At 46.6% G+C, this 288358-nt stretch overlaps 2 protein-coding genes, 2 long non-coding RNA genes and 4 pseudogenes across 5 annotated transcripts; 5 read left to right on the top strand and 3 right to left on the bottom strand.

Annotated features, from left to right (window-relative positions):
• The first annotated feature begins 57697 nt into the window (after positions 1-57697).
• On the top strand, positions 57698-76124 carry LOC136513654 (disease resistance protein Pik-2-like; annotated as a pseudogene).
• A 1330-nt stretch (positions 76125-77454) lies between these two features.
• On the bottom strand, positions 77455-79152 carry LOC136511718 (L10-interacting MYB domain-containing protein-like). Its single transcript, XM_066505754.1, has 3 exons — positions 78847-79152; positions 78614-78751; positions 77455-77565 (listed from the first exon to the last, which is right to left on the bottom strand). The coding sequence occupies exons 1-3, from the start codon at positions 79150-79152 to the stop codon at positions 77455-77457; spliced, it is 555 nt and encodes a 184-aa protein (XP_066361851.1).
• Positions 79153-90603: 11451 nt separating this feature from the next.
• On the bottom strand, positions 90604-208551 carry LOC136510602 (disease resistance protein Pik-1-like; annotated as a pseudogene).
• On the bottom strand, positions 94561-97565 carry LOC136514437 (uncharacterized). Its single transcript, XR_010773653.1, has 5 exons — positions 96949-97565; positions 96324-96414; positions 96144-96225; positions 94857-95008; positions 94561-94600 (listed from the first exon to the last, which is right to left on the bottom strand). It is a non-coding gene; the product is annotated as an uncharacterized lncRNA (long non-coding RNA).
• A 1215-nt stretch (positions 208552-209766) lies between the features above and the next one.
• Positions 209767-212664, top strand: LOC136514423 (uncharacterized). 2 transcript variants are annotated; one of them, XR_010773642.1, is made up of 5 exons: positions 209767-209916; positions 210573-210643; positions 211125-211180; positions 211824-211978; positions 212068-212664. It is a non-coding gene; the product is annotated as an uncharacterized lncRNA (long non-coding RNA). The 2 variants fall into 2 exon arrangements; XR_010773643.1 differs by lacking the exon at positions 210573-210643.
• A 15505-nt stretch (positions 212665-228169) lies between these two features.
• On the top strand, positions 228170-228956 carry LOC136510601 (uncharacterized). The gene is made up of 2 exons (XM_066505000.1): positions 228170-228609; positions 228716-228956. The coding sequence occupies exons 1-2, from the start codon at positions 228170-228172 to the stop codon at positions 228954-228956; spliced, it is 681 nt and encodes a 226-aa protein (XP_066361097.1).
• Positions 228957-238468: 9512 nt separating this feature from the next.
• LOC136510599 (disease resistance protein Pik-2-like) lies at positions 238469-242146 on the top strand (annotated as a pseudogene).
• Positions 242147-270152: 28006 nt separating this feature from the next.
• Positions 270153-281034, top strand: LOC136513584 (DEAD-box ATP-dependent RNA helicase 40-like; annotated as a pseudogene).
• The last annotated feature ends 7324 nt before the right edge of the window (positions 281035-288358 follow it).

The following is a 288358-nucleotide window of genomic DNA, read 5'->3' as shown; positions in this document are numbered from 1 at the left end:
CTCCGAGACCTCACGCCCGGGTGTGCAGCCTCCCCGCGAGTAAGACGGCAAGATGGTGAGAAATAAGGCAGAACTCAGCGTCAAATAAGATAAAAGAAATCACTTACATATGCTTGTTTGTAGGCGGGGAGGCTACGACTGCCTTGATGGTGAGTAGCACCTTGCCTCAGCAGACGCTGGTCCCGCTGCCTCGTGTGGTTCTCAGCGAAGTCGTTGGACAACCACCTGTCCACGATCATCTCCCAGCACACGGAGTGGGATCGGCACCACTAGGGAATCAGCTACAAGTCATCGATTATTTGACATAGAAAAAGATAAAATTAAACTGACTTAATCTCAAAACGAATCATTATTAATGTTTTTCGTCTACCTCAAGGTACTGGGCCCAGGACAGCTCCACCTGTCTTGCATCAGGCTTGCTGATGGACTGCTTCAACACCACGGCGTAGTAGTCTCTGTGGGCCTGCACGCGCGCCTCGTGGTGCATGTCGATGACGTACTTCCTACAGGCGGCGGCAGCCGCCTGATCCGCCCGGGCCTCAAGTCCTTCTTCCAGCTTGAAATACCTCTGCATACAAAACCGATGTATCCATTCATTATTTCAATAAAAGACTTGCCCAATGAAAATGTTGTGCGAGAGAGACTTACCCAAAACTCCGCCAGTACCCGCTCCTGCTTGTTGCGGTACCTGTCGTCAGGGGCCAACTGATACCTGTCCCACGTGTAGGCCAGCTCCCGCAGGTCCTCGGACATGTTCACAAGGTCGGAGTACCATTTCCTACACAAAACACCAAGGATGCTCGCGGTGGAGCGTATAGGAGTACCCGACAAAACCAACCAGGCCCTGCACAAGTGATTAAGAAAATTTATCAGTTCCTCTTTTTATTTCCAACATTATCATATGAAGTAGTTATGATAACATCTATAGTTACTTACCTCTTTGCCATAGGGCGAATCAGTGCCCGGTTGCGAGGAAGCGGAGGCTGAGGGACACTCGCGGGGACCTCGCTGGTAGACAGTCGGGGTAGCGGAACTATCGCCCTCGGCGGCCTCGTCCTCAGCCGCCTCGTCCTCGGCCGCCTTGTCCTCGATCTGTCGGACGTCCTCGTCCTCGACCTCATCCTTGGGCGTGGCCATCACGTGCTCCTCCTCCACCTCATCTGAAGGTGGCGGGGAAGGAGTCCGCTGCCTCCTGCTGACCCTGGTCCTCCTCCTCTGACCTCCTATGGACCCTACCCCTAACCCCGACCCCTCATCTGAAATGGGAGGGCGTGGTCTCCCATAAAGGGAGGCCATCTCACGTCGTGGACGGCTGCTCGCCATCACCTGCAATCACAAAGAATGAACAAGACTTATTAGTATATATATTAGAAATAGATTCAAAATAAATAAAGAAAACACAAACTAAAACAAACGTAGTATTACATGTATTAGGAATAATCTTCATGATTAGGATCATAGGTGTCGTCATCACTGTCAAAATTGTCCAAATGGGCAACACTATCTGAAGGTTCTATGTTGTCTTCGTCGTCATTGCCTAGCCTTAATCGGTCAAGCATTTCTATGTCCTTGGCATTTTGCACCACATCTCCATCAACCTCGTCATCCTCCGTTTCGTTGTCTACTTCCATTTCGATCGCTTTGGGTAAGACTATCTCAAACGTGCCTGGTAGCCCATCTTCTTGATAGAACTGTCCATCATATGTGTTTGCGTTGAAGTTGTAATCATCATCATTTGGGGCAGGTAGTTTACCGTGTGGAGACACCTGGTGCACAATAGCCCAACCCTTAAGATCCGCTTTGTCTTGGTTGGCATATTGCGTATAGTACACCTGCACGGCCTGTTGAGCCACAATGTAGACATCTTTTCCTGGATAGACAGAATCTTCTCGAATCTCGACTAGCCCAAGATGAGGGGTCCGTCTCGTTTCTCGAGGATTAAACTAGTGGCATTTGAACACGATAGGTTTATGTTTGTGACCATGAAATGAGAGTTCATAGATTTCCTCAACTCTACCATGATAGTCGAGGCCATCAGTGCCGGGCGTGCAAACTCCGCTATTTGTGGTTTTCCGTTTGGGCCGAGTCTGCTCATATCTTGTTGTGTGGAAGCGATATCCGTTCACGTCATAACCAGTAAATGACTGCACCCTAACATCATAGCTGCCTGCAACCTGTCTCAACTCCTCACTCATGGACGAGTCAGTCTGGGCCTGCAAGCTCAAGCACGATAGGTCGTTATATTAATTGAAAGAACGAGAAACTTGGAATATGGAACGTGGGAGCTAAATTGGACATTACCTTTTGTTTGAACCAAGAAATGAAATCAGGCCTCCCCGCACCCGCACCCCGAGAAAGAAGGGTGTCATGTTCCTGCGAGGTAGGATCCCTTGATTGATGCCAGGACTCACGAACAAATTCCCTGTCCGAACGAGAATCAGTGGGGTTGCATGAAGAATATTCAGGGCGTATTGAAACAAGTTCGTTGAGAACTTACTCGATGAACGGCTGCACCTCGGGAAGGTTGGTCAACACATATAGCATGACACTTCGCCACTCTTCATTTCCCAATATCTTATTGGTTGATCCACTTGCACTGCCGAGTTGGCCTTGGAACAGGCTGTGGGTCCATTCATTTTCGCCAACATTGTAACGAGGGAGTGGATTATGATTGCTAGGAAGTTTCGGTTTGTAGTATAGTGTTGTGAAGTTTGCCACCTCCTCCCTTACTTGCATCTGCAATGGAAGCCTCAATTCTGGCTTTATTTGTACATTTCTTGTGAAGAGTCTTTAGACATCTCTCGATTGGATAGCACCACCGGGCTTGCACGCCCCCCCCCCAAACGTGCCTTGAACGGGAGGTGCACAATCAAATGCTGCATGGGCAAGAAGAAGCCAGGTGGAAAGATCTTCTCCAGCTTACAGAGCAACACAGGTGCCGCTTTTTCCAAGTCCTGAGCGACGCCTCTGCAATGGAAGCCTCAATTCTGGCTTTATTTGTACATTTCTTGAGAAAAGTCTTTAGACATCTTTCAATTGGATAGCACCACCGGGCTTGCACGGGCCCCCCCCAAACGTGCCTTGGATGGGAGGTACACAATCAAATGCTGCATGGGCAAGAAGAAGCTAGGTGGAAAGATCTTCTCCAGCTTACAGAGCAACACATGTGCCGCTTTTTCCAAGTCCTGAGCGACGGTCCGAGATATCTCCTTGGCACAAAGCTGATGGAAGAAAAAGCTCAACTCTGCCAGCACTTGCCAGACATGGTCAGAGACATAGCCTCGGACCATCGCCGGAAGAAGCCGCTCAATCCATATGTGGTAGTCATGACTCTTCATCCCGTTGACTCGTAAAGTGCCTAAGTTCACTCCCCTGCTTAGATTCGCTGCATATCCATCTGAGAACATTAACGTCTTGATCCATTTTAGTACTTCCCTCCTTTGATCGGGTTCCCAGACGAAATCGACCATAGGTCTTTTCCATTGTTTGTTTCGGCCACTAGGAGGCCACATCTCTTGCTTCGGTCTATCACACAATGTCGCTAGGTCCACTCTAGCCTTAACGTTGTCCTTAGACTTATCAGTGTTCATGAGAGTTCCCTAAAGTGCCTCGGTGATATTCTTTTCGGTGTGCATTACATCAATGTTATGTGGCAGAAGAAGGTCATCGAAATAGGGGAGCCTCGTCAAGCCGGACTTATGAGTCCACATATGTTCCTCACCATATCCCATAAAACCACCTCCTTCATTGGGCACGAGAGCATCTATCTGAGCACGCACCTCAGCACCACTCTTCATGCGCGGTTTAGGGTCTATCACTGCAACACCTTTCGTAAAGTTCTTGATGTCTTGTCTGAATGGATGGTTAGAAGGGAGGAATTGACGATGCCTGTCGAACGACGAATACTTGCCACCCTTCTTCAACCAAATGAACCTCACAGATTCCTTGCATATTGGGCACGGGCACTTCCCGTGGACACACCAGGCGGTGAATAACCCATACGCTAGGAAGTCATGCAGGGAGTAGTGGTACCAAACATGCATCTTGAAGGATGATTTTGTAGCTCGGTCGTATGTCCATACCCCTTTCTCCCAAGCGTCGATCAATTCATCAATCATAGGCTCCATGTACACACCCATATTACGACCCGGGTGTCCAGGAATTATCAACGACAAGAAGACGTTATGCCATTGAAAGGAGATGCCGGGGGGGGGGAGATTCAGGGGGATAACAAACATGGGCCAACATGTGTATGGGGCAGACAACTGTCCATAAGGATCGAACCCATCTGTTGCCAGCGCGACACGTACATTACGAGCCTCAGCTGCTTTGTCAGGATGTTTGTCATTAAAGTACATCCATGCTTCGGCATCGGACGGATGCACCATCGTCCATGGCTTGTACCGTACACCTTCTTTATGCCATGTCATCTGTTTCGCGGATTCCTCGGTCATGAAAAGCCGTTGGATCCTCGGCACAAACGGAAGGTGCCGTAGGACTTTTGCGGGGATCGTAAGCTGCCTCTTCTGGCCATCTCCAGAGTCTACCTCCAGGTACCTTGAGGATTTACACTTCGGACAGTACTTTGCATCCTTGTGATCTTTCCTAAATAAGACGCACCCCTTCAGACAAACATGTATCTTGTCATATGGCATCTTAAGCATATGAAGTAGTTTCTGTGACTCGTGCAAGTTCTTCGGCAGAATGTGCTTCTCCGGTAGCATGCTGCCAAACATGGACAACATCTTATCAAAGCCTTCGTGACTCAGATTTAACTCGGCCTTCAACCCCATAACACGTCCAATGGCATCCAGCTGAGAAACCGTTGTACTCTCATGAAGGGGTTTCTGTGCCGAGTCCAACATTTCGTAGAAGGCCTTAGCGGCTTCCTCCATCTCCTCCTTCTCACGTCCTTCTGCAAAGTGAGCTTGGTGAGTGTCATCTAGCATGTCTGCTACTCCGGCATCATCATCAAAAGCCTCGAGGCGTGGTCTCACCACCTCTGCTGTTATACGATCTGCTTCACCATGGTGGATCCACCGGTGGTAGCCAGCCATATAACCATTGTACACAAGATGTTTACCCATGGTCACCTTGTCTACCCTTCTGTTGTTGTCACATTTGCTACAGGGACACCAAAGTTTAGAATGTCCTTTAGCTACACCCGAGCTCCATGCATGTTCTAAGAAAGCATCTGTCCCATTCACCCACTCAATGTCAAAGTCACTCCTGCTTCTCCGGCCCGTGTACATCCACTGACGGTCTTCCATCCTTCCACATATACAACACATAGTAATGTAACCATCAATTGCATCTACGCGGTGTTCCTACTCTCTAATAGGTGAGGATAGGTCCTAATCCCACCCACGGATGCGTAGATGAGGTTAGTTTCCATGCTCCGCTCCCTATCCGAGACAGAATTTTGGCAGCACCTCCCCGCTGTTCTCCCGATGCACGTCCTACAAGGGAGAGTGTGTATCCGGAGAACAACAGGGGGTGATGCCGAAACACTATCTCGGACCGGAGCGGACCATGGAAACTAACCCATCTACGCATCTGCGGGCTGTCCAAAAAATATGGACAATCTGAAATAGATACGGTCGCAGATATACAAAGATCTGTATACCTCCAACCATATCTCTTTCGGACGGGAGACACCTAACTAGGTTACGCGACCAAAGACCACATACGGATAGAGGGGTTATACCTAGGGTGCCGGTGAGGTCAAGGTAGCGGGGCGGTGGAGAGTCGGTGCAGTGGCGAGTCGACGCGGTGCAGGAAGACCCGCAGCGCCGATGAAGACGATTGGGGTCACCGAGTCCCTCCCACAGGTCCTCCTACAAAAAAGGGCAAAAACGGTTAGTGTCGACTCAAAATTTCGGCAGCACCTCCCCTGCATGGGGAGGTTCCCAAAACCTGCAAAAAACATGGCACAAAGGCCAACAACCAGATATATACCAAACATGGGCACGAAGGCCAACAACCACCAATATATCAAGAGGAGCCATGTACTTTAGTTCTCTTTCCATGCAGATGAAAGTATTGAAGTAGTACAACAACAATTACTACTAACCCTACAACTACTACTAACAACTACTTAACTACTAACAGTACTAATACTAAGAACTACTTAACTATTAACAACTACTACTACTAACCACTACTACTTACTAACTACTACTATTTACTAACTACTACTACTACTAAGCCTACAACTAACACTACTAACTACTACTAACAACCACTACTACTTACTAACTACTACTATTTACTAACTACTACTACTACTAACCCTACAACTAACACTACTAACTACTACAACTAACACTACAACTAACACTACTAACTACTACTACTAACACTACAAGTAACTACTACTAACACTACTAACTACTACTAACTACTACTACTACTACTAACACTACAAGGGTAGGGCTTACCTTGGCGGCAAGAACGGCAAGAACGAGGGCCGGCGACGACGACGGGGATGACCGCAGCAGCGCGAGGATCAACGGGCGGTCGGAACGGCGCGAGGATCTACGGGAGGTCGGGTCGGCACCTTCCTCTTCTTCCTCCTCCCCTTCTCTTTCTTCCTCTTCCTCCTCCCCTTCTCTTTCTTCCTCTTGCTCCTCTCCTTCTCCCTCTGCTGGCCAGCCGTAGGGCACGGCGGGGCCGGTGGAGCTCGGGGCCGGCCGGGTCGCTATCCCCGGGGAGCTCGGAGCCCGGGGCGCCGACGAGCTCGGGGCGACGGCCGGGGACCCGGGGCGCGGGCGCGAGGCCGCCGGGGCGCGGGCGCGAGGCCGCCGGGGCTAGGCGGGAGCGCCGGCCGGGCGCCGGGGCGAGCGCCGCCGGGACGAGGGCGGGGGGCGCGGGACGGGGGCGTCGGGGCGGGCCCGGCAGGACCTCGCCGGAGGGGGACGACGGCGGGGTCGGCGGCGGCGGCGCGGCGACACGGGGGCGGGTGGGAGACGAGTGAGGAGGGGGTGGGGTTGGGCCGGCCCAGGCCTTTAGGTTAAAAGATTTGCCGAGTGGTAGGCCCAGCGGCACTCGGCAAAGGTTTTGAAATTTTTTTTAAAAAAAATTCTTTGCCGAGTGCCCCTGGACCAGCACTCGGCAAAGACAGTCTTTGCCGAGTACCAAGCTGACACTCGGCAAATTTTCAATTTTTTGTGTTTTTTTGACCCCAAATTTTTTGTTGGGCCCGCCTACATTGTTTACAACTTCATGTTCAAATTTGGTGCTTTTTCTATTTTTTTTGTTTTATTTGGTTGATTAATTTGATTATGTTGAATTTTTATATATAATTCAAATTTGAACTGCAAGTGCATGGAATATTGTAATCTAGTGCTTCGAAAAATGTTATTCATGGTATTTGGTGTATGTTGAGTCTCTATCCACGAACTCACATCAAATTTCGCGCATCTTCTTCACGTAACATGACGAGCCACTTGCCGGAAAAGTGTTTTAAAATTATATAAAGTCCATACGAAGTCCGAAAATCACGAAACTTGTCGAGGTGTCATGTTATCGCATGTGTAGGCTGTTGTAAGAAATTGAGAATATTTCGAGCAAGTTGCCACATCTGTTAATTAATTAAAAGTGTTGGTATATTAAGCTAAACTTGGTTGATCTCAAAGAAGGCTTTGGATATAGTCGAATTCGCATCAATCCACATGTGATGAGGTGGGTTGAAGTGGAAGTTGAAATAAATTCTACACCAATCCACCACAACACATGTGGATTGTGGTGAATCCGATAACATCCAAATAAGGCTGAAATTGGATTTAGGATAGATATGATAAAGAAAGGTACTAGAGTGACATATTAGTATAATTTAGGAATAGGAGGAATTAATTAGTTACTGGCTTTAGCGATTGTTACCGGGAAGTACGAGAGGTCCGCGGGTGTAGTTTTTTCGTTCACCATGACTTGTCGCGTCGCTTTGTTCACCAGAGTGAATACAGCGTGATCATTGTCATCATCGGTGACATGTCTGGACCTGGAGTAGTCCCGGAACCATTGCTGTGTATGTAAATGTATATATATATGCGACATGCATTGTTATTACACTCATTTACACATATATATACACCTGTTGCGACGATAATGTTCTGGCCGGTAGGCTTTAGTTACCTGGGTTTTGTCGCGGGGGTCCTCACGAGCAAGAACGACATCGTCGCCACGGATGGAGACGTACAAATTGTCGCCGCCCTTGCACAATATCTTCACAAGCTGTGCCATGGCAGGCCGAGGCCCTCTCCTTCCCTCAGGCTCCCTACGAAACTCAACTTCTTCCACCCAGGCCTTCCCGCCCGGCTGCACACAACCTTTTGTACTCCCTCGGGACAAGTCATATAGGATACCCTGGGAAATCGACGTACAGCACCCTCCAAGCACTATATTTTATGGATGTATAGACCAGGAACTCGCTTGTGGTTTGCGGGTGTCGTCATATGTAGATTCGCTCCTGCAAAACAGGCCAATACGGCCAACCGGCAGTGTTGCATTTTTTACACAAAACAAGAAAAAGAAAAATATGACGAGGCCCTGCCATGCCGCACGCTGCCCACCAAGCCCACTCGCCGGAGCCGGGAGCCGCGCCACCACCGCTGGGCCCTCCGCGCTGCCTGCTGGTGCTGGGGCAATCTGCATGGATAGATACAAGGGGGAGCACATAGTTGTATTCATCCTTTATAGTCGTTGGGAGAACTATAGCAAGTGTAAAAAAAACACCGTACAAGTAGTCACACAGTTTACTTGAAACAGCTGATCACTTGATAAATAATGAACGCATAATGTCTTGGATATTGGAGTCTTATACTATGCATTAGAGAGGGTGTTTCTTCCTAGTTGTGTCTAAGTAACAGCCTTGGATATTGAAGTACGATAATGTAGACTAGGACTATCCTTAGGTTGCTGGTGCAAGCTTGCATTCTTTTTGGAGGGAGGGAGCAGTGCCCTACATTTTTTGAATCCATGGTGTTGTAGTGTACCGATTAGATCTTTGACGTCCGGCTCAAGCTCATGAGTAAGTATTTGCTCTACGAATTCTACAAAATTCATAATTTCTGTCCCGACGAACATCTTCCATGTTGCCATCACTGGGAAAGCTTGCCTTGATCTGACTATCCGTGCCGCTGCTGCCAGCACCATTAGGAGTGTTGTCTTCACAGTTATCTGCACCCTTGTTTGCTGGGAGAACCTTTTCCTTGCCATTGATGCAAATGGTGATTTGGTTGAAGTGCTCCGTGGCTTCTGCTGTCACCTTGTCAAGGGCACTATGATCTAGGGTAGACGGCCCTCGACTACGCAGCTCATAGTCTCCTGCCGTGCCTTCCAGTAGCGGAGGTTATGCCCCTCACGGCTGCCGGGCTTGAGAACTCGTGAGGGAGAGAGAGAGGTTTGGGTAATTGATCTTTCTTAACTTCTCGAGTGCTGATTACACAGGATATATAATCCTTGATGAAGAGTAAATAAAGCAACTAATCTCTCCCTAATCATTCCTTATTTCTAGGCATGCCAACAACCTATTCCTAAATTAGCCACTCGGTGAAACCTCCTGGCCGGTTGGCGTGCTCTGGGCGCGTTCCGCCGCGCGCCGGATGTCCCTGGCACGGCGCCGTCTGGTGTATGTGCGCCCGTACATGACATCTCTCCCCTCCTCGAGATTCAGCTCGTCCTCGAGCTGGAACGCTGGAAAACGCTCGCGAAAGGAGTCCCAGTCTTCCCATGAGGCAGCCGCAGCAGGCTGGTCCTTCCAGCGCACCAAGACTTGACGCACCCCGCGTGCCAGGCGGCCCTTGATGATGCGTTCCGGTTCAGGGAGCGCGGCGCCGTTGTGGACGACGGGCAGGGGCGGTGGAACAGCAGGAGGGTCGCCCACCCAGCGCCTGAGAAGGCCGACGTGGAAGACGTCGTGGAGGCGAGCGCGGGGAGGCAGCTCAAGCCGGACGGCGACGTCGTTGATGATCTCCGAGACCCGATACGGCCCGAAGTAGCGAGGCTTCAGCTTGCCGGAGGCGGCGGTGTCCAGCGAGGCCATCGGCCGGTGGCGAAGACGAAGGAGCACCCAATCGCCCAGCTTGTAGGAGACGGCGCGGTGGAGCTTGTCGTAGTGGCGTTTCTGAACCTTCTGCGCTTGCTCTAAGCGGTAGCGCACATCCTGCAGAAACTCCTCGCGTTCTGCCATGGACTTGGCGACCGCGGCGACGCGGGTCTCTCCCGCCTCATAGGACCTGATGGAGGGAGGGTCGCGGCCGTAGACGGTGCGGAAGGGAGTGTCGTGCAGGGACGACTGGTAGGCCGTGTTGTAGACGAACTCTGCCCAGGGCAGCCACCGGAGCCATTGGTGCGGTCGGTCACCGGTGAAGCAGCGCAAGTACATGGTGATCACCCGGTTGGCCGACTCGGTCTGCCCATCGGACTGGGGGTGGAACGCCGTCGTCATGTGGAGTTGGACCCCCATGAGGCGCATCAGCTCCCTCCAGAACGTCGAAGTGAACACGGGGTCGCGGTCCGACACCATGGACTGCGGTAGACCATGGAGGCGCACGATCTCGGCGAAGAAGGCCTGGGCCACCGATTCTACAAAATACGGGTGAGCAAGCGGGATGAAGTGGCAATACTTGCTGAAGCGGTCGACCACCGTGAGAATGACCGATTTGCCGCGAACTTTGGGCAGTGCCTCGACGAAATCCAGGCCTATGTCGGACCACACCGCCGTGGGCACCGGCAATGGACAGAGGAGGCCAGCCGGGTGCAGATGCTCCGCCTTGTAGCGCTGGCAGGTGGCGCAGGCGCGAACGAAGTCCTGGACAACGGTCCTCATGCCGGGGAAGTGGAAGTCGCGGCGAAGGCGATGAAGGGTACGCTGAACGCCCTCGTGGCCGTCATTGTGAACGGCGGCCAACAGCTCCTGCAACAGTGGCGAGGACGAGTTGATGTAGATGCGGCCGCCGTACGTGAGAAGGCCATCCTGAACGGCCCACGGCGCCCCTCATGTGCCTGCAGCGACCTCGTCGCGCAGAGCTACCAGAGCCGGTTCGGCCCCCTGCGACTCCCGCAGCCTGTCGAGGAAGTCGAAGCGGGGTGCAGACACCGCAAGCACCGTGCCGGCCTTGACGTCGCGGTCAGTGTCCCGGCGCGAGAGGGCGTCCGCGACGGTGTTCTGGGCGCCCGGTTTGTACTCCACGACGAAGTCGAAGCCCAGGAGCTTCCCAACCCAGTGATGTTGAGGGATCGTGGCAAGCTGCTGGTCGAGCAGGTATTTAAGACTGAAGTGGTCGGTCTTCACCGTGAACCGGCGGCCCCAGAGGTATGGTCGCCAGTGTCGGACGGCGTGAACCAACCCTATGAGCTCCCGCTCGTATGCTGCCAGAGAGCGATGGCGAGGTGCGACCGGTCGACTGAAGTAGGCGATGGGGTGCTTGTCTTGAATCAACACCGCGCCGAAGCCGTGGGTCGACGCGTCGCACTCCACGACGAAGGGTCTGCCAAAGTCCGGAAGCGCCAGGACCGGCGCCGAGGTCACCGCGACCTTGAGCGCAGAAAACGCCGCGGCGGCCTCTGGAGACCACGCGAATCCCTCCTTCTTGAGCAGCGCCGTGAGGGGGGCGGCGATCTCCCCGTATCCGTGGACGAACTTGCGGTAGTAGCCCGCGAGGCCCAGGAACCCACGGACCGCGCGCGCCGAGCGAGGCTGCGGCCAGTCGTGGATTGCCTGGATCTTGGCTGGGTCCATGGCCACCCCGGTGGCGGAGATGATGTGCCCCAAGTACGCGATCGAGGTGACGCCGAACGCACACTTGGAGCGCTTGACGACGAGGCGATGCTGGCGCAGGACGGAGAGAACCGCCCGGAGGTGACGCAGGTGGTCTGCCCATGACTCACTGTAGATCAAGATGTCATCAAAAAACACGAGGACAAACCGGCGGAGGAAGTCGCGGAGGACGTCGTTCATCAATGCTTGGAACGTGGCCGGAGCGTTGCACAGGCCGAACGGCATGACGAGAAATTCGTACAAGCCGTCGTGAGTGCGAAAGGCCGTCTTGGCGATGTCCTCGGGCGCCATGCGCACCTGGTGGTACCCCGATCGGAGATCGAGCTTGGAGAAGAATTTGGCGCCGTGAAGTTCATCGAGTAGCTCGTCGACGACCGGAATGGGGAAAGCGTCCTTGACCGTGATGGCGTTGAGGGCGCGGTAGTCGACGCAGAAGCGCCAGGATCCGTTGGCCTTCTTGACGAGGAGGACCAGCGAGGAGAAGGCCGAGGAGCTCCTGCGGATGAGGCCCTGTGCCAACATGGCGGCGCACTGCCGCTCTAGTTCGTCCTTGTGTGCAGCCGGGTACCGGTACGGCCGCACGGCGACGGGCGGCGAGCCAGGGTGGAGCATGATGTGGTGGTCGCGGCTGCGCGGCGGTGGAAGACCCTGGGGCTCGGTGAAGAGGTCAGCGAACGAGTCCAGTAAGCCGTCCAGGAGTGAGTCGCCCGCCGACACAGCATGTGTAGTGTGCGCCTCGGCGGCGGGCGCGCCGGACCAGCAGATATCCTGCCCGTCGCGTTGGAACGCCAAGGTACGAGTGGCGACATCCCAGGCGATGCGCCCTAGGCCGGCCATCCACTGGGTACCGAGCACCACGTCGTAGCCGGCGAGCGGCATGACGTAGAGGTCGACGTCGAACGCCATGCCCTCAATGACGACGGGCGCCTGCCGAAGGACGCCGGGGCAGGCCACCTTCTCCCCATTGGCCACGGTGGCGGTGAGGCGCGGGCGTGGTTGGATGGCAACCCCCGTGCGCCGCGCGGCCTCCTCCCTGATGAAGTTATGCGTGGAGCCCGTGTCGACCAAGGCGACGAGGGTGACGGCGCCCACAGTGGCCCGGAGCAAGATCGGGTTGCCGACTGGAACGCCCGCCACCGCGTGGAGGGAGAAGACGGGGGCGGCCGTGTCCCCTGGATCAGCTGCGGCCGAGGCGCCATTGTTCGGGCTATCGTCGATTTCCACGCCGTCAAGGAAGAATAGCCTCCTGCAAAAACGGTTATGGCCTCGTGTATACCGTTCGTTGCAGTTGAAGCAGAGGCCTTGGCGACGTCGTTCCGCCATCTCGTCGGGTGTGAGACGTTTCTGTTGACCCTCGCCGCGACCCTGCTGGGCGGCTGCCGGGGGAGCGGGTAGGGCCAGCAGCTGTTGGGGCGCCGGAAGCGCCGGCCGTGGCGCGGGAGCGGGCAGTAGGCCTCGCGGCGTCGCCCGTGGGCCCGGTGGCGCTGGGCGGTCGGCCTCCATCAACTCCACCTGGCGCGCCAGGCTCATCGCGGCGGCGAGGGAGTCCGGGTTGTGGATGCGCACCGCGTGACTGAGAGGCGGCAGGAGTCCGCCCATGAAGAGTTGGACGCGTTGAGCTTCGTCCAGACGACCCGCTCGAGGCAGGAGAGTCTGGAAACGATTGGCGTACTCCTCCACGGTTCCGGTGCGTCGGCACTCAGCGAGCTCGAACAATGGGGCGGAGCGCAGGGGCGGCCCGAACCTCAGATTCAAGCGATCCTTGAAATTGGCCCATGTCGGCGCGCCCTCGTCTTCCAGGAGTTGGTCGTACCAGAGTTGCGCGATGTCGTCCAAATGGTACGCGGCCATCCGGGCGCGCTCCTCCGCCATGGTACGGTGCTGTCGAAAGTACGAGTCGCACTTGTTGAGGAAGAGCAGCGGATCGGTCGTGCCGTCAAAGCGGGGAAAGTCCCACTTCTTGGGCTTGGGCGGGCGATCCAGATCGCGTGTGTCCTCCGTACGGCCGCCGACGCTGCTGTCCGGCGACGACGCCGACTTTTCCTTCATGGCCGCCATCTCGGCCTTCATTGAGGACATGTCCGTGGTCATGGCCTGCAACATCTTCATCACGTCAGCCAGAGTTGGCTCGGTCATGGTTGGAGGTGGTGGCGAGGTGTACTGGGGGAATGGCGGCTGGTGGTGGGTGGCGGCGGCGTTGGAGGAAGAAGTGGAGGAGGTGGACGATGATCGTCTGGTCTGTGATACCAGGTTGTCAAGGGCACTATGATCTAGGGTAGGCGGCCCTCGACTACGCAGCTCATAGTCTCCTGCCGTGCCTTCCAGTAGCGGAGGTTATGCCCCTCACGGCTGCCGGGCTTGAGAACTCGTGAGGGAGAGAGAGAGGTTTGGGTAATTGATCTTTCTTAACTTCTCGAGTGCTGATTACACAGGATATATAATCCTTGATGAAGAGTAAATATAGCAACTAATCTCTCCCTAATCATTCCTTATTTCTAGGCATGCCAACAACCTATTCCTAAATTAGCCACTCGGTGAAACCTCCTGGCCGGTTGGCGCGCTCTGGGCGCGTTCCGCCGCGCGCCGGATGTCCCTGGCACGGCGCCGTCTGGTGTATGTGCGCCCGTACATGACACACCTTATCAATAAACAACTTGATGCCGGGAGTGTCACTTTTGTACCACGGGGCACTCCGGAAAACGACCATACGGAGGCTCTGGAGGTGTGAAATACCCACATTATCTTCTTCAGTTGGTCATCAAGCATAGAACTTGAACTCGAGATATTTTAGCTTTTTCATTGCTCCTTTTTCGAAGGTCACCCTTGGCACTCGGCAATCAACACAGAAGGTATATGCAGGCTATCAAACCCTTCATGCGAGATGGATATTTTATTTTGACAGAGAGTATCAACTCGTAGTGCACGAACCTGAAGGTTGGGCATCTCCCGTATAATCTTGAGGTCATTATCTTTTATTTCCCAGAGACTGATTTCTAAGGAAGAAATATCCCTAAGGTCACCACTGAAACACGACGGGACACTCATCTGCCTCTTGGTAACCTTGAACCTTGCGAAATATGTAGAGGTTCCCAGCTTGTACCAAAATGATCAAAGAGCATGACTGATGGGATGGAAGTGGAACCAAGGTCCTTTTTGCATCTTTCTGTAAAAGAACTCTTATTACCGTTCTCCCATGCTTTGCAGACGCCATCAAGCCAAGGTTTTCGTTATCGGAAATAAAAATTTATCGGAGGTCATGGATAGAGAGGATATACAGGACATATCGGAAATATCGGACCAAATTCAAAAAAAATTCAAATTGTTTTGAAAAAATTTCGTAGAATTTGACTTGAAACTATTCCTAAGCTATTAAACATCACTTGTTCACAGATAAAGACAAGAATAAAACATTATAGTGTGGGACCGTCGTACGGCTGAATTTGGGTTGTCTGTGTGGGAGCAGGAAAGAAGGGAAAAATTTGGCCGATGTCAAATTTTATCGGACCCTGTGGATAGAAGGGAAATTTCGGAAATTTCCATGAATTTCGGCCGATAAAAAAAACCTTGCATCAAGCAGTTTAACAACTTTAGGAGAATCAGTCTCACCAGCCAGCACACTGAGCAAGTTTGTGCGAATGCCAGCTTCCCAAGGTAGCTCTATGATCTCGGTGTTGCAAATATTCAGAATCTTCAAATGCTGCAGATTTCGTATCTCCCTTGGTACCTCTTCCACCATTGTGTTACTTATATCTAGTGTTTCCAATTCCCCTAGATCTCCGATTTCGCTGGGTAGCTTGCTGAAACTTGAGTTTCTTAGGTCTAGGGTCTTCAAGTGCCTCAGTCTCCCTATTTCTCTGGGTACCTCTGTGACCATTGTATTGCTTATATCCAGAGTCTCTAAGTGCAGCAATTCCCCAATTTCGTTTGGTACACATAGGATTCCTGTGTTACTGACATTCAGAATCTTTAAATGCTTCAGTTGATCCAATTGCTTCGGAAGAAGATTGATTAGTGTCCCCTTGAGACTCAGGCAGGTAAGACAAGGCAGGTCACACATATCCACCAGGTCAGCATTCTTCAGATGATTGCCATGAAGATGCAGCACTCGAAGGTGTTCGAAGTCCTTAAAGAGGGTCCTCCATCCATGATCAAAAACATAAAGGGACCGAGTATTGGACACATCTAACCTTGAAGTATCCACCTTATTATTGTAGCCCTGGATACATAGCCTATGGATGCGTGTGGCATGCTTAGAAGACATATCAGACCCATATTCCAAAGAAGCAACACAACAATTATCTTCTCGTGATTTGCACCGAAGAAAGTGCAGCATCATGGTGTCCATTTCATATTTCTGAGGAGGTGTCAAGCCATTGGAGCACTGCCGGATCAATCCCCGGTTGCCAAGCTCATCAACATAGCTTCGAGCTTCTTCCTCTACATAGACAAATCTTTCAGCAATCCACATCCTGGCCGGATCATCCCTCTCCAAGATGTGATAGGGAGGATACACGCTGCAATGTAGCAAGCAAGTTTTCAGATGGAGTGGGAGGTCATTGTAACCAAGGCCAAAGCTCTCTACCAATTAATGGTTTCAAACATGGATTATTTATCAAACCTTCTAATTCTTGGATTACAGCCACATGAAACCTATCAAATCCCTCTTGTGTCGTTAACTGCTCCGCAACTGCCAACGACAAACAAACTACTGCCAATGGCATACCACCAGACATTTTTGCTATAGAATAGCATGTGCTATGCATGTCTGATGGAACCATGTCAGCCTTACAATGCTCCTTTAGTATCCTTTGTGATAAAACTTCGGCAGTTTCCATACAAAGACCCTCAATTTTGTAGACAACCACATCATTGTCTGTGATACATTTGTTCACCACTGCATCAACACGGCTGTCCATGATTATTCTACTACGCAGATTATTCTTTGGAAGAGAGTTACTTAGGACTTCCCACTGTTTCCAGTGCCAAACATCATCAACTACAACAAGGTACCTGTAGGATCAAAACTGAGCAGTCAGAGATGATAGTTATTTACATATAATATTACTAATTGCAACTCCCCTGTCCTAAAATAAATCGACGTCTAGCTTGTTTCAGGAAAACTACTATATTGGATAAATGACCTTGATGCTCTCCATTAATACTGTGTTTCTTCTTAAGGCTAATGTGTTCAATTCTAATTGTCTGGTACCTAAAGCACATCTTAATTACTCGTCACCCTGAACTGATATAGGAGTTGAAGAGGATTGTAAAGATGTGGAGCCTGTTCATGGACCAGTTAACGGGGTGATTGGCATGTAAATAACATGGAGGGGTAGTTAAAGTGTGTGGGCTAGGGATAGAAAAGGCTACAGGTTGATTTATTTTGGGATAGGTGTAATTAAGCACTCAACTTTCTTCATTGATTCTTATGGGACATGCTAGAAAAATTTAAAACCAAGAGATTCTTCAAAAAAAACATGGGAGTACATTGCCCCCAGCAATCAAACATTGTATAGTTGTGTCACTTTGGTACAAAAAAATTCAAAACATGTAAACATAGCCATCAACTTGTCAAATGCGATAAAATATGGTCCAAATATGCTTGGGGGCTACACATGTGACACTAGCTCTTCTACTCTTGCACTCGCTTAAACCTTCGGAACAAAGGTGAAGGGGAAGCACAATAATCCAAGAGGAACAAAAATCATGAGGTTGGTTACTTGTATGCTATGAGTAAAAGCAATTTCACAAGGGTAAATCAGAACTTAACATTTGATGTGAACTGAGAGGTCGCGAAGGTTTGATTCACTAAGCCTATTGCAATTATGTACAATAGCACATTACAAAATGATGTCATGTACAACCCCCTTTGTGGTATTTATTGGAAGATGCAACTATATTATTGGGAGATGCAACTCGGTCTCGGTGCACACTATTTGGAACACGACACAGTGAAGAAGATTGAATAGACATGAGAAGGAGAATGTCATCTGGGACGATGACCACCCATAATTAATTGATGGAGCCGGATAGAAGGACAATGTGGATTTGCCATTTGCATTGTTCCAATCAATCAATATGAACCCCATAGACACAGTTTGCGGTGACCTAAAGGAAAATGAGGATTATCCATACTAAAGAGAAACACAACATGGTGCACATCATTGTGGTTTCGCCAAAATTACCAGAGGATAAATGACTTCCAATGATAGCGAACGGCTAGTGCAGGTGGTAGGGCACCGGATTTCTCTCTGTGATCACTATAGAGAATCCCAACAGCCGGCGATTTGGTAGCTCGAGCTTCCAACGTCTAGTTGAGTTGGTTGGGGCCATATATACGCCCACGCATGGGCATTTGGAGTGTATTGAAGCTTTTGGAAGCTATAATTGAGTTGAAGCTCATCTATTTGTGCTCTAGTGACCATGTGAGCTTAAGACAAGATTTGGCGATTAGCATTAGTGCTAATAATAGTGCCTAAACTAGTTATAGCTAGCACTAGTTCTTGGTTTAGTTTTAGGCCTAATGTTTAGGGAAGTTTGCATACCTCAAGGCTATTGGTGCTTGAACACACCAAGAACTATGTACACAGAGCATTTAGTCTTCAGAGATCATACTAGCTTCATTTGTAACCTAGCCATCGGTGTTATATGAGGGTTATGATGAAGCCCTTGGCATTTTTGCTAAAGCTCACATAGTAAAGATATAAAAGAATGATCCATGTTAGACATGTGCTGAATGTGTGTACAGTTTGGTTATGTTGGACTCTGTAAGGAAAAAGGCATTTGGCATTGGCCATTAGGTGATTTTGGTGTTTGATGAACAGCATGGCCTTTTGAACCAAATACATTTGCTAGTATACAAGGTTTAGTTCAAATGGATGCATGGTTGGCTTGGACTTAGGCAACATTAAGATCGAAATGATCAACACCTCAAGCAAGACATTAGAAGCAATGTTGAAGACATACAAGACAAGCTAGAAGTACAACATACCAAGTATGAGAAGCACAGAGGAGGACACGTGAATAAGCGGAGTTGAAATAGGATGCACAGTAGCACCAAAAATGTCCGGTGGTGCCCTGCGCACCATAGCATTGGAGAATAGGGTGCCAACTATGTAGAAGACACGCTCAGCAGAGCCACCGGAAGTCTCTAGTGGACACCGGATAAACTGCACTAGAGAAAGCAGTCCAGGGCAACAATATTCTACAGAAACGAGATCAAGCCACCAAAAATCTCTGGTGATAAGCACTGGAGGAAAGACCCCAATGGTTGGTTGTACTAAGCCTAATAGTTAGTACACGTGATAGTGCTAGAATGGCTTTCTACCTCGAAGAAATTGATCTAGGTGTTTGGAGAGTCACCTCACGACAAGGGTGAAACCCCTAAAGAATCTCGAAAAACCCACTGTGACCGATGAAAATGAAATTCATCTAAATGCTAGAGCTAAAAATTGCTTGTTTTAATCCATGAGCATAGATGTCTTTAACCAAGTGTTCACCCTCACTAATGAAAGCAAAATTTGGTTAAAGTTACATGGGCTCCATGACAGATAATGCAACGTTCATGAGTAAAAACATTGCCTAACTAAACAAATCTATGACTCCTGTAAAATGAGACCAAATGAGCTTGTAAAGGAAATGTATTCTCGTTTGAATCTAATTTTCATTGAGCTTAATGCTATAGGTTTGACAAAGCTAGGTGATACTGATGTGGTGTGGAAGATCATATGCGTACTTCCACCTGACATGTATGCATCCATCTTCACCATCCTTCGCAACTTTGAGGACTTGAGCATCATGACTCCCGCGCTTTATGATTGACAAGTTGGTGGCATTTGAGATGTCATGTAGATGTCTCAAGAAGAAGAAGCCTCTTCATAAAGCAAGTGCATAGCTCTCACATGTGATGAGCACATGAAGATGAAGGGAAAGGAGCAAATTGAGACATGCTCAAGCTTAAGTTCCTCAAGTGAGCAAGCCTCCACCTCCTCCTCCAATGAAGCTGGCGAAGTCATGCAACTAATAGAAGGAGTGAAGAGGATCCTTCGCAAGATGAAAGCCAATGGTGTGCCCATTACAATTGAAGACATCATGTTGACCGACCAAAGAAGAAGGCAAATAATAAAAGGATGATGGTTTGGTTGCGGTAAAAATGAGCACATTGTAGAAAATTACCTAAACAAGCTCAGACCCAATGCCAAGAAGAAGGCAAGCAAAGTTAAGGCCCTCACAACAATCAAGATTTGGGATGATTGTTCAAGTGAAGAATCACGCACAAGAGGCACAGCCACTAGCAATCATCATTAAGCTGCTCTGACATATGCCTTATGCACAACTCGCACAAACTGCCATGTTTTCGAAGAAGTTTGCACTAAACAAAAGAAACAATTGAAAGAACTAAAAGCAAAACTAGCTAGCTCCAAATCTAATTACAAAGAACTAGTTACCAAATAAGTCTTTTCATATCTTAATGTTGAGCTAACTAGCAAGATTCATAAACTAGAAGCTAGTGCAAACACCCCCACCAAGGCATGTAAGAAATCTCACTTTTAGACATTATTAAAAATGATGCTTCTACTTCTAGCATTGATTTAATTGAATTGGAATCACCCATGTACAACCAATCTTGTGTTAAGAATGTGATTGTAGAATCATCAATAAATGAAGTTGCCATGGAGAATGAGGTGCATAGGCATGCTATGAGAGGCCGGGCGCTGCCGTGGCCATGTGCTAGGCTGGCTGCCTTGGCTACCCCTCACGTCGGGCTACTTGTTGGCTACGTGCCATGCGCCCTCACCGTGCCCCTGGGTGCACATGGTCGGGCGACTGTGGGCTTGAATCATCGCTTTCTTACCATCCTCCTCCATCGGCAATAGATTCTAGATCGGGCATGCATTGCCTTGGTGAGGTCTTATTCCTGATGAATGTGTGCATGAATGGATGAGGATGTATGGATTGAGATTTTAGGGTTGTGATGCTACCATAGTCGTTGTAATCTCGACTCTATACTGGACGTTGTGCGGTGCTACTTGGTGCGTAGAGGTTCTTGTGGATGTCATCTTATTGTCTCTGATGTACTTATGTGGTGCTCATTTAGCTTTGCCATGTATTCATGTATTTGTGATCTTCAGTTACTTTGGTTATGATGTAATCGTAAATATGCTGCTTGCTCTTGGCTTCGTCCATAGTTAGGTCTGGTGGTAGGCATGTCTATTGTCTTCCAACAGTGTGATGTTAATAATAGAAGTTGCTCATTTTAGCGCAACCGATTAATGTGGGAGAAGGCACAACAAGACGAGGGCATCTCATCCGCTTGACAAACAAGGTATCACAAGATAAAACTAGAAATTTAAACTGACGCCACCTATATAGATCCAACTGTATCTCCTATAATAAACTAGAAAACTGACCTAGCTATTCGGGACATATCTCTATTGTAAGCCCTACCTTCGGGCTATATAAGGAGGCAAAGGATCCCCTCAATCGGAGGAATAAAAGGGGAAGGTTCATATAGCCATTCCTGCAATCAACATGAGCACCCCCACACCTACGCCATGATGCATAATAAGGAGGCCCTTTTAACTGGACGTAGGGTACCTTATTTCTAATTTAGTATAAATCTTTGTCCTGTGTGCATCTCCTTTGATTCACCACACATGATATGCTAATTACTAGTCGGATGCAAAATCCACATACATCACCACTAACCATATGGGACCACTATTGTGACACCTACACAACTTTAGATATGACCCATAAGTGGCCCATGAGTGTTGTGTGCACATGTTAAGTACACCAAATGCAAATTGAGCAAATGTGGGATCAATTTGTAATCCTTTATCCTCTTACCATAGCACATCCATGTTACCTCTTACACGAAGTAAGAATAGAAGTGTATATAGTTTGCTATGGGTATATGGGATCGTCCCTTTGAAGGGCTATAGGCAGTGTGATTATGAAGGACCGGCAGTTGGAGCACAGATGTGTGCTAAAAGGGAACATTTCTGGACATTTGTTGAAGTGTGGATGAGTTGCGTCGACAAGGACCATGGGTGATGGGTCCTTCAGAATAGCTGTACAAGAGAAGGGCATGGTGTTACATGTGGGGAGTGCGTGCAGGTTACTTTGTGTGGGCATATGGTGCATGATACGCATGGGCTCAGATGGAACACAAGTGGGGAGTGCGTCTAAAGCCGGCATTGGAAGCACGGATGTGCGTTATTAAGGGCCATTTTGGTAGGGGTTTGGATTCACAAAAAATGGTGAAGCCAAGAAAAGCCACATTTTTGTGGCTTTGGCTTCATCACTTTTTGCCTGATCTTGGCTTCGCAAGCCATTTTTAAAGTCTAATTGCTCAAAGTTGAGGCACAAAATAAAATGGTTGGGGGAACATACATAACTGTGCTACTCGATATTACATTTGGGGGGGGGGGGGGGGGGTGTCTCTAGTTTTATTTATTTTTCAAAAGCATCCCCTGCACGTTTTGTACCAAAGCTAATTGCCCTGTTCGCTTGGCTGATAAGCCATGGCTAAAAGTATTGTTGGCTGATTTGTTGTGAGAGAAAAATATTATTCGTTAGCTGAAAAAGTATGGCTTATAAGCTAAACGAACAGGACGAATAAGGCACCCAGTTTTAATTTGTTTGATAGAAACAGCACTCGCGCAACGTCAAGCACATCAAAGTAGACTACTAGGTGAATATATATGTAGGCTTGATTTTAAATTGTCCATTAGTGGGAACCAATGATTTTCAAAGAAGAAATATGTTGAGTGTTGAGCATGTACAGATAGATATGTGATGAATATGCGTACCTTTTGTTCATAAGGAAGTTCGATATGCTCTCGATAAGATATTGTTCCCTAGCTCCGAGAATAATAGATTCAGAAGGAAATATGGAAGGGTTAGTTTGTGATGGGCAAACATGTTTAATTTGAGTACAAGAACAAATGAGCCAAGCTAATTTAAACGGATGCGTGGTAGTATTGAAACAGTGGAAGTCGAGGCATACCTCTTGTCCGTTGCTTCTGCTTCATCATTACTAGCAGACAGAACATGATCAGTGAGAAGAATTGTCATAATCTGCAACTTGTCTGACTGTGGGGAGAGTGACACGAAGGCACGGCACTCGAATTGGTTTCCAATTTCTTGGTACACCAGATCGGCAAGTGTTGTCTTTCCCATCCCTGCAGACCCATGGATGCACACCATCTCGTGCTCTTGCAGCAACTGGCTGAGCTTCTCCTTCTTCCCTTCCATCTCCTCTAGCTCCGAGGCGTCCTTGTGATGGAAGCGAGATCGAGGGTTGACTAGGGGCTGCTCACAATGCTTGGTGGAGATGGTTTGGCTTTCACCGAGACCCACCCACTCCTCGCAGCAACGACCAACCAGCTCCAGGACCTGCTGCTTGATGCTCTCGAAAAGGCTCTTGCCGTTTGTGTAGTTTGTTGGAACCAGGCCGTGGCGGCCAGTCCCTGGATCAGCGGCGACGGTGAACAGCGACGGCGGCGCTTGGACGCGATCACCGCGGCGAGAGCGGGAGCTCTGGAACGAACACACACATACGCGAGAACTGGTTCAACGAGAGATTTTTGCCTGCGCAACTGTCGCAGTTTTTCTGGGACTTTTCCATTGCATTGCATAGATGGATACATGGGCTTGAAGCCCGTCCACCCCGCCGCACGACGCGCTCCATGATCTCCTGCTTTACCGGATCACAGACCACGGGCATGCGCAGCACGACGTCGCAACGGGGAGACCCACTTGGCGGTCACGGCGTGAGCTAGGCACAGCACCAGCCACCCGCGATTCTACGCCACTGATGCAAACTACTGAAAGCGTAAAACATCATAGTTCCAACTAGATTACAGAGAGATAAACACTTATTCAAACTAACAAATCACCCCCTTACTCTTGTTGGACTTGAACGACGCCCAGCCTTGCTCTCAGCTCGACAAATCTGATCCTGCCCAATGGTTTTGTCAGGATATCTGCCAGCTGATCTTCAGTCCCCACGTGATCCACATCGACCACACCTTTCTCAGTGCAGTCTCGGATATAGTGATAGCGGGTATCAATATGCTTGCTCCTGTCATGATAGACTGGGTTCTTGCTCAACTCAATCGCTGACATATTATCCACCAGCAGTTTGAACTTATGTACAGTCCCTTTGGTGATATCTGCGATCAGCCTGCTGAGCCACACACCTTGACAAGCTCCAAGAGCAGCAGCAACGTATTCTGCCTCACAGGAGGATAGGGCGACTACCTTCTGTTTTTGGGATGACCAAGTTACTAGATTCATGCCCAAGAAGAACAAAATGCCTGAGGTGCTCTTCCTGTGGACAAGATCTCCTGAACAGTCACTGTCTGTATACCCAAGCAAAGACAGCCCATTGACTCCTCCTTTCTTGAGCTTCACACCATAGTCAAGTGTTCCAGCAATATACCTGACAATTCTTTTAACTGCATTCCAATGCTCTTTATTAGGGGCCTCCATGAATCTGCTGACCAGACCAACTGCAAAAGAGAGATCAGGTCTTGTGTTGACCAAGTATCTCAGGCTTTCAATGATGCTACGGTATTTGGTTACATCTCTTTCAATTCCTTTCTTTGCAGTGGCGAGCTTGATTCGCTGTTCCATTGGTGTATCTGTAGGATTGCACCCAGTCATTTGGCATTGCTCAACTATCTTTGCTGCATAAGATCTCTGACAAATGGTTATTTGATTCTCATCTTGTCTGACTTCCATGCCCAAGTAATAGCTGAGTAATCCAAAATCACTCATGTTGAATGTCTGCATCATCTGTTGTTTAAATTCTGCAATTTTACTCACAGATGGCCCACAAATGTTCAAATCATCCACATACACTCCTACAACCAATAGAGACTCACCATCTCCTTTTCTATAAACAGCATGCTCCACCTTGCACTTGCTGAAACCCAACGAGACTAATTCTAAATCCAATCTAGCATTCCAAGGTCTGGGAGCTTGCTTCAAGCCATACAGGGCCTTGTTCAGCTTCAACACTTTACTTGCCTTCTGTGAATCTTGGAAACCTGGTGGCTGTGTCACATACACTTCTTCCTGTAGGTTCCCACTCAAGAAAGCTGATTTTACATCCATATGATGTATCTCCCAATTTCCATGTGCTGCCAAAGCTAACAAGACTCTTACAGTTTCAAGTCTAGCTACAGGTGCAAACACCTCATCAAAATCCACCCCCTCTTTCTGAGCATATCCTTTTGCTACAAGTCTTGCCTTGTGCTTCACTATATTACCCGCTGCATCTTTTTTCACTTTAAACACCCATTTCAAACATATGGCCTTATGCCCATTTGGCAAATCAGACCACATCCAGGTGTTATTGCTCTCAATGGCCTGAAGTTCTGAATTCATGGCCTCTCTCCAACATTGTTCTGTTAGTGCACTCTCCACATTTACTGGCTCATCTGCTGCAAGCAAACATAGCCCACTATACTCAAAATCATGTATTTCTTCTGTTGAGTCTAGCAGATCAGTCAGTGACCTGTACCTCAGTGGCACACCCTCTGAACTTTCTACACCTCCTTGCTGTGGACTGCCATTCGCAGCTAGGGCCGAGCCTGCACTCTGGGTTGAGCCTGTGGTGTCGCTGGGGTTGCAGGAGACTGTGGTGAGAGCGGTGGTGCATTGCCACCCCCTGAATTTTCACCGACATCGCCTGATCCAGCTGGTTCGTGAATTGTCGGACCAGCTGCAGTGTCCTGATACTCAACTATGAATGTTTCTGTGTCACCATTGTTCCAATCCCATGTCCCATCTTCCTCAAAGACCACATCACGACTGATATGCACCTTTTTAGTAGATGGATCAACTAGTCGATAGCCTTTTGTCCCAGCTTCATATCCCAACAGAACCATTTTCATGGATCTGTCTGACAGCTTCCCAACACCAGGCCCAATATTCTTCACATGACCAATGCAACCAAAAGTTTCGAGATGGTCAACTCGTGGTTTCTTGCCATGCCATGCCTCATATGGAGTCTTTTCTTGCACACTCTTTGTTGGAGATCTATTCAGTAGGTAAACTGCTATTGAGACTGCCTCTCCCCAATATTTTGGTGGCACTCCTTTACTCTTTAGCATGCACCTTGCCATCTCCACAACCAATTGGTTTCGACGCTCAACCACTCCATTCTGTTGGGGAGAGTAAGGAGTGGTTGTGTAGTGCTTGATGCCTTGTTCATTGCAGAAAATAGTAAAGGAAAATGAGTTAAACTCACCACCATGATCTGTCCTCAGTGCTTTCAATTTGCCTTCATGATCAACCTCAGCTCTTTGTTTGATTTTTTTCAGAAAAAACCAATGCTTCATCTTTGGATCTCAACAATTCAATCCACATGTACCTACTGAAGTCATCAACAACTAGCAAAAAGAAAGATTTACCACCCACTGTTGGTGGTCTCACTTGTCCACACAAGTCAGCATGAAATAATTCTAAGCCTTTCTTAGCTCTGTAAGAGGACACCTTTGGGAATGGTGTACGGTGTTGCTTCCCTAGAGTACATCCATCACAGACTTGCTCCACACGATCTACCATTGGCATTCCGTCAACCATTTTCTTCCTTCCCAAATCTCTAAGTGCTTTGAAGTACAAATGCCCAAATCGGGCATGCCACTTCTAAGCAACATCATTCAGTTTTGTCAGAAGACAAACAGGGGGAACCACACCAAGTTTTACTGTGTAGAGCCTGTTACCCATGCGAGGTGCACTGACTAACAAATTGTATTACGGATCAAACACTTTCAGCCGACCATCAAACAATCTGATGTCACAGCCTGCCTCTTCCAGCTGTCCAAGACTCACTATATTGCTTTTCAGTTTTGGAATGTAGTAGACATTTGTGAGTACCTTATGTTGATCATGGTGACCCTGAATCACCACTGCGCCGAGTCCACAGATCTCGACGCTAGAGCCATCACCAAAGCGCACTGAACCACGAACATTTTCATCAAGGTGAGCTAGTGTAGATCGGGTGCCAGTCATATGGTTGCTTGCACCTGTATCAAGTACCCACACACCATCTGGGCATACCACTGGCACTACTTTCTCTTCTGCTAGATGAACGATCTGTGATGGCGCATGCACAACACTTTGCACCTTGGCAAATAGAAGTGCTGCATGCTCCGCACCACCAACAACAATGTTCGCTTCTGGCTGCTTCTGCTCCTTTTTCTGCTTCTTTGGGCGTTTACAGTCCTCTGCCCAGTGCCCATAGATATGACAATTGCGGCATCTGCTCTTTCTCCTTGGTGTCCCCTCCGATGTGAGCTTGACCGTGTTGGAGTTGCCTGAACTACCACCATCAGATCGATGTCGTGTCTTGGCCTCCACTGACTGTTGCCTCCACTGCTCCCCTCTCTGTGCGAAATTGCCTGGAAACGATGCTTGTGTTTCTCAAGCCATTCATCCTCAGCGAGTAGCAGCCGCCCTGCCTTGTCAGTGATATGCTCCACCTTGTCTTCGAAACGGTCTTCAGCAGCACGGAGTCTTCCCACCAGATCTTCAACTATGAGTGTTTTCATTTCACAAAACATCTCAATTGACACGGCGACTTGGTTGAACCGAGGTGGTACAACACGCAAAAATTTCTTGGCAACTTGAGTATCATCAATGGTTTCACTGAGTGACTTGATATTGGCAACGAGATTTGTGATTCTCATCCCAAAATCCTCAACACTCGCCCCTTCCTTGAACTCAATATTCTCGAATTCCTTCAACAATTTCTGCATGTTCACCTCCTTCACCCGATCAGCGCCAATTCTCATCGTCATCACCGCCTCCCAAGCCTCCTTAACTGTCTTCTTGACACCAAGAGTTCCCCACATCTCCTTGGGCACCGACCTCATCAGTGCGCCCATTACCTGCCGATCTTGGGAGCGCTTGACATTGGTCCCTGGGTCAATAACCTCCCAGATCTCCATTGCCTCATAATTGATTTGCATCAACATTGCCCACTCCGCATAATTAGATCGAGTAAGCATCGGCCATACCAGAGAACTTTCCTTGATGCCTGAAGACGCTGCACTGGGACTTGCATGCTTGTCGCCCATCTCCTCCTTCTCGGACGCCTTTCTTGGAATCACGAACTTCTTCTTCGCGGGTTCTCGCGGTGGGCTAATGGAACCACCATAGAACATCAACCGTCTCTGATGCCAGCTGTTGGAACCAGGCCGTGGCGGCCAGTCCTTGGATCAGCGGCGACAGCGAACAGCGACGGTGACGCTTGGACGCGATCACCGCGGCGAGAGCGGGAGCTCTGGAATGAACACACACATACGCGAGAACTGGTTCAACGAGAGATTTTTGCATGCGCAACTGTGGCAGTTTTTCTAGGACTTTTTCATTGCATTACATAGATGGATACATGGGCTTGAAGCCCGTCCACCCCGCCGCACGACGCGCTCCATGATCTCCTGCTTTACCGGATCACAGACCACGGGTATGCGCAGCACGACGTCGCAACGGGGAGACCCACTTGGTGGTCACGGCGTGAGCTAGGCACAGCACCAGCCACCCGCGATTCTATGCCACTAATGTAAACTACTGAAAGCGTAAAACATCATAGTTCCAACTAGATTACAGAGAGATAAACACTTATTCAAACTAACATAGTTTCCGCCGCCGTGCCCGTGCTCCAAGCTGAGCACGAAGCTGTCGATGTCATCCTCCATGTCGTAAGACAGCTTCCGCGCCTCCGCCATCTAGGCCCTGCATGCTGCGTTGGCATCCTCCCTCTCCCATATCCTCAGGAGGAGGTAGTGCAGGGGCTGGAGCTTGCATACGATGAACTCGACGTTGTCCCGGATCCCCTTCCCCTCCAGATCATCATCAGGCGTGCACACGTCGCCCTCCAGCAACTTGTAGAGCTTCGCTAGCACGGGACCTAAGGCACCCGTGGCTGCGGTCACCGTCACGGGAATGGCAACCGGCGGCGGCCTGCATCGCCATGGCCATCTGTGTGTATTGCGCTCACTCTAGCTCGCACTTTAGTTCGGGACTAGTAGTGTTACAATTTGTGCAATGGGATAGATCCTTATTGGCTGGCAGCTCCAGCACGCTACAAATACATTGCCTTCCCAACTACTCCATCCATGAAATAGAATGTAATTCACTGCTGGAAACAGGATCTTTGCCGAGTGCAAAATTCTTTGCCGAGTGTCAAAAATCGGACACTCGGCAAATACCTTCTTTGCCGACTGTCGCACTCGACAAAGAATTGCACTCGACAAAGAGTTCTTTGCCGAGTGTTGTACACTCGGCAACAAAAGGCTCTCGTCAAAGGACTTCTTTACCGAGTGCCAGGCACTCGGCATAGGCTGCCCCGCGTAACGGTGTTTGGCCACGTCCTTTTTTGCCGAGTGCCTATTGTTAGGCACTCGGCAAAGAAGGTTTTTTTTTAAAAAAAAAAATCTTTACCGAGTGTCTCAGATCTGGCACTAGGCAAAGATTTTTTTTTGGAAAATACTTTGCTGAGTGCCCCCCGATCTGGCACTCGGCAAAGGTTTTTTTAAAAAAAATTCTCTGCCGAGTGTCCCATGGCACTCGGCAAAGATTTTTTTTTGAAAAATACTTTGCCGAGTGCCCCTGACACGGCGCTCGGCAAAGAATTTTTTTTTCGAAATGTCTTTGCCGAGTGCCCCTAGGAAGGCACTCGGCAAAGAGGAATTTTTTTTAAAAAAATTGAAAACCCTCTTCCCGTGGACCGCCTGCCCCGACGCCGCCTGTGCCCGACCCCGTTCCCGACTCCGGCGACCCCGACCCCGACCCCGACCCCGACGCCACCCGCCCCTACCCCCGGTGCCCGTCAGGTATGCCGTCTCTCTTGTTGTTGTCGTGGTAGTGATAGTTGTAGTAGTATTAGTTGTACTAGTAGTGTTAATGGTAGTAGTAGTATTAGAAGTAGTGGTAGTAGTAGTACAACTAGCGGTAGTAGTAGTAGAAGTAGTGGTAGTAGTAGTAGAAGAAGTAGTGGTAGTAGTTGTATCAATAGTGGTAGTAGTAGTAGAACTAGTGGTAGTAGTAGTAGCAATAGTGGAAGTAGTAGTAGAAGTAGTGGTACTACTTGGATATATTCTTCTGCATGGATTGATATACAAACTACATGGCTTCTCTTGAGACATATGTGCTTGTCGGCCATCGTGCCGTTGTTTTTTTGCAGGTTTTGGAAACCTCACCATGCAGGGGAGGTTCTACTGAATTTTTTTTAAATGACAGTATTTTGTTCCATTTTTGTAGAGAAGAGCTCGTCGGAGCCGAGTTGGAGTTCCCGTCGCCGTGCCGATCTGCCTGCACCGCGTCGCCTCGCCACTGCACCGACCCACCATGGCCCCGCTAGCCTGACTCCACCGCCACCCTAGGTATAACCCCTCTTTCTGTATCATGATCATAGATCGCGTAACCCAGTTAGGCGTCTCCCATTCGAAAGAGATACGGTTGGAGGTATGCAGATCTTTGCATAACTATGACCGTATTTGTTTCGGATTGTCCACGTTTTTTAGACAGCCCGCGGATGCGTAGATGGGTTAGTTTCCATGATCTGCTCCGGTCCGAGATAGAGTTTCGGCATCACCTCCCTGTTGTTCTCTGGATATGCACTCTTCTTTGGCATGACGTGTATCTGGAGAACAGCGGGGAGGTACTGCTAAAATTTTGTCTTGGATAGGAGTAGAGCATGGAAACTAACCTCATCTACGCATCCGCGGGTGGGATTAGGACCTATCCTCACCTATTAGACAGTAGGAACACCATGTAGATGCAATTGATGGTTACATTACTCACTGATACATATGTTAGAGGATGGATGACCGTCAGTGGATGTACACGGGCTGGAGAAGTCAAAGTGATTACACCACGGAATGGATGAACAAGACCGATGCTTTCTTGAACAGTGCATTTGGCAAGGTTGCTAAAGGACATTGCCTAGTTTTGTGTCCCTGCAGCAAATGTGGAAGTAGGAGAAGGGTAAATAAGGTGGAAATGAGTAAACATCTTGTGAAGAATGGATTTACGTCGGACTACACCCGGTGGGTCCACCATGGTGAAGCCCATCGTATGATAGAGGAGGTGGTGAGACCACGGGTGGAGGCTTTTGATGCTGATGCCGGGGTAGCGGACATGTTAGATGACTTTCACCAAGGACAGTTCGATGAGGGACATGAGAAGGAGGAGATGGATGCAGCCACACAGGCGTTCTACGACGTGATGGACTCAGCATAGAAACCCCTTCACGATCGGTCAACGGTGTCTCAACTGGATGCCATTGGACGCTTAATGGGGTTGAAGTCCGAGTTAAACTTGAGTCGACCTGGCTTCGATAAGATGTTGGCCGTGATTGGCACCCTGCTTTCGGAGGGCCACATTCTGCCAAAGAGCATGTACGAGTCACAGAAACTCCTTCGTGCACTTAAGATGCCGTATGAGCAGATACATGCTTGTCCAAAGGGGTGCGTCCTATTTAGGAAAGAACACGAGCATGCAAAGTTCTGTCTAATGTGTAAATCCTCCAGGTACCTGGAGGTAGACTCTGATGATGGCCAGAAGCGGCAACTTATGATCCCCGTGAAAATCCTACGGTACCTTCTGTTCCTACCGAGGATCCAACGGCTATACATGACCGAGGAATCCGTGAAACAGATAACATGGCACAAAAATGGCAAACGGTATAATCCTGACAAGATGGTGCCTCCATCCGATGGTGAAGCTTAGATCCGCTTTAATGACAAACATCGTGACAAAGTAGATGAGGCTCATAATGTACGTGTCGCGCTGGCAACAGATGAGTTCAATCCTTATGGAATGATGGCTGCCCCATACACATGTTGGCCCGTCTTCGTTATCCCCCTTAATCTCCCCCGGTGTCTCCTTTCAACGACATAACGTATTCTTGTCGTTGATAATTCTTGGACACCCAGGGAGTAATATGGGTGTGTTCATGGTGCCCGTGTTTGATGAATTGGTCCGTGCTTGGGACGAAGGGGTATGGACATACGATCGAGCTACAAAGACAACCTTCAAAATGCACGTTTGGTACCACTACTCCGTGCATGACTTCCTAGCGTATGGGATATTCTGCGCCTGGTGTGTTCACGGGAAGTTCCCATGCCCAATATGCAAGGAAGGTGTGAGGTTCATTTGGTTGCAGAAGGATGGCAAGTATTCGTCGTTCGATAGACATCGTCAATTCCTACCTCTTGCCCATCCATTCAGACAAGACATCAAGAACATTACGAAAGGTGTCAAAGTGACAAACCCTGCACCACGGATGATGACTGGTGCCGAGGTTCATGCTCAGATAGATGCTCTCGTGCCCAATGAAGAAGGTGGTTTTGTGGGATATGGTGAGCAACATATGTGGACTCATATCTCGGGCATGACGAGGCTCCCCTATTTCGATGACCTTCTTCTGCCACATAACATTGATGTAATACACACTTAAAAGAATGTCGCCGAGGCACTTTGGGCAACACTCAAGGACACTGAAAAGTCTAAGGACAACCCTAAGGCTAGAGTGGACATGGCAACGTTGTACGATAGACCAAATCAAGAGATGCAGCCTCCTAGTCGTGGCAAGACCTGGAGAAGGCCTAAGGCCAATTTTGTCTTGAAAAGGGACCAAAAGAGGGAAGTACTTGAATGGATCAAGACGCTAATGTTCCCTGATGGGTATGCAGCGAATCTAAAGAGGGGAGTGAACTTAGGCACTTTGCGAGTAAACGGGATGAAGAATCATGACTACCACATATGGATTGAGCGGCTTCTTCTGGCGATGGTTCGAGGCTATGTCCCAGAGCATGTCTGGCAAGTGCTGGCAGAGTTGAGCTACTTATTCCGCCAGCTTTATGCCAAGGAGCTCTCTCGGACCGTCATTTATGACTTGGAAAAAGTGGCACCCGTGTTGCTCTGTAAGTTGGAGAAGATCTTTCCACCCGGCTTCTTCTTGCCAATGCAACATTTGATTGTGCACCTCCCATATGAGGCACGGATGGGGGGGGCCGTGCAGAAACCGTTGGTGCTATCCAATCGAGAGATGTCTGAAGACTCTTCACAAAAAAATGTAGAAATAAAGCCAAAATTGAGGCTTCCATTGCAGAGGCATACATTCTAGAGGAGGTGTCGAACTTCACAGAGAAATACTACACTGAGAAACTTCCTAGTATTTATAATCCACCCATTCGTTACAATGCTGGCGAAAGTGAATCGAACATCAGCCTTTTCCAAGGGCAACTCGAAAGCGCAAGTGCATCGACCACTAAGCAATTGAAAAATGAAGAGTGGCGCAGTATCATGCTATATGTGTTGACCAACCTTGTCGAGGTGCAGCCGTTCATTGGGTAAGCTCTGAACGAACTTATTTCATTTAGCCGTATGTCCTTGTTTCTTCGTCCAACCCTCTTGTTTCTCGTTGGTACAGGGAATTTCTTCGTCAATCCTAGCATGGATCAAGGCAACCTACCCCGCAAGAAAATGATACCCTTCTTTCACGGGGTGCGGGACTAGGGAGCCCCGATTTCATTTGTTGGTTCAAACAGAAAGTCCAAACTGATGCGTCTATAAGTGACGAGCTGAGACAGGTTGCAAACAGCTGTGCCATTAGGGTCAAGTCATTTACCGGTTATGACATGAATGGATATCGTTTTCACACAGCAAGCTACGAGCAGAGTCGGCCCAATCGAAAAACCACAAACAGCGGAGTTGTTACGCCCGGCACTGATGGACTCGACTATTATGGAAGAATTAAAGAAATCTATGAACTATCATTCTATGGTTCCAAACCTCTTACTCCTGTCATATTCAAATGCCACTGGTTTCATCCTGGAGTAACGAGACAGACCCCTAAGCTTGGGCTAGTCGAGATTCGACAGGATTCCATCTATCCAGGAAAAGATGTCTACATTGTGGCTCAATAGGCCGTCTAGGTTTATTATACGTCATACGCGTGCAAAGACGCTGAGCATCTTAAGGGTTGGTCTATTGTGCACAAGGTATCGCCACACGGTAAACTACCTGTCCCAAACGATGAAGATTACAACTTCAACCCAAACACATATGATGGAGAGTTCTATCAAGAAGAGGGACTACAAGGGAGGTTTGACATAGACTTAACCAAAGAGATAGGGATGGAAATAGACAATAAAAGGGATGATGACAAGGACGCTGGAGACGAGGTGCGAAATCTGAAGGACATACAAATGCTTGAGCGATTACGTTTAGGCAATGACAATGAAGACAACATTCCTCCTTCGATAGTGTTGATGAGTTGGACAATGTTGATAGTGATGACGAGACCTATGATCCAGCTAATCTCAATCATGAAGATTATTTCTAATACATGTAATACTATATTTTTTGTAATTATGTTTTGTTCATTTTTGCACCTATTTCTAATTACATCTTGTTTTTCTTTTTTGTTGTAGGTGATTGAACAAAGATGGCGAGCGACCGTCATAGGTTCATGAACTCGATTTACCAAAGACCACGCCGGCTGTAGGAGGAGGGGGTAGCGGAGGGATCGGACAGGAGGAGGAGGAGGACCAGCAGACGTAGGAGGGGGCCGTCTCCTCCCACGCCGCGTGAGGAGGAGCCGGAGGAGGAGGTGGCGCCCGTGGACGAGTCGAACGATGAGCTGGTTCGGCAAACGGACGAGGAGGGGCCGCACGAGGACTACGAGTTAGAGGCGGTAGGCACGGGTTCTGCTACCTCCGACTCCTCTTCGAGTGTCTACTTGCGAGGTCCCGCGAGCCTCCCACATATTCCGCTTCCTCACCAACACTCAATGATTCACCCCGAAGGGCAAAAGTAAATAACTTTATATGTTATCACCACTACTTCATATGATATGATGAAAAAAAACTAATAATTTTCTTAATCACTTGTGCAGGAACTGGGTGGTTGTGTCGGGTGGTAACGCATGGCTAGTCAACGGCATCCTGGTTCTTCTGTGCAGGCAACACTTCCCTGGCATTATCACGTACGCATCAAAGACGGAGCCGGCCTACTCGTTTGACCACTACGCCGTCGCCACCGATGCGGAGTACCCCAACAAGGCGGCGTGGGTGAAGACAGAGCTTTGGGTAAGTCTCCCTCGCACAACATTGCTCAATACGTCGCATTCATTGAACTTTTCTTGAAATAATGAATGGATACATCGCTTTTGTATGCAGACTTATTACAGATGCGAGGAGGGATTTGAGGCCAGGGTGGAGCAGGTGACTACCAAAGCATGTAAAAAACTTGTAACCTAGGCCATCGTAACCTACTACGGGTCGAAGCTTGGAGAGAGGAAACCCAAGAAAGACGCAAGAGAGATGCAGCTGAACCGAGAGCAGTACCTTGAGATAAATGAAGAACATCAATATTGATTCGTTTTGAGATTAAGTTGGTTTAATTTGATATTCTTATACACTACTACAGAATGGACCTGTTGTCCCGGGCGGTAACAGCCTTTAGTCCCGGTTACCGCACCGGGACAACGATCCCGGGACTAAAGGTGGAACCTTCAGTCCCGGGTCATCGAGCCGGGATTAAAGAGGGACCTTTAGTCCCGGTTGGTAACACCAACCGGGACTAAAGGACCTCCAGCCGAGCGAACCTGGCGCACCCTTTAGTCCCGGTTGGGGTTACCAACCGGGACTAATGGTTCACCCTTTAGTCCCGGTTGGTAACCCCAACCGGGACTAACGGTTCCTTTTCTTTTTCTTTTTTTTTGTTTAATTTGTTTTCAGTTCAGTTACACGTATTTGTTTAATATATAATATGTTTTTATGTACGTATTCTACGTTGCTAATATAAATACACGCATGCATATAATTACATCTAATTCTCATCTTGAGCATTATTATATTCGAATAAAGTATGAAACTATATATATTATAGATATATATATATATATATATGTGTATATACAACACTTTCATAATCTTGTTCTCGAAAATAACGATATCAATAAACATTTAATTTACATCATTTATTCCTTAAGATCAAAGTAGAACTCGCCGTTGGGATTTAGCACTTTTTCTAGAAGATATCCTGCTATTGACTCTTGAACTGCTTTCAGATGGTCTTTTTGCATGACCCTTCATTTCAACCATTCAGTCTTGCATTTGAAATAAAAGGAAAAGTATTAATACACATATATGTATATATATTCTTTTAAAAATAAATAAATATTGATATATACGTACTCTGAGGACATCTTCAGGAGTTCTTCTTATGTGCGCAGTGATAAATTCACAAACGTAGTATCCACACAAGTTATTACCTGGTTCCTGCCGCAAACACCACTGTACGAGAAGAAGATTATTCTCATCATCTCACACGTAAATTGAAGTACGATATAGTAATTAAACACGTGGGGAAGTGTATATAGTACAACTTACTGGTATTTCAACTACATTAAGTGGTGCCTTGCAATCTTTGCGATGTTGCCGAATAAACTCTTTCCAAACCCTGTGCGACCAATAATGTACGATCGTTAATAAATTATGGCAAAGTCTATTCAATAATAGTTGTGCGCGAGAGATCGAAATTACCCCTGGATAATATCTATCATATCTTGGTATAGTGCCCGTTCTTTTCTCAACGAGTCAAAGATTAGTAACCGACTTGAGTTTAACTCAATGACAATGAGTATCCAGTGAAAACTGCATTGGTTTATACACACACGTACATGCATATAAGTTGTATTGATATTACATAAAATGTGTAGACTACATTATTATTAACACTTACTCAAAGTTGTACGGGAAAAGTATTGTTGTCTTGTCGTGCTGCTTCACGAAGAACTTCATGATATTCCTCTGTGCTTCAGATACCCAGTGGTCCTTGACAATAATATCGGTTTTGAATACGATATAAGGATCAATGAAGCCAACACTGGTGTCTTGTATTCTTTGGAGCTCTGACATCTGGAATCTATATATAAATATAAGTTACATGTGAGGATAATTATATACACGTACGCATGGAAGTGAGTTTATTAAATAAAAGTAAGAATCACTTACAAACAAAAGGAGCTCATGATTGATTTGTCCAGAGCGTCCAAGTGGAATAGTTGATGCAATTCTTCGAAACTAATATGTAAGATGTCATCGCCACGGAAGTAATGATGGTCTCTAAATCTGACAAAGATCCACTGCTCACCCCTGCCACACGCCTGCATGTACCACTTGTTGAGCAAGTACATTTGCGTACCCAATTCATTCAGAGCCGCAGGGTTGTACAGACTTTTGCCATATTTATAAGTCTTCCAGGTATCAACTTCCAGGTTCTGGATTGGAGCTTTGCCCGTCAATTGATCCAAGGTTAAACCAGTATCTTTAAAAAAAGCATTAAGGGCTTGAACCGACACTTCTCCAGAGTTGTCTGGTTGATAGACTTCTATGTTGGAACCATATTCATTAGCAACAACAAGATTTTGCATTGGTTGCTTCTGTTGTCCGAGCTATGGGACATCCTTCCCTGATGCTCTTTTCCTTTTCTTATCTGCATCATGTGACTTCACGAGGGAGCGGTCATAGTCTGATAGTGGCGAAGGCTTACGAAGTTCAATCAACTTTTTCTTGTGAGCATCGACCTTCTGCCTCAGCACATCTCGTGGTATGTAAAAGTACGGCTTCTCCTTAAGCTTTGCTTGACTCTTGTTTTTGATATCTATAAAAAAATCTTTTACTTTTTTGTCTTCTTCAGCTGCTATTTGCTCATCAGTCTTTTCAGGAAGTATTTCTTGAGAAATAACTCTTTTTCTTGGGGTCTTCTTTGCCGCCGGGACCTTAGACGTCTTTGTAGTGCGTCGCTGTGGAGGGGGTGGGGGCGGTGTTGGAGATCGCCGTGGAGGCGATGAGGCCAGTGTTGGTGGAGACCGGCGTGGAGACGTTGGAGATCGTTGTGGAGGCGGTGGGGCCGGTGTAGGAGTTGGAGATCGTTGTGGAGGCGATGGGGCCGGTGTAGGAGTTGGAGATCGTTGTGGAGGCGATGGGGCCGGTGTAGGAGTTGGCGATCGCCGTGGGGATGAAGTCGTCTCGCCCCCCGCGACGCTGTGATGAGATGGGGAATGAATGATTAGGCTAGGCTGGGGAGAGACCCTGCTATAAAAACAATTTGTGTGTCAATTATTTTTGAAGCCAATAGAAAATTAATGGAAAATAATATTTCATTCACTTTCATTCGTACCTAGGGTGAGGTAGGGGAAGCGGTGGCGCCCCAGGAATGATGATGAAGCGTTTGCGCCATTGAATAAATGTCTTCTCTGTTTCTCCTAGTGTCTTCTCCCCATCACCACCTTCAATGTCAAGAGGAACATTGCTGTAACCTTTGAGCACTCTATCGACCGAGACGCTAGCATATCCAGGTTGAATAACTGATCCATGGATTCTTGGTGTCTTCGTTCGGTCTATTGGAGATACAACCCCGACAGCCACCATGATTGATGCATTACCATCTGGAATGTGCAGCTCACATTTTGTTAGAGGCTCGGTAATGTCATCAACAGGGAAGCGCAACCCAGCGTCGTCTTGAATAACTGGCAGCTCCGTAGAAGCACAACTGCTTTTCATCTGACCAACGGGGCTAATGGTGACTCCCGGCGTTGATTGCGATTGCATTTGACTCATTGCTAGCTGCACTTGCCTCTTGATCTCCTCCTGCATTCTTGCCTCAAGAGATTTTTCTCGTTCACGTGATTCAAGCAATGCTTGTCGTGACTCATCAACAAATTGCTCCAATGCACGAATTCGTTCTGCCTCCTCATCCTTCTTTCTCTGGCGGCTTCTGTAGGTATCCTTGTCTGCTGGGAATGCGTGTAGCCACGGAACCGCCCCATAGCCTCTTGTTCGACCACCGTGTTCGGGATTCTCTAGGGCATATGTCAATTCATCCTTCTCTCTGTTGGGCTTGAAAACACCACTATCAGCTTCTTCCCTAGCACGAGCTAGTCTCTGTGTTGCTCTCTCAATTTTTTGGCCGAAAATTAGCTTGCCAGTGTCTGGGTCTAGGCTTCCCCCATGAGCGTAGAACCAATTCTTCGCGCGTTGAGGCCAGTTCTTTTCTATTGTTTCAGGTATGATTCCCTTGGCAGTAATCTCTGCTTCTAGGTTCTGCCACTTGGGAATAGCACTCCTATAACCACCTGATCCCATGCGATGATGGTATTGCTTCTGTCGGGCATTCTGCCGATTCCTCATCACACGTTCCTCACTGTCTTGAGATGTCTTGTATTCTACGAAGGCATCCCAATGGGACTCCAACTTGACAAACGCCTTAGCATTGAAATTCGGCGTAGCATTCTTCAAGATAAACTTTTTATACAATGTCTTCTTCCAACTCTAGAACAATGTTGCCATCTTCTTCATTGTCCAATCCCTCACTAGCTCCTTCAAAGCATCATCTGCTTGTAATGTGAAATGCTGAGTGATATCTCTCCAAGCTAGGTTCTTATCACGATCAGATACAAAACTAACATTAGGAGCGGATATCTTCTGCTTCCATTCACGAGCACTAACTGGGATCCTATCCCTTACAATGAACCCACATTGATTGACATATGTCTGAGCATGTGGTCCCAATGGTTTGCCGGTGTCGGTGTCGAATTCTGATATTATGAAACGGCCCTCTAATGGCTTTTTTGGCCCTCGGACTTTCCTACTTTTGTCGGTGGTTGATGTAGATCCAGAGACCGGCTACATGAGTAGAAACACAACGATTAACAACAAATATACGTACGCATGCATCTATAAGAGATGATAGATAATCGAATATACCTCGCCAGTATTTTCTTGCGCGACAATTTGTTGATCTTCAACCACCGGCATATTCAGGATATCCTCATAATCAGCAAAGTACTGACTCGTGTCATCTACATCCACATTGGTGCCGGCGTTGATAATATCCGCCATTATGTCATCACTCAAGTTATCATCCGGAGCAGCCATTTGTATCTTCAAGATAACACATAGATAGAATTATTATGGTACATAACATAAGTACATGTGATAACACATATAGAATTACTAAATCCAATTAAATATAATAACACATAATATTTCATAAGGATAAACAATAATAAGGTATAGGCTTTGGAATCGAATCAAAAACACTTTCGATCCAAAAACATGGAAATAAGTACATGTATATATATACACATAGAATGATACAATATATTTTCTCTCTCTCTCAACACATAGAAATAAGTGCATATGTCTATATCTCTAGATATGCATGTGATAACACATTGAATGTCTCTCTAGATACAATTTTCTCTCTCTCTCAACACATGAAAATAAGTACATGTATATATACATATAGAAATAATTAAGTACATATGTATACCATATAGAATCTCTCTCTAGATATATATAAGAGATAGAATATATAATTACTAAATCCAATTAAATAAATCCAACATGAAATTAGATAAACTAGTAATAGATAATACATTTTAAAAAATCTAACTAACTAAAAAATTACCTAAAAAACTAACATATATCACCTAACAATCTAACTAACATATATCAATTATCTAATAAATCTAACTAACTAAAAATCTAACTAACATATATCAATTATCTAATAAATCTAACTAACTAAAAAATCTAACTAACATATATCAAAAACTATCTAAAAAACTAACTAAAAAACTAAATAACTACTAAATATTGTTTATTAGTATTATCTAAAAAAACAATGAAAAATCCAACATTATAATCGATCGACGACGGCAGTGAGGCCGGGCGGGCGGGCGAGTTCGACGACGAGGCCGGGCGGGCGGGGCTCGACGACGGTAGACGAGGCCGGGCGGGCGAGGCTCGACGACGGCAGCCGATCGAGAGCGCAGTAGAGATCGAGTTCGACGGCGGTGGGCGCGCGGGAAGCCTCGGCGACGGAGGGTGGGATCGGGTGCAGTGGCGGAGACGGGATGCGGCGCGATGCGGGCCGGGAGAATGGCGCGGCCGGGTGGGGGTAGACGACGACGGCGGCGCGGCAGGACGAGCTCGACGACGGCGGATGGCGCGGCCGAGACGAGATCGAAGATGAACAGAACAGACGTTCGATATATATAGGCCGGGACCCTTTAGTCCCGGCTAGTAACACCAACCGGGACTAAAAACCCTTTAGTCCCGGCTGGTATTACCAGCCGGGACTAAAGGCCCAACCCTTTAGTCCCGGCTCGCCTTACAAGCCGGGACTAAAGGCTTTTAGTCCCGGTTGGTTTGACCAGCCGGGACTAAAGGTATTTTTGGGCGCGCAACGAAATTGCCGCCCACCCTTTAGTCCCGGTTCTTAGTCTGGGCCGGGACTGAAGGCCTAAAAGTTTTGGCAACCCGCCAGCGTAATTGGCCTGGGGTTTTGATTTTGTTTAATACTAGGTTAAACAATTAATTCCATATCAACTTCAATACTTTGCAATATTTATTTTAAAAAATACTATTGATTAACTAATTATTTATTGTAAATAGGAAAATTTTGTAACCTAAAGTTTTTAATTTCTTTTATGAATATAGAATATAAATGTTACTAATACTAAGTATTTTGTTAATGCAAAAATATATTTGTAACTTAAAATTAATAAAACTAATATTATTCGATAGGAAATTTATTATCACATTATTGTAACGTCAATGTTTCAATTTTTTTCGGTTTTTGACCAAAATTGACAGGAAATTTTTGTTAAACCTATAAAAATAAAGAAAATATAGTATTTTTTGTTGTACAACTTTTTCAAATGAAAAAATGGCCTATATAAGGATTGTTGTTTTTTCAATTCGACCAAAATTAACAAACTTGGTATTCAAAACTTTTCAATTCGAAGTCATTTAGAGTCCATAATACTAGGGACAAAGTGTTGTTTTTTCATTTGACCAAATTTGACTTGGTCAAACTTGCTCAAATGAGACACTAAATGACCTCAGATGAAAAAACTCTGAATACCAAGTTTGATCATCTCAGCAAGATCTACAATTGTTACATAGATCATTTTCCCATTTGAGAAATTTTTATCAAACACTAGTCACAATTTTCCTTATCTCTTATAGACTTCTAAAACTATGTCACACACTTGTGAAAATTGAACTACATTTTGTTCAAGCTTTCTCAAATTAAAAAATGGTCTATATAAGGATTGTAGATATTGATGATATGAACAAACTTGGTATTCAAAACTTTTCAATTTTAGACAATCTAGGGTTCCGAAAACTAGTTTGTAGGCGTCAAAATTTAAAAATCATAAATTTGAACCGTCCAAACTTTCTCAAATGGAAAGTTGACCAAAACAACAATTGTAGATGTTTTTGAGTTTAACAAACTTGGTATTCAAAACTTTTCAATTCGAAGTCATTTAGAGTCCATAATACTAGGGTCAAAGTGTTGTTTTTTCATTTGACCAAATTTGACTTGGTCAAACTTGCTCAAATGAGACACTAAATGACCTCAGATGAAAAAACTCTGAATACCAAGTTTGATCATCTCAGCAAGATCTACAATTGTTACATAGATCATTTTCCCATTTGAGAAATTTTTATCAAACACTAGTCACAATTTTCCTTATCTCTTATAGACTTCTAAAACTATGTCACACACTTGTGAAAATTGAACTACATTTTGTTCAAGCTTTCTCAAATGAAAAAATGGTCTATATAAGGATTGTAGATATTGATGATATGAACAAACTTGGTATTCAAAACTTTTCAATTTTAGACAATCTAGGGTTCCGAAAACTAGTTTGTAGGCGTCGAAATTTAAAAATCATAAATTTGAACCATCCAAACTTTCTCAAATGGAAAGTTGACCAAAACAACAATTGTAGATCTTTTTGAGTTTAACAAACTTGGTATTCAAAACTTTTCAATTCGAAGTCATTTAGAGTCCATAATACTAGGGTCAAAGTGTTGTTTTTTCATTTGACCAAATTTGACTTGGTCAAACTTGCTCAAATGAGACACTAAATGACCTCAGATGAAAAAACTCTGAATACCAAGTTTGATCATCTCAGCAAGATCTACAATTGTTACATAGATCATTTTCCCATTTGAGAAATTTTTATTAAACACTAGTCACAATTTTCCTTATCTCTTATAGACTTTCTAAAACTATGTCACACACTTGTGAAAATTGAACTACATTTTGTTCAAGCTTTTTCAAATGAAAAAATGGTCTATATAAGGATTGTAGATATTGATGATATGAACAAACTTGGTATTCAAAACTTTTCAATTTTAGACAATCTAGGGTTCCGAAAACTAGTTTGTAGGCGTCGAAATTTAAAAATCATAAATTTGAACCGTCCAAACTTTCTCAAATGGAAAGTTGACCAAAACAACAATTGTAGATCTTTTTGAGTTTAACAAACTTGGTATTCAAAACTTTTCAATTCGAAGTCATTTAGAGTCCATAATACTAGGGTCAAAGTGTTGTTTTTTCATTTGACCAAATTTGACTTGGTCAAACTTGCTCAAATGAGACACTAAATGACCTCAGATGAAAAAACTCTGAATACCAAGTTTGATCATCTCAGCAAGATCTACAATTGTTACATAGATCATTTTCCCATTTGAGAAATTTTTATCAAACACTAGTCACAATTTTCCTTATCTCTTATAGACTTTCTAAAACTATGTCACACACTTGTGAAAATTGAACTACATTTTATTCAAGCTTTCTCAAATGAAAAAATGGTCTATATAAGGATTGTAGATATTGATGATATGAACAAACTTGGTATTCAAAACTTTTCAATTTTAGACAATCTAGGGTTCCGAAAACATATTACATAATATCCGTCTCTAAAACATAATATATTAAACATGCATCGTTGTATCATGCGGGCACAACAGTGAATTTCTTCTTGACGTATGACCCTTGGTTATGATCTTGTCGTAACCATGGAGTGTCTTCATCATTTAACATGATGCTTGGATCTTTCTTCACTATGAAGGGTGGAATTCGGACATTTCTTTCGTAATCTTCGGACATGTCTGACTTGTCTTCAATTCCTACTATATTTATTTTCCCAGAAAGAATTATGTGGCGCTTTGGCTCATTGATCATTGAGTTGATGTCTTCGTTTTTTCCTCTCTTTGATTTTGTAGACATGTCTTTCACATAGAACACCTGACTCACATCGGCAGCAAGGACGAATGGTTCCTCTTTGTATCCAATATTGTTGAGGTCCACTGTTGTCATTCCATACTCTTTGTCGACTGTTACCCCTCCTCCGGTCAGCTTCACCCATTGGCACCGGAACAAAGGGACTTTAAAATTAGGTGCGTAGTCTAGTTCCCATATCTCTTCTATGCGGCCATAATATGTTTGTATATTCCCATTTGGATCTGTGCCATCTATGCGAACACCACTATTTTGATTGGTGCTCCTTTTATCTTGGGCAACTGTGTAAAATGTATTCCCATTTATCTCGTACCCTTGGTACGTGAGGATATGCCACGATGGCTGCCTAGCCAACAAATACAGTTGCTCATCAATATTGTCATCGCCTTGACATTCTTTTCGCAACCAACCACTGAAACTTTTCATGTGCTGACGCCTAATCCAAGCTTCAGTCTTCCCTGGAAACTTGGATCGTAAGAACTCCTTATGTATCTCGATGTACGGATGCACCAATGACGAGTTCTGAAGAACTGTGTAGTGTGCTTTATTGAAATAATCGTCTTCCATGCCAATATATGTTTTCTTCCCTAAAGTTCCTTTACCACTGAGTCTCCCCTCATGTCGTGATTCGGGAACGCCAATCGGAGCAATGTCAGGAATAAAGTCAACACAGAACTCAATGACCTCCTCTGTTCCATAGCCCTGGGCGATGCTTCCTTCAGGCTTAGAACGGACTTTCACATATTTCTTCAAGACTCCCATAAACCTCTCGAAGGGGAACATGTTATGTAAGAACACAGGTCCAAGAATACTAATCTCCTTCACCAAATGAACTAGGATGTGTGTCATGATATTAAAGAAGGATGGAGGGAACACCAACTCAAAGCTGACAAGACATTGAACCACATCGTTCTATAGAGTAGCTAGTTCCACTGGATTGATTGCCTTCTGAGAAATTGCATTGAGAAATGCACATAGCTTCACGGTGGCTAGACGTACATGTGGAGGTAGAATTCCTCTTAAAGCAACTGGAAGCAATTGCGTCATAAGCACGTGGCAGTCGTGGGACTTTAAGTTTAGGAATTTTTTATCTGGCACATTTATTATACCCTTTATATTGGAGGAGAATCCCGATGGGACCTTGATGCTGCTTAGACATTCGAACATGCTGTCCCTCTCTTCTTTGCTAAGCGTGTAGCTAGCAGGACTTAAGTAATGACGTCCATCACCTGTCTTCTCTGGATGAAGGTTGTCTCGTTCTTTCATGCACTGCAAGTCCTGGCGTGCTTCAAGTGAATCCTTTGGCTTCCCGTACACACCCATGAATCCTAACAGGTTCACACAAAGATTCTTTGTTAGGTGCATCACGTCGATTGCGTTGCGGACCTCTAGGACTTGCCAATAGGGTAGCTCACAAAAGATGGACTTCTTCTTCCACATGGGTGCATGTCCATTAGCATCTTTGGGAACAGATTCACTGCCTTGTCCCTTTCCAAATACTACTTTCACATCCTTGACCATTGCGAGTACATCTTCCCCGGTTCGGTTATGAGGCTTCTTCCGGTGGTCTGGCTTACCTTTAAAATGCTTCCCTTTCTTTCTTACTTGGTGGTTCAAAGGAAGGAATCGACGATGGCCAAGGTACACGACCTTTCGACATCTTTTCAAATATATACTGTCAAGGTCATCAAAACAATGTGTGCATGCATTATATCCTTTGTTTGTCTGACCTGAAAGATTACTTAAAGCAGGCCAATCATTGATGGTTACGAACAACATTGCTCGTAGGTCAAAGTGTTCTTGTTTGTACTCATCCCAGACACGTACACCTGGTTTGTTCCATAAAACTAGAAGTTCTTCAACTAATGGCTTCAGATATACATCAATATCGTTGCCAGGTTGCCTCGGACCTTGGATGAGGATCGGCATCATAATGAACTTCCGCTTCATGCATAACCATGGAGGAAGGTTGTAGATACATAGAGTAACTGGCCAAGTGCTATGACTAGTGCTCTGCTGTCCAAAAGGATTCATACCATCTGTACTTAAGGCGAACCTTAAGTTTCTAACCTCATTTGCAAACTCTGAAAATTCTCTATCTATCGCTCTCCACTGGGACCCATCAGCTGGGTGTCTCAGCATATTGTCTACCTTACGGTCTTCTTTATACCACCGCAACAACTTTGCGTGGTCTTTATTTCTGAACAAACGTTTTAAGCGTGGTATTATAGGAGCATACCACATAACCTTGGCAGGGATTTTCTTTCTAGGACGTTGTTCACCCTCGACGTCACCAGGATCATCGCGCCTGATCTTATACCGCGATGCTTTACATACCGGGCATTCATCCAAATTCTCGTATTCATTGCCATGGTAGAGGATACAGTCATTAGGACATGCATGTATCTTCTGGATTTTTAATCCCAAAGGGCAGACAACCTTTTCAATAAATAACCATCCGTACTAGTTGACCTTGCTTACGTGATCATCTCGGCGAGCATTTCTCCACCGGACGGCACCGTACTTGGCCAAGGAAGAGCTCCGATTCTACGAGAAAGGGAACACGGTCTTCCACGACCGTTGCCGCTCTCCCTCGTAGAATCAAAGCTCCTCCTTGACGTCCGTTACCGCTCGGCAGAGAACATGCTCGCCGACATGAACACGGTCCGCAAGTTCAACTAGTGCGGATTTTCTACAATTTTCTAACAATTTTCTAAGTTTTTCATTTCATGGAAAAATTAATTCTAAGATCACGTAAGCCACCGGGGACGAGAATGGCGCGTGCTCCAGCGAGGACGAGCGAGGCGTGATTTTGATGAACTAATTTAACTTTTGTTTATCCAAACATATATGCAAATCATCATGTGATTTTGAGCTAAAAATGACATATAAAATCATAATAAAGTCCAACATATAAAGTTACACATGCATCTACATCGCAAAATGAGATAAGCTACTGATAAAACATAAGAGGATTAAGTTTGTTACCTCCAAAATCGAAGAGCAACACCAATGGAGGGGGAGAGTGCAAGAACAACAGCAAGCTGAAGAACAGAGGCAGTGAGTTTGAATAATGGAATGGCTCGGGCTCGGGGAGGAAGAATTGAGCAGAATTATAGGCCGGGATAATTAGTCCCGGTTAGGGGTCCAAACCGGGACTAAATATTAATCTTTATTCCCGGGGCATAACCCAAACCGGGACTAAAAGCTTTAGTCCCGGCTGGTATTACCAACCGGGACTAAAGGTAAACCTTTAGTCCCGGTTGGTAATACCAGCCGGGACTAAAGATCCCTGCCCCGCGGACGACCGTTGGGCAGGGACCTTTAGTCCCGGTTGGTAATACCAACCGGGACTAAAGGGTCCTTTAGTCCCGGGGGCAAAAAATGCCAAGGCTAATGCTAAATTGGGACATCGTTCTAAAGTCTGTTCTCTAGTAGTGATATGTCCAATACTTGATGACGTGTAGATGATTCCCTAGTGGTGCCAAGCGTATCCCGAGTGCTGGGCGATGATGGTGGAGAGGTGGTTCACGGAGGAGTACATCAAGATGCACAGGGATGCCCAGGACCATCGTTTGTAGATGCAAGGTCCAGCACACCATCAAGGCAGCTACAGCCTCGCCGGATACAAACAAGCATGGGTACGCGAATTCATTTATCTATTGTGACGCCCAGTTCTGCCTGATTTCTAATCATCGTGCTGTCTTTCTCGCAGTTGGTGTCACATAGTGGTCAGGCTTGCTCGGACTTTCAGGCATGGTGTATGGCCCACAAGGGCAAGGCGACGTTCGATGTCTCCTTCAACCTAGAGGACCCGCCCGAGGCATACATGAACCCGAGCGTCCACTCCTGCATCAGTGAGTACACTGAGGTGGCGAGGTCGCTCCATGGGTCAGACCACGATCCGAGCACCCAGGACTTCGATGGAGAGGCCGTCATGAGGGCGGGGCAAGGCAAGAAGCATGGCCGGTTTTGGCTTGGCGACGGCGTCATCAAAACGGCCTCTACTCCCTCTCTCTCCTAGATCCGAGCACGGAGCACGAGCGAGAGCCTGGCCTTTCGCACACGGCCGACCGCTACACAGTACCAAGTCGACGCACTCGAGGTTATTCCTGTTTTCCTCGTCATACATTGATCTTTACACACCTTAATTAGCTTTGCATTACTGAAACATTGGAGTGAAATATTGCAGGCCCGGCTACAACAAGAAATGAGGCAACATCAGGAGCTGGCGGCCCAGCTGGACGCCGAGCGGACCGAGCGGCAGGCCCAGGCACAGAGGCTGACAGACATTACGGAGTTCCACAAGGGCTTGGGCAACATGTGGGCTTCTCTCTACCAGCTGGGCTGTTAGTTCCGCCTCCGCGTCCTGCAGCTGCAGCTACTCCTGTGAGTATGAAAGTTTTTTACTTTCGCTTGTGCTTTGCTTGTATGGCCTCTACCTTCCTAAATTAGCTATCTAAATAATCTTGTCTCACATGCAATCTTTACTCCTTTGTGCAGTCTCCATCTGACGGTGGTTCGAATAATCCACCTCATGCACCTCCGAATGATGGAGCTGGGCCTTCACCACAGTCGCAGTGGCCGAGATGATTGCACGTTGTATTTTTTTCATTTGTTGTTCACTTGGTGATGGACTTGTGATATACTTGTGATGCACTTGTGGACTTTGATGGACTTGTGGATTTATTTGGATAGACTTGAGCACTTATTATTATATCTGTGATATATTGTGATGGATGTGATATGTGCGGATGGATGTGTGGATGGTTGAGATATATATGTGATGGATGAGATATATATGTGATGGATGAGATATATGATTGTATGAATTTATTTGTCATGATGGAATGTAAAAAAAAATTAAAAATGGCTGTTTTGGGTCACTTTGTCGAGTGTTGCACTCGGTAAAGGACCCCTTTGTCGAGTGCCATGGTCACAGCACTCGGCAAAGCTGGAAAAATGGGCTATCGGAAAACCATTTTTCCAGCTTTGTCGAGTGCCATGGTCATGGCACTCGGCAAAGAATTTTTTTAAAAAAAATTCAAACTTTGCCAAGTGCCGGCAAGAGGACACTCGGCAAAGAATTTTTTAAAAAAAATTCAAACTTTGCCGAGTGCCGGCAAGAGCGCACTCGACAAAGAATTTTTTAAAAAAAATCAAACTTTGCCGAGTGCCGGCCAGAGGGCACTCGGCAAAGAATTTTAAAAAAAAATTCAAACTTTGCCGAGTGCCGGCAAAAGGGCACTCGGCAAAGAATTTATAAAAAAATTTAAACTTTGCCGAGTGCCAGCCAGGGGGCACTCGGCAAAGAATTTTTTTTAAAAAAAATAAAAAATCTTTGCCGAGTGCCTGCAGGGTTGGCACTCGGCAAAGCCACCGTCAACGGGGCAGACGCCATGACGGTCGCTTTTTTTTGCCGAGTGCCCGATAAAAGACACTTGGTAAAGAGGACTTTGCCGATCAATTTTTTGCCGTGTGTTCTTTGTCGAGTGCAATTTGAGCTTTGCCGAGTGCCAACCTGAATCCAGTAGTGATTCCAGGTTCGAATCCAAGTCAAATTGTTTTCTGTTTGATTATGTTTGTAAAAAAATATTTTTTTTAGATAATGGATTTTCATTAATCCGGCCTCTATGTCCACGACAAATATTGATATCTTAAACTATAAGTTTACTATAAAAATATATTTTATAATTAGTGTTCTAATACTTATTCGTTATTATAGTATGATTTTTTATTAAATTTAAAATTGTTTGAAACGAGAATTGTAAATTTTTTTAAAGAGACAGCCCGCACGGCGATCTTGTCCCACTGCCACTTACCAGTCTCACATGTCACATGATTAGTACTATTATATACCTGTTCCGTAGCGAGATTCTTAATCTGAACGCAAACGCCACAGGTTACCTGAGTTTTGAAGTTCGCGACGACTTAGATGTGACCTCGGTTTGAGGCACACTTAGTAATTATGGCCAGCAGGCCCTAATTGTTTCTTTGGATGCAGCGCTCTCCAGATAAAGCAGTAGTAAGGGCGTCCCTAGTGGCCCTTACAAATCGCCTGCTCAAATCAAATAAAATATGAAAGAAATCTGAAGTATTATGAGAGGATAGCAAAAAGGAGGGGAGAGCAGTGACACAGATGATATTGGAGACTGTGCGAGCTAAGCGTCTGAGCATTCGCTAGTGTTTTCCTTTTTTACACTCTCTCTCCTCAACAATGAATAAAATACGTTTCTAGCTAGCGATTTGTAGTACCGTTGGACACGCCGTAAGGTTTTTTCTTTCTAAAGTTACTATGCATGGAGCCCAACGTCCTCTGTGAAAAAAGAAATATGGCCAATTCATTTCTATATATCTATCTAGAAGCCGACGGCTGGTTGTAAGGTTCTTTACGGTATTCTCTTAGCCCACCCATACAGTAGTTCTCTCTTCATTATTAATCCATGGTACACTTTTCTCTCTCACAAAGTTTTTTTTATTCTTGTGCCAAAGCCTACCGTAAGCTTACAGCCTGCTTCTCCTCTCTCCTTCACATGAGCATTTAGTTAGCTTATAGCATGTTATTATACTTCCTCTAAGGGCGGCTTTTTTGGATGACGCAAATTTAAAAATTGTAGTTCCATAGATGGCCTAGGACGCAACGAGAAATGCCGAAACGTAGCAAGGCTGGTGTTGCCAAGTGGACGGCCAAAAAGATTTGACGCCGGTTCTTCGCCTAAAAAATTCACAAATACCTCCTGGGAAGACCCATCGGGAAGGAGCACATCGAGGTTGCCCTAGGATTGGTAAGGTCACGCCTAGAACACCAATAAATCTCATTGAGAGGGACATGGTGGACAACAAAGGGTTGGAAGAGCTAAAGTGGGGAAAAGAAATAGTACATTCATTTTTTGATCCATTATGTCTTGTTAGCAGATTGTTAATTTTAGCGCTACAGGTTACGGGTGTTAATTTTGGAGTTCATGACTTTAGATGATGGGAACTCGGTTTTAGAGGAGTGTAAGGAAAATGGACTCTTGGCCTATTTACTTTAGATTTTGGTGTTTGATTACCAACACAATCAAATTGGACTAATGAATCTACAAGTGATTGTTTTGTAGTTCAATAGGATGCAAGACGTGACTTGGACGAAGGTGACGTGATGATCTGCTGATCAACACCATAAGCAAGACCTTAGAAGCACAAGAGTAGACCCAAGATATCAAGCAAAGTCCAAGCATGAAGATAGGAATCAAGCCGTATGCAAGATCGCGAAGAAATGAGCTCGCAGAAGTGACCGGACGCTGGTAGCACGGTGACTGGACTCCCGATCAAGAGGCTCGAAAGAAGCAGTGACCGGACGCTGGACCGGACGCTGGCGGCAGATCGACCGGACGCTGGATAGCAGAGTCCGGTCGAGTACAGAGAGGTTCTAGAGCGGCGAAAATGCGATCGGACGCGTCTAGTGGCATGTGACCGGACGCTGGCAGCGTTCGATCAGTGGATCGCAGCCCCAACGGTCGGGACGACTGGACGCGTCCGGTCAGGACGTGATCAGCGTCCGGTCAGTAGCAGAAAAGCGGGATTTCGACCCCAACGGCTACTTTCTTAGTGGAGCTTATAAATAGACCCCCGAACCGGCCAAATAAATGGGGTGGAGCTGAGGAAACATATTAAGGGTGTTGATACACCATTTTAGTGATCTCTACTTGCATAGTGCTTAGTGATTCATTAGGTGATTAGCGTAAGTGCTTTGCGAAGTGCTTAGGTTGATTAGACCACCGCTTATGCGCTTGCTCTAGGTTTAGGCCTAGTGTTTAGTGAGGTTTGCATAGCTCTTACCACTCGGTGCTTGCGTGCACCATTGTTGTACATCGGAGGGGCTTATAGTCTTGCAAGATCACACCAACCGCGTTTATGGTGTGGCCGCCACCGTGTACCGGAGGGAACAAGGCCCGCGGCGTTTTGGCCGGAAGCTTGATAGTGAAGACGGCGGGGAGCATCCTGGAGAGGCTTGCTGGAAGGCACGTCGGAGACCCAGTTGCACGTGGGGAAGGCCCGAGGCTATCCACGGAGTTACCCGACTGGGAGCTTGGCCCTTGCGAGGGATTCCTTGTGAGGGACTCCAACGAGGACTAGGGGGAAGCTTGCGCGCTTCTCGATACCTCGGTAAAAATACTGAAGTCGTCGACGGAAGTTTGCATATCTCTACCTTGCTCTTTAGCTTCCGCATTTACATTGATTGTATTACTCCTTTTGTGGTAAGAGATAGAAGCACACTAGCAAAATCGTAGTTGCACATTTAGATAGTTTATCTTTTGCATAGGTTTTGCTAAGGTTAGAAAAAGATGCCATAGTTTAGAGTTAGAATTTTAATTCAACCCCCTCCCCCCCTCTTAGGCGTCACGGTCCCCTACCAGGAGCACTCAACATATCAAAAGAAAATTCCTTAAAAAAATGTTGATTCATTGGATCGACGCAGCACTATATACCCTATAAAATATAAATTTAAGTTTTTGTTCTACAAACATATATGGGATCCCAACGTCTAATGAGTGATCTCTAAATTTGCACAACGGCATCATTCGAGTCCCTAACTCTAAATTTTTTATATTTGAATCTCAAACATGTATGGTGACGTTATTTATGTTCCCAAGTTTTGATTTTAATATTTGGATCCTTGCTGGTCCCATGCACAAGAGATGTCCTTTAACATAGAATGTTCACTGTATGTTGACATGGACCTAGCACTAGGGCATGCTGAGAAGTTTGAAATTTTTAACATACTGACCTAAACAATACCTTGAGACATAAATGAAGCTGAAAAATATGTGTGCTCTCCCTAGGGTGGAGGAGGAGTCATCTTGTGTAACACCCATGTGAAGTGAGCCCGCATGGACATAGTACCTATCTTGCACACTTTCGTCCTTGCTTTGTGTAAAAGCGTTAGCTGGAGGTGCTATTTTTGGAATAACAAGGATTCTAAACTGGCACTCACCCTCTTAAACATCCAATGCCAGGTGGGACTAAAACCACCAACTACGATCACACATGGGCCATATGAGCAAACACACTACTGCTACCGACTTCTAACAGCCTAGATATTACATTCACCACTCTTAAGGGTTGATGCCTTCGAAACTCACTACATACACAACATACGTCCTGAACCACTCCTCGGTACACGGTTATACCACTGTATCCCTCCTCGGCCAATGTAGATGCAACACGGGCACATGCCGTGAAGGTAGATGCACTAGTAGTATCTGTAACACAGTACCCATACATCCAAAATCTTCCTAGAGCCTAGATCCTTTCATGGAATGACCTCACATACTGATATCATTTATCTTACACATTCGTCCTTGTTTTGTGTAAAAGGTTAATTGCGATGTGCTATATTTGGAGCAATAAGGATTACAAGTGTTGTGTGTGGGGAAGTGAAATGGCAAAAGATTCAACGAGAGTTTTAGTGATTAGCAAAAATGACCTTTTGATCCTTTGCTCCATTCCATGATCAGAAGTCATGAATGGGTAGAGCTCGTCCAATGGTTTAGCTTGACTATTCATATGCGATGTTTGGAGTTTAGATTATGAAACTACACCTATCTTAAAATTTAAAGGAGAGAAATCATGCATGGGTAATGATGAACTGAGTCCGATTCTCTTTTTTTTCTAGGTGTAAATTGAAACGGCTAGAGGTTTATAGTGGTGACAATTATCATGAGGTGGAGAAGGGAAGGAAAAGATAAATGAAAGGAGAGTTTTCGCTAGGCTTTGGTTGTTGTGCTTGCTATGTTTTCCGAAGGTAAGATGCCAACTCTTAATCCATTTCTTTTGGTCAAGGTTTATGGATCAAATCATCTTTCTAAAGGGGTTAAGGTAGAGTAATTCTCAAAATTAATCTATGCTACGTTAAGCTAATCGGTTGAATTCTTGAGTCTCTTTTTATTGTCATTTTAGGACATCTTACTGGACATAATAAATTTTGTCGTTAGAGTCAAAGTTGTTGACTTTCTATACTTTTCTCCATCCTACTTAAAATGTATGTAAGATTCTTGTCCTCACCCATGCATGACCATCTCATCCACCCTGTTCCACCCATTGTTCCTCTCCTCCATCAGGCCCAACCGTGCATCGTCGTTCCTTCCCTAGTCCCAACAGTATGCTCCTCCACCAAGCTTCTTCTATGTGCTTGCCCTACAGCACCACGCTCATCCCACAGATCTGTGCGACAGCTTGTCTGGTTGTAAAAGAGGGAGGGCGAGAGGGAGGGAGAGGTGCAAGCGTAAGGGCGGCTCGATCTAGTTGTGTGTAGTAGCTAGGATTAGAGAGGATCGATCTCCGACAGTACAACCTAAAACATGCTCCCAGTTGTTTGTTTAGATAGACCCCTATTTTATGGGGTCTGTTTTTGTGGTTATCACTGGCGTACTACCTAAAACAAAGTCCCATTATTTTTCATTGGAACCCCAAATGATTTTTAGATCATCTTAACCCTTCTCACCTAGAACTGTGTTCTTTTCCTATATCATTGCCCTCACTTGGTCTGGGGAGAGAGAGGGGAAAGCATAGTGGCATAGGGACGCGGCGGCGATGGTGGACAAGGGACTTGAAAGAGCGGCAGCGGTAGCGATGGACAACATCTTGGATCCAAGCGCGTAAAGAGCAAATATAGCACTACTACAAAAAACTTTTTGGAGGCGGGACTTTTGGATTAATGGAGGTGGGCATTGTAACCGCCTCCAATTAATGGTCACGGTTAATGCAAAACTACAGAGGCATGGAGCCACCGACGCCGAATCTAGGCCTGCCGAAACCACGGCCGCCGGATCCGGGCCCCCCGAAGCCGCCGCTCATCGGATTCGGCCACCCTCCATCGGATCTGGCATGGAGGGAGAAGGGAGCCACGCCGCAGAAGGCCAGGCTTGAGTCACCGGCGTTGCTCTCGCCTGCGCCGGAGCAGGTCGCGCCCGCGCTCACACCGGACCCGCTCGGCGGATCTGCCTGCTCGCACACCAGATCCGACCACCCACTTGCTAGATCTGGCCATCGGAGAGGGAGGGGCACCGCCGCCTGCGGGGGAGATGAAGAGGAGAGAGGTGCCGTCGCCTGTGGGGGAGATGAAGAGGAGAGAGGCACCGCCGCCTGTGGGAGAGATGAAGAGGAGAGGGAGAGAGAAGGAGCCCCGCCGCCTGTGGGTGAGAGGGAGAGGGAGGGGCGCCGCTGCCTATGGGGGAGTACGAGGAAGGAGACGGAGAGGGAGGGGTGGGCGAGACCACGAGAGGGAAGGAGACGGAGAGGGAGGGGCGGGCGTGAATGCGAGAGTGAAGGAGATGGAGAGGAGTGAGGGGTGCCACGACTGGCGGTGTGTGATGGGGAGAATGACTGAAGAAACCCTAAGGCCTTGTTTATATATGACCCGTTACAATGGACTTGCCTGGGCCTGAGCTGGGCCAGTATTTTTGGAGGCGGGCCTTATAGTGTGCCTGCCTCCGAAAATACATTTATGGAGGCGGTGACCTTAAGATGACTGACTCCAAAAATAAGCTATTTTTAGAGGCGATTGTCTTAAATTGCCCGCTTCCATAAATCCATTTTTGGAGGAGGGGATTTCCTAACCGCCTCCATAAATAAAAACGGCCACTTTCGTTAATCGCCAGGTATTTTGCGAGGCGGTTGAATTATGTGACCGCCTCCCTTAATAAAAGGGCAGTGTCTTGCAAAATCATTTGTGTAGTAGTGGAGCATAGGGTTGTAGGTAGAATGAATGCTTAGGTGGAGTAGAGAGGAGAGGAGAGAGAAGAGAAGCGAGCTATAAGTTCACAGCCAGTTTATACACAAAAACTAAAAAACTTTATGAGTGTGACATTTGGGCTATAGGTGAGCCTACTATCTGAAAGGTGGGCTGTAAATATCCATATATCCAGCAACGAGCTATATTATTAGCCTTGCTCTAAGAGCCGATCCAAGCCAATCACAGGATGAGGATGGGGATACAGGAGGAGCACAGATGACAGAGAGCAGAGAGGCTCGGCTTGATGGGGCAGAAGATGTGCCGGTGATGCCGACGACGGATGAAAAGCAGGTGGCGTAGAGAGGTGGACGACGCGGAGCCGTGCAGGCATGAGGTGCCGAACCACGCAAACAAATGAGAGCTTTTGCTGGCTTCATGCTCTAGGTGCGGGACAGGCGAGCGAGAATCCGTGCGGAGGGTCCAACATGAGCGGAAGAGGCTCGTGGGGCCGGCGGACGGAGGTGTACTAACCTGGCGAGCAAGGGCCGGCACACGGGAGAAGCTAGGATGGGGCCGGTATTGCAGGTCGTGGGAGGCCTCGCGGATGGCTGGTGCGTGGGGCCAGTGCGCGACGGTCGCACAGGTGTTACGCATGCCAGCTCTGGTCGGAAGCGGCAAGGTCAAGTGTGACGCCGGCCGCAGAGGAGAAGCATGTGGCGCGAGGCCGCAGAGGTGAGGAGGGCGATGCAGGGGAGCTGCCCAGCCAACGGATGGTGACACCCACTACTACACAAAATATTTTCCAAAGCGGGCAAAATGGATTTACCGAGGCGGGCATCACAACCGCCTCGGCCAAAAGGTCAAGGTAAATGGGACCTTTTCTGAGGCAGTTTGATGCCCGCCTCGGTAAATCGAATAAAAAACAAAAAAAGGAAAAACCCATGGATAGGCCCGCCGAGCCCATCCACCTTGACCTGAGAGGGAAAAAAAGGTCAAACCCATGGGCTGGCCTAAGAGGGAGAGTGGTGTGGGAGAGAGAGAGAGAGGGAGAGCGCCATGCCGGTCTGAGAGGGAGAGCGACGGGTGTGAGAGAGAGGGGTATGAGAATGAGAAACCCTAACTGGCTAAGTGTTCGTATATATACCTTGAGCCTGATATTGGGCTAAGACGGGCTGATATTGGGCCAGTATTTTAGGAGGCGGGCCTTATAGTATGCCCGCCTCGGTTAATATATTTACCAAGGCGGTCGCCTTAAAACGACCGCCTCGGTAAATATATTAACCAAGACGGTTGAGTTAGGACAACTGCCTCGGTTAATCGATATTAACCGAGGCGGTTACGTTACAATGCCCTCCTTGGTTAAGAATTAACCGAGGCGGTTGCTGGTCTGGCTGCCCTGTCTCGAATAACCGAGGCGGGCAACCGGTCTGCCCGCCTCTGAAGCCTTTTTGGAAACGCTGCGCAAAAGATTTTGTGTAGCAGTGACCCAGGTGAGATCCATCACGAACTGTTGTTGCTTGACGACGATGACGGCAGCCGGGGCGCTGTCCCAGTGGTGATCAATCTCCCCGGGGCGCGCGGTTGCAGAAGCTGGCGACGAAGGATCTAAACCTAAGTATTGAACAGCTTGCAAACGACTCTCTGTCTATGAGTTGTATGACATGTCTTTTAAGTTGTCTGTACATCAGATTCAAAACTCTAGGAGACGATCACTGTTTATGGGTTGCATATGCCATAAGAAGTGCAGATGGAGTACTGTCTGCACCTATTCAATCTTTTTTCCTCCATAATACAATAGGCTCTCCGTCCAACAGCCATTGGGTTGGTCAGTGGTCAAGACGAAACAGCGTGCGTTGGAGACCGGAGCTATTGTCGCATCGTCTTGTGGAGTAATTAATTTTGTTGGCGTGCAGATCTCACACGCCGAGGCGCGGCCTTCGATGGTGCCATCCATTGTATTTGCTCGGTGTGCTGTGGCAAAAAGAAAAAGAAAAAGAAAAAGAAAAATAGAAGGAGCCTCCACACCATAGTCGCATCGCACACAGCAACCACATGCTTCCGGCTGGAGGGACCGTGCCTCCTGCTCCGGTGATCTCCTTCGACGCCAGCAGCCCCTTGGGTGGACTTCCGTCCTACAGGTTCCTCCACCGCCTCATCTCCACTTCTCTACGTCCTCCTCGCTCCTGGCCATCTTCTTCTTCTTTCTCTTCTTCTTCTTCTTCTTTAGTTCTGCGATATCATATAACTTGAAAAAATGTCGTCTCTCTAACTATCAGTTACTTTTAAGATGTTACCTTAGGCTACGGCTAATGTTGATCCTCAAAAGCGAAGGCTACTACTAGGCTGTGCTTCTGCTAGTTAGCAGCATGAAGCCGTGCTCTCACACAGGTTTAGAGTGTTAGAATATATAAGTTTTAGTTATTATTTAAAACCTCTGGCTAATAAAAATATATACTTGTATTTGAAATTACCAGTATTAGTCTTATTGTTTCTACAAATTTCTTTAACCCTCAAGTTACTTTGAATTAAATTGTATCTTTAACACTCCTTTTGTACTCTTTAAAAATAAGAACTTAAGGTCGTAGACTGCACTCTTAATTAGTACAATAGCATAAACATTAATTTGAAACCATGCACCATATATTGCCTAAGATCTATAAGAGAGCTTGAAGGGAAATATACCCTCAAGTGAACTTGAAAGTCTTCCTCTTATTGTATCTTTTTAGAAATAAGGACATTAGTATGGATAGCAGTGCTAATAATCACAATAGTATGTTATCCTAAAAAAAAATCTCTATAGTATATTAATATTTAAGCCTTCTAAGGAATCCCAAATTCGAGGAAGACATAGACACCTGCTAAGTTGGTTTTCACAAACACTCCACTGTTAAGATCTCTGAATTTTCGTATAAAAGAACTATATCTGTAGCAAATATTATGCCATCAGTCATCACTGTAGATGCATCAAACGCTTTAGTTAAAATATACAAATATATCTAAGCAATTACTTATATAAATAAAATGTAATGGATATCAATAATATAGAATAATTTGTTAATTAGTATCATTATTATGCGTTGTTCAGGAAATATTTTTCATGATTCCTAAAACATAACATATATTTATCTCTTATGCATGCATGTGTACTTGATCTGTATGAAAGAATGACATATATGTTTACTTTAAAAAGTTTTGAATATATTAAATATTAATATAAGTGGGTGATGTACAAACATATATATGCTTTAGATTTTTAATACTTTTGTGATAGAAGTTGCTGATAATTTTAGTTTTCAATAATGAAAGAAGATGTAATTCAGATGCAAATATAAGTGGTCACACATGTGTTATCTATCATCAAAGTAGGTGGATAATTAGATACAAATTTAGGTTTACTTTAGATCAAACTTCTTAATCGCATGGGTGGGTTATTTAAATATAGATTCATGGGTTTCCCTATGTTGATTTACATAATCATAGAGGTGGGCAATTATTTAGAAAATATAATAGATCCAATGGACATTAGAGTCTACAAAATTGATGGGCCATATGTAGATCATATTTCTTAATTGTATAGCTGAATTTAAATATAGATTCATGGGTTTCTTTATGCCAATTTACACAATCATAGAGGTGGGCAATTATTTAGAAAAAAGAATAGATCTAGTGACCATTAGAGTCTACAAAATTCATGGCTATATGTTTGTGATTTTCATGACAATTTTTAGGATTCATTTTTTTGTAGTGGGCCTTGCAAGGATTAACATGGTAGCTTCATTAGGATCCTCTAGTTAGAATTTCTAGGATTTATATTTCTTCCTAGTATAATATGTATTTCATTGAGAATTAAAATTCAGTTATACAAGCTCTTGCTCTATCCCATTACGTGATATCATGAATATGTAGTTTATCTTCAAACTTTTCGTATAATTGTTGGAATTTTTTATCCATATGCTAAGTTTAAACTCCAGTGATTATTGTATCTTTTATTCAAAATTATTTTATTAAAAATTATTATAGATCCTAGGTTGTTCTCTTGATTCTTATAATAGTATAAGTCATTTTAGTTTGTATCGTGACACTCAACATGTGGAAGATTATTTATCACAGAATTATGTGTGTAGCATTGTTTTATAGAACATAGGGTTCTTAAAATTAAATTACTAATAGAGACATGACATAATATTTCAATCAAAATGTATAAACTTATTTAGAATGGGAACTTAATATGAATTGTCAATGTCATTGTTATGTGGTTTATTAAAAGAAGATTTTCCACACTTGGTAAGGTATTAATTATCGTAATGTTTGTGCTACATGATAGAACATATCATTATGCTTACTTTTAACCTCATAGTTTTGGAAGTATGCAATTTACAATTATATATAGCTTACTTTATGGATATTTATAATTTTATATAGATTACTTCATGGATATCGAAGTATGTAATTTATAATTATAAATAGCTTACTTTATGTATAGTTGTCCTACATGATTGAACGTATCATTATGGCAACTATTTATGTTGATTTCAGAGATATTTATGTTTTCTTTTTATGACAGTTGAGGTGGGTAAATATTAAAATGTGTTACTTTATGTTTATAAAAAAATGGCATATATGGGTAATCGGAATGCAAAAGTGGGTAAATGTGGGTACTTTATGTCACTTTACATTATCTTTCATAATGGTAAATGTGGGTACTTTAGATGCAAAATTAGAGGTTATATTTTGTATTTTTCAAAATGGCCAAGGTGGGTATTTGTTTATGAAGACGAATAGATGCGGATGCTATTATTGATGATGGTGATTAAAATATACTAAATTAAAGGTCTTATGTTTCTGCTTACTGTGAGAACTTTAATATTTTTTTTCTTGCGCGTTTGGTGACAATGAACATTGACGCAGTGTTGGAGCACATAATCAGTAATAGTAAGATTTTAGAGTTAGTCAGAGTGGATGTAAAGCAAAAATTGAAACTAGACCTAGACTTTCTCTATTTTATCGACTAAAAACTATGAGAAAAATGTCCCGACCGTTTTGTTAAAATAAAAGAGAAGAAAAAGCTAGGAATACAATAGTTAGCCTAGGACTAACTAAGCACATGCACAAAGAAAGAAGAAGCGTTACCGTATTTTTTAATATATTTTGTATTATAACTTACTAAAAAATAAACAAATATACGGTTTTCTTAAATTACTTTTAACAAATAAAACTATATATAATTGTTGTGTTAGTGTCTTCAAATTAAATACTTTTAAAGGTTGTTGATGGTAAATGTTATAAAAGTTTTACAGTACGAGTTTTGCGCGAGCTCTCTCTCTCTCTCTCTCTCTCTCTCTCTCTCTCTCTCTCTCTCTCTCTCTCTCTCTCTCTCTCTCGTCTCTTTAATTAGATTCAGTGTTAGCTGGTCTGCACCTACAACAGCCTTAGATCTTTATTTGCTTGAAGGACATTCAGAGTATTGAAACTCATATTTCAATTCCTGTTGCTGCACTTGGCAGATTTATACAGATTATATGTACATTGTGTTGAAGAAGCAAGAGCTTCTCGAGAACGACGATGGATTTGGTGGTTGGTGCTTCGAAAGCAAACATGGACTCACTCCTGGGCAAGCTTGAGCAACCTTCTTGCCCAGGAGTATGCTCTGATCAGGGGCGTCCGTGGTGACATCCAGTACATCGGCGATGAGCTCTCCAGCATGAGGGCTTTCCTTCTGGACCTCGCCCAAGACGACCAAGACAACCGGAAGAAGGACTGGATGAAGCAGATCCGTGAGATGGCCTACGACTGTGAAGACTGCATCGATGACTTTGCCCACCGCCTCCCTAGAGAGTCCTCCAACTTTTACTGCAAATGCAGCCCCTGGACAGCCACACTAGTCTATGACCTCTGGACTTGGGGGCCTCGCCGTCAAATTGCTTCCAACATCGCTGAGCTCAAGGTCAGGGCGCAACTGATTGCGGAACGACGCATAAGATATGGAGTGGAGAACCCGCAGAGCCGAAAACTCAAGGGCACCTCAGAGTTCCCTACGTATGACATCGCTGAGGATCAGCTCCCAAGGCGTGAGCTCACTATGAAGGAGCCTGTCGGAACGAGGGCTGTCATGGAGGAGCTTGAAAAATGGGTCAAGGAAGCAGGAGAGGGCCGGGCTGTTGCATCCATTGTTGGATTTGGCGGTGTGGGGAAGACCACCATAGCCATGGCATTGTACCATAAGGTCATGAAAGACTTTGAATGCCGGGCGTGGGTCACTGTGTCTCAGAACTACGACCAAAGAACGGTTCTCACTGAGATTCTCAAACAAATCAACCCTGATCATAAGGAGCACGACAGCTGTACATTCTCTGAGAAGACAAATAGAGCAGCATGCATTACAAGAAAATTCAAGCAAGCTATGCAACTCCACGGAGGCAACATGCAGCGAGGCAATCCTGGGATCTCTAGTATGGCTCAAACAAGGGGCTGCACCAAACTGGAAAGCACAGTAAAGGAGCATCTGACAGAAAAGAGGTACACTACTTAAAGCACTTCTTTGCTCACATTTTTTTCGTAGATCCATTCTAAATTCGGTTCGTGTTTCTTTTCAAAACACACACACACACATATATATATATATATATATAGAAAGTCTCATGGAAACGTTTTCAACGAAATAAGAACCATACAAAATAGATTTCTTGATCTTTTTTTTTAGGAAAACTTTTTTATTCGCTGTTTTTTCTTTTATCCTAAAGATATGCAGAACGAGTGTATTATGAAATGTTCGTTGTCTAGCTTTATATATATATATATATATATATATATATATATATATATATATATATATATATATATATATATATATATACCTGCTAGTGTGCACGGTCACCTACAACCACACTAGATGTTTAGGGGACACAACTGCAGACGCGCTCTTTGCTGAGTGCCCGCCAGGCAAGCACTCGGCAAAGGCTTTGCCGAGTGCCGCACTCGGCAAAGGCCTCTCGGCAAAGACTTTGTCGGCAAAAATTTCTTTGCCGAGTGCCAAAAATCGACACTCGGCAAAGTCTTTGCCGAGTGCCAAGCCCGCACTTGGCAAAAAAATAACTGCCGTCAACATTTAACGCCGGCTTTGCCGAGTGCCTAGGGACTGGCACTCGGCAAAATTTGAATGTTTGCCGAGAGCCAGGGCTGAGCACTCGGCAAAGAAACAATTTTTTTAAAAAAAAAATCTTTTTAAAAATAGTCTTTGCCGAGTGGTACCATCTGGCACTCGGCAAAATTGACCTCTTTGCCGAGTGCCAGGCTGTGGCACTCGGCAAAATGTACCTCTTTGCCGAGTGCCAGGCTGTGGCACTCGGCAAAATTGACCTCTTTGCCGAGTGCCAGGCTATGGCACTCGGTAAAACTGGGGAAGTGGCTGTTTTTTGTGGCATTTTTTCCTAGCTTTGCCGAGTGCCACACCCCTGGCACTCGGCAAAGACTTCTTTGCCGAGTGTTGGCACTCGGCAAAGCTGGGAAATTTGCAATTTTTTTTGTTTGTTGCTTTCCTTCGAAAGCAAACACGCAAAACTCATATATAATACATGAGACAGCACACAGGCATTTAGCATCACACAAAACGCATACATAATCCATAATACATCACAAGCACATTCAACATCCATCACAAGCACATCCTCCTGCATAATCCATCACACGCACATTCAATGTGTAAATCCATGACAACATCTAAGAAGTCTTCATCCAACACAAGTCCTAAATCAAGAAAAGTCAATGAAACATGAAGGGGCACCACCACTGCCACTGATCCCAATGGGAGCCTGAAGGGGCACCTCCGTGCGGTGGTGGACCTGTCCAGCCGGGGTGTGTGTGCTGAGGCGAAGGAGTCGGGTTCAAACCCGACGACTATTGCACAAAGGAGAATTGAATTTATTAGTATCTACACAAGCTAAAGGACTTGATCAACCATATATATATACTCACCGGAGTGCCTAGAGCCGGAGGAGTAGGAGGCACAACTGGAGCGAGCAGCGACTAGGGCACCACCACACCCGGGAGAGTGGTGCCGAGGCTCGACATGAATGAGAACATGTCCTGCATCCTCTGCGCCTCGGCCGCCCTCTGGGCCCTCAGGACCTCCCACTCGGCCCTCTGGGCCCTCTCCCTCTCCCTCTCGACCCTCTCGGCCTCCCTCTCGGCCTCCATCCTCTCCACAGTGGCCTGCAATATTCAATCACCAATGTTTAAACAATGCAAATGCAAGGTACATGTGTAAAAGTAATGAACGGCGAATGAAATAGAACTAACCTGGAGTGCCGCCATCTGCTGCAGTGTGCTCGCCTGCCGAGGTCGAATGGGGACAGAGGAGCTCGTGCTCTGTGCTCGGATCTGGGCGAGGTTGGGCACAGAGGTCGAGTCGACCATGTTGGAGGCCATCCAGTACCGGCCGTGCTGCTTCCCTCCTCCGAGCCTCATCACGAGGTCGGTATCAAGGGGCTGGGTGGCGGGGTCGAAGTCCTCCCCATGCCGCTCGCGGGCCGCTGAGGCGTAGTCGGTGAGCTTGCTGTGGACGCTCATGTTGCTGTACGCCTCGGGCCCGTCCTCCGGGTTGTAGACGGTGTCCGGGGCTGTCGCCTTGCCCTTGTGTGCCATGGCGTACGCCATGAACTCGTTGCATTCCTGGCCATCATGCGACTGGGACTGCGAGGAAAACACAAAGACGATTAGAAGTAATGAGAATTGAGCGTTAGAACAAATAAATAAATAAATAAATAAGTGCGTAGCGTGTACCCAGGCCTGGGCATACGAACTGAGGGGCCGGTTGCCTTGGTGGTGCGCTGGCCCACCCATCTACAGGCGGCACTCCCGAAGGAGGGCGTGCCTCTCCCTCCACTCATCGGAGACCCACTTGTCCACGATGGCCGCCCAACAGTCTCTGTGCCTGGCGCACCAAGAAGGACACATCTGCATGCCATCAAGTATTGTATTAGAAATGTTAGAATATAAAATGAAGGCTACCTATTCTTCATAGAATGAGTCAGTCACAATGTTTTATAACTTACTGCGAGGTACTGCTCCCTGGTGAGTGTCATGGTCCTGGCCTCGCTCTTCCCCGGGTACCGACCAAGGACGTCGCACGAGTGGTTGATGTGGCACTGCAACCTCGCCTCATAGTACAGGTCCGTGACTCGGCCCCTGCATGCCCTGTCCTGCACCTTCGTCACCCAGGCGGGGTCATGCCCCTCCTCCAACGTGAAGAAGTCCTGCATACAGACATCATGTGTCCTTTCATTATTTCAAGAACGTCTAATGATTCCATAGTATTGAGCAATGTAGTGTGATGTAGACTCACCCAGAACTCACGCCTGATCTGCTCCTGTACGGTGCCGTACACGGCGTCCACGGCGGAGTTGAAGTGGTCCCACGTCCAGGGAGGCGACTCAACCTGGGCGTGGGTGACCAAACCAGGGTAGTGCAGGCGGATCAGGCCGCCGAGGATCCCATTGCACTGCCGATGATCGCCCCCGGACACAAGTTCCCAGTTCCTACAGGAGTCAGTAAGAAGAATTGTTAGTCCACAGTTTGGTTTTCAGCATATGAACAAGAAGAGATGCAAAATGAACGGATACTTACTTGTCACCCTTGGGCCGAATCACCGGCCTCCTCTGAAATGGGATCGGCCGCGTCGGGAGCTGCGAGAACCCGCGCAAGTACGGTGCCGATGAGGTGCTCGAAGTGGAACCCCCTGCCACCCCCCAGAGGAAGTGTCACCCCCGCCACCCCCCCAGAGGAAGTGTCACCCCCTCCTGTCTGGGGGGCCAGCTGCTGGTCCTCGTCGTCAGTGGTCGTCGTCCGGTCCTCCTCGGGCGGGGGGACGGCAGACGACTGCACCGCCCTCCTCGGACGGCCGCGGGGGCGGCGGGCCGGACGGCTCCTCGCCGACGCCTCCGCCTCCGCCTCCGCATCCTGAGTCGTCCTCGCGTAGAGCGAGTTGCAGGTCCAGGTCCGCCTTCCGCCCGGCATTTTGTCGAGTGCCTGCAAATACAAAGAGTAAACCAGTTTTGACAATATAGACAAATATAGAGATGCAAAATGAACGAAACATAACTAGAAAATAATAATAATATAGTATTACATGAATTAGAAATAATCTTCAGGATTGGCAGCGGCTGGATCATAAGTGTCGTCATCACTAACAATATTGTCTAACATTTCCGCCTCATCTCCATCGTTGTCATCAATGGCAACACCAAACCGTAATCGCTCAAGCAGTGCTAAGTCTTTGGCATTTTGCACCTCTTCTCCATCATCCTCATCTCCATCGTCCTCATCAATGTCATTGTCTACTTCCATGCCCATCAGCGAAAACATGTCTATGTGAAACATGCCATCTAGCCCCTCGGGTTGATAGAACTCTCCTGTATATGTGTTTGGGTCAAAGTTGTAATCCTCATCGTTTGGGACAGGCACTTTGCCATGCGGTGATACCAACTGCGCAAGGTACCAACCCTCAAGAGTGGGATCTTTTTGGCACGCCCATGGAAGATAATAAACTTGCGTGGCCTGTTGAGCCACAATATAGACATCGTCTCCTTGATAGAGGGAATCTTGTCGAATTTCAACTTGTCCAATCTCAGGGGCTCTTCTCGTGACATTGGGATCGAACCAATGGCATTTGAATACGACTGGCTTATGACCTCCGCGAAGCTCAAAGTTGAGCTCGTATATTTCTTCGACTATGCCGTAGTAGTCGCGGTCATCGGTGCCGGGCGTACGAACTCCAGTATTCGTGGTTTTTCGATTGGGCCGACTGAGCTCGTGGCTTCTTGTGTGGAAGCGATAGCCATTCACATCATATACGGTGAATGACTTGACCCTATAGGGGAAGCCTTTGACAACCTGTTTCAACTCTTCATCCATTTCCGCATCCGTGCGTGCCTGTAAGGTGAGGGCGGATAGATCATTACTCGCTCGTAGGAGCAAAGTGGGATGTCACAGATGGAACGATGTAAATTGGATGGTACCTTCTTTTCGAACCATGAAATGAAATCGGGCACACCACCTTTGAGAAGACTATCTTGTTCTTGAGGGGAAGGATCCCTATTTCCTGTCCAGTATGTATTCAGAAATTCCCTAAAAAAGCAAGAGACAAGGGGGTTGGATAGATAGACGATAGTGACGGCGTATGTAACAAGCTCATTGAGAACTTACTGCACATAAGGGTTCACTTCGTCAAGGTTCAACAACACATACAACATGATAGTGCGCCACTCATCATTCCGCAAGGTCTTGGTGCTCGAAGCGCTTGCCCTGCCAAGTTGTCCTTTGAAAAGGCTGAGATTTGATGACCTCTCGTCGGTGTTGTAACGAGGGATTGGATTGTGCACGCTGGGAAGGCTATCCTTATAGTATGATGTTGTGAAGTTTGACACCTCCTCAAGAATGAATGCCTCTGCCATGGATGCCTCAATTCTGGCTTTATTTCTACACTTTTTCCGAAGAACCTTTAGACATCTCTCGATTGGATAGCACCAATGGGCTTGCACAGGCCCCCCCCATTCGTGCCTTGTGAGGCAGGTGCAAAATCAGATGCTGCATTGAGAGGAAGAAGCCGGGTGGGAAGATCTTCTCCATCTTACAGAGCAACACAGGTGCCACTTTCTCTAAGTCATCAATCACGGCCCGAGATAGCTCTTTGGCACAAAGCTGGCGGAAGAAATAGCTCAACTCTGTTAGGACGCGCCACACATGCTCGGGGACGAAACCTCTGGTCATCGCTGGAAGGAGCCGCTCAATCCATATGTGGAAGTCATGACTCTTCATCCCTAACACTCGGCAAGTGGACACGTTCACTCCCCTCCTCAGATTCGCCGCATACCCATCAGGGAACATTAACGACTGAACCCACTGACATACTTCCCTCCTTTGGTCCTTCTTCAAAACGAAATCGACCGAAGTCCTTTTCCATTTCTTGCTAGGCGCGGGAGTCTTCATCACTTGCTTTGGTCTATCGCACAGTGCTGCCAGGTCCACTCTTGCCTTAACATTGTCCTTAGACTTTTCTGTGTCCATGAGTGTTCCCCAAAGCGCCTCGGCGATATTCTTCTCTGTGTGCATTAAATCAATGTTGTGTGGAAGAAGAAGATCGTTGAAATAGGGAAGCCTAGTCAAGCCCGATTTATGAGTCCACATGTGGTACTGACCATATCCATCAAAACGACCTTTCTCTTTATCAACTTTGAGAGCCTCTATCTCAGCGCGGATCTCGGCAGCGGTCATCATCTGAGGTGCAGGATCGGTGACTTCAACACCTTTCGTGAAGTTCTTCATGTCTCGTCTGAATGGATGGTCAAGGGGGAGGAACTGACGATGTTGGTCGAACGAAGAAAACTTGCCACCACTCTTCAGCCAAGTGAACCTCACACCTGCCTTGCATATTGGGCATGGGAACTTCCCGTGAACACACCACCCGCAGAATAGGCCATACGCCAGGAAGTCATGCAGGGAGTAGTGGTACCACACATGCATTGTGAAGTTTCTCTTTGTAGCTCGGTCGTATGTCAGTATCCCCTTTTCCTAAGCATCGATCAAATCATCGAACACAGGCTCCATGAACACACCCATATTGTTCCCCGGATGTCTAGGAATTATCAGCGACAAAAATACGTTCTTGGGTTGAAAGATGACACCGGGGGGGAGATTCAGGGGTATCACGAACACGGGCCAACAAGTGTATGGGGCCGCGGACAATCCATACGGGCTGAACCCATCTGTTGCCAACGCTACACGTACATTGCGAGCCTCTTCAGCTTTAACACGATGTATGCCATCGAAATGGGTCCAGGCGTGTACCATCTTGTCCGGATTGTACCTTTTGCCATTTTTGTGCCATGTCATCTGTTTCATGGACTCCTCTGTCATGTACAGCCGTTGGATCCTCGGTATGAAAGGAAGGTACCGTAGGACCTTCGTAGGGATACTCAGCTGTTCCTTCTTGCCATCACTAGTGTCGACCTCCAGGTACCTAGAGGATTTGCACTTTGGACAGTGCGTTGCTCCCTCGTGATTTTTCCTAAAAAGGACGCATCCATTCGGACAAGCATGGATCTGCTTATACGGCATCTTAAGTGCACGAAGAAGTTTCTGTGACTCGTACAAGTTCTTTGGCAGGATGTGATCCTTCGGAAGCAGGGATCCAAAAACTGCCAACATACCATCAAAGTTGTCCCAACTCATGCTAAACTGCGACTTCAACCCCATGATGCGTCCAATTGCATCCAGCTGCGATACCGTTGTCTTTTCGTGCAAGGGCTTCTGCGCTGAAGACAGCATATCATAGAACGTCTTTGCGCTTTCCTCTGGCTTCTCCTCCAATCCTTCACTGAACCGTGCCTGCTGAATGTCATCCATCCAACCTGCTACCCCGCCATCTCCATCATAATCCTCGAGACGCTATCTCACCACCTCCTCTCTAATACGATTGGCTTCACCATGGTGGATCCAGCGGTATAGTTTGTCGTGAATCCATACTTGATAAGATCTTCCCCCACGAGCCTCTTAATTTTTCTTTTCTTGTTCCCACATCTGCTGCACGGACACGGCATCCGGGCTGACCCTTTAGCAGCCTCACCAAATGCATGCTCTAGGAAAGCATTGGTCTTGGTCATCCATTCTGGGGTCATACTTGCGTGGCCCATGTACATCCACTCACGGTTATCCATCCTCTGGCACATGCATATGTAAGCGAGTAATAAAAACTGTAGGTAAATCCACAAGGCGTTCCTACTATACATCTAATAGGTGAAGGATAGGTCCTAATCCCACCCGAGGATGCGTAGATGAGGTTGGCTTCCATGGTCCGCTCCTATCCAAGACAGAATTTCGGCAGCACCTCCCCGCTGTTCTCCCGATACACGTCCTGGCAGGGAGATTGTGTATCAGGAGAACAACGAGGAGGTGGTGTCGAAACTCTGTCTCGGATAGGAGCGGGCCACGGAAACCAACCCATCTACGCATCCGCGGGCTGTCCAAAAAACGTGGACAATCCGAAACAGGTACAGAATTTGGTATGCAAAGATCTGCATACCAACGACCGTATCTCTTTCGGACGGGAGACGCCTAACTGGGGTTACACGAGATGCAAGTATGCAAGATGGGTTATACCTAGGGTGTCGGTGAGGTCAGGCTAGTGGGGCGGTGGCAAGTCGCTGCAGTGGCGAGGCGACGCGGTGCAGGCAGAACCGCAACGCCAACGCAGACGATCGGGGTCACCGAGTGCCTCCCAACGGTCCTCGTCCTGCAAAGAAAAGGCAAATGGTTAGACTCCATTGAAAATTTCGGCAGCACCTCCCCTGCATGGAGAGGTTCCCAAAACCTGCAGAAAACATTGGCACGAAGGCCAACAACCACATGTATACCAAACATAGGCACGAAGGCCATCAACCACATACATACAACAATAACTACTACTAACACTAAAACTATGAACAACAACTACAACTACTACTGTCACTACGACTTACTAACTAATACTAACACTACTAATTAACTACTACTACTAACACTACTACTTACTAACTAATACTAACATTAGGGCATACCTTGCCAGCGAGAATGCGAAGACCGAGGCCCGGCGACGACAACGGGGACGACCACTACGGCGTGAGGGTCGACGAACCGAGGCGGCACCTTTCTTCTCCTCTTCTCCCCTTCTCCTTCTCTCCTCCCTTCTCTTTCTTCTTCTTCCTCCTCCCCTTCTTCTCCTTCCTGCTTTCCTTCCTCCTCTTCCTCCTACCTCCTCCTCCTTCCTACAGCGGGCGCGCGGGCGCACGGGCGCGGCGGGCGTGGGCGCGGCGGGCGCTGGGCCGAGGCGCGCGGGCCGGGGAGCCAGCAGGGCGGGCGCGCGGGGAGCCGGCGGCTGCGGCGTGGCGGCTCCGGCGGCGGCGGCGCAGCGGCTACGGCGCGGCGGCTACGGCGCGCGTGGTGTGCGTGTCTGGTGTGTGCGTGGTGTGTGTTGTGTCCGGTTTTTTTTTATATTTCAAACCTCTTTGCCGAGTGCCAGATCCGGGGCACTCGGCAAAGAAACTATTTTGTCGAGTGCCCCCGATCTGGCACTCGGCGAAATAAAAAATTAAAAAAAAAATCCTGTCCTGGCTTTGCCGAGTGCCTAGGGCTGGCACTCGGCAAAATATTCACTTTGCCGAGTGCCAAACCTTGGCACTCGGCAAAATAATTTTTTTTTTGTTTTTTGCCACCAACTTTTTTTCTTAGATTTGTATTTGTACCATGAACAACATGTTCAAATTTGGCACAATTTCATTGTTGTTTGCTATATTTCTTCACTTTATTTCGTTTTCTTGCAATTTTCTGAAAAATGTAGGTTTGAACTGTAGGTGCATCGAATAATAGTTTTGATCCATTCCAAAAATGTTATTCTTGTTTGTTAGTGTCACTTTATGCTAAATCAAGGAACTGTCTCCGAATTTCGATCAAGATGCTCACGGGGCAACGTCGCGAACTTGCGTGTGAGTGGTTATTTAATTCTATAAAATTCAAACGAATCCCGAAAATCATGAAACTTGGCGAGATGTCGTGATATCACATGCATATGCGGTGGTAAAAATTTGAAAATGTTTGGAGGGCGTCATCACGTATGGTGTTCACAAACCAGGACATCATCACATGTGGATGTCCTGGTTTGTGAACACCATACGTGATGACGCCCTCTAAACGTTTTCAAATTTTTACCACCGCATATGCATGTGATATCACGACATCTCACCAAGTTTCATGATTTTCGAGATTCGTTTGAATTTTATAGAATTAAATAACCACTCGCACGCAAGTTCGCGACGTTGCCCCGTGAGCACGTTGATCGAAATTTGGAGACAGTTCCTTGATTTAGCATAAAGTGACACTAACAAACAAGAATAACATTTTTGGAATGGATCAAAACTATTATTCGATGCACCTGCAGTTCAAACCTACATTTTCCGGATAATTGCAAGAAAACGAAATAAAGTGAAGAAATATAGCAAACAGCAATGAAATTGTGCCAAATTTGAACATGTTGTTCATGGTACAAATAAAAATCTAATAAAAAAAGTTGGTGGCAAAAAACAAAAAAAAATTATTTTGCCGAGTGCTCAGGTTTGACACTTGAAAAAGTGAATATTTTGCCGAGTGCTAGTCCTAGGCACTCGGCAAAGCCAATATTTTGCCGAGTGCCAAACAGAAGGCACTCGGAAAAGAGGCCGGCGTCGGTCACCGTTATCCCGGGCGCCACTTTGCCGAGTGCCCAACTTTGCCGAGTGTCTGGCACTGGGCAAAGTTTGACTTTGCCGAGTGCCGTATTTTGCCGAGTGCCAGACACTCGGCAAAGACCTATTTGCCGAGTGCCAAGTTTCGCCGAGTGTGGCACTCGGCAAAGGTGGCCTCTGCCGAGTGCCCGATATTTGGCACTCGGCAAAGATTCCAGCACTGGGCAAAGTCCCGGTTTCCTGTAGTGGGAATGACAAGATCACTTGACCTCTTACACTTTGTGGAGCCACCTCTATGAATATTTAGGTAGGCTCCAGACAAACACCCACCTCTGATAATCATTTTTAGAGATGGACATTCTAAGGTCAGTCTCCGTCAAAAAAACATTCTAAGGTTGGCCACCTTTGTTAACTGATTAACAGAGACGAAAAAAGAATTCTATGGATCTGCCTCTAAAAAACGGTTAACAGAGGCAGCCATTCTTAAGTGCCCACCTCTAAAAATAGTTGTCCAAAAAAACTATAATTTTTTATACAAACTCAGATGATGGCAAACTTTGTAACAAAATTGTATATCTCAATGCGATCTACGAATTTACGGGTGATAAATTTTAGATTTCAAATTGTTTAGAGTCCCAAAAATTTTTGAGCTCTAAGATTTTGAATTTAAATTTATAATTTTCAAACAACATCGAATGTTGACATGGTTGACACAAAGTTGCAGTTCTCAATATGATCTACAACTTTTTAGTTACCAAGTTTTTTATTTGAAGTTACTTAGATTCCTAAATATTCATTTTATGTTCTAATATTTCAAGATTCAAAATCCAGAAATTTTAAATGACACCAGAAGATTACATGACCTATACTATAGTTGTAGTTGTCAACACAACCTACAACTTCGCTGTTGACAAGCTTTTGTTTTCAAAACATTTAAAGTCTAAAATATCCGATTTAAAATTCATAGATTTTGTGATTGAATTTTTTTAAAGTTTAAAACTATCTCGAATGAAGACACGCCCTATTTTAAAATTGTAGAGCTCAGTAACATCTAAAACTCTATATTTGAAACTTTTAGGAGACACTGATTTTTTTATAGAGGCGGACCTATTCATCTACTATCTCTATAAACCATCTTGGGAATAAATAAGCTAAACCTACCTTTGTAAATTGATTTTTTCAAGATGGGACTCATAATGCTTCAAGAAATCGAGGCCCTAGGGCCATTCAATTCCCTGAACATAACTACCACCGGTGCCTCTCTCTTTGTACCGGGCTTGCTCCAACACTAGCCCACATATCCTCCCTAAATACGGAACTTGCCATTTCAACTCTACCTCTCTCCGTCTCCATCCCTAATGTGCCGCCCAGGCCCATGCAACCTAGATCCACCTAATATACCCCAATATAGCGAGGACCGCCTCCCCGCCAAAAAACTTATGTCTTGTGTGACTCGCCAGCCGCACCGCCCTCTACAGGGGGAGTAAACTCAGGGACAAGAAGTAGCAGCAGAGGAGGAAGGCTTCGCGGTGCATGTAGAGTGCAATAGCACTATTGTGGTCACTGTCACTACATGACCTATCCCAGATGTTGTCCTCCATGGGGCTGTACCGTACTCCTTCATGCTACCTGAGCTCAAGGCAGCCATGCGGGCGTTCTCTAGCGCAGCCACTTGATGGGCCTAACGTTAATCATTTTGCTATCGTATTTACACGTTATATGAAATCAAGAAAAAAACTAACGCTAAGTAATATATGCCACGTTATCAAAAGTGATCTCACATTCTCACTACAGAAGATTACATCGGTCAACAATCTGTACAGTCCTAATATGTCACTCTTGGAATATTGTTTTTGTCTCATATGAAATTTTCCTTGTCCCTCTTTGCCAGGTATATCATCTTAGTTGATGACATATGGTCTGCAGAAACATGGAAGCTGATATCACGTTCTTTGCCAGATAATAATAAGAGCAGCAGAATAATAGTTACTTCAAGACTTCGTGCTGTTGGTGCAACCTGCTGCCAGAAAGAGAAGGACAATCTACGTCCAATTGATTTTCTCACTGATTCAGATGCCGAGGAGTTATTCAAGCAAAGTGTTTCTGAATCCAAAAGCCGCAATTATGACTATGATAAAAAGTTTATGAAGCAAACTGTTGCTAAATCCAAAAACCGCAAACACAGTAACAAAGTAATAGTCCAAGAAGATCTATGGAAAAGGTGTGGGGGGCAGCCTTTGGCTATAGTCACCATGGCTGGTCTTGTGGCCTGCAACCTAAACCAACCGAAGGGGTATTGGGAAGAACTTTGCAAACTATTGCCAGAACGAGAGACTTGCATTACTGATGAGGCTCAAAAACAAGTAAATTCTCTTACTTTGGATGGCGTTAAAAGGATACTTGATTGCTGCTACAATGATTTGCCTGGAGATCTCAAGAACTGCTTGTTGTACTTGAGCATATTTCCAAAGGGTTGGAAAATTAGTAGGAAGTGTGTGACCCGGCGCTGGATAGCTGAAGGTTTTGTTTGTAAGAAGCATGGGCTTATGGAGGTGGAAGTTGCAGAGACTTTCTTTAATCAGCTATTAAGAAGAAAGTTAATACGTCCTGTGGATCATAGCAGCAATGGAAAGCTAAAAACCTTTCAAGTTCATGACATGGTTCTTGACTACATTGCGTCCAAGGCAAGCGAAGAGAATTTTATAACGGTGGTTGGTGGCCACTGGATGATGCCAGTATCGAGTGGTAAAGTTCGTCGACTCTCCATGCAGAGCAGTAGTTCTAAGCATGGAGATTCTACAAAAGGCATGAACCTGTCTCAAGTGCGGTCACTGACCGTGTTTGGGAGCCTCACCCAGCTGCCATTCCAAGGATTCAACAACAGAATAATACAAGTGCTGGATTTTCATGGCCTAAAAGGATTTAAAAACAAACACATGAAGCACATTTGTAAAATGCTTGTACTGAAGTATTTGAGTCTTCGAGGAACAGGTATTACCAAAATACCTCCAAGGATTGGGAAACTTGAGTATTTAGAAACCCTTGACATAAGGGAAACAGATGTTGAAGAGCTACCTAAAGATGTACAGCAACTAAAACGGATCAGTAGCATACTTGGTGGCAGTAAAAACAAAAACCCACGGAAAGGGTTGAGGCTGCCTCAACAAAAACGTAAGAAGCAACAGTTGCAAGATAAAGAGGATGATGGAATGAAAGCGCTGCGTATACTGTCAGGGATCGAGATCAATGATACAACTGCTGTGGCCAGCTTCTATCAGTTGACAGAGCTAAAGAAGCTGACTATTTACAAGCTCAATATAGTGGATGGAGAACAACTACTCTCTTCTATTGAGTACCTTTGCAGCTGCGGTCTGCAGACTCTGGCAATCAATGATGAGGATTCTCAATTTATCGAATCATTAGACAAAATGTCAGCAGCTCCAAGATATCTCATCGCCCTTGAGCTGTCGGGAAGGTTGAAAAATCCCCCAAGTTGGATCACAAAACTACAAACACTCAACAAGTTAACCCTTTCCATCACCGTACTCCGGACTGGTAGTTTAGAGCTCCTCGCCACCATGAGGCTCTTGTATTCTCTCACATTTTCATTGAGTGCAGCGAAACAGGATCAGGACATAGAGAAAACCCTCGAGGAGAACAAATCAGAGTCCGATGGTGAGATCTTCGTTCCAGAAGGATTCAGGAGTCTTAAACTGCTTCGCCTCTTTGCACCTCGTGTCCCAAAACTTGGTTTTTGTGACAATGCAATGCCAGCACTTGAGATGATTGAGATGCGGTTTCATGCTTTCGAAGGACTATTTGGCATCGACACGCTTAAAATGCTCAGAGGGGTGCATCTCAGAGAAGCCACTACAGGAGAAACGAATAAAGAAGCCACCAAAATAAATGATGTGTTGGTACGCGATCTGAAAGCTAGCACCGAGGGACTGAATGTAGTCGTCGATCATACTTTCACTTACTGAAACATGGGAAGATACTGGCGCCGTCGATTGTCCTAAGAACTACCGTCTTCTATCGAGTGAAGGTCATCTTATATTATTACCATTTTTTGGCAAATTAAATAAGATGCGGGTAGCATGCATCTAAATCCCGCATCAGTACTATGCTATTTGTCATTGCGTTTTCTATGTATGTAGGTGCAATGAAAGTGTTGATTTGTTTATTGCTATATTCGGTCATGGTTGCTCTGATAAACGGGACGACCGTTGAAGGGACCATTTGTAATCCATTTGACTGATAGGATGTAGTATTTCATTGTACTATGTGATGACACATTGCTTGTCCTCAAGAAGGTGCTTGTCTTGGTAATAACTCATAAGACGAACAAGGAAGCACAATCTGTTCTGATGTTGTGCCTTAGTATTACTGGTATGACGTACGCAATGAGACCAATAACCTTGTTAGCAAAGAAAATTAATTCGATCTGTGCAAGAGTTTTCCATACAACCAAACTGTAACATTCCACCCAAATCACCACCCCAAAATTTATTTAAAGCATTTTAATAAATTTCTTGAAAGTTATTTTATTGTGCCTAACCACTCGATCAGGAGTGCTCATGGTGCTTCTCTAATAATTTTTGCACAGATCCACCAGGAAGCAGTTCATGCACATAGTCATATGGCCTCCATCTTCCTGGAGGCGTTTTGCCCCTCCGCCCGATCACAGCAGGGTACACCATTAGTTACTTATTGGGTCAGGATAGCTCCCAGTCCCAGCACCTCGAGCATCTCAGGGCTTTTGGAGAGCCAAAACGAAAGCACGGCACTCGAACTCATCTCCAATTTCGTGGTGGCACACAATGTCAGCAACGGTGGTTTTGCCCGTCCCTGCAAATCCATGGATTATGCATACCATTTCCTGATCTCCTGATCTCAGTGGCCGTTGGAGTCTCCAGGAGGGTCTGTCCAGCCCACCACAGTGCATCCGCTCCACGCCAAGATCCTCCATCTCCCATATCCTGACATCCTGAGAAGGAGGATCTGATGGACTCCATGTCGCCGTGGCTCCCAGCTCCAAGACGAGACCTCTGCTGCTCATCGCCCTGCAATGTGGTGAGCTTCTCCAGGGCGCCCGTGGCTACATGTATCTTAATCTGGCGCCCGCTACACTCACAGTAGCCGCCACCTCCATGCCTCTGATGTACTAGCTCACATGCGGCACTCTCACTCTCATCTCCTCACATGCCAAGGCGCCTTTTTACAACCGAGGACCGTAATGCCCTCGTACCAACTCTAAGGCCCTGTTTGGCATGACTCCAACTCTAGGTGGAGCTGCTCCACTCTAGAACTCCAGGTGGAGCTAGCTCTGGGTGGAGTTGGAGCTGTCTGATGATGGTGTTTGGCTGGGAGGGTATCCCCAGCTCCAGAAAAGATGAGTTTGAGGGTAGATTGCCATTCTTGCCCCTGGTTCGACTTGAACTACTTCTCACAAATATGAAATGAAAGTACATGCAGTGTAGTCCAAAATAATAATAAATTACATGTCATTTGCCTAGAACCGAAATTACGAAATAAGTTCATAGTTCCAAAATAAGGTTATTACAATAATCATTGCACTAATTCCATGCTAGGGCGATGGATGTAGCCATATTATCACGAAAGGTGTCCGTAGTCACAAAGCTTGATTCCGAAGTTGATCCATCGGAGGCATGTTGAGACAAGGCATACTTGTTGTACCTTTCCGGAATAGTAGGCATGTAGGTAGGATCTCTATCAAAATTAGCAAAGTCCACATCAACAGTAGCATGTTCACGTATGAAATTGTGTAGGACCATGGTAGCAGCAACAATCTTCTTTTGTGTGACCATTGAATAACCAGGCATCTTGTAAAGGATTTGCCATTTCATTTTTAATACTCCAAATGAGCGTTCAATAACATTACGAACAGATGAGTGTATACGGTTGAACTTCTCTTTTGGAGTATTTGGTTCCATACCTCGATGCCACTCGGGTAAGTGGTATCTTTCACCCTTGTATGGAGCTAGGTACCCCGGACGATTAGGATAGCCCGCATCTACAACATAGTACTTGCCTACACATATGTAAAACAAGATAAGTTTGTGCATACAAATATGAAAAAGAACGTAAGCAAAAATATTTACCTTGAGGAGGATGTGGGAAGACATCTACATCTGCTTCCAATGCATGGTACAATACATTAGTGTCATGCAAAGAACCCGGTTGACCCGCAGCCACATACGTGAAGCGCATATCAAAATCACAAACGGCAAGCACATTTTGAGTTGCAATTCCAGTCTTACCAATATATCTCACTTGTTCTTCAGGTGATAAAAACACACGAATATGGGTTCCATCAAGTGCACCAATGCAATCCTTAAAATGTGGATATGCTCTCTTGTCATTCCTAATCATCTGGTGCACATTGCAAAAATTAGGATCTGTTGGTCTCAAGAAATCTTGTGCCATGGCAACCACACAATCTAGAACTTCATGAAATTTTCTACTAATGGTTTCACCTGAGTGTTTGAACTTATTTTGTCCTCTTCTATTTGACTCACACCCACCACATGTGAATAGGAAAATGGCCAACATTTCATATGTATTCATGTGTTTCGATGGTTTTAATCCGTACCTCTCAACAGGCCTAGCCAATCTCTCGCCACTTGCAGGTGGAGGAGAAATACCAATATCCTCCTCTTGTGTTGCCTCATCTTGTGGCTCAAAATTGGTTGCCTCATCTTGTGTCTCATCAACATTTTCGGTTGCTTCAACATTCACAACATGAGGAGACCAATGATCAATACCAATAGTAGTGATGTCAGCAAAACACTTGGCTAAGTCATCTTCGTTCTCAAGGCCCTTCTTTTTGAACTTTCCATAACCCGGAATGTCCTGAAATAAGCAGAACAACACATATTATTATAAAGTATTACCAACAGATTTGTCATATGAAAAACAAATATAGCAAAAATCTTGAACCAACTTACAGCTCTAGCTTTTTTCCACCATTCATCATCCATAGCAATAGTCTTCTTTATAGGGTCCCAACCAGTCCCTGTTTGCCTCAGCATTAGTTTCTTCCATGTCTTGAAATCTTCCTTCAACTTGTCCCATTTGTTCTTGATCTGAACCTTGGTAGCCACAATTCCAGCCCTTTCTTTGAACCCTTTCTCAACCTCAGTATAACCAAGTGCATTCAAGTGTGTGTTTGGCCGATTTCCTTTTCCAACTTGCTCGGCAAACAACATACACAGCACTCGAGTGTTCTCCGAGTTCCAATCAATTTCAGGCATCTATCGAACTCACAAATTTCATATAAGGTTCTCATTATGCTGAGCAATTTCAACTGAAATATACTAAACAGCCAACAGGCTATTTTCAGCAATCTAGACTACAACAGGTTTTCATTTCAACTGGAATATACTGAACTGCAACGATCTATCCAGACATGAACTGGAATATACTGAACTGGAATACAACAGGTTCTCATTTCAACTGGAATATACTGAACTGGAATACAACAGGAATAGCAGAGTGTTTTAACAGGTTTTCATTTCAACTAGAATATACTGAACTGGAATATACTGACTCGCTTCCATTTCATTCGTGCGTGCGTGCGAGCTGACATACTCACCAAAACACTCAAGACCCCAACAAAAAGAGAGATGTAAGCAAGCATTGCTGCTTTCTTAAGATTAAGTTTCAGTAAGACAGAAATTCGGATGACAGGAACAAATAGAGTCGAGCAGCATAGCTGCATAGGCAATCGTGCATTGGAAGAGTCGAAGCACAGATCTTACTCCACATGCTACTTATCAGCAACAGAGAGAGATTCCATGAACAGACTCTCCCAGTTCATAAGCCCGAGACAAATTTAAATCGAACGAGCACGGAGCGAGCCGCACGAACAAAACCACATAGCAACCACCGATTCGACATCACCAACGAGCACAGAGTGAGCCGCCGCCTCGACAGCAAACGCTTATCAGCATCATCGCATCGAATCCGGAGACTCATCAGATCGAGTCGCACTAACCCACCTGAATCTAGACCCCAGTGGATTCAAACCCGCGGAAGGTGGAAGGCGGCCTAAACGGCGGGGACCGCAAGAGCAGGGACAAGGCAAAGGTGCGAGCGACTTGTCGTTACCTCCGCGCTGAGCCACGGGAACCGGAAGAAGCCGCAGCGGCGCTGTGGCGGGGCCGCGAGCCGCCGGTGGCCTCGGGCTCAACGGTGTCGACGCCTTGCGTGCCGCGGTTCCCAAGCGCTGCTCCAGGCCGTAGGGTTTCTCCTTGACTGGCGGCAGCGGAAACCCTAACGGGCGGTCTCGCGAGAAGATAACAGAGGGAGGATCGGTATGGGGAAAATGAGATGCGCGGGGGGGCGGGGGGGGGGGGGGACTCGGAGAATAGAAGATGGCACGCTTCGAAATGTTTTTCTGTGTAACCAGTGGCATTGGTGGATAATTACCCACCAACTCTACGAGGAGGTTCAAAAGAGAGGGTTCTGGAGCAGCAAAAGAGGTGCTCCAAAACCCCACCTCTATTTGCACTACAGTCCATGAAGTTAGCAGCTCCATAGAGTTTTGGAGTTAAGGTGTTTGGCTGAATTTTTTGATGGAGTTACTGGAGTTTAGGAGTGAAGCCATGCCAAACAGGGCCTAAATACCTAGAACTAGAATATTCCTCTTGTTGGGGCACTACGGTCCAATTCGTTACACAATACAAACTGGATTTTGGGCATAGCCCAGTCGATACAAGGTATAAGAGAGAAAAGAAAACAATATATAGCAATAAAATAATCGAGCTGATTGTTGGGGTGTTGGCCCACTATTTGAGGCCCAGGTTGCATTGTAGCCCATGGCCTGTGGTCAGGCGCAGCCCATGTTTAGTCCGCACAGATTAGGCCCACTAATCAAGATAACGCATCTCTCCAAAGATGATATCATGCCAGCTATCACAAGACATGCCAAAGCAACGCGCTGAAAAGAAAAACTGAGAACCAAGTGTACAGATATTGACCAAGTTTGAATGATGTTTTTGTATGCCACATGTATGACAGACCAACACGTAAAACAAACAACCACATACATGAGTTATTGCATATTGTGTTTCTTCTCCAATGCAGGAAGTATGTAAATTCTTAGTAATAAACTGGCACACGGCAGGGAGAAGAAGCACCGACACACATAACAAGCATGACGTCTTGGCAAGGGGCCCAAGTGTCATTTAGCAAGCACTTATGAATTCAGGTTTTTTGCCAGAGTGCCTGAGGCACTCGGCAAAGGCCAAATTGCACTTAGCAAAGCCTTTGCCGAGTGCGGCACTCGGCAAAGACCACACGGCAAAAATCTGATCGGCAAAGTCCTCTTTGCCGAGTGTCTTTTATCGGGCACTCGGCAAAGGTTTTGCTGAGTGCCCCGGGGACACTCGGCAAAGAAAAACGACCGTCACGGCGACGGTTCCATTGACGGTCACTTTGTCGAGTGCCAACCCTACAAGCACTCGGCAAAGATTTTTTTTATTTTTTTTAAAAAATTTCTTTGCCGAGTGTCAACCCGTGAGGCACTCGGCAAAGATTTTTTATTTTTTTAAAAAAATGCTTTGCCGAGTGCCAACCCGTGAGGCACTCGGCAACGATTTTTTATTTTTTTAAAAAAAATTCTTTGCCGAGTGCCAACGCGTAAGTCACTCGGCAAAGAGCTTTAATTTAAAAAAAAAAATTCTTTGCCGAGTGCCAACCATACAGGCGCTCGGCAAAGTGTTTTTATTTTTTTAAAAAAAATTCTTTACCGAGTGCCAGCCATCGGGCACTCGGCAAACGTTTTTCATTTTTTAAAAAATTTCTTTGCCGAGTGTCAACCCAGAAGGCACTCGGCAAAGATTTTTTATTTTTTTTTAAATTTCTTTGCCGAGTGCCCTATGGGTGGCACTCGGCAAAGTTTTGATTTTTTTTAAAAAAAATTCTTTGCCGAGTGCCCTATGGCCGGCACTCGGCAGAGTTTAATTTTTTTTTTTTAATTTCTTTGCCGAGTGTCATGGTCACAGCACTCGGCAAAGCTGGAAAATCTGTTTTATGGTCGCCCATTTTTCCAGCTTTGTCGAGTATTGTGGCCATTGCACTCGGCAAATGGGTCATTTGCCGAGTGCAACACTCGGCAAAGTGACCCAAAACGGCAATTTTTTTTTGCATTCCATCATGACAAATACATTCATACAAACATATATCACATATATATCTCATCCATCGCATATATATCTCATCCATCGCATATATATCTCATCCATCACATATATATCTCATACATCCACACATCCATCCGCCCATATCACATCCATCACAATATATAATAATAAGTGCTCAAGTCCATCCAAATAAGTCCACAAGTCCATTAAAGTTCACAAGTATATCACAAGTCCATCACCAAGTGAACAACAAATGTAAAAAATACAACATGCACTCATCTCGGGCACTGCGACTGTGGTGAAGGCCCAGATGCATCATTCGTAGGTGCATGAGGTGGATTATTCGAACCACCGTCAGATGGAGACTGCACAAAGGAGAAAAGATTGCATGTGAGACAAGATTATTTTGATAGCTAATCTAGGACGATAGAGGCCATACAAGCAAAGCACAAGCGAAAGTAAAAAACTTTGATACTCACAGGAGTAGCTGCAGCTGTAGGACGCAGAGGCGGAGGTGGAACCAACAGCCTAGGTGGCAGAGACAAGCCCATACGTTGCCCAAGCCCTTGTAGGAAATCCGTAATGTCCATCAGCCTCTGTGCCTGGGCCTGCCGCTCGGCCCGCTCGGCCTCCAGCTGGGCCCCCAGCTCCTGACGTTCCTTTATTTCTTGTTCCAGCCGGGCCTGCAATATTTCACTCCAATGTTTCAGTAATACAAAGCTAATTAACGTGTGTAAAGATCAATGTGTGACGAGTAAAACAAGAATAACCTCGAGTGCGTCGACCCGGTGCTGTGCAGCGGTCGGCCGTGTGTGAATGGCCGGGCTCTCGCTCGTGCTCCGTGCTCGGATCTGGGAGAGAGAGGGAGTAGAGGCCGTGTCGATGACGCCGTCGCCAAGCTAGAACCACCCATGCTTCTTGCCTTGCCTCGCCCTCATGACGGCCTCTCCATCGAAGTCCTGGGTGCTCGGATCGTGGTCTGACCCATGGAGCGACCTCGCCACCTCAGTGTACTCACTGATGTGGGAGTGGATGCTCGGGTTCGTGTATGCCTCGGGCGGGTCCTCTAGGTTGAAGGAGACGTCGGACGTCGCCTTGCCCTTGTGGGCCATACACCATGCCTAGAAGTCCGAGCAAGCCTGGCCACTATGTGACGCCGACTGCGAGAAAGATAGCACGATGATTAGAAATCAGGCAGAACTGAGCGTGACAATAGATAAATCAATTCATGTACCCATGCTTGTTTGTATCCGGCGAGGTTGCGGCTGCCTTGATGGTGTGCTGGACCTTGCATCAGCAAACGACGGTCCTAGGCATCCCTGTGCATCTTGAGGTACTCCTCCATGAACCACCTGTCCACCATCATCGCCCAGCACTCGGGATACACTTGGCACCACCAGGGAATCATCTACACGTCATCAAGTATTGGACATATAAGAAGATCAAATTAAACCAACTTAATCTCAAAACGAATCAATATTGATGTTCTTCATTTACCTCAAGGTACTGCTCCCGGGTCAGCTGCATCTCTCTTGCGTCTTTCTTGGTTTTCCTCTCTCCAAGCTTCGACCCGTAGTAGGTTACGATGGCCTGGATGCGCACCTCGTGATGCATGTTGGTGACGAGTTTTTTACAGGCTTTGGTTGTCGCCTGCTCTGCCCTGGCCTCAAATCCCTCCTCGCATCTGTAATAAGTCTACATACAAAAGCGATGTATCCATTCATTATTTCAAGAAAAGTCCAATGAATGCGATGTATTGAGCAATGTTGTGCGAGGGAGACTTACCTAAAACTCTGCCTTCACCCGCGCCGCCTTGTTGGGGTACTCCGCATCGAAGGCGACGACGTAGTGGTCAAACGAGTAGGCCGGCTCCGTCTTCGATGCGTACATGACAATGCCGGGGAAATGTTGCCTGCACAGAAGACCCAGGATGCCGTTGACTAGCTGTGCGCTACCACTCGACACAACCACCCAGTTCCTGCACAAGTGATTAAGAAAAATTATTAGTTTTTTCATCATATCATATGAAGTAGTCGTGATAACATATACAGTTACTTACTTTTGTCCTTCGGGGTGAATCACTGGGCGTTGGTGAGGAAGCGGAACCTGTGGGAGGCTCGCGGGACTTCACAAGTAGACACTTGAAGAGGAGTTGGAGGAAGAGGAACCCGTGCCTGCCGCCTCCCCCACTCCTCCTCCTCCTCCTCCTCCTCCTCCTCCGTCTGCCGAACCAGCTCCTCGTCTGACTCGTCCACGGGCGCCACCTCCTCCTGCAGCTGGCGGTCCTCCTCATGTGGCGTGGGAGGAGACGGCCCCCTCCTACGGCTAGCGGTCCTCCTCCTCCTGTTCGATCCCTCCGCCGCCCCCTCCGCCCCCTCCTGCGGCCGACGTGGTCTTTGGTAAATCGAGTTCATAGACCTATGACGGTCGCCCGCCATCTTTGTTCAATCACCTGCAATAAAAAAGAAAAACAAGACATAATTAGAAATAGGTGCAAAAATGAACAAAACATAATTACAAAAAACATAGTAATACATGTATTAGAAATATATGCAAAAATGAACAAAACATAATTACAAAAAAACATAGTATTACATATATTAGAAATAATCTTCATGATTGAAATTAGCTGGATCATATGTCTCGTCATCACTATCAACATTGTCCAACTCATCAACACTATCCGAAGGAGGAATGCTGTTTTCATTGTCATTGCCCAAATGTAATCGCTCAAGCATTGTATGTCCTTCAGATTTCGCACCTTGTCTCCAGCGTCCTTGTCATCATCACTTTCATTGTCTACTTCCATTCCTATCTCTTCGGTTAAGTCTATTTCAAACCTCCCTTGTAGCCCCTCTTCTTGATAGAACTCTCCATCATATGTGTTTGGGTTAAAGTTGTAATCTTCATCGTTTGGGACAGGTAGTTTACTGTGTGGCGATACCTTATGCACAATAGACCAACCCTTAAGATGCTCGGCGTCTTTGCACGCGTATGACGTATAATAAACCTGGACGGCCTGTTGAGCCACAATGTAGACATCTTTTCCTGGATAGACGGAATCCTATCGAATCTTGACTAGCCCAAGCTTAGGGGTCCGTCTCGTTATACCAGGATGAAACCAGTGGCATTTGAATATGACAAGAGTAAGAGGTTTGGAACCATAAAATGATAGTTCGTAGATTTCTTCAATTCTTCCATAATAGTCAAGTCCATCAGTGCCGGGCGTAACAACTCCGCTGTTTGTGGTTTGTCGATTGGGTCGATTCTGCTCGTAACTTGCTGTGTGAAAACGATATCCATTCACGTCATAACCGGTAAATGACTTGACCCTAATGGCATAGCCGTTTGCAACCTGTCTCAACTCATCACTTATAGGCGCATTAGTTTGGGCTTTCTGTTTGAACCAACAAATGAAATCAGGGCTCCCTGGTCCCACACCCCGTGAAAGAAGGGTATCATTTTCTTGCGGGGTAGGTTGCCTTGATCCATGCTAGGATTGACGAAGAAATTCCCTGTACCAACGAGAAACAAGGGGGTTGGACGACGAAACAAGGACATACGACGAAATGAAACAAGTTCGTTCAGAACATACCGAATGAACGGTTGCACCTCGACAAGGTTGGTCAACACATATAGCATGATACTGCGCCACTCTTCATTTTTCAATTGCTTAGTTGTCGATGCACTTGCGCTTCCGAGTTGCCCTTGGAAAAGGCTGAGGTTCGATTCATTTTCGCCAGCATTGTAACGAGGGGGTGGATTATGAACGTTAGGAAGTTTCTCAGTGTAGTATTTCTCTGTGAAGTTCGACACCTCCTCTAGAATGTATGCCTCTGCAATGGAAGCCTCAATTCTGGCTTTATTTCTACATTTTTTGTGAAGAGTCTTCAGACATCTCTTGATTGGATAGCACCAACGGTTCTGCATAGGCCCCCCATCCGTGCCTCATACAGGAGGTGCACAATCAAATGCTGCATCGATAAGAAGCAGGTGGGTGGAAAGATCTTCTCCAACTTACAGAGCAACACGGGTGCCGCTTTTTCCAAGTCATCAATGATGGTCTGAGAGAGCTCCTTGGCACAAAGCTGGCGGAATAAGTAGCTCAACTCTACCAGCACTTGCCAGACATGCTCCGGGACATAGCCTCGAACCATCGTCGGAAGAAGCCGCTCAATCCATATGTGGTAGTCATGACTCTTCATCCCGTTGACTCGCAGAGTGCCTAAGTTAACTCCCCTCTTTAGATTCGCTGCATACCCATCAGGGAACATTAGCTTCTTGATCCATTCAAGTACTTCCCTCCTTTGGTCCTTTTTCAAGACAAAATCAGCCTTAGGCCTTCTTCAGGTCTTGCCACGACTAGGAGGTTGCATCTCTTGATTTGGTCTATCGCACAACGTTGCCAGGTCTACTCTAGCCTTTGGGTTGTCCTTAGACTTTTTAGTGTCCATGAGTGTTGCCCAAAGTGCCTCGGCGACATTCTTTTCAGTGTGCATTACATCAATGTTATGTGGTACAAGAAGGTCATCGAAATAGGGGAGCCTCGTCATGCCCGAGATATGAGTCCACATATGGTGCTCACCATATCCCACAAAACCACCTTCTTCATTGGGCACGAGAGCACCTATCTGAGCATGAACCTCGGCACCATTCATCATCCACGGTGCAGGGTTTGTCACTTTGACACCTTTCGTAAAGTTCTTGATGTCTTGTCTGAATGGATGGTCAAGAGGTAGGAATTGACGATGTTTGTCGAACGACGAATACTTGCCACCCTTCTGCAACTAAATAAACCTCACACCTTCCTTGCATATTGGGCATGGGAACTTCCCGTAAACACACCAGGCGTAGAATATCCCATACGCTAGGAAGTCATGCAGGGAATAGTGGTACCAAACGTGCATTTTGAAGGTTGTCTTTGTAGCTCGATCGTATGTCCATACCCCTTCGTCCCAAGCACGGACCAATTCATCAAACACGGGCTCCATGAACACACCCATATTACTCCCTGGGTGTCCAGGAATTATCAACGACAAGAATACGTTATGTCATTGAAAGGAGACACCGGGGGGAGATTAAGGGGGATAACAAAGACAGGCCAACATGTGTATGGGGCAGCCATCATTCCATAAGGATTGAACCCATCTATTGCCAACGCGACATGTACATTATGAGCCTCATCTGCTTTGTCACGATGTTTGTCATTAAAGCGGATCCAAGCTTCACCATCGGATGGATGTACCATCTTGTCAGGATTGTACCGTTTGCCATTTTTATGCCATGTCATCTATTTCGTGGATTCCTCGGTCATGTATAGCCATTGGATTCTCGGTAGGAATGGAAGGTACCTTAGGATTTTCATGGGGATCGTAAGTTGCCTCTTCTGGCCATCATCAAAGTCTACCTCTAGGTACCTAGAGGATTTACACTTTGGACAAAACTTTGCATGCTCGTGTTCTTTCCTAAATAGGACGCACCCTTTCGGACAAGCATGTATCTGCTCATACGGCATCTTAAGTGCTCGAAGGAGTTTCTGTGACTCGTACATGCTCTTTGGTAGAATGTGGCCCTCCGGAAGCAGGGTGCCAATCACGGCCAACATCTTATCGAAGCCAGGTCGACTCAAGTTTAACTCGGACTTCAACCCCATTAAGCGTCCAATGGCATCCAGTTGAGACACCGTTGACCGATCGTGAAGGGGTTTCTGTGCCGAGTCCATCACGTCGTAGAACGCCTGTGCGGCTGCCTCCATCTCCTCCTTCTCACGTCCCTCATCGAACTGTCCTTAGTGAAAGTCATCTAACATGTCTGCTACCCCGGCATCAGCATCAAAAGCCTCCACCCGTGGTCTCACCACCTCCTCTCTCATACGATGGGCTTCACCATGGTGGACCCACTGGGTGTAGTCCGGCGTAAATCCATTCTTCACAAGATGTTTACCCATTTCCACCTTATTTACCCTTCTCCTGTTTCCACATTTGCTGCAGGGACACAAAACTAGGCAATGTCCTTTAGCAGCGTTCCAAATGCACTGTTCAAGAAAGCATCGGTCTTGTTCGTCCATTCCGTGGTGTAATCACTCTGACTTCTCCAGCCCGTGTACATCCACTGACGGTCATCCATCCTCTAACATATGTATCAGCGAGTAATGTAACCATTAATTGCATCTACATGGTGTTCCTACTGTCTAATAGGTGAGGATAGGTCCTAATCCCACCCGCAGATGCGTAGATAAGGTTAGTTTACATGCTCTACTCCTATCCGAGACAGGATTTCGGCAGCACATCCCCGCTGTTCTCTAGATACACGTCCTGCCAAAGAAGAGTGTATATCCGGAGAACAACAGGGAGGTGATGCCAAAACTCTGTCTCGGACCAGAGCAGAACATGGGAACTAACCCATCTACGTATCCGCGGGCTGTCCAAAAAGCGTGGACAATCCGAAATAGATACGGTCATAGATATGCAAAGATCTACATACCTCCAACCGTATCTCTTTCGAACGGGAGACGCCTAACTGGGTTACGCGATCTACGACAATGATACGAAAAGAGGGGTTATACCTAGGGTGGCGGCGGAGTCAGGCTAGCGGGGCCGTGGCGGGTCGGTGCAGTGGCGAGACGACACGGTGCAGGCAGACCGGCACGGTGGCGAGAACTCCGACTCAACTCCGACGGGCTCTTCTCTACAAAAATGGAACAAAATACTGTCATTTACAAAAAATTTCGGTAGAACCTCCCCTGCACGGTGAGGTTTCGAAAACCTGCAAAAAACAATGGCACGATGGCCGACAAGCACATATGGCTCAATAGAAGCCATGTAGTTTGGATATCAATCCATGCAGAAGAATATATCCAAGTAGTACCACTACTTGTACTACTACTTTCACTATTGCTACTACTACTACCATTGGTTCCACTACTACTACCACTATTGCTACAACTACTACCATTAGTTGTACTACTACTACTACCACTACTTCTACTACTACTATCACTAATTCTACTACTAATACTACCACTAGTTGTACTACTACTACCACTAGTACAACTAATACTACTACAACTACCACTACCTCGACAATAATAAGTGAGAAGGCATACCTGACGGGCGCCGGGGTAGGGGCGGGCGGCGTCGGGATCGGGCGGGGTCGGGCACGGACGGTGTCGGGGCGGGCGGTCCACGGGGCGCGGCCGGGGCGCAGGCCCGGCCGTGGTTAGGGCGGCGCGGCCGGGGGCACGGCGCGGCCGGCGGCAGGGCACGCGGGCAGCGCAGGCGGCCGGGCGCGCGGGCAGCGGGCGGCGCGGCTGGGGGAAGGGTCGGCCGGGGGCACGGCGCGGCCGGCGACAGGGCACGTGGGCAGCGGGCGGTGCGGCCGGGGGAAGGGCTGCCATTATTCGTACCACGTGCAGTTCAAATTTCTAATTTCAGGAAAAATTCAAGTAAACGAAATAAAGTAACTAAATATATCAAAAAGCCACAAAAAATCCCCAAATTGTAACTAGGAGTTCCTGGTGCTTTAAAAGGGCTGCACAAAAAAATTGGAGGCCAAAAACAAAAAAAACAAAAAAAACTTTGCCGAGTGCCGGGGCATGGCACTCGGCAAAGGGTGTCTTTGCCGAGTGATAGGAATAAGGCACTCGGCAAAGAGTCTTTTAATTTTTTTTAAAAAAAATTCCTCTTTGCCGAGTGCATCCACAGGAGCACTCGGCAAAGAAATTATAAAAAAAAATAAATCTTTGCCGAGTGCCGTGACAGGGGCACTCGGCAAAGTATTTTAAAAAAAAATTCTTTGCTGAGCGTCAGATCTGAGACGCTCGGCAAAGAATTAAAAAAAATTAAATCTTTGCCGAGTGCCAGATCTAGGGGCACTCGGCAAAGAATTTTTTTAAAAAAAAATCAAATCTTTGCCGAGTGTCTAACAGCAGGCGCTCGGCAAAGAAGGCCGTGACCGAACGCCGTTTCGCGGACAGCCTATGGCGAGTGTAGATATTTTGCCGAGAGTCTGGCACTCGGCAAAGAAGTCCTTTGCCGAGTGCCCGTGTTTGCCGGCACTTGGCAAAGAACTCTTTGCCGAGTGCAATTCTTTGTCGAGTGCAGCACTCGGCAAAAAAGGTCTTTGCCGAGTGCCCGATTTTTAACACTCGGCACAGAATTTTGCACTCGGTAAAGTCTATGTTTCCAGTAGTGAAGTCTACTTCTTTGTAGTAGTGAAACACTACATCTTTATTGAATGAAGAACGCAAACCAGAGATACAATCCACGAGCAACGACGATCAGTGCAAGGTGCATATATAATGATCAAAGACCTGAAACAGTAAACAAAATGGTAGAAGAAACAAATGCATCAGGCATCAGAAGATATTTCTGGTTTTTTCTTGTAACGGAGAGTTGAAGTAAGCTACTACTATTGCTGCTGTTCTAAGATACATCACCCACATACCTGTGAGTTCATTCGGCAAGGCGGCAAGGCGGTTATTCCTCGGCTTCTATGATCTCCTGATTCTCCTCAATCTTTCCTTGTCCAGCAGCGGTTCGCTTTAGTGCTGCCCTCTGCTCATTCTCTTTTTTCAATGATGGTCTTATCCACGAGGCTAGCAGTTGTTTTCATCACTGCGAAAACTGCTGTATCCTTGCCATTGATGGAAATGGTGATCTTGTTGGGGTGCTCCTTGGCTTCTTCTCTCACTTTATTAATAACCGCACTGATACCCGGAGCATCGCTTTTGTACCTCGGGGAACTTTGGAAGACAACCCTTTTGAGGCTCAGGAGGTGTCTGATCCCCACAGGGTCTTCAATTGTTAATGCTCGGCTGATGTAGAACTTGAACTCAACATGCTCCAGCTTGGGCATTGCCCCTTGTTGGAAGGTCACCATGGGCAGGCGGCAATCGAGGCAGAAGCTCATCAGCCTTGAGAACCCTGCGCCTGTGATGACTACAGCCTTCCTTGGGAGGACTTTTTTTTTTTTGCGACGTCATTGGGAGACTTCAAGTCTCAGTGTAAGGTGGTGCAGGTTTGGCATTTTCTTACACAGGAAATCGAGGTCATCGTCCTCCAGTTTGCAGAGCCTTATATCCAAGGTGGAAACACTGACCAAGTGTTGTTTGACCCACTCCGGGACTCTCATGTGTCTGCCGACTATCTTAAGTCCTGCGACAGGGAGAAGCTGATACGATTGATCATATAACATGGTGGATAGGTCCTCTCCAGGTCTTACTAGTGAAGGCGAAATAGTATCTTCATCCAAATGTCGCAAGACAGCCAAGTCATCGTCAGAAAGCTTCCTCGCCTTATCGGGATGCTTGTTACCAGCAAACACAATGACTGAGTTGAGAGCAGCAAAGGCAGCTCCCTGACACTGGTGTGGCTCACATTCAGAGTCTTCAAGTGCTGCAGTTTTCCGATTTCTCTCGGCAGCACCCTGACACTGGTGTGGCTCACATTCAGAGTCTTTTCCAATCTCTCTCGGCAGCTCCCTGACCTTGGTGTTGCTTGCATTCAGAGTTTGTATGCGATGCAGCTTTCCAATCTCTCTCGGTAGCTCTCTCACGCTTGTGTTGCTCAAGTCCAGTGTCTCCAAACCACATAATTCCTGAATTTCCTTGGGTACCTCACTTAGGTAGTGTTTAGTTCCAGAAAATTTTGGAAAATTTTTCAAGATTTTCCGTCACATCGAATCTTTGGACGCATGCATGAAGCATTAAATATAAATAAAAAATAAAACTAATTATACAATTTAGACGAAATCCACTAGACGAATCTTTTAAACCTAATTAGACTATGATTGAACACTAATTGCCAAATAACTAAACGAAAAATACTACAGTAGCATTTTGCAAAAAATTTCAGCATCTAAACACAGCCTCCAGAATCTAGTCTCCCTGTTTGCGGGGGCAGTACATTGATGGGCGTCCCCTTGAGACCCAGGTACCTCAGCCGGAGCAGCCTGCTACAATATCTGCCAGATCAATATCAGATAGAGGAACCCCGGTGCTTTCAATGCTCAGCACGCGCAGATTTTCCAACTGTTCCCAACGGACTAGGGCCTTGTTCACTTTGTAAATTTTTTTTAACACGATGAATAGTACTATTTTCGTCTTATTTGACAAATATTGTCCAATCATGAACTAACTAGGCTTAAAAGATTCATCTTGTGATTTCCAACTAAATTGTGTAATTAGTTATTTTTTTTACCTACATTTAATACTTCATGCAAACGGCTAAAAATTGATATGATGAAAAAAGAGTGAAAAAACTTGGAATTTGAAAGGCATCTAAACCAGGCCTAGACAACCACCGGCGTGCGGCCAGGGGTAAGAAAAAACCACAAGGGAGCGTATGCCAACTAATGCTCCATCCATTACTGAAACAATGCACTACTGGAAACCGGCACTTTATTGAGTGCCGGAGGTTTTGTTGATTGTCGAGTGTCAAATAAAATACACTCGGTAAAAAAAAACACTCGACAAAAACAGCTTTGTCAAGTGTTTTTTTTCGGCACTCAGCAAAATGCGTCTTTGCTGAGTGCCTTTTTTCTAGCACTCGGTAAAGATATATTTTGCCGAGTGCCATTAAAATGCACACGGCAAAATACGTCTTTGCCGAGTGCTTTTTTCTGGCACTCGGCAAAGATGTATTTTACTAAGTGTCATGTTTTGGCACTCAGCGAAGAGGCATTTTGCTGTGTGTATTTTTTTTTCTCTCGGCAAATCATTTTTTCAAAATAATTTTTGAGGCTCTAAATGAATTCAAATGAAAAACTTTTCAACTACAAAGTTGTATAACTTCTCAAGATCTACAAAGTTTATTTTGGTCATTTCTTCATTTGACAAAGCAACAATAACGTTGTTCATAAAATCTACATCTCTCTCATATTAGTTTCACGAAAGTAGAAGAGAGATATATAAGATTTGTGAACAATGTTATTACCACTATGTCGGATGAACAAATGACAAAAATAAACTTTGTAGATCTTGAGAAGTTATGAAATTTTGTAGTTGGCAACATTTTGATTTGAAATCATCTTGTCATGCAAAAACGACGTTTGAATTTGAAAATTTTACATTTTGAATTTTTCAAAAGACCTCGGATGGAAAAACTTCCTAAATGAAAATTGTAGATCTCCAAAAGTTATGAAACTATGTAGTTGACAACTTTTTGATTTAAAATCATCTTATCATGCAAAACTACGTTTGAATCTCTCAAATTTGAAATTCGAATTTTTCAAACGACTTCGGATGGAAAAACTTCCTAAATGAAAATTGTAGATCTCGAAAAGTTATGAAACTTTGTAGTTGACCACTTTTTAATTTAAATTCGTTTAGGGCCTCAAACAAGCAATCTACTCTCAGTTTAGTATAATATATGAGGATATATAACGGAATCTAGACATAAGTGACAGTGTAGTGCAGTAGTAGAGCAGCAGACATGCGAGGGAGAGGTCGTGAGTCGAACCCCGGTGCTTTCAATGCTCAGCAGGTGTAGATTTTCCAACTGTTCCCAACAGACTAGACAACTACCGGTGTGCGGCCAGGGGTAAGGGGGTGTTTGGTTCGAGCTACTAAACTTTAGTATCTACTAAATGGTTTAGTCACTTTTAGTAACTCCAAAGTTACTAAAGAGAACTAAAACCCTTTTAGTAGCTTTTAGTCATAACGTTTGGTTAAAAAGTTACTAAAGTAACTAAAAGCTACTAAATTTAGGCGAACCAAACCGGAAAAAAACCGCAAGGGAGCGTATGCCAACTAATGCTCCATCCATTACTGAAACAACTAGTGGAAGGGGCGCGCCCTTGCGCGCCGTATCAGTCGGTTAATGATTAGTAACAGAGAACATGAACCAGGAAAAAAACATGTTCCATCTAGGGATGGGAAAATGATTAGCAACTGCAGCCAATCAAAAGCCGAATCGTTTCCTATTTAGCATATTTTTGTACTCCATCTGAAACAACCGATAATAGGCTTATTAGAGACAAGATAACCAAAGGTAGTAATAAATACATGGGATATTCCCCCAAAGTTGCTTTACAGCATTGACTGACAAGATTTTAGATTTAGGTCCAGTTTAGTTCCCCAAATATTTTGCAAAATTTTTCACATTCCCCGTCACATCGAATCTTTGGACGCATGCATGAAGCATTAAATATAAATAAAAAATAAAACTAATTACACAGTTTAGACGAAATCCACGAGACGAATCTTTTAAGCCTAATTAGACTATGATTGGACACTATTTGCCAAATAACAACGAAACTGCTACAGTGCTTCATTTTGCAAAATGAAGTCATCTAAACAGGCCGTTAGATAGAGACGATGGACCTATACATTATCGGTATCTAGAACAAGCACTATTTGGGCATAGTGCAGGCAAAGGCCCATAGGCAGGTAGCCGAAGTAGCTCTGCTTGTATTACCTAGCAGTGTACTGGTTCAGCAGCTGGAACACCTTGAAGACAAAAGAGGTCAACCAAAAATAATCTGCAGAGAGAAGTCATACCTTTAGCAGGACGAGCTAACAAAGGAAACGCAAGGTAAGTCATGTATCTTCGGAGAGCTGCAATCAGCACAATTTTGAAGGATGAGGCCTCTAAGCACATGAGAATAATCCAGAGATACTATATGTACGGGTTGGCGAGCAATAAAGACCATTCCAAACCAATTGCACAATAGTACAGGTCGAGGGATAAGGATAAAATACGACATGTATATAGTTTCCAATTGAACATTGAGAAATCTGATCACTGTGATTACACCAATGGAAGGCATGTTGTAGACAGCAGCAAGAGTATTGGAGTAGCTTTTTCAAGTACCTGCAGGCAGACAGCGAGGACATATGCATTGCGTGCATCGAGGGCGCCCCAGGAGGCAGGGCTGGAGGCCCGGCAGCATTGTCATCGCTGTAGAACTGATTCTTAGGACAGCGTCGTGTATCCAATCTAACCTCGTCGACCTCTGATCCCCTCTACAAAGTATTAGCACAATAGCACATGACATCAGCAAATCAAGAAAATGGTACATGTCACACAGTAAGTAAGAAAAGTAAATGTGGTAATAAACTTATCGTCAGCACGAAACCATGTAAACACAGGGAGGAAACAAAAATCATCAGATTCCAACTGACCAAAAATGTGTAACCTTGTAGGCCCTATAAATGGATCTTAATAGTTTAATTGATATGAAAAAATAGTTTAAATGGATTTGATTAGACAGTGGGGCTTCCAGCTTTCAAAAAGTTTGAGGCACATAGCAAGAAGCCTCACCGCAGTCCAGGGGCAACGCCTCCAGACCTATATGAAAATAGGTAAGATATGAGCATTTTGCTATTATGATCCGAAAACAAAGACCTTCCATCGATCTCATACTAATGAGGAGTTGTTCATGTTTGGAAGCAGGAATATCACAGCATCCATGATCCATCAGTTTATAACCAAAATGAGCTTGCATTGCATCTCTGTCTAGTTAATGTGTAAGATACCCTTATTTATAAATATCACAGCCTCAATGCACATGATAAAAAAATATTTTAGCCTCAAGTAACAACATGAAAATAGTCATAAGCAGCAACCTTTTGCCATAGCTGACCCCTTCATATCCAAAGGAGAATTTGCAGTGGATACTTTGAAGTCTATGGTGGAAAAGGCATGTTAATGTCATAGGCGTAGATTTAGTGAAGAAAGCATAAGCCTAAACCAGCAAAATAATTAAGCAACAAATAAAATGGTTTCTTTAAAGCACATGTACTTTAATGTGAAAGACGATCTGATTGAAAAAGCTGGTTACTCTAAATTGATCTGCGGAAATGTCAAGCAAATGAGGTTTTCCAAAAAAAAAAAAGTTTGCAGAGGAATTGAAATTACCAAGATAACCTTTTAGGCCATCTAGAATTTGTCAGGATCCAAATGACCAAAATGTGTAACCTTTTAGGCACTACAAATGGATCCTTAATAGTTTAATTGGTACAAAAAATAGACTCGATAGATTTGGTTAGACATTTAGGAGACGATAGCTTTCATACATAGCACTGGAGCAACATAGAGGATAGACCAACACATCAGTGCTCAGTTGTATGTATAAGAGGAAAAGAAAATCGCTCGTACCTTGTACGCTTCTAGTCTGAATTGCGAATCTTCTGAATTCTATTTTTCATTGGGAACATGACGTGCTCCCTTCGGTATTAAGCTGTAGAAAAGCATACATGTTTTGATGTCGATTACTATAGAAACCATAGATGAAGATCAGTCAAGGGACAATGCCAAAAAAGGGGGGAAACAAAATACCTGGGACACCCTTTAACACTATGGCCATCAGTGACTATATCTGGAATCAAGCTGCAGCAAAGCATACATGTTTTGATGTCGATGTCGATTACTATAGCAAAACAAAAATTTAAAATAAAGGATGTGAGATTAATGTCACTATAATAAAGGAATGCCAACTAATAAAAAGTGGAAACATGCACATGTAAAAACCTGGGATCTATCATCGGTATGCAGGCAATGAGTCGAACATCAAATGTACAATTAGAACCATATACATGATAATAGGGCAATATATCAGCCAGAGGACTCCCCTAGTTATCCTGCTATTAAAGGCACTTGTTATCACCAAAGAAGAACGGAAAAGTGTACATGTTAGAATCTGGAATTTATTCAGGCTATAACAATATCATCAATTGTCTATCCCTCATACATATATTTCAATCTCAGTTTCCACTAACTATCTTAACAATCTGTAAACCCTTTCAGTGTATATCCATCCTCTACATCCCTTCAGTATATATCCATTGCCATTAGAAAGTATCTGTAATCTAATCCGAAGAAAATTGGTCGGAACACAAATATCACATTATTCTATTAGCCAACCGCCTGGTAGGCATCTTTAGATTATTGCTTTGTGACTCACCAATATTATGCAGGAGCTCCTCTCCATGTTGAGCAAGCAGGGACAAAGAGGCAGAAGTCTCAGGACCGCCGATACCTGAAACAGCAGAAGCGAAATATGGCGCAATAACAGCAACAACACAGCAAGCATGCATCGAAGGAAGGCAACAAATCTGGTGCTCGTAGAGGAACCCTATGGAGGAGTAGGAAGTAAGCTGAAATCAACACCGAGAAACAAAAAACGAAAACCAAATCAAAAGTAGATAGGTAGGGTTTCATGGAGGAGCAAAGCACATGCTCGTCGGCGGGAGGAGGCGTTGAGGAGCCCGCGCAGAGGATGAGGGAGAGGGAAGGGGCCGCCGGGCACCACCCGCGCCGGCCGAGAACCCACAGGGGGCGCCGCCGCGCCGCGGCCGCCACCGCGCTCGCGCCTGCCGCCGTGTCGACCGGGAAGGGGAGAGAGAGAGAGGGGAAGGGGAGGGAGAAACGGAGGTAAGAGGCAGACGAGGGAGTGCTAAGGAGGAGGGGGGGGGGAGGACGCCGCCGACGCCTCCCGCTCGCGCCGCCGCCCTGTCCGCGCCCGCGTCAGAGAGAGTCGGGGAGAGCGAGAGAGCGTGAAGAGGAGAGAGAGGAGGGGGCGACAAGCTGGATGGGGAAGCGGAAGCTAGGGTATATATTTGGTTCTATGGATTCAGAAGAGAAGCGGGAGAAGCCAAGGAGAAGCGCGAGAAGCCGCTCCCGGCGAAATCAGCTCCAAGCGATCTGGGCCGTTTGATGGAAGATCTGACGGAGGAGAAAAAATTGGGTGACGTGGCTGGTTGTTCTGGCCGGAAGGTCCACGGGTACGATTGAGCAGATCTGGTCCATCGAACCCAAGATCCAACGGTAGACAATATTTTGGGTGACGTGGACGGTGTCTCCTTCTTGGAGTCAATGCGGCCTTGTTTGGGTAAATGTCGTCCGGCCTTTTCAGCAAACCCAGAGACAGCCTACGGATCCGATGACTGTACACTGATGGACGACAATCTTCCTCATGGGAAGTAGCAAAATTACCTTCTTCTGATATGCATACAAGGAAGACTCGCATCATGGGGTGGACACTGTAGTAGAGTTTGTTCGTCTCTTCTAATGATTCAGGTTCTGGTTGCAGCAGACCCCTGGAGACAAGCTCGTCAAGATAACCTTCTGCTTCTGCTTCTGCTTCTGCTTCTGATGGTGATGGGTGGTGAACAAATCCTTCTACTATCGATTTCCTCACCAGATCATACCTTTCAATCTTCTTGTAGCCGCTAGGGCACATGCTACAGTATATCAAGCAAGTCTTGAGGTGAAGAGGAAGACCATGGTAATAACCAAAGCCTTGTTTAGTTGGCGAATTTTTTTGGAAAATGGTATTGTAGTACTTTCGTTGTTATTTGGCAATTAGTGTCCAATCATAGTCTAATTATGCTTAAAAAATTCGTCTCGTGAATTTCGTCTAAACTGTGTAATTAGTTTTATTTTTTATTTATATTTAATGCTTCATGCATGCATCAAAGATTCGATGTGACGAAAAATCTTGAAAAATTTTGAGAGCTAAACACTACCCAAGACGTAAACCCTCTGCCCAGTGGTTTCAAGGACGGATTACTACTACTGCTCAGAAGCCCATCCAGGAGCACCTGCCATAACTGCCTTTGAATCTTGGCTTGCCACCACTGACGACAAACATGTTACTGCTAGTGGCATACCACAGCATATCTCTGCAATCTTAACCGGCAGGCGTCCCCTGATCAACCCACGCATGCCACTACTACTCAAATCATCCTGGATGTCCTCAGTACTATCTACTAGTATTGCGCGTGATAGCGCAAAGGCATTCCAGTAACTTATGCCACTATGTCGGTAGGTACATGCACCTTCTTCGGTGACACAATTTTCAGCTATACCCTTAACACGAGTTGCAGTGATCATTCTACTATGGCACGGTCTTTGTTTACCCATTGGAAAAGCCCTTCTGATTAGTTTCCATTCTTCCCAATGCCAAATATCATCAACTATCACCACGTACCTATAAAAATAATTAAATAAACTACTTATTACAATCTTTATATTTATTAGTTTTTTATCACTGCTACAAAAATGGCTTTCCCCTATGGTATTTTCACTGCCAGTTCGTGGCTTGAACCGACGGGGAAAACCAGCATCATATATATAACTGGAAACCCTGCCTCCGTCATCCTCACCCTATAGTGGTACCACAGCCACTCATGCATAGTTTCAATCTAGATTGGTCGCATATGGTTTATAAGTGTAGTGAAAGATTGGATTTATTATTTTTATTGTTAATTGTTGGACGATATATATAGGTTGGATGAGGTATGGATTGGTAAGCCACTAGACCAAAAAGATTAGTTTGCTTTCCCTCCTGGCTGCACACACAACTTGCCTCTACCAGCTAAAATCACCATCAAGGCTAATAGTGCGTGTAGCCACATGGACAGGAGAAACAACAGATCAAAACTGTGTGTGTTATTGTTTCTTAGATTCTCATGCGATGGTCAATGTGATTGACAATGAAAACGGAGGCATTTGGAATGGCTCGAAATGATGAAATCAGCTTGATTTGATCAATTTGATGAGATCTTCATATCATTTTCATACATATGATCTCCAAGAGGGTTTAGGGTGCTGTCATATGTGTACAATGCATAGATTGTTAGGGCAACCTTTTTTAGTCTCCGCTTAACTTGTTTTTGCGGAGAATATTGTGAATAGTTTGGCCCAGATGTATACGTGACAGATGTGTGTATTTCTGGAGACTTGCATGTCATATTAATCACAAATGGGTTGAGGTTGCTTATTCATTGTATAACAGCCTATGTTCCACTTTGTGATGCTTGATGTATTCATGTAATTCATTAACTAGCTAATAGAAGTAGTAGTTCTTGACCATAGAGGGCTAGGAATGGCCACGGGGTGGGTCTGGACCCGAAACCCACGGGTTTAGACCCGGCGGGGTGGGGGCGGGTCTACTTCTCGCTCTGCGGGTTTTCGGGTTCGGGAATCAGAAATAGGGCGGGTCGGCGTCGTGTTTTCAGTCTCCCCCACAGACCCGAAGTATATGGAGCCTGCTTCCTGACGAAAGTGGTGCCACTCGCGCGCACGCCTCAATGCAGAATTCGAGGGGACGCACCTTCCCTCAAGTCCACCCGGCTACACCGATGACCCGGATCCGCGTGCCCAAAGCGTCGAGGCCTCTCCTCCGTCGGATCCACGCCACGTGGCGCGACGGTTCGTCCCTCACGGGGCGCGGAGCGGCACGGACGTTGCGCGCCATAACTCCACCAACCGGCACGATGTCCAACCGCCATCAAGTGCCTGCACCAAGCGTCAAAGAGAGGGGCGCGTGGAGAAACGGCTCCGGCCGCTAGCAAGAAGGCCCCACGAATGCCTCGGGGGCTGCACCAGCTCTATCGCTAGGGATTCCGGGACCCGACCAATGGGCGCCCCACTGATGCACCCCGAGCGCGCCCGAAGATTAGAGTGGAGGGCACTTAGCGGTAGGCCCAATGAGGGCCTCCCAAGCAAGGTACGCGAATCGTGCCCGGGCACCGCTACGTGTGGCCCGAGCCAAGAAGGCCTGCTACCGAGCCCCAGAAGGGCGTGGGCCGCCGAGCGATCAGTCGGCACAGAGCCTGGGCCCAGACACCCGCGATTGCTCAATACACAGCATGACAAGATGAGCAGGTGTAACACCCCGTGTTTTGCATCTTGATAAAAAAACACTAAAAATTTGAACTTTTTAAAACTTTACAACAAAATAAAACATGAAGTAGTTTATTCTCTATAAAACCCTAACTAAAACCTTTTTACAAAAGCCTTGCATCAAAACACATCATGTGCACTTGGGTTTGAAATGAAATGCTTGTTTGAATGTGTATGATTTGTTTTCTAGAATTTATTTGGCACCAAATACTTCTCCTTGATCCTTGATCATTTACCTTGAACAAAATTCCTTGAACTCCTTGAAAACTGTCTTTGAAAAATCATCCTTGAATTACCCCAAACCATTCACCATCAAATCTCCTTGAACTTCAAATTAAAATCAATTCAAATGTGATTAGTTTATTTCTGGGAAGAGGATAAATCAATACATAAATGGAAGGAGCCCTCGGGCTCAATCCCTCCCTTGGCCACGAAGCAGCCCACTCCCCCACTCTTTTGGGCCTGCTGGCACGGCCCAACCCTCACTCCTTTCCGATTGGCTCGGCCCGACCGGCCACCTTGGCCCAGCCGCCAGCCAGGCAGCAGGGCAGCACCGCAGCAGCATCGCGGCTGCACCGCGGCTTTGCCGCGTTGACTCCGCGTAGCCTCGTCGCCGCCGTCGCCTTCTCCAAAATATCAGCGACGTACTGTGCTCAACTGACCTTCGGCCTGTTCGCTGGTTGGTTTCTGGGCTGGTTTGGGCTGACTGGTGCTGGTTTGTTGTGAGAGAAAAACACTGTTGGCTGACTGGTTTGGGTTGGTTGAAACCAACAAGCGAACAGGCTGCTTGTCTGCCGTCGTCTTCCTGCGTCGTTCTTGTCTCTTCCGCAAAAACCGTCGATGGAGCCGCTGCAGCGCCTGCCCCCATTGCCGGCAAAAATCTCCATCGCCGGAGATATTTCCTCTCACCACCGCCTTGCCGTGCGCCTATAAAAGGCCGGCCATGGCCGCCGTCGGGGGGCACCAAGCTCGGACGAGGCTCGAAGGAGGAGAACGAACGCAGAACCCCTTGCCTCGCCGTGCGCGGCTCCGACTTCGCTTTCCCAGCAACAAAGCTGCTGCCCCCTTGCCCTGCGCCGTGGCAAAACAAACCGAAACACCGCACGCTCGCCGAAGCCGGAGTCCGACGTCACCGGCGCCCTGTGCCCGAGCCCCTCCGCTCTACTCTCTGCTTCCGCCCTCGCCTGCCTCCATTCCAGAGCGCCGTCACACCTCGCACCGCACCCCTGCCGCCCACCGCCGCGCTGGGGGTAGGACGCGCCGCCGAGCCGAAGCTCCTAGCGACGCCGGCCACAGCGCCCTCCGCCGGCCAGCTGACTCCCGCCGCAGGCCACAGCTCTCGGCCATGCCACCCCGGCCACCTCTGCGCTGGGGCAGAGAGCCGCCAGGGGCACCGCCGCCGCCCAGGTTGCCGAAGCCGCTGCCGCCCCGCCGCCCGCTCGCTCGCCCTGCACCGCCGGCGTCCTGACCTGCTTGCTCTCTGCTCCCTCTTCTTTCTCTCCCTCTCCCTCTCTCTCTCTGTTCTCCCCCTCGCTCTCTCTTTGTTTCGTTCTGGGGATGAGAATGACCGAGCCGAAGGCATCCAATGCCAGCGGCCGGCCACGTCGTCCAGGCCAATGGTCGCGCACCACGTCGCCCCACCGGTCCCACCTGTCAATGGAACAGAGACCTCCAACCCTTCTCTTTCCCGTTTCATAGACCCGGTGCAGTAGACCGATGGGGGGGAGCACTCAGGTGCACAGTTTCGTACGGCCTGGTTCATAGCACAGTGCCGCCCTGCCTTGACAACCAAATCGGGGCCACACGTCAGCCTCTAGGCCAAAAGAGAATTGCTAGGCACACACGGGAATCGTACACGGGAGAATTAAAATAAGCCTTTTCCAATTCCAGAAAAATCCCAGAAAATTCCTAAATGAACTAGGTACCCCTAGAACCTACCCAATCTTTTCCCACTCCTTTCTCATTACCCTAAATTCCAGAAAAAATTCCCAAAATATATTCCAAATACCCTTTTCCTATTAAATCTTTGAAAATCAATATCTCCTTCATCATAAACCCAAATCACTTGATTCTTCCACTAGAAATCTTCTAAAATCAAGCTCTATCTACCCATATCCTTAATCCCATTATTTGGTGCCCATCTAAATTCTAGTTTGTTTGTTTTTCATTTCTTTATTTAAATTAACCGCCGACGTATATACGCGAAAATGTAAAACATATACATACTCGAATACACTTAAGATAACATGATACATAAATAAAATACTCCATACATAGGACATAAATATACCCAAGTATACACCTAGGTATAGCTAATTGTACTTAAATAAATAATGGGCACATACGTGAACATATGTGGCACTAATTGTAACCACCCCTCTAACTACAACCAAACCCCACCCAACGCCATTCCTATACATGCAAAAATACATATGCGCGTGTCTAACAAGCCGAACCTCTCTCGTATAGATACGTGAATATGGACCACCTAAATAAGCTAAACCCAGGTAGACCTATAGAAGCCGACTAAGTTAATTATGATGACTTGGTCAGGCTCCCTCTTTTAGGTTCACATAATGGTGGAACCTAATAATGTGGTCTGGTTTTTCATCAGAAAACCTAGCCACCCTAACATAAGCAACCAAACCGAGTCATTCACGACGACTTGGTCAACCTTCCCCATTTAGGTTTACATAATAGTGAACCCTAATAATGTGGTCTGGTTTTCCATGGGATGACCGAACCGTTTTCACTTAACCTGCAGAAAGCCACATCCTGATAGATGAAACCTCTTCATCTAACCCTTACTTCAAATTGACACAGTAATGATAATATAGTAGTAAACTCACCAACGGTCAGGACCCACCTACGTAGAACCACCCTTTTCTGAACTGCTTGATTGTGTATGTATTGCTTCCCTTGCTTGGTATTTCTTTGCTTGTCAGTGCTGGACAACATAGGATAGAAGACGTGAAGAGAACCCAAGGGAAATCCAGAAGTGCTTACATAGGAACCAGAGGTACAGGAATCAGAGTCTTGAAGTAAGGATACGCTCGTCAGTGAGCGGAAGCAAGTCCTAAGACCCACCTACCCTTCCACCTAATACACCACAACCATCCAACTCTACCTTTCCGCCATCACCATGCTTCACTACCTTCACCATATGACCTACTCCCTCCTACCTATCATTAATTATATAATAAAAAAACAATTTATATTAAACATATTGTGAATCAACGTGATGAGCATATGTCATATACATAATGAGAGCTGATGTGAGCTGTATAATATGGATGAGCTAAGAATATGAAACCATACGGTAAAATGATCTGGTAAACCAAAACTTATTTTCCTACAGGAGCAAGTAAGGGGTATTCCAGTCAGTGTGGTCTACCTTGGCAGGTTCGCCTAGTGAGGGTTCTTGTTGGGAGATACTCGCTTCGGTCATATAAGGACCGGTTCATTTGCCATCTCCCTAGCTAGAATTCCGTACAACCACATGTCTATATGGGTAGGCTAGATCCCACACCCCGTTAGATAGAAGTATAATTTCTACTAGGAGGCAGGAGTGGCAATGGATTATCAGACGACGACATGGATGCTATGTGATCTTCCATGGTCCGGTTGACGTGGTTGCTATGTGATCCTCCACGTAAAGCCCTTAATTTGGCCATGTTTGAGTCCCTTATATTATTGACTGGATGATATGGTATCATTCGGATTATTGAATTGGATGCTGTGTGATCATCAAAACTTTGTGTATTTCCAACCCCTAAGAAGCCATGGTAGAATTATTTGGATATCTAAGGTCACGTACTTTCGGGTACGAGGTCTCGTTAGACCTGTCTAAGACATGACAATGGTGTCGGACTATGTCTATCATGTGGAGAAATTTGTACAACCTCTGCAGAGTGTGTTGAATCTATTCGAATAGCCACATCCTTTGAATGGACAATCACTGGGATGAGATGACAAATGATTAGACTCTTTTATGTGTAGTGAAACTATGATACTCAGGTAAGTTGTAATCAATCAAGCTGGTAAGTGATAATTTATAAACTCTGAGAACTGGCGAGAAGGGTTAATACTCTCCCAGGGCTCAAACCTCCATGTCTACCCAAATCCCACCATAACCCTTCACCACCATAAACCACCATCACCCCTTCCTACCCTACTTCCACCACCATAACCCAACCTGTACAAACCTCCACCTCCATTAACCCCCTCCACAATCAAGCCTCCGCCATCCACCATCCACTTTACCCCAAAGCTAGGGCTTGTTGAGTACTTTATGTACTCAATCCCCTCCACTTTATGTTTTAGGAATAAAGCTACAGGAACTTCTACAAGGATGGAGCTACTCAAGGATAGGACAAATGGAGCATCCCCAAGGCAAAGCAGTACGACTACGTAAAGAGAGCTACGCTAGAACTGCTAGGACTAGGACATAGGGATGAGTTAAGGCTAAGGTTTATGTCCGCACTCCAAGTTGCCTGTAGGAATAGAGCCACAATGCCTTAGGACTGTTGTGATAGAACTCTGATATTGAATATAAGGCCAAAGGCCCACTCTATGTAAAATCGAACTATGTAACCTATTTTCCCCATTAGCAATAAAAGTATGGTTTTTGATACCAATCTTGTTCAACTGTGCGTATCAGCTACTGATCTAGGGACTGATACACGATGCACAGAGGACCTTAAATTAGGAGGCTTGATAGCAGGGCACCCCCCGCGGGCTCAGAGCTAACGACTCCCCGATGAGTCGACCGAGTCCTCGCTCGCGCTTCTCCTCATGCAACATTCCAGCCGATCGTTGCTTGGCACTGAAGCCGAGCACCCCGGCCAAGAGCTTAGGTGCCCCCACAAGGGCATTTGACCCATGCCAGTCGAGGCCATGGCCATGACGATCGACCTGGTCATAGAAGAACAGGCCCAGCCCCTCATCGCTATCACGAGCTCGACCTATAAGGCCACAAAGGGCTCGTGGGCTCCTGACGAGAGCCAAACATAGTGTAACACCTCGGGTGTTAGCCTTGCATAACTTGACTTGCATAACATGAGCATGATCATTAAGCATTCATAAACAAGCATTTACCATTGAAACATTGGATTGAAACATTTGCAACGTTTGCTTGTTATCGCATGTTTCTTAAACATATGCAACTTTTCTCGTTATTTCATGTCTCCATGTGTCTATGCATATGATCATGAGTGGACACAGGTACTTGGTGGATGTGAGTCACACAAACATGTAGCAACACCTAGGTTAGCAAATATGACTTTGTTCATGGTTGTATTTCATGAACCAACACTTAAGCTTTCTTGTGATTACACTAACTAGCTCAATGAGTGACTACTACATGAAATGATTGAATGACCTTGCAAATTGCTTAAACATGTTTAGAGTATCATTATGAACAACTTTGATATTCATGGTTAGGGGTAAAAAGGTCATTAAGCCATGCTTTGATGTGTATCATCATGTAAATGTGACATGTTTGACCAAGTTTGAACTAGAGGTTAGAGACCTTGCATGGAGGAGATCACTAAAGCAAAGTTGTAGTATTTGACATAAGGAACAACTTTTATTTTTAGGTCATTGACTGATTTAGCTTCTAACATGCTTGAATGGGTCCCACAAAAATTAGCAAAATCAACATTTGCAACACTTAGCAAATTTTTGCTAAGTCATGAACCTTGACAGACTGACAGCCGATCTTTGGGATGATCTAACTCGAGATTGGTTGAGAGTTTGGGCGTGAGTTCTAAACAAGAAATGAAGATGGTACATCGGTCTACAAGTTCCATTTAGATGGTTTACGCAATAGAGCTACGGGTTAGCAGTTAAATCATTGTCAAAACACGCTGTCAGGCATCACATTTCGGGTCTGAACCGACTGAATCAAATTCTTCAGTGGCCGACCGTTTCAGGCGCTGATCGCCGCGTGGCGCGGAGTGTGGCTGCGCATCGCCGGCGCCCTGCCCACTGCGGCCAGGCCGGCCAGGGTGCGCCTTTAACTCGCCCACGTTCGCCCGCAACGCCCAGCGCCCATTTTTCGTTTTCCCGGCCTCCTTCTTCGCCCGCAGTAGAGCCACCTCAGCACCGTAGCAGCCGCCGTAGCCATCGCTGGCACCAGCTCGACCTCGCCGTTTCTCCATCACCGCAACAGCTCCACCGCCACCCCAGCAACCCACTGCCTCCTCCCGTGTCCGCTGGTAGCACTTGGTAAGCAACCGCGCCGTGCGCTAGCTCGCCGGAGCTCTGCCGCTAGCCCCGTCTCCGTGGCCACGTCGCCACCGTCCACCCCAGGCCGCAATAGGGCGATAGCTAGCTCCGCCGCAGCTCAGTGATGCTCGGCGTAGCGTTCGATCGAGCCACCGTAGCCCCCACCGGCATACCGCCATTGTCCGGCTCCGTCGTGCCGCCATGAATGCCGCCACCGTACTTAGCTCCGACAATAGGCTCGGTCAAGTAGGTCACTAGGTCCGGGAGATAGTGGGGGTCATGTCGTGAAGACGTCACCGCCGGCGGACTCGCCGTCGACGAGCTCTAGCTGCGCAGCGTCGAGCGGCACCATCGTGCTCTGTTTTGTCTCGCTGACCGGTGGAGTCAACTGACCAGTGGGTCCCGCTTGTCAGCGACTCCATGTTTTAAAGCTAGTTCATTTTGAATGCAGATTTCATATGTTTTGTGAATTTTTGTATCTTCAGTTTGGTGGCTTCAAAAATTGTGAAATAAATTTGTTAGTGTTCCTTAGGAAGTGTAGTATTTAGGAAAAATATGTTCTTGACATTTATAGTGGAAATTTTTGGAGATTTAAATAGAGATTTGAAATGTGCTTTTGAATGCATTCAAATTTGTTTATTTTATATCTAGAGTTTCTGTGCTCCAAAAATTATGAAATTTTTGTGGTAAGCTAGTCTTAGCATATATGAGCTCTGGTAAAAATTTGAAGATGAGTGCATGTGTAGATTTGTAGTTATAGATTTTTCTTTTATAATTAGGAGATCCTTGTGTAAATTTTTATAAATTATTTAGGAATCCAATACTCATGAAATTTGTTGGAGGGTATACTAGTAGTATATGGATGCTAAGAAAAATAGGAAATCTGTTGCTTGACACTTTTCAATAGGGTTTTCTAATTATGCTATTTCAAGCATTGCTGCCTTGTCATTTTTGTATAGGATGTTCTACTTGGCAAAATGACATGAAATTTTTATAGTGATCCTTTGATAGCATTAGTAAGGCATTGTAAATTTTTGAGAATTTATGAAGTACATCTGGTATATGTTTATTATTTAACCTAAATATCTCAGTAAAATAATAAAGGCATTTAAATAAATAGTTTGGGCTTCACCATTATATTATCTTAAATGTATTTGGTATGCTTAAACTGTTGGTAGATTTTATGTTGTCAAATTTTGACTGATTACATGAAGTAGAAGTATTGTTACTTTGTATTGCATATTGAATAGTTTCCGGACAGATTCGGGAGTTTGATGAGTTTCATGTTGAAAATGATGTGTACTGTAAAAATGGTTAATAACAAAGTTGTAGAGAATTTGATAAGCTTTCCAGAAAGTCTAGGATCACTGGATTTGGATTAGTAGAACTCCAGTTATGAGTGAAACAAGTAGCTGCTATTTTGTGGTATAATCGATGCATTATGGAAGTAGATAATTAAATAATCGAGAAGAGATATGCACCTACTCAATAAACATGATGCACTTGTTAACATATATGCATTCGTAATACTTATGCCATATTCATGCATCTAGGATTGGATGAAGAGATAACGTTGCTGGAATTCGAAGAAGCAGAGGAAGGGGACCAGCAGGAGAATCCGCAAGCCGCAGCTCCTGAAGGCGCGGAGCAGAATCCTGAAGAGCTTCCGGAGTGTCCTGACCATCGCCCTACTTCCTTTCTGTGAGGCAAGCCCCGGAGCATTCTAAGTCTCCCAGTAATTTACAAATGTTTACTTAAGTACTTATGATTGATGCATTAGGTTATAAGAGTTGAATGGAACCACTTGATGCATATAAATTCCTTGTCCAGATATTAAACCTTTAACCGGTATAGGTCTAGGATCGAATAAATGCTTAGCCATGCTTAGACCGATAGAAGTCGGGTGATGTCCTGTCACCTGCGAGATATAGGTGGATACCGGAGCACGGTTGGCTATATTTGCTATCGTGGAACAGAACCATGGGGTAAAAGAAAATCGAGACCGGACGGGAAGTCGATCGAGAAGCAACAAGACATGGAGGTCTTGGGTGTGGATCTATCTCCGTCTGTGTCGATTAAGGACTGTACCGTTGTTGGAACTTCTGACAAGATTGAACGCATGCCTCTCACTTAGCTGGCCGGATAACTCGTTCCGACCACGAAGCCGAGTAATTCAATTTAGGCCGGGACCCATTCTGTTGTGCGCTCCTTCCGGGGAACGATCAAACTGAGCCCAAGGGCAGGCTTGGCCTGAGCATCCTGGCATCTGGTGTTCCAGATTATGTGGCGCGGTACGGACCCGCAAAATGTGTACCTGAGTTGTACCAAAGGTGACCTAAGGCTATCGTGGCTGGTAGACCTAGGTTTGTGTTAGGAATAAATTCCCAGCTGGTTAAAATCGATTCGAATCGCCGTCTCTCCCGGTAGTGAGAAACTTGACTAGCTCCAACATCGTAGTAACTGTGTTATGAAACATGATGGTTCGAATGAATATGGAATTGCAATACCTGCTATGGTTACTATTGTATGCTTCTCAATTGATATACCACATGTTTGGCACAGGATAGTTGCTAATCTAGAAATGGATAGTTATAATTAACTTGATAAAGAAATTGTAACCGTACAATAAGTCAATTGCTTTTATGCAAAATGTTGTCGAGTTACGTCCACTTATATAGCCTTGCATAATCCTTGAGAGTCATTTTATTTCTGGTTCATGACGGGTAAGTCTAGCTGAGTACCTTCTCGTACTCAGGGTTTATTTTCCCATTGTTGCAGATGGCACTGTGTATCATGGTTATTGCAAGAGTTGCTTCTATCCCGCCATGGATGAGGAGTAAGCCTTGGGCAGGCTTCTTTATTAATTCCTATCCTTGCTTTTGTGGACCGTGATCCTACCTGGCACTGTATTAAACTATGTTGGAAATTTTATTTTCGAACTGATTTGCTTCCGCTTTATCTATCAAACTCGGTTTGTAATAACTTTTATTCGTACTCTGATGATGAAATGTATCTATGAACTTTACGTAATATATGGCATGTATGTTGAATCCTGTACGATCTTGGTTGTTGTAAATCATTTATCGAGACCCGTCGTGGTACTCGACGGACTACCGGGTTTATAGGGGTTCAAGTATGACAGTACGACCGCTTGCGGGCTGCCATTGTACTTGTACTCTTATAAATTGGTCAGTTCTGTGACACATAGGGGTACATTAAGTCCTCGAGAGAAAGGCTCCCGATCGACAGATCCCCTGATTGATCCCCCTAGATCGCTCGGGGCTCGGGGGCTATACACATTGGGTACGCTTGCACGTACCCTCTGGTCAGAGTTGGGAAGAGCCCAAGCATGCCCATGCCCACTACTCAGGGCTTGAGGGCTCGCCAAGGCTCTAGGCTCCTAATCGATGGTAGCCCAAGCCTGACCCTAGCCCGGCTCCAACCTACGCTTTAGCTCAGGACGACAACCGACGTCCCAAGCGCCAGCAATCCATCGGCCATCCAAGGCCCCGGAAGGTATATGGATTCTATGGTGCCTTTCCATTAATTGGGCGTGAGGCGATGCCGGCCACGCTCATCAGCCCCCTGAGCTAGGGCGCCTTCACCGCAAGGATGCCTCGAGAAGGTTCACCCGGTGGAGGCTGAACCGCAGCAAATAGCCCCTGACAGTCAAGTGTTAGGGAATTGAGCGACATCAAGCGGCACTGTAGCTCTCCCAACTCTACAACAACGCCATGGTCCATCCACTCCGCAACAGAACCCTCCTATGCCCTAGCGCACAACGACCATAGACCGAAGCCCCCGAACCACCTTGTACCCGGCCTTCATCAGAATATAAGGGGAAGGTCAGCTCCCATAGGAAGGGGGCTAGGCAAGCAGAGTTCAGTCGACATATTAGACACTTCAAGAGGAACATCAGAAAGTTCCTCCCCAAGGCAACCTAGCAAGAGAGAGGGCTGATTCCCTTACTCGCTAGAGAAGAAACCTCACCGCCGACGAGCCATAGGATAGCACCGAGCGATCCCCTGCCAAACTCTCATTATCTTTCATTTTAACCCCCTGATTTGGGTGCTCTTGATTACGAAGAACTCCTCACTGCTAGACGTAGGTCCTCGATAGCCCAAACTAGGATACATCTCCGTGTTCCTCTTGTGTTCTTGAGTGCTCATGCCACTGGAGACCCATACTTATGACATCCGATGAACAACGATGCTTGCCGCGGTTATGAACCCATGACATTATTCTTTTGTGTTTTATATGTGGTAGAATATATACCTTAGAAAAATAAGATTTTATTTTGATACCCTTCCATTCGGTGCACCTATAAATATCTCAATTATTTTTTGGTAGGTCCGCTAAAACACGGTGCCATCACGCTATTAATCCAATAGGGTGGAAGTAGGACGTATGCATGCATAGTGTTGTTTACATGACAAGGGTATCAAATTAGATTTGGGCTTTGGGGCATGATGTTGGCAGCCGGTGCACTTGATGCCACCCAACAAACAAGAGATGCATAGGATGTGATTAGCAAATGTTGCTTACTTATGTCACTAGGTTTCTAGTAATGATACCAAAGTTCACAATAACTTAGATGATTATGGATCTTTTCATCATTAGAAAAGGATGATTGCAAAACATATAGTGGGAGAAGCTTTTATTAAATTGTTTAAAGAAAGGTTAGCAAAAACATATTACTAAAATTTTATTTTTATTCTTGTTGTAGATGGCACCTAATAATGCTCCTACTAGTCTTAAGTTGCGATCGATTCTTGAGAAAGAAAAGCTTACTAGAATTGTTCTCAAGCAAGAGAAAAAGTATTATGTTCTTGGGGTTCCCTGTCCTGATAAACCTGTGGATAGCACGTGTTGCTGACTAAAGCAATATGAGCATGCATGTGGATACCCGCACTATGTTTGAGGGACTCCGTGCCATGTCTTTGAACCAAACCTTGGGTTGAGAGGTATTCAATCTCAAAAGCCTTGTTTTCATGCAAGCTAGAAGGTAGTCTAGTTGGTCCTCATGTAATCAAGATGATAGGTTACAATGGAAGCCTTGATAAGCTTGGTTTTGCTCTTCTTGATGAGCTGGCTATGGATGTGGTCCACCAATCTCTCCCTACAAAGTTTGAGTCATTTGTTATGAACTTCAACATGAACAACATGGAGAAAAGCATGGTTGAGCAGCATGGGGTGCTTCAAATAGCTAAGGAGAGCATTAAAAAAGTTTTAATCATGTGATGATGGTTCATAAGGATGTCAAGAAGACAAAATGCTTTGTAAAAGGGCAAGGGCAAGGCGAAAGATGAGATCTCAAAGCCAAAGCCAAAGCTAGATGTAAAGTCCAATTCTAGACCCTTCCCCTATAGACAAACGGTTCCATCATGGCGACCTTGGCCATTGGTCTTGGAATTGCAATAAGTACTTAGACGATAAGAAGACGAAGGAAAGCGAGACTTACTATAGGTGTAAATTTTATTGAAATGAATCTTTCTACTTCTCCTAGGGAATTAAGGATATTTTATACTAGATCAATGATTCTTACATGCGAATCATTGTAGGGATTAAGGACTAGGAGCTTTGGAAGAGGCAAGTTGAATGCGTGTGTTGGCAATGGAGGAAAGGTTGTTGCACTGGTTGTCGGCTCTTATAACTTGTCATTACCCTCAAGATTAGTTTTGGAATTAAATAATTGTTATTACATTCCATCTTTGTGTAAGAACATCACATCTTCTTCATGTTTGGAGGAAGATGGTGGTTACAAGACAATAATTAAAAACAAATGTTGTTCTGTTTATTTGAACAACATGCTTTATGCACAATGTCCTTTGATGAATGAGTTGTATGTTTTTGATCTTTAGGATAAACCTATTTATAACATTAATACAAAAAGGCTATGGCCAAATTATTTGAATCTGGATTTTATTGGCATTGCTGCTTAGGTCATATAAATGAGAAGCGCATAGAGATGCTCCATAGAGATGGTTCTCAACTCATTTGATTTTGAACCATAGGAGACTTGTGAAACTTGTTTACTTGGCAAGATGACTATGATGCCTTCCTTGGTAAGTGAGAGGGGAATGACTTGCTGGGCCTACTACATACTAATGTATGTGGACCGATGAGCTTAGTTTTGATTACTTTATTACTTTTACCAATGAATTTATTAGATATGGATACAATTACTTAATGAAGTACAAGTGTGAATCATATGAGAAGTTCCAAGAATTTTAGAGTGAGGTACACAATCAGTTAGGACAAACAATTAAGTCTCTGCGATCAGATTGAGAGGAGGTGAATATTTGAGACATGAATTTATTTGGTGGACATCTAAAACAATGCAGAATCGTTCCATAGTTGACTCCACCTAGCATACATAAATGGAATGGGGCCGTTGAATGGAGGAACCTAGCATAGTTGACTCCACCTAGCATACCTAGTATATACTTTGTTGGATATGGTTCCGTCTATGAGGGGCTAGACTGATCTGCCATTATGGTTCGAGGGATATGCTCTAGAAACTATTGTGTTTACACTAAACAGAGTTCTGTCTGAGTTAGTGGAGAACAATGGAGAAGATGCCATATGAGATTAGGATCAGGAAACATTCTGGACTATTTTTCCTTATTGAGGATGGTTAGTGTAGTTTTGGGTCCCCAAACATTTTACATAACAATTCATTTGTCTTTTAGATTAGACATGGCACATACAGTCAACACCAATCTCCCTCTATATCTTGACCTCACGCGTCACCACCGTCGCACTCCATCCTCATGCTTCTTGACTCCTCTCCTCCCTTCTTCTCGTTCTCATCTTGGCAGAAGCCATGGGGCCCTCTGCCTCTCTCCTTTGCCACGCTATAGCGCAAGATGCCTAGCTGACCGCGCTCTCCCGGCCTATTGTGCCACTGCTACTTGGCGCGTGCATCGACCGTCTTGCCGCGGCGCCATGCCGGCCACCCTACTAGCCATGTAGGCCGCCTGTAACACCCTAAAATTTGCACCATGTTTGAAAATTCCTAAAAAATTGAACTTTTAAATTCTCCTACAAACCAATTAAAATTAATCGCGTAGGATTATTATAACACGAATAGAACTCACGAATTTGTGCATGAGGTGTGTGGAATTTTATTTGTTGTACTTATGGTGGCACTTTCCTTTTGAATTTGAATTTGAAAAGCATTCAAAAAAGGCTTTGAATAAATGCTAGGAAAAGAAAATACACTTCATAAATAAGAAAACCATGTCAGGCTCAAACTCCCTCACCCTCTCCTCCTGGCCCGTGGCATGGCCCACTCCTTTCCCTTCTTCCCTCTTCCCCCTTCACCGCGTGGGCCGACGCTCTTGGCCCAGCAAGCGCAGCGGTAGTGCCCCTTCCTCACTGACGAGCGGGACCAGTTGGTCGGCTTCATCCCCTCCGATGCGAACACCGCGCTCGCACTAGCCGTACTGGCCCCGCCATGGCCCGCCCTAGCGTTGAAGAAGATGGACGCACAGAAATTGGCTGACTGCAGCCTCAACCCATCCCATCACCCCTCTCCTTCTCCTCCTGTGCTCCACAGCGTCTCAACGCCAACAGAGAGGCCAGCACGGGAACCCACCGATGCCATTGATGAGACCTTACCTAGCACCGACTTCCTCAGGGCATGAAAGGACGTGGAGGCATCTAGCTCAGTGTCTATAACCGCCCCCTCGAGCTCGAGCACGTGTGCAAAGAAAATATATGCCGGTGGGCGGAAAAGATCTTGTTGTTGCCACCTACTTCGTTGGCCTATAAAACGCCCCCCGGTGAGCCTCCACAGCAACCACGACCACAACAAGATCCGCTTTGAGCTGAGACACACCATCTCCCTCACAGCTCCTCTCCTTTCCTTTCCTTTCACGCTACATTCCATTTTCCCCAAGACCCGCTGCCGCCATCGCCATAGGAGTTCGAGCTCCGAGTCTTCCCTTTGTGGGGCATCTCCGGCCAAATTAGGGACACAGGTGCGCCCTTGAGCCCTCCTACACTCTCTCCTTCACCTTGTGTCACCCCGCCATCGTGCGGCACCCGCCGCCGGGCCGCCATCACCGCCGGCCATCATTGGTAAGGCACGACATAGCATAGTAGCATCCCTGACTCACCCACACCACCATCGCATGCACGAGCACGTAAGCCACAGACCATATGAAGCTTCACACACGCACACACACAACGTAGCGCCACTAGGATATCTTCGGTAGGCCATGGCCGCTGCTCCAAGCCCCCACCATTGCTAGGAACTCTACTGGCAGCCATGGGATAGTCCCTAGAGCACCGGCCACTGTGAACCACCAAGCCACGAGCAAGGATGTCGCCGGCGAAGCTAAATCTTGTGAGGTCGCGCCCCCTCCCCTATTTCCACCACCGCACCGGAGGTCACCGCTACGTCGCCGTCGCCCTCTGCCTCTCCCTCTCCCTCTCCCTATGTCACATGGTCCTAGCCCGGGACAGCGTCACGTTCGTCTCGGTGGGAGGCCAGACGTGGCCCACGCGTTAGTGACGCGTCGCCGACGCCTTGGCCCCACCTGTTAGTCACTCACCTCCCCCTACTCACTCTTCTTCCCTTCTCCCTGCAACTGATGCACGTGAGCCAAAGAGGTGGGGAGCCGATCCACAGCATAGTACCCTACACCACCGCGCCTGCACAGCGCTTACACATTGAAAATGCTAGGTACCCCCGAATAGTGTACACGGAATGTTGAAAAAATAGTTTCCTTGCTTAGAACAATTCCTAGAAAATTCCTAAATAAACTATAGACACCCTAGAACCTACCCGTACCTTTACCATGACATTTCCATCTAGCGAAAAATCCTCAAAGTTCCACAAATTCTAAAATCCTATTTAAAAACCCTAAAAATCATATCTTCTCCATTTTAATTTCGTTTTTCGCGACACCACCACCAAAACACTTCTAAAATCAAACTCTACATATTGTATCGAGTGCCACCATATAGTTCTATGTTTGCTTTTGTGTTTAGCGGTAGTCTTATTAGCAATGATAGCAGATGTCGACGAAATATGGTCGGCAGTCTACCTAGGGGTATGCCCAAGGTAGTAGATTGTCGGCAGACAGATGCGCAAGCCACAAACAAGACGTTGACGCAAGACAAACACGAAGTTTTATCCAGGTTCGACCACCAAGAAGGCGTAACACCTACGTCCTGCGTCTAATTTGTATTGCTGTATGTCAATGAGAGATGTTTTTTAGAGGGATCCCCTGCCCGCCTTATATAGTCCGGGGGGTAGGGTTACAGATCTAGAAACCAATCCTAGTCAGTTACAATTGCCATATGTGGCTGGATAAGGATTCCTATTCTAACCGACCAGGATCCTACTTGATCGCCAAATCCGCCTTGACTCCTTGTGTGGGACTCCGATCAGTTTGGCTGGGCCGCACGTCGTCTTTCGGGTGGACTGGACCCATCGATCCGGGCCGGCCCAAGCTTAGCCGTAAGGGTATGGGGGTTAATACCCCCACAGCTAGTCCCCGAGCACCATGTATTCTGATGTGACACGCCGTTTCAACCTTCTCCGAACAGTGAGGCTTGAGTTATTGACTTCTTCGACCACCTTTGTCGCCAGAGAAGTAGGTTGTCCAAAGAATGTATGGTGCTCTTAAGAAGAAAGAAAAAGATTTCCGTCTTGGGAAGTGTGCCCACTTGTATTTCTGAAAAGAAACGCAAGTGTGTCTTGAAGCGTAGCGTCCTTGATCATCAGAGGCATAGGGGTCAAAAAACAAACACATTCACCGCTAGGTGAAGTGTGCCCACTTAGTCCCCGAGCCTAGTAGTAGGTGACGTAGGCACGTGGTGCCAGGGTCCAAAAAGAAGTCCCAATTAATTTGAGAACTCAATTGTCGAACAAGCAATACGAGATGCACCGGCAGGTGCATCGTACCGATGTAGTCCCCGAGCTTGCTGGAAGGTGATGTATGAACCTTGTAGCAAGGTCTAAATAAATGTCTCTCAACTGTATGTGAGTACAACTCACATGTAGCCGAGGAGAACCATTCTCCGAGCAGTGGCCGGGACAGTCCCCGAGCACATTGATAATCCCTACAATCATTCAAAGCACAGGGGTCAATTAAAACACATTCACTGCAAGGTGAAGTGTGCCCACTTAGTCCCCGAGCCTGGTAGTAAGTGACGCAAGCACGTGGTGCCAGGGTCTAAAAAAGAATTTCCATCGAAGTTAAAAATCCAATCGTTATACAGGCGATACAAGATGCACCGGCAGGTGCATCGTACCGACGTAGTCCTCGAGCTTGCTGGAAGGCGAAATATGAACCTTGTAGCAAGGTCTAAATAAATGTCTCTCAACTGTATGTGAGTACAAATCACATGTAGCCGAGGAGAACCATTCTCCGAGCAGTGGTCGGGAAGTCCCCGAGCACATCAGTTGTCGAAGTAGTCCCTGAGCACGGTAGTGGTCGGAGCAGTCCCCGAGCACATCAGTTGTCGGAGCAGTCCCTGAGCACGGTAGTGGTCGGAGCAGTCCCCGAGCACAGTAGTGGTCGGAGCAGTCCCCGAGCACATCAGTTGTTGGAGCAGTCCCTAAGCACGGTAGTGGTCTGGGCGGTCCCCGAGCATTGTAGGAGTCTGATCCACCCTTGAGCACAAAACAAGCATCGAAAATACGAACGCCATTAATGTACTTATTTGGTGTATTTATTTATCTCGTTTCTCTGCCAAGTCTAGTCTGACTCGCCTGGTCAAAAAAGCAGATGGGTATAGTACATCATTCTGTCTTCTTACTCTTTTCTGGCAAACAGTCGCTTGGCACCTATAAAGAGGTGCGTCAGTGTGGGCCCTCTTACACTATCAACGAAGAGGCGCATTCACTGGTAACGAAGGAGCGCGTTTATTGGTGTAGATCTCGAGGTTGTGTGAACAACCATCTGCGGCGCATGCGCACGTCTCCCAATAATCTCGGGCGGATGAAACGACGGACCTCTTTGTTATTTATAATGTAGATCTGGTAAGTTACTCATACCGTTCCCCATTGTCATTCGCCGCCACAACCTTCTTCTTCTTCTTCTTGCCGAACCCTATTCCTCCAAAAATCATCGCCAACCCTCTCGCCACTTGTCCCCCTTAGTAAAGATAGACTAGACACCCAGAAGAAAGGCAGAGTCATGGCGAAGGAGTGGTGGAAATCGCGGAGCAATGAGCAGACCATCGAAGACCTCGTCGCCATGGGAGTGCTCCACAACAAGGCACTCACGGGATGGCGTGCACCGGAAGGAGAAAGCTTCCTCGATCCACAACCAGGTGAGATTGTGGTGTTCGAGGATTTCTTCAAACAGGGTTTTGGGGTTCCAGTGCACCCTTTCCTTCAGGGTCTCTGCTTGTACTACGAGATTGGGATTTGCAATCTGCATCCCAACTCGATTCTTCTTGTCTCCACCTTCATCCATCTCTGCGAGGCTTATGGTGGCTTCTAGCCCCATTTCGACCTCTTTCGCCACCTATTCTGTTTGCGAAAGAAAGGGAGCGGCGGCTCGAAGATAGCCGGAGGCGTCTACCTCAATCTTCATGACGCCATGAAAACCCAGTACCTGCACTATCCCTGGAATACCTCGCTGGACGAATGGTACAAGAAGTGGTTCTACATCCGTGAAGAGCCGAACACAATCACCCTCTACGACGTGGGGTTGATTCCGGAGAGGAAGAACAGCTGGTCGGAGAAGCCCGAGAACTTGGAGCAGATCGCAGAACTGCTCGGGATGATCCCGTGGAGAAAACTGGATGGTCCAAGCGTGGTCGGGAACTTCATCAGCCAAAGGATCCAGCCCTGCCAGAAGAGGGTACATCCTGGCTTCGAGTACCAGGGAAGCACAGATCCAACAAGGACCAGGAAAGAGGCGCTCGACAAGACAGAAGTCAAGGCCAGGATTGGGGAGCTATTCAACCTGGCCGATCCCAATTACATCAGGTTGAACGACATCGAGCATGCCTTCAAACTGGCCCAACCTCCCCCAAAGGTAAATGATGCTTCCTTTTAACTGTAGAATCATGTTGTAACAAGAAATTGACTGTTGTCTCTGTTATGCGTCTCAGAGTAATGGTCGTGACCGGGCAGCAGTGTTCGTGTCTCTGCCCCCCGGTGTGGATTGGCCACAAGTTGTCGGCCCAGCTGCCCAGACCAGTGCTAGGACCGACGACATCCACTGGGCGGCACTCGAGGCTATGGAGGATGCATCGACCAGAGCCGCTGGCAAGCGTTCGGCTATCAACAAACGATGCCAAGCCATCTCCCCCTTTCGGACGACGAAGCAGAGGATGCGGACATCTTCTGGCTCATCCCCCGAAAGAGGAGGAGACAAATGGGATCGACGGAGCAGGGTGGCTCCTCTGTGCCAGCAGTGATCGCATCACCAAACACTGCAACACAGAGGACAAACGAAGGAAATGCCGAGCATCAAAACCCGACGCCTGTACCGGTGGTGGAAAGAGTTCTGGTGGAAACTGCCGAGCACGTAGAGCAGGGGCGGTCGAGGAGACACTCCTTCGCCACGTCATTTCGCGCTTCGAAGCTGTAAGTATCTATAACTTTGATGTAAGCTCGTAATTTGTATTGAATACTATTATCTTCTGAACTTTTCTCTGATAAATTAGGTCGGCGTCCACCGAGAACCCCGACCAGCTAGCCGGGTGCGGCACAACTTCACCAGCAATGGCGGGAAAAACTGCTCGGTAGCCAGTCGTGGAGGAGCCTGTAGAAGGAACTCCGCCAGGACCTCAGCAAGCGGGCGACCAGACATTAGTCCTCGAGCGGCTGGTCAAGAAGACAGCCGAGCAGAGTACAAGTGCTCTGAGCACAAACCCTGCTGAGGCAGATACCTTGGCGCCAAGGGAGCTGGATCAAGCCAAGGAGCAGCAGCCGGAAGTGGCACAGAGCACTCTTGCAGATGCAACGGCTCGTGGAAAAGCTATGGTGGTCGCGGAGACTGCAAACTCCAGACCAGCGCCGCCCCCTGAATAGGAGGCTGAAGAGGACGAAGTAGAAGAGGTCCTGGGCCGTCCCCGAGATAAGCGACAACATGTATATGTGTCGCGCTGGTGGAACGACGAATGGGTTATGCACGAAGAAATCCCAGAGGTCGAAGAGACCCTAAGAGTCGAACGGGCGGCAAAGCGTCTGGTGACAGAAGTCCAGGTATGTTTAGCTTGACCACTTGACCCTGTTATGTAGTCGATCTGTCTGACTTAGCTTATTTATGTGCAGGACTTGATGAAGACTGCGAAGTACCGAAAGAGGTGCTTCAACCAGATTGAGGGGATCACGGCGAATAATAAAGAACTGGTAGCCGAGGTAGAACACTTGCGCCGCCAACTTGAAGCCTCCGACCAGAAGAGGGCAGAGCTAGAGGCTCAAAACCAGAACCTGGTCGGCTAGCTTAATAACAAAGAACGGGAAAGAATAAGTAAGTTGTCACTTTATCACAGCAAGTGTATAACACGTATTGTTGTGTTGTTGGTAGTGACAGCTGTAATGCAGGCTTAGAAGCTAAAGTAACCCGCCTGCAAGAGGGGAATAGCCATGTGACCTCAGAGTGTGGTCGTCTGAAGGAAGACAACGAGAAACTGGCGCGCAGCCAGTCTCAACTCTAGGACCACACCACCAAAATAAAGGAGGAACTAAAAAGTAAGTATTCCAGACCACCTTTCTCATTCTGTTGCCCGCCTTGTCTTGTCGTGCCATAACATTTTGATGTCTCATACGGTGTTCAGTTTTAAAAGTCAATGCCAAGAGGCATTTGGAGGCCGTGATCATAGAGCGTGACGGCTGGAAAGCACGATGCCTCGAGGCCACCGAGGAGCGGGACACGTGGAAGAACCGGTGCCAAGAAGTGGCAACTAGCATTGTCCCTGTCCTCGACCTTATCGACCCGGCGCTCACAGAGGAAGAGCCAAAGACGCCCCAGCTCAGACTGGTCGAGAGATGCAGACAAGCATGGGGATGGTTCCAAGAGTTCGTGAAGGAGGCGGGTGAGTACATGGGTGCCCATGTACTAAGCATGGTACATGCTCACTACCCCCTGATCGATCTCAAGTGCCTGGAGGTTGGGTACCCGAAGGAGGTAGACCCAGACAAGGCGGAGGAGCTTCGGACGGCCTAGCTGGACTTGTCGTCAAAGATAATTGGTGACATTAACCTGTGTGGAGGTGGGACAGCACCTATACAGGGTACGCCATTGACGGGTCAACTAGAAATGCCATCAGTTGTAAACCAACCAACGAAGCCTGCGGTCTCGACTAGCCAGGCATCGGCGGGGCCATCCCCTTTAGCTCGACTAGCACAAGAGTCCCCGAGACTCGAGTAGGATGTCGGAATCGGCGAGCAGTAAGTGCCACGCGACCCGACCAGCCAATGTAATAGGCTTAGAGTTGTAGAAGGAGGACATAGTTGTGTTATTGTAAACTTGAGCCTCTTCGGGCAAGCTTGTAATAACGTAACTGTATATCATTATAAGCTCGTTTGCTTTGTATGAAACGTATTTAAGCTTGAAACTTTATGTTGGTGTAACTAAGTGAGAACATGTTAACGTTCTGTTTAGTTGTACCATTTTGCTCGACACATCATCCTAAAAAGTTTGTGCGGCCCTAGCTTGGCATGTGGTCAGAGTGTGAGGTACAGTGACCTGTGCACACGTAGACGCGGACAAGTCAAACCAAGGGGGACCTGCCGATCACCCATAACGTAGAGAGCGGATCCCATGCACATGTTGGGAGGAACCGGAGACAGGGCCTGCTCCGAAAACCGTAGAAGGAGTGGTGGTCAGTTTTTACTAGCCAAGTTAGAATAACCATAAAATTCGAAGTGACACATTAGAGTGGTCGGAGGAATCATAATTGCTTTATTGAAGTAAATCGAAAGTACAAGAGGAGTACATATCTCAGTAGTTAAGCATAGAAATGTCTAAGCTTGTCGATGTGCCACGAGTTTGGTACGTCCGTGCCGTCCAGGTGAGCTAACCTGTAAGACGTTGGTCGTGTGACTTCCTTGATCATGAAGGGTCCCTCCCATGGGGTTGCGAGTTTATGGACGCCAGCCTGGTTCGTTTTCAACTTCAGGACTAGGTCCCCGACCACGAAGAAACGCTCTTTAACGTTCTTGTTGTAATACCTGCGCAAAACAGCAAGGTACTTGGCCGTACGTACACAAGAATCGAGCCTTTTCTCTTCTGCGCTGTTCACTTCTAGCTCCCGTACTTCATTGACCTTGCCTTCGTCGAAGTTCTCTACCCATGCTGATCTGAAAGCTATATCTGGTGGGAGGACTGCCTCAGCGCCGTAAACCAAAAAGTATGGTGAGACGCCAGTGTTTCGACTGGGCTGAGTTCTGAGGCCCCAGACCACGGCTGGTAACTCTTTGAGCCATCGTCCGGGAGCTTTGTCATTTTCTCTGTACATCCTCTTCTTCAATGCGTCCAGGATCATACCATTTGCCCGCTCGACTTGTCCATTAGCTCTAGGGTGAGCCACCGAGACGTATTTTACTACTATGCTCCTTTCATCGCAGAAGTCCCAAAAAGCGTTCCCGGTGAACTGAGTTCCCAGATCGGTGATGATGCTGTTGGGTACGCCGAAATGGTGGATGACCTAGTCGAGGAACGTGACAGCCTTCTCTGAGGATGCCTGTACCAAAGGCATGTATTCTATCCACTTAGAAAATTTGTCGATCAGCACGAAGATGCATGTAAATTTCCCAGGAGCCGGTTTAAAAGTCCCGATCATATCCAGTCCCCAACATGCAAAGGGCCAAGAGGCTGGAATCGTCTGGATCTCATGTGCTGGTACGTGGATTCTCTTGGCGAAGAACTGACAACCCTCACAGTGGCGGACTAGCTTCTCTGCATCGGCTACTATTGATGGCCAATAGAACCCTGCTCGGAAAGCCTTACCGACCAGTGTTCTTGAGGCCGCGTGGTTGCCGCAGGAGCCAGAGTGGATTTGTTCTAGGAGATGTTTGCCTTCCTCCTGGGTTATACACTTCATCAAGATTTCCTCCTTTGCGTTTTTGCGCCATAACTTGCCATCGACGAGCAGATACTGCTTACTGCGACGCATCAGGCGCTCGTTTTCTGTCCGATCAGTATAACCGCTACCATCTGTTAAGTACTTGATGAAAGGTACTCTCTAGTCGGGCTCATGAGTGGTCGGAGGTGGCCCGATGGTGCTCGGCGCCGGAACCATAGCCACCAATTGCTGGTCTAGAGGCTTGACTGCCGTGGAAACTTCCTCTTCAATGGAAGGCGTGAGCAGGTCTTGGATGAATACGCCATGTGGGATTTTGGCTCGGGATGATCCTAACTTTGACAGCGCATCCGCTGCTTGGTTCTTGTCCCGGACCACGTGTATGTACTCGATGCCATAGAACCTGCCTTCCAGCTTTCTTATCGATTTGCAGTATGCGTCCATCTTTTCGCTTGTCGTGTCCCAGTCCTTGTTGAGTTGGTTGATGACCAGAGCTGAGTCTCTGTAGACATAGAGACGTTTAACACCAAGCTCAACCGCAATGCATAAACCATGCAGGCATGCTTCATATTCGGCGACGTTATTAGATGCTGGGAAATAAATCCTGAGGACGTACCGGAGCTGCTCCTTGGATGGTGACACGAAAAGAACTCATGCTCCCGCACCGTCAATGTTGAGAGAGCCATCGAAGTACATCGTCCAATATTCGTCGGATCCCGAAGAGGCAGGCGTGCTTAAGTCTGTCCACTCGACGATGAAATCGACGAGTGCCTGAGACTTGATTGTAGTATGGCTTGCAAATTCCAAGGAGAAGGGGCATAGCTCCATTGCCCATTTGACGATGCGCCCGTTCGCATCCTTATTGCGAATGATGTCCCCTAAAGGGTACTCGGTCATGACCACCACACGATATCCATCGAAGTAATGTCTCAACTTTTGGGATGTTATCAGTATTGCGTAGAGCAGTTTCTGAATCTGTGGGTACATGGTCTTGGATTCGTTTAGTACCTCACTGATGAAATAAATTGGCCACTGTACCTTATAGGCGTGGCCTGGCTCGTCGCGCTCGACCACCATGGTAGTGGAGACCACCTGATTGGTTGCCGCAATGTAAAGTAGGAGAGTTTCATCTTCTCTGGGAGCAGTGAGGACCGGAGGTGATGTAAGGTATTGTTTTAGCTGTGTGAAGGCAGCGTCTGCTTCCTCCGACCACTCAAACTTCTTGGATGCTTTGAGCAGTTTGAAGAACGGTAGCCCTTTTTCTCCTAATCTTGATATAAAACGGTTGAGAGCAGCCATGCATCCGGTAAGCTTCTGGACATCCTTTACCTTTTTGGGAGGCTTCATGTCTAAGACAGCTTTGACTTTCTCCGGATTAGGGCGTATGCCATCGTAGCTGACGACGTTGCCTAGCAATATACCAGAAGGAACACCAAAGACGCACTTCTTTGGGTTTAACTTCCATTGGAATGTATTGAGGGCTGCAAAGGTGTGTTTTAGGTTGTCAACAAGGGTATGTGCTTCCTTGGTTTTGACAACTACATCATCCACATAGGCCTCTACAAGGTCGTCTTTTATCTCGTCTGCGAGGCAGGCCTGAATGGCGCATTGGTATGTAGCCCCGGCGTTCTTGAGCCCGAACGACATAGTCGTGTAGCAGTAGGTGCCGAAAGGCGTGATGAAAGACGTCTTGATCTGATCGTCCTTCTTGAGAGCGATCTGGTGATAACCAGAGTAGCAATCGAGAAAGGAAAGGAGCTCACAACCGGCGGTTGAATCTACGACCTCGTCTATGCGAGGTAAGCCGAAGGGGTCCTTAGGGCAGTGTTTGTTGAGATCAGTGTAATCAACGCACATTCTCCATTCATTATTCTTTTTGCATACAAGAACCGGGTTGGCTAACCACTCCGAATGATACACTTCTTTGATAAATCCGGCTGCCAAAAGCCGTGTAACTTCTACCCTAATCGCCTCCTTTTTGTCGCGAGTGAACCGTCATAGCTTCTGCTTGATAGGTTTGGCCTTGCTGTTGACATTCAAGGAGTGCTCGATCAAGTCCCGAGGTACACCGGGCATGTCGGTAGGTTTCCATGCGAACACATCCACGTTGCTCCTGAAGAACCCGACAAGCGCGTCTTCCTATTTAGGATCTAGGTTGGCCCCGATAAGGGCCGTTTTGCTGGGGTCGCCGTCGACCAGCTGGATCACCTTGTGCTCCTTTGACTTGATGTTCTTGCGTGGAGCCTCGAGCTCTGGGATCTCCAGGTGGTCGGTTGAGGTCTTCTTAGCGTCGAGCATGGTCTCGGCCATGCGAATAGAGAGGTCGTGGGCCTCTGCTATTTTGAAACTATCGTCTTCGCAAGTGTAAGCGGCGTACACGTTACCTCAGAGGGTTAGGACTCCTTTCTCGGTAGGCATCTTGAGCACCAGATACCTATAATGAGGTATGGCCATGAACTTGGTGAGCGACGGTCGACCAAGAATAGCATGGTAGGTGCCGTCGAAGTCAGCGACCACAAAGTTGACGTAGTCGGTGCGGAAGTGGTCCGGGGTCCCAAACTACACAGGTAGCGTGATCTGCCCGAGAGGTATAGAGCTCTGTCCAGGGAGAACACCCCAGAACTGTGCCTCGTATGGTTTAAGATCCGCCTAAGCTATCTTCAGGGCGGGCAGACTGTTCTTGAATAGTATATCGATGGAGCTGCCGTCGTCGATCAGTACTCTATCGAACTGGACCTTGTTGATACAAGGATCGAGGACCAGGGGAAAATGTCCTAGCTCTGGTATTGCGGCCCATTAGTCCTTCCTGCTGAAAGAGATTTCGCGGTGAGACCAGGGAGGGAGCCGGGGATCGGCGAGGAGGTTATCGGCGTTGGCCACGTTCAAGCAAGCACGGGTGAGCAGCTTGCGTTCCCGCTTGGTCTCGATGGAGACTTTGCCTCCAATGATGGTGTGTACGCGATCAGTTGGCTTGACGTACTTGTGACGAGGGTCTGCATCATCGTCGTCGTTATCCTCATTGCGCTGTTCCGCTACATCGTTAGGCTTGTCGGATGTATCTAGAGCCTGTTGACGTGTATAAATAGACTTGAGAACGCGACAATTCTCCATAGTATGGTTTGACTTAGGATGGAGCTGGCAGGGCCCCTTCAATGCTTTGGCATAGTTGTCTTCGTAGTTACGACGTCCGCCACCCTTTTTAACGGTATTGACCTCGCCGTCGTCTTCCCGAGCACGCTTGCTCCTGTAATCGTCATGGCGGTTGCGCCGCTGATTACGTTGGTCGCGGTGGTCACGGGAGTCGTTGCGCTGGTTGCGGCGGTCAAAACTATCGTTCCGACCACGGTTGCCGCGGTAGTCGTCGTGGTGTGAGGGGTGGTCGGAGCGTGGAACCCTTGCTGCTTCTTCAATAATTATCTTCTTGGCGTCGTTGGCGTCCGCATATTTCTTAGCAGTGGATAGGAGCGCTGTGACCGATTCAGGTCTCTTCCGGAGGAGCTTGTCTCTTAGGATGTCGTGGAAGCAGAGGCCAGTGATGAAAGCCTCGATTGCCTTGTTGTCAGAGATTGATGGGACCTTGATGCACATCTCTGAGAAACGCCGGACGTACTCGCGCAGTGGCTCATCTTTCTAATCTCGGATCCGTTGCAGATCGTACTTGTTGCCTGGTTGTTCACAAGTAGCGTTGAAATTGTCGATGAAGGCTTGCTTAAGCTCCTGCCAAGAATCAAAGTAGTTCGCCGGCAAGCTGACCAGCCATTGGTGACCTGCATGGCCAACGGCGACTGGGAAGTAGTTAGACATGATGTGCTCGTCAGCCATGGCTGACCTACACGTGGTTTCGTAGAGCATGACCCATAATTCGGGGTTTTCTTTGCCGTCGTACTTCTGAAGTTTCTCGAGCTTGAAATTCTTGGGCCATATGACTTGGCGAAGGTGTGGAGTAAACTGCTTCAAACCCGGCAGACCATGGGCAGTGTCATACTCCATACGGCGATAGCTTTCGTGGGATGCTCGATCGTCGGCTCTCTGGTTGATGCGAGCGCGCAGATCGCGTCCACCGAGGTAATGGCGGAGATCGTTATTGCCATCACGGCGATCTTGATTGCCATCTGGATTAACCCTGTGACCACGGTTATCACAGCGATTGTCGTGGTTGTCTCGGTGATTATCGTCCCGGACGTCGTGATGGTTGTCCTCCCGACGGCGGTTGTCATCCTGACCACCGTCATGGCCACCGTTTCCGCCTTGACGGTTGTCTGATGGGTCATTGTTGCGCGAGCCACGTGGGTTGAGTGGCCGTGAGCGACTTGGAAGCTGGCGGCTGTGGCTTGACTCGACTGAGACAGATGGAGCCCAGACTTGATTTACAATCTCTGTGGTCTAGGCCATGGCAGCCGTCAGATAGGCTTGTATTTCATCGCGAACCGCTTGGGTTTCCAGGGTGTTGGGTAGCCGTTGCATTGTTGCCATGGCGACGGCTACGTTGGCACTTGGAGTCCTGAAGACCTGTTTGTCCCCCACCCTGTCGAAAGCATCGTTGAGGTCGCGTGGCTGGACCCTTATGCGTCGCGCCTCCTGGTCTGCTTCGGCTTCGATTTGTCGGCGATTGAACCGGTCAATATTGCGTGCTTCGCGCGCGGTCCTTTCTTGTTCTGTTTTGCCAACCGCCGGCGGTTTGTCATTGCTGACAACATGGATCAAATCCCCTCGTCTTGGCGGGAAAGGCGAGAATTATGAAAACCCCGAGGCGTGGTCTGGCAGATCCAGATCGTACTTGGTGCCGTCGTCTTCGTGATGCTGAAGCTCGGTGTGTACAGATGCTTTAGATGCGATGCTAGACAAGGAGCGGGAGTCGCCCTCTTGGACTATGTGGACAGATTCTTCTTGATAATCTTCAGTCCGGATCATGTTGACGAAGTCGCGTGGCTTCGGCCGAGGCCAGTGCATAAAACACAGATCCAAGCGGCGTTGTAGGTTATATGCGTAGCTGGAGGCAGCGTTTCACAGGCTATAAGGCTGGACCTGGTGGTTCTCCATCGAGGCTTCATACTCAGAGAGCTGGAGACCCGTCGCGGAGGCTGGCCGGTGACGAGCGGAGCGCCCTTCAGGAGTAGATATGACCACGAGATCTGTACCAAGTCGTGCAGGACGACTGGTCCGAGCTGGTCGGGTAGATCTGTTGTGGGGAGCGGTTACCTGCTCGTTAGGTTGACTTTGAATTGTACTTACTAGAGCTAGGGTTTCAGCGAGTTTGGTGCCGACCCGATCGATGGAGTTGAGCAGGTCGGTGTTGTCGATCTGCTTCCCTTTGTAGCGGGGAAGCGGACGACGAGTCGTTGGCGTGGCTAAAGATGATGTAGGCGTGGTCGGAGCCAGATGTACCGTGGTCGGAGCCAGATCCATCGTGGTTGGAGCCAGATGTACCGTGGTCGGAGCCAGATCCATCGTGGTCGGAGCCGTACCTGTCGTGGTCGGAGCCATAGCCGATGTAGGTGAAGCAGTGGTCGGCGCAGACTGAATCCATGCCTCCTCCATGGTCATGGTGATGAAGTCGTTGGAGCCGGTGGTCCAGGTGATCTGGCCGACGGTGAACTTGAGGCCGTTCGGCGTTGCCATGGAGGTGGAGACGATGACCATCTTGTTTGCTTGGAGAGCAGTATGCACACCCCCTACCTGGCGCACCACTGTCGACGAAATATGGTCGGCAGTCTACCTAGGGGTATGCCCAAGGTAGTAGATTGTCGGCAGACAGATGCGCAAGCCACAAACAAGACGTTGACGCAAGACAAACATGAAGTTTTATCTAAGTTCGACCACCAAGAAGGCGTAACACCTACGTCCTGCGTCTGATTTGTATTGCTGTATGTCAATGAGAGATGTTTTTTTAGAGGGATCCCCTGCCCGCCTTATATAGTCCGGGGGGCAGGGTTACAGATCTGGAAACCAATCCTAGTCAGTTACAATTGCCATATGTGGCCGGATAAGGATTCCTATTCTAACCGACCAGGATCCTACTTGATCACCAAATCTGCCTTGACTCCTTGTGCGGGACTCCGATCAGGTTGGCTGGGCCGCACGTTGTCTTTCGGGTGGACCGGACCCATCGATCTAGGCCGGCCCAAGCTTAGCCGTAAGGGTATGGGGGTTAATACCCCCACAGCAGAGGATGGTGAGTATCGGGAGAACGAGGACCCAGACTATGTCGAACCAGACGAGGAATACAACGAAGGCAAGTCCTAACTTCCCCTCTTTCACCACCACCCTGTGTTACCATAAAATCTACTACCTTCACCAAATAATTAAATAACTTAATCTATATTATCCTCTTTTGTGATTATGAGAATATGTGTGATGAGCTACTACGATATGATCTGAACTATCATAATATGATATGAATTATGATATGAGCTGATGTACTTTGATATGAGTAATTGCTATATAAGCTATAAATTCTCATGATTGGGCCATGTGATGAAATAATAAGAATGAGTTTAAGAGGAATATAACTTTGTGAACTCAAACTTGTTTTTCGACAGGAACAAGTTAAGGTAATTCATGTGGTATGAATTACCTTGGCAAGATCGCCTCGTGAGGGTTCCTGTAGGAGGTACTCATTTCGATCATATAAGGATCGGTCCATAGGCCATCTCGCCTAGCCTGATATTTCGTACAGCCACATGTCTATATGGGTAGACTTGATCTCACACCCCGTTAGATAGAAGTACAAATTCTAATAGGAGACCGGTGTGGCAACGGACTATCAGGAGACGACATAGATGCCAGGTGATCTTTCGTGGTCTGGTCGGCATGGATGCTAAGTGGTCTTCCATGTAAAATTATTGTTGTGCCATGTGCGCGAACCTTTTACATATATTTATTATCTATTGAATGTTGTGTGATCATCCAAGTGGATGTGTGGTTCCGACCCCTGAGAAGCCATGGTAGGATTATACAGAAATCTAAGGTTGAGTCTTTTAGGTACGGGATCTCGTTAGGCCTATTCCAAATATTGATCATGGATGGGAATTACGCCTATCATGTGGGGAAAAGTCTACACCCTCTGCAGAGTGTATTGAATCTATTCGAATAGCCACGTCCATGGAATGGGGCAATCGCTGGGATGAGGTCTCTTATGATTAGTTTTCTTTTATGTGCAATAAAACTAGACTAATATGTTCAATTGACAATTAATAAAAAACCGGGAACTAGTGAGAAGGGTAATACACTCCTAGGGCCCAACCCCCCATTAATTTTACACTATACCACCTTCCCATTTCCACCTCCGCCATCATAACCCGCTTCCACCAAATAGCATTCACCATCCACCTCACCACACCCCCTAAGGTTAGGGCTTGCTGAGTACTTTATGTACTCACCCATTGTTGACTCACAGATATCAACCCTGAGGAAGACTATCACATCGACTAGAAGGCAAAGCATGAAGACTAGGAGCCACACGAAGACCTATGGAAGGAGCTACTAGGACATAGGGTTTCGACCATGCTCAAGCATGCCTAAGGAATTGAATACCGCTACACTTATGTTGGTGTTTTGGATCACCAACGAGTAAATTTGTATCTACACGTCTGGCCCGGATGGTGTGCTCGGAGGACACAAAGATTTATACTGGTTTGGGTGAAATATCCCTACATCTAGTGCACTGCTGCTCATGTTACCGGCACTTGTTTGTAGTAGGGGTTACAAACAGGCGAGAGAGGGAGAAGTTCCCAAGTCTCAGGTGAAAAGATCGAATGGAGTAGAGTCTTGCTGAGCTCGTCTAGCTGTGTGCTCGTTTTGCTGTGTGTTCACCATGAGTTCGTCCCCCTTTTGTGGGGCATCCTACTTCCCCTTTTATAGGTGAAGGGGAAGGCACTGGTTATAGAGAGAAAGAAAGAGAAAAGTGAGGGAGAAGAAGGCCTCCAGGGCCATCGGGTCCTTCTTCTCCTTCATGCGGGTCCCACCGACGCTATTGATGGTGATTGGGATGGCTCAATGCTAGGCTCTTGTTCACTACTGGTGACATGCCCTAGCATCATTAGCTAGTTGTGGCGTCCCATCCCATCCTGGCAAACGGCATGGCAAACCGTTGTGCCAGTCAATGGCCGTATGGGGAGTAGGCAACGCAGTGACCATGCACCCATCACTATTGGCGATGTGAACCCCCGGGCGTGGCCTGACGTGGCCATGGGTCACGTTGAGATGTGCCTGCTTCCTGCTCGGTGTTAGAAGTTTGACCCCTAGGTCTTACCTTCTGACCCATAGTGGTTGGATGCGGTATGGGTCCCCATCGGGCGATACGAAGCCCACGCCCCAGGGGTCGGGCGCGATGGAGCCCGTGCCCTTAGGGTCGGGTGAGATGGCTCCCATACCCTTGGGGTTAGGCGATGCGGGGCCCATGTCTAAGGGGTCAAGCGACACGGGGCCATGCCCTTAGGGTCAGAAGAGATGGAGACCGTCCCTTTAGTGTCAGTCGAGACTGAAACACATCCTTGATTATCTAGGTGAGTCGTCGTCCATGGTCTTTAGATCCCTTCTTTGAGTATCCCTAATACTGATACCCAGTAGTAGCCCCCGAGCCTATGGAGGAGTCGAATACTCCTTCGTAGATTTTTTTGGATGGAGGCACTTCGAGGGCCACGATCTTTTGCTACCCGTAGGATGCCTTGGTGGGTTGTGATTCCCCTCTATCATGACCGGACTCCTTGGGAACATGTAGCTGCAGGATTTTGGGGGTCTGAAAAAGATTTCTCTTGATTCTAACCCCTCCCTAGGATCTGATTGATCCACCATCGTCCTATGACCGCATATTCAGTCTCCTTATGAGTCCAACTTCCCTTGAGCCCCCGCGTGTTGCAGGGGTCTAGTCAAGGGGTCAGCTCATCTTTATGATTGTATCCCTCAAGTGTTTTTCGATAAAATAGAGGGGCTGAGCCGTGCCATGCTTTTCCTCGATGGACAAATCATGGTGCTCAGTGAGCTGTTAACGAGCTAGTCTGAGTGGGGCCTTGGCTTCCCATTCATAGGGGTTCGGCATGTGTCAGCTGGTGACTAACTTTAGATTCTTGTCGGCCAATCCATATAGTTCTTTGGTCCGTTCGACTAGTCCCAAGGGCTCGTTGCCTTTCTTCGAGGAAAAATCATGGACTAGGAACCGACCAAGACTTGAACGTGGACCGAGATGCCCGTGATGCTCGTGCACCCAAGTACTAGCTACTAGTGGGCCCATCCCTTTCCTCCCCTCACTCTAAGGGCACCCTGGAGCGATGGTGAACCCATCGATGGGCCAACCTTCGAACTCTTGGGCCTAAACAGGTTGTAGGAGCATTTTCAGCTCCGTATCCCTCCTTACCTATGATGGTTCTTGGCCCACCGATTGGGGCAAACCATCATCCAGTGTGTCCTTCGAGGGAGCGGCTAGAGGTAGCGTGTGCGCATTTCTTAGAGAGGCAATGTGACGTGGCGCGGCGGGCGCATAAATCTAGGTGGACGGTTCACCTCTCGCCGCACCCTACCTTATAAATAGCAGCCTCCCCCTTCATGTTTCGGCACATCAAGCCATATTCTTGCCTTCTCCACCTTTCCACCGTCGTCATTCAGATATGCTGCCCTTGCTAATCCGCCGCCAGCACCCTTGATCTATAGCCTTCGTTTATTCGCCATCGCCTTTGCTTCTCCACCATTGCCTTTGCCTCCCATGGAGTGGTGGTACCGCTCCAATGTCACCCACGTGCATATAGGGGGCCTCATCAAAAGTGGTTTTCTCCATGGGAGGACCGACTTGGCGGAGTGGCTCCTGCCCAGTCGCGAGGATGCGCTGGCGCCGCCCGATGGCTACGTCGTGTCCTTCACACCCTTCCATGAGCGTGGACTCAAGATTCTTCCCCATCCATTCTTTCGGGGACTACTGCACCACTACCAGATCGAGCTGCAGCATCTGAACCCCAATGGGATTTTGCACATTGTGGCCTTCATCGCGCTATGTGAGGGATACCTGGGGATCAAACCCCACTTTGAACTATGGAGGTATTTCTTCTCTGTCTCCCTGCTTAAGAAGAAGGATAGAGGCAGCGAGATCCTAGTGCCAATGGGATGCACGGGCATCCACCTTCTGGGGTAGTGGGCAGCTGAGTACATGCCCTGCCAGCTGTCTAGATCCAACAAGGGGTGGCACGCGCAGTAGTTCTATTTGAAGAATGACCCCGCTGCCCCCTTGCCGGTCTTCACCGGGTGCCATATTGAAAAGGCGCCACCGTCATGGCCATGGGGGCCACCCGTCAAGGAAAAGAAGAGGATGCGCGACCTCCTCGAGGCCGTCATGTTCTTGAAGAACCATGGCCTCCGCGGGGCCAGTGTTATCAGGGCATATCACGCAAGGAGGGTGGCGCCACTAATGGCGCACACCCTCCTACTGTACAGGATGACACCCGACGCGCAGCTCGAAGGGACAGTGCTCACTCAAGGGCCGCTCTATGACAGCAAGGTCATGTAGCACATCAAGGAGGTGATGGGTGAGTCTGATGCTATGTTCCTAATCTTAGGACATCCCGTAATGCGGCCGGACATGGGCTTCATCAAGCTACCGGTGGGGTTAGGCTTTTGGGACTACATCACACCGCTGCCAGAGCACGCGGCCATGAGGGTGACGAACCATGCTGAGGATGAGCGGAGGAAAAAGGATAAGGATGACAAGGAGGCAAGGCGGTGGGCAAAGCAGCGGGCGAGGCTAGACCGAGGAAGGCAGCGGTAGGGCTCGGAGGAGGAAGAGGAAGAAGAAGAACAAGAACAAGATGGAGGAGGTGATGGTTTTGGGTCGCCCATTCAATGGGATGAGCTGGGTGGCGGGGACAAGGATCCGTCTCTGCCATAGGCGGGGCCTTTCCCATGGCAAGCCATGGGCCAGAAGGGGGAGGACACACCCCTGGAGCTAGCGGAATCAAGCCTCCCTGCCCCGCCTAGACCTCCTGTAGCGCTCCTAGAGTCGGTGGGAATCGGCTGCTCCATTCCATCTGGACCCTCTGAGCAAAGGGAGGGTTTGAAGCGGCAACGTGCCGACGAGGAGCAGTTGTGGTCAGGCAGGCCAGACGCAAAACGTCCTCGCATGATGGCGTCAGGGTGAGTCAAGAGTTTTTTCGTCCTTTTGTTCTAACAAATTTTTGCCATAACCTGACCGTCATGTCCTTTGTAGCATCGAAGGACATGGGACTCTCCTGAGGCTTGAACCAAAGAAGTGCCTCCTCCGACAGACACACTAGGAGCCGACTGATGCCATGCCAGAGGTGAGCGGGAGTGGCACTGGGGTGGCCATGGCGTCGACCGAGGAGGCACAGCCGATGGCTACGTCCATGGGAGAGCATACAGAGGAGGGCGCATCTAGGGCGCTTGTGGCGGGCGTGGCACGGCTAGGTGTGGCCATGACATCGTAGGTGGAGGTGGCATGGATGGAGCTATTATCCACGGTAGGGTAGATGGAAGAAGGCGCAATCGAGACGTCCTTAGCGGATGTGGTGATAGGGAAAGCCTCCACATCTACGTTACCCGTCCCCTCTACCACCAGAGGGTTTGCTCCGGAGGAGTTGCTACCGCAAGAGAGGTCAACACCGTTGGAGATCAGTGCGGAGCCATCCCGATCTCTGGTCAGGGTGGTTGCCCTCGACGACACAGCAAAGGAGAGGGAATGGGGGTGCGTCCACACGGAGGTTGGGACCGCGGTTTGCACCCTGACCACCATGCTAAGCTCGATGCGTGACAATGTCGCCCCAGTTGGCCAGGTATGATATGACCATGCTTCTAACCCTTATTTTCTCTTTTCACGCCTCTAAGTCTTGACCTCTCTGTAGTCCCTTATGGTCCGCAGCTGGGAGAAGTACCAGTTCCTCACCGAGGAGACACAGCGGAGTGAGGGGCTGGCCGCATAGCTCACTATCGCCCGTTAGGAGGTGGTGGAGCTTGCCTAGTTGGCCGACCTCCAAGTCAGGGAGAATGACGCTTGCAATGACGCCTGGAAGGCCAAGGAGAAGCTCGTGGCCCTAATCAAGAGGGCATGCACGGACGTCGTGAAGGCCAAGCGGCTATGGAAGTGTTTACACCAGAATTTGGAAGGAGGATCTCAGAAGCTCGAGAGCTCCCAAAATCATGTCAGCAAGGAATCAATTGCGTGCGGATCAGAACCAGCTGATTCGGACACAGCACTAGAATCGGCTTTCTTCAAATAGCGCCAGCAGATAACGATAGAGGCTATGATTGGCGCTGGGACGAGACATGCTGGACTCTGCAAAAAGGGAAAGATTAGAGTCCAAGTTATCTTAAATTAGGAATGTTTTCATTTTATGCCAAAGGTTGTAACAAATCGTGCTTGAGTAGGATTCATGTTTAGACTCCGGGTATAAATACCAAACCCCAACTATTGTAAAACAAGAATCAATCAAATACAAAGTCAACTACTTTTTTCGGCTCTAGCCACCCCTTAGGAGTAGGAGTAGAGTAGATCTTGGCGAGTTCTTCAGCAAATACGGCTGCATCGATTCGGTCGACCTCCACTGCTTGTCTGTAAGTACCGTCATGGTTTATACCTCTGTTCGTATGGCTGCATCGATCCGGCCGACCCCCACTGCGACTCTGGTATAGGCTAGTTATCGACTCTTGTCTAATTCAAGTATGGCCTGTGTGATTCTGCCTCACACCCCACTGCTTAAATTAGATCAAGGTCAAGTTATCGGCTCTACCTTAGTATGGCAGTCTTTGGTAGATTCATTAAGTTACCAATATTGCTTATTGCTTTCATTGTTTATCTAATAACAGCAATATCACTCTACCCGATTGAGATTGATCTAGATCAGCCTTATATCTTGTTTAACTCATCGTTTGCTAATCTAAAACTGATCTAATCTACATCTTAAGCGATGAGTTATGTTTTTATCGGCTGTTTTGCGTCAATCTTAATCGTGCATAGCGTGCGGTTAAGGCATGTCCGATCTTGAGTAGATCTATTAGTTAATGAAAACTGTTCCATGGCCCGTCATCACGGCCTGAGGGATTCTGCCTCTCACCCCACTATTGGCACCACGGAGTAGGGATCGTTAGTTGGTAGACCCGTTCCTAAGAAGGCATGACCTTAACTGTGCGTTATGCCTGAATCGGCTGTTTAGCCAATATCGAATGCTTTCACGAATAGTTCACATCACGAGATCATTGAAGTAGAGATAAGTTGAAAGATATGTTAGCCCCATGATCTTGTTATTGTATTATGGCCTGCATGATTCTGCCTCATGCCCCACTGATATTAGTAATGAGTTAGGGTTGTCGAGTCTATTGTTGTTTCTACGGCCTGCATGATTGTGCCTCATGCCCCACTGGTCATGGCGATAGATGAGATCTAACATGTTCATTAGATTTATATTTATTAGATGGTTAAGAGGTGTTGAATTGTTTCTTTATATAAAAGGAGTTTGGTTACTTGTAATCATTGGCTCAGTACAAACCGATCACCGTTGATATCTTATTGCCATTGATTAATATTTGCTTAAATAACATTTATCCTGAATGATAACGATTCTTCTTATATAACCCCATGAGCTTTAGCCGATTCATTCTTGTGAATATACTAGGATCGACTATTTAGTCGATCTCCTCTCATATCGGCTCTTAGAGCCACACATTCGGGACTGTCTGGCAACACCGACACGTTCCGCCCTTAATTACTAATGAGCTTTCTCTCCTTGTCAATTGCAAGGCCAAATTGACTAGCATGTCTTGGGAGGATTGCGCAGGATCGACCACCCTTGCGCTGAAGCTAGGCGGATCTGCTCCATTCAGCGGACCCTTTCGGCTTGCTGCGTGTGTCCTTGGCACAGAGACAAAAATTCTATGTCGACACATGTTTCTGGCACGCCTGGTGGGACACCACAATCGTCATGGTGGCTCACAACAACGACAACATCCTTATGGTACACTATGAAGACCTACCTGATGAGGATAAGGATACCATTGGCAAAGCTGCAGAAGAATTTCAGAAGAAGTGTTTGTTGTCCTACATCAAAACACGTGATAGCACAATTATTCAGAAATTTCCACTACCAAGAGTTCTACTACATGGACAGATAGACACAGTCGAAGCTGAAGACAGGGGTTTCTTTACAGAAGCCATAGACAAATCTGTTCGTGATGCCACATCAAGCCGCAATGAAGCTTTCGTTGACGCATTTCACAACGCCATGAAAGAGGCGATTAATGGGATTCCAGTTGGTCAGGTTGGACCGATTTGTTACAACATTCTAGATCCGTCGACTCAAGGGACTAATCAAGTCGGTACCAGCCATCAAGAAGCAGTACTAGCTGGTAATGGTGATGTCTAGACACTTCAGGGTTCATCTAAACAAACTCCAGGTACTGCTACAAATCAGATACAGTACAATCCTGGACCATCAATACAACATGTACAACAGCCGATGGGGCAAAGTCAGAACCAGATGATCAATTTTGGCACATCAGGCCACATACCGTCGTTGGCTCAAAAAATAGCACCATCAATTCAAAGGATCCATAGAGATATAGATCCTTATGTCTATAATCGGAGACTTCAAGTAACAAGCCAGCAAAGGACCAAACAGATTGAGATTCCACAAGGCTATCACTATGGCACGGATTATAACACCCTCCACATGATGCGAAATCTAGGATATCAAGGCACGCAGGATTTCAATCCACAGATGGGTGAGCAAATACTAAGAAATCCAAATCCACAAGCTGATGAGTTGCTACTGAAGGTGACCGAGATGATGAAGAATCAGTTCAGTCTGAAGCCAAAGGGGCTAACCTTTTCGTACAAATACCCATATCCAGAATGGTATGATTTGGTCGCTCTTCCTACAAATTACAGGCTCCCAGGGTTCGCCAAGTTCACTGGTCAAGATAGTACAAGCACAATAGAACATGTTGGTCGGTATCTTACACAATTGGGCGAAGCATCAGTTGAGGATGCCCATCGAGTTCGTTTTTTCTCCTTATCCCTGTCAGGGCCAGCCTTCACTTGGTTTTCGTCGCTACTAGTCAACTCCATTGCCAATTGGGATGACCTAGAAAAGAAGTTTCATACATATTTTTACACTGGGACTGGAGAGAAGAAGATAACCGATTTGACAACCATGGGACAGAGGACTAATGAATCGGGCACTGAGTTTCTTCAGAGATTCCGGGAGACTAGGAATTTGTGCTTCTCATTAAGCTTGGCCAATGATCAGCTAGCTGCTTTAGCTGTCCAAGGAATGCTGCCAATGTGGAAGGAAAAGCTGCTAGGACAAGAATTTGACAACTTGGGTCAATTGGCTCGACGAGTAGCAGCGCTCAACAGCCAATTCCAGAGTATGCGCAGAGATACCCAATTCCAGAAGAGTACCATCGTAGCCGAAGCTTATGGTCCATACTCAGCAGATGATGGCTACAAAGATGAAGAAGAGGAGGTTGCTGCAGCTGAATGGAATTGGGGCAAGAAGACAGTAATTGTGCCAAATCCTTGGGGAAGTGGAGTCGAGGAGAGCTATGACTTTGATGTCATGAAATTGGACAAGCTCTTTGACCTCTTACTTGAGAAGGGCCAGATCAAATTGCCGGATAATCATGTTATGTTGCCCCCTGAACAGTTGAAGAATAAGAAGTTCTACAAGTTCCATAATGCTACTTCTCATTCCACTAATGAGTGCAGAATTTTCCGGCAGCATATACAGAGGGCTATTCAGCAAGGGAGGCTCAAGTTCGATATGCCTCAGAAGATGAAAGTTGATGATAATCCTTTCCTAGGAGATCAAAATATGGTTGATGTTGGGATATTCAAAGGAGAAACTAAGGTCCTAACATCGACCAAGTCGAGAGAAGCTGGAACAGTTGATCCCAAGATGCAAATATCAGCTGATGAATATAGAGAGGTTAGAAAACGTCATGATCAGTAGAGGAGCCGATATGAGCAGGGGGAAATGTCAGAGGATGGAGCGACAAAGCTGTGAGTCACATCTTGGATCCTATTGAATAAGTGGCAGCGGCAGAAGGAAAAGGATTATCAGCGATGGTTAAAGGATCAAGAATACCAGCGTCAACTGGAAGAAGAAAGGTATGAGAGAAAGCAAGCTGAATCGCACTGGAATTGTCCTTTCTTCAGATACTGCTGGAATAAAGGTTTGAAATTGCCTACTAGACATAACTGTACAGAATGCAGCAATTAATATTGGGAGTTTAGGCAATCTCAAATCAACCACCGGTCTATCCATGCCCAGGATGCACATCATCAGAATAACATGGATCGGCGCTTAAAAAATAAAAGTATTCATGATCGGCTGGGAAAAAGAGTTGTTGACCAAAATTGGGCTGATCATGAAGAAGGAAGCAACCAGAGGGAACATGTTTGGCAGGAAGGCCAATGGTGCCCCAGAGGTTTAACAAGGAGCTAGAAGAGAAGAGTGCAACGCCTTAGGAATAAGGAGATAGAACAGGCTCAGCCATCCGGTAAAACTCAAGTTTGGCATACTAAGCAAATAGCTAATAAGAAGCAACCATCGGCTAATATCCAAATGGTTTTTCTGTTACCATCAGAATTCAGAGCTCTAGTAGATCAGGAAGTTTATTCAGACTTTGATGAATCAGAGTATGAAGAGGTAGTTGCCAAGTTAGTGGTTGTGTAGCAAGCAATATTTGATAAGCCAGTCAAGCATCGGCACTTAAAGGCTTTATATATGAAAGGTTTTGTTGATGGGAAGCCGATGAATAAGATGTTGGTGGACAGAGGTGCTTCTGTCAATCTTATGCCTTACACTACTTTTCATAAACTTGGCAAGGGATCAGGAGATCTGCTTGAGACCAACATGATGCTTAGAGACTTCGGAGGAAATACATCCAAGACCTAGGGGGCAATAAACGTCGAGTTGACAATCGGGAGTAAAACTCTGCTCACCACATTCTTTGTCATCGATAGGAAAGGATCATACAGTTTACTCCTCTATCGTGACTAGATTCATGCAAACTGTTGTGTGCCATCGACCATGCATCAGTGTTTGATTCAATGGCACGGAGATGATATCGAAATGGTTCGCGCTGATGAGTTTGTGAGTATTGCAATAGTCGATCCAGTGTTTTGGGAGTTAGGAGACTTCGAATGCCTTTCTGGCAAAACATGGGAAGGAGGCTTCATTAGGATTAATAATGAAGGCCAACAGCCGGTTCAAGCAATCGGCTCTAAAAGTTTTTTTGATCAATAATCGTGGCATCGCGTCGGCCATTGAGTTAAAGAAAAATAAGCATTGAGTCTTGGAGATGGGTTTAGACTGATGTATGTGAATACTGAGTTAAGGTATATATGCGATTTAGAGTTAATGGATTTCTTAAGAGAAGTTCTGTTTCACTTAATAGGATGCTTGACTTGGATTGATTGATCGTTTGATCTTTGGAATAAAAATGCATGAAGAGATGTTATCCTAACATCTGAATTCGATAGCCGATTCATTCTCGGCTCCAATAGCTGATAATAGGAAGGTATCACCTCTAGTTCAAAAAGTAAAAATCTTTAAAGATAGTAAAAGCCGATACGATATGTATCGCCTACAGAGCAAAAACAAAAAAGCAAAAACAGTCATATGCAAGGATGTCACACTAAAGCACAATCATAAGGGAACATGAGTCTTCATTCATCGGTTTATCCTAAATACAAACTAATCAAAGACCTTGTTCACCACATCCTGAGCGGGTGTGATGTCCACGATGGCCTCTGCCGCTACGGTGAAATCTTCTATCAGATCTTCATGTCCCTCAGGGCCATCGTCGATCGGGAAGCCAACCTCCATGGTATGGAGATCATGCCCGGTTTGGACCTGCGCCGCAGTTAGCACCACCGCCGCACCATGACGAACGCCATGGAGAGCAATCTCGTGGATGCGTGCTGGGATGTCTTGGAGACGAGCATCAATGGGGGACCCCCTCGCATTGATAGCGTCCGCGGCTGCATTCGCCGCTGATTGAAGAGATTCCAGTTGCACTGTTTGAGCTGGCAATTGCTAAAGAATATCAAGACAAAGGCAACGGAAACTAGGATGGAAACATTCATGGAGCTCATCTTACCTACTACCGCGGCGTCAGACTCAGCCAGCCGCACTTGAACGGCATTGGTCTCCTCCTCCGCCGCATTAAGAGCAGCCTGGAGGACTCCCAGATGAATCTCTAGCTGGCTATTGTTCCAAATCGCCTTGGAATAGAGGTCCTCGGCCGCCCTCCATTCTTGGAAGAAGCGCCGGGCATCATCACCGTCATACGAGTTGGAAGAACCCGATGATGAAGCAGCGTGGAAGATACAACTTCAGTGGGATTGTCAGTCCTGGGAAAAGGGTGAAGGCTGTCATTCACAATGAGCTTATAGGCAAGTCGGAGCAAATCATCATGAACAGGGGTCGCCAATCTTACCTTATGCGTCGGAGATGCTAGTTCATCGGCATGTCTTCTGCTGGGATTTCCTCTACCACGCGCTTACCTCGATTACCTTCGCCGGCCATGAGGAATGATTGAATCTGCAGAAAAGAGGAATGGAACCACTGCAAGGTTTTGGCAGATGGAAGAAAGTGAAGGAACAGTTGCAGATATAGAGGTGTTTGAAGCTGAAGCCCTCAGTCGGTAGTTGAAGACATGAAGCGAAGGGGCGGCGCCTTGGGACATGCAAAAGGCAACTGTAATTAATAGAAGGCGAAACGCCACTCCACAAATGTCGAAGATAATACGGTTCCATATAACTGAGGATAGGAGATCGAAGGGCTCTCTTGACAAAAGTTGTGTTTTTAGACCTAAGTGGAATTGAGAACGGGAGTCTGGAATTGGTTATTTATAGAAGAATCAGCTCTTTAGCCGAAGCGGATGTCAACTGTAGTGGTTCTTTAGGCCTCCCGCCTGTTCAAGTGCCCCTTGGCCAAAAGGGGTTCGCGGTCAAACAAACTCCTCTGAGCCTGCTTCACCCTCAGGACCTGATCTTAAAAAAATATAAAAGGGAGACAAAACTCTAGAGAAGGCTGAGAATAGGTTGCCCTTGATAACCAAGAGCAAAGGAGTTAATGTGATTGCCTTATGAGCTCGTGCATGAACACAATGCAGTCTTTCTTTGGGAAGTTCAAACTGGATCAAGGCGTGTCGCGTTGCAAAATGATTTGCCAAGCCAAAGTCTACTAGAATTTTGTGATGGATGACTTTAAAGACTTGAGTTGTCTTCGGCTGCATGCTCTTGTAAACATTGAAGCCAATAAACTGAGGATTGCGAGATATTACGATTTAAAGGTCAAGATCAAGCAATTTTCTGATGGAGACTTAGCCTGAAAATAAAATCGCCGATCGGGGCAGGGAACAGCAAGTTCGACGGAAAGTCACCCAACTGGGAAGGGCCTTATTGGATCAAATGTTATGTGCCTAGTAATACTTGTATTTTGGGGATACTGAGAAGAGAAGGGATATTTAGCAGAGCAATCAAATGGGAAATATTTGAAGGAATATTACCCTAGCATTTGGATTGATACTTAACAACCGATTTGCTTGGTCATCAGTTTTAGTAGCTGATGCTGGAAGGGTATCATTGCTAGCGAGAAAGTAAACCCAAAGGGGTGAAAACTGGTACAATACATATCGATCATGCCGACAAAGTGATGCGTACAATATAGAGTACAAAACAAAGGAGAAATCACTCAAGACGAAGAAATTGTTTGCTAAATACCGCCTATTATAGGTTATGGGCCGGAAAACACTTTGCCTACTATGTCATCGGCCAGGGTATTGAAGGCCACGGAGTCGGCGGCGCTAAGGAAATCTTCAGTCAGATGCTCATGATCCCCAGGGTGCACCGCATCTGGGAAACCGTGAGGAAGAAGCCAAAGATTATGGCCAGAACGAGCCTGTGCGGCAGCCAACACCGTGGTAGCACCATGACAAACGCCATGAAGAGCGACCTCCCTGATGCGATTTGGGATGTCATACAAACGAACTATTAGGACGGCACCTCTAGCGTTGACAAATCCTACCGCGTACTCCGCAGCTAGTTGAAGGCTCTCTAGTTGGGCGAACAAATCTGAAAGGTTCAAAAGAGAGATGATCAGAATCCTGAAGGAAAAATTGAAAGGAAACGAAGGTTATGATATCTCACCCATAATTCTGGCCTCAACTTTGGCCAATTTGTCATCCACTGAATCAGCCACGGGAGGCGATCGGCATCGAGCCATGGCTAGGGTTGATTCTATGAGAGAGATACATTTGGCAAGACCCTGGCCGTGATTGTCGATGGCGGCAAGCAGATCATCATTGCCAATCTACCGCCTCGGGTAGCAAGGAAGCTAGTGATAAGCTATTGATGAGGAAGACCCCAGAGGCCAAATGGAGGCAGCCCTATAACATGAGGCAGTGGGCGCATCATGGGCTGCACCCTCTTGACGATGAAGGCGCTGGCGCGATGATGTAGATCCATCGAGAGCCCCCTCAGCAGACCTTGTGCTATTCTCCATGATCTCAAGCTTACGAAAAAAATAGGGACTATACTGAGGGTGCCGAGGGATTGAGATGAAGCGGGTTGTTGCTCGACCCTCAGCCGTAGCCCGTATATATAGCCCGGGGAGGCAAAATCGGTTTCGCCAGAGGTATGGAATTGAAATCAGAGATGGAAATGGATTGACACTCTCGGAATTCAGGGGACGGATAATGGAGAGGTAACAGATTCGAACTTATCGCTTCCCTAAGTTACGAAGCATCGTGGGATAGATACAAAGAATTTGCATGGATCAGAGATCAACCCACCAAGGCTTCTTTTGGATTGAAGGGAGTCCAGATCTCCACAAGGCCATGGATTGTCATAAGCCAAGTTACATCGGCCCATTTGTAAGATTATGCCAAAGAAAGGGAAAAGCCACCTGACTAGCAAATACCCAGCTGATTTCTCTATGACTGGGAAACCGCTGGAAAGAAGCTTGTGTTTTCCTGATAGGCATTTGATGGAACAAACAAGGGAAAAGTGTCCACACATTCTAGCCCTTGCAAACACTAGAATAGCTCTACGAGCCTAGTGAGAAGACATAGGCAACGTCACAAGACTTCTTCTAGCCGCAACAGCTGATTCTCTTGCTCGATAAGGTGCTAGAATGAGCGACACAATCACCCTACGCACAAGAATTCTTCTAACCGCTCAAGATCTTTATCGCAAAGAGATAGGCCATGGAGGGTCTAGCGGAGTTGGGAGCACTCGAAAAGATGGATGGAAGAGAAACATGGCTGAAGCAGTGAGTTGCTCTCGCTAGGGTCGGGTAAGCGTTTTATAGCCGGCCTAGGAAGATGAATCCAAATGCCCATGAAACAGTGGTGCTCTTGCAAAGGTTTTGAGGCATAGGCTCGTGAATGGATGCAAGCGGCGACAAACGGTGGACCCTAGATCAAGGTTCTCTACCCGTGACTGTGGACCAATCAGGGATGCAGATAGGATAATTTTGGAATAAAATTACTTTTATCCCAAAATTGGAGGGCATGTGTTTACACCGGAATTTGGAAGAAGGATCTCAGAAGCTCGAGAGCTCCCAAAATCATGTCAGCAAGGAATCAATTGCATGCAAATCGGAACCAGCTGATTCAGATGCAGCACTAGAATTGACTTTCTTCAAATAGCGCCAGCAGATAACGACAGAGGCTATGATTGGCGCTAGGATGAGACATGCAGGACTCTGCAAAAAGGGAAAGATTAGAGTCGAAGTTATCTTAAATTAGGAATGTTTTCATTTTATGCCAAAGGTTGTAACAAATCATGCTTGAGTAGGATTCATGTTTAGACTCCGGGTATAAATACCAAACCCCGGCTATTGTAAAACAAGAATCAATCAAATACAAAGTCAATTACTTTTTTTGGCTCTAGCCACCCCTTAGGAGTAGGAGTAGAGTAGATCTCGGCGAGTTCTTCAGCAAGTATGGCTGCATCGATCCAGTCGACCTCCACTACTTTTCTGTAAGTACCGTCATGGTTTATACCTCTGGTCGTATGGCTGCATCGATCCGGTCGACCCCCACTGTGACTCTAGTATAGGCTAGTTATCGACTCTTGTCTAATTCAAGTATGGCCTATGTGATTCTGCCTCACACCCCACTGCTTGAATTAGATCAAGGTCAAGTTATCGGCTCTACCTTAGTATGGCAGTCTTTGGTAGATTCATTAAGTTACTGATATTGCTTATTGCTTTCATTGTTTATCTAATTACAGCAATATCACTCTGCCCGATTGAGATTGATCTGGATCGGCCTTATATCTTGTTTAACTCATCTTTTGCTAATCTAAAACTGATCTAATCTACATCTTAAGCGATGAGTTATGTTTTTATCGGCTGTTTTGCATCAATCTTAATCATGCATAGCGTGCGGTTAAGGCATGTCCGATCTTGAGTAGATCTATTAGTTAATGAAAACCATTCCATGGACCATCATCATGGCTTGTGGGATTCTACCTCTCATCCCACTGTTGGCACCACAGAGTAGGGATCATTAGTTGGTAGACCCATTCCTGAGAAGGCATGACCTTAACTGTGCTTAATGACTGAATCGGCTGTTTAGCCGATATCGAATGCTTTCATGAACAGTTCACATCACAAGATCATTGAAGTAGAGATAAGTTGAAAGATATGTTAGCCCCATGATCTTATTATTGTATTACGGCCTGCATGATTCTACCTCATGCCCCACTGATATTAGTAATGAGTTAGGGTCGTCGAGTCTATTGTTGTTTCTACGGCCTACATGATTCTGCCTCATGCCCCACTGGTCATGGCGATATATGAGATCTAACATGTTCATTAGATTTATCTTTATTAGATGGTTAAGATGTGTTGAATTGTTTCTTTATATAAAAGGAGTTCGGTTACTTGTAATCATTGGCTCAGTACAAACCGATCACCATTGATATCTTATTGCCATTGATTAATATTTGCTTAAATAACATTTATCCTGAATGATAACTGATTCTTCTTATACAACCCCATGAGTTTTAACCGATTCATTCTTGTGAATATACTGGGATCGACTATTTAGTTGATCTCCTCTCATATCGGCTCTCAGAGCCACACATTCAGGACTGTCTAGCAACACCGGCATGTTCCACCCTTAATTACTGATGAGCTTTCTCTCCTTGTCAATTGCAGGGCCAAATTGATTGGCACGTCTCGGGAGGATTGCGCAACATTGACCACCCTTGCGCTAAAGCTAGGTGGATCTGCTCCATCGAGCAGACCCTTCCAGCTTGCTGCGTGTGTCCTCGGCATAGAGATGAAAATTCTGTGTCGACAGGAAGGAGCAGGACGATTTGCTCTGGGCCATAGAGGAGCTCCGCACAGAGCGTGACCTAGCTCGCCAGGAGGGCCCCAATGCCAAGTAGCGGATTGACCACCTCGAGGGTGAGCTTGAGGCTGAGAGGGACCAAAAGGTTGCAGGTGAGGGCATGTTTGGCAGGCTCACCATGGAGCTCGGTCAGCACTAGGATGAGGTCCAGCGCTTGGGGGCTGAGGTGACCCGATAGTGTGATGTGGTGCATAGGCTTCGGCAGACGTGAACGGTAAGCCTCCGGTTTCCCTTGTTGTCTTTCTCCCTAGAATCCATGGTAGGCCTTTTGACATGGACAGGCCTCGATGATAAGTTTGGGGCAGAGGTGATGAAGAGTCATGGCTTGGAGAAGGAGCTTGATGAGGTGAAGGCCTCCCTCCTAAAGGAGAGAGACGAGCATGATGCCCTACGCATCACCGTCCAGCTAGTCTTTGACGACCTTGAACTGGCCCCAGAGGCGGAGATGAGCTCATACACGGTTTGGGCCGTCTAGATTATGGATCGAGCGCGTGAGATCACGAGGGACACGCTTCACTTTGGCATTCACCGATCATTTGTGATCACCCGTTCTCATTATGAGAACATCGATTTCATGATGATGAGCCAAGGCTTCACGCCCATCTACATCGACGTCGAGCTGGATGACATCGAGAAGGAGGTGGCCCCTCTTGCACATGACTTATCTACCAAGATTCCAGATGAGATCATCCCCCCAAGAAATTAGTTAGTTAGATAAGCCAGGCGGCGAACTTGTAATAAGTGAACAAGCTCTTAACTTTCGTTATGGCCAAATAGACTTTTAGCTCTTCTCCCCTTTTTGTATAAAAAGGTTAATGCGTTCTGACCCTTTTCATCATTAAGGCTGTAAAGCTCGGGGCATGGGCGAAAAAACTCTGATCACACTAGTGAGCAAAAATGCCGTAGCCACTGGGGCATAGCGTCTGTTTCCGTAACCCTTGCTTCTAGATCTTAACATGAGAAAGGGTCAGGCACAGAGAATGTCTGCTGGGTAGATATACTCTTATCAGCCCCCGAGTGAGGCCTGACTCCTTGCCGTTGCTGGGGTCGGGTGTCACTAAAGATTGAGGAGACTACAGCAAAACCATTAAGAGAAAGCCTTTTTTGTTTTAGAAAAGTCATAATTTTCATAAGTACGTGCATAGATTAGGGGTTAAAGCGACATAGTTGTTCGATATTCTAGGCATTGATGAAGACCTCACCGTCGATGGTCTTGATCTTGTAGGTGCCCGATCGGAGCACCTCTGTGATGTTGTACGGTCCCTCCCACGGTGGTGAGAGCTTGTGGCGGTTCTTGTTGCTCTGTATGAGGCGGAGCACCAGGTCCCTGATGTTGAAGGCCCAACCCCACACTAGACGTCTATGGTACTGACACAATGCTTGCTGGTACTTGGCCGAGTGGAGGAGGGCAATGTCGTGCGCTTCATCAAGCTGGTCCATGGCATCCTCGAGGGATGCCTCAGCTTCCTGCTCATTGTATGGCCTGACCCTCGGCGCTCCATAATCGAGGTCAGTTGGGAGGATAGCCTCAGATCCGTAGACCATGAAGAATGGTGTGTAGCCAGTGGCCCAGCAGGGGGTAATCCTCAGGCTCTAGAGCACTATGGGGAGCTCCACGACCCATCGTCCGCGAAGCTTGTCTACGGTGACAAACAAGTGCGTATTGCCCCGGGCACTCTCTTGAGAGGTCCGACCGTATCGAACCTCTAGACCATAGACGATCACATGATGGGGATTGTTTGGAGTGCTTGGGCCAGCAGGTGGGTCCACCAAGCATAGTACTGACACCCTTCATAGGTGCACACAATCTATTCAGCGTCGGCTACTGCGGTCGGCTAGTAGAAGCCCTATCGAAATGCGTTTCCAACCAGAGTCCTAGGTGCGGCATGATGCCCGTAGACCTCGCCGTGGATATCACTCAGCAAGTGCTTCCCTCGTTTGATGGGGATGCAGCGCTGTAGGATCCCGGTGTGGCTTTGCCTGTAGAGCTCGCCCTCAATAACAACGAAGGACTTGGCATGACGCGTGAGCCACCAAGCCTCCATTTTGTCCATTGGCAGTGCCTCACGAAGGAGGTAGTCGAGATAAGGTGTTCTCTAGTTGGCTAGAGGATTAGACTCTATCGCTGGATCCTCATCAAGCTCCATGACTTTAGGGTCGGATGGAGTCACCAGTTGGTTAGCCCCTAACCCAAGGGCAGGTTGCCCATCACTGGTCTATTTTCTCTCCTCATAGCGGACTGAGGGCTTGTACTGATCGCTGGTGAAAACGCCAGTTGGCACCGGCTCTCGGCTAGATGCCATTTTTGTCAGCGTGTTGGCCGCCTCGTTGAGCCACCTCGGGATGTGATTGAGCTCGAGACCATCGAACTTGTCCTCTAGCTAGTGGACTTCTTGGTAATACATAGCCATCTTGGCATTGTGGCAGCTTGATTCCTTCTTGACTTGGTCGATGACCAGCTGGGAGTCACCCCGGACGTCAAGCCATCGAATACCCAACTCGACAGTGATGCGTAGGCCACATTGTTGGAGGCGGGGAAACGGATGTGAACCATGTACCTCATGCGTACCCCAAGGGGTGAAACAAAGACTAGTCCCATGCCGGCGCTTTTCTTCATTAGTGATCCATCAAAGTATATCGTCCAGTACTCTTGGTCGACGGCTGCTGGTGGCATTTGGATATCGGTCCATTCTGTAACAAAATCAGCCAGCACTTGGGACTTGATGGCCGTCCGAGGGGCATGCGAAATGCCCTGACCCATTAGCTTGAGTGCCCACTTTATGATTCTTCCTGTGGCATTCCAGTTTTGGATGACCTCACCGAGAGGGAAGGACATCACGACCATCACCGGATGCGACTCGAAGTAGTGACGCAACTTCCTCTTGGCAATAAGGATGGCGTATAGGAGTTTCTGGATTTGGGGGTAGCGAGTCATGGAATCGGACAAGACCTCGCTAATGAAGTACACGAGACACTGTACTTTAAGGGCGTGTCCCTCTTGTTTACACCAAAATTTGGGAAGAAGAACGTAGGAACTCGAAGCTTCCAAAATTGTGTCGATGAAGGACTCGATTGCATGAGGATTGATATCAGCTGCTTCAGAGGAGACACTAGAATCGGCTCTCTCTAAATGACATCAGTAGATGACGATAATGGGCTATGGTTGGCGTCGAGAAATACATATCAGACTCTACAAAAAGAGAAAGATTAGGGTCCAAGTTATCTTAAGTTAGGAATGTTCTCTTTTATACCGAAGATTGTAATGAGTTGTACTTGAGTAGGATTCATGTTTAGGCTCCGAATATAAATATTGGACCCCGGCTATTGTAAAAGGACATCCAATCAATCAAATACAATTTACCTTTTTTCGGCTCCGGCCAACCCTTAGGAGTAGGAGTAGAGTAGATCTCGACGAGTTCTCCAGCAAGCAGAGCTGCATCGGTCCGGCCAACCTCTGGTTTGTCTGTAAGTACCATCATGGTTTATACTTTGGTTTGAATGGCTACATCGATCTGGTCGACCTCCACTGCAAACTTTAGTATAAGCTAGTTATCGACTCTTGTCTAGTTCAAGTACAGCTGCATCGATCCGGTCAACCTCCACTGCTCGAACTAGATTAAGCTCAAGTTATCGGCTCTATCTAAGTGTGGCATCCTTTGGGTAGATTCATTAAGTTACCGATCTTGCTGATGTTTTCATTGTTATTAGTTTGCAGCAACATCAACCTGCCCGGTCGAGATTGATCTAGATTGGCCTCATATCCTTTTAGTCCGTCGTTTGCTTTATTACAACATGATGTTTCTTACTTTGAGCGACGGGTTATGTTTCATCGGCTATTTCTATTTCGATCTTGATCATGCATAGTACATGGCTAAGGCATGTATGATCATGAAGAGGTTTGCTGGTTAGTTAAATCTGGTCTACGGTTCATTATTATGGCTGTAACAATACGGTCGATCCACACAGATAGCACTTTAGATTGGAGGACGCTAGTTAGTAGATCTGTTCTTGATTAGGCATGACTTTAATGATTTGCTATGCCTGCATCGGCTAAATAGTCGATCGCCTATGCGTCAATGCCTACAATGTGTTTACATGATTCTGTTAAATGTGGATAGATCTATTTACTTTAAAGGTTTCATTGGTTGTCTTTATCATGGCTGCATCGATCCGGTCAAACCCCATTATTAGAGATAGCAGGTTAGGTCTGATGAGTCCATAGGTTTGTCTATGTGAAATAGTCGATTGTTCACACGTTGTAGCTCTCTTCATCTGAATCAACTATTTCAGCCGATTCATTCAAACCTTCACATATAGCATGTCTTTTGGAAAGCCTATCGAAGTATTGATGGTTTTGCGGATTCTTTGGTTTTAGTTTGTTATTATCATCATAGCTGCCATCGATCTGGTCGAACCTCACTATTGATGGTAACAGATTAGATTCAGAGCATTTGTAGGTCCATTTGTATTTGTTGGCTCAAAAATGTGTCAACACACGAGCAAGCCAGAAGGGTCTGCTCGATGGAGTTGTAGATCCGCCTGGCTTCAACGCAGGGATAATCGATCCTGCATATTCCTCCCGAGACGTGCCAGTCAATTTGACCCTGTAATTGACAAAAAGAGAAAGTTTATCAGTAATTTAAGGTGGAACATGCCGGTCTGTGCCCAGACAGTTCCAAGTGTGCTGCTTTGGGAGCAGCCATATGGGAAGAACGATTAAATAGCCGATACGCACAGAAATCGGCTGTTACAGACTGTAAAGCTCATGGGTAGTGATTGATTTTATGTTGACAGTGAAGCGACCCTTGATTTCCGTGATGGGAAATCCACAGAGTCGAAGTGTAATAAGACCGTTAAAGATCATATTACCCGAATTCCAGTCGAATATCACATCCATACAACGTAATATCAGAGTACAAATAGTGCGGAATTACATAATTTATTACATCGCCGCATTGGCGGAATCAAAAGTAGCATTCATTCAGAACAGCTTGAAGATAAGATCGCCAAACTCGAGCGTAGGCATGAACCCCTCAACCATCAAACTCCTCAGAGCTATACTCCTCAGCAGAACCTGTGTGCCAAAAATTTATCAGTACGATTTGTACTGGCCACTCCCAACCTTTGAGCATTGCTTTGTGAAAATTGGATGCATGTTGGATGTAATCAAAAGGAACCTATAAGGCTAGGGTTTCCTATGCATTTAGCATATCAAGTATTTATTAACAGTTGGTCAAGTTTTAACACCATTCCCACACCTGTTCCACCCCATTCCCTTCCCAAAGCCAGGTTTCGATCCTGGGATCGATACACCACCATCTCCACACCATCACCATACCATCTCCATACCATCGCTCAGTCGATAGGCCAACTCCCTCTCGGCACTGTCTCAAGGCCCGTAGCCCCTGGCTACGTCCGAACACTCACTTCCAAGGGGAGAAGAGAAGGACTCATCTCTCTATCTTGTTTAAGCGAAACCCAGGAAAGGTCCATAGCCGACAAGTCAGCATATGTATCGATCGATCAACCATACACTCTGCAGAGGTTTTGCATAACCACAAGATCCGCCTTCCTCGCTGACCGTCATCAACTGGGCTGATTCCGGCCGCTTGCTAGCCTAGGATAATGCCACTCTACCATTCAGCCCTGGTACACCCCAAGTCTAGTCTGGGGTGGCTAAAACTGTGAGTCATGAGCCGGATCCACAAGGTCTCCCTGAAGTCTCGGAAGGGTGTGGGGGATCCTCCGCACCCCGTACCTCCCACGCACTGTCCGCTATCAACCTAGCAGTAGTGGCAATATCCTACCAAGTAGTCCGGTCGTCCCGCACCATATAGGGCGAGTGGTACGTAGGGCTTCCCGGTGAATCTGAGTACTAGTAAGTCCTTAGGGATGACCAAGCCAGAATGTCTCCATCAGGGTTTCCATTTACTGTGCCACCACAGCACCTCCATCCCGGGCTCCTCCCATCACAGGTTCACACCTAGGACCACCTCATATACTATTTACCCACCACAAGTATCCATTTCCAGGGGTGCCTAGGTAGCACCCCATGGCAAGACTTGCCCTAGGCTCGTCGTATACTCCAACTTGGTCAACACAACCCTCACCCTCCACGCACCCAAGTCACACACGCAGCACTCTCCCCATAGTCCAGATAACACCAGTTTTCCACCACGCATCAATGTAGTGCAAGCGTAGTAGAAGTAATAAACAATGAAATATAGTAGCGGGCGTGTGACTATCCTAACAGCAGGGTGAGCAGGGGTAAGGTTGCGTCAAGGTAAAGGCCATCAAGTAAGCATACTACCATGCAAGTCCTATCATAGTGTGAATACAACAATAAAGTAAAGCAATAGCGGTTCTATATTAGCCATGCGTAATAGGTGCTACGAGATTGGGTGGGATGTGGCACCTTCAGTGTAGTCATCTCTGTACTCCTCACGGTACTCATGATCCTCGTCTGTCTGGTTCTCCTCCGAGTCTACAAACGATTGCATTATAGTCGCGTTAGCGACGTCTATAGAATAGCACAAAGAAGCAATGAAAATTCAAAAGAGCAAATTGCACTCAAACATGGGTTCATTGCGTAGAGCTCGATTTTAGATGAATTTTGGTCCTGGTTTCATATTTTTCTGAGGTCGTATGAATTAGTTATGAATTTCTGAAGTTTAAATCATTTCTGAAAAATGGAAAAAGGCTGAATTAATCCTAGGCTGACACGTGTCACGCTGTGACTGGTCCACGTAACATGCTGACAGTAGCATGATGTCAGCATGACATCAGCATGACGTCAGCAATGCCATCGTCTCGGTTCTGGTACTGACAGGTGGGGTCCAGCTGACGTCATCATGACGTCACCTCGGCTGTGTTGCTACTGACATGTGGGTCCCGCGTGATGTCATCATGATGTCAGCATCTGACATGTGGGTCCAGAGTGTTTGTGACACTGACATGTGGGGTTAGGTCAATGGTCAACGGTGACCGGTCAACGATCAACATGGGCCGGGTCTCAAACGGGCTCCAGCGGGCTTCGGGTTGGGCCGGTCTGGGCCGGGCTTGGCCCGCCATGTGGCATGCTATGGCGCTGCCATGTCGTAGCCATGGGCCTCTACTGGGCCATGGTCCACGGCTCGCGGGCGTGGGCGTGGCTCACGGTGGACCAGGAGGTGCTGGTCCATGGACCGCAGATAGGTCTACGGTGGACCGAGTCCACCCTTCTTCTTTTAGGCGCGGTCCATGTACACCGGGTGCTGGCGTGGATGGCCGGTGAGGGGAGTCTCCCCTGTTTCTCCCATGGCTGTGCTCCCACCGGCGGCGTGCTCGCTGGTGAGCCTCCGTGGCGGTGCTGGTGTCCAATTCGGGAGGGGAAAGGCTTCCCTAGGCTATGGCGATCATGATGCTGGGGTCTAAGTGGTGGCCAGGGCCTTCCAGGGTGTTGGCCACGGCGGCTGGCGGCTCGGCAGTGCTCGCTGGTGGCGAGGTCACATTTGCAGGCTCTCCGATGGCTCGACTGGGTAGACAGGGGCTTCTGCGGATCCGTGGGTGCACGACGAAGGCGTCCAGGGCTCAAGGCGGGGCTTCGGTTTCCAGGTGACCGTTAGGGGCTCCCCGGCGGCCACGGCGATCATGAAGACGACGGCGAGGCACGCGGGTGTGCTATGGGGCTCCAGTGGGGTGGTGACGGCGTTGTCGCGGGTGTGTGCGTGGGTGCGTGTGTTTCCAGCGGCCGGAGACAGCCTTGGCCTACACGCTCCCAGTGTGGAGCGCCATGGCTGAACAGCGAGGTCCGGCGGCGAGCAGAGGAAGAACCGGGGCTCACCGTTGGTGTTGGAGTCGAATGTATAGTGGTGCAGTGGTGGGTTGTGGCCATGTAGCTCCAGATGTCGTGCAGTGCCGTGCGGCGTTGTGGCGTCATCCTTGCTCCGGCGGCTTCGGAGGTGCTCCGTCGGCGGCTCCTTCTTCTTTCTCCTGCTCCCTTCCTTCTTCCTCTCTTGGCTCTCTCTCTTGGCTTCGGTGTGCAAAGGGTAGCCACAAGGTGGCAGCGGGGCGTTGAGAGCTCGGGGCGCTAGGGCAACCGAGGCCGGGCTTTTATAGCCGAGCACCAAGCTTCCATGGCGGACGGCGATCGATCGGTGGAGAGGCATGCGATGCATCCTATGGTGGCGCGAGGTTGCGTGGGCGCGACGCCAAGGAGATAGGGGCATGCCTCGGGTATGACCCCCTGGCCCGCCCCTACCAGTGCTATCGGGGCTCGGTCGGAGAGGGGAATCGACGTGAGCGGTCGAGGGCGTGGCGTGGAGAAGATGAACAGGAGGGCTAACATGCGGGCCCCATGTGGTAGTGGCAGCAGGCGAGCGGAGGGCGCGCGGACGTGCTGGGCCGGCTCGTGGGCCGTGCGTGTGTGCTAGGAAGACGGGAAGGGGGGTGGCAGGCCGGCTGGGCTGGCTGGCTGGCGCGGGCCGAGCAGGCCGAGCCTGCGAGGCCTTCTTCTTCCCTTTTTCCTTTTCTGTTTTATTTTCCTTCTTCTTTATTTGAATTAAATTTTGATTTTTAAATTTGGATTCCAAATTGGTGCACCATATTCATTGGAGTTTTTTATATGAGGCCCACAACATACTTATATAAATACTAGGAATTTATTTAGCTATTTTGTATAACAAAAATAGGTGTGGTTTTTGTTATACAAAAGTAGAATTAGTTTTTCTCTTTAAACCTTTATTCCTTGGTTTGAATTTTAATTATTTCATGGTTTATTATTTTATTGGAGTTGTTAAGCATATCATAACTCAAATGGAAATCCAAATCACATTTTGAATTAATAGTGTATGCAATACTTTATTTGTTAGAATTTAAATAAACACAATTAACTAATGACATGCCATGCTTATGTGTTAACTTGGGTTGGGGTTAGACCTAATGCATTTGTTAGGTTGGTTTTCTATGCATGACACTCATCATCACCTGGGAGTTTTAAGAAAAATTTTGTAGTTGGTATTTTTTAGTGTATGGATTTTTGGGTTGTTACAGTCCTACCCCTTAACAGAATCTCGTCCTCGAGATTAAAGCGTAGCGTACTCTTTGAAAAGATAAGGATATCGTAGCCGGAGGTCAGACTCTTTCACCCATGTTGCTTCTCTTTCAGTGTGATTGCTCCATTGGATCTTGCACATAGGAATAGTCTTGCTTTGGGTCTCTTTGGTATCTCTGCCCAGAATTCTGATAGGATGTTCTTTATACTCGAGTGTATCTTGAATGTCAAGTGTATCAGTTGGAACTACTTCATCGGGCACTCTCAAACACTTGCGTAGCTGTAAGACATGGAATACGAGATGTACACCCATCAATTCCTCGGGTAGCTCAAGTTTGTAGGCGAGCTTTCCAATCTTCTTGCAAATCTTGTATGGACCAACAAATCTAGGGGCAAGCTTTCCTTTCACATGGAATCTGACAGTTCCACATAGCGGGGATACCTTGAGATAGATGAAGTCTCCCATATTGAACTCAAGTTCTCTTCTCCTTTTGTCAGCATAGCTCTTGTATCGACTTTGAGCAATTCTCAAATTCTCTCTTACTTGAGCAACTCCTTCTTCGGCATCTTGAATTTGAGCGGAGTCAAAGAACGATCTTTCTCCTGGTTGGGACCACATCAAATGTGTCTTACAAGGTCTACCATACAGAGCTTCAAATGGTGACATCTTGAAACTGGCTTGGCAGCTGTTGTTGTAAGAGAACTCTGCATAGGGTAAGCATTTCTCCCAATCAGAGCCATAATTCAGTACACTAGCGCGAAGCATGTCTTCTAAGATCTGATTTACTCGTTCTATCTATCCATCTGTCTGTGGGTGATAAGCAGTGCTGAAATCAAGTTTGGTTCCAATGGACTTGTGCAGGGCTTCCTAGAATCAGGACACAAACTGAGGACCACGATCAGATACAATACTGGAGGGAGCTCCATGTAGTCTGACAATATGCTCAATATATAGATCTGCTAATTTTTCTGCATTGGTCTTGGTCTTCACTGGTACAAAGTGAGCAATCTTGGTCAAACGATCAACGATCACCTAGATGGAATCATTGCCTTTCTGTGAACGGGGTAATCCAACTATGAAATCCATGGATATGCTCTCCTATTTCCACTCGGGAACGTCAAGAGGCTTTAGCAATCCTGCAGGCCTTTGATGTTCAGCCTTGACTTTATTACAGGTGTCACATCGTGCCACATGTCCTGCGATGTCTGTCTTCATGCCCTTCCACCAAAAGTGTTTCTTCAAGTCTTGATACATCTTCGAACCTCCAGGGTGAATACAATACTTAGAGTCATGGGCTTCTGACAGAATTTCCTCTCGTAGGGCTGGATCAGAAGGTACACAGATCCTATTCTTGAACCAGATGGTTCCTTGTTCATCTTCTTGGTGGTTGGTCTTGTAGCCTAGTTTCATCAGACCATGGAGATATTCGATCTCTTCGCAACTTTTCTGAGCTTGATGGATGCGATCTGTGATGTCATACTGTATGCGGAGCTCATTCAACAAGCCATGTGGTAGTATCTCTAGTTGGAAATCATCGATCTCTTCCTTGAGCTTAGGTGGTATGGATTCAGTGATCAAAGTGTGACAGTAACTCTTGTGACTGAGAGCATCTGCGACTACATTAGCTTTTCCCGGATGATAGTGAATTTCCAGGTCATAATCCTTGATCAATTCTAGCCATCGGCGTTGCCTCATATTTAGATCTTCTTGAGTGAAAAAGTACTTCAAGCTCTTGTGATCCGTATAGATATCACACTTGTTGCCCATCAAGTAGTGCCTCCAGATCTTCAACGCATGCACAACTGCTGCTAACTCAAGATCATGAGTAGGATAACGGTTCTCGTGTTCTTTCAACTATCGAGACGCATATGCTATCACTCTTCCATCTTGCATCAGTACACAACCAAGTCCTTGACGGGATGCATCGCAATAGACCATGAAATCCTTACTAATATCAGGCAATGCTAGCACAGGAGTTGTGGTAAGCTTCTGTTTCAATTCCTAGAAGCTTTGTTCGCACTCAGGCGTCCATTCAAACTCTTTAATCTTCTTCAGAAGGTTGGTCATCGGGCGGGCTATCTTGGAGAAGTTCTCAATGAATCGGCGATAATACCCGGCCAATCCCAAGAAACTTCTGACTTCTGTCACATTACGGGGTTGTTCCCACTCTTTCATAGCTTCAATCTTGGCTGGGTCAACTGCAACACCTTCAACTGATAGTACATGGCCTAGGAAGGCAACTTCCTGTAGCCAAAACTCGCATTTGCTGAACTTTGCGTAGAGCTGATGTTGGGCTAGTTTCTCAAGCACCGTTCTCAGATGATGTTCGTGTTCTTCAGCGGTGTGTGAATAGACAAGGATGTCATCAATGAACACTACCACGAACTTATCTAGTTCATTCATGAAAACCTTATTCATCATGTTCATGAAGTATGCGGGAGCATTTGTGAGTCCAAAGGACACCACGGTGAATTCAAACTGCCCATACCTAGTCACAAAAGCTGTCTTCGGGATGTCACTCTCTCGAATCTTCATCTGATGATAGCCGGATCTGAGATCAATCTTGGAGAAATACTTGGCACCTCAAAGCTGGTCAAGTAGATCATCGATTCTTGGCAGGGAGTACTTGTTCTTGATGGTGACTGCGATCAAGTTCCGGTAATCAATGCACATTCTCATTGAGCCATCCTTCTTCTTGACAAACAGAACAGGGGATCCCCAGGGTGAAGCACTGGCTCTGATACCAACTAAAGCGACCCCGATTTCCACGAAGGGAATTCCACAGCGTCGAAGTGTAATAAGACCGTTGTAGATCATATTACCCAAATTCCAGTTGAATATCACATCCATACAACGATAATATCAGAGTACAAATAGTGTGGAATTACATAAATTATTACATCGCCGCATTGGCGGAATGAAAAGTAGCATTCATTCAGAATAGCTTGAAGATAAGATCGCCAAACTTGAGCGTAGGAATGAACCCCTCAACCGTCAAACTTCAGCTTGATGTGCGGGTTAAGTCCCTTGCGATAATAGTATAGCTTCTCCTTCTCAGAGTTCACAACATAGGAAGGTGCATAGCGTAGAAGATTGGTGAAACGAGTAGTGTACTCAGTCACCCTGTCCTTTCCCATCTTGATGTTGCGGAACTCCTTAGCTTTGGCCTCCATGATACCCTTGGGAATGTGATACTCAGTGAATGCTTCAGCGAACTCATCCCATGAAATGTTAGCGGGATCCTCATGGGTATCACTGAAACTATCCCACCAGGCATGTGCTACACCTGTGAGCTAGTGTGCGGCTGCTCCAACACACTCATCGTCGGTGAAAGTAGTGAGGTCAAGCTTCTTCTCCATCTCCTTGAGCCAGTCATCGGCTACAAGCGGGTCAGGGTCAGTGCCATCATAGGTAGGTGGCCTTAGCTTCAGGAATCCCTCTAGCTTGCTTTGGAAATCATTCTGCTGACCTCCCTGGCGACGGTTTGCTCCTTCTACAAGAGCTGCAAGAAGTTGGGTCTGCTATGCCATTACTTCTGCCAAGTTCGATGGTGGTGGTGGAGGAAGGTTCTCCTCAGGCGGCGGAGTATTCTCCAGGTTGAAGGGTATCCCTCCACGTCCATGGCCACAGCCACAGCCACGGTTGTTGCCACCACATCCCCCATTTGGTTCGACTGGTTTGGGGTGGGCGCATGTCCACGGTTCATCAAGCGATTAGATCGGTGGTTCGACATCTGCAACACGAATCATAGGAATCTTAGTGCTTGTGCCATAAGTGCTTATAATTTGATATGATTACATGATTTTGATGATTTAAAGAAAAACATTTATACTATCCAACACTCATTACAAAGAAGCGATAAGATCCATAAGATGTAATAAGATCCAAAACATTCATTACATGGGTTTTATTACATAGCATCATCTGCAGTAGCTACACTTGAAGACGTGCGAGAATCGTACTATGAATAATGTCTCATAATACATCTCATAAGGGGTACATCATGGGGTACAACTTACAGAAGCTACTGACATGACTCTTGACCACGCAGGGTCATTCTACTCTAACTCGTACACCGCAATTGGGATACGACTGTTCTCGATCTTGATCTCCTCGTCTGAATTGTGAAGTCAAGACACGTACTTCAAGGCCTCGGCGAGCTCCTCAGTAGGCTTGGCTCCAGGTAGGGTAGGGCAGGCATCTAGGTTGAGGTGAGTCGAGGCTAACTCAAACTCCTCTATCCTAGGCTTCGTCTTGCTGCGTATCTCCTTGGGTAGCTGATCCCACATACCCTTCATCTCCCCGAGGCGCTTCCTGTCAGACTTCTGCCAAGCCTGCCATGTCCTCTCACACTTGTCCTATAGGTACTCGGTCTGCCTGAGTGCCTCAATCAGGTGACCCTGGTTACGAACGGCCTTCTTCCTGAACTCCTCTAGCTCTTGAGTCATGGTCTTGTTCCGAGATTGGATCTTCAGCATATCAATCCCCTTGGATCTCTCTCTGTCTCCTCTGCGGTTGAACTCGGCCTTCTTGTCATCCAACTCTCTCTGCAACTCCAATACCTTACTGTTGAGGTAGCAGTTCCTGTTGCCTAGGTCGGCTGCTTTGTCCTGTAAGTCAGCGACCTCGGCTCTGTGGACTTCTTCACGATGGTTGATCTCGTCCTGTAGCTTGGCGACTATCTCCAGTAGACTAGCTCGCTCCTGTGCTCCCTACGAGTCTCGCTCCTGGTACTCCCACCAGAGGGCCTGGTCCTGACGTCTCCTCTGCTCTAGCTAGGTCACGTACCTGTCCTGCTCTAGTAGGTGGATAGCTGAGACACGAAGGCATCTGTCCTCCTCGGCAAGGATAACTCTGCCGGCTGCAAAACTCTGCTCACTAGGGGTAAGGCTGAGGTCGAGGGCCTGGGGAAGTAGATGGAACTATGTCGTCTTTAGGTGCTCGTAGTGGTCCCTCATCACTCTGCGAAGTGCCTTGTGTGAGATAGCTTGTAGTCCCTCCTCGACTATGTCCTCTATAGTCAACTCGGTGAAAGCTGGGACAGAAGGTAAGGTAGTGCTAGCTGGGAACTCGACTGAGGTGATAATTGGTCCTTCGATTCCTCCTTCCTGAGCTGGCTTCCCGATGCAGGTGACCTTGACAAGCTCGTCGAGGACACCTAACATGACGAGAACTCAGCAAAGGGTCTGTGCAAATCCCCCAAGCTCATATAAGTCGAAGGTAAGCTTGGCGTGGTCCAGAGGTAGCGGTCCTAGAGGTGACCAGTCGACGTTCGTTCCATCTGCATGTGTTAAGGAACAGGTGTCAGTAGGTCAATGATAGATAAGCCTTGCATAAAAGTAAATGTAGGGTCAGTATATAACCGAAAGAAGGGCTATTCACGTCCTATTCTATCGTCCATTTCTAAGGGTTTCGTCCTATGATCAAGTATGGCTCTGATACCAACTGAAACGACCCCTGATTTTCACGATGGGAAATCCACAGAGTCAAAGTGTAATAAGACCGTTAAAGATCATATTACCCGAATTCCAGTCGAATATCACATCCATACAACGTAATATCATAGTACAAATAGTGCGGAATTACATAATTTATTACATCGCCGCATTGGTGGAATCAAAAGTAGCATTCATTCAGAACAGCTTGAAGATAAGATCGCCAAACTCGAGCGTAGGCATGAACCCCTCAACCATCAAACTCCTCGGAGCTATACTCCTCAGCAGAACCTGTGTGCCAAAAATTTATCAGTATGATTTGTACTGGCCACTCCCAACCCTATGAGCATTGCTTTGTGAAAATTGGATGCATGTTGGATGTAATCAAAAGGAACCTATAAGGCTGGGGTTTCCTATGCATTTAGCATATCAAGTATTTATTAACAGTTGGTCAAGTTTTAACACCATTCCCACACCTGTTCCACCCCATTCCCTTCCCAGAGCCAGGTTTCGATCCTGGGATCGATACACCACCATCTCCACACCATCACCATACCATCTCCATACCATCGCTCAGTCGACAGGCCAACTCTCTCTTGGCACTGTCTCAAGGCCTGTAGCCCCTGGCTACGTCCGAACACTCACATCCAGGGGGAGAAGAGAAGGACTCATCTCTCTATCTAGTTTAAGCGAAACCCAGGAAAGGTCCATAGCCGACAAGTCGGCATATGTATCGATCGATCAACCATACACTCTGCAGAGGTTTTGCATAACCACAAGATTCGCCTTCCTCGCTGACCGTCATCAACTAGGCTGATTTCGGCCGCTTGCTAGCCGAGGATAATGCCAATCTACCATTCAGCCCTGGTACACCCCAAGTCTAGTCTGGGGTGGCTGAAACTGTGAGTCATGAGCCGGGTCCACAAGGTCTCCCTAAAGTCTCGGAAGGGTGTGGGGGATCCTCCGCACCCCGTACCTCCCTCGCACTGTCCGCTATCAACCTAGCAGTAGTGGCAATATCCTACCAAGTAGTCCGGCCGTCCCGCACCATATAGGGCGAATGGTACGTAAGGCTTCCTGGTGAATCTGAGTACTAGTAAGTCCTTAGGGATGACCAAGCCAAAATGTCTCCATCAGGGTTTCCATTTACTGTGCCACCACAGCACCTCCATCTCGGGCTCCTCCCATCACAGGTTCACACCTAGGACCACCTCATATACTATTTACCCACCATAGGTATCCATTTCCAGGGGCGCCCAGGTAGCACCCCATGGCAAGACTTGCCCCAGTCTCATCGTATACTCCAACTTGGTCGACACAACCCTCACCCTCCACGCACCCAAGTCACACACGCAGCACTCTCCCCATAGTCCAGATAACACCAGTTTTCCACCATGCATCAATGTAGTGCAAGCGTAGTAGAAGTAATAAGCAACGAAATATAGTAGCGGGCGTGTGACTATCCTAACAGCAGGGTGAGCAGGGGTAAGGTTGCATCAAGGTAAAGGCCATCAAGTAAGCATGCTACCATGCAAGTCCTATCATAGTGTGAATACAACAATAAAGTAAAGCAATAGCGGTTCTATATTAGCCATGCGTAATATGTGCTATGAGATTGGGTGGGATGTGGCACCTTCAGTGTAGTCATCTCCGTACTCCTCACGGTACTCACGATCCTCGTCTGTCTGGTTCTCCTCTGAGTCTGCAAACGATCGCATTATAGTCGCATTAGCGACGTCTATAGAATAGCACAAAGAAGCAATGAAAATTCAAAAGAGCCAATTGCACTCAAACATGGCTTCATTGCGTAGAGCTCGATTTTAGATGAATTTTGGTCCTAGTTTTGTATTTTTCCGAGGTCGTATGAATTAGTTATGAATTTCCGAAGTTTAAATCATTTCTGAAAAATGGAAAAAGGCTGAATTAATCCTGGGCTGACACGTGTCACGCTGTGACTGGTCCACGTAACATGCTGACGGCAGCATGACGTCAGCAACGCCATCGTCTCGGTTCTAGTACTGATAGGTGGGGTCCAGCTGACGTCATCATGACGTCAGCATGACATCACCTCGGCTATGTTGCTACTGACATGTGGGTCCCGCGTGACGTCATCATGACGTCAGCATCTGACATGTGGGTCCAGAGTGTCTATGACACTGACATGTGGGGTTAGGTCAACGGTCAACATGGGCCGGGTCTCAAACGGGCTCCGGCGGGCTTCGGGTTGGGCCGATCTAGGCCGGGCTTGGCCCGCCACGTGGCATGCTGTGGCACTGCCACGTCATAGCCGTGGGCCTCTCCTGGGGCATGGTCCATGGCTTGCGGTCGTGGGCGTGGCTCATGGTGGACCAGGAGGTGCTGGTCCATGGACCACAGACAGGTCTACGGTGGACCGAGTCCACCCTTCTTCTTTCAGGCGCGGTCCATGTACACCGGGTGCAGGCACGGATGGCTAGCGAGGGGAGTCTCCCCTATTTCTCCCGTGGCTATGCTCCCGTCGGCGGCGTGCTCACTGGTGAGCCTCCGTGGCGGTGCTGGTGTCCAATTGGGGAGGGGAAAGGCTTCCCCAGGCTACGGCGATCATGATGCTGGGGTCTAAGTGGTGGCCGGGGCCTTCCAGGGCGTTGGCCATGGCGGCTGGCGGCTCGGCAGTGCTCGCCGGTGGTGAGGTCGCATTTGCAGGCTCTTCGGTGGCTCAACTGGGCAGACAGGGGCTTCTACGGATCCGTGGGTGCACGGCGAAGGCGTCTAGGGCTCAAGGCGGGGCTTTGGCTTCCAGGTGGCCGTTAGGGGCTCCCCGGTGGCCACGGCGATCATGAAGACGACGGCGAGGCACACAGGTGCGCTACGGGGCTCCGGTGGGGTGGTCATGGCGTGGTCGTGGGTGTGTGCATGGGTGCGTGTGTTTCCAGCGACCGGAGATGGCCTTGGCCTACACGCTCCCGGTGTGGAGCGCCATGGCCGAACAGCAAGGTCCAGCGGCGAGCAGAGGAAGAACCGGGGCTCACCGTTGGTGTTGGAGTCGAATGGATAGCGGTGCAGTGGCGGGTTGTGGCCATGTAGCTCCAGATGCCGTGCATTGTCGTGCGGCGTTGTGGCGTCGTCCTTGCTCCGACAGCTTCGGAGGTGCTCCGTCAGTGGCTCCTTCTTCTTTCTCCCGCTCCCTTCCTTCTTCCTCTCTTGGCTCTCTCTCTTGGCTCGGGTGTGCAGAGGGTAGCCACAAGGTGGCGGCAGGGCGTTGAGAGCTCGGGGCGCTAGGGCAACCGAGGCCGGGCTTTTATAGCCAAGCACCAAGCTTCCATGGCGGATGGCGATCGATCAGTGGAGAGGCATGCAATGCATCCTACGGTGGCGCGAGGTTGCATGGGCACGGCGCCAAGGAGACAGGGGCATGCCCCGGGTGTGACCCCTGGCCCGCCCCTGCCAGTGCTGTTGGGGCTCGGTCGGAGAGGGGAATCGGCATGAGCGGTCGAGGGCGTGGTGTGGAGAAGATGAATAGGAGGGCTGACATGCAGGCCCCATGTGGCAGCGGCAGCAGGCGAGCGGAGGGCACGCGGGCGTGCTGGGCTGGCTCGTGGGCCATGCGCGTGTGCTGGGAAGACGGGAAGGGGGGTGGCAGGCCAGTTGGGCTAGCTGGCTGGTGCGGGCCGAGCAGGCCGAGCCTGCAAGGCCTTCTTCTTCCCTTTTTCCTTTTTTGTTTTATTTTCCTTCTTCTTTATTTGAATTAAATTTTGATTTTTAAATTTGGATTCCAAATTGGTGCACCATATTCATTGGAGTTTTTTATATGAGGCCCACAACATACTTATATAAATACTAGGAATTTATTTAGCTATTTTGTATAACAAAAATAGGTGTGGTTTTTGTTATACAAAAGTAGAATTAGTTTTTCTCTTTAAACCTTTATTCCTTGGTTTGAATTTTAATTATTTCATGGTTTATTATTTTATTGGAGTTGTTAAGCATATCATAACTCAAATGAAAATCCAAATCACATTTTGAATTAACAGTGTATGCAATACTTTATTTGTTAGAATTTAAATAAATACAATTAACTAATGACATGCCATGCTTATGTGTTAACTTGGGTTGGGGTTAGACCTAATGCATTTCTTAGGTTGGTTTTCTATACATGACACTCATCATCACCTAGGAGTTTTAAGAAAAATTTGTAGTTGGTATTTTTGGGTGTATGGATTTTTGGGTTGTTACAGACAGGTACAGTACACGTATATGTAAATAAGATCATCAGCTAGGTGGATATTACCAGTATAAATCATTGAGCTGATGAATCTAACGATAAAGGATATAGCACGCGAACAAGTCGACTATCTAATATAAAGGATCTACAGACGCTCTGAATCTAATCTGTTACCATCAATAGGGAGGTTCGACCAGATCGATGGCAGCTATGATGATAATAACAAACTAAAATTGAAGAATCCATAAAACCATCTACACTTCGACAGGCTTTCCAAAAGACATGCTATACATGAAGGCTCGGATGAATCGGCTAAAATAGCCGATTTTGGTGAAGAGGACTACAACGTGTGAACAATCGACTATTTCACATGAACAGACCTATGAACTCATCAGGCCTGACCTGCTATCTCTAACAGTGGGGTTTGACCGGATCGATGCAGCCGTGATAAAGACAACAAATCAAACCTTTAAAGTAAACATATCTATTCATGTTCAACATAATCATGTAAACATGATGTAGGCGTTAACGCACAAGCGATCGGCTATTTAGCCGATGCAGGCATAGCAAAAAGCTATGGTCATGCCTAATCAAGAACAAATCTACTAGCTAGCATCCTCCAATCTACAGTGCTATCAGTGGGGATCGACCGAATCGTTACAGCCATAATAGTGAACCATAGACCAGATTTAACTAACCAGCAAACCTCTCCAAGATTATTCATGCTTTAACCACGTACTATGCGTGATCAAGATTGAAATAAAATAGCCGATGAAACATAAACCATCGCTCAAGGTAGACAATATCGTGTTGTTACAAAATGAATGACGGATCTAAAGGATATGAGGCAGATCTAAATCGATATTGACCGGGCAGATTGATGTTGCTGCAGACTAATGACAATGAAAAACATCAGCAAGATCGGTAACTTAATGAATCTACCAAAGATCGCCACTCTTAGGTAGAGCCGATAACTTGACCTTAATCTAATTCGAGCAGTGGAGGTCGACTGGATCGATGCAGCCGTACTTGAACTAGACAAGAGTCGATAACTAGCTTATACTAGAGTCGCAGTGGAGGTCGACCGGATCGATGCAGCCATATGAACAGAAGTATAAGCCATGACGGTACTTACAGACAAGTCGGAGGTCGGCCGGACCGATGCAGCCCTGCTCATTGAAGAACTCACCAAGATCTACTCTACTCCTACTCCTAAGGGGTGGCCGGAGCCAAAAAAGTAAGTAACTTGTATTTGATTGATTGTGTCTCCTTTACAATAGCCGAGGTCCAATATTTATACCTGGAACCTATGCATGAATCCTATTTAAGCATGACTCATTGCAATCTTTGATACACGAGAAGACATTCCTAATTTAAGATAACTTGGACCCTAATCTTACCCTTTTTATAGAGTCCAACATGTCTTTTCCTGACGCCAACCATAGCTTTTATCGTTATTTGCTGGCGCTATCTGAAGAGAGCCGATCCTAGTACTGCATTCGAATCAGCTAACACTGACCTTTATGCAATCGATCCCCTGATGACACGATCTTAGGAGCTTTCGATTTCTTACAACTCTTCTTCCCAAATTTTGGTGTAAACATATGCCCCCCAATTTTGGGATAAAAGTAATTTTATTTCAAAATTATCATGCCTGTACCCCCGATAGGTCTGTAGTCACGGGTACAAAATCTTGATCTGGGGTCTACCGTCTATCACCGTCTTTGCCAGCTTATGAGCCCATGCTTCAAAATTTTTACGAGAGCATCATTACTTCACGGGCGCTTTCCAGGTCGACTATAAAATGTCTTTTGACTCTAGCGAGAGCAATTCAACAACTCAGTTATGTTTGTCTATTGCCTGCTTACTCGAGTGCCTCTGGCTCTGCCGGACCCCCACGGTCTAATTTTTTTTTGCCATGAAGATCTTGAGTGGTTAGAAGAATTCTTGTGCATAGGGTGATTGTGTCGCTCATGTTAGCGCCTTGTCGAGGAAGAGGATTAGCTACTATGGTTAGAAGAATTCTTGTGATATCACCTGAGTCTTCTCTCCATGCTCGCAGAGTTGTTCTAGTGTTTGCAAGGGCTAAAATGTGTGGACACCTTCCCCTTTTTCGCTCCATCAAATGCTCATCAGGAAAACCATAGACATCTTTCCCATAGTTTCCTAGTCATCGAGAAATCAGTTGGGCATCTATTAAGCAGGTGGCCTTTCCCCTTCTCATGGTATAATTTTATCAACGGGCTGATGTGACTCGGTTCATGATGACCTTCGGCCTTGTGGGGACCCGGACTCCCTTCAATCCAAAGAGGCCTTGGTAGGTTGATCGCTAGTCAATGTAGACCTTTCGTATCCATCCCATGATATTTTGTGATTATGGGAAGCAATGAGTTCAAATCTGTTATCTCTTCGTGATCCGTCCCCTAAATTTCCGGAGTGTCGATCTGTTTCCATATCAGACTCTAATTCCATAACCCCGGCGAAGTCTATCCTCTCACCTTCCTGGACTATATATACGGGCCACGGCTGTGGATCGAAAAATAGCCTGCTTAGTCCCAAACCTTTCGTGTCTTCGGTGCGATTTCTGCTTTCCCAATAGGTTTGAGATCATGGAGAATAGCAAGAGGTCTACTGTGGAGGTCCTTAACGGATCTACGTCATCACGCTGGCACCTTCGTCATCAAGAGGGTGCACCTCGGGATGCCCTCACCGTCTTGGAGCATAGGGCTGACTCCGCTCATCCTTTGGGGTCATCCTTGTCAACAGCTCGCCGCCAGCTCCCCTGCTATCCGAGGAGGTGTATCGACAACGATAATCTGCCTGCCTCCATCGATCGGGCTGGCTAGAATCTCGCCGACTGCCTCTCCCTTATAGAATCTGCTCTGGCCATGGTTCGGTGCCGATCACCTTCCAAGGCTGACCCGGTGGAGGATAGGTTGGCCGAGGCTGAGGCCAGAATCATGGGTGAGATGCCTACCACAACCTTCTATCTCTTCTTAATTTCGTCTTCAAGATCTTGATCATCCCTCCCTTGAATTTTTTAGATCTATCGGCTCAGCTAGAAAGCCTTTGATCAGCTACAGAGTATGCGGCGGGATTCGTCGATGCCAGAGGCGTCGTTCCGGTGGTTCGCTTGCACAACATCCCGAACTATGCTAGGGAGGTCGCTCTTCATGGCATTCGTTATGGTGCTGCCATGGTGTTGGCTGCTGCATAGGCCCGCTCTGGCCACGAGCTTTGATTTCTTCCCCATGGTTTTCCAGCCACCGAACACCCTAGGGATCACGAGCGCCTGGTTGAGGACTTCTTCAATGCTGCCAACTCCATAGCCTTCACTACCTAGGCCGAGGACATAGTGAATAACGTGTTCCCCGGCCTTTAGTTTGTAATAGGAGAAGCTGATGAATAATTTCTTCATTCTAATTGGTTTCTTGTACTTTTATTCCATGTTCCAATCTGTGTCTGTTCTTGCTCTATAGGCAATACATATCATATCGGCTTTTACCCCTTTGGATTTATTTTGAACTAGAGGCGATACCCTTCTGGTATCGGCTATTAGAACTGATGATTGAACTAATCAGCTGTCAAGTATTAATCCAAACGCTAGGATAATATTTCTTTAGATATTTTCTATTGATTGCTCTGCCAAACTCTTCTCCACCTCCTAGCGTTTCCAAAATATAAGCATTATCGGGCGCACAACGTTTAATCCGATAAGGTCCTTCTCAATTAGGTGACCATTTGTCGAACCTGCCGTCTTTTGATCTGATCGGCAATTTCACTTTCCAGACCAAGTCACCTTCAGAAAATTGCTTGCTCTTGACCTTTTTGTTGTAATATTTTCCAACCCTTAGATTATTAGCTTTGATATTCTCAAGAGCACGTAGCCAATGGCAACTTAAGTCTTCCAAGTCGTCTATCATAAGATTCTTGTAAACTTCGGCTGACAAATCATTTTGCAACGTGATATGCCTCGATCCAGTTTGAATTTCCCAAGGGAGGACTACATTGTGACCATACACAAGTTCATAAGGGGACATTTTAATCGATCCATGACAGGCCATCCTATATGTCCATAGTGCCTCATTAAGCATCGAATGACACTTCCTTGGCTGTTCTTCAATCTTTTTCTTGATTAGCTTAATCATAATCCGATTGGATGCTTCTGCCTGGCCATTAGCCTAAGCATAGTAAGGAGAAGAATTTGGTAGCTTAATTCCCATACTGGCAGCAAAATCTTAGAACTCTTCTGATGTGAACATTGTCCCTTGATCGATAGTGATAGTTTGAGGAATCCCAAAATGATACACAATATGCTCCTTAACAAAATCAACCATGTTCTTTGAGGTTACCGTTTTCAAAGGAATTGCCTCAACCCACTTAGTGAAGTAATCTATTGCTACCAATATGAACTTATGTCCTTTGCTTGAGGGTGGAAAAATTGGCCAATTAAATCGATTCCCCAGCCTCAAAATGGCCGATGCAGGCGATTTCTAGATATTACCAAAACATTGACAGTCCTGGCACCCCTTATAATACTCAAAACAGTCTTCCAATATTGTTGGCCAAAAATACCCAGTTCTACGAATAATCCATTTCATCTTATAAGCCAATTGATGAGCTCCACATATCCCTTCATGCACTTCGCCCATCAATACCTTAGCTTCCTCTTGATTCAAGCATTTGAGCAACACCCCATCGACTGTTTTGTAATATAGCTGATCATCTAGTAAAACATACTTAGTCGATTTATACCTTAGCTTTCTGGTAACTTTCTATGATGGATTCCAAAGGTAATCGTCTATTTCAACTCTCCAATCAATATTTGAGGTCTCACTACTCAAGACTTCTTGAAACACTCGGTTACCCGACGCACTTTGAGCTAAATGATTAGCCTCTTGATTTTGTGCTCTTGGAATATGTTGAAAAGAGACATGTGGAAATTCCTTGAGCAACTTTTGGCACTCATCATAATATCCCTCAGAGTATCTTCTTTGCACTCATATAGGCTGATCAACTGATTAATAATTAACTGTGAATCTCCAAATACTTCAATTGCCTTGGCCTTTACTTCATGAAGAAGTTGAAGCCCCTTAAGAATAGCCTCATATTCTGCTTGGTTGTTGGTAATCATTGGTTTAGTTGGAAGAGCAAACTCAAAACTTGCCCCCCGAGGTGAAATGATAACAATACCAATGCCACCACCTTGCTATCATGATGACCCATCAAAAAACAACGTCCAAGGTACCGCCTCCACATAGCCAACAATTGGCTTATGATGTTGGGTGACAAAATCGGCCATTACTTGCCCTTTGACTGCTCTAGCCGATTCATACCTCAGGTCAAATTCTGACAACGCAAGAATCCACTTTCCCATTCTTCCATTTAATATTGTGATTGATAGCATGTGCTTCATCACATCAGTCTTGGAGACAATTGTACACTCAGCCGACAACAAGTAATGTCGTAACTTAGTGCAAGAGAAATATAAGCATAAGCATAACTTCTCGATGGGAGAATATCTTGTCTCTGGATCTAGAAGCCTCCTACTGAGATAGAAAACAACTCGCTCTTTCCCTTCGAACTCTTGCATCAGGGCCAATCCAATTGTCTGGTTATCGGCTGATATGTACAATTTAAAAAGGCTTACCTTGCTGAGGAGGGACCAGCACGGGCGAACATTTCATATATTCTTTTATCTCCTCAAATGCCTTTTGTTGTACATCACCCCATTTAAATTCTTGATCATTTTTCAACTTCAACAAGGGAGAAAACGACAGAATTCTCTCCGACAAATAAAAAAACCTCCTGATAAAATTAATCTTGCCAAGCAAAGATTGTAACTCTATTTTAGTAGTCGGGGGCACTGCCTCATCAATTGCTTTTATGCTTTCTTGACCAACTTCGATTCCTCTCTCGTGGACCATGAATCCTAGAATTGTCCAGCTGACACTCCAAAGGCACACTTATTTTGATTCATCTTTAGACCATGTTTCTTTGTGCGTTCCAGAGTCTCCCATAAATCAGCTAGATGCTCCTTATACCCCTTGGATTTTATCATCACATCATCAATGTAGATTTTAACAATCCTACCGATCAACTTATGAAAAATATAATTCATTGCCCTCTGATAAGTTGCACCGACATTTTTTAGACCAAAGGTCATCACAACCCATTCAAATAAACCGATTGCGCTGGGGCATCTGAAAGCTGTCTTTGCTATGTCTTCCTCAGCCATGAAAATTTGGTTATATCCTACATTGCCGTCCATGAAGCTAATAACTTTGTGCCAGACCACTGCGTCTACCAACATATCGGCTATCGGCATTGGATAACCATCCATGGGTGTAGCCTTTTTTAGATCTCTAAAATCGATGCAAACTCTTAACTTTCCATTCTTCTTATACACAGGAACAACATTCGATATCCACTCCGCATATCGACATAGTCGGATAAACTTTGCTTCCAGTATACTTTCAGTCTCCTTTTTTATATCACCAAGTACGGTTGGGTTGAATCTTCTTAGAGCTTGTTTAAATGGCTGATATCCAGGTTTGATTGGCAACCGATGTTCAACAATCGATCGGTCTAGACCAGGCATCTCATAGTATTCCCAAGCAAAACAGTCTTTAAATTCTTTTAATAAATTGACTAACTCTTGCTTATACTCAGGATCCAACTTGGCACTTACATACATCGGCCTAGGCCTATCTCCAGAACCATTGTCTACCTCTTCTAATTCATCGGCCGACGTGAAGCCATGTCCCATCTTGTCATCTGTACCATCTATTGGATTATCCATTAAAACAAGTTTTCAAAGCTGATTGCTTGGATCGGCTGCTAGTTTTCATTATTGATTCTAATGAAGCCTCCTTCCCATAACTTGCCAGAAAAGCACTCAAAGTCTTCTAGCTCCCAAAATACTGGATCGGCTGTTATAATACTTATAGATTCATCAGTGTGAACCAGCTTGACATCATCTCCATGCCATTGAATTAAACATTGATGCATGGTTGATGGCACACAACAATTCGCATGAATCCAATCACGACCAAGGAGTAAACTGTATGACCCTTTTCCATCCATGATGAAGAACATGGTGAGCAGTGTCTTACTCTTGATTGTTAGTTCGACATTCATTGCCCCCAGGTCTTAGATGCATTACCCCCAAAATCCTTAAGCATCATGTCAGTCTCAATCAAATCTCCTAGTCCCTTGCCAAGTTTACGAAAAGTGGTGTAAGTCATAAGATTGACAGAAGCACCTCCATTCACCAACATCTTGTTCATCGGCTTCCCATCAACAAAACCTCTTACATATAAAGCCTTTAAATGCCGATGCTTGACTGGTTTATCGAATATAGCCTGATGTATAACTGTCAACTTGGCAACTATTTCTTTGTACTTTGATTCATTGAAATCTGAATAAACTTCTTGATCCGCTGGAGCTCTGAATTCTGATGGTAACAGAAAAGCCATTTGAATATTAGCCGATGGTTAACTTCTATCGGCTGTTTGCTTAGCACGCCACATTTGAGGTCTACCAGATGCTTGAGCCTATTCTAGTTCTCTGTTCCTTAGCCTTTGCACTATTCTTTTCTGGCTTCTTATCAGACCTCCTGGACACCATTAGCCCTCCTGCCAAATATATTCATCTTCATTATTTTCTTCTTCATAATCAGTCTAGTTTTGATCAACAACTCATTTTTCAAGCTGATCATGAACACTTCTATTTTTTAAGCATCGATCCATGTTATTATGATGATATGCATCTTGAGCATGGATAAACCAGCGGTTGGCTTGAGATTGCCTGAACTCCCAATATTGCTCGCTGCAGTCTGGATAGTTATTTCTGGTAGGCAACTTCAAACCTTCATTCCAGCAATGTCTGAAGAAAGGGCAATTTCAATGTGATTCAGCTTGCTTTCTTTCATACCTCTCTTCCTCTTGTTGACATTGGTATTCTTGCTCTTCTAAACAATGCTGATAATCCTTTTCCTTCTGCCGCTACCATTTATTCTACAAAATTCGAGATGTAACACGTGGCTTTGTTGCCCCATCCTTTGATGTTTCCCCATGCTCATATCAGCTCTTTTGCTCATCACGACGCCTTCTAATTTCTCTATATTCACCAGCCGATATTTGCATCTTGGGATCGACTGTTCTAGTTTCTCTTGATCTGGTTGATGTTAGACCTTAGTCTTCCCTTTGAGCAGCCAAGCATTGACCATGTTTTGATCTCCTAGGAAAGGATTATCATCAACTTTCATCTTCCGAGGCGTATCAAATTTGAGCCTTCCTTGCTAAATAGCCCTCTGTATATGCTGTCGGAAAACTCTGCATTCTTTAGTAGAATGAGATGTAGCGTTATGAAACTTGTAGAACTTCTTATTCTTCAACTGATTAGGGAGCAACATGACATGATTATCAGGCAACTTGATATGTCCTTTCTCAAGCAAGAAAGCGAAGAGCTTTTTCTGATTTTGTGACGTCAAAGTAATAGCTCTCTTCAATTCCTCTTCCCCAAGGATTTGGCACCATTACTGTCTTCTTACCCTAATTCCATTTAGCCGCGACAACTTCTTCTTCCTCATCATCCTCATAGTAGTCATCGACTGAATATGGATTATAGGCTTCGGTCATTGTGGTACTTTTCTGGAATTGGGTATCTCTGCGCATATTCTGGAATTGGCTATTGAGCGCTGCCACTCGTTGAGCCAACTGACCCAAGTTGTCAAATTCTTGTCCTAGCAGCTTCTCTCTCCATGTTGGCAACATTCCTAGAACGGCCAAAGTAGCTAGCTGATCATCAGTTAAGTTCAGTGAGAAGCACAAATTTCTAGTCTCTCGGAACCTTTGAAGAAACTCGGTGCCCGATTCATTAGTTCTCTACCTTATAGTTATCAAATCGGTAATCTTCTTCTCCCCTGTCCCAGTGTAAAAATATGTATGAAACTAATGAAGTTTCATACATATTTTTACACTAGGACAGGAGAAAAGAAGATTACCAATTTGACAACCATAAAGCAGATAACTAATGAATTGGGCACCGAGTTTCTTTAGAGGTTCTGAGGGACCAGAAATTTGTGCTTCTCTTTGAACTTGATCAATGATCAGCTTGCTGCTTTGGCCGTTCAAGGAATGTCACCAACATGGAGAGAGAAGCTGCTAGGACAAGAGTTTGACAACTTGGGTCAGTTGGCTCAATGAGTGGCAGCGCTCAATAGCCAATTCTAGAATATGCGCAGAGATACCCGATTCCAGAAAAGTACCACAATGGCCGAAGCCTATAATCCATACTCAATCGATGATGGCTATGAGCACTACAAAGAAGAAGAGGTTGCTGCAGCCGAATGGAATTGGGGTAAGAAGACAGTAATGGTGCCAAATCCTTGAGGAAGAGGAGTCGAAGAGAGCTATGACTTTGACGTCATGAAATTGGACAAGCTCTTCGATTTCTTGCTCGAGAAGGGACAGATCAAGTTTCCCGATAATCATGTTATGTTGCCTCCCGATCAATTAAAGAATAAGAAGTTCTGCAACTTTCACAATGCCACTTCTCATTTTACTAATGAATGTAGAGTTTTCTGGCAGCATATACAGAAGGCTATTCAGCAAGGAAGGCTCAAATTTGATACACCTCGAAAGATGAAAGTTGATGATAATCCTTTCCCAAGAGATCAGAACATGGTTGATGCTAGGTTGCTCAAAGGGAAGACTAAACTCCTGACATCGACCAGATCAAGAGAAACTAGAATAGTCGATCCCAAGATGCAAATATCGACTGATGAATATAGAGAAATCAGAGGGCGTCGTAACCAACAAAAGAGCTGATATGAGCAGGAAGAGACGTCAAAGGATGGGGCGACAAGACCACGTATTACATCTTGAATTTTGTTGAATAAATGGCAACAATAGAAGGAAAAGGATTGCTAGTGTTGATTAGAAGAGCAAGAATACTAGCGTCAACAAGAAAAAGAGAGGTATGAATGAAAATAAGCCGAATCGCATTGGAATTGTCCTATCTTTAGACATTGCAGGAACGAAGGTTTGAAATTGCCTACCAAAAATAACTATCTAGAGTGTAGCGAGCAATATTGGGAGTTTAGGCAATCCCAAGCCAACCACAGGTTCATCCATGCTCAAGATGCATATCATCATAATAACATGGATCGGCACTTAAAAAATGGAAGTGTTCATGATCAGCTTGGAAAGCGAGTTGTTGATCAAGATTGGGCTGATTATGAAGAGGAAAGTAATGAGAAAGAATATGTCTGGCAGGAAGGCCAATGGTGTCTAGGAGGCTTGACAAGAAGCCAGAAAAGAAGGGTACAATGCCTAAGGAACAAAGAACTAGAATAAGCTCAGGCATCTGGTAAGCCTCAGGTGTGGCGTGCTAAACAAACAGCTAATAGGGGGCAACCATCGTCTAATATTCAAATGGCTTTCCTGTTTCCATCAGAATTCAGAGCTCCAGCAGATCAAGAAGTTTACTTAGATTTTGATGAATCAGAGTATGAGGAGATAGTTGCCAAGTTGACAGTTATACAGCAGGCTATATTCAATAAACTAGTCAAGCATCGGCACTTAAAGGCTTTATATGTAAAAGGTTTTATTGATGGGAAGCCAATGAATAAGATGTTGGTGGATGGAGGTGCTTCTGTCAATCTTATGCCTTATACCACTTTTTGCAAGCTTGGTAAGGGGCTAGGTGATTTGATCGAAACTGACATGATGCTTAAGGATTTTAGGGGTAATGCGTCTAAGACCCAGGGGGCAATGAACATTGAACTAATAATCGGGAGTAAGACTCTGCTCACCACATTCTTCGTCATCGATGAAAAAGGTTCATACAGTTTACTCCTTGGTCATGATTGGATTCATGTAAACTGTTGTGTGCCATCAACCATGCACCAGTGTTTGATTCAATGGCATAGAGATGATGTCGAGCTGGTTCACGCTGATGAATCTGTGAGTATCACAATAGCCGATCCAGTATACTAGGAGCTAGAAGACTTTGAATGCTTTTCTAGCAAGTTGTGGGAAGGAGGCTTCATTAAGATCAGTGATGAAAGCCAACAACCAATCCAAGCAATCGGCTCTGAGAGTTTGTTTTAATGGATAATCTTGGCTTCGCGTCGGCCGATGGATTAAGGGAGATAGACATTGGTCCTAGAGATAGGACCAGGCCGATGTATATGAATGCTAAGTCGAATCCTAAGTACGAGCCAGAGTTGATGGATTTGTTAAAGGAAGTTCAAAGACTGTTTTACTTAATGAGATGCTTGGCCTAGGTTAATCAATTGTTTAAATTTTGATCTAAAGAGTTCTAATGCAACCTATCAAGAAGCGATCAGTGGAAAATGATTGAAGGAGTATTATCTCAACATTTAAGATCGATGCTCGACAGCTAATAGGTTCAATCATTAGCTCTAATAGCTAATACCAGAAGGGTATCGCCTCTAGTTCAAAAATAAACCCGAAGATGTAAAAGCCGATACGATATGTATCGCCTATAGAGCAAAAGCGAAAATAAAGAAAATAATGACATATAAAGGACATTGCATTGAGACACGGTCATGGAAGAGCAGAAGATTTATTCATTAGTTTGCCCTAAATACAAACTAATCAAAGACCTTGTTCACCACATCCTGAGCAGATGTGATGTCCACAATGGCCTCCGCTATGATGACAAACTCTTCGATCAAATCCTCATGCTCCTCGGGGCCGTCATCCATTGGGAAGCCGGTCTCCATGGTGTGGAGTTTGTGCCTGGCCTGGACCTACGCCACCGCTAGCGCCACCAATGCGCCATGATGGATGCCATGGAGGGCGATCTCCTGAACGTGGGCCGGACCGTCATGGAGGCGAGCATTGATGAGGGGGCCCCGAGCATTGACGGTGTCTGCGGCTGCATTCGTCGCCAGTTGGAGGGACTCCAACTGCACCGTCAGGGCTGGAGATCATAGAAATAGGAGAGCTATCAATATAAAGACAATGGAAATCAGAATAAGAGCATTCCTGGAATTCATTTTACCCGCCACCATGGTGTCGAACTCGGCCAGCCACGCCCGAGCGACACTGGCCTCTTCTTCGGCGGCGTGAAGGGCAGCTTGAGAAACCCCGAGGCAGATCTCAAGCTGGCCATTTTCCTAAGTTGCCTTAGAATAACGGTCTTGGGCTACCCTCCACTCTCAGAGGAAATGCCGGGTGTCGTCGCCGTTGTAGGAGTCGGAGGAATCCGATGACGAGGCCGGCGTAGAAGATGCAGCATCAAAGGGCTCACCGGCCTTGGGAAGAGGACGAAGACTGTCATTCAAAATGAACCTATAGACAAGTCAGAACTATTCATCATCATGAACAGAAGATGTCGATCTCACCTCATGTGTCGAAGGCGTTGGTTCACTGGCATATTCTCCTCTGGGATCTCCTCCGCCGCACATTTGCCTCGACTGGATCTTCAAGAAGGGGAAGAAGGCCGCTATAGAGTTTGCGAGGGTAGAGAAGTGCAAAGGAACAGGAGTGGTTGCAAGTGTAGATGTGTTCAAGGCTAGAGCCCTCGGCTGGTATTTGAAGCCACGGAGCGAAGTGGTGGATGCCTTGGGACGTGCAAAAGGCAACCGCAATTGATAGAAGGTGAAGCGCCACCTCACTGATGCCAAAGAGAATACGGCGTTTGGTGACTAAGGGCAGAAGATCGAGGGGTTATCTTAATAAAAGCAGTGTTTTCAGACTTAATCAGATCAAGGATAGAAATCTGGAATCGGCTATTTTCAAATTGGCTCTTTAGCCGAAATAAGAAGTATAATGAGGCGACAGAAAGTATGGTTGTCATTGATTCTACACAAGATACATGTTGATATAAAAATTACAAGTCTAGAACATCCTAGATTGCTTTCAATACTTCTAGCTAGATTGCATCAACTTCTGTGATTTGTTGTTTGTCTTCTTTGACTGATCCAGGAATGTTCTCGAGGCTGCTACGGATGGCTCTACCTTCTCTGACTTTGGCTAGCAGTTCCTGTTTCTTTTGCTTGATGGCATCGGGTACTTGAGCCAGGTTGGACTTATGACGATCGATGGCAGCCTTCACGTTCTCTAGCTCCTTCTCAAGTTCTGCAAGCTTAATTTCCAGTCAGGACAACTCTAGATCGATCCTAAGGGAGGAGTTCTTCAAATCATCAATCAACTGTGTCAGCTCTTTAGCCTCTTGCCTATTGGAGTTCCACTTGGCCAGTAAAGTTTCATGGTTCAACAGGTTCCTCTGAGCCTTTTTCACCTTTGAGGCTTGATCTTTAATAATAGATAAAGGTGACAAGACTCTAGAAAGAACTAGGGACATATTATCCTTAAAATCCAAGAAGACTCTTTGCATTGAATTAGTATCTTGGACCAAATCGGCTATATTTTTTTGAAACATTGGCAGTACATCCCTTAGCCAATTTTTGGTCTCTTCTGACGAAGCTTCCTTGGAAGAGGCGGCTGATGAGCTGATTTCATCTTCATCTAGATACACCTCAAGATTGAAAGAGTAGCTCAAAGCTGGAAGATTGAGTGCCTATATATAAGAAAATCTTGATTAGGAGATTTGGATCAGTTTATGACAAAAATGAACGGTGAAGTGGATACAGTACCATTTCTATGGCAGCCTCTATCTGAAGAGAAGGGATGGCTGATGATGCACCAGTGATGTCTGGTTGAATCGGCTCTGAACTTTCAACATTGGTATCTGCAAGTATCAAGGAAAATTTTTAGTTCATAATCATTGTAGAAAGATAAAAGGGATATATGATTTTCCTACCATCAGTTGTATGCTGAACTAGGGAATCAGCAGTATGAGTGTCAACAACAGGATCATTCTTAACATCAATAGGATCATTATCAATAGGTGGACTGCCAGACTCCTGCTCTTTCACGGGCGTTTCCTCAGAGAGTATCTAGTGTGATAAATGATCAGATGAAGGGTGAAAATTGAATAGAAAATCAAGAATTCAAAGAAAATACCTTGGCAACATCAGGAGATGAAATGGAAGGACTTACATCTTCTGCTGTCTTGGAAGCATCGGTTATTTCAACCAAAATCGGCTTCTTTTGAGGATCGGACGATGAAGGTTCAGTTGATGCTGAACTAAATGCCTAGGACAGTAGCTCCACACCCAGAACCGATTGGGATGCAATGGTTGATAACTGTGAAGGAAGGGGATCAAAAGTTGAATATCGTTTTGAGGAAAAGATGAATTGTTTACCTGAGCAGTTGATGGTCTCATTTTGCGGAGTCTCTTCCTAGTAGTGGTTTTCTAGGTTGTCCCTTGAGCCGCCTTATGCTTTGAAGATTGATATGTTACGATGGTGGAGGCAGCATAAGTTTTCATCAACTTCTTCAGTGGTGACGCAACAGATCCTATTCTTGAAACTAGGCATGGTGGCTAATAACCTATAGGATGCCCCTTCCTGTCCAAGCTTGGGGGATCGAATTCAGTGTCCTGAAAGGGTCTGTTAGAACAGTTGACAAGAGAATTCATTAAATAATTTTTTCAAGAAAGAAATGGTCAGTTACCTCTCTGTAAGAAGCAAATTCCCCATCTAGAGCTATGCACATGGGATGGACCAACCCACAGAAGAGATGGGAGTGCCATTCTTGCCACCATGAGTCAAAGAGAGTGGAAGAGAAGCTAACTCTAGTCTAGTCATGCAAGCAAAGGGAAGGGAGATCTGATCTAAATTAAAAGACTCTAGAGGCTTCCATCACTTCACTGATACCTTCCCATGGCTTCAGTGTGTTCTTGAAGAATAGTTGAGGGGGGAGTTGACCAAAACCAAACTGATGGGCTACAAAAGATGAATTGTAAAACTCATAAGTTGGAAGGTTGCCCGGAAGGAAGGAACCTATAGCCATTTTGCCATGGCCATGACGAAATTCAACTGGGAGGACATAAGGTTTGATAAAGGAATTGAAGATTGCAGCTACCGTTTCATCTGAACAGCCTGATTCAAATCAAAATTTGAATGGGAGGACCGGCTCATTGTTCTCATCCTCATCATAGGGTAGCCAAGTCAAGGTGTCTGCATCAAATCCTCAATAAAACTTCCTGAAGAGATGGCCAACATCGACATCAATTGTTATGGCCGATGCAGCCTCACCATAGCTCATGCACTGATGGGTTCTTCCTTCTTCGCCTCTATATTCCTCATCAAAGTTGGAGGAAGGAAAGCTCAGGTTTTAGAGATCATGCCTTACAATCTTGTGCATATACAAGTTCAGCCATAACTGTATCAACCACCAAGGGCCACTAATAGTATGCACTGGTTCATTCTTCGGCAACTGAGCAGCTACCTGATGCATCAGATAATAAGCAGCTCCTAACAGATACTTTCCAATGGGGATATCCTTTCCCACTGCTAGATGCTCTGCCATGAGTTTGTGATTGTAAGTTGGGCCACAAGACGACCCACAGAAGATGAATCTTTCTTGCCACATATTCAGAAAGGCCACGTATTCTCTTTCACTAACAGCTGACCCGTCTCCAATATGATTTAGAATATAGCTTGCCCATCCTGTGCAGTCTGATATCTTGGCTAATTTTTTGGAACCAGCACTTAAGTAGTCATAAGGCTACATTGATCCAGTTATTCTAAGGCCGATCAACATGTAAACATCGGCCAGAGTGATGGTCATTGGGCCATGACAAAAAATGAAAGCGTTTAGGGTATGGGACCAGAAGTAGGAGGCATAAATCAGGAGTGAATCATTCCTCTCCATTCTAGATAACAAGAGTGTCAAACATTGATTCAAATCATAAACCTCCCAATCTCCAGCCTTTTTCTTAGATACCCTGTGAAACCACTCTCCATCCCTTAGGCATTTTGGGCCAGTTTCTGAAAGGAGTTTTGGTGCTCCAGGAGGACGAATCCACTTAGATTGTTTGAAGGGGATTTGGTTGGTTTCTTGACGGATAAAATTAGATGGATCAGGGTCACCCATAGGCCCAAGAAAATAAACATTGGGAACGACGGCTGATGGAATCAATATTTCATTCCTCATTTCCTAGAAATTGGATGAAATAAATTTGAGGAGAAAGGAAATACAGGGTAGCGACCGATGCTTTGAGAATGGGAACTTGAAAACATACCTCATGGACGTGGTCGCTGGTTGCCATTGCAACCGAAGCAGATTTGAATCTGAGGAGGACCACTTGAATAAAATTTGATAGGGCAGAGAGTTTGCTAGGGTTAAGACTTTGGCGATGGCGGCGTCGGCTGTTAAGATTTGCTCGAGAAAGAAGAGAAAAGCAAAAAGGCCAAGTGAGTTGGAAAAGATACTATTGGGACATTATATAAGACTCGAGCTAGGAAGTCAGGAGTCATGCGTATATCTCAGAATAAAATGGTTGCGGCGTGGTAAACAGATAAATAGGAATTTTGGAATAAAATCATTTTTATCCCAAAATTAGAGGGCATGTGTTTACACCAAAATTTGGGAAGAAGAACGTGGGAACTCAAAGCTTCCAAAATTGTGTCGATCAAGGACTCGATTGTATGAGGATTGATATTAGCTGATTCAGAGGAGACACTGGAATCAGCTCTCTTTGAATGATGTCAGCAGATGACGATAATGATCTATGGTTGGCGTATGGAAATACATATTAGACTCTACAAAAAGGGAAAGATTAGGGTCCAAGTTATCTTAAGTTAGGAATGTTCTCTTTTATACCGAAGATTGTAATGAGTCGTACTTGAGTAGGATTCATGTTTAGGCTCCGGGTATAAATATTGGACCCTGGCTATTGTAAAAGGACATCCAATCAATCAAATACAATTTACCTTTTTTTGGCTCCGGCCAACCCATAGGAGTAGGAGTAGAGTAGATCTCGGCGAGTTCTTCAGTAAGCAGGGCTGCATCGGTCCGGCCGACCTTTGGTTTGTCTGTAAGTACCATCATGGTTTATACTTTGGTTTGAATGGCTGCATCGATCCGGTCGACCTCCACTACGAACTTTAGTATAAGCTAGTTATCGACTCTTGTCTAGTTCAAGTACAGCTGTATCGATCCGGTCGACCTCCACTGCTAGAAGTAGATTAAGCTCATGTTATCGGCTCTATCTAAGGGTGGCGTCCTTTGGGTAGATTCATTAAGTTACTGATCTTGCTGATGTTTTCATTGTTATTAGTTTGTAGCAACATCAACCTGCCTGATCGAGATCGATCTAGATCGGCCTCATATCCTTTTAGTCCGTCGTTTGCTTTATTACAACATGATGTTTCTTACTTTGAGCGACGGGTTATGTTTCATCGGCTGTTTCTATTTCAATCTTGATCGTGCATATTACGTGGCTAAGGCATGTATGATCATGAAGAGGTTTGCTGGTTAGTTAAATCTGGTCTACGGTTTGCTGTTATGGCTGTAACGATCCGGTCGATCCCCTCTAATAGCACTTTAGATTGGAGGACGCTAGTTAGTAGATCTGTTCTTGATTAGGTGTGACTTTAACTGTTTGCTATGCCTGCATCGGCTAATATAGCCGATCGCCTATGCGTCAACGCCTACAGTGTGTTTACATGATTATGTTAAATGTGGATAGATCTATTTACTTTAAAGGTTTGATTTGTTGTCTTTATCACGGCTGCATCGATCCGGTCGAACCCCACTGTTAGAGATAGCAGGTTAGGTCTGATGAGTCCATAGGTTGGTCTATGTGAAATAGTCGATTGTTCACACGCTATAGCTCCCTTCACCTGAATCGGCTATTTCAGCCGATTCATTCGAACCGTCACGTATAGCATGTCTTTCGGAAAGCCTATCGAAGTATAGATGGTTTTGTGGATTCTTTGGTTTAAGTTTGTTATTATTATCATAGCTGCCATCGATCCATCGAACCTCACTATTGATGGTAACATATTAGATTCGGAGCGTTTATAGGTTCATTTGTATTAGACAGTCGATTTGTTTGCATGCTATATTTTTTTCCTAATTCGATTCATTGGCTCAATGATTCATACTGGTAATATCCACCTAGCTGATGATGTCACTTACATCTATGAGTATTGTACTTGTCAACATAAAATCAATCGATACACACGAGCTTCACAGTCCGTAAAAGCCGATTTCTGTGCGTATCGGCTATTTAGTCGTTTTTCCCGTCTGGCTGCTCCCGAAGCAGTACACTTGGAACTATCTGGGCATAGACCAGCTGTCGACATAGAATTTCATCCCGTGCCGAGGACACACGCAGCAAGCCAGAAGGGTCCGCTCGAGGGAGCAGATCCTCCTAACTTCAGTGCAAGGGTGGTCGATCCTGCGCAATCCTCCCGAGACGTGCCAGTCAATTTAACCCTACAATTGACAAGGATTGAAAGTTTATCAGTAATTAAGGGCGGAACATGCCGGTCTTGCCAGACAGTCCCGAATGTGCGGCTCTAAGAGCCGATGTGAGAGGAGATCGACTAAATAGTCGATTCTAGCATATTCATAAGAATAAATCAATTAAAGCTTATGGGGTTGTGTAAGAAGAATCGGTTATCGTTCAGAATAAATATCATTTAAGCAAACATTAATCAATGGCAATAAGATATCCCTTTGTTATGAAGATCTTGAGTGGTTAGAAGAATTCTTGTGCACAGGGTGATCGTGTCTCTCATTCTAGCACCTTGTCGAGCAAGAGAATCAGCTATTGCGACTAGAAGAAGTCTTGTGATACCACCTGAGTCTTCTCTCCATGCTCGCAAAGCTGTTCTAGTGTTTGCAAGGGCTAAAATGTGTGGACGCCTTCCCCTCGTTTGCTTCATCAAACGCCCACTGGGAGAGCCATAGGCTTCTTTCCCGTAGTTCCCAGTCACCGAGAAACTGGTTAGGCATCTGTTAAGTAGGTGGCCTTTCCCTTTCCTCTGGTATAAGTTTGCTAACTGGCCGATGTGACTTAATTCATGATAACTTTCGGCCTCGTGGGGACCCGGACTCCCTTCAATCCAAAGAAGTCTTGGGGGGTTAATTTCTGGTCAATGTAAATTCTTTGTACCCATCCTATGACATTTCGTAATCTAGGGAAGTAATAAGTCTGAATCTGTTATCTCTTCATTATCTGTCCCCTGAAATCCTGGAGTGTTGATCCGTTTTCGTATCTGTTTTCAGTTTTCACACCCCCGGTGAAATCCATCTCCTCGCCTCCCCGGGCTATATATACGGACCACGGCTGGGGCTCAGAAAGCTACCCATCTCGTCTCAAACCTTCTGCGTCCTTAGTATAGTTCCTACTCTTCTGTAGGTTTGAGATCATGGAGAACAGCAAGAGGCCTACTGAGGAGGCTCTTAACCAGCCTGCATCATCACGCCAATGCCTTCATCACCGGGAAGGTGACACTCGAGATGTCCCCATCGTTCTGGAGCACAGGGTCAACCCGGCTTAGCCTTCAGGATCATCCTCAACACTGATTCGTCGCTAGCTCCCTAGTTATCTGAGGAGGCAGATCGATAATGTTGATCTAATCACTTCCATCGATCGGACTGATCAGAGTCTATCCAACTGCCTTTCCCTCGCAGAATCAACTCTGGCCATGATTCAAATCCGATCATCCTCCGAGGCCGACCTAAGGGAATGGTTGGCCAGGGCTAAAGCTAGAATCACAGGTGAGATGGCTACCACAATCTCCTTAGCTTTTCTTAACTTTGCTTTCGAGATTTTCTGATCATCCCTTCCTTTGAATTTTTATATCTAACTGCTCAGTTGGAAAGCCTTCGATCAGTCGTAGATCACGTGGTGGGATTTGTCAATGCCAGGGGTGCTATTCCGGCAGCCCGTTTGCATGACATTCCAAACCATGTTAGGGAGGTTGCTCTCCATGGTGTCCGCCATGGCGCTGCCACAGCGTTGGCCACTGCACAAGCCCGCTCTGGCCATAATCTTTAGCTTCTTCCTCATGGTTTCTCGGATGTAGTGCCCCCCAGGGATCATGAGCATTTGATTGAAGAATTCCTTAGTGCCGCCAACTCTGTAGCTTTCAATACTTTGGCCGATGATGTAGTGAGCAAACTGTTCTTCAACCCGTAGCTTGTAATGAGTGATTTTTTAGCAAACAATTCCCTCGTTCTGAATGATTTTTCTTTGTTTCGCACCTCACGTTATGCATATTACTTCATCCATGTTTGCTTTCCCCCTATAGGTGATACACATTGTACCAACTTTTGTCCTTTTGGGTTCATTTTTGCGCTAAAGGCGATACCTTTCTGACATCGGCTATTAGAGTTGTCAACCGAACAAATCGGCTCTTTAACTGTTAATCCAAACGCTAGGATAATATTTCTTCAGATATTTCCCATTGATTGCTCGGCCAAACTCTTCTTCTCCTTTAGTGCCTCCAAAATATACGCATTACTAGGAGCACAACGTTTGATCCGATAAGGTCCTTCCCAATTGGGTGACCATTTGCCGAACTTGCTATCCTTTGTCCCAATCGGCAATTTCACTTTCCAGACCAAATCTCCTTCAAAAAATTGCTTATTCTTGACCTTTTTATTGTAATATTTTGCGACTCTCAGTTTATTGGCTTCAATATTTTTGAGAGCGCGCAGCTGAAGGCAACTTAAGTCTTCTAAGCCATCCATCATAAGATTTTTGTAGACTTCGGCTGTCAAATCGTTCTGTAACATAACACGCCTCGATCCAGTCTAAACTTCCCAAGGAAGAACTGCGTTATGGCCATACACAAGTTCATAAGGTGATGTTTTAATTGATCCATGACAGGCCATCCTATATGCCCATAATGCCTCATTAAACGTCGAATGCCACTTCCTTGGCTGTTCCTCAATTTTCTTCTTGATCAGCTTAATCATAATTTGATTGGATGCCTCTGCCTGGCCATTAGCCTGAGCATAGTAAGGAGACGAATTTAGCAGCTTGATCCCCATACTGGTAGCTAAAATCTCCTAATTCCTCTGATGTGAACATGGTCCCTTGATCGGTAGTGATGGTTTGAGGAATCCCAAAACGATACACGATATGCTCCTTGACAAAATCAACCATATTTTTTGAAGTTACCGTTTTCAGGGGAACTGCCTCAACCCACTTGGTGAAGTAGTCTATTGCTACCAATATGAACTTATGCCCTTTGCTTGAGGGTGGAAAGATATGGCCAATCAAATCAATTCCCTAGCCCTGAAACGGCCATGGCTTGATTATTGGGTTCATGGCCAATGCAGGTGATTTCTGGACATTACCAAAATGTTGACAGTCTTGGCATCCTTTATAGTATTCAAAATAGTCTTCTAATATTGTTGGCCAGAAATATCCAGTTCTACGAATAATCCATTTCATCTTATAAGTCGATTGATGAGCCCCACATATCCCTTCATGCACTTCGCCCATCAAAACCTTGGCTTCTTCTTGATTCAGGCATTTGAGTAATGCCCCATCGATTGTTTTGTAATACAGCTGATCATCGAGTAAACATACTTAGTCGATTTATACCTTAGCTTTCTGGTAACTTTCTATGACTGGATTTCTAAGGTAGTCGACTATCTCAATTCTCCAATCATTATCCGAGGCTTCATTTACTCAGGATTTCTTGAATCACTCGATAACCTGATGCACTTTGAGCCAAATGGTTAGCTTCCTGATTCTGCGCCCTCGGAATGTGTTGAAATGAGACATGAGGAAATTCCCTGAGCAACCTTTGGCACTCGTCATAATATCTCCTTAGAGTATCCTCTTTGCACTCATACAGGCCGATCAACTAATTAATAATTAACTGTGAGTCTCCAAATATTTCAATCGCTTCGGCCTTTACCTCATGAAGAAGTTGAATCCCTTTTAGAATAGCCTCATATTCTGCTTGATTGTTGGTAACCATTGGTTCGGTTGGAAAAGCAAACTCAAAATTTGCCCCCCGAGGCGAAATAATAACAATACCAATGCCACCACCTTGCTTACATGATGACCCATCGAAGAATAACGTCCAGGGCACCGGCTCTACATGATTCATGCTTGGCTTATGATGCTGGGTGACGAAATCAGCTATTACCTGCCCTTTAACTGCTTTAGCCGATTCGTACCTCAAGTCAAACTCTGACAACGCGAGAATCCACTTTCCTACTCTCCCATTTAGTATCGGCATCGACAACATGTGCTTGATCACATCAGCCTTGGAAACAACCGTGCACTCGGCCGATAATAAGTAATGCCGTAACTTGGTGCAAGAGAAGTATAAGCACAAGCACAACTTTTCGGTGGGAGAATATCTTGTTTCTGGATCTAAAAGCCTCCTACTTAGATAGAAAACCACTCGCTCTTTTCCTTCAAATTCTTGTATCAGGGCCGATCCAATTGTTTTGTCATCGGCTGATATGTACAACCTGAAAGGCTTACCTTGCTGAGGAGGGACCAGCATGGTGGACGCTTCATATATTCTTTTATCTCCTCAAACGCCTTTTGTTGTACGTCACCCCATCTAAATTCTTGATCATTCTTTAATTTCAACAAGGGAGAAAACGGCAGAACCCTTTCCGACAAATTCGAAATAAACCTTCTGATGAAATTAATTTTGCCAAGCAAAGATTGCAACTCTGTCTTAGTAGTCGGGGGCACTGCGTCATCAATTGCTTTCATGCTCTTCTGACCAACTTCGATTCCTCTCTCGTGGACCATAAAACCCAAGAATTGTCCAGCTGATACTCCAAAAGCACACTTATTAGGATTCATCTTCAGACCATGTTTTCTCGTGCATTCCAGAGTCTCCCGCAAATCAGCTAGATGCTCTTCGTATCCTTTTGATTTTATCATCACATCATCAATGTAGATTTCAACAATCCTGCCGATCAACTTATGAAAGATATAATTCATTGCCCTTTGATAGGTGGCACCAGCATTCTTTAGACCGAAGGTCATCACAACCCACTCGAACAAGCCGATTGCGCCGGGGCACCTGAAAGCGGTCTTCGCTATGTCCTCCTCAGCCATGAAAATTTGGTTATACCCTACGTTGCCGTCCATGAAGCTAATAACCTTGTGCCCGGCTGCTGCATCTACTAACATATCGGCTATCAGCATCGGATAACCATCCATGGGTGTGGCTTTATTCAGATCCCTAAAATCAATGCAAACCCTTAGTTTTCCATTCTTCTTGTATACAGGGACAACATTCGATATCCATTCTGCATATCGGCATGGTCGGATAAACTTTGCCTCTAGTAGCCTTTCAGTCTCCTTTTTAATATCATCAAGCACGTTCGGATTGAATCTCCTTGGAGCTTGCTTAAAGGGCCAATATCCAGGTTTGATTGGCAACCGATGTTCAACAATTGACCGGTCTAAACCAGGCATCTCGTAGTATTCCCAAGCAAAGCAGTCTTTAAATTCTTTTAATAAATCAATTAATTCTCGCTTATACTCCGGATCCAATTTAGCACTTACGTACATCGGCCTAGGCCTGTCTCTAGAACCAATATCCACTTCTTCCAATTCATCGGCCGACGTGAAGCCATGTCCCAGTTTACCATCTGTACCATCTATTGGATTATCCATTAAAACAAATTTTCAAAGCCGACTGCTTGGATCGGCTGTTGGCTTTCGCCATCGATTCTGAATTCTGATGGCAACAGAAAGGCCATTTGAATATTAGCCGATGGTTGCTTTCTATCGGCTATTTGCTTGGCATGCCATACCTGAGTTTTACTGGATGCCTGAGCCTGTTCTAACTCTTTATTCCTTAGGCGCTGCACCCTTCTCTTCTGGCTTCTTGTCAATCCTCTAGGGCACCATTGGCCTTCCTGCCAGACATGCTCCCTTTGGTTGCTTCCTTCTTCATGATCAGCCCAGTCTTGGTCAACAACTCTTTTTCCCAGCCGATCATGAATACTTTTATTTTTTAAGCGCCGATCCTATGTTATTATGATGATATGCATCCTGGGCATGGATAGACCGGCGGTTGATCTGAGATTGCCTAAACTCCCAATATTGATTGCTGCATTCTGGACAGTCATGTCTGGTAGGCAACTTTCAAACCTTCATTCCAGCAGTATCTGAAGAAAGGACAATTCCAGTGCGATTCGGCTTGCTTCCTTTCATACCTCTCTTCTTCCTAGTTGACTGCTGGTATTCTTGATCCTCTAACCATCGCTGATAATCCTTTTCCTTCTGCCGCTGCCACTTATTCAACAAGATTCGAGATGTGACTCATGGCTTTATCGCTCCATCCTTTGACGTTTCCCCCTGTTCATATCGGCTCTTTTGCTGATCACGACGTTTTCTAATCTCTCTGTACTCATCAGCCGATATTTGCATCTTGGGATCAACTGTTCTAGCTTCTCTTGATTTGGCCGATGTTAGAACCTTAGTTTTTCCTTTGAATAGCCCGACATCAACCATATTTTGATCTCCTGGGAAAGGATTATCATCAACTTTCATCTTCTAAGGCGTATCGAAACTTGAGCCTCCCTTGCTGAATAGCTCTCTGTATGTGCTGCTGGAAAATTCTGCATTCATTGGTGGAATGAGAAGTAGCATTATGAAACTTGCAGAACTTCTTATTCTTTAATTGTTCAGGGGGCAACATAACATGATTGTCGGTAATTTGATCTGGCCCTTCTCAAGTAAGAAGTCAAAGAGCTTGTTCGATTTTGTGACATCAAAGTCATAGCTCTCCTCGACTTCCTCTTCCCCAAGGATTTGGCACCATCACTGTCTTCTTGCCCCAATTCCATTCAGCTGCAGCAACCTCTTCCTCTTCATCTTCATAGCCATCGTCAATCGAATATGGATTATAAGCTTTGGCTACTGTGGTACTCTTCTGGAATCGGGTATCCCTGCGCATACTCTGGAATTGGCTATTGAGCGCTGTCACTCGTTGAGCCAACTGACCCAAGTTGTCAAACTCTTGCCCTAGCAACTTTTCTTTCCACATTGGCAGCATTCCCTGGACTGGCTAAAGTCAGCTAACTGATCATCTGCCAAGCTCAATGAGAAGCACAAGTTCCTAGTCTCTCAGGAATCTCTGAAGAAACTCAGTGCCCGATTCGTTAGTCCTCTGTCTCATGGTTGTCAAATCGGTTATCTTCTTTTCCCTAGTCCCAGTGTAGAAATATGTATGAAACTTCTTCTCTAAGTCAGCCCAATTGGCAATGGAGTTGACTGGTAAGTGACTGAAAACCAAGTGAAGGCTGGCCCTGACAGGGATAAGGAGAAGAAACGAACTCGATGGGCATCCTCAACTGATGCTTTGCCCAATTGTGTAAGATACCGACTGACATGCTCTATCGTGCTTGTACTATCTTGACCAGTGAACTTGGCAAACTCTGGGAGCCTGTAATTTGTAGGAAGAGCGACCAAATCATACCACTCTGGATATGGGCGTTTGTACGAAAAGGTCAGCCCTTTTGGCTTCAGGCCGAAACTGATTCTTCATCATCTCGGTCACCTTCAGCAGCAACTCGTCAGCTTGCGGATTTGGATTTCTCGGTACTTGATGACCCATCTGTGGATGGAAATCCCACGTGCCCTGATATCCTAGATTTGGCATCATGTGGAGAGTGTTATAATCTGTGCCATAGTGATACCCTTGTGGAATCTCAATCTGTTGGTTCTTCTGCTAGGCTTGCTGCTTGAAGTCTCTGATTGTAGACATAAGGATCTATATCCCTACGGATCCTTTGAATCGATGGTGCTATTTTTTGAGCCGACGATGGTATGTGGCTTGATGTGCCGAAATTGATCATCTGGTTCTGACTTTGCCCCGTCAGCTATTGCACATGCTGTACTGGTGGTCCAGAATTATACTGTGTCCGATTCGCAGCATTTCCTTGAGTTTGTTCAGGTGATCCCTGAACTTCCTAGACTTCACCATTACCAGCTGGTGCTGCTTCTTGATGGCTGGTGCTGACTTGATTAGTCCCTTGGGTCAATGGATCTGGAATGTTGTAACAAGTCGATCCAACCTGACTAACTGGAATTCCATAAATCACCTCTTTCATGGCATTGTGAAATGCCTCAACGAAAGCTTCATTGCGGCTTGATAGGGCATCACCAACAGATTTGTCTATGGCTTTCGCAAAGAAACGCCTATCTTCAGCTTCAACTGTATCTGTCTGTCCGTGTAGTAGAACTCTTGGTAGTGGAAATTTCTGAATAATTGTGCTGTCACGTGTTTTGGTGTAGGACAACAAACACTTCTTCTAAAATTCTTCTGTAGCTTTGTTGATGGTATCCTTATCTTCATCAGGTAGGTCTTCATAATGTACCATAAGGATGTTGTCGTTGTTGTGAACCGCCATGACTGATTGTGGGGTCCCACTGGGCTGTGCCAGAAACATGTGTCGACACAGAATTTTCATCCCATGCCGAGGACACACGCAGCAAGCCAGAAGGGTCCGCTCGATGGAGCAGATCCGCCTAGCTTCAGCGCAAGGGTGGTCGATCCTACGCAATCCTCCCGAGACGTGCCAGTCAATTTGACCCTGCAATTGACAAGGAGAGAAAGCTTATCAGTAATTAAGGGCGGAACATGCTGGTGTTGCCTAGACAGTCCCGAATGTGCGGCTCTGAGAGCCGATATGAGAGGAGATCGACTAAATAGTCGATTCCAGCATATTCATAAGAATAAATCGAGTTAAAGCTTATGGGGTTGTGTAAGAAGAATCAGTTATCATTCAGAATAAATATATTTAAGCAAACATTAATCAATGGCAATAAGATATCGATGATGATTAGGTTTATACTGAGCCAATGATTACAAGTAACCGAACTCCTGTTTATGTAAAGAAACAATTCAACACCACTTAACCATCTAATAAAGATAAATCTAATGAACATGTTAGATCTCATCTATCGCCATGACCAGTGGGGCATGAGGCAGAATCATGCAGGCCGTAGAAACAACAATAGACTCGACGACCCTAACTCATTACTAATATCAGTGGGGCATGAGGCAGAATCATGCAGGCCGTAATACAATAACAAGATCATGGGGCTAACATATCTTTCAACTTATCTCTACTTCAATGGTCTCGTAATGTGAATCTGTTCAGTGAGAGCGCTCGATATCGGCTAAACAGCCGATTCAGGCATAGCGCACAGTTAAGGTCATGCCTTCTCAGGAACGGATCTATCAACTAACGATCCCCACTCCACGGTGCTAACAGTGGGGTGAGAGGCAGAATCCCACAGGCCATGATAACGGGCCATGGAACGGTTCTCGCTAACCAATAGATCTACTCAAGATCGAACATGCCTTAACCGCACACTATGCACGATTAAGATTGATATAAAACAGCCGATAAAAACATAACTCATCAGTTTAAGATGTAGATTAGATCAGTTTTAGATTAGCAAACGATGGGTTAAATAAGATATAAGGCCGATCCAGATCAATCTCAATCGGGCAGAGTGATATTGCTGTAATTAGATAAACAATGAAAGCAATAAGCAATATCGGTAACTTAATGAATCTACCAAAGACTGCCATTCAAAGGTAGAGCCGATAACTTGACCTTGATCTAGTTCAAGCAGTGGGGTGTGAGGCAGAATCACACAGGCCATACTTGAACTAGGCAAGAGTCGATAACTAGCCTATACCAGAGTCGCAGTGGGGGTCGACCGATCGATGCAGCCATACTGAACAGAGGTATAAACCATGACGGTACTTACAGACAAGCAGTGGAGGTCGACCGGATCGATGCAGCCGTACTCGCTGAAGAACTCGCCGAGATCTACTCTACTCCTACTCCTAAGGGGTGGCCGGAGCCGAAAAAAGTAAATTGCCTTGTATTTGATTGATTGATTCTTTTTTACAATAGCCGGGGTTTGATATTTATACCCGAAGTCTAGACATGAATCCTACTCGAGCACGATTTGTTACAATCTTTGGCACAAAATGAAAATATTCCTAATTTAAGATAACTTGGACTCTAATCTTTCCCTTTTTGTAGAGTCCAACATGTCTCGTCCCAGCGCCGATCATAGCCTCTGTCGTTACCTACTGGCGCTATCTAAAGAAGGCAATTCTAGTCCTACATCCGAACCAGCTGGTTTCGATCTACACGCAATGGATCCCTTGCTGACATGATTCTAGGAGCTCTCGAGCCTCTGAAATTCCTCTTTCCAAATTCTGGTGTAAACACCAGCATGTTCCATCTTAAGTTACAGATAAACTTTCTCTCCTTGTCAATTGCAGGGTCAAATTGATTGGCACATCTTGGGAGGAATTCACAAGATCAGTTATTCCTACGTTGAAGCCAAGCAGATCTCCTGCTCCATCAAGCATATCCTTCTAGCTTGCCATGTGCGGACGCATTTTTGCGCCGACACCTCTTCTTCCCGCTCTACCACCAGGGCAACGCTGACCACTTGTGTGGTGGCCACAATGTAGAGCAGAAGTGGTTCCCTATCGGTCAGGGGGACTAGGATCAAGGCCTTCGTCAGGAGCTGCTTGACCTTGTCAAGTGCCTCCTAGGCCCCGAGCGTCCATTTGAAATGGTCGGTCTTCTTCAGAAGCCGATAGAGGGGGAGACCTCGTTCGCCAAGGCGCGAGATAAAATGGCTAAGCGCGGCGAGGCACCCTATAACTCGTTGTACCCCCTTTAGGTTCTAAATCAGGCCCATCCTCATGATGACCGAGATCTTCTCTGGGTTGGCTTCGATGCCTCGCTCGGAGATGATGAAACCCAGCAGCATACCCCTCGGGACCCCGAAAACGTATTTCTCGGGGTTGAGCTTGATGCCGTTTGCTCAGAGTTTCACGAAGGTCTGCTCTAGGTTGGCCATGAGCTCGTCAGTCTATTTGGACTTGAACATGATGTCATCCATGAAGGCCTCAATGGTTTTCCCAATGAGGTCCCTAAAACACTTGAGCATACAACGCTGATATGTACCCCCCGCGTTATTCAGGCCGAACGGTATTGTGAAGTAGCAGAACGATCCGACTGGGGTGATGAAAGATGTCGTGAGCTGGTCAGACTCTTTCATCATGATTTGATGGTACCCGAAGTACGCATCAAGGAAGCAAAGGGTTTCACACCCTAAGGTCGAGTCGACTACTTGGTCTATGCACGGAAAGGAAACGGATCCTTAGGACATGCTTTGTTGACACCTGTGTAGTCAACACACATTCTCCATTTCCCACTCTTTTATATACAAGAACAGGATTGGCTAACCACTCGGGGTGGTACACTTCCTTGATGAATCCGGCCGCTAAAAGCTTCACAATCTCCTCGTTGATGGCCCTGCATTTCTCCTCGTCGAAGCGACGCAGGCGCTGCTTCACCGGCTTGGAGCCTGGCCTGATCTTCAAGGCGTGCTCAGTGACTTCTCTTGGAATGCCTGGCATGTTCGAGGGTCTCCATGCAAAGATGTCTCTGTTGGTGCGGTGGAAGTCGACAAGTGCGCCTTCCTATTTGGAGGAAAGTGCGGTGCCGATGCGCACCACTTTGCCCTCAGAGCTGCTGGGATCTATGAGGGCCTCCTTGGCGCCCTCCACAGGCTTGAAAGACTTGGCTGACCGCTTTGGGTTGGGTGTTTCTTCGACGGTCTCCTCCCTGATGGCCATGAGCTCTTTGGAGGTGACAATCGTCGCGGTGTGTTCGCATCACTCAACCTCACACTTGTAGGTGCGATGGAAGGAGGTGCCGACGATGATGACCCTGCATGGACCTAGCATCTTCAACTTTAGATAGGTGTAGTTGGGGACGGCCATGAATTTTGCGTAGCATGGACGCCCAGGATGGCGTGGTGGGTCCAGTGGAACCCGACCACCTCGAAGGTAAGGGTCTCCGTCCTATAATTGGTCGGATTCCTAAAGGTGCTGGGCAGATCGATCTACCCGAGCAGCATGGCCTATTTTCTAGGCACGATGCCATAGAAAGGTGCCCCGGTCGGCCAGATGCGCAATCGGTCGATGCCCATGGTGTCGAGCGTCTCGGCGTACATGATGTTGAGGCCACTGCCTCCATCCATCAGCACCTTGGTGAGCCACTTCATGCCAACGATCAGGTTGACCACGAGCGGGTATCTTCCCAGCTGTGGGATGCTTTCTAGGTGGTTGGTCCAATCAAAGGTGATGGCGGACTCCGACCATCAGAGGAACGAAGCCACGGCCGGCTCGGCCATATTGACCTCACGGCGCACAAGCTTCTAGCAGCACTTGGAGTCGTAGGCTACGGACCCTCCAAAGATCATGAGGCAGACATCCAGCATCGGAAAGCCATCGTCATTCCCCTCGGCGTCGTTTGCCATCGGCTTGGGCTCCATCCTATGCTCCCCCTTTTTGGAGCCACCGGACAAGAACTGCTTCATGAGGATGTAGTCCTTGTATAGGTGCTTGATGGGAAAGCATGATTCAGGCATGGCCCTTCGAGCAGCTCCTCGAAGTGGTTCGGGGTACCCTCAGTGGGCTTTCGATCCCCCTTGCCATCGGCAGTGGCCATGAGCGAGCCCTCACGCTGCTACTTATTCTGCTTCTTATTGGGGCGGTTGGAGGCGCCTTCGTTGGCGTTCTCGTCTAGCTTCGCCTTGCCGTTAGGGCGGTCAAAAATTGCCCCGACCACCTCCTCACCCAAGGCGTGGCTGGTGGCAATGTCGAGGAGCTCCTTGGTGGTTTATGGGCCCTTACGTCCCAGCTTGTCAACCAGGGACTCACAGGTAGTCCCGGATAGGAAGGCTCCTATGACGTCAGCGTCGACGACGTCAGGCAGCTCATTGCACTACCGGGAGAAGCGCTGGATATAATCACGAAGAGTTTCCCTAAACTTCTGCCAATAGTTTTTGAGATCCCATGGGTTCCCAGGATACGCGTAGGTGCCCTATAAGTTTTCCACAAAAATCTCCTTTAGGTCCGCCCAACTCTGAATCCGGTTGGGCAGAAGGTGCTCCAACCATGTTCGCGCCGAATCGGGCAGGAACAATGGAAGGTTGCGGATAATGAAACTATCACTATCCACTCCACTGGCTTGGCAAGCAAGTCGGTAATCCTCGAGCTACTGTCTGGGGTTCGTTTCCCTAGAGTATTATGGGATGTTGGTCAGCGGTCGGTACCGCGGTGGGAAGGCGGCGTTAAGGATGTGTCAGCCGAAGTCCTGAGGCCCTGACAGGTCAGGGCTTGGGCTCTAGTCCTCGCTGCTATCGTAGCGTCCGCCATGATGAGGGTGGTAGCCATGGCCGGCTTTCTCTCTCTTGTCACTTTGTGCATGCCTACGGGTGTCCAGGGTGTTACGTGCATCACGATGGAGCCCGAGACGCTCATGCACCCAAGCCGTGGCACGCTCCCCGCCGATGCGCTGCCCCTGGTGGAAAGACACGTCCCTGACATGTCATCCCGAGGGTGCATGCTGACTGGCGTTGAGATCGTGTCACCGAGACAGTGAGCTATCCGCCTACTACATCGTCACGCACTCGAGCAGTGTGCGGATCATGTTGGGCCCGATGATCCTCGGGTGTCACGGGCTCCGAAAGCCCTTAGAGCAAGGCCACCACCTTGGCGATGTTCTGGCTTGCCCGAGCGAAGTGTGGGAGGGCTCCATCGTCCTCGATGATCCTTCAGTTCATGTCGTGGGCCATGGCGCGCGCATACCCACCATCTCCACGGCGCTCGATCTCTTGCTTGAGCTCCACACGCTCCTGCTCTAGCTAGAGTTGCGCATCCTTGAGTTCCCTATGCTGCGCCCTCAGTTGCTCCACCCATAGGCGAGGTAGGGCCCATGCATCTCCCTCGACCTCATCGTCGAGGTCGTTTATTGGGGTAGCCCCTCCCTCATGGATGCTTTCGACGCATCCCTCGGGGGTACCCGCCATAAAACATTCTCGCGAGGGGTGATGGCTCCCCCTGCTGGAGTCAGAGTCGGAGGGCAACTCTAAATCTCCTACAAGAAGGTCGTGGAAAGATTCCATGACATATTCGGTCATCCCTACGAACTCGTCGTTCATAGGGGATGGGTGCATGCACTGCGCCACAAGGTGGCAAACGGTCCGTGCAACATTGCGCAGACCGAATGGGAAGGCTATCGGGGCGCTCCAAATGAGGTGTTCTAGGGAGAGCGGGTCCCCTCGGCAAGCTATGTCATGACGTTGGCGAAGGAGAAGATGAGGCAGCGTAGGTCCTCCAGGGACGGTCGGGGTCCCAGGAAGGCGTCGAGTTGGCGCTCTAGCCTCCCATAGTCAAAGCCGATGGGCTGGTTGCTCCTAGAGGCATGGGCCTCCGGCGCACGCAGCTATAGCTCCTCAAGCACCACGACGATCGTGTCGAAGCCAACGGAGTGGAGAGGCCGGACAACGGCAGGAGTCTGCGCCAACTCTCCCTCCATCGTGATGATGAAGTCTAGGTTCCCAAAGCGCACGTGCGTGCCCGGGACCAAGCGGACGCCGTGACTAGCCATCCGAGGCCTGATGTGGACATCGAGACGTGCAAAAAGCCCCTACCTGGTGTGCCAACTGTCGGTGTTTTGAATCACCGACAAGTAAATTTGTATCTGCGCATCTGGCCCGGATGGTGTGCTCGGAGGACACAAGGATTTATACTGGTTCGGGCGAAATGTCTCTACGTCAAGTGTGCTGCTGCTCGTGTTATCGACACTTGTTTGTAGTAGGGATTATAAATGGGCAAGAGAGGGAGAAATTCCCAAGTCTCTGGTGAAAAGATCGAATGGAGTAGAGTCTTGCTGACCTCGTTCAGCTGTGTGCTCGTTTTGCTGTGTGTTCGCCATGAGTTCGTCCCCCTTTCATGGGGCATCCTACTTTCCCTTTTATAGGTGAATGGGAAGGCGCTGGTTACAGAGAGAAAGAAAGAGAAAAGTAAGGGAGAAGAAGGCCTTCAGGGCCGTCGGGTCCTTCTTCTCCTTCATGCGGGTCCCGCCGATGCTGTAAATGGTGATGGGGACGGCTCCACGCCGGGCTCCTGTTCACTACTGGTGCCATGCCCTGACGTCATCAGCTGGTCGTGGCATCCCATCCCGTCCCGGCGGATGGCGTGGCGAACCGTCGTGCCAGTCAACGGCCGTATAGGGAGTAGGCAGCGCAGTGACCATGCACCCGTCACTGTTGATGATGTGAACCCCCGGGCGTGGCCTGACGTGGCCATGGGTCATGTCGAGACATGCCTGCTTCCTGCTCGGTGTTAGAAGTTTGACCCTGGGGTCGTACCTTCTGACCCGTAGTGGTTGGATGCGGTATGGGTCCCCGTCGGGCGAGACGGAGGCCGCGCCCCAGGGGTCGGGTGAGACGGAGCCCGTGCCCTCAGGATCGGGCGAGACGGCTCCCGTACCCTTAGGGTCGGGCGACAAGGGGTCGAGCGAGACGGGGACCGTACCCTTGGGGTCGGGTGACGCGGAGCCCGTGCCCAAGGGGTCGGGCGAAACGGAGCCCACACCCTCGGGGTCGGGCGACACGGGGCCCGTGCCCTCAGGGTCGAAGGAGATGGAGATCGACCGTCCCTTCGGGGTCGGTCGAGACTAAAACAGGTCCTTGATTATCTTTGGGTCGTCGTCCTCGGTCTTCAGATCTCTTCTTCGGGTATCCCTAATACTGATACCCGACACTATAGTATCCGTTGTAGTAGTTACCCCTGTAATAAATGGCCGCTTCGCGGTAGTAGAGTCTCACTAGCCATCTAATGACCATGGTTATGCCACTTGAACTTTGGCTATTGTAAGACCACCTTTTCTATATCAATAAAGCTCGGTATTTTATATTAAATTTGCATGCCATTTATGTTAAACAGTCGGTATTTGTGCTAGATGTACTTGGACTCTGGAAACGAGGGCCCGACACCGCCACCCGCACGTTTTGCCGTGGCCCCATGCCAGACACACAGGCAAAGTTAATGCGCGCCTTTATAAAGTGTATTAGAATTGGACATGCATTGCATTCAGGAAGAAAATGGAGCTCTTATTAAAAAAAGGTTAAGTGTATTTTACAACCCCTAACCTGCATATGAGTCTGATTTTCAACCTTAAAATACAAAACGGGGTACTAGACACCCTCAAACTGTTGAAACCGGACAGATTTGGTCCTTTAGTAGATTTCAAGGATGATTTTCTATTTCACAAAAATAATAATTTGGTCTAATATCTAAAGATTATTAACTAATCAATTTTAAATCAGAAAAAAATATGAAACTAATACCATTTTCTAGAAAAATGTATCTAACTATTGGTAACCTATTTACAGTTATTTGGAACTTATTTATTTATGTTCCAATTTTGTTTTATTGCATGTGTTCCGTTTTATTAGAAACATGATGATCAAATAAGATTCAATAACTCCTGTAAATCTGTTTTATTGCTTGTGTTCCAGTTTCATAGTTTATGGTTGAAAATCGAACTTTCTTATAACTTGAATGTTGAAAATGCATTTTACCCTTAAAAAAGAAATCTGAAGTGCGAGGGTGATTATTAGTTTGCGTACCTCTTGTCAGAGAGGAAATTCGATATGTCGTTGGTGAGACTTTCTTCGGTTGCTGCTTGCGTGCTACTTTCCACAGACTGTACAGCATCATTATTCGTCACTTGACTGAAGATAGCTCCGAGAACCTCCAGCATATCAGGGCTCTGGGAGAGCGAAACGAAAGCTCGGCACCGGAACTCATGCCCAATTTCGCGGTACACCAGGTCGGCAAGGGTTGTCTTGCCCGTCCCTGCAAATCCTTGGATGCACACCATTTCGTGCTCTTGCAGCAGCTTGATGAGGTCCTTCTTTTGTACGTCCACGCCCACAAGCTCCGAAGCATCCTCGTGGAGGAAGCCAGCTCGAAGGTCTAGGCTCCGCTTGATAGGGTTGGAGATGACTTCAGCAGCAGCAGCCTCGACACGACACGTCCATTACTCTGATCTTAAATCTATGGAATAGGCTCTTCAAGCTGCTTCCGCGACCGTTGCCGCCGCCGTCGCTGGGCTCCAAACCGAGCATGAAGTTGTCAATGCCATCCTCCATGTCGTAGGACAGCTCCCGAGCATCTACCATCCACTTCTTGCACTCTGCATCGAGATCCTCCCTCTCCATATTCTGGGAAGAAATGAGTGCAGGGAGGCCACCTCGGATTTGATGAACTCGATATCGCGGCGGCACACAGGTCCAAGAAGACGTTGGCCCTAATGGATCTTAGATTCCGCTTGGGAAAAGCCTAGAGGGCAGCTTGGCCATAGGCCGGTTGTTGGAATTGAAATGCAATCTGCCACTGCTTTTATAAAGAAGCCGGCTGCCTCCTCCTGCTCTAGCATATTCTAAGATATTGAGCATATTCCTAATATATGGTGTAACACATCGGGTGTTTAAATACTAAAACATGCCATGTCATCATATGCATAGCACATCATTCATATGTTAGTGAAAATTTTGATATGCATACACTAAAACAAGTTTACCTTTATGTTATATGTGTTGACTTGTATGGCTTGAATTGAGTTAAAATTTTTTATATTGAATTGAATTTCCGAAAACCCCAATTTTCAGTATTTAAATCCTACCCTAAAAACCTAATTCAAAATCTAAGCACATTTTGGGGTTGAGCCTAAAAGCAAAAGTGTAGAGCTTGTCGAGTTGTACAAAGTTTGTTTTTGGCGTTTTCAAAGTTGTTATATAAAATTTGAAGTAATTTGAAAAGGCGAAATGTACTTAAAGTGTCCCCTTTTGAATTTAAACTTGCATTTCAAAATGTAGACCGAATTTGGGGGTGGTTATAAAAGAAAAGTTGTAGAACTTTGAATTTTGAACAACTTTTATTTTTGAAGATTTTTGAGTTGTTACATAAATTTGGGAGTAATTTAGAATTCAAATCGAGTGGCAATTCTGTAATTATGGCAAACAGTGCCGTCGAGCAGCTGTCACCGCCGGCGATCTTCTTTCTGCTTCCAGGCGCGCTCGTGGCTCTCTTTGGCTCCGCGCTGGCGTGGAGAAGGCCGCGGCGTGGCTTCTTCTGGCTTCCTGGCCGCCTTTAAAGTCCAGGTGCCGTCGACGTTCTCCTTTTTCTCCTCCTCTGCTTTTCCAGTCGCCGCCGCCGCTGCTCCGTTGAGCTTTGTCGTCGCCGTAGCGCCTTCTCATCCTCGGCAAAGTACCGTCTGAGCTCCGCTTGTTCCTTGCGCACCCAGCCAACCAACTATTGCCGCTTGATTTCGCCGAGATAACGCTGGTCGTGTCTTTCTTCCTCGCGGCCGACAGAATCTCCGTCGAGCGCGTGTCACCGTGGCCAGAGCTCTTCGGTGCGCCTTTGCTCTTGCTCAGCGTAGCTCCAGCTTCGCCTTGTGGCCGTGTAGCTTTGTGCTCTGTTGATTGATCATTTCTTCCACCGCAGTCGCCGGGACACCGCCATCGACGACCGTTGCTCCGTCGTGGCCGCTGTGACCGACGACCGGCGTCTCAGTTGCTTCTCCGGTTCCGCTCTTTGCTCCATCGAGTTCGGGGTGAGCTGCTGAACCTTCCCATGCACTTTGTTTAAACCGCTACCGGCTTGGTTTCGCCGGCGTAGCGCAGCCATGCCGTCGTGGCCGCCATGGCCGGCGTCGAGCTCGGTTTGAGCTGTTATCGATGCAATATGTGACACCAGTAGATGCGCCTTGTCGTGGTGATCACAGTGGTACCTTTGCCATCGCCGTTGGTCTCACCGGCGGCAACAAATCGCCGGTCAGAGCGTGTATCGCCGGGGTCAGCGCGGGAGGAAGGGGATGACAGGTGGGGTCATGGTGGCGGTGGCAGTTTGTATTGAAACTGGAATTTTTCTTTTTCAGAAATGAATCAATAGTGTATGCTTTTGTTATTTTTGTGTAGAATTAATTATAGCTCCAAAAATTATGAAAATTTTTGTGTGACCTCTCTGTGATGTATAATATTTAATAAAAATATTAAATGTGGATTTTCAGTACTTTTTGAATGTGATAAAAATTGCTCAATTAATTAATAAATGAGTTTCCATGATTTTTCTAGGCTTAAATAATTATCCAAAAATTATAAAAATTGTTTTGCCACTTAGTTATCATGTGATGAACCTTTACAAAAATTTTGAGCTCAATTGGAACAAGTTGATTTATTTCATAATTTTGAATTAAATAATTAATTCATAAAAGCAAATAGTAACCTTTAATGATTTAGGTTGTGTTTGAAATTTTGGATTGAGTGATGACCTTGGGTCATTAGTTGGTAATGATCCTTGGCAATTGAAGTAAGTGTTATGAAAATAGTTTAGTTAGTTTTGACTTGTAACTGTACCGCGAAGGAAAGTTGTATTCAAGTTTTTAACGTTCGCATCCATCATCAAGCATCATGTTTTATATCTCGCATCATATTAAACATGGCATTGTTACTACGTGTAGTGAACGAAGGTGAGCACATGGTAGTTAATCAAGTTGTAGAGGAGGTTAATCCGTTTGTGGAGGTTGGATTTGAGATCGGTGGAACGACTCCGGAACCGGACTTTTCCGTCAACGAAGGCAAGCCCCGGATGCATTTAAACCTACCTTGTGTTTTACAAATTTTTATCGCTTTTGCTTTTATATACTACATTAAGTGATTAGGAGTCCAGTGGAAACCTAATTGGTGCATTACCAACCTTGTTTTTCCATATCTACCTTGTTACCAGTTTTAATTCGTAATGCCTAGTTATGCTTAGCCATGCTTAGACAGATAAAGGTCAAGTGATTACCTGTCACCTGTGTGATATAAAAAGGGTTTTTGGTTACGGTCGGTTATTCATGTTGTCATGAGATATGAGCTTGTGGAGTAATAAATCTAGACCGGGCGGACTCGGTGTGTGAGAGCCACAAGACATGGAGGTCTTGTGAGCAGGTTCTTTCCGCCTGTGTCGATTAAGAACCGTCTGTTGTTGAACTGTGTGAGATGAGACTTTGTAGTACTAACCACATACTCCGGTAAGCCTTAACTTGGCGATTCTATTACGAGAATGGCTACTCGCGCACTGGGAGTGGAGAGATGGCGAGAATAGCGTGTACCCGCATGGCAATGGGCCGGATTGGTGGAGTACTGTATTCTCGAGTGGCGTGGACCCGTTCTTGTTTTAGGGGAACTGAGGGTAGGTTGGTATATGTAGGTCGGGGACCTGCATATGTCGTGTGGTCTAGAATTCCCAGCTGGGTTTAATCGGTTCGAATCGTCGTTGCTCCTCGGTTATGGAGACTCAACTCTCTGTTCATCATCATAGTTTAATAACTAAAACTTGAGTAAGGTTTGAGAGAGTGTTGGATATAAAGTTTCATGATTTCAATACGGATCATGTCAGCTTTGTATATGGTCTTTTTGATGATAAAAATGTTGTTATAAAGAATCTTGTTAGAGAGCTTTTACGCAAAAGAACTTTGATTATTGCTAAAGCCATACCTTGAATCCCTGAGCCTGCATTCCTGAGTCTTCTCAGTTTTTATTCCGGTTAAGTCTTGTTGAGTACTTTTATACTCAGGGTTCGTTGACCCTTGTTGCAGGTGAGGCGCATGGGCAGGTCTGTTTTGGACCGTGCTGCATGACTGTTGTTCAGGTCGATGACGATAAGTGAATGTGTGATCCTTGGGCAGGATACTTATATTGTGTGTTTGTATTATGTTACTAATGCCACTCCACTACTACTATAGTTTGTAATAATTATCTAACTTAGTTTGTAAGGTATGAAACAACTGGTTTGTAAACTAAGTTATTGTAAGACTTTCGCTATTTTACCCTTATGTAGATATTTGAATAAATGTTGTAATACTGCAATGACTCTGTAATGGGATCCTGCTCGGAAATCGTGGATGATTCGGGGTTCCCCGAGGACACCCGACAGTCTTCTTAAGTTATCGGGAACATATGCATGGTCGTCAAAGGTCATTGGACAGTGACAGGTGTATGTGGGCCTATAATTTAGGAGGTTCTGCCACATATGGCTTGGAAGCCAAGTAAAAGTAAAGTGCTGAAAAAGTAAGATACAAGTGCAAGACACTAGGCTTATCTATCATTCTCTTCCTAAGTCTTGTGCCGAGCATTGGAAGTGATCTGCTGTAGCCCGATCCTCTCCCTCATCTCTTGGAACTTGGACTTTCCCAACGACTTGGTGAGGATATCAGCTAGCTGATCAGTGGTGACAATGTGGCGGGCCTTGATGCTTCCATCCTTCAAGCAGTCCCTCATGAAGTGGTACTTGATGCGAATGTATTTGCTTCTTTCATGGAAGAAAGGATTCTTGGCCAGAGCTAGAGCAGACTTGCTGTCCACCTTCAGCTCAACCACATCTACATTCCTGCCAAGGAGCACTGCCAGCATCCTTGACAGCCATAGTGCCTGAGTTGTTGTAGTGGTGGTGGCGATGTACTTTACTTCACAGCTCGAGAGGGCCACCACCTTCTGCTTGAGGGACTGCCAGCTGACCAAGCAACCACCAAGGAAGAACATGGTCCCGGTTGTGTTCTTGCTAGTGTCCACGTCGCCAGCGAGGTCACTGTCGTAGTAGCTGACGAAACGCGCCATGTCGGGTGCCCTACCATAGTGGAGACCGTAGTCGAGTGTGCTCGCCACATAGCGAAGCATGCACTTGATAGCCTGCAGATGTTCCATCGTGGGCCGCTCCATGAACCGGCTCACATACCTGACGGTGAACGCAAGGTCTGGTCGGGTATGGACCAGGTAGCGCAAGCTCCCAATCAGCCGCTAGTAGTGAGTTAGATCGACCTCCTCTGCCTTGCTGTCCTAACTGAGCTTGAGTCGCTCCTCTATCAAGGTGTGGGCTAGATTGCAGCCCGTCATGCCGCTGAGCTCGAGGATGCGCTTGTCATAGTGGGTTTGGCGGAGGGCGATGCCGCTGGCGTCCTGGGGCACTTCGACGCCAAGGTAGAAGTAGAGAAGGCCGATGTCGCTTATGTCGAACGCCTTCTTCATATGTGCCATGAACGCCTCCACCATCTGTCCTTCAGCACCGGTGATGATGAGGTCATCGACGTAGATGCCGACCAGTAGGACATTATGCCCGCTGCCCTGCTGGTACACCGCTGCCTCATGCACACTCTGCTCGAAACCCATCTTCTTGAGCGTGGCATCGAGCTTCGCGTTCCAAACACACGGGGCCTATCGCAAGCCATAGAGGGCCTTGCGTAGGCAGTACACCTTGTCTTCTTCTCCAGCGATGGCTAAGCCCAGTCACTGGCGCATGTACACCTCCTCCTTGAGGTCGCCGTAGAGGAAGGCGAACTTGACGTCCATGTGGTGGACCTGCCACCCCTCCCAAGCCGGCAGCGTGAGGAGGACATGGACTAACTCCATGCGCTCCACAAGGGCGAAGGCATCATCGTAGTCGATCCCCTCTTGCTGGACAAAGCCGCATGCCACCAGTCGTGCCTTGTGCTTGATCACCGTGCCCTGCTCATCCTTCTTGAGCTTTAACACCAATTTGAGGGTGATGGGATGGTGGCCGCCGAGTAGTGGCACCAACTCCTAGGTGCGGTTCTACTACATAGACTTGAGCTCCTGCTCCATCATGGCCCGCCACACTGGATCACCCTATGCCTCAGCATATGTGGTTGGCTCACCGGCGTGCGTCAGATAAAGCTGGGCGAAGAGCCGCTCTGCCTGCTCTGAAGCAAACTGGTCACTGAGGATGTTCGCCATCATGCGGTACAGCAGAGGCTCATCATCCTAGTATGTGTCCAAGTGGTCTTCATTGTCCTCTAGCGGCGTTGCATACTCGATCTCCGGTTGCCCTGCATGCGCTGGTTTTACAGCTGGCAAAACAGAGGATGCCGTAGCTGGGGACAGAGGTGGTGAGGTCGGCTGGGGAGCTAGAGTGGTCGGCCATGCTACCGATGTGATCGGCTGGCTTGCCGACGTGGTCGGCTGGCATGCTGACCAGGTTTCGACCGCCGTCGATGAGCTTCTAGGCTCCCCTAGATTTGGTGAAGGCAAGCACGGCAAAGTTGTTGATGTGGTCGACGAACCTGCTAAAGTGGTCGGCGAGGCCGGTGAAGTGGTCGGTGCTGGTCCTCTAACCCACTCGTACTCGACAGTGAAGTCCCGCAAAGCTGCCGCCGATCCATCGTCAGCCGCCATGTCCCACGCCTAGCCACGGCCTTCGTACAACACAACATTGCGCGCTACCCGCCCACGCCGCGTCACCGGGTCGAGTACGCGATAGGCCTTAGCCCTTTCAGCATAGCCGATGAAGACTCTAGGTGAGCTGCGATCGTCGAGCTTGCCGACATGGTTGAGCACCTTAACGAATACCACCCATGCTAGACTTCATACGGTGTCTTGCCGTCGAGCGCCTTGGTTGGCGAGCGGTTGAGTAGATGCACGGCGGTCATCACCGCCTCGCCCTAGTAGATCGCCGGCATCCCTCTTTGCTTGAGAAGGGCGTGGGCGGTAGCCACCACCGTCTGGTTACGGCACTCGACAATGCTGTTCTGTTGCAGGGTGTATGGCGTGGAGCAGTGGCGCTGGATCCCTTTGTCGGCGCAGTACGCTGCGAACACAGCCACCGTGAATTCACCGCCATTGTCTGTGTGTAGCACCCAGAGCTTGCGGACGCACTCCTTCCTAGCAGCAGCTTGTTGGTGCTTGATGGCGTCTGTAGCTACCACCTTGGTGTCGAGCAGGACTGCCCACATGTAGTGGGATACATCATCGACAAGGAGGAGGAAGTAGCGTCGTCCTCCAGGTGTAGCAGGTGTCACGGGGCCACAGAGGTCGCCGTGTACGAGCTCCAGCTTCTCATTGGCTCAGAAGCTCGCCTGGCGGGGAAAGGGGAGCCACCGCTACTTGGTGAGGACATAGGTGTTGCCGAACTGCTCCACATGCTTGACTTGTGGCATGCCCCGCACCATCTCCTTGTTGCCGAGCTGCTTCAGGGCCTCGAAGTTGAGGTGCCCAAAATGCTCATGCCAACGCCAGGCGTCATCATCACGGCGGGATGCAAGGCACATGGGCTACGCCACCTGCACATGGAGGACATAAAGGTGATTGGTGCCTCTGTTCACCTTGGCGAGAAGTCGGTGGTGGTGATCCTAGATGCACAGTACCCCATGCTCGATCTCCACGCACGAGCCATTCTCATCCAGCTATCCCAAGCTGATGATGGAGTTCCTCAGCGTGGGGATGTAGTAGACACTGGTGACCAACCGGTGCTCGCCAGCCTTGGTGGTGAAGACAACCGAGCTGACCCCCTTGATCTCGACGGCGGAGGCATCGCCGAACTTGATGGAGCTTTTCACGCCGGAGTCCAGATCGGAGAAGAACTCACGCCGACCAGTCATGTGGTGGGTGGCGCCAGTGTCGAGATACCAGCCGTCGATCTTGTCGTCGCTGGTAGCGGTGCCGAGAAAGGCATGGGCGCGTGGTTCATCGAGATGGAGTAGGGCGGAGCCGATCAACGAGGGAAGGGGGAAGCTTGAACCTTTCACCTCCTCCCCTGTTTCTTGTCATAGCTCAACACACCCGTGCACCAAGAACAGAGCATGGTCCCCCTCCTCTGCTTGCGCGACGTGAGCCTACCCACCACGACGTGGAGTAAGGCGGCAGTCCTTGGCCCAATGGCTAGTCTTGCCGCAATTAAGGCAGGTATCATCCCGGGTCGCCTTGCGCTCGCCGCCATCAGCACCAGCCTACGCCCGGGGTCCTTTCTCCTCCTTCTTGCCATGGCGTGGTCGCCGACTATGCTCCTTGGGCGAGCCAGAACTGAAAGCCTCGTCCTTCTTCTTCTTCTCGAAGGCCCGCCACTGCTCGGCGGTGTAGAGCAGCTTGCCTCCGACGGCGCTCGACTCGGTGTGGGGCCTCCTCGCGATCTTGCACTGCCTTGATCCTCCCAGTGACCTCCTCGATGGAGAGTGCCTCGAAATCATGGAGCGTCTCGATCGCCAGCACGATCTGGGACTACTTCTTGGTGATGCACCGCAAGAGCTTCTCCACCGCGCGAGCGTCGGTGATGTCGGTGTCGCCGTTGCGCTCCATCTGCTCCTTCATGCTAGAAAGGCGAACGGCGAAGTCTTCGACTTGCTCACCGAAGTTAAAGTTGAGGCCTTCCCACTCCTGTCGGAGCCGCTGCAGTGTCGCTCGGCGGATCCGGTGGTCGCCGAGGCGCGTGGTGGCGATGGAGTCACAAGCCTCCTTTGCCGTCGCCTTGTTGGCGAGGGAGGCGCCGATCTCTGGCGGCACGGCGGCGCACAACGCATTCAGCGCCCGCCGATCGTCGTGGAACTCGGCATCACCGAACTCGACCGCATCCCAGAGCTGTCGCGCCTGCATCTTGACCTTCATCAACAAGCTCCACTCGTGGTAGTTGGTCCTCGTGAGCATCAACCATGGCATCCCTGCTCCAGAGTCGCGGTAGACCGTCTGCACCACTAGCGAACGGCCGCGGCGCCCACGACGCCGCTCCGGCAAGGGCGAAACCGGTTGGCGCCTCGTGGAGCTCCGCGATCCTCCAGCAGGCGGGCGCTCCATAAGTAAGATACAAGTGCAAGACACTAGGCTTATCTATCAGATGAGACCTGTACCGCTCTTGGACCAACAAAGCAGTGAGCTTCTCCACGACGGGCCCCAGGGCGCCTGTGGCTACACTCACGGTAGGCTGTCAGCGCCATGGCGATCTCACCTCACCTCATCTCACTCTCTCGTTGCCATCTAGTGAGTGTGGCTACACTCACTAGATAGGTGCTCGTACCGTCAGGATGATGAGGTACATACGCATGCTTGTGATGTCGTCCCGTAAGCTACATGCACGATCCCTTGCTTTGCACTAGCTACTTCTGCAGCATGCGTGTGGTGTGGTGCCATGCATGGCAGCACCCCATTCCTTTCCCAAAAGCCCTTTTCTTTTCGATTATGAAAAGACGCACATGACAACCTTCGTTGATACCTTTTCTTTTTCTAGGAAAAAGGGCTGAGTGAGGGTCCTACTATGTATGAAAATAATTAGCCGGTGGGAAACACTAAGCTTGTGCAAAAACAACAATACACTGCATGCGTAGTAACAACTATACAAAAATTCACAAGCCTGAAAGGCCCACAAGGAACGCCGAGGCTCCAAAATGGAGTAGTACAAGAAGATCATCAGGAGCAAAACCCTTTGGGCTGAGATTAACAATGGCATCCTCCTAATAATCTCGCCAAACGACGAAGTAACTGAAAAAAAAAGAAAGGACACTGACTTAGCTTGTTCCAGACATGCACACTTGGATATCCTGGTTCATAGCTTGTTGCATTTCTAAGCTTCAGAAGAATTATTGTTGGGAAATCTCAAGAGGATGTTTCGTCGGAAATTAAGGTTGTGAGTTAAGCCAAGCTGGCTTGCTATCCACGTAAGACATCTTTGCATATAACGCCTGTGAGCATCAGGGTTTGAAATTTCGACCGACATTTCACGATTTTCAGTCCTATTGGTGACCTCTGGCCTGGTAAATGCCTATACTGATAATTTCGTTTTTTCATCTGGATGAAATTTGTTCAGATTTTTCAGTGTTTAGTCAAAATTTGACAAAATTTTAAAGATATCAGCCGAAGTTTGAGCGATTTTCGATTGTTTCCACTTGTCCCCTCCGGTATTTGTATCATGACTTGTAGTCCAAACCCTGCTGGTGCTCACTTTATTAAGGTGCCCACCTTACAAAACAAGACCACCTTTAGCATCATGCCAACCTTCGTATCTTACCAAGGAACATGATTCTCAGCATTGTGTCTGCCACAAGCTAAGTCTGGTATGTGTGATGCGGCATAAGACGGAAGCAAAAGAAAAAGAAGCGAGTATCTTCAAAAGATAATGTTACTTGCGTGCCTGGAAAAGAATATAATCCAAGCGAGTACTATATTCAGTTATATTCGCACAATATGATGGTTCCATTGGATCAGGCCACAAAACTCCAAGCCTAGCCTAAAACTCCAAGCCTGCATAACTCAGATCAGGCCACAAAACTTAACTGCCACGGATCTTCCTTCTTCCTCCCTGCTGCCTCCTGCGCCACTGTCTGTCTGTCCCCGTCGACACAGGCCACCAGCCGCTGCTCTTCAAGTACTACACTTCTGCCTTGCTCTCCGGCATCCGGCCGCAGTCTGTGAGGTTCCTCCGATCCCTCTGCTTCTTTCGTCTTGTGCGATGTGATTTCTTTTCCAAGGCACTGGCATGGATTGCCTCACGAGATCCCATGCTCTTGCCATCTATACCGGCTATTTTACAAGAAAAAATATCAGCCGCCGGGCACTTGAGAAAATGTGAAAGATCTACTTCCTTCTTTTCTTTGGTTATAAGCAACAAACTTTTCTTTTTTAATTTAATTTATTCGGTGCATACTTTTATATCAGCTTTAGTTCAGCATGCATCGTGATAAAGACTAATAAAACACTTTGCCACAATTAGTTAGTTTCCTTAATTAAATTGAACTGCAGATAAGATATGGTTCTATCATGCAGTTTATGTGGCTACTATACTAACCAGCGCTTATATATTGTGTTCAACGGCTGAACCCAACTCCCGGAATTAACTGTACTAATAATATGGAGATTGCGTATAAATGCCAATGAGTTAATATTGTCAATTACAAAATTTTGAACAACTCATATCCAGAGAAGTGTCATTAGCATGTTCCTACTTTCTACGTAACTTAATTACTACCCAGTTGTATTCAACCCATTTTGTTGAACTCACCGAGTCACTGTTAAGAACAACACGACAGTGCATGTGGACACAAGAATTGAAAATGGACTTGGTCTGTGTAGGGTACTCAGTGCCTTTAGGCAAGGATGTGACCTAATAAGCGTCTCTATAGCTGCCGCTATAGCAGTTTGAGGTAAGGTGAAGCTATTTGCTTTCAAGTATAGTTTAGAGGCTATAGCCATTTTGCTCTGCTATTAGCTGTTAGAGAGGCTCTCCGCCGCTACTAGAGAACAGACTTTAGAACGATGTCCCAATTTAGCATTAGCCTCGGCATTTTTTGCCCCCGGGACTAAAGGACCCTTTAGTCCCGGTTGGTAATACCAACCGGGACTAAAGGTCCCTGCCCAACGGTCGTCCGCGGGGCAGGGATCTTTAGTCCCGGCTGGTATTACCAACCGGGACTAAAGGTTTACCTTTAGTCCCGGTTGGTAATACCAGCCGGGACTAAAGCTTTTAGTCCCGGTTTGGGTTATTCCCCGGGAATAAAGATTAATATTTAGTCCCGGTTTGGACCCCTAACCGGGACTAATTATCCCGGCCTATAATTCTGCTCAATTCTTCCTCCCCGAGCCCGAGCCATTCCATTATTCAAACTCACTGCCTCTGTTCTTCAGCTTGCTGTTGTTCTTGCACTCTCCCCCTCCATTGGTGTTGCTCTTCGATTTTGGAGGTAACAAACTTAATCCTCTTATGTTTTATCAGTAGCTTATCTCATTTTGCAATGTAGATGCATGTGTAACTTTATATGTTGGACTTTATTATGATTTTATATGTCATTTTTAGCTCAAAATCACATGATGATTTGCATATATGTTTGGATAAACAAAAGTTAAATTAGTTCATCAAAATCACGCCTCGCTCGTCCTCGCTGGAGCACGCGCCATTCTCGTCCCCGGTGGCTTACGTGATCTTAGAATTAATTTTTCCATGAAATGAAAAACTTAGAAAATTGTTAGAAAATTGTAGAAAATCCGTACTAGTTGAACTTGCGGACCGTGTTCATCTCGGCGAGCATGTTCTCTGCCGAGCGGTAACGGACGTCAAGGAGGAGCTTTGATTCTACGAGGGAGAGCGGCAACGGTCGTGGAAGACCGTGTTCCCTTTCTCGTAGAATCGGAGCTCTTCCTTGGCCAAGTACGGTGCCGTCCGGTGGAGAAATGCTCGCCGAGATGATCACGTAAGCAAGGTCAACTAGTACGGATGGTTATTTATTGAAACATGTTTTTGAGCTATAATTTGATGGATATTTGAAAATATGAAATTTACACTAGTTTGCAAAAATAAGTATAGAAAGTAGATGACAACTGTTACAGGATCCTCGGCCTCTCGTTCGGTTGCGAAACGACTGAGGCCAGAACTCCCTCTCATTATCTGCGGCAAGTGTAAGCAGAAGATTGTGATGGAGTACCGAGTCAAGAGACAGGGACCCAACAAGGGTCGTGTTTTCTACAAGTGCCCGGATCGCGATGTGAGTTTCTTACGCATTTTATAATTATGGCTAATTGACCTGCTTTTCTTGAATATTTTTGACTAAATATTTTTTGGCTTTAATTTCAGTGGGAGGGCAATGGATGCGATGGTTGGTACTGGGAGGAAGATTATGCTACATACATGCAGAATTTGGGTGCGCTTGAGGTAGCGGATGCTGCTGATGAGGCAGTGAGCCAGCAGGAGAAGCTTATTGATATTCAACAGAAGAATGATTTGTCTGTTTTAGTTGCGTACGATCACAAAATAATTATGTTACTGAAGTGCATTGTAGTTTTAGTTTGTTTAGTGATAGTTGGGATTGCTTACGTTGTAGCCAGGCTTAGTTAATTAATCAACCGTGTGTGTGTCATTTATGTTGTGTAATAAAATACTTAATTATGTTCAAGGTTTTCATAATTTGTCGTGTAATACAGATTATGTCACGCCATTGGATGTACAATGCCGATCGCCGCTCCCAAGACTTTATAGAGGGCTTGCACTATTTCTTAGGTGTGGCCGAGGCAAATAAGCGGGATGGTTTCATATGCTGTCCATGTGCCCTATGTAAGAATTTAAAGGAATATTCAAGCTCAATGAGTCTTCATTCACATTTGCTTAAGTCAGGTTTCATGTCAAACTATATATGTTGGACTAAGCATGGAGAAAGCGGGGTCATGATGGAAGAAGGTGAAGGAGAAGATTTAGACATTGATGACATTATTGCTCAGTATGGTGCCTTTGATGATACTACAATGGGGGGAGATGAAGAAGAGGTAGCGGTAGAAGATGATCTCGGTGATGCTCTTGGCGATGCCATTCGTGATGCACAACAAGAATGGGAAAGTGAAAAAGAGAAAGTTAAGTTGGAGCGCATGCTTGAGGATCATAGGAAGTTGCTATACCCGACGGCCGAAGAGGGGCAAAAAAAGCTGAGTACAACACTGGAATTGCTACAGTGGAAGGCAAAGAATGGTGTATCCGATAAGGCATTTGGGAATTTATTAAACCTCATAAAGAAGATGCTTCCGAAGCCAAATGAATTGCCCACCACTACGTACGAAGCAAAAAAGGTTGTCTGCCCTTTGGGATTAAAAATCCAGAAGATACATGCATGTCCTAATGACTGTATCCTCTACCATGGCAATGAATACGAGAATTTGGATGAATGCCCGGTATGTAAAGCATCGCGGTATAAGATCAGGCGCGATGATCCTGGTGACGTCGAGGGTGAACAACGTCCTAGAAAGAAAATCCCTGCCAAGGTTATGTGGTATGCTCCTATAATACCACGCTTAAAACGTTTGTTCAGAAATAAAGACCACGCAAAGTTGTTGCGGTGGTATAAAGAAGACCGTAAGGTAGACAATATGCTGAGACACCCAGCTGATGGGTCCCAGTGGAGAGCGATAGATAGAGAATTTTCAGAGTTTGCAAATGAGGTTAGAAACTTAAGGTTCGCCTTAAGTACAGATGGTATGAATCCTTTTGGACAGCAGAGCACTAGTCATAGCACTTGGCCAGTTACTCTATGTATCTACAACCTTCCTCCATGGTTATGCATGAAGCGGAAGTTCATTATGATGCCGATCCTCATCCAAGGTCCGAGGCAACCTGGCAACGATATTGATGTATATCTGAAGCCATTAGTTGAAGAACTTCTAGTTTTATGGAACAAACCAGGTGTACGTGTCTGGGATGAGTACAAACAAGAACACTTTGACCTATGAGCAATGTTGTTCGTAACCATCAATGATTGGCCTGCTTTAAGTAATCTTTCAGGCCAGACAAACAAAGGATATAATGCATGCACACATTGTTTTGATGACCTTGACAGTATATATTTGAAAAGATGTCGAAAGGTCGTGTACCTTGGCCATCGTCGATTCCTTCCTTTGAACCACCAAGTAAGAAAGAAAGGGAAGCATTTTAAAGGTAAGCCAGACCACCGGAAGAAGCCTCATAACCGAACCGGGGAAGATGTACTCGCAATGGTCAAGGATGTGAAAGTAGTATTTGGAAAGGGACAAGGCAGTGAATCTGTTCCCAAAGATGCTAATGGACATGCACCCATGTGGAAGAAGAAGTCCATCTTTTGGGAGCTACCCTATTGGCAAGTCCTAGAGGTCCGCAACGCAATCGACGTGATGCACCTGACAAAGAATCTTTGTGTGAACCTGTTAGGATTCATGGGTGTGTACGGGAAGCCAAAGGATTCACTTGAAGCACGCCAGGACTTGCAGTGCATGAAAGAACGAGACAACCTTCATCCAGAGAAGACAGATGATGGACGTCATTACTTAAGTCCTGCTAGCTACACGCTTAGCAAAGAAGAGAGGGACAGCATGTTCGAATGTCTAAGCAGCATCAAGGTCCCATCGGGATTCTCCTCCAATATAAAGGGTATAATAAATGTGCCAGATAAAAAATTCCTAAACTTAAAGTCCCACGACTGCCACGTGCTTATGACGCAATTGCTTCCAGTTGCTTTAAGAGGAATTCTACCTCCACATGTACGTCTAGCCACCGTGAAGCTATGTGCATTTCTCAATGCAATTTCTCAGAAGGCAATCAATCCAGTGGAACTAGCTACTCTACAGAACGATGTGGTTCAATGTCTTGTCAGCTTTGAGTTGGTGTTCCCTCCATCCTTCTTTAATATCATGACACACATCCTAGTTCATTTGGTGAAGGAGATTAGTATTCTTGGACCTGTGTTCTTACATAACATGTTCCCCTTCGAGAGGTTTATGGGAGTCTTGAAGAAATATGTGAAAGTCCGTTCTAAGCCTGAAGGAAGCATCGCCCAGGGCTATGGAACAGAGGAGGTCATTGAGTTCTGTGTTGACTTTATTCTTGACATTGCTCCGATTGGCGTTCCCGAATCACGACATGAGGGGAGACTCAGTGGTAAAGGAACTTTAGGGAAGAAAACATATATTGGCATGGAAGACGATTATTTCAATAAAGCACACTACACAGTTCTTCAGAACTCGTCATTGGTGCATCCGTACATCGAGATACATAAGGAGTTCTTACGATCCAAGTTTCCAGGGAAGACTGAAGCTTGGATTAGGCGTCAGCACATGAAAAGTTTCAGTGGTTGGTTGCGAAAAGAATGTCAAGGCGATGACAATATTGATGAGCAACTGTATTTGTTGGCTAGGCAGCCATCGTGGCATATCCTCATGTACCAAGGGTACGAGATAAATGGGAATACATTTTACACAGTTGCCCAAGATAAAAGGAGCACCAATCAAAATAGTGGTGTTCGCATAGATGGCACAGATCCAAATGGGAATATACAAACATATTATGGCCGCATAGAAGAGATATGGGAACTAGACTACGCACCTAATTTTAAAGTCCCTTTGTTCCGGTGCCAATGGGTGAAGCTGACCGGAGGAGGGGTAACAGTCGACAAAGAGTATGGAATGACAACAGTGGACCTCAACAATATTGGATACAAAGAGGGACCATTCGTCCTTGCTACCGATGTGAGTCAGGTGTCTCTCCCCAGCCTAGCCTAATCATTCATTCCCCATCTCATCACAGCGTCGCGGGGGGCGAGACGACTTCATCCCCACGGCGATCGCCAACTCCTACACCGGCCCCATCGCCTCCACAACGATCTCCAACTCCTACACCGGCCCCACCGCCTCCACAACGATCTCCAACGTCTCCACGCCGGTCTCCACCAACACCGGCCTCATCGCCTCCACGCCGATCTCCAACACCGCCCCCACCCCCTCCACAGCGACGCACTACAAAGACGTCTAAGGTCCCGGCGGCAAAGAAGACCCCAAGAAAAAGAGTTATTTCTCAAGAAATACTTCCTGAAAAGACTGATGAGCAAATAGCAGCTGAAGAAGACAAAAAAGTAAAAGATTTTTTTATAGATATCAAAAACAAGAGTCAAGCAAAGCTTAAGGAGAAGCCGTACTTTTACATACCACGAGATGTGCTGAGGCAGAAGGTCGATGCTCATAAGAAAAAGATGATTGAACTTCGTAAGCCTTCGCCACTATCAGACTATGACCGCTCCCTCGTGAAGTCACATGATGCAGATAAGAAAAGGAAAAGAGCATCAGGGAAGGATGTCCCACAGCTCGGACAACAGAAGCAACCAATGCAAAATCTTGTTGTTGCTAATGAATATGGTTCCAACATAGAAGTCTATCGACCAGACAACTCTGGAGAAGTGTCGGTTCAAGCCCTTAATGCTTTTTTTAAAGATACTGGTTTAACCTTGGATCAATTGACGGGCAAAGCTCCAATCCAGAACCTGGAAGTTGATACCTGGAAGACTTATAAATATGGCAAAAGTCTGTACAACCCTACGGCTCTGAATGAATTGGGTACGCAAATGTACTTGCTCAACAAGTGGTACATGCAGGCGTGTGGCAGGGGTGAGCAGTGGATCTTTGTCAGATTTAGAGACCATCATTACTTCCGTGGCGATGATATCTTACATATTAGTTTCGAAGAATTGCATCAACTATTCCACTTGGACGCTCTGGACAAATCAATCATGAGCTCCTTTTGTTTGTAAGTGATTCTTACTTTTATTTAATAAACTCACTTCCATGCGTACGTGTATATAATTATCCTCACATGTAACTTATATTTATATATAGATTCCAGATGTCAGAGCTCCAAAGAATACAAGACACCAGTGTTGGCTTCATTGATCCTTATATCGTATTCAAAACCGATATTATTGTCAAGGACCACTGGGTATCTGAAGCACAGACGAATATCATGAAGTTCTTCGTGAAGCAGCACGACAAGACAACAATACTTTTCCCGTACAACTTTGAGTAAGTGTTAATAATAATGTAGTCTACACATTTTATGTAATATCAATACAACTTATATGCATGTACGTGTGTGTATAAACCAATGCAGTTTTCACTGGATACTCATTGTCATTGAGTTAAACTCAAGTCGGTTACTAATCTTTGACTCGTTGAGAAAAGAACGGGCACTATACCAAGATATGATAGACATTATCCAGGGGTAATTTCGATCTCTCGCGCACAACTATTATTGAATAGACTTTGCCATAATTTATTAACGATCGTACATTATTGGTCGCACAGGGTTTGGAAAGAGTTTATTCGGCAACATCGCAAGGATTGCAAGGCACCACTTAATGTAGTTGAAATACCAGTAAGTTGTACTATATACACTTCCCCACGTGTTTAATTACTATATCGTACTTCAATTTACGTGTGAGATGATGAGAATAATCTTCTTCTCGTACAGTGGTGTTTGCGGCAGGAACCAGGTAATAACTTGTGTGGATACTACGTTTGTGAATTTATCACTGCGCACATAAGAAGAACTCCTGAAGATGTCCTCAGAGTACGTATATATCAATTTTTATTTATTTTTAAATGAATATATATACATATATGTGTATTAATACTTTTCCTTTTATTTCAAATGCAAGACTGAATGGTTGAAACGAAGGGTCATGCAAAAAGACCATCTGAAAGCAGTTCAAGAGTCAATAGCAGGATATCTTCTAGAAAAAGTGCTAAATCCCAACGGCGAGTTCTACTTTGATCTTAAGGAATAAATGATGTAAATTAAATGTTTATTGATGTCGTTATTTTCGAGAACAAGATTATGAAAGTGTTGTATATATACATATATATATATATCTATAATATATATAGTTTCATACTTTATTCGAATATAATAATGCTCAAGATGAGAATTAGATGTAATTATATGCATGCGTGTATTTATATTAGCAACGTAGAATACGTACATAAAAACATATTATATATTAAACAAATACGTGTAACTGAACTGAAAACAAATTAAACAAAAAAAAAGAAAAAGAAAAGGAACCTTTAGTCCCAGTTGGGGTTACCAACCGGGACTAAAGGGTGAACCATTAGTCCCGGTTGGTAACCCCAACCGGGACTAAAGGGTGCGCCAGGTTCGCTCGGCTGGAGGGCCTTTAGTTCCGGTTGGTGTTACCAACCGGGACTAAAGGTCCCTCTTTAATCCCGGCTCGATGACCCGGGACTGAAGGTTCCACCTTTAGTCCCGGGATCGTTGTCCCGGCGCGGTAACCGGGACTAAAGGCTGTTACCGCCCGGGACAACAGGTCCATTCTGTAGTAGTGTGCTAAATACCATAGCTAGAGATTTAAATTACTTCTAATAAGAGAGCAGTTTCTATCAGGTCATTACAATAGAAAAGTTTTCAGAGGCGGTCAAAAATAAACTTCAGAGGCGGAGGGGACAACCGCCTCTACAATGGAGTCTTTGTTTAGTAGCTATTTAACACGACAAATTCAATTGCCCGACTATGCAAATGTTCTTTTTTAAAATTAAAAAAAAAATCCCACTGAGCCCATTGAACACGTACAGGCTACAGGACCCTCTACCGTGCCCTCGACAGTCGCACCACCCGAGCACTAGGCCCTTGACCGCCATGGCTCAGTGCCTCACACGACCACGTAAAACATTTCTGGAGGCAGTCAAAACGAATTTACCCAGGCGGGCAGCCATTCCGCCTCGAATATTATGCCCATGTTAATGGATATTAATAGAGGCGGCGCAACGCCCATCTGCGTAATTAAAAAGACTGAAAAAAGCAGACGAGCCCAGACAGGGCCTAGCGTCGAGCTCAACTGCCACAGTCCTCAACGTGCCAGCGCCGCCACTGGGGCGCGGCCCCCGCCCCCACTGCCGCGCACGTGGCCCCCCATGCCGGGGCACGACCCCTGCCACCGGGCCCGTCCGCGGAGCCTGCCGCTGCTCGCCGTGGAGATTGCGAAGCCCTCCTGATGCCCCTACTTGGTTGCCATCGTGGAGCCCGCCATTGCGCGAGCCAACCCCGGCGGAGAAGACAAGCCGAATTGCCTAGCCTGCCTCCAGTGTATTGGATCTGCAGGGGCCGTTGCCGTATCTGCGTGGGGGAGGGACTGCTGCGTGCGTGAGGTGATGAAGATGCGCGCGGCCACCGGCGTCCTCCCCATAGCCGCCGGCGGCGGGCCCTCGGCCAGATCCAAGCAGTTACCGCCGCCGCCGTCACATGCCTGAGGGAGCCGCGCGCGTGTGACGCCGAGGGGGCCACACGCCCCATGCTTGCACCGCCTCCGCCGTTGATGGGGAGAGAAGAGAGAGCTGAGAAAAAGAGGTTGTGAGATTGGAAATGGCTATGAGAAGAGGAACCCTAACTCCTTGTATTTATATAACCCCGGTAGAAGGTTTGATATGGGCTTTGGCTAGGCCTTGTGCATATTTATAGAGGTGCTCCTTTTAAGAGGTCTGCTTCCGAAAATGACCTGTATTTTTGGAGACGGACAATTTTTTATCACCACCATAAATACATTTTAGAAGACGGACAATTTTTATCATCTCCGTAAATCCATTTTAGGAGAGGGACAATATTTTACCGCCTCTGTAAATAAAACGTCCGTCTCCAAAACTCCGCAGGTATTTTAGGAGACGGTTAGATTTTGTGAATGCCTCCGTTAATAATTGGGTAGTGTCTCATGAAATCATTTATGTAGTAGTGACACTAGCAACCATCGAGCGGGTGTAGGTGGCATCTCTGCCTCACCGCCAACTGCCTCTATGCCTCGCCGCCTGCGCATGGTAGGAGCCTAGCCTCAGCCGCCTCCTTGACACCACCACCCAAGTCATCCATGGACGATCTATGCCACCATGGCCAACCAGACAACCTGGCGCATTAGAGAGTGGGGAGAGGAGAGGGAGAGGGAGAGAGAACATGCTGCTCGCCTATGCTACTCATCACCAACATCGGGGGAAGGGGCGACGCTGGCCATCGAGCTAGGGTGGCCAGTGGAGGGGACAAGGGGACACGATGGTCATCAGAGATGGGTTGCGGTCATGACGGTCAGAGCGGACATAAGAGAGAGGAGATATGTGAGCGTAGAAATAGACTTGCGGAGAGTGATAGAGTCGGGGCGGCTAAGTGGGTTTGGCCTGTTAGTTTTACAATGGCAGCTGTAGCTGAAACGACACACTTATATGTATAATTTGGCTGAGATAGTTCTGTTTTGGGCTGCGTTCATTTCCAGAGACAAGGTGATAGGATCGGTGATCCTACCGCGGCTGCGTACGGCGTAGGGGTAGGAGACAGGAGGCCGGGGATGATAACCCCGGCGATGAACAGGAGCCGTGGCGGTGGGTGCGCAGGGCGGCGGCGGTGCGGCAGGGAGCGAGCGTGAGAGAGGAAGGCATGAGGGGCGGCCCTTGAGGCCAGGCAAAAGATATTTGCCTTGCTTAATTCATTCCAAATCTGTTTAGAGGCATTTATCCTGTCCTAACAAAATCAATCATGATCCTATCTTTATGGAAATAATGCAACAATATCTAAGGAGGAAAATCCTTGGCCTTTAACCGCCGGTGTGGCCTAGCCACTGGCGTGGCCCCGGTCCCTATAGGTGACATTGGTCATAATATCTCTCCCCGTCCCTTCAAACAGCTTGTCCTCCAGTTGAACATCGAGGTAAAGGTTTTTGAAGTCCTGCAGAGGCTCCAAAGTGGCGTTGTCCGAAGGCAAACCGTGCCACTACACAAGCACTTGCCAGGCGCCATGGCGAAGCTGGGCGCGCAACACATGCTCCGAAACCGGCAGCACCAGTGGAGGAGTCATTGTCGGGTCCCCTTTAAAGGGCTTGAGCAGCCCCACATGGAACACGTCATGGAGACAGGCACCCTCTAGAGGCTGGAGATGGTAGGCCACCTGTCCAATGCGCTATAGCACCTAGAAGGGCCCGGCATAGCGAAGGCCGAGCTTGCCCTTGGGCCAGGAGTTGAGTGAGTGTGTCGGGCGGTGTAGAAGATGGAGCCACACCCAATCACCCACCGTGAACTCTAGCTCACGGTGATGATCATCGTAGTAGCGCTTGGCGTACTGCTGTGCCTAGAGAAGACGCTCGCGGACTTCCAGAAAGAAAGCGTCAGCGGTGTGAGACAGCAGGGGTAGTGGCGGCCAGCCGTAGACAACCTGAAAGGGAGTGGTGCGGAGTGCTGTACGGAATGAAGTGTTGTAGCAGTACTCCGCCAATGGAAGCCAATCAACCCAAGCACACGGGCGGGGTCCCCAGTGGTGTAACGGAGGTACATGGCGATCACCTTGTTGACAACCTCCGACTGGCCGTCCGTCTGGGGGTGGAACATCATGCTCAAGTGGAGCTTCACGCCGTCCTGCTTGAAGAGGTCATGCCACAGGTGACTGGTGAAGATCGGATCACGATCGCTGACAATGGAGGTGGGGAAGCCATGCAGACAAACAACGCCCTCAAAGAAGGCATGAGTAACTGATGCAGTCATGTAGGGTGACTGAGGGCGATTAAGTGCGCGTACTTGGAGAAGAAGTTGACGATGGTGAGGATGATGGACTTCTCGTGGACCTTGGGAAGGACCTCAATGAAGTCCATCAAGCTGTCTGCCGACACCTGGGACGGCACGTCGAGCGGCTGAAGGAGACCGGCGGCTGGAGGGTCGGCGTCTTGTTGCACTGGCATGTGCCACATGTGGGGACAAAGTCCTAGACGAGCACCCGATCACCAGGAACATAGAAATCCTCATGCAGGCACTAAAGAGTCTTTTGGATCCCCTCATGGCCGGCGGCATGGGCCAGAGCGATAACCTACTGACGCAAATTGTGTTGCGCCGGAACGTAGATGCGCTTGCCGTGGAGCAAGAAGCCATTGGTGGCACGCCATGGCACCCCAAGGGACGCGTCTTGTAGCTGCTGGCGTAGGTGGCCTGCCTCCACGTCAGTCCAGGTGGCAGCGCGGATCTCGTCAGGTAGGTGGAACGAGGGACCGGAGAGGGCAAGCAGCTCAATGGCCTTGACGGTTGCGTCGGAGTCACGGCATAAGAAAGCATCGGTCACCGAGTTTAGGCGCTCGGGCGGTACTCCACGGCGAAGTCAAACCCGAACCTCTTGCTAGTCATCTGGTGCTGGGGAACCATGGACAGCCGCTAGTCCAGGACAAACTTCAGGCTGTATTGGTCGGTGTGAACAAGGAAGGGACGGCCCCAGAGGTACGGCCATGAATGCCACATAGGCTGGATGAGGCTGATGAGCTCCCGCTCTTAAGCTGCCAGCTTGTGGTGGTGGGCGGTGAACGGGCGGCTGAAGAAGGCTAGGGGTCCGTCCCCCTGGTGAAGGACGGCTGTCGGCCCATCATTTCTGAGAGTCCTTTGGTGCATCTATACTTGCACCAGTATCATGCACAAGTACGCACAAACAACAGAAATGGCACACGGATATTTGATAAAATACTAAGCTTTTATTGATATCTAAAAAAAGGTCTTACAACATTGGCCTGATGGGCATAGCCATAGGCATTACATGACTAGCGAGGTCTCATTGCCGTGAAGTGGCATTTATTATAGCAGGGTGGTAACTACTATGGCGTTATTTTATAGCATAGTAACAATCTAATCCACAGGCATGCTTGAGCGCGGTCGAAACCCTAGATCCTAAGACTCCTTCCTACGATTCGTAGTCCTTGCGTGACTCCTAGTCCTCGTGGTATGGTTCCTCGTTGATGTTGCATTCTTCCTCAGCATCGAAACCTATGAGTCAACAACGGGTGAGTACAAACGTACTCAGCAAGCCCTAACCATAGGGTTTGGTGGAGTGGATGGTGAAGGCGTGGCTGTGTGGTGGATGGCAGGTGATGGTGTTGGCGGAAATGGTGAGGTGGCATAGTTCGGTTGAATATAAGGTTGGGCCCTGGTTGAGTATTACCATTCTTGCCAGTTCCCAGGTTAGTGACAAGGTTCATTAATCACGTTAGCATAGTTTTATTACACATAAAAGTAAATCTAATCATAAGTGACCTCATCTCAGCGGTTGCCTATTCCAAGGATGTGGCTATTCGAATAGATTCAGTACGCTCTACAGAGGGTGTATATTTTTTCCCACATGATAGGCGCAGTCCCATCCATGATCAGTGTATGGAATAGGCCTAACGAGACCCCATACCTGAAAGTGCGTGACCTTAGATGTCCATATAATTCTACCAAGGCTTCTCAGGGGTTGGAAACACGCAAAGCTTTGGATGATACCACATCATCCATATCAACAACCCGGATGATACCACATCATCCAGTTAATAATGAGTATGGGCTCGAACATGACCAAATCAAGAATTTTACATGGAAGATCACTTAGCATCCATTCCAACTGGACCATGGAAGATCACTTAGCATCCGTGTCTTCTCCTGATATTCCACTGCCAACATCGGCCCCCTAGTAGAAATTATATTTCTATCTAACGGGGTGTGAGATCAAGTCTACCCATATAGACATGTGGTTGTATGAATATCTAGATAGTTGAGATGGCATATGAACCGGTCCATATGTGATCGAGGCGAGTATCTCCCAACAGGAACACTCACTAGGCGATCCTGCCAAGGTAACTTATACCACATAAATTACCCCTCACTCGCCCCCTATCGATATCAAGTTTAGGTTTACCATATTATAGTTCATGTTACCATGGTGATTATCCTCAAGTTCATTCATATTGTAGGGCTCATAAAGTTCCATAAGAAGCTTTATCATATCATCAATATTCACATTATAATAATCAAGCTCATAATTCATTATATTCCATATATTCACAAAGAGAGGATACAAATAATATTGAGTATATTAATGTGTTAATGGGAAGTGGAAGTTTATGGTGGAGGTGGCAAGATGTGGTGGTGGAAGGGGGAGCTAGGACTTGCCTTCGTTGTTGTCTCCTTCCGGATCCTCTACGTAGTCCAGATCCTCGTTTTCTAGATTTTCACTGTCTTCTACCGGTCGGTGTTTAATAAATAAACAACCGCTAAACATAAAACATGAAACAAACAACCAAACACAAGCATAGAACAATATGGTTGTACTAGGTAGAATAAATAGAGCTTGATTTAGAAGAATTTTGGAAGTGGTTTCACGTGAAACAGAGTTAGGGTGGGGAAGTTATGATTTTTAGAAGTTTTAATATAGTTTGAGAATTAAATGGAATTTTTGGTAATATTTTGGTGTATGGAAAATAGGTGAAAATATTATGGTAGGTTCTTGGGTGGATCTAGTTTATTTGCAAATTTTCTAGGAATTTTTTGTAAGCTAGGAAAGTGGATTTTTAAACATTTGTGTACACTAACCGGGTGCACGTAGCAGTTTCCCAAGCGCTATGCTGTGTGTGTAGTGTGTATGACATGTGGGCTAGTGGGGTCAGCAGTAGGAGCCACTGACGTGTGGGCCCGCCTAGTCCCATTGACCAACTTAGAGGCGCTGGCATTACGGCCGTGGCCCGCACGCCAGAGAGAGAAGAAGGGAGAGATGGAAATGGCAGGAAAAGGATGGTGATGGGAACGACGTCTCCACCTGGTCCCACTCGGTAGTGAGAGAAAGAGGGGGAGAGAGGGACGGCTATCGGACGGCGGCACCGGTGTGGTGGTGAGAGCAGAGGAGCGAACTAGAGCTCGCCGGGGCTAATTACGCCGGCGGCCCTAGCCCTCGGGGCTTAGCGCATAGCGGTGGATGGTGCTCGGGGTGCCATGCCGTATCCTTGAGTGTGGTTGTCGGCGACGGCGAGAGCCCGACGAGTCCGTGGTGGCTGTCGGAGCTCCCGCGGTAGCGCCGTGCAGTGGAAATGGCCCTAGAGGCCCTAGCCTTGCTAACTATGTGTATGTGAGTGCGAGGGTGCTATGAGGGTGCTAGATGGGTTGTGGGGCCTAGCCGAGCCTCGTCGGTGGTTAGCTAGCGACCGTGGTGGCTCGGTGGAGCTCGGTGCTTGGTGATAGCGCATTACAAGGGAAGAGAGAGGGAAAAGAGTGGAGGAGAAGGTGGAGGCGGGGCTCTTGGGCTCACTTGCCACTCCAAACAGCTAATGCCACAGCGAGCAAGAAGAAAGAGGGAGGCGGCTCCAATGGCATCGGCGGTTCCCGATTTGGGGAAAGTTGCCCTAGCATTCTATAGAGAGGGAGAGGAGGAATGGAGGGGGAGATGGAGAGTTCTAGCACATGGCGAAGCTAGTAGTGGTGGTGGTGCGGCCAGAGCGTCACTGGCTCGGCATATTTATAGGCCGGCCATGGCGGCTCTATGGATATTTCCGCCATCACGCGAACATTCAAATCGCCATCGCGGTTCTCCATAGTGCGCTCTTATCCGCACGCGCGTCAGAGAGCCTTGGTTTCATTCATGGCCGCAACAGTCGATGGGGCTCGTTCCACCATGTCGCCATGGTGGTAGAGGGAGGCAGAGAGGAGAAGAGAGAGAGTGTGTAGTGGGGCCGTGAAGGTTCTGGGTGGCGTCCTCATCCTTATCCATTCTGCCAGGGTAGACCGGGCGACGGCATGGCCGAGGTGACTGGCCATGATGCGATATTCGCATGGCTACATGAGGTAGGCGACAAAGTTGACCGTCAGGCCCTACACGTCGGAGAGAGAGGAGGAAAGGGTGAGGGAGAGGGTGTCGTCTAGCTGGGCCATTGCCGTTGTCGGCCCAACGCGGGAGGGGAAGGAGGAGCGGGCAAGCGCCCAGGCTAGGCCACTGGCTATGCTGGCCCACGCGAGAGAAGGAAGGGAAGGGAGGAGTGGGCTGCTACGGGCCTAAAGGAGAGGGAGAGGGAGAATGAGCCCGATGCTCTTTTCCATTCCTATTTCCCTTTTCTCTTTCCAGATTCATTTATAGTATGGTTTTGAATTGTGTTTGAATTCAAATTTGAGTTGGTTTTCAAATAGGGGTGTACCACCATATGTTCAACAAGGCAACCAAGCAACGAAGCATTGTCACACAAGAAATTTTTATTCTAGGTTAATTTTTTTAGGTTTAAAATGATTCCTAGGTTAATTTAATTCATATTTGGGTTATGATCATTTGTTCTTATGGAAAATTTCAAAAAGTTCAAATTTTTAGTGATTTTTAAATTAGGGCCAAAATTCAGGGTGTTACAATGGTGCTGAAACCGACGCCTGAGGCGTCACAGTCGACGACAAACTGCCGGTCGAAATCTGGCATCTACAGCACCGGTCCCGAGGATAGGGCACGCTTGAGTCCCACAAACGCCTCCGCTGCCTCCGGCGACCAGTCAAAGGAGTCCATGCACAGCAGCCGCGTTAGGGGCACGGTGATAGTGCCGATGTCCTGGATGAATTTCCGGTAGTAGCCGGCCAACCCTAAGAATCCGCGCATGGTCCGGGAAGAGCGGGGCTCTAGCCAGGATGAGATGGCATCGACCTTGTCACTGTCCATAGTGTTGGTGGAGATGACATGGCTGAGGTAAGCAACCAACAATGCCCCAAAGGAACACTTCGACTGCTTCAAGTAGAGGTCATGCACACGACGGGCGTCGAAGACGAGGCTGACGTGCTGCTAGTGCTCAGCCCACGACGAGCTGTACATCATAATGTCAACGAAAAAGACCAGCACGAACTTGTGGAGGAAGGGTCGGAGGACGTCGTTCATGAGCGCCTAGAAAGTAGCTGGGGCTTTAGAGAGGCCGAAGGGCATGACGAGGAACTCAAAGTGCCCATAGTGGGTATGAATGCCGTCTTCTCGATGTCCTTCGGGTGCATCCAGACCTGGTGGTAGGTAGACTGCAAGTCCAGGTTGGTGAAGTACTTGGCGCCATGGAGCTCGTCTAGGAGCTCATCGACCACTGGGATCGTGAACTTATCCTCGGACGTCTTGTCTTTGAGCGCCCGGTAGTTGATGCAGAAGCGCCAGGACCCGTCTGCCTTCTTGACCAGATACACGTGATGTTCATGTAGTATACATGTAATGTTTTATGATGTCCGCTAGTAGAAATGTGATGTTCTACAATGTGTTTTGTGATGTTCAGTAAGTATACATTGATGTTCTAGGATATATTTTATGATGTTCGATAGCATGTTTTCTTCTTTTTATTTGACTCTAATTAATTACTTCACTAATTTTATTATTTTATTTTATATTTTCATGATATTTGTGATGTTCACGTAGTATACATATGATGTTCTATGCTATATTTAGTGATGTTCGTGTAGTATTAATGTGATGTTCTATGATGTACTTGTGATGTTCGGTAGTATACATTGATGTTCTAGAATATATTTTGTTATGTTCGGTAGCATATTTTCTTCTTTTTATTTGGCTATAATTAACTACTTCACTAATTTTTTTATTTTTTACATTTTATGATATATGTGATATTTACATAGTATACATATGATGTTCTATGCTATACTTTGTGATGTTCGTGTAGTGTTAATGTGATGTTCTACGATATATTTATGATATTCAGTATTATATATGTAAACAATTTTTTTTTCTAAATATACCTAAGTGGGATCTTGATTTCAAGGATTTATTGTAAGAAACACAGTGGCGCATTCGAAATTTAATTTTGAAACTCCGTTTAGGAAATATAAATTTTTTTAACTTCCAAACAATATGCACAAGGATGATGTCAGCAAATTTGTTTCACATGCATGCTTATACTCTGTACTATTCTTAAGGTCCATAGAAAACTGAATTGGGCCTAATTTGGTGAAGCAAGTGAGGGAGGAAATTATTGTTTTAGGGGAGGGGGGTCGGCGGTGTGCTCTGTGCCACCGGTCGCTGGTCGGCGGGTAGCACGCCCCGCCCGCATCCGTCTCCTGAGTCACCGCGGCATAAAAAACTAAGTCACCACCGCCGCTAGGGTTAGCCGCCATCGTCGTCGCTGCCGGATGTCATCTCCTCCAACGACCCCCCACCGCCATGCGCCACCTTCTCCCGTCCCTCTCACCGTCTCACGTCCCAGACCCACTACATTTATTTCATAACAATAATCTAATATGTTAGCATGTTTAATACTCCCTCCATTCCAAATTATAAGATGTTTGGCTTTTTTTATTCAAAGATTGTTCTATGCACTTAGATATATACTATGTCTAAATACATGGTAAAAGAAATATATCTAGAAAAGTCATAACAACTTATAATTTGTAATAGAGGGAGTACCTGCTATAACTATGTCGGCTGCCCGCTCCTGGGTCTGGGACTTTCCACCTCTTAATTCTCTAGTTTAGCCTTTGTCTATATCTGCAACTGAACCCTTCTTCAAATATTAATGAATATACTGGCTTGTTTATGCTCTAATATAGTATCAAGAGACTCTTGAGATCCTGTGATCTCCTTCCGCACCCTCCTCTTTTGTCTTCCCTCCATGGCTCCTGAGCCGCCGCCTCCTTCTGCCATGGCCATTGCTGCTGAGCAGGCTGAGCGCAAACACACAGCTACGACCGAACACGTGGCTGCCGCCGTCGTGGCCAAGGAGCAGGCTGCATTAGAGAGGGCCACTGTAGCTGCTATCATGACAGCCACCGCCGCTCTGGAGCACATTCGTGCAGCCCTCGCCATCCTGGATGGCGAGCGTACTGTGGTCGTGGACCTCAAACACGAGGCTACCGCAGCTAGGATAGCACCACCCCACTGCACCTTGAGGGTGACGGCTCCAACATCAGCGACGACGACACTCATCCCGATTATGAAGCTGCCATCATCGCCAACCTCCACGCTCAAGCTGCGGGTGTCCAGAACATCCGCTCCCTTGTGCCAGTGGTCCTCGATCCCCTATCCTCCCACTACAATAGATGGCACGACTTGGTGCTGCTTAGTCTCGAGCAGTACACCCTTGTCCACCATGTCCTCTTTGATGTGCCTCGCCTCGGCTTCCTTCATGGCACCGGATGGACTGCGTCGTGCTGTCCAGGTTATTCAGCACCATCACTATAGATCTCCAGGACACCATTCATGTCCATGGCGGCATGGCGCGTGACGCTTGGATCAGCATCGAGCAACAATTCTTGGGAAACCACGAGACTTGTGCTCTCCACCTAGATGCTGAATTCCATGCATTCATCCAGAGTGATTTGCCCATCGATGACTGCTGTCACAAGATGAAAGGCATGGCTAATGCTCTTAGTGACCTCAGCGAGGTCATCCATGATTGAACTATCATCCTTAATGTCCTTCATGGACTCAACGCCACATATGACCACATGAAGGCCCTTCTAAAGCACACCCTTCCATTCCCGGATTTCAGCGAGGTTCGCAATGACCTCACTCTCGAGGAGCTCACTCTGGACCCCCCCCTCCCCTCAGCCATTGACGGCTCTCCTTACTACACAGTAGAAGGTAACCACCACCAACATCTCCTAGGTGCCACCTCCTCCACGCCTTGTGCTCCAACAACGCTTTTGCCACCAGCCCCAACCACAACAATGTCTGTGCTAGTCTGGCGACACCAGCGGCAACAAGCGTCAACGATGTGGGAATAGCAGCAAGGGCAGCGACAACAGCAAAGGTGGCTCTCATCGGCCCTCCTTCAGAACTCCTTGGGTGGGCTCCTTCACTGTGGGGCCCACTAGCGACCAGCAGTAGCTCTGCGGTCCTCCTCCAACGCCTCAGGATGGGCGCTTTGGGTACCGTGCTTCCTAGCAGGCTTTCATGGTGCACGCCCAACCCCTAATCCCCTATGGTGTCTCTCTATCACTAGGATTTCCTCCCATGATGCCTGTAACCATCACGCCTATAGCAGCAGGTATAATAGGCGCACCCCCAGTCTCCCTAGATAGGCTCCTAGGATCAACAACCTCTACTGGCCAACTCCTTGAGCACCATGAACCTGACCTCTCCTGCCATCACCAACTGGATCATGGACTCTAGCGCCTCCATCCACATGACACCCGATGCTGGTAACATCTCTTTTTTCCAACCACCTCGTTCCACTTGTCCTTCATCCATCATTGTTGGAAATGGTCCCAAAAGGAAGACTAGGGATAAAAGAGTACTAGTTGCCATTCCACTGCCTTCATTCTTGTTGGTTGTGCCTCTAGTGTTGCCATCAATAATGGAAATGTCACTACCCAAACCATCTGCATCTGCACCTACCACATCAAGTCCTCCCACACACACTCTTCCTCTCATGCCATCAATGTCTGATGACTGGTGATATGGGCAAAGGTTCAACGATGACAATTGACCTCCCACAACAAAGCGATCTAGGCCAACCACTGGTAGGATTGCGGGGGTTGCGATCCAGCTGACAATCCAACACATATAGCAAAACTAGGAGGAGTGCATGTTGTGGCTAAGGAGAGAGGAGTGAAACTTCCCTTTACTAGGCTTTTGCCCTTAGGCTTATATAGATGGGAATACCTTTATCTATGTGGACTTTGTTGGGAAAAAAAGATTAAAACGGACAAGACTAAATGAATGGTATGGATTTTTACCATGTCCTTGCGATAGAAGCATTTTTGCTAATTTTGGTGGAAATTCATAAACCTTGTTGCTGCCACTATGCTTCCCACACTCCCACTTTGTAGTGACCCATGCACTCTAGTCACTCAAATCCTTACTTGATGGGCTGAAGGGCATATAGACCTACTCAATTGCTTTCTTGGCAGGCGCCATCGACATCCAAGAGCAGCTAGCTAAGCACACAACAATACTAGTTGTGTGAACTGGCTCGTGCAATATAGAAACCGAGAGAAAAAGCAATTAGTCTGTGTACAAATGGATGACAAATTTTATTGCTGCTTACTTCAACCCTAGTTTGGATGAGCATCCATCTAATCTAGATGGCATCCATTTGATTTATTTTATGACAAGGTATATGTCATTCACAGTCTAAAGAAACTCTAGAAATGTATCTTGGTAGCACCACCTCAGCTTCTTATAAGTGTCGTCAAAATTGGTGGTTCACAATATTAGAGGCATAGTGGATACTAGGGCCTCTGTAGCGGTGGCTCGTTCTTGATGTCATGGAGTACTGTCGTGGCCTAGCATGGACACAATAGAGACCAAACTATGAAGGAATACAAGAGAGGAAACAGAAGATAAACCAAGCTTGCCTACTAGGATCATTAATGTGGCACCATATAGGATAAAATTGCCCTCAAAACCCCATAGGCTGGAAAAATAAATAATTTAATAGGTGTGTCAATCTTCGGTTTTGTAGTTCGAGAAGGTAAGTTGGACTCATGTTCTAATGAAAGGAGGTGAAATGGATGCCTTCTAGACTTGGTGGGGCTAAGAAAGTGAATGGAAATTAGAAGATAAAAAATGAAAGATGCATCAGGGACTAGATTGTTCAGTTGTATTAAAAAAGGTGTAGGGTCGAGATGGCGGACTAGAGGGGGGTGAATAATCCTTTCTAAAATTAATCGCGCTGGCTTACCAAAACAAATACGGAATTAAAACTATCGGTCTTGCCAAAACTATACCCCTCTATCTAAGTTCACAAGCACCTTATAAAGATCCTAATTAGGCAACAAAGGTGCCGGGCTAGCTAGAGCTCACCTAATTAATTTTAGAAGCAAGGTCACACAAACCTGTGCCACTAGTACTTCAACCAACGGGGGAGCTCCTACACATGCTAGCAAGCAAAAGCACAAAGCCACCTAAGCTCACTAGCAATGCTCAATAACAAAGCTACACAAGCTAAATTGTAGAGCGCAAATTACTTAGCTACACAAACTAAGCAATGTGACTAACAAGGTTACTTAAACCGAATTAGTCACGCAAGGGAGCTACTTCTATGCTACACTAGCAAGAAGGTAACTAGCAAGCTACACAAGCTAACTAATTACAAGAGCAACTACACAAGCATAATATAAATGAAGTAAATACAAGCTTGTGTAACAAGGATGCAAACCAACGGGAAGACAAGGATGACACGGTGATTTTTATCCTGAGGTTCACGTGCTTGCCAACACGCTAGTCCCCGTTGATACAAGCTCCAAGGTTGCTGCCAGTCCTCTTGCTAGCGGTGACCCGCAAGTCACACTCTCCCACGTGGAGTGCTTAACACAAGCTCTAGCACTTGACCCGGCCGGACCACTTGTCACCCTTCGCGTCTCGCTCTACTAGAGTTGCCCTTCGTGGCTCCAGTGGGGTGAGCACAATCCCCCTCACAATCACTTCTCCGGAGCACCGCATAATCTTCTTTGCGTGCTTCAACGGAGACCACCACCAAGCCATCTAGGAGGTGGCAACCTCCAAGAGTAACAAGCACCACTGGCTTGCAAGACAACCACCTAATGCCACTCGATGCAACCTCATGATGCAATCACACTAGAATCACTCACTCAATCGGATGAACACTATCAAGCAAGAGTGAGTTAGAAGGCTCCCAAGCACCACCACACAAGCCACCAAGGCACTACTATGCTCAGCTCTACTCCTCTCATGGAAAAAGGCCGACCAACACTTCTATTTATAGCCCCATGTGCTAAAATAGCCATTACCCCTTCACTGGGTGAAAATCGACACTACCGGACATGCAGGTCACACTGATTGGATGCACCCCGCCGGCGTTCGGTCACTCCTGGCCGTCCACGTGGCGCCCGCGTTCAAGCCAGGCCATGTGATCTCAACAGCTAGTCCTCTTCATGCCACGTGTTAAATTGCGACCGGACGCACTGTTCAAAGTGATCGGACACAGGAGGGGCAGCGTCCGGTCGAGTCCAAAGAGCTCCTAGAGCCGCTCAACAGCGACCGAACGCATCCGCTCCTGCACGACCGGACGTGGACCAGCGTCCAATCAGCTCTACGCCCACGCGCCAACTCCAGCGCCACCTACGTCATCGTACGTCACCTGTGACCGGACGCAGGCCCTGCACGTCCGGTCACTTTTACTATGCAGCATTCGGTCACTTGACCGATACCGCGCCCAACTGCTGCCACTGACCGGACGCACCGGTCCTGTTGAGGCCAGCGTCCGGTCACTCACAGTGACCTCCTTTCGCCTCCTTTTTTCACCGAGTTGATCCGTTTCAACTCCAACTTCTTCTCCTTTGCAAATGTGCCAACACCACCAAGTGTGCAACACCTTGTGCACGTGTGTTAGCTTTTCACAAATATTTTTAAGGAGTTAGCAACTCAACTTGCCATGCCACTTGATCCTAGCAACGATGCAAAGTTAGATCACTTGAGTGGCACTAGATGGCCGATATGCAAACAAGTCTGCCCCTCTTGATAGTACGGCCATCTATCCTAAACCCAGTCATAAACTTCTCTACACACCTATGACCAGTGAAATGAAATGTCCTAGGTTATACCTTTGCCTTGTGCATTCCATTCCATCTCCTCCATTGTTGATGCAACACATGCACCAACCTTGATCAACAAATGATATGATCCACTTCATATCATCACGTGACCTTGTTGGTTCATCGATCTTGATCTCACTTGCTTTTCACCGTTGCCTTCATCCATCGGCGCCAAGTCTTGCTCAAGCTTCACCGCCACGTGGTCCATCGCTTCAAAGCCTCTAACTTGCCCTTCACGCTTGTAACTATTCCGTCAAGCCAAGTCTTGTCTTGATCTTCTCCACCTTAGTCACATGAATCCATGTCATGTCTCATATGCAATAAGCTCCTTCATCATCACATGTGTGAGCTTTGCAACATCTCCGAGCCATTTCCACCTCCATGGCATATGTTGCTCACACACATGTACCTATGGACTAATCACCTGTATATCTCACATAAACACAATTAGTCTACCTAGGGTTGTCACTCAATTACCAAAACGAAACAAGGACCTTTCAAAAGGTATTGGACCGATAAGGATTTTGATTGTGGAAATTGGACTTCGGACTTCAGTAATTCAAAATGGGGTTCGAACTATAATTTGATTCAAATTCAATCTAGCAATTAATAAAATACAACAAATTACAGCCCCATTTGGCACAACTACATGTCTGACTTTCACATCATATCTGAAGTTGGTGTGACAAAATCAAATACGTTAACACTTTATTTTATTTGTCCAGTATAGAAAGAAAACACTTCAACCAAACAACTCAGGTGTTTCCATAACATGAGCTCTATAGATTTTTGGAACAAAAAATGCCTAGTTCCTAGAAATCCAAAGCTGGAGCTTTGATAAACAAGGCTGAAATCCAAATTGCAATAGGATTTTTTCATGTTTTTGAATTATAAAGTTTTAGAATTTGGGTTGCTTAATCCCAATTCAATTACATAAACATTGATTTTGTTACAAATTTGAAAAGGTTCAAACCGTCATTCTTTTTTATCAAGATGTAAAACACATGGTAGGAGCTGTTAGCCCATAGGATCACCGGCTCAGGTGAGTCGACCACTTACCAGTCTTGCTGACCATGGCCGAGCATGACCGAGGCTGTCCGACCATACACACTATGGCTCGAGGTAGAAGAAGAGGGAGAACAGAGTATACACACATAGTACAAGCACCAGCGTTGGCTGGAGCCCTGTATAGGAGATGACAGAACTGAACTCTCTTTGTTGAGTTGTAGTGGCAAACTATATATACAACTCTATCCATCTAGTCCTAGTACAGCGCACATGTTGCAACAGTAACTAGATAACACGGCAGGACTGACTTCTCCGCCTATCCCTGCATGTGGCTACAGTGCGGTAGGTGAGCCATTCAGCGCCTGCCTCTACAGCGGCTACAGTACCATAGCAAGGGGCCTTTTTGGCGCCGCCTTCCCTTACTATGTGTTCACACAAGGAAGCAGTAGATTATCCAATAATCTTCCCCTAATCCTACTGCTATCCCTTGTACCCCCTCCATGCTGATCATCTCCTTCAGCTCTGTGAGTCGAAGAAGTCCAAGCAGCTTGGTGAGGACGTTCGCGAGTTGCCGACCAGTTTCGACGAACTCGATGACGATCTGCCCTCCATCGACACAGTCCCTGAGGAAGTGGAACTTTACGTTGATGTGTTTGCTCCGGTCATGTAGAACCGGATTCTTTGTGAGCGTGATGGCGGGCTGGTTGTCTGCCATCAGTGCTGGTGGGTGAGCTTCCACGCCGGTCAGCTCACCCAGCAGCCGGCGTAGCCACACAACTTGGCATGCTGCTGTGGCCATCGCTACATACTCTGCCTCGCACGTAGATAGCGTCACCACCTTCTGTTTCAGCAACAGCCATGAAATTAGGGCTGACTCGAGGAAGACGAGCATGCCAGAGGTGCTCCGTCATCCGTCGATGTCCCCCACCATGTCTGCATCGCTGAACACAATGAGCTACAGCCTACTCCCACCGGTCTTGGGAAAGATGATCCCTAGATCCACCATCCCCTTGACGTAGCACAGTAGCCGCTTCACCGTAGCCCAGTGATCCTCTCTGGGATCCTCCATGAAGCAACTGACATAGCCCACGGCGAACGCAATATCCGGCCTCGTGTGGACTAGATAGCGTAGACCACCGGCGATGCTCCGGTAGAGTGTTGCATCCACCTTCGCCGCGGTGCTGGCCTTCGTCAGCTTTAGCCGCTCCTCCATCGGAGTCATGCATGGCTTGCACTCAGCCATGCCACTTTGCTCCAACAGCTTGGAGGCATACGCTCTCTGACCGAGCGTGAGTTCCTCCTTCCCTTGTCTCACCTTGATGCTAAGGTAGTAGTAGAGTGCGCTGAGATCGCTCATTAAAAAACAAGCCGCCATCTCGCGCTTGAATCCATTGATGTCTTCCGTGCGCGTGCCGGTGACGATCAAGTCATCCACATACACACCGATGATGAGCTCCTCCTTCCCCCATCGCCACGTGTAGAGCATGTGCTCGGTTGCGCACCGCTAAAACCCAAGCTCACCCAGCATGGCGTCAAGCTTGGCATTCCATGCTCATGGGGCCTGCCGTAGCCTGTAGAGCGCCTTGCGCAGTTGTAGCACCCTGTGCTCCTCTCCTTTGATGGTGAAACTTGGAGGTTGCCTGACGAAGACCGTCTCCACAAGCTCACTGTTGAGGAAGGCTGATTTAACGTCCAAGTGATGGACGCGCCAGTCCTTTGCTGCTGCCAAGGCTAGTAGCAAACGGACCGACTCCATGCGCGCTACTGGCGCAAAGACTCCCACGAAGTCGATGCCCTCATGCTGAGCAAAGCCTCGGGCGATGAGGCGCGCCTTGCGCTTGACAATGGCACCGAGCTCATCTCGCTTGACCTTTTACACCCACTTCAGGCTGATCGGACGACATCCTAGAGATGGATCGACGAGCTACCATGTCTCATTTTCCTCGATCGCCTTCATCTCCTCCAGCATCGCCCGTCGCCAGTTTCCGTCATGCTCGGCCAGCGTGAACGTGGGTGGTTCCTCTGCATTGACGAGCAGTAGCTCTTGGTCATTGAGCAGCCGACCAGCCAGTCCTGAGGGTCCTATGCCGCTGATGATGTCATCTAGCCTATGGAACCACACCTCCTCACCTTTGTGGAAGGCATCCACGAAATCAGTGATGTCACCAGGAGCTGAGGCGAACTCAATCAGTGTTGATGGAGTTCCCTGTTCTGCCGAAGTGCTCGGCACAGTACCTAGAGTGCTCGGCACCCTAGTTGTAGTGCTCGGCACTACTTCTGGACAGCTCGTCACTACTCCTACAGTGCTCGGCACAACTGTAGGAGTGCTCAGCCTCGGTCTTGGAGTGGTTGGCACCACTACAAGACCTCTTGGCTCCACCACGGGAGTGCTCGGCACCCATCCTGGAGTGGTCGCCACCACTGTAGAACCTCTTGGCACCACTCCTGGCGTGCTCGGCATCCCTCCAGGAGTTCTTGGCACTCCTCCCTAAGTGCTCGGCATCCCTCCCGAAGTGCTCGGCACCGCTCCAGGAGTGCTTGGCTCTGCCACTGGAGTGCTCAGCACCTCTTCCCCAGCGTCTCCACCACCGTGGATGACCAGGTGCTCGACGACGAAGGTGCTGGTGAAGCCGCCAGCTTCCCCCGTGCTCGGACTGCTCCAGTCCCAAGCCACCTTTTCGTTGACCACGACGTCGTGCGAGACAAGCACCTTGTCTCCGCGTGGGTCGTAGAGCCAGTATGCCTTGGTACCCTCCGCATAGCCTAGGAACACCATGGGTGTGCTCCTGTCCTCCAGCTTGGTGAGGATCGGCTTTGTCTTCCTGACATGGCCGATGTAGCCAAATGTTTGGAGGAAGGACACGCTCGGCTTGCGCCCATACCAAGCTTCGAATGGTGTCTTGCCCGTCAGGGCCTTGGTCGGAGCGCGGTTGAGGATGAACACCGCCGTGGTCACCGCCTCACCCCAGAACCTTGTCGGTATGCCTTTGGCCTTCATCATAGATCGAGCCATGCCGACCACCGTCTGGCTCCGTCTCTCCACCACACCATTCTGTTGTGGCGAGTACGGTGTGGTATGGTGTCGCACCACACCCTGATCCATGCAGTACATAGCGAACTCCACCAAAGTGAATTCGCCGCCGCAATCAGTCCTCAGCACGTGGAGCTTCTTGCTGCTCTCGGCCTCTGCGCGCATCTTGAACTTCTTGATCGCCACCGCCGCTTCATCCTTGCTCGTAAGGAGTTGCAGCCACATGTAGCGACTACAATCATCCATGAGCAGGAGGAAGTAACGCCGACCACCGTTTGTAGCTGGCGTGATCGGCCCGCAAAGGTCGCCGTGGATGAGCTCAAGAGCGTCCTTCGCGTGATACTTGGCCGCCTTTGGGAATGGTAGCCTCCTCTGCTTCCTGGCCAGGCAGCTGTCACACAGCTCACCTCCGTGCTTGATGTGGGGTAGCCCTCAGACCATCTTCTCCAGCCGACCAAGCACGTCGAAGCTGAGATGTCCGAACCGGGCATGCCACATCCACGGTTCCTCGGTGTGTCTTGCCGCCAGGCACAACGGCTGCTCTACCTTCAGGTCGAGCTGGTACAACTGGTTCAGAGACCTCTTTACCTTGGCAAGAAGTCGCTGCTCCTGGTCCTTGACCCTAAGGACTCCGTCCTTGATCAGCACCTCGCTACCACGCTCATCCAGCTAACCAATGATGATAATGCTGGAACACAGCTGCGGGATGTAATATACATCCGTTAGCGCGTGGTGCTCCCCGTTCTGGCACATGAAGATGATGGTGTCGCGCCCTTGGATAGCCACCCTTGAGCCGTCACCAAACTTCACCGTACCGGTAACATCATCGTCGAGCTCGGAGAAGGATGCCTTGGAGCCCATCATGTGGTTGCTGGCACCAGAGTCCAGATACCACCGCTGCTCCTGGTCGGCGCCCACACGTCTGAGGTGGACTTGGGCGCATGGTTCGTCGAGGTTGACAGCCTTTATGGCCTTCCCAGGTCCTTCCACCATCGCCGCCTCTTCCTTCTCCTCGGCCTCGACGTTGTGCAGTGCACAGAACGTCGCCATCAAGATAGTGGCCTCATCATCATCATCAGCTTACGCCAGATGAACCTCAGCCTTCTTCTCTTGCTTGCGATTTGGGCACTCCCGTGCCCAATGGTCTATCTTCCCACAGCGCCGGCAGGCATTGGGGTCGACCTGCTTCTTCTTCTCTGAAGAAGCCTTGCCACGGCGCTTGCCATCGCCACCGCGACTGGAGGAGGCTACCTTCCCGGAGTTCCTCCGAGCAGCCCACTCCTCTATCAGCAGCAGTTTGTCGCTGTCCTTCGTTGTTGTCGCCTGCTCCAGGCGCTCGTCCACAGCCCGCAGATGGCCTGTCACATCCTCAATGGTGAGGGTGGACAAGTCCAGCATCGTCTCTATGGAGAGAGCGATCTGGATGTACGTTGTCGGCATAGAGTGGAGGTACTTGGAGACCGCCTCCTCTTCGTCGATGGTGACGCCATGGCTCTTCAGCTTGCTGATGAGCGTCTGCAGGCAGAGGGAGAAATCATCTATCGTTTCACCATCCTTGAACTTGAGGTTGGCGTACTCCTGATTCAGAAGCTAGGCCGTCGCCTTTTTTGCGTGGTCGGAACCGACGCGCATCGCCGTAATAGCCTCCCACGCCTCCTTAGCCGAGCTCTTCGCCCCCAACGGCTCCCTGTACTCCGCCGGTACAGCAGCGAGGATAGCCTCCAATGCTGACATATCATCTTCCTCATTGTCGGTGCCCTTGTCAACAGCATTCCAGAGTCGTCGGACTCTGAGCTTGACCTTCATGGTCACCGACCACTCTCCATAGTTGGTGTGAGTCAGCGTCGACCAACTGGTGCCGCTGACCTCCCGCACCGTGCGAACAACGACCTCCGGTCATGGCTAGGCAGCCACAGCAGTGCCACTGCTGTTGTCCATCTCCGAACCGTTCGTCATTGCCAGCGGTTAGTCCGGCAGCAGCGTTCGTACGGCTCTGATACCACTTGTTAGCCCACAGGATCACCGACTCAGGTGAGTCGACCACTCACCAGTCTTGCCGACCACGGCCGAGCACGACCGAGGCTGTCCGACCACACACACTATGGCTCGAGGTAGAAGAAGAGGGAGAACAGAGTATACACACAGTACAAGCACCAGCGTTAGCTGGGGCCCAGTATAGGAGAGGCAGAACTGAACTCTCTTTATTGAGTTGCAGTGGCAAACTATATATAAAACTCTATCCATCTAGTCCTAGTACAGCGTACATGCTGCAACAGTAACTAGATAACACAGCAGGACTACCTTTTGCACATGTCCCTGCATGTGGCTACAATGCGGCAGGTGAGCCGTTCGGAGCCTGCCTCTACAGCGGCTACAGTACCACAGCAGGGGCCTTTTCAGCGCCGGCTTCCCTTGCTGTGTGTTCACACAAGAAAACAGTAGATTATCTAACAGGAGCATCACTAAAAAAATATTATCCTAATGCCATAACCAATAAGTGTGCCTATTTTCCTCATATGTGTTTTGTATTTTATTTCTTCCCAGGTATCTCCTCTTAATTGATGACATATGGTCTGCAAAGACATGGGAGAGCATCAGAATTTGTTTGCCAGCAGAGAATAACAGAGGCAGTAGAATAATAGTGACTTCAAGGTTTCAAGCTGTTTGTGCTACGTGCTCCCCAAATGATAAAATTGACCTTCTGCATACAGTTGATTTTCTCACGATGATGAGTCCAAGAGATTATTCGTTCAAGGTGTTTCTAATCCAAAAAGGGCGTACTTAGTGCAGGGAGCTCCCGCTTTATGTGGGGTCTGGGGAAAGGGGTTAGTGGCAAGCCTTACCCTCGCCTGTGCAATGCGAGGAGACCGCGACTCGAACCCGGGACCTTCCGGTCACAGGCGGTAAGACTCTACCGCTTGCACCAGGCCCGCCCTTCATGTTTCTGAATCCAAAAGCAGCAAAAATAATGAGATAGTTCACAACCATGTCCCTGAAGAGATTTGGAAAATATGTGGGGGCTTGCCTTTGGCCAGTCACCATGGCTGGCCTAGTTGCCTGCAACCCAAGCAAACACAGTGATGATTGGCAAAAAGTCTGCAAATCATTATTTCCAGAACCTGTGACTTCTCTTACTTTAGACGGGGTTAGAAGGATACTTGACTGTTGCTACAATGATTTGCCTGCAGATCTCAAGACCTGTTCGTTGTACTTGAGCATATTTCCAAAGGGTTGGAAAATTAGCAGGAAACGTTTGACCCGGCGATGGATAGCTGAAGGTTTTGTTAGTGAGAAGTAAGGGTTGACAGAGGAGGAAGTTGCAGAGACATATTTTAATCAGCTCACAAGAAGAAAGATAATACGTCCTGTGGAGCACAGCAGCAATGGGAAAGTAAAAACCTTTCAAGTTCATGACATGGTCCTTGAATATATCGTGGCCAAGTCGAGTGAAGAGAACTTTATTACTGTAGTAGGTAGCCACTGGATGATGCCAGCACCTAGCAATAAAGTCCGTCGACTTTCAATGCAGAGCAGTGGTTCCAAGTATGGAAATTCAACAAAAGGTATGAACTTATCTCAGGTTCGATCATTGACCATTTTTGGGAGCCTGAACCAACTGCCATTCCATTCATTCAATAATGCAATAATACAAGTGCTTGATCTAGAGGGCTGGAAGGGGTTGAAAGAGAAACATCTGAATGACATATGTAATATGCTTGTCCTGAAGTACTTGGGCCTTCGACGGACAGAGCTTGCCAAGATTCCCTCAAGGATTGAGAAGCTTGAGTATTTGGAAACTCTTGACATAAGGGAGACAAATGTTGGGGAGCTTCCAAAGGCTGTAGGCCAGCTAAAACGAATCAGTAGCATACTTGGTGGAAATAAAACCCAAGGAAGGGGTTGAGGTTGCCTCAAGACAAAAGTAAGGACCCAAGGAAAAGTATGTTGGCACCGGAAAGGAAAAGTATGTTGGCACCGGAAAGGAAAAGTAAGGATGGAATGAAAGCACTCCGTGTACTCTCAGGATTGAGATCATTGGCGAATCAACAGCCGTAGCAGGCCTTCATCAGTTGACCGGATTAAGGAAGTTTGCCATCTATAAGCTCAGCATAATGAAGGATGGTGACACATTCAAAGAGCTACGGTCCTCTATTGAGTACCTTGGCAGCTGTGGATTGCAAACTCTGGCAATAAACGATGAATGTTGGCACCGGAAAGGAAAAGTATGTTGGCACCGGAAAGGAAAAGTATGTTGGCACCGGAAAAAAGTAAGGATGGAATGAAAGCACTCCGTGTACTCTCAGGGATTGAGATCATTGGCGAATCAACAGCCGTAGCAGGCCTTCATCAGTTGACCGGATTAAGGAAGTTTGCCATCTATAAGCTCAGCATAATGAAGGATGGTGACACATTCAAAGAGCTACGGTCCTCTATTGAGTACCTTGGCAGCTGTGGATTGCAAACTCTGGCAATAAACGATGAAGGTTCTGATTTTATCAACTCCTTGGACACCATGTCTGCACCTCCAAGATACCTCATCTCCCTTGAGCTGTCTGGAAAGTTAGAAAGGCCCCCACAGTGGATGAGTAAACTACATATGCTGAACAAGTTAACCCTATCATTAACAGTTCTCCGGACTGACACTTTGGAGCTCATCTGCGCCCTGCCATCATTGTTTTCTCTTACCTTTTCTCTGAATGCAGTGAATCTGGATGAGGACACACAGGAGATCCTCGAGAAGAACAAAGAACAGTCCGATGGGAAGATATTTGTCCCTGGTGGATTCCCAAGTCTTAAACTGCTCCGCTTCTTTGCCCCTCTTGTGCCAAAGCTAGGTTTCAGCGACAATGCAATGCCATCACTGGAGATGATTGATATGAGGTTTGGCGCTTTCGAAGGTTTGTTCGGCATTGACACCCTGGAAAATCTCAAAGAGGTGCATCTCAGAGTTAATGACCAAGCAGACGAAACAACCAAGTTCTTTGTCGATGATCTGAAGAATAATGGCCATGGACTGAAAGTAATTGTTGATCATGTCATCACTTCTTGAAAATGGCAAGATATCGGTGCTGCCCAGAGAGCACTTAATAAGTCACTGACACATGCTGTGTTGGTTTCGAGTGGGTAATTTCTTATTATCAAACGTATTTTTGCTATTCATGTTTGAAAAATAAATAGGGATGGACATAGTATGCGTTCACATCCCATGGTATTGTAATTTGTTATTGGAATTTATTTGGTTTTCCTCTTTATGTTTGGATGGTGTGCTATTAAGGTGAAACATTGTTTGTTCTAATGACATTATATCTTCTGGCAAAGGGGATACACCTCCCTAAAGAAACCACTGTTTTCGTTTCATCCTTGGGTCCGTTAGTGATATATTCTTTTGTGGTACATATTATTATATAAAGCTCAGGAAGTTTTTGCGTATTGTGAATCTGTGATGAAGTGTTGGTTGTCTAAATGGACGCTTGGCTTGGCAAGTGAAACAAGATGCAGCAGCTACACTCGACGCATACTAAGAAAACTAATGGAATGTACATCATGCCGCTCATCGTTGAAAGGAAAACAGCATGTCGTTTTCTTGTTTCTATTCGTGTGAAACAAATGCCGAAATGACAGATGAGTTGAAGAAAAACGGTGTCTAAAATAAGAACAGGGCATATGACAGGAGAGCATAAAGGGCAAGACATATATATGGCCCCACTGGCTCTGTGAGAGAAGGAGAGAAGAGAGAGAAAAACAGCTTCTGTAAATAGTGCATGAATAGTGAATGCGTCAGAGAAGCTGGAACCGGTGTGAGCCCTACCAAACGGGGCCTAAGTAGGCGTTACCTGGATTTCATTTGGGGAGGGCTAGTGGATTGGGAGGGAGTCGAGCCTAGCGGGGAGGAATCTCACTGGGCCGGTGACGACGATGACAACGGCGATGGCAACGGCGTGGCGCCGCCATAGCTGCTCCTCTCACCAGATCACAGTCGCACCTCTGTTAGTGGGCCCATAGGGGATCGCCGATGAAACGTGTTGGTAGGAGGATTGCTGTTTGATCAGGCCGTCCCAACGCTTGCGCGAGGGGCCTTTAGCCTGATAGGCCCAGGCCCACTCGAAATGGAAGCCAGAATTCAATCCGTCACTCAACGATTTTTTTTTTGTTGCGATTTTTTTATCTTCAGGCATTTGTCCATGGATGCGCTGGAGCTGACGGGTCTGCGTGAGTCGTCTGCGTCGTAGAATATTTGCAAAAAAGCCCTTCGCGGACAGTAACCAGAGGAACCTGTCGTCTCGTGAGACGACGAGGAGGGCTCGTGCTCCCAGGTGTAGTCGTCGACCGAAAGCTGCGTTGTACGGTGTCGTCGTCTCCCAACGGTGAGGCGCGGGATCGAGCTGTGCCACGTGGGAGAAGGCAAGCCGCGCGCCAAAATCCCTCCTGCAGCGTGCGGGAAAAGCGAAGAGTGCACCCAAATGTCGAGCGCGGCGGCGCCAGTGGAGCTCAAGGGCGCGATGCAGATAGGAAGACGCCGACTTCAGCTAGGAAGATCAAGGGTACGGCGGCGGCCGCGCCCGCCGCCACCACCCCCATTCCAGTTCGCTGCCCAAATCCGCTCACACCGTCTTCCGCATCGACGGCCGCCACCTATCCAGCTAAATCACCGTTCCAGTAAAGTTTGGCTGTCTCCAGGAGCAGGAGATATTCATTCTTTGCTCTCCCAGGAGGCAGGACCCTACGCAGCTCCCCCAGGACCATATGTGCTGTCTCCCGCGGCGTACAGCACCCCGGTAAGTGCTCCAGCAGCAGCAGTGTCACGACATGGACAACGCCCACCACATGCTCAACGAAATGCCTGTAAGGTTTGCCTCTCCAGTCTCCAGCAGATAAGCAGCTTAGCCTAGCTCTGTAGTACCAGCTCAGCTCTTTATTTTGTAGTTCGATTTACAGTTCAACAACTTGGCTTGTCTGAATCTTTTGTCTCCTGATGTGCCTTCTTGTTAGGTGTTCTCCATAGGTTAGAAGACGATACCCGCAGCAGCACTTCGAAGAACAGCACTTCAGCTGTATTGAATTTATCTGTTTGATGGGAGCAGCAGGAAATTGTTTCAGTTTTTTATGTTGTTTCTTTGTAATCTGTAGTTTTAGTTCATTAGTTGCATGTTTCTCCGCTGAATCTTGATGCTGTAACAGTAACATGTTGATGAGTGCATGTGAACATGTTGTAAGCCAAATGTAGATGAATGCACACTACTACCAGTCCTGTAAGCGTGAGTTAAATATTGGTCATGTCAAGTTGTTGGATACATCATGTTACGTTTTATCGAGTTATCTAGTTTACATTTTGTCTATGTGATCAGCTAGCCACATAATAGTATATAGAAATCATATTTACGCTTGATCATAGCTATATAGAAGCATTAAACAACTTGCAGACAGTCAAATAGACAGCCCATTGTACGATATGTCTATTTAGGTGTCTATGTGTCAGATTCCAAGAACTTGCAGATAACTCTCTGTCTGTGAGTTGAATATGCCCTAAGGTCTGTCTCAGTGGGAGTTTCATGTCTCAGTTTCCAACATATCTATATTTTGGAAACAGTAGAAACTCTTTCTACTCCCATAAACCTTTTATTATCTCCCTTCATCAATACGGTGCCACATCAGCACATTTAATGCCCATAAAACTCTGATGAAACCCCATTGAGACTGACTTAAAAATCATGTCTTTCCATACAGCCTTACCTGGGGAGTGGGGACACAACTAAGATAGGTACCACCGGAGATAAAAAAAAAACAGGTACCACCGGAGCGACAGTTGTTTTTCTTTTTGGGGCGCCGGACTCTGAGGGTCATGCCTATTATAGGATTTGTTCTTTTTTTTATTTCAAATTCGATACATATACTCACTCCATCCTAAAAAAATGCAAACAATTCTAGCACTCGTATATTATTCTAAAAAGAGTGCAACTATCACGACCCAATCATGCACATTGATTTATCATAACCATCATGAGCATAATCTGCATTTTATTATCATATTTTCAAAAAAAAACATGATAATCTGCATTATCTGGGCTCTGTTGTCATTTTTTGGATAGTCTGACCCTGTTTGTTGGACAGTTCGTGAATGCCAGGGCATGTCTGAATAAGTTTGCACTTTTTTGCACTGCACATCCCCTTGTCAAACAGTCCAACAAAACTCGTCAAATAGTCTGATATATCACAATTCGCAACCATGCATCAAATGGTGAGTTGTCAACCTCTAAACTCACCTAGATCCACATGTCCAGCTCTCACGAAATCTGAACACCAAGAGGTCTCTCACCCTCTATGTCACTCTTTCACTCTCACACTCCCTCTCTCTCTCTCTCTAGTTCTTCATCTCTCTCTAAACCCCCACCAATGCGAGGAAGGGGAGGAAGGAAGGGGAAAGCAGCAGAGATCAACCATGAAGCTCACCATCACCAGAAAGGATGACCTACACATGCTCTTGCTTAGGATTGAAGAGGGAGGAGCTCTCTCTTTCTCCCTAGCAAGGGAGGGTGAAAGCCCTATGTTGGTTTTAGTAATTGACTAGTGGACTAATGTTTTCAGTGAGTCGTGATTAAGCTAGGGTCCACACCGGTTCTAGAAAAAGCTAGGGTGCACACCGAGGTTGTGAGTAAGGCTAGGAGATGGATAAAGGGTGATCGGTCCAAATGGAGCAAGCTCTTTGCTATTGCATTTAACTTGACTATGTTGATACTATTGCATATAAGTTACAATATGACTAGAAACCTGCTATTTTACCTATTTGGGCTTACATCCTTACAATTGACTCATCTACCTTCTATCATGATTGTTTAATGTGGTTTACTACGTAACTCATGGTTCATATGCTTAGTAACAATAGAAGTCGAGGTAGTGATGGGTTCCTCACTTCTTGCGTGTTATAGTAATTGTTTTCACACAAAACAACACAACTAGAGCAAACTCTAGAATTTGACCACGTGATGAGAATTTAACTCGAGGACCAGCAAGGGGTTGGGTCATATCAAGATAGGGAGGTCTTGGATGGTGTAGCTCGCTAGACCGATTAAGGACCGTATATCCATAGTAGTAAAATTGAAACACATTTGTATATACCACTTGCCATGCATGTATGGTAAGCTGTAACACCCTAAAATTTAAATTTTTGGAAATAGAGCTAAAAAGATTTAATTTAGAATTTTTGTGCACACGAAATATAGGAAAATAAAATTTTTCATCAAATTAAAATTCATCATAAGGTAGCAATATGTTGAGCATACATGCCATTGCATTTGATTCATTTGGTTGAGTGGTTTTGATTGAAAATTCAAAATGGTTTAAATTTCTTTTGCAAATGAAATTAAAAATGGCATTGAAGTAAGAGAAAAGAAAGAAAAAGGAAATTGGAAAATAAAAGAATTTAAAAAGGTTGTCAAATTTATTTTTGAGAACTTACTAAAATTTCCCATTTTTAATTAAGTTGAAAAGTGTATTTGAAATCCCATTCAAATCTGATTTGATTCATATTTGAATTTGGTTTGAAAATGAAAAAGGAAAATAGAAAAGAAAATTTGGAAAAGTATATTTCATTACTCTCCCCTCCTATTTGGCCCAAAGCCTGCTGTCGGCCTGCTTCTTCTCTCTGTTGAGCCGGCCCAGCTCTCCATTTCCTTCTCCCTCCCGGCCCACTGCTCCTTCTCATCCCTCTCTTTTTCTTCCGCTTGCAGCCCAGCAGCAGCGTCGGCCCGCACTTTCCCCTCCGCACGGCCCAGCAAGCAAGCAGCCTAGTTCCCCGTCGCATCGCGCATCTCTTCCCTCCTTCCTTTCGCTGACAGCCGGGCCCCACCTGTCAGGCGCACTATTTCTCTTCCTCCAAGCCGTATCCGCCTCGGGCACGACTGCCACCGTCGCCTCTGACTCCGCGCCAGCCACGCCTCTCCTTGCCATGCCTCCCAAGGCTCCAGGGCCTTAAATAGCGGATGCCCGTGCCCTCCGCTTCCAATCCGTAGCTCCAGCGCCACAGCCGTCCTCGTCGAGTCACCGTAGCCCTAGCCGGCGCGAGCTTGGAGAGCCGCCGCCCGCCTCGTCAAGCCTCGCACCCGTCCTGTTCCCTCTCCGCCGCCGAGGAAACCCTAGGTGAGTCCACCGTCGCCCCCTCTTTCTTCCCATGTCTCTGGTTCGTCAAACGGTGGACCGTAGGCTTAAGTTCGCCGAGCGCCGCCGCTCCGGCCATGGCGCCGCCGCATATGAGCTCGCCGCTGGCCACCTTGAAAGGTCCTAATGGCTAGAGGGGGGTGAATAGCCTAATAAAAATTTCTACAACAACACTTAACACAAAGGTTAGACAATTATGAGGCGAAGCAAGTGTTGTGCTAGCCTATTCAAAATGCAAGCCACCTACCACAATTCTAGTTTAGATAGTGTCTATTCACACAAAAGCTATGACACTACCCTATGTTAGTGTGCTCTCAATGGCTAACTAAAGAGCCACACCAACCATGCAAGCAAGCTCTCACAACTAGCTACACTAAAGAGCTTGTCAACTAGTTTGTGGTAAAGTAAGGAGAGTGATCAAGAAGGTTATACCGCCGTGTAGATGAAGAAACCAATCAATCACAAGGATGAATAACAATGAAGACCAATCACCTCAGAATCAATGATGAACACAATGTTTTTTTACCGAGGTTCACTTGCTTGCCGACAAGCTACTCCTTGTTGTGGCGATTCACTCACTTTGAGGTTCACGTGCTAATTGGCTTCACACACCAAACCCTCAATAGGGTGCCGCACAACCAACACAAGATGAGGATCACACAAGCCACGAGCAATCCACTAGAGTATCTTTTGGCTCTCCGCTGGGGAAAGGTCAAGAACCCCTCACAATCACCACGATCGGAGCCGGAGACAATCACCACCCTCCGCTCAACGATCCTCGCTGCTTCAAGCCGTCTAGGTGGCAGCAACCACCAAGAGTAACAAGCAAAATCCACAGCGAAACACGAACACCAAGTGCCTCTAGATGCAATCACTGAAGCAATGCACTTGGATTCATTCCCAATCTCACTATGATGATGAATCAATGATGGAGATGAGTGGGAGGACTTTGGCTAAGCTCACAAGGTTGCTATGTCAATGCAAATGGCCAAGAGAGTGAGCTTGAACCGGCCATGGGGCTTAAATAGAAGCCCCATGAAATAGAGCCGTTATACCCCTTCACTGGGCATAACACGGGCTGACCGGACGCTGCAGTCCAACTGACCGGACGCAGCACCGGATGCTCCGATCGTGAATACCGGACGCGTCCAGTCGGCATACTGGACGTGTCCGGTAGCCCCAGACTGCCATGTGTCCAGTTCAAGCTGACTTAGCCGTTGCTGTCCCTTCTGCTGATCACCGGACACAGAACTATGAACAACCGGACATAGAGCCACCGAGTCCGGTCGAGTCCAGTAAGCCACCAGGCTGACCGGACGCATCTGCTAGAAAATGACCGGACGTTGAGCCTCAGCGTTCGGTGGAGTACAGTAAGCATCCTAGCCTGACCAGACGCGTCTGGTGATACCGGACCGGACGCTGCCAGCGTCCGATCGGTTGTCCTCCGTATACTGCTGTTACTGATTCACACCGGACGTGTCCGGTATGGCGATCGGACACGTCCGGTCGCTGAGTGTGTCGCCAAGATATCGGACGCGTCCGGTCACTCTGTAACCAGCGCGACTAACTCCTCTTCGACTCTATCTTATTCCCCCTTGCTCAAATGTGCCAACCACCAAGTGTAACACCTTGTGCACATGTGTTAGCATATTTTCACAAACATTTTCAAGGGTGTTAGCACTCCACTAGATCCTAAATGCATATGCAATGAGTTAGAGCATCTAGTGGCACTTTGATAACCGCATTCCGATACGAGTTTCTCCCCTCTTAATAGTATGGCTATCAAACCTAAATGTGATCACACTCTCTAAGTGTCTTGATCACCAAAACAAAATAGCTCCTATGGTTTATACCTTTGCCTTGAGCTTTTTATTTTTCTCTTTCTTGTTTCAAGTTCAAGCACTTGATCATCACCATGACATCATCTTCATCATGCTATGATCTTTGTTTGCTTCGCAACTTGGAGTGTGCTACCTATATTATGATCACTTGATAAACTAGGTTAGCACTTAGGGTTTCATCAATTCACCAAAACCAAACTAGAGCTTTCAATCTCCCCCTTTTTGGTAATTGATGACAACCCTTATACAAAGATATGAATTAAAATTCAATTGAATCCATGTTGCTTGTCCAAGCATATTTACCATGTGCAAAAGAATATGGACAAGTTTCATGAACCCCAAATGGTAGCAATTGCTCCCCCTACATATGTGCTAAGAGTTTGGATTGTAGCTTGCACATATGCTTAGATAGGAAATATAGGAGACAATGTCTACCAAATGATGCTAAGGTATAAAAGATGGACCTTTGAAGCGTGATACCAATCGGAGTGCACCATTATACCATCCTTAGCACCATGGTTAGCTTAATACCACTTGGAAACACTTGGAAATGAAATCATTAGATATCCTATTCATGCTAGTTTTCATTTCATCATTCAAACCTACAACTAGCATATACCGCACAAGCATGGATGTTTAAATTTAGAACGTATGCCATGCAAGCAAACATATGAAATACACATTCAAATGCACCATACAAGTTCATGAGCTTGCTCCCCCTACTTGTGTGCTCAAAATTTTAATGATCCCTTTCCTTTTTCACTTTTCTCCCCCTATGTCTCTCTCTTTATGATATTTCTCCCCCTTTTCACTATTTTTACTACTATCTTTGTTTCTCTCCCCCTTTGTCATCAATGACCACAAAGGTTCAAAAAATAGATAGTATTACTTGTAGGGCCGAGATTATCAATATCAATCAATGGGGTGAGGATCATTTTCTCAAATTTGGTCCAATCTAAATCATATGCCAAAGATATTTAACTCGGTTTGATCCAAGGACAAGCTTCTTCACACCTCCAAGTAAGGGTTATCTTGTACCATGTTGAGTTAAACACTTAGAGCTCATTTTCTAGATTAAACACTAGGTTTACAAGCCCATAAACATGTCATATGCTATCACTAGATCAAGTCAAGCATAGAAGCAATAGTGATACCATATAGACATCAAAATCATTTGATTTTCATGAATGAGCCTAATAAAATAGAACCACTTGCAAGGTCCTAATAAAATTGAAAATGTAACTAGATGCACTAATCATGTCCTTAGCAAAGATGTATGTCATGCCAATCAACTTTTACCTTGGATTGCTCGAAGGAGAGGCGTGTCATATAAGTGGAGGGGTGCATCAACACATATTTGAGAAATCCAACATGTTCAACTCATTCCTTAGCTTGCAAAACCTTTTCTTATCCAATGGCTTGGTGAATATATCGGCAAGTTGATCTTCGGTGCCTACACTCTCAATGCAAATGTCCCCTTTTTGTTGGTGATCTCTTATGAAATGATGGTGGACATCAATGTGCTTTGTTCTTGCATGTTGAACCGGATTGTTTGTTAGCTTAATAGCACTCTCATTGTCACATAGCAATGGCACTTTCTTGAACTTGATTCCAAAGTCACTCAAAGTGGCCTTCATCCAAAGTATTTGTGCACAACAACTACCGGCGGATATGTATTCGGCTTCGGCGGTTGATAATGCAACACTATTTTGCTTCTTTGATGACCATGAAACAAGTGATCTTCCCAATAATTGACATGTGCCCGAAGTGCTCTTCCTTTCAACCTTGCATCCCGCATAATCCGAGTCGGAGTAACCAACTAGCTCAAACTTTGCACCTTTGGGATACCACAAATCAACATTTGGTGTATGCTTCAAGTACCTCAATATTCTCTTTGTAGCCTTCAAATGACTTTCTTTTGGTGAGGCTTGAAATCTTGCACACATGCATACACTAAACATGACATCTGGCCTTGATGCGGTCACATAGAGTAGACTTCCAATCATAGACCGATACAAATTTTGATCCACCATATTTCCACTTGCATCACTATCCAAGTTGCCATTGGTTCCCATTGGGGTGCTAATGACTTTGCTATCACTCATGCCAAACTTCTTGATCATGTCCTTGATATACTTGCCTTGACTCGCAAAAGTACCATTCTTCAATTGCTTGATTTGAAGACCAAGGAAGTAACTCAATTCTCCAATCATGGACATCTCAAACTCATTAGCCATCATTTTTCCAAACTCATCACAAAAATCTTGATTGGTTGATCCAAATATGATATCATCAACATGGATTTGCAACACAAATAGATCTTTTCCAATCTTCTTGATGAAAAGAGTGGTGTCAACCTTGCCCATTGTGAACCTTTTAGAGAGGAGAAAGTCCCTCAATCTCTCATACCATGCTCTAGGTGCTTGCTTCAAACCATACAAAGCTTTCTTCAATTTGTACACATGGTTGGGCTTCTTGTCATCTTCAAAACCGGGAGGTTGCTCAACATATACTTCTTCATTGATGTAGCCATTGAGAAATGCACTCTTAACATCCATTTGATAGAGCTTGATGTTGTGGGCACAAGCATAGGCTAGCAAGATTCTAATTGCTTCCAATCTAGCAACCGGGGCATATGTTTCTCCAAAGTCAAGACCCTCAACTTGTGTATAGCCTTGTGCTACCAATCTTGCTTTGTTCCTTACAACTATCCCATCTTGATCTTGCTTGTTTCTAAAGACCCATTTGGTTCCAATCACATTGTGTCCTTTTGGTCTTTCTACCAATTCCCATACTTGATTTCTTGTGAAGTTATTCAATTCTTCATGCATAGCATTCACCCAATCAACATCCTTCAAGGCTTCATCTATCTTCTTTGGTTCAATGGATGACACAAATGAGAAGTGTTCACAAAATGATGCCAATCTTGATCTTGTTTGCACACCTCTTGAAATATCACCAATGACAGTGTCCAAAGGATGATCTCTTGCAATATTGGTTGGTTGGAGCATTGGAACTTGATTGCTTGCACTTGCTTGATCATTGGGTTGAGATGATGTACTAGCCACTTGGTCTTGATCAATGTCATGAGAGCCACTTGCACTAGCTTGATTTGTATCATCTTGCTCATTTGAGTTAGAGAGTACTTGCACTTGATCATCTTCATCATCATTTACTTGCCTAGGCCTCAATTCACCAATATCCATGTTCTTCATGGCATTTGAAAGTTGAATGCCCCTAACATCTTTCAAGTTCTCATTCTCTACTTGTGAACCCTTGGTTTCATCAAATTCAACATCATGAACTTCCTCAAGAGTACCACTATCCAAATTCCATACTCCATATGCTTTGCTTGTAGTAGAGTAACCAAGTAAGAATCCTTCATCACATTTCTTGTTAAACTTGCCCAATCTTGTGCCTTTCTTCAAGATATAGCATTTGCAACCAAAGACCCGAAAATATGCAATGTTTGGCTTTCTACCATTCAAGAGCTCATAAGGTGTCTTCTCTTTCAACTTGTGACAATAGAGACGGTTGCTACAATAGCAAGCCGTGTTGATAGCTTTGGCCCAAAAGGATTGACTCATATTATACTCACTAAGCATAGACCTTGCCATATCAATGAGTGTTCTATTCTTCCTCTCAACAAGGCCATTTGATTGAGGGGTGTACTTGGACGAGAATTGATGTCTAATTCTAAATTCATCACACAACTCATCAATTCTAGTATTCTTGAATTCACTACCATTGTCACTTCTAACTCTCTTGATGGTTGTTTCAAACTCATTGTGAATGCCTTTGACAAATGATTTGAATGTTGCAAACACATCACTTTTGTCCACTAGAAAGAATACCCATGTGTATCTAGTGTAATCATCCACTATCACAAAGCCATATTTGTTTCCACCGATACTAGTGTATTGTGTTGGTCCAAACAAATCCATGTGCAATAACTCAAATGCTTTACTAATGCTCATCATGCTTTTCTTAGGATGGGTGTTTCCAACTTGTTTGCCGGCTTGACAAGAGCTACAAAGCTTATCCTTTTCAAACACATCTTTCAAGCCTTTAACTAAGTCATGCTTAACCAATCTAATCAATTATTTCATTCCAACATGACCAAGCCTTCTATGCCATAACCAACCCATGCTAGACTTAGTGAACAAGCATGTAGATAATCTAGCTTCACTAGCATTGAAATCAACCAAGTATATATTCTCATATCTAAAGCCTTTGAAGATCAAGTTAGAGCCATCTACACTTATGATCTCTACATCATCTACCCCAAATATGCATTTGAATCCAAGATCACACAATTGAGCCACGGATAGCAAGTTGAAATTCAAGCTCTCTACTAGCAACACATTGGATATGCTCATGTCATTGGATATTGCAATCTTACCAAGCCCTTTGACCTTGCCTTTGCCATTGTCACCAAATGTGATACTATCATAACCATCATTGCCATTGGTGTTGATTGAGTTGAACATTCTTGCATCACCGGTCATGTGTTGAGTGCACCCACTATCAAGAACCTAATGCCTTCCTCTGGCTTTATAATTGACCTACAAAAGAAGATCAATTCTTTTTAGGTACCCAAACTTGCTTGGGTCCTTGAAGGTTAGTCACTAAGCTCTTTGGTACCCAAATGACTTTCTTCTTTGAGCCCGTCCATGGTTTACCAATGAACTTAGCCTTCACACCATTTGTACCCTTAATAAGCATATAGCATGAATCAAGCTTAAGGGAGGATACATTAGCATTTTTGCTCTTATTTTTGCACTCTTGCTCTTTATGACCAACTTGCTTGCAACTAGTGCAAAACCGACCATTATTCTTCACAAAACTAGTCTTGTGAGGAGCAAAGGCCGCCTTGCCTTTCTTAGGGGTATAGCCCAATCTCTCTTTGTAGAGAGAAGCTCTTTGGCTACCCAAGCACATAAGCAAGCGGTCTTCACCACCATAAGCCTTAGCTAAGGTGTGAGTGAGCTTAGTGACCTCCTTCTTGAGGTTCTCATTCTCAACCACTAGTGAGGCATCACAAGTGAGACCATCACTACTAGATGAGGTAGGAGTGGAAGTGCTACAAGAAGGGTTAGTAGGAGCAACAATGAAAGGCAAAGATAGTGATGCATCAATTATATCACAAGTTAAACCTACATCACAAGTTTCAACATGCTTCTTTTTATCTTGTTCATTAAGCAAAGTGGAATGAGCCTTTTCAAGCTTTTTGTGAGCCTTGCCAAGCATCTCATGGGCCTCCCCTAGCCTCTCATGAGTTGCCTTGAGCTCATCAAGGGCTTGCTTAAGGGCTTTTACCTCTTTATTCAAGCTCTTGCATTCCCTTCTCTTAATGTCAAAGTGTTCCTTAGTATCTTCTAGCATGTTAAATAATTCATCCTTAGTAGGTTCATCATCATCACTATCACTATCATTTTCTTTTTCATGTTCATTATCATCATCATGTTCTTCATCACTTTCATCGTCACAAGATTGTACCTTAGTGGCCTTAGCCATGAAGCATGATGAAGATTCAAATAGAAAAGGCTTCTCATTGATAGCAATGCTTGCAAGAACCTTCTTCTTGGTGGTCTTGTGATCATCACTATCATCATCATCATCATCACTTGAGGAGGCATCACTATCCCAAGTAACCACATATGAACCACCCTTCTTCTTCTTGAAGGCCATCTTGTCCTTCTTCTCTTTCTTTTCCTTCTTGTCCTTATTCTTGTTCTTCTTGTTGTCATCATCATTGTCGCTATTGTATGGACATTGAGCAACAAGATGATCTTTGCTTCCACACTTGAAGCACCTTCTTGACTCTTCTTTGTTCTTGGATGAAGACTTCTTTCTTCTAGCACGGTAGCCCTTCTTCACCATGAACTTGCCAAATCTCTTGACAAATAGAGCCATCTTCTCATCATCATCATCATCCCATGAATCATCTTCTTCACTAGATGTTTCTTGCTTGGCTTTGCCCTTGGATGATGTGGCCTTGAATGCCACACTCTTCTTCTTGTCATCCTTCTTCTCATCTTTCTTCTCCCTCTTTTCTTCCTTCTCATCATCATCTCTATATGTATCATCGGTCATTATGTCTCCCAACACTTGGTTTGGTGTCATGGTGTCCAAACCACTCCTCACTAGAATAGTGACCAATGTACCAAATCGAAGGCAAACATCTCAAGAACTTGGGGGAGAAATCCTTGTCCTTCACCTCTTCTCCAAGTGCTTTGAGATCATTGACGAGCACTTGAAGCCTATGGAACATCTCCGGCACACTCTCATCCTCCTTCATCTTGAAGCTTGCAAACTTCTCTTTGAGAATGTATGCCTTTGCACCCTTCACGGCTTGAGTGCCCTCAAATGATTCTTCCAACTTCTTCCAAGCCTCATGAGCCATATCAATATTCTTGATTTGCTCAAATGTTCTCTCATCAATTGCATCATGAATGGCACTTAGAGCAATATCATTGTTTTTTAGAAGCACTTCTTCGGCCGTGGTGGGATTCTCCGGATCTTCAATCTCAATTTTGGTTTCTACCACCTTCCACACCTTTCTATTGATTGACTTGATATGTGTGGTCATCTTTGACATCCAATATGGATAATTTGAGCCATCAAATTGGGGTGGCTTCTCGGTGTTGTTGATTTGAGCCATTTTTACACCGAAGGTTGTTAAGCCTCAAATCACGGTGACCTCGGCTCTGATACCACTTGAAAGGTCCTAATGGCTAGAGGGGGGTGAATAGCCTAATAAAAATTTCTACAACAACACTTAACACAAAGGTTAGACAATTATGAGGCGAAGCAAGTGTTGCGCTAGCCTATTCAAAATGCAAGCCACCTACCACAATTCTAGTTTAGATAGTGTCTATTCACACAAAAGCTATGACACTACCCTATGTTAGTGTGCTCTCAATGGCTAACTAAAGAGCCACACCAACCATGCAAGCAAGCTCTCACAACTAGCTACACTAAAGAGCTTGTCAACTAGTTTGTGGTAAAGTAAGGAGAGTGATCAAGAAGGTTATACCGCCGTGTAGATGAAGAAACCAATCAATCACAAGGATGAATAACAATGAAGACCAATCACCTCGGAATCAATGATGAACACAATGTTTTTTATCGAGGTTCACTTGCTTGCCGGCAAGCTACTCCTCGTTGTGGCGATTCACTCACTTGGAGGTTCACGCGCTAATTGGCTTCACACGCCAAACCCTCAATAGGGTACCGCACAACCAACATAAGATGAGGATCACACAAGCCATGAGTAATCCACTAGAGTACCTTTTGGCTCTCCACCGGGGAAAGGTCAAGAACCCCTCACAATCACCACGATCGGAGCCAGAGACAATCACCACCCTCCGCTCAACGATCCTCGCTGCTTCAAGCCATCTAGGTGGCGGTAACCACCAAGAGTAACAAGCGAAATCCGCAGCAAAACACAAACACCAAGTGCCTCTAGATGCAATCACTGAAGCAATGTACTTGGATTCACTCCCAATCTCACTATGATGATGAATCAATGATGGAGATGAGTGGGAGGGCTTTGGCTAAGCTCATAAGGTTGCTATGTCAATGAAAATGGCCAAGAGAGTGAGCTTGAACTGACCATGGGGTTTAAATAGAAGCCCCATGAAATAGAGCCGTTATACCCCTTCACTGGGCATAACACGGGCTGACCAGACGCTGTAGTCCAACTGACCGGACGCAGCACCGAACGCTCCGGTCGTGAATACCGGACGCGTCCAGTCAGCATACTGGACGTGTCCGGTAGCCCCCAGACTGCCATGTGTCCAGTTCAAGCTAACTTAGTCGTTGTTGTCCCTTCTGCTGATGACCAGACGCTCACACCGGACACAGAACTACGAACGACCGGACGTAGAGCCACCGAGTCCGGTCAAGTCCAGTAAGCCACCAGGCTGACCAGACACGTCTGCTAGAAAACGATCGGACGCTGAGCCTCAGCGTCCAGTGGAGTACAGTAAGCATCCTAGCCTGACCGGACGTGTCCGGTGATACCGGACCGAACGCTGCCAGCGTCCAATCGGTTGTCCTCCGTATACTGTTGTTACTGATTCACACCGAACGTGTCCGGTGTGGCGACCGGATGCGTCCGGTCGCTGAGTGTGTCGCCAAGATACCGGACGCGTTCGGTCACTCTGTAACTAGCGTGACTAACTCCTCTTCGACTCTATCTTCTTCCCCCTTGCTCAAATGTGCCAACCACCAAGTGTAACACCTTGTGCACATGTGTTAGCATATTTTCATAAACATTTTCAAGGGTGTTAGCACTCCACTAGATCCTAAATGCATATCCAATGAGTTAGAGCATCTAGTGGCACTTTGATAACCGCATTCTGATACGAGTTTTGCCCCTCTTAATAGTACGGCTATCAAACCTAAATGTGATCACACTCTCTAAGTGTCTTGATCACCAAAACAAAATAGCTCCTATGGTTTATACCTTTGCCTTGAGCTTTTTGTTTTTCTCTTTCTTGTTTCAAGTTCAAGCACTTGATCATCACCATGACATCATCTTCATCATGCTATGATCTTTGTTTGCTTCGCAACTTGGAGGGTGCTACCTATATCATGATCACTTGATAAACTAGGTTAGCACTTAGGGTTTCATCAATTCACCAAAACCAAACTAGAGCTTTCACACCTACACCGCCTGATCCAATCTCGGCCGCCCACATCTAATCCAACGGCCCAAGAGCAAGGATACCCCTTCGCTAGTGTTTTTGCAAAAACCCCTTACAAATATTTAAGTCTTAACCCGCAGTCTCTGTCTTTCTTTCAAAAGAGACCCTCTGATTTCTGTTTATAGAATCCATAGTCCATAGCACCTTTCAAGAATACATTTTCTTCCTTGGAAAGCGTAGTTTCATCGGTTTAGATCCAAAATACGTTTTCACCTATTTATAGTTTTGCCACTATTCTTGTTTTAGCCATAACTTCTCCGTTTTAACTCTGATTTGACCCGTTCAACTTGCGTTAGGTTCATAATTTCATAATCTACGTGTTCATACTACTGTTAGATAAGTTTTCAACTTTTAAAATTCGAGGTTAGATTTAATTTATTATTTTAATAAAGGAAAACCTTGTTTAATTCATATCTTCTATGTTTTAACTCTGTTTTAGCCCATTCAAGTTGCGTTGTATTCATAATAACATAAACTACGCATTGGTAACAATGTTTATCATGTCACTATTTTTGAAATTTCATGGTTTAAACTCTAACTTGACTAATAATTATGCAACTGGATTTTATAAATAAAATATGATTTGTTTTACTTTAGTCTTATAATTCAAATGTAGATTTGACTTAATTCGACTTATAATATTTATAAAATATCTTAGATATATGAATTTATATAGTTAAAATAAATGGAGCCTATAGTTTTCTTTTTCACGTATGAAGCAAATCTTTCGGTAGATGTATCTTTTAAACCATAGCTCCGATTAGCGTGCCTCTCGCCACTGTGTTCGTAGCGATGCGTAGAATCATGTTTCAAACTCTTTTACCTATTTTTTCTATGACTGGTGTACTGTTTTGATTTAGTTTTATTGTTTGCTTCGTGTATGATTGTATGGATGCTTGTGTGGTGCTTTATGATTATGTCTAGTCGATGAGATATACGTGGTGATCAAGAAGAAGAAGAAGAACATTGAAGATTAAAGCTTACCGAATGATCAGTGTTTAAGGCAAGTATAGCATGGGGTCTTCCTTGTTGTCCTATACACCTTTAATCATTTAATTCATACTGCATGTGTCTACCTTGAGTACCACTAATGATTTCCTAGTACTTTGTTACCTTGTACCTTGATACCTATGGGGTATTGCATTGGGTAGTATGATGCTAGTGCTCAATTAAATACCATAATCTTGTAACTTGACTAATGGTATATGCAATAAACACTAAAAGATGATTTTTAGCAACATGAAACAAGGGGACTAGAGCATTGGGCTGTTTTTATGGTGCTCTAGATTCCTCTCCCTAAGGACTTATCTGTAAGTGATCATCCGGGACTTACATTATAACTGTGAGGGCTCTATGGCTCTGGCTTTAGCTCAGTATGAGGACCTTTTCTAGCTTATTAGTTATTACCTTTATGGCGCAAGAGGGGTGTGTTCCGGGTTGGATATAGTGCGGCCTCTGTCCGTCAGTGTATAGGCTACGTGTTATTGTGCCTATCGGAAGGGGAGCCCTACATTCGTAGGCCACAAAAACCTAATGGCCCTAACTTGTTAGATGAACCTTTGAAAGGCTTCATAGTGAACCCTACTGACCTTCCTTGAAAGTGGGTCAAGAGATTTGCTACCTCGAGCGAAAGGGTAAATCACGACTCATAGTGAAAGTGTACAACCTCTGCAGAGTGTAAAACTGATATATCAGCCGTGCTCATGGTCACGAGCGACCTTGGAACCCTTACGGAATAGATGATGAACACTGATGATACTTATGATAAAGATGCTCACTAATGATTACTGTTTATGCTATTCATTATTCATGTTTACCTGATTATGTGTTTAAGGGCTTGCGATAAACTTGTTGCTACTCAATTGCTAAAATCATGACTTATTAAACGCTAATCGTAGTTAACTAGTGTCAGCCTTTTGAGCCTCATGAACCCCATGTTATATTTGTTGAGTACGACATGTACTTACGCTTGCTTTATATTTCACATATTTGGAAAAAATCTCGGATGGGTACCAGATTGCTAGTCTGGATGAGTTAGGCTTGTGATCAACCAGTCAGTTGTCCCTGTAGACTTAGAGTCTTCACCCAAAGATCGGAGTTGTCTTTCCGCTGTTTGTTGTATAAGGTTATATTCTTTATACTAAGTACGTTATATATTGAGCATTGTCCATTGATATTACCCTTATTTATAGCTATATGTGAGATTTAACTTTCTAGGCTCACATATGGTGTGTATCTGGTTTTGTTCTTAAAATCGGGTCCTACAAAGTGGTATCAGAGCAATGCTAACTGTAGGACGTAAGCCTAGTTAGAACTGGGCGTTCTAGTATGCTTTCATCTATGCTTACTTCTTGCTTTCCCCCTAACCTTGCTAATTGCTAAAAGTTATGCTCACTTCGGTCTCTGTTCTGTTATGAAAACCATGTCTCTATTCTGAATCCTCTCTCTTCATCTAAATAGATGGGTCGTAATGAGGAGACCACCAGCATCAAAGGTCAGGAGGACCAGGCTACGTTGTCCTTGATTGCGTTCGATAAGGAGAAGCTTGTAGCTATGCAACAACAAATACTAGAAGGAATGACTCAACATAGGAGTTTTCAACAGTGCTTGTCACAAGGTCAAACCAACATACCAAAGGGACCAGTGAAGAGACAAGTGGTAGAAGCTTGGAAGAAAATGAAGTCTAATGAAGGTGTTGGTAGTAATATGCTCGGAAGTCAGTATCAATGTCAATGTTGCAAGCATTATGGTTTTCCCTATCTTCAGAGCAAGTCCAATAAGAGGGAAGTCAAGATGGACTCGAGTTGTGAAGCTAATGTGGATAAGAAGAGGAAGGCAGTCTCACCAGAGCCAAAATTGGAAAGCAATCAACATTCGAGTTCTACTACATTATCATATCCAACTCCAATCCCTAGTCAGATAAACTCAGACTCTAAAAAGTCAGAAGTTTCTCAAGCTAAGATTACTCCACTCTTTCCACAGGAGGTGTGCATAGATGGGTGGACAATCACCTATAAGGAGTTTCAACCCCGAAAGATCAAGTGAGCTAAAAAGCGGTCCAGTCAAACAAAGATGAACCTTTAGAGTCAGCAAGCTGACAATACTCTAAGCAACAATTCTATGGAGTATGACATCACAAAAGATCCAGTTAAGAGAAAGTGTTATCATTGTCAGCAGGAAGGACATTATGTTAAACTCTGCCCATAGAAGAATCAACAATTGTACTACGGAAGTGGCCAGAGTAGGATCATTACAAGGTTGCCACCAGAAAGTGTCAATGATACTCAACCCGAAAGAAGCATTCGGTGAGAGTAACGAATGAAGAAGTCATGCTAGACTACCCAAGATCTTTAGTTAAGGAATAGGAGTTTGTGCCCTTTATGTAATAAAAATGATAGTATCGCAAGTTGAGTCAATGATTGAGTTGTGCACCTTTCCTGCTTTGTTGAATTCTCATTATGCTTATGATTGTTTTGCATCTTTGTAATGACTGCAATGATCTTGTTGGGTGTTCCCACAATTTCATTTAGTTCATAGGCCTAAGGCATAAGGACTAATGCAATAGATAGATGGGTTTCGCTTATCTCCTGTTTTTCCTATTCTATCTTTTGGGAGTAACATGTCTTTATTGGATTATATATCTATTCTTGGATGACCAAAAATCTTGAGAAAATTCTAGACATAGTACACTCCCATATCTTTCTCTGAATGCAAGAATTAGCCCAATAGCTATTTTGGTTATGGAGATATGAAAATCACAAGGCAATGCATCTGTGCTATTTGGAACCTGAAGCAGTTTCTCTTGTGCACTATTTTAGACCAAGTTAACTGCAGAATTTGAAAAAGTGTTCTATAAGGAAGTTGTGGAGAGTTTAATAAGCTTTCTAACAATATCAACTGTAGCTCTATTGGATTATCAAAATAAGAGTCACTGCTATTTTACTGCACTGTTGTTCTTCTACTCACGAGGAATTTTATATTTCTTGTTCTTGCCCATACACAAGAGTATCACTGGGATGTCCGAATGTCTTGATATTAGTTAGCTCATCTAGAAGGAGATGCAAGCTATACTTTGGTGTCCCCTAGCTTATCTTTTCTTAAGGGGGGTAGCCAAGTTGAAGAATTTGTAAGATGAAGTATCATACGTTCTAGTTTGCACAACGGAAGCGTAGTGGTGCCCAAAGATGTGAGAGAAACTCAGAGTCTCAATGAGGTTTGATTAAAGGTTCAAGAGAGGTTTAACCAAGATCATCAAGATATTGATAATGCTACTGGAAGAGGTTTTCAGTTAGTTTGGATTAAGAAACCTCAGCTAAGTGTTTAAGGGAGTCCAAGAAAAGGTTGAAGTAAAACCTATGTATTAGCATTATCAGATCAGGACAAGAGCTTTATATCTACAATGATGCATCTTGTCAAGGTGTGGGATGTGTCCTTATACGAGACGAAAAGTAGTGGCTTGTTCATTAAGTCAACTAAGGAAGCATGAGTTGAACTACCTAACATGTTATCTGGAGTTATTCATTGTGGAGCATGGGAGTAATATCTTCTTGGAAGAAAAAGTGACATATAGGAGGGTCACAAGAATCTACAGGACATCTTCACTAAATTGGTCTTGAGCTTGAGATATCCTCGTTGGAATGAAATTGATTATGACTTGGAAAAGTGCTATCACTTGGAGGAGCAAAGTCATGGCCAATGCCATTAGCAACGGAGAATTGTGCTAAGAAGGTTCGGGTGACACCAAGGACTAAGAATTGTATTCCAAGTTCGAGCAACTTGACTGAAATCATTAATGTTTTGAAGATTGGTAGTAGAATTTCCTTCTGACCAAAGGATTCATCAAGCTTTGTTGGAAGGTGGATATTTTAAGGAAGAGAATTAGTATTATAGGAAAGGTGCCCAAGTGATTAGAGTTACCTGAGTATTGTTGGAGTACCTATCAGAATCTTGGAATCAGTTTAGCAAGTTATTTGGAGTAAGATCAACATGTATGCAAAGTAAAGTGGGGTCTTTAACAAGAAGATGGAACTACATGAGGAAAATAAAGAAGAATCTAAAGACGGAGTATCCCTATCTTCTAGTCGACGCCTTCCGAATCTCGGGGACGAGATTCATCTTAAGGGGGTAGAATTGTAACACCCTAAAATTTGAATTTTTGGAAATAGAGCTAAAAAGATTTAATTTGGAATTTTTGTGCACATGAAATATAGGAAAATAAAAATTTTTATCAAATTAAAATTCATCATAAGGTAGCAACATGTTGAGCATACATGCCATTGCATTTGATTCATTTGGTTGAGTGGTTTTGATTGAAAATTCAAAATGGTTTAAATTTCTTTTGCAAATGAAATTAAAAATGGCCTTGAAGTAAGAGAAAAGAAGGAAAAAGGAAATTGGAAACTAAAAGAATTTAAAAAGGTTGTAAAATTTATTTTTGAGAACTTACCAAAATTTCCTATTTTTAATTAAGTTGAAAAGTGTATTTAAAATCCCATTCAAATCTGATTTGATTCATATTTGAATTTGGTTTGAAAATGAAAAAGTAAAATAGAAAAGAAAATTTGGAAAAGTATATTTCATTACTCTCCCCTCCTATTCGGCCCAAAGCCTGCTGCCTGCTTCTTCTCTCTGTTGAGCCGGCCCAGCTCTCCATTTCCTTCTCCCTCCCGGCCCACTACTCCTTCTCATCCCTCTCTTTTTTCCGCTTGTAGCCCAGCAGCAGCGTCGGCCCGCACTTTCCCCTCCGCACGGCCCACCAAGCAGGCAGCCTAGTTCCCCGTCGCGTCGCGCGTCTCTTCCCTCCTTCCTTCTGCTGACAGCCGGGCCCCACCTATCAGGCGCACTGTTTCTCTTCCTCTGAGCCATATCCGCCTTGGGCACGACTGCCGCCATCGCCTCTGACTCCACGCCAGCCACGCCTCTCCTTGTCGTGCCTCCCAAGGCTCCAGGCCCTTAAATAGCCAATGCTCGTGCCCTCTGCTTCCAATCCCTGGCTCCAGCTCCATAGCCATCCTCATCGAGTCATCGTAGCCATAGCCGCCGCAAGCTTGGAGAGCCACCATCTGCCTCGTCGAACCTCGCACCCGTCCTATTCCCTCTCAGCTACCGAGGAAACCCTAGGTGAGTGCACCGTCGCCCCCTCTTTCTTCCCATGTCTCCGGTTCGTCAAACGGTGGACCGTAGGCTTAAATTCGCCAAGCGCCGCCGCTCTGGCCATGGCGTCGCCGCATATGAGCTCGCCGCCGGCCACCTACATCGCCCGATCCAATCTCAGCCGCCCGCATCTAATCCGACGGCCCATGAGCAAGGATACCCCTTCGCTGCCATTTTTGCAAAAAGCCCCTTACAACTATTTAAGTCTTAATCCGCAGTCTCTATCTTTCTTTCAAAAGAGACCCTTGGATTTTTGTTTATAGAACCCGCAGTCCATAGCACCTTTCAAGAATACGTTTTCTTCCTTGGAAAGCGTAGTTTCATCGGTTTAGATCCAAAATACGTTTTCACCTATTTACAATTTTGCCACTATTCTTGTTTTAGCCATAACTTCTCCGTTTTAACTCTGATTTGACCCGTTCAACTTGCGTTAGGTTTATAATTTCATAATCTACGTGTTCACTACTGTTAGATAACTTTTCAACTTTTAAAATTCGAGGTTAGATTTAATTTATTATTTTAATAAAGGAAAATCTTGTTTAATTCATATCTTCTATGTTTTAACTCTGTTTTAGCCCATTCAAGTTGCGTTGGATTTGTAATAACATAAACTACGCATTGGTAACAATGTTTATCATGTCACTATTTTTGGAATTTCATGGTTTAAACTCTAACTTGAATAATAATTATGCAACTAGATTTTATAAATAAAATATGATTTGTTTTACTTTAGTCTTATAATTCAAATCTAGATTTGACTTAATTCAACTTATAATATTTATAAAATATCTTAGAAATATGAATTTATATAGTTAAAATAAATGGAGCCTATAGTTTTCTTTTCCACGTATGAAGCAAATCTTTCGGTAGATGTATCTTTTAAACCGTAGCTCTGATTAGCATGCCTCTAGTGACTGTGTTCGTAGTGATGCATAGAATTGTGTTTCAAACTCTTTTACCTATTTTTTTTCTATGATTGGTGTACTGTTCTGATTTAGTTCTATTGTTTGCTTCGTGTATGATTGTATGGATGCTTGTGTGGTGCTTTATGATTACGTCTAGTCGGTGAGATATACGTGGTGATTAAGAAGAAGAAGAAGAATATTGAAGATTAAAGCTTACCGAAGGATCGGTGTTTAAGGCAAGTATAGCATGGGGTCTTCCTTGTTGTCCTATACACCTTTAATCATTTAATTCATACTGCATGTGTATACCTTGATTACCACTAAGGATTTCCTAGTACTTTGTTACCTTGTACCTTGATACCTATAGGGTATTGCATTGGGTAGTATGATACTAGTGCTCAATTAAAGACCATGATCTTGTAACTTGACTAATGGTATATGCAATAAACACTAAAAGATGCTTTTTAGCAACATGGAACAAGGGCGCTAGAGCATTAAGCTATTTTTATGGTGCTCTAGATTCCTCTCCCTAAGGACTTATTTGTAAGTGATCATCCGGGACTTACAGTACAACTGTGAGGGCTATATGGCTCTGGCTTTAGCTCAGTATGAGGACCTTTTCTAGCATGTTAGTGGTTACCTTTATGGCGCAAGAGGGTGTGTTCTGGGTTGGATATAGTGCGGCCTCTGTCCGTCAGTGTATAGGCTGCGCATCATTGTGTTTGTCGGAAGGGGAGCCCTACATTCGCAGGCCACAGAAACCTAGCGGCCCTAACTTGTTAGACGAACCTTTGAAAGGCTTCATAGTAGTGAACCCTGCCGACCTTCCTTGAAAGTGGGTCAAGAGATTAGCTACCTTGTGCGAAAGGTAAATCTCGACTCACAGTGAAAGTGTACAACCTCTGTAGAGTGTTAAAACTGGTATATCAGCCGTGCTCACGGTCACGAGCGGCCTTGGAACCCTTACGAAATAGATGATGAACACTGATGATACTGATGATAAAGGTGCTCACTAATGATTACTGTTTATGCTATTCATTATTCATGTTTACCTGATCATGTGTTTAAGGGCTTGCGATAAACTTGTTGCTACTCAATTGCTAAAATCATGACTTATTAAAAGCTAATCGCAGTTAACTAGTGTCAGCGTTTTGAGCCTCATGAACCCCATGTTATATTTGTTGAGTACGACATGTACTTACGCTTGCTTTATATTTCACATATTTGGAAAAAAATCCCGGATGGGTACCAGATTGCTAGTCTGGAGGAGTTAAGCTTGTGATCAACCAGTCAGTTGTCCCTGTGGACTTGGAGTCTTCACCCGAAGATCGGAGTTGTCTTTCCGCTATTTGCTGTCTAAGGTTATATTATTTATACTAAGTATGTTATATATTGAGCATTGTCCATTGATATTACCCTTATTTGTAGCTATACGTGAGATTTGACTTCCTGGGCTCACATATGGTGTGTATCTGGTTTTATTCTTAAAACCGGGTGCTACATAAGCCTAGTACTTTGTTGCGATCGGATGTCCCTTGGATTCGGCGTGAGGGGTAGTGCGAGGTAGCTAGGAGGCAGGGGCGAAGGTATAGTGTTTCTAGGCGGTGCAAATGCACCCCCTAAGAATTTGAAAAAAACAATGATATTGACTAAATTTTCACCATATATGCACCCACAAGGGAAGTGCACCCCCTTCAATTTGCTCTAGCTTCGCATTACTAGGAGGGCTAATACCTTCGTTGACTCTTTAACAAGTCGTAGGCGGTTTAGCTGAACTTGCGAAAGGTTGAGGCAAGAGTCACCCCTTATTATGTACTATCGGGTTGTATGGGCTGTGACCGTTAACTTTGGTGGGGTTCACTTGTACCCCTCTACAGAGTGTTGACTTTCTTTGTTCTATTCTTCTAGATTGGACCAGCGATGATCGCACAGACTCGTGGAAGATCGAGCTCCACTTCTACTAATCACTCAAACATGATAACCATGCTATGCTTGCTTAGTTGAATAGAAAAGTTTCACTTTATGAACAAATGCTTTTATGCAAAACCGACTGCATTCCCTACTACTTTGCAATTGCATGATCCTTATTATCATATGGGTAAGTTCTGCTGAGTACAATTGTATACTCAAGATTCTAATTGTTGAGTTTTGCAGGTGAGGTAGCCCCTACATATGGTTTCTTCTAGGAACCCGAGTCCTCTACGGATTGGCAGTGGTAGATGACTGCCCTATGAGGCTCAGGTCTATGGGAATGGCACGCCCATGGATGTGTATCCAAAACTATGTTGTTTAAGGTTGAAGACTTCCGCTAGACTCTGAGTGCTTGTGTTATGACCGAGTTTTGAACAATTTGTTGTAAACTTAAGTACCTCCTCTAAATGTGACGTGAACCTGATGTGAATGATAGGTGTGACATATCTTGCAATGATCATGGATGAAGGTCGGATAGATATATTCAATATAGGTAGTACACCAGGATGACCGATCGAACTGGGAATTAGGCTAAGTGCGGCCAATGCAGGACAACTTAGTCTAATTACTGGTCCGAGTGAGAGGCGATCCTAACAACAACTCTAGCTTATAAGTAGGGGTGGCATCTAAAAAGGTGTGCTATATTGATGTATGATGTAATAAAAGATAGAGTTTATAGGTGTAATCATTTGCTTTTGTTCAATCAACATATGTGAAGAATAAAAAGAATAGGGGTAAATGGATCTTTTTGTTGTGTGATAACTTCTTTTGGATACGAGAGAATTGCATTTTTGTCAGGACAGAGAGAGTATGATTTGGTCTTCTTTCTTCTTCTTTTTTTGTTTTGGCCTTTTGCCCTTTTTGTTGACTTTTTTGAATACCTAAAGCAAAGCAATAACTAACTTTAGAACAACTACAACAAAGGCCCCTCTAAAACAGAGCCTCCTACTTAATTAGGGTTTGAGGACTTATCTTATTTGTAGGGTCTTGTTTACTGGGCTAAACTTCACAAAGTAGGGACTTGAGTTGGGCCTTGTTAGATCAAGTATAGTTTTTAGCTTTGGGTCAAAAAATAGAGTAGGAGCCCTGTCTATATCCTCTGTTGGAGATGCATTGTTTTTTAACCTTAAAAGTTCATCTATATCTATATCTAATAATAAAGAGGTAAAATTTTCGGTCAATTTTTTTGGTCCATCGCCCCCTAACTAACTTTGTGAATATGAAAATTGTTTCTCTTCACGTCTGTCTATAGCTCTCACGTGATATATATATATATATATATATATATATATATATATATATATATATATATATATATATATATATATATATATATATATATATATATATATATATATATATATATGAAATAACCAGAATATAACTAGGAATCTTAATCCTAATCCAAATATAAGATGTTCCGATCGGATTCCTTTTGTGTTTGTTTTGGAAACTAAGGCCCCACCTGTTGTATACGAACCGAACTCGTGTCAAAACCTTTCGCTTGTCAAGGAGATACATGCAAAATAGTCAGCAGGAGCATGCGGCGCGTGTATTAGGAGTCGAAGTTCAGCAGCGGCATGATAAATTTGCTGGTGTTAAGGAAGCAACTCAGATTTCTTTTTTCTTTACCAGTCCATTTCTTTGTCCGTGATATGTGTTCACGTCGACCCCCACACGTACCAGAGTTGGCGTTTAAAGAGGAGTCCGCGTTTAAAGAGAAAAAGAGCTCCGTGAAAAGAATAGATGACCAGATCTACAAGGAATCGAAAAGACATACTAAATCAAGACTACTGTAAAATAATTTTTAAAAAGAGACTATTGTAAAATATATTTAAGACCAAATCAGGTACCAAATTGAGGCCACCAACTATGTATATATAGCTAAAAAAAAGATGGTGCACAAAATAAACTATGCCGCGAGAGGATATTTGCACAGAGGTTCGTTCCGCCGGGCTCGTAGCACCACACGCGTCACTGCCCTCACCTATGTTTGTCGTCCGTGCTGTCGCTACCATGCGTGCCTTTGAGCTCCTGCCGCGTGCCACTTAGCTCTCTCCTAGCCCTACGTGCTCCGCCAAACGCTACTAATATAAGCCGCTGCCCTGCACGCCCATGACCGCTGCCCCTCACGCCCGTCGCCGAAGAAAGGAAAGTGTGCTGCTCCGGGTGCTGCCCGCCTCCCTAGCTCGCCTGTGTGCTCGTTGTCCATGCCATCAGCACCGTGCGCGCCTTTTTGATTTTCTTCTTATGTCTCTTTAGAATCCTATATACTCGCTGATTTCCAATTTTCTTTTCGAGAGTTTCAGGATTTTCGTTTTTTTTCTTCTTCCAATATGGTGTTACTGAGAGTAGCGACGACCAAATCTAGACGTTGCATGTCTCCTGCATGCATGTTTAGCTGGGCAATAAATGAATATAGTGATCAAGGCATGTGTTCGTGTTTGTGGGCACGGCACAGAGGGAAAAACATGCATGCATACCTCAGCATTTATTGGATCATAAGGAGAAATCTGCATGGATACGTAACGTATGGGTAGCTGTTTATCACTACTATATGATGAAGGAGATTATAATTGGCGTGTGATTTGAAGGATCTGCGTAGACTTCATATTTTCACTAAAAATAGTAAAATACGACACCACTTTCTTTCGCTATTGATGGGTCCAGTTTTAGAAATTTCTAACTATATACAGGAAAAAACTATCCAGCCTATATCTATAACTATATCTTAATTAATTTATGTTTTATATCTATCTATGTATCCCGATGCCCGCACGGGCATATTTGCTAGTTCTCATTAATTTACCAATGATTCCACCATGCAGAGAACATAAAAAATCTTGGAGCATGAAAGCCATAGATTTCCAGACATCATTTTTTTATTGAACGAATCAATGTTTAACAAAAAAAAATATTACAAGTTATTTCAATTTCATATGAATTGTTCTAGGCTCAAAAGAAAGGTTTAGCTTCAAGAGAAAAATCCGACAATAAAACCAATGTTCCAGTAGCATTGACAGTGTTCCACAAAATAAAAAAGATGATACGGAAATTATATAGGAAGAATAAAAAGGAGAAAGAAAGAACAAACTTAATTCTTTCTAAATAATAATTTATATTCCTTATTAAAAACTTTCTTCTTCCTAATATTTGTACGAAGAAAAATAAGGAACAAACTTGACATAAAACCCTAAACCCGCAACGGGACTAAAGACAAAAACTTTTTACGAGAAAAAAAAAACGGGAGTAGACACAAAACAAAAGTGAAAAAGGAAAATTATCTTAAAGGCTTTTGCGGATTGAGGAACGGCCCACCGGCGACACTTCCGTCTCTAGTTTCCCCCCCGTTTCACCCCGTGTGCGCTCTCCCTCTCCCTCTCCCTCTCGGCGACGATTGGGCTAGCGCCGCCGCCGCCGCGCTACGCCAGGTGCCGAGGTCTTCGTAGCGCCCGTCGCCAGGTCTTCGTAACCGCCCTCGCCGGCGACGAGCACCCTCCAAGTACGCCAGCCCTTCTCTTCCCTTCCTGCTGCGCGGGACCGGGCGCCCAAACCCTAACCTAAGCTATCTGGCTATTTGTCTCCCGATCTGTTCTAATTGCAACCTTATGCATCTATAATGCTTACGAACTTCGTTTTTTCTTGCAAAAAATTATCGAGTTTCCTTAACTGGTTCCGCCACCCCCCCCCCCCCCCCCCCCCCCCCGAATTTTACTGGTTTGCAGGGCATTTGCGTTATGGTCGCAGCGTAGGTGGTGAGCCATTAGAAGGAGGGGGCAAGAAGAGTTGCCTGGCATGGCGGCTCAGGAGGCCGCCGCAGCTGATTCTTCGGGCCCTCGGTTCGCTCCGGATGACCCGACGCTTCCTGCGCCTTGGAAAGCGCTGATAGATGGCGCGACGCTGTACTATTGGAACCCAGAGACGAATGTGACCCTCAGTATGAGAAGCCTGCTGCAACTACAGGGGTGCCCCCCTTGCCAGCAGGTCCTCCGCCGCCAACCCCTGCGCAGGTTCCAACCCCTGCACAGATTCCGGAACTTGCACCAGGGGCTTTTTCGCAGCCTAACGTGCAGTTTGGCCAGGCAGGGCACCAGGAGCGTCCTGGCCAGGCAGCTTATCCTCCTCAGGCTGGCCAGCTTGGGCAGCAGCACACTCAACAGCCAGCTCAGCAGCATGTCACGGCTCAACACCAAGCTTCGTTTCAGCAAGTGCCATATCAGCAACTGCAGACGCACATGCCAAATCAGCCGCATCAGTACCACAGTGCGCATCCTCAACACATGCCGTATCAGCATGGTCCTTACATGCAACATCAGCAGCAACAGCAGGCTCCACCATATTCGTATCAGGCAGACAGCAGCTACAGATGCCACAAACTGCCTATAATCAAGCTCAGCAGCCACCAATGCTGCAAGCTGCCTACAATCAAGGTCAGAGTCAGCAGCCACCGATGCCGCAACCTTCCTACAATCAAGGTCAGAGTCAGCAGCCACCGATGCCGCAGCCTTCCTACAATCAAGGTCAAGTTCAGCAGCCACCGATGCCACAACCTTCCTACAATCAGGGTCAGCAATCCATGATACCACAGTCTGCCTACAATCAAGCTCAGCAGCCTCAAATTCCACATGGTGCTTATAATCAAAGCCTGCAGCCGCAGGGAGTTAGGATTCCTCAGAGTCAAGGGCAACATCCTCAACAATCTTTGAGCTTTCACCATCCTGCCCAAGCTTCGCAGTCACCGCAGGTTTCTCAACCTCAAGGACTTAAAATGCCATCTCAACAAGGTCAACTGCAGCATGGATTGCCGTTCACTCAGCATGGAAAACCGCCACTGCCACTTGGGCAACAAAGTCCATTATTGAAGGATGATGATGGAGGAGTTCATGAAGGCAAGCGGACTGGCTTTTCATTACCACTTAGTCAGTAGCGTGGTCAGGCTCTGATGGATAAGTCTCATGTGTGGTTGGTCTTTGTGGGGCTGTGCTGCTCACATGGTCCTTGTGGCTGTTTTTCTGTTTTTAGGACAGCATTTTAGACTATAGGACAGCATCTTAGCTAGGACAGCATATTAGCATCTTAGACTAGCATCTTAGACTAGCATCTTGGCATATGCTTGGCTGGCTAGCAGCCTATAAATATGTAACCCCAACCTCTCAGGTTGGTATGGCATTTGTGTGAGCTTGTGTGAGAAATAGACAAGAAAATTGCCCCAACTCCTAGTGTCATCATATCTCGATGAGAGTAAGAATTCTCCTACTACCAAGAGTGAGAATTCAGCGACTAACAACTGGTATCAGAGCCGTATTATCCTGTAGCCTGAGCATCTCTTGCTCATCTTCTCTCCCAGCCCCACAACAGCCCCAGCTGTTGGCAGCAGCAGCTCCTCCGGCCGCTCCTGTTCACTCCTCTCCCAGCTCGTCTGAAGCAGCCCTCTCCTCACGCAGCAGCCCCCCGGTAGCGCGTCATGTCCGCAGGGCAGTCTCAGCGCTCGATCGCCTCGAGCACGCGGTGTCGGCAGGAGGCCGAACTTGCCGCGGCAGAGGAACGCGAGCGAGCGGCGGCAGAGACCGCTGCGGCGGCGGCAAGGGCGTCGAGGCTGGCAGCGGCGGAGCTGGCAGCAAGCCAGAGCGGAGGCGGAAGCAGCGGCGGCGGCGGAGGTCGAGGCTTTGCGCGGCAGCATCGGCAGCTCCATTTCCGCTGACGACACCGCCGACGCGGACCTCGAGCTGCTAGAGAGGGAGGCAGCGCGAGCGCGGGCGGCGCAGTGGGCAGCCGCGCACGTCCACGAGCGTGGCGGCAGCCTAGACAGGTGCGGACGCGCTGGCGGCGCTCCTGGAGGAGGCGCGCACGGCGGTGGCGCTCCTGGGGCAGCCGCGCACGCCCACGAGCGCGGCGGCAGCCCAGACAGGCGCGGACACGCCGGTGGCGCTCCTGGAGGAGGCGCGCACGGCGGCGACGCTCCTGGAGGAGGCGCACGGCGGCGGCGCTCCTGGAGGAGGCGCGCACGGCAACGGTGGCGGACGGGTCGATGGAGAGCGCGGCCTTTACAGGCAGCGTGGCTCTCTCTCCCCGGATCGGTACCGACGGGTTGATGGAGAGCGCGGCCTTCACAGGCAGCGTGGCTCTCTCTCCCCGGATCGGTACCGTGGTTACCACGGGCTCCAGGCTGTTGTCAGGGACGTCGGTCCCGGCGATGGGTGGCCTACTCTCACCAAGACCAACTACGTCGAGTGGGCTGCGGTGATGAGGGTAAAGCTCCAGGTGCGGCACATGTGGGAGGCAGTCCGGTACGGCGACGTCGACTACGACCTAGATCGACGGGCGCTGGATGCTCTCATCGCTGCAGTCCCGCCCGAGATGCAGTTCTCGCTTACCAGCAAGCGGACTGCCAAGGAGGCTTGGGACGCCATCGCTGCGGCACGCATCGGCAGCGACCGCGCCCGCAAGTCCACACTGCAGGCACTTCGCAAGGAGTGGGAGAACCTGGCCTTCAAGCCAGGTGAGGACGTTGATGACTTTGCTCTCCGTCTCAACACTCTGTTGCAGAAGATGGTGCAGTTCGGCGACGACACTTACGGCGAGGAGAGAGCTGTCGAAAAGCTCTTCCGCTGCGTCCCCGAGAAGTACAAGCAGATGGCTCGCTCGATCGAGTCTCTGCTGGATCTCTCCACGATGTCGATCGAGGAGGCGATAGGTCGCCTCAAGGTCGTCGACAGCGATGAGCCACAGTCCCTCTCGGGGCCCATCACCACTGGCGGGAAGCTCCTTCTCACTCGGGAACAGTGGCTTGCCAGCCAAGGTGACCGGAGGAAGTGGGAGCCTTCTTCCGCGACAGGCGGCCGCAAGCGTGGCAAGCCACGCAAGGCGCGCAGAGACGCCCAGGCCGGGGCGCGAGGACGTGCCGAGGGTGATGCCCGCGGAGGCGCCCAGGGCGGCGCCGCCGGCAGGCACAAGCTGGCATGAGACGACGCCTGCCGCAACTGCGGCCAGCTTGGCCATTGGGCCAAGGACTGTCGGCAGCCACGACGCGGCCAGGCCCACGTCGCACAGGCGGAGGAGGAGCCGGCTCTGTTCATGGCACATGCCAGCATCGAGCTACCTCCAGCGGCACCGGCCGCAGCGGCTCTCCTCCACCTTGACGAGCCAAAAGCACACGCCCTCCTCGGCGACAGCTCCGACAACGACAAGACTGACGGGTGGTGCCTCGACACCGGCGCCATTCATCACATGACCGGTCGACGGGAGTTCTTCACCGAGCTTGACTCTAGCGTCCGAGGCTCCGTCAAGTTTGGGGATGCCTCCGGCGTGGAGATCAAGGGCGTCGGCTCCATCATCTTCACCGCCGTGTCTGGTGAGCACAGGCTGCTCACCGGAGTCTACTACATCCCCGCGTTGAGGAACTCCATCATCAGCTTGGGACAGCTGGATGAGAACGGTTCGCGCGTGGTGGTTGAGGACGGAGTCATGAGGATTTGGGATCGTCGTCGTCGCCTTCTTGCCAAGGTATCCAGAAGCGCAAATCGACTCTATGTCCTTAACGTGCAGGTGGCACAACCCCTCTGTCTCGCTGCTCGTCGGGACGACGAGGCGTGGCAGTGGCACGAGCGTTTCGGGCACCTTCACTTTGAGGCCCTGAAGCAGCTCAGTGCCACGGAGATGGTGCGAGGCCTGCCGTGCCTCGACCATGTGGAGCAGCTCTGCGACGTCTGCGTGTTGACGAAGCAGAGGCGACTCCCCTTTCCCCAGCAGGCGAGCTTTCGAGCCAAGGAGAGGCTCGAGCTCGTGCACGGGGACTTGTGTGGCCCGGTGACACCGGCCACACCGGGAGGACGACGCTACTTCCTGCTGCTCGTCGACGACCTCTCCCGCTACATGTGGGTAATGGTCCTCGGCAGCAAGGGAGAGGCTGCGGACGCCATCAGACGCGCGCAGGCTGCTGCGGAGGCGGAGTGCGGCCGCAAGCTGCGCGTGCTGCGCACCGACAACGGCGGCGAATTCACGGTGGCTGAATTCGCGTCGTACTGCGCTGACGAGGGCATTCAGCGCCACTACTCCGCGCCGTACAGCCCGCAGCAGAACGGCGTCATCGAGCGGCGCAACCAGACGGTTGTGGGGATGGCTCGGGCCCTCCTCAAGCAGAGGGGGATGCCAGCTGTCTTCTGGGGAGAGGCGGTGATGACGGCCGTCTACATCCTGAACCGCTCGCCTATCAAGGCGCTCGACGGCAGGACGCCGTACGAGGCTTGGCATGGGCGCAAGCCGGCGGTCTCCCACTTGCGGGTCTTCGGCTGCCTCGCGTTCACCAAGGAGCTTGGCCACATCAGCAAGCTCGACGACAGGAGCATTCCGGGAGTGTTCATCGGCTACGCGGAGGGCTCGAAGGCCTACCGCATCCTCGACCCGAAGACACAACGTGTGCGCACGGCGCGCGACGTTGTGTTCGACGAAGGGCGAGGATGGGCGTGGGACAAGGCGGTGGACGATGGCTCGGCTCCGACGTACGACGACTTCACTGTCGAGTACGTCCACTTCGAGGGAGCTGGGGAGTAGGCAGCTCTTCTTCGGCGAGCGCGTCTACCCCAGTCCCCGAGCCTCCACCGACCCCGGCGCCTGCTACTCCGACAGCTCCACGCTCTCCAGCCAGGACCTCGGCTGCGATGAGTTCTTCGCCGGCTTCACCACAGCCGGCAACGCCACACACTCCAGCATCGACAGGCACCTCTCCGGGCACGTCTACTCCAACACCAGCTCGTGTCGAGCACAGCTCGGTTGAGCTCGCTACTCCGCTCTCTCACGACGAGGAGCGCATCGACGCGTACCACGACGGCGAGCCGTTGCGGTACCGTACGATGGAGAACCTTCTCGGCGACCAGTTGGTGTCGGGACTGGTGCCTCACGACCTGGAGGACCTGGAGGCGCAGTTGCACCTTGCATGTGACGACGGCGAGCCTCGGTCGTTCGCAGAGGCCGAGACACGCGGCATGGCGCGCCGCGATGCAGTTGGAGATGGATGCGGTTGAGAAGAACCGCACCTGGGAGCTTGCTGACCTTCCTCGTGGCCACGCGCGATCACCCTTAAGTGGGTGTACAAGCTGAAGAGGGATGAAGCCGGCGCCATCGTCAAGCACAAGGCTCGCTTGGTGGCACGAGGTTTCGTGCAGCAGGAGGGGGTCGACTTTGACGACGCCTTTGCTCCCGTGGCACGGATGGAGTCCGTGCGACTCCTCCTTGCGCTAGCTGCCCAGGAGGGCTGGCGTGTTCATCACATGGACGTCAAGTCGGCGTTCCTTAACGGCGACTTGAAGGAGGAGGTCTACGTGCACCAGCCGCCGGGATTTGCGATCCCCGGCAAGGAGGGCAAGGTGCTCCGCCTGCGCAAGGCCCTCTATGGCTTGCGGCAGGCACCGAGGACGTGGAATGCCAAGTTGGATTCCACGCTAAAGGGGATGGGCTTTGAGCAAAGCCCGCACGAGGCGGCCATCTACCGACGAGGCAATGGAGGAAATGCCCTGCTGGTGGGTGTCTACGTCGACGACTTGGTGATCACCGGCACCAAGGATGCGGAGGTGGCGGCATTCAAAGAAGAGATGAAGGCCACCTTCCAGATGAGTGACCTGGGGCCTCTCTCCTTCTACCTGGGAATCGAGGTGCACCAGGATGACTCTGGGATCACGCTTCGACAGACCGCCTACGCCAAGCGCGTCGTTGAGCTAGCTGGGCTCACCGACTGCAACCCAGCTCTCACTCCGATGGAGGAGAGGCTGAAGCTGAGCCGCGACAGCACGACGGAGGAGGTGGACGATACGCAGTACCGGCGTCTTGTGGGGAGCCTTCGCTACCTCGCCCACACACGGCCGGACTTGGCATTCTCCGTCGGCTACGTTAGTCGATTCATGCAACGACCGATGACAGAGCACCAGCAGGCTGTGAAGAGGATCATCCGCTACGGTGCGGGGACTCTCGACCACGGCCTCTACTACCCGAGGTGCGCTGGGGTGGCACACTTCATCGGGTACAGCGACAGCGACCACGCCGGCGACATCGACACCAGCAAGAGCACGAGCGGGATCCTCTTCTTCCTCAGCAAGTGCCTCGTTAGCTGGCAGTCGGTCAAGCAGCAGGTGGTGGCCCTGTCCAGCTGCGAGGCCGAGTACATAGCGGCCTCCACCGCTTCGACTCAGGCGCTCTGGCTCGCTCGACTGCTTGGTGATCTCCTCGGTAGAGACACTAGAGCGGTGGAGCTCAGGGTGGACAGCAAGTCCGCTCTGGCCCTGGCAAAGAACCCCGTGTTCCACGAACGCAGCAAGCACATCCGGGTGAGATACCACTTCATCCGAGGCTGTTTGGAGGAAGGGAGCATCAAGGCGAGCTACATCAACACCAAGGACCAGCTTGCGGACCTGCTCACCAAGCCCCTTGGGAGGATCAAGTTCCTTGAGCTCTGCTCCAGGATCGGGATGGTTCAACTCTCCCACAAGACGACGCACAAGACTTAGGGGGAGAATGATGAATAAGTCTCATGTGTGGTTGGTCTTTGTGGGGCTGTGCTGCTCACATGGTTCTTGTGGCTGTTTTTCTGTTTTTAGGACAGCATATTAGACTAGAGGACAGCATCTTAGAGGACAGCATCTTAGACTAGAGGACAGCATCTTAGCTAGGACAGCATATTAGCATCTTAGACTAGCATCTTAGACTAGCATCTTGGCATATGCTTGGCTGGCTAGCAGCCTATAAATATATAACCCCAACCCCTCAGGTTGGTATGGCATTTGTGTGAGCTTGTGTGAGAAATAGACAAGAAAATTGCCCCAACTTCTAGTGTCATCCTCTCTCGATGAGAGTAAGAATTCTCCTACTACCAAGAGTGAGAATTCAGCGACTAACAATCTCTTCCAAATCAGCAGTTACCTTCTAGTCATCAACATCCTGGAGCCCTTAGTAGCCAGCCAAATATACCTGGAGTCGGTGGGCCGTTGTATCCTGCCAAGCATCTTCCTGGTGGATCATCCTCTGCTGAGATTAATAACATGGGTTTTATGAACTCGCCTGCTCAAATGCATCAAGGTGGAGCAGATACAAACTACCAGTAAAAACCAGTTAGTGGCCATGCAGTTCCAAATCATGTTGGTCCATCACCAATTCGACCTCCAATGGGTTTTGATATGGGTAATAGTGATGGTCACTTTGAAAGAGATGACCCTCACTCTTATGGAAGGTTTGATGGGACAAAGGCTCTCCAGCAGCAGCCAAAGCTTGCTCCTCTCCCAACTTCACAAAATCCTATGGTAATAATCTTTGGTACAGTAATGTTAAATCTTAGTGAAGCCAAAAGCTCACCCTTATACTGCCTAAATTTATGTCCTACCATGACAGTAATAAGCTATAAACTTTCTTGTACATTATAAAGTCTGATGATATTTCCGCACCATATCAATGGAACTCTTTGTAAAAATGTTGGCAACAATGCCCATTAGCTTTCTGATATATTCAATGCTTTCTATATATTATGCTCATGCTAACCTCAATTCTAAAGTTCTAACCATTCACTCTGATTTGCGTAAACTTTTGCGGCAGGGCATGCATAATGGACCGCCTTATCCTCGTCCAGACAATTTTGGTGGTTATAACATGGCACCTCCACATTCAGTACCAAATCCACATAATCTTGGTCCATCGCCTATTGGAACTTCAGTGAGGCCACCGTCAAGTATGTTTGCTCCTCCAGATTTTCCAAGCGTATCTTCAGCTGATGTATACCGTCAACACCATGAAGTCACTGCCATGGTAAGGAGTTGATTGCATGGACATATTTTGTTGCAAAACTAAGACAGTTTACAACTTCTAATTTCTCCAGAGGCTGTTTGCCATTGTACTTAAACATTCTGGAAATGCTATTCCACATGTGGTTTTTAACGTACTCCGTATCTCTGAATAATTTAATAACCCATTTGCATAATAGAGGTACTGGTTGATATCTAACATTTACATGACTAAAAAATATTTTTTATGGCACACGTATCTGACATTGCAAGCATGATGTATACATCTCTGGCCAACTGCCACTCAAGAAAACCGGACAGAGGTATAGTCTAATTTGTTTTGCACAGAGAAATACATTCGAGATACCAAAAGCTCATAAAGCCTGAGAAGTGCACTTCTGCAGTTGGACATATTTTAGTATGCCCTGTTCCCTTATGTATAGCTCAGTAACAGGGTATTTCAGAATATTTCTCTTGGTTTACAAGTTCATTTTCTTGTTTAGTTGGACTGCTACCTGTTTATTTATTATTCTTTTATACTGTCACCTGTTGATTATTTATATTTTGACTCCTATTTTTTTATTATCCAGGGTGAGAACGTTCCTGCTCCGTTTATGACATTTGAGGCTACTGGATTCCCTCCAGAGATTCTGAGAAGAGGTATGTCTTGTTTAGTTGTACTTGTGGATCCATGGATGAATTATCAACAAATTTATCTTAACTTAGAAATTCTTGACAATGTGGGCCACTGAAAATGATATCTTTGAAATGGAAAAATATCTTCTCTCTTAGTGAGCACATTGTATGATATTGCTCACTGATGTAGCACAATGGATTTGCGGTGATGCTGAGTGCCCTAATACAACGATTAGTTTTCAATTTCTGGGCACTGTAGTGAAATACTTGTGGCTATTTTCTGCTGACAAGTATTGGGAGGATTGATGTTGTTTCAGATTATAAAATGTGGCTGAGGCTTCCTGCTTCTTGTCTCTGCCACTGAATCAACAAAGAGCTTCTTCATGCCTTGAGTTGCTTAAGTAAGCAGCCATATTCACCTAGGATAGAATTTAACCACTTTCTCATTGTTTGCAACCATTTTTTAGTCGCTATGGAAAATACCAATTATCTGCTGCAGGTGGGCATGCACTTATGATGCTTATTCATTTTTTTTTCATTTCAGATCCATGCAGCAGGCTTTTCAAATCCCACTCCAATTCAAGCTCAGACATGGCCTGTTGCACTGCAAAACCGGGACATAGTAGCTATTGCCAAGACAGGGTCTGGAAAGACGCTGGGGTACCTAATTCCTGTTTTTATACATCTGAGGAGATGCCACAATAATCCGATGTTGGGTCCTACGGTATTGGTTTTGGCCCCTACTCGCGAGCTTGCTTCACAAATACAAGACGAAGTAGTTAAGTTTGGTCAATCATCTAGAGTTTCCTGCACAGTAATTTCTGACCTGATATCTTTTATTATGGCCTTATCTTGCATAGAATAATTAAGCATTGATCACAACCAATTGTAGTCCTGAAACTTTGTGCACATTTTTTCTGTTTTGTAAGACAATGCATAGTAATTAAGTTACTGGATATCAAATGTTAATAATGTGATGTATAGACTTTAAAACATAGAGTCATAGACTCAAGTATTGTTCTTCAAAAAGTTTATGATAGCTTCACCTTTAGAAAGGTCGATTGTGATGTATAGACTTTAAAACATAGTCACAGACTCAAGTATTGTTCTTCAAAAAGTTTATGATAGCTTCACCTTTAGAAAGGTCGATCGGCTGAGGCGGCTATCAGGGCACTAGGCTACCTAGGCCTAGCGTGTTTTTATAGTAGTTATCTTAGAAAATGAACTCGTGTGGTTCTGAACAATATTGCTGTGCATCGATCATTCAAGATTTCTGTACCTAAGTGCCTTGTAGAATGTGTATTGTTTCTGGTACTATGTTTACTAATGACATGTCACATTTCTTACATTGAAATCATCATTGATGCGTTCTTTTTCAGTGCCTATATGGTGGAGCTTCAAAGGGCCCTCAGCTAAGAGAACTTGAGCGTGGAGCAGATATTGTGGTAGCAACACCAGGACGTCTTAATGATATTCTGGAGATGAAGAAGATTAGCCTCCATCAGGTTTCATTACTTGTGCTTGATGAAGCAGACCGTATGCTTGACATGGGGTTTGAGCCACAAATACGGAAGATTGTGGATGAGATTCCTAATACTAGACAGACTCGCTCACAAGTATCAACAAAATACTGTTTTCAAAACTTGAAATTTCACTAAGTCTTGAAGCTGTTTTCAGTTTCAATGTGCCTCACTTGGAAGCTTTGTCCCTGGCTAACCAGTGAGAATTAGATGATGGTTCCTAAAGCAAAGTTGAAGATCTCACATAGCTCTACAACTTTCACTAATACAAATTTTGCTAACTTGAACTGGATTATGAGATATAGAAGAACGAAGTAGCGCTGTCAGTCAACTGAATCGGTCACTAAGCCAATTTGAATCGGTTGGCCGTCGTGGCCGATCGTATCAGGCTGCGCGTGCCGCGTGGCGGTAGCACGCCGACATCGGCACGGCTGGTCGGGCCAACAAGGGGAGAAAAGGGAGGCGAAGCCGCCGCCCTCACTTGCTCTCTCGTCCTCTCACTGCCTCTTCGTCACCCGCCAGAGCAAGCCGAGCACCGCGTCGTCGTTGCCGCACCTCCGCCGAGCTCGCACGCAACCGACACCGCGTCATTGTGCGATTGCCCGCGCACACCGCTAGGCCATCACCTCGTCGACTTGTTATCCGTGCCAATCGAGCCAAGGTAAAGGCCTACGGGCAGTTGCCGTCGCCACCATGGCCACGGAGCGCCGCCGAGCTCCGAGCTACCATGGCCAGCCCTATCCACTGCTCCTCCGATCTCTCTCACTCTTGATTCATCTTCGTCGTAGGTCCTAGAAGCTATAGCCGTAGATCGTTGAGACGCTACCACGTTGCCGGTGCCGGAACGCGAGCCGCACCGCCGTGAGCCGAGAGCGCCATCGCCATGCATGCCGCCGTGGCTGTGCATGCCTGGTTCTCTTCCTCGCGTGCTTCTAGACGTTAGGGTTAGGTTAGAGAGGGGTCTAGATCGAGACAAGAGCCTAAGGTCAATGCCAGCCTCGTCGGAGCGGAACGTCGCCATGCTGCCATTGCGCTCGCGCCGCCGTGCATGTGGCCAAGCTTCGCCGCCGCTCCACCCTGACCTAATCCACGCCGTAGAGCTTCGCTAGGGTTTGTAGATGTCGTAGCCGCGCTCGCCTAGCCATGCCGTCGCCAGGGATGGCCGGAGCACCACCACGCGCCGTCGTTGAGCCGGCATGCTCGCCAGCGAGCTAGCTCTGGTGATCCTCCGAGCAAATCGAGGGTACATGTAGGTGCAGAATAGGATGGGGAACACATTGGTGCTGACCTCGTCGCCGGTGACCTCACCGTCGGTGAGTTCTTGTCGGTCCAAGCCGGCCCTTGCCACTGTCTTTCTGACTTGTGGGGTCAGTTCACCCACGGGGCCCAGTCGTCAGTCACAGCGGGGTGTATACACTGGGTGCACCTAGCTAAAGCGCCCGATTTGAAATTTGATTTTCTTTATTAATTTTTTTCACAAATTTAGTTACAATCTTCAAAAATTCTTATCTTGAGCTAGGAATATCCAAATGGGGTGAACCAAATTTTGTTAGATTCATCTTGAAGTGTATTATTTGATAAAAATATGAAATCCACTGCTCAGGGTATTTTTCTGGGAGAATTAAATTGAGCAAGATAAGTGCTTTTAAAATAGTTTCTATATTGTAAATTGCATAACTTGAGCTAGGAAGGTGATAAAATTGTGTTTCCAATTTTGCTAGTCGTGTGTTGACATTCTCTGGCTAGGAAAAATATGAAACCTGCAGTAAGCATAATTGAAATATGACCTTCCTATTTAATCCTAATTAATTGCTATCTTCTAGTGAAGTGAAATGGGGTAAAAATACATAACACATGATCATACAAATTTTTACACAGTATTCTTGTGCTAGGAGGAAAGTAAGAAAAATATTAAATCTGTTGCTTGACACTATTCATTAGGCTAAACTATTTTTGCTAAAATAAGCCTATATAACTTGTCATTTTAGTAGAGAAGGCTATACTTATCCAAATGGCATGCAATTTGTACAATAGACTACTAGGGCCATATGTAGCCTACTGTAATTTGCTCCGAATTTATTGAGCACTGGAAATATTTATCCTTTAAATCTCCTTATTATCTAAGGAAATTAATAAATAAATGTAAATAAATTAGTTATGTCTAACCATGATGTTTTCTGTGGTGCTTGTGATGCATATGATCTATTGATGTTATTAGTTAGGCTTAGAAGTAATTAGTTGTATGCAACTAGTTAATTATTGCTTTATAATTCAACTAGATGGCTGCATGTATAGCTTCTGTTGTGGTGATAATTTCATGATGAAAATGATTCTTTCTGTAAAACTTGTTAATAACAAAGTTGTATATAACTTACTTATTTACCTTGTGTTAAATTTTCATAGTTATTGGTCTTATGGTTTAAGAATTATGGCTGTTAGAACTCTGCTGTCAGAAATACTTGCTCTCTAGATAGATCTGAAAGATTGAATTGTTTGACCTAGATAACTGCTAAATCTCATTAAGATGATTAAAAGAAAGTTGTAGGTAATTTCATAAGATTTCCAGAAAGTCCACATCCATATTATTTTGATATGTATAACTCCAGTTATGGTCAAAACAAGTGGCTGCTGTCTTGTAGTACAGAAAATTATTTACATAAGTGTTTGTCTAAGTTACTAGAGAAGAGATATGCACCTATTCAGTAAAAGCAAATGTAACTTGTTATCACCTTAATGCAATGCTGCTGAGAACACTTATGAGGATGCATTCATCACACCATATTATACATGTCATTATATATGCATCCATGATATCTTATTCTCTGCTCATGCATATAGGATCGTCCGAAGGGATAACTCTTTTGGAGTTCAACGAAGAAGAAGAGGAGGAACAACAGGAAACACCTCAGGCCGTAGCTCCAGAAGGAGAGGAGCAAACTCTTGAGGACCTCCCTGAGTGCCTGGATCACAGGCCAACCTCTTTCCTCAAAGGCAAGCCCCGGAGCATTCTAAGTCTCCCATGTTTTACAAAATATCACTTGAGTCCTTTATGTTTGATGCATTAGGTTATAAGAGTTGAATTGGAAACACTTGATGCATAGAACTACCTTGTCTAGATAAATATACCTTTAACCTTGTGTAGGTCTAGGATCGAATATATGCTTAGCCATGCCTAGACCGGTAGAAGTCGGGTTATTTCCTGTCACCTGTAAGATATAGGTGGATACCGGAGCACGGTTGGCTATATTTGCTATCGTGGAAAAGAACCATGGGGTAATGTAACTGGAGATCGGACGGAGTCTATACGTAGGTTGGCTCATGTGATTCCGTTTGTGCTGATTAAGGACCATATCGTTGTTGGAACTTCTGTTGAGATTGAACGCATGCCTCTCACTTAGCTGACCGGATAACTCGTTTCGATCGTGAAGCCGAGTAGCTCAACTCAGGCCGGGCCCTGTTCTATAAAAGTACGCACTCTGGATGGTAGCAAGGATGTACGGGGAGCCAGACGTGAGCCCAAGGGTAGGTCGGGCCTGAATGTCCTGGCAGCTGGACAACAAGCTCTCAACATATCTTCCAAGATTTGGTTCACTCGCTCGGTTTATCCAAAAGTTTGTGGATGGTATGCTAAACTTCTTATCAGTTTGGTTCCCATGGCCTTGTGAGAGTGTTCCAAAAAACGAGCTATAAACTATGGTCACCGATCTGAGATTATGGTCCTTGGTACTCCATGTAGCCTCACGATCTGAGAAACGTACAGCTCAGCGTACTTCCTAGCGTAATATGTTGTGTTAACCGCTACAAAATATGCCGACTTGGTTTGGTGATCTACAATGACCCATATAGAATCGTGACCTTGTTGTGTCAGCGGGAGGCCTATAATAAAATCCATACTTATTTCCTCCCATTTCTAGCCTAGGATGGATAAAGGTTGTAGTAATCTAGCGGATTTCAAATGAATGGCCTTGACTCTTCTGCAATTATCACACCTAGCGACATAGGCGATGATTTCCTTCTCCATCTTGGTACATCAAAAATGAGTTTTCAAATCTTGATACATTTTGCTACTACTTGGATGAATAGATAACTTGGATGAATGAGCTTCATCTAAAATTTGATTTCTAAGTTCTCGGTCTTTCGGTACCACAAGTTGGTCCTCAAACCATAGCACACCTCTTTCATCCAACCTAAAATGCTTGGTTTCTTGTTCTTTTATCTTTCGCTTGATGTGAAACACACCCACATCTATCTTCTGTAGTTCTATGATTTTGCTCTCAAGTGAGCAACTGACAGTGATATTGTGCAGCACAACAGGATGTAATAAATTAAATCCATCTTCCAACAAGGCTTCTAAGGTGTTACAATGAGATTTCCGACTAAGTGCATCTGCTACAACATTAGCTTTTTCTGGATGGTAGTGCACTTCTAAATTATAGTCCTTGATTAGCTCTAACCATCTACGTTGTCTCATGTTCAGCTTAGGTTGAGTGAAGATGTATTTGAGACTTTTGTGGTCAGTGTATATGTGACATACATTTCCCAACAAATAATGTCTCCATATCTTCAAGGCGTGAACAAGTGTGGCAAGCTCCAAATCATGTGTAGGATAGTTGACTTCATGCTTTCGCAATTGTCGAGAAGCATATGCAATAACTCTTCCTTCTTGCATGAGCACACACCCCAAACCTATACCCGATGCATCATAGAACACATCGAAAGGCTTTTTAATGTCGGGTTGTGCTAAAATATGAGCTGTAGTTAACAAGGTTCGCAAAGTGTGAAAAGCAGCTTCACACTCCGGAGTCTAATTGAACTTTTCATCCTTCTAGAGTAGTCTGGTCATGGGCTTAGCTATCTTGGAGAAATCAGGAATAAAACGATGATAGTAGCTTGCCAGCCCTAGAAAACTACAAACTTCATGAACCGAAGTCGGGGCTTCCCAATCCATGACTTCTTGTACTTTAGATGGGTCTACAGATATTCCATCTTCAGATAAGATGTGACCCAAGAAAGGTACTTTGCTCAACCAGAATTCACACTTGCTGAACTTGGCATATAACTTATGTTCCCTCAATCTGGACAAAACAACTCTCAGATGCTCTACATGGTCTGCCTCATTCTCCGAGTAAATCAAGATATTATTGATAAACACAACCACAAACTTGTCTAGCTCGGGCATGAATACCGAATTCATCAAATATATGAAGTAGGCAGGAGCATTTGTTAGTCCGAATGACATGACCAAATACTCATATAGGACGTACCTAGTGGAGAAAGTATTTCAGGTACATCCTCTGGCCTGATTTTAATCTGATGATAGCCTAATCTTAAGTCAATCTTAGAGAATACCTTTGCTTTTGCCAACTGATCGAACAAGATATCGATACGGGGCAAAGGATACTTGTTCTTAATTGTGACTGCATTGAGCGGCCTATAATCCACACACATTCTCAGGGATTTGTCCTTCTTTACAAATAAAGCTGTACATCCCCATGGAGATGAACTAGGTTGAATGAAACCTTTTATCCAATAGTTCTTGTAATTGAATTTTAAGTTTAGCTAACTCATTTGGTGGCATCCGATGGGTCTTCTTCAGATAGGTGCCGTACCTGGCACTAACTCGATCTTAAATTTCATATCCCTATCAGGCGGTAGACCCGGCAACTCATCTAGAAATACATCAGGAAACTCACAAACCACTGGAATATCACAAAGGGTAGTGGCTTGGATAGCACAAGACACGTTTTGGAGATTAAAACTTCAGGGAAGTGGTACTAGAAAAGCATTATCTCCCTTTGGTTCTCTCAACATAATTGTTCTAGTGCTAGTGTCAATGAGAACCCCATGATCGCTCATTCATTGCATGCCTAAGATCACATCTACTAATTCGGGCAATACTATCAGATCCACTATGTACTCTCTCTCTTGTATAGAGATGAGCACATCTCTGACTATTTGATTTATAGAGATAGTAGCCCAGTTGAACTTATACTATACCCACCCTTGTTTACCTCAATTATTTTTTGATCATACTTAGATGCAAATGCTTGGCTCATAAATGAATGAGAAGCTCTAGAATCAAATAAAACAATGGCGGGATGTTTGTTAACAAGAAACATAACGGCGGTGACAACTTCTCCCGCAGGGATTTCTTCAATAGCTGTCTAATGCACGTATCTAGGACGTACCTTTGGATTTGCCTGTTTCTGATTACCCTGATTTTGATTGCCATTCTTCTTGGGATGGGGACACTCCTTGGTCCAATGGCCCAACTGATTGCCGTTGAAGCATGGCTGGTTGTTCCTTGGTCCAGCTGAGCTTCCTTGCCCTCCGTTTCCCTTGGGTAGAGCAATGGTGAATGCCCTACAGAATGTCTTCTAAAGGCGATTGGCCTAACCTTTTGGCGGAGGAGGCCTATACTTAGGCGTTGGTGGACGGAACTGTGGCCTGGCTACCACTAGAGCTCTGGATTGAGATGATCCTGAGGCGCCTACCTCAATTGCTCTCTTGCGGCCCTTCACTGCTGTGTGCAAATTGTTCTAGTTCTCCTAGGTCAAGGCATCACTAACGAACTCATTGTATGTGGTACACCTCGAGTTGGCCATGGTCTTCATTAGCTTGGTACCGAGGTCTCTCTTCAAGTTCTCTATTTTCTTCTCTTCTGTGTTGACAAACTCTAGGGCATATCGGGAAAGATTGTTGAAGGCATGCAAGTACTTGGTAAGGGTTTTGGTCCCTTGAGTAAGCCTCATGAACTCGGTGGCTTTCATGCGCATTAGCCCTGGGGGAATGTGATGTCCCCTAAAGGCTAACTTGAACTGTTCCCATGTGACCTGTGCGTTTGCAGGTAGAGAAGACAGGAAATAGGTCCACCATATCCCTATCGGTCCCTGCTGTTGATGAGACGCATACTTGGCCTTCTGATGCTCCGTTACCCTCAACAGACAAAACTTTTTCTCTAATGTGTTAAGCCACTCATCCGCTTGGAGCGGTTCTTCGGCCTCTTTGAAGATAGGAGGCTTGGTGTCTTAGAAATCCTTGAAAGAACTGTATTGATTTGGCTTAGGCCCTTGATGTTGCTGACGGGCGTGAGCGGTGTTTTGTGCAATGAGGCGTAGTGTATCCTCCATGGCTCTCTGATTACCTAGGAACTATGCGAAGAATTCATTCGCTGATGGTGACGGCGGTGGTGGTAAGTCACCGTCGTTGCCACCCTAGCTGGTGCCTGCTTCAGTGCAAGTGTGAGTCATCTACAAAGTTACAACAATAAGTGATTATTGGATGATGTCAAGAGATTGCAGATGAATTGTGTAATTATGCCAAACTAAAATTACTGGAGAGAATCTTAGATTCATACAATAAAACAGAGGCATAATAATTTATTCTCGCAACATAACATCACCAATTTGATCACTTATCGTACCCACAACGCATTAACATTCATGTCATTTTTCACCAGTAAAACAAAACTAGAATTTCATCAAAGTTCAACCCATCACGGATTAACATGCAAAGTACCAATATTACACCGAAGTTAAATCACGAATACCGAACTTCAAGCTACAAGTCCATTATATGAATAATAGGTATACATCTAGCGCTTTAACTAGT

Source organism: Miscanthus floridulus, chromosome 16 (genome assembly GCF_019320115.1).
Source record: "Miscanthus floridulus cultivar M001 chromosome 16, ASM1932011v1, whole genome shotgun sequence".
NCBI classification, from domain to species: Eukaryota; Viridiplantae; Streptophyta; class Magnoliopsida; order Poales; family Poaceae; genus Miscanthus; species Miscanthus floridulus.
The sequence above is the reverse complement of the archived record's forward strand: the minus strand, read 5'-3'. Positions and strand labels throughout refer to the sequence as shown.

Excerpts from the sequence above, each read along its gene's own strand:
- LOC136511718 (XM_066505754.1), bottom strand. The coding sequence starts at position 79,152 with ATGCCTGAAATTGATTGGAACTCGGAGAACACTCGAGTGCTGTGTATG. Across the intron at positions 78,752-78,846 it reads GGTGGAAAAAAGCTAGAGCT|GACATTCCGGGTTATGGAAA; the intron begins GTAAGTTGGTTC and ends TGCTTATTTCAG. Across the intron at positions 77,566-78,613 it reads ATGTTGAAGCAACCGAAAAT|TATGCCTTGTCTCAACATGC; the intron begins GTTGATGAGACA and ends AGGTACAACAAG.
- LOC136510601 (XM_066505000.1), top strand. The coding sequence starts at position 228,170 with ATGGCTCCTGAGCCGCCGCCTCCTTCTGCCATGGCCATTGCTGCTGAG. Across the intron at positions 228,610-228,715 it reads ACAATAGATGGCACGACTTG|GTTATTCAGCACCATCACTA; the intron begins GTGCTGCTTAGT and ends CGTGCTGTCCAG.